Here is a 241,919-nt window from a genome sequence, read left to right as displayed (position 1 = left end):
AAAGGAAAAACTATAATGTTTTGGGTTTTCACCCCTTTGCTATGGCAAACAGAAATTAGTTCAGCTGTACAAAAATTACTTTAACACGTTATGCAATTAGTTGCTTGGCCCCTGTTTACAATAATCTCGTTCATCTGATTTCGGAATAAATACGCTTCAAAGTATTCAATTTCTTTAAAGCAGATATGGGTAGAACAAGAACTAGTGTATTTTTATGTGTTCAGAAGGCATTTGATAAAGTTCTACAGAAAAATATTTCTCAAATTGCAAGTGGTGGATAATCAAGGTAAAGTGCCTTTGAATTGAGAATTGGTTAATGCATATAAAACAGAAAGCAAAGGTGTGTTAAAACTGGGGAGTCGTAGGTGGTGGTATACCACACAGGAGCTATATGAAAACCACTACTCTTATTAATTTATATCAAAAATCTAGATTGTGGTAAAGTAAGTTAAGTTCAGAAGTTATACTAGAGCTGGAAGATTAACGAAAATTAAGACTAAGAAATCACATGGTGAAGCAGGGAATACAATAAGGTGAACTTATTCAGTAATCAAAATACTAGGGACTATTTCCAACTCAACAACACAAAGCAGAGCACTCAGAGGGAGTATATTTTACTGAGAACAGGAGGCATTTCTTCACACAAAGCGTTGACTGCCTATGGGTAGTGGACAGCAAATGCAAACAATGTAAACACACATAATAGGGCATTGTGTGGCACATATGGACCACAGCACAGAGTCTACGGGTATCTGGAATTCTGCAGGAGGGATGTGGCAACTCATCTCAACTATCAGACAACGAATGCCTGGTTAATGGATGTAGAAAGCAAGCAGGTACTTCAGAATATCTCATAAACACCTCAGTGGGTTCAGGGCTGGTAACTGAGAAGGCCAGTCCAGTATCCATATGGATAACTGTCATGTGCGAACCACTGGGTGACCACAGAAGCTCTGTGGAGAGGAGCTGCATCATCCAGGAACAACCCTGCCGGCAGGAGAGAAATGGGTTGAAGATGGTCACCCAAACCCATTAAGAAGCTGTGGGCATTGACTGAGTGAATGAGGAATGAGTCTGCCCAAATACCAAGAAACGAACCCCTGCAATCCCACAGAACCACCAGAACCCTTCACAGCTGGGACCAGGCACTCTCAGCAATAGAGTTCAAGTCAGCACTCATCCACGTACTGAGAAAGCGGTGAAAGACGAATCATCTGATCACATGCCTGCATGACTGCATGCAGTGCGCTCTTTACACCAGTGGACTTGCAAACATGCACTGTCAGGTGCAACAAGCACTGTGTGCATTGCAGCCCGATGATGTCCTGCTCTGTGGAGCCATCACCAGCCCATTTAATTGAAGTTTGATCTCCAGTTGCTCAACTGTTTTGCCCTGAGCTTCAAACGAATGCACGTATATCACAATCCTGGAGTAGGGCCCTCCCGTTCCACTGTTCCACCCAGCTTTCCCACAGAAGTTCATGTTGACATCACCTCCAACACAGTTGGAAACCTCAGCACATTGAGCCATCTGGTCCCTGCAGCTCTTACCAAACACGTCCCAACAAGCACTTGATGCTTCAATCTGCTTGATGTCCCTCCTTTACCCAGATGTTTCCATTTTTTGCCAGGTGCCTGCAGCCAAAGCTGAAGTCCCCTCAGCTGCCCAGTAGACACTACCCTACAGAGTTCTAAGTGCTAGAGACATTCTGTCAGCTAGCACACAGAGAATAGTTTCAGAACATTGCCAGCAACAATCGGCATCAATTATACCACTACTGAATATCAGGCACGCTATTATGCAAATAGTCCTTTCAGTTCTATTTTGTCATCCTCTTGTAGGGTACTACTTCCCTGCTACAATATTAACTAATGTCGTAAAGCAGTGTGAATCCCAATGCTTTTTCAGGTTTAATGTAAACTGCTTTATGGAGTATCTTCAAGATCTAACTGCCCTTCAAATTAGGTCTTTGGACGATCCAAAGTGTTGCGTTATGCAGTAGTATTTGGGTGTATGAAAGACCACCATTTGTGTGGTCCACTGTAGTCTGTTATTGAGGTACATTGTTTTTCAGACAAATACTATATTAATAGATGTATATTGTAGCCCTTTTAAAGTGCTTGTGTGTGTTCAAAATAAGTGCATTTATTAGCATGGCCAGTGTCAGCTATCATTAGCCATGTTTGATTTTTAAAAAAAAGAGGACTTCTAATAAAAAAGACCATGGAACAAATTGATCTGTAATTCAAACCGTGTAATACTGAGACACATTTGATATAGAATGGTTTATGATCTCGTTCTAATGTTAGACTGTTCTCCCTGTGGAATTCCCAAGGCTCTGACTAGTGGAAGGCCAAATTAGGACACTGCTGCCAATGCTCAGCGATTTGAATTAATTGAATCATTGAATTAATTAGCAAAAGATCAACCTTCACTTTCAAAAGGGGATGAAATTACTGAATGTGCCAAGGCACCATTTAAAAATGAAAAGACAGCAGAAAAAATAGATTCAACAAAAAACAACACTAATCATATATATATATAATATTTCTCCCGGATGAAACATCCTTCTAGGTATTTACCAATTGATTTATGCCAGAGTGTAAAAGTCATTGTGCTGACTCTGTCACTGAGGCACACCAGCCCCTGTCAGTTCAGGTAGCAGCCTGTCCTTGCTTGTTGTTGCCAACAGGCCACGTTCTCCTCTCTGTCATGAGTGACCCGCTGAGGAAACGGGAAGATGGACCCTATGAGGTACCTAAGGGGCTAGACGAGAGGCGAAGTCCGAGTCGAGTTCCGAGGTTCATAGGAAAAGGTAGCAGAGTAGGTTTCCAATCCAGAACAGGGCAAGGCTGAAGTCGTGGTCAAAAAGGCAGTTCCGTGATCAAAAGGCGAAGGCTTCCAAATCCGAAGAGGGGCAAGACAGTAGACTTAGGCGAAGGTGAGCTCCGTGGTAGGTAACAAAGAGTGAGAAGTGAACAGAATCTAAGGCAAGGTAGGTGCACAAAAGAACAACCAATACCAGGCCAAGACAGAGGGTTCAGAAGGGTTCAAGTACTGTGCGAGGAAGAAGGTGTGTTGATTGAGGAAGTGTCGGGGTTGGCTGATTTGCAGGGGTGGTGTCGTTTGGCAGAAGTGCTCAGGGCTGGAGTGTAATTAGTGCGGGTGCGTTTCCATGTGAGAATGTGGTGAGCAGAGGGCGTGACACTCTCTTTGGCGTGGGATCATCAACACCCGGGTGTCTTCTGGGAGCTACCAAACACTGCCATCTTGCACCAAGGTGATGCAATCTCCTACCTGCTTCTCACCCTGCCCTGGATCTCACAGCGCCCCCTGGGGTCTGGGAGGGTGTCTACGCCCTCCTCGCCGCCGCGGGAGCAGCTGGACTCTGATGGCTCTTCTGCGTCCCTCAGCCTGTGTCTGGGACAGATCACCCTGGCATTCCTTCTGCTTTCCTGACACTGGTGCTGGTGTGGAATCAGCAAAATGAGAGGCAGTGTCCTTGCTGTTAAGTTTTTTTATTCATCCAGGAAGAACCAAGCCCCTCCCAGACTGTACCTTAGACTACCGAACATGACAAGCACATCCCTTGCATCCCCTAAGCCTGTCCAGGATCTCTCACTCGATACACAGAGTCTCAGGCAGTATGTTAATAATAATTTCTCTCCTGGACACTCCACTCAAAGTGTAGACCACCACCAGTGTGCAGCCCCACCTGAATGATGCAATAGCAGCCGTAGTGCACCAGTACTCTCACCACACATCAGCTATCATTGAAGAGGAGAGCAGAGTGATGAAGCCAGTTCAGAGATGGGGATTATTAGGAGGCCATGATTGATAAACACCAGGGGGAAATCTGGCCAGGACACCAAGGTAACACTCCTATTCTTTTCAAGAAGCACCCTGGGATTTGTAATGAACACAGAGAGTCAGGACCTCGGTTTTAGGTCTCATTCAAAGGACTTTTTACAGTATAGTGTCCCCGTCACTTTACTGGGGCATTAGGACCCACACAGACCACAGGGTGAGCGCCCCCTGCTGGCCCCTCTAACACCTCTTCCAGCAGCAGCCTTAGCTTCCCCAGGAGGTCTTCCATCCAGGTACTGACCAGGCTCACACCTGCTGAGCTTCAGTGGGCTGCCAGTTGTGAGTTGCAGGGTGATGCGGCTGCTGACAATGATAGTATGTTATGTTAGCATGCAGAGCAGCAGCGGAGCTTTATACTGTATTGTGTATTGCATATCATCAATATAATTAGACAAGAACATTGAACAGGGTGGCATGGTAGCACAGTGGTTAGCAGTGCTGGGGCCCTGGGGTGCTCTCTGCGTGGAGCTTGTATGTTCTCCCCTTGTTCGCGTGGGTTTCCTCTGGCAGTTTCCTCCCACAGCTCAAAGACATGCTGGTAGGTTAATTGGCTTCTGGGCAAATTGGCTCTGGCATGAGTGTGCGTTCGTGCCTCTGTGTGTGCTCTGCGATGGACTGGTGACCCGTCCAGGGTGTATCCTGTCTTGCCCAGGATAGGCTCCGTCTCCCCCGAGACCCTGAGTTTAATAAGTGGATAGAAAATAGATCCCCGAATGAAAGAATTTTGAAAAGGTTACTACAGCCTGGGCTTCCACCAATGCCTACTGTATGTGTTTATCAGACCTGTTATATGTCCACTGCAACCCTGCTTTTCACAGGGGCCAGTATCAACCCAATAAAATCAAATGAAAACCTTTTTTTCTTTAACCGTCTTTGATATTTTTCTGTCTTTTAAGTAAATAAGCATTTTTTTCTTACTGTATGTACAGTAGCATGGCTGTGGATGAGATTATTGTATTACTGTTGTTGTTTCGTAATTGAGAACAGTAAAAAAAACAGTGCTTCGGTGACATTAACGATAAACAAAACAAATCTGCTAGGGCTATGACTGTTTATAGAGCTGCTGAAGAAAACACCGGGAGTGATTGCATTCATTCTGGGGTCGGGTTCGGGTTCAACACTTCACCTAACAGCCCACACTAATGTCAGCAGATTCTCGATACAGTTTGTGGCTTCGTCTGTTTTCCTCTTGTCGTCTTTTTGTTTCCGACTCCAAGACGTTTCTTGCGTTTCACAACCTGTACAGCGCTGACGTGGCCAGTCACCTGTGCTCAGTGCGCTCAAATGTTTCCTTTGTTTTACAGTTGCAATTTGCATTTCTTAGAAAAAAATCCGGTTTTGCATTTTATTTTAAAAAATACAGTATTTTTAAAGCCGTTGCCACAGCATATTCCCTTTAATCAGCACCATCACAACAACTGGACGGTTTAATTTGTACAATTTTATTTTCACTAGTTGATAGAAACTTGGCCTTGATTCTCCGTTTCCCGGACCGCTTCTTATCCTCGATTTTATTATTGTATTTAGTGGTTTTATGAAAAAGGTCAGTAATGGCGAGTTAAAGGCGCTATCTGGGAATACGATCTGTTGTAGTTACTCGATTTGGGTATTAACACGCAGGCGACAAGCACAAGACGAGACATTTGCATCCAGTTTGTATTTTAATTTTAAAATTTTAATGTGAACCAATGCCGATACACAGATACTGGTCTGCTTTCCAAGTAGACATTTGTATTCAACGCACTAGAGACGCATCCCCAGAAAGGTGGCAAAGCATTTAAGCAGGGTTTTCAGGCTGGATTGGATTAGACTCGGAAATATGCCAGGCAACAGCTCTCTAGCCCGTGTTGCTGGGGGAAAGTTTCATCACATGACTTTGAATTTTACCTTTTGATTGGTTAGATAAAAAAAAAAGATGCAAGTTTTCATTTTTTACTTAACTAAAGAAAGTAGAGAAACGATTGTGATCAGCTGATCGCTGCAGTATGTAGGTCGGGCTGAGACTGATTTCTGATACCGGGTTATTATATTTAGATACATACAGTAAAGAAACAGAAACACCTTAATTTTGGAGGAATGCTTCTTCTTCTTATTGTTGTTGTTGTTTTTAGATTTATATTTAAGAACCCATAGCACTATTATAAATAATAAATATAAGTAATCCTTATGCTGTACATATACAGCGTTTAACCTGGACACTTCACTAGTTCAAAGAGCTTTACAGGTAATGGGGACCCCTCTTCACTACCACCAACGCGCAGCCCCCAACTGATAGAATAATCATAAAATGATTTCTTTAAATGTACTCAACACTTACAAAAGTTACAAGTTACAAAAGTAACATTATGATCATTCTTTTTGAATTCTTGTAAAGTCTCTTGTAAATTCTTGTAAAGTAATTACAACTCAGGGTAATTAGACTGGACAGAAGCTCACAATTTTGTGGAGACAACCAAATGTTTTGACACCTTTTGAGGTGAGGGTTAGCACTTGTGCTCAACACGGTTTAAAGCAGAGATCAAAGCAAGGAAGATTAATGAGGAAAAGTCACAGAGAAAACAAGGGAAATGAAGAGTTCATGTAATACAAACAGTACTGCAGTTTGGAGCTCTCATTAACAAACAGAAACCTGTCAAGTATCTGGTACTGGAAGGACCCAGATAAAATTTAGGAGAAGGGGCTGTATTTTTCAGATTTGTGGCAAACCATCAGTCTTGTAGACAGTTGCTTTCTTTAACATCAGTCTAGTGAGAGAGCTTTACTCTAGGGAATTTTTCATTTTATTAAAACTGTCTCGCTTTCTGGTTTACTAACACTTGGAATTTCCCAAAAATAAACATTTAAGATCACCCAGACTTGGGAGGAGTGGCTAGTCACTACAGAACTCCAGCTGCGGTCAGTGTTGGCACCCTGTCAACACTGTGTTTTACAGATCAAGTCCTGGGAGCCCACTGGCTTTTCCTCCTGTAAATAATAATAATTCCTTACACTTTTCTGGACACCCCACTCAAAACACTTTACAGGTAATAGGGACTCTCCTCCACCATTGTGAAGCCCCACCTGGATGATGCAACGGCAGCCATAGGGCTCCAGAACACTCCTCACACACCAGCTCTCAGTGTAGAAGAGAGCAGAGTGATGAAGTCAGTTCAGAGATGGGGATTATTAGGTAAAGGCCAGTAGATAATTTGGCCAGGACGCCAGGGTAACTACTCCCTACTCTTTGCAAGAGACACGCTGGGATGTTTAATGACCACAGAGAGCCAGAACCTTGGTTTTATGTCTCCTTCAAAGGACAGCGCCCTTCTTACAGTATAGTGTCCCTATCACTATACTGGGGCATTAGGACCCACACAGACTGCAGGGTGAGCGCCCCCTGCTGGCCCCACTAACACCTCTTCCAGCACCAATATTATTTTTCCTAGGTGTCTCCCATCCAGGTACTGACCAGGCTCACACCTGCTGAGCTTCAGTGGGCTGACAGTGGTGAGCTGCAGGGTTGTATGGCTGCTGGCAAACTCATGCTGACCTGACAATATTCCAGCAGGAGAGTGAATGTCTTCATCTTGCTCATGTACCAATGGCTTTCTTGCGAGATGAGTAGATGTGTAGATGTGTAGATACCCTACTTGTGAGACCTGAGTCCCATTGAACATCTGAGGGATGAACTGGGACAATGTGTGGGACTATGGGCTCAGAAGCCAATGAAAAGGCACATATTTATCAAGGCACTACTACAAAAATGGCTACAATCCCACAAGACAGCATCTGTGAGCTCCTGCAGCTATAGCTACCTACAACTTCTATTGCTTCCATTGGTCACAGATGCTACTAGCCTGTGGATTTCACTGTGTAATCCCTATCAATCTGACCAGTTGATGGCAAATGTTAATGAGCATAATGAATCTTGCTATGTCATGTCTGCTCACTAAAATGTCTGTACCTGCTGCAAAATACATTTGGACATTTTACTCATAATTTCTTTAGTAATGCCTTGCAGTTATCATGGAAACAGAGACATTTTAAAAAAATGTCATGTGTGCCTTTTCGAAGGGACAGACAGGGCACAAGGCATTCTTATTTCTGTTACAACTCATCACTACAAGTTTTAGTTCTATACCAATGTTCCTGTAAATCTGCTATCCGTGATAATACACATGTGTCTAGTTTCCTCTTCTGTTCTGTATGTTGTACACCGCTGCCACTGTCCCAGGGTCAAACTATAGATAATAAATGGGTGTATCCTGCACTCATAGACATGACAACTGCACACCATGAATCCATAATAAAAGATTCCCAATTTCCCAAAGGCTGTTCAGTACCACTTGACATACACAGCCCATAGTTACTGGCCATGCTAGATGCCTGTCAGATATTGGAACAAGTAACAGGTTTATTCCATGCTGAAAAGAGAAGAGAGAAAACACATTTTTCTCTCTCTCGTGTTCTCTCTCTTCTCTCTTCAGCTTGGAATAAAACTATTACTTGTTCCATTGCAGACTACAGTACGCATGCTGACGCAGCCGCCCACCTGGACCACTTCAGCCTGTCAGATATTTACATATTTGCTCAATCAGGGCTAAGAGTGGGTTAATGTAATAACCCCAGTTTTTACTCTGTGCCAGGAATGCTCGAGTCTTGCTGTGTTGGCCCTGGCATTGGAGTGCCTGAAGACACGATGACATTGACTGGCACCACTTAAGCACCTCAGGAGGTCATCAGTGTAGTAGCAGCCCTGCGCTGTGACACACTTGACTTGGCTCAATAGTTCAAAACCCGATGATCTCCACTGTCATACAAGATAACCAATATCACTGTTTGTCCACCAGCAGATACACAGCAAGCCAACCGAGGACCAATTTCACATAAAAGAGGTTTGCTGCAGCTTTGAAAATGCAAGTTGTTTCCATAATTACAAAATACCCCTAAAGATGAACAAACTTATTGTGAATCTAACTTTCAACTCTTAGGTTATATCATGGTATTTTAGTGTTGTTTGATTGCATTATTGTCATACTCTATACTCTGTATTTTTATGGGATCGTGATGTACAAGACAAATTCCCTGTAGGGGCAATAAAGGATAATTCAATTAATTCAATCCTACTGCAATTGAACAAATATCGGCTCGTTATTGTTCTGCAGTCTGGAAAAAATGTCGTAACAAGAATGGCACTGCAGAAGGAGTTATAAACAGACAACACCGTCTGCAGTTCAGATCCATGCACGGTTAAAATAATTACGGTACGCTATCCAGCCGTCCCAAGTGCTGCTGCAGCGTTTTTTTTTATCACAAACCCTTGCAAAAATGAAGCTGGTCAATTCAGGGTAAAGCATGTTTCGTTTTGCTTTACTTTATACGAGGACTTAACGATCCCACCTTAGAAAATGACTGACTTGTGTATAATATTTGGGACGACCAGGGTAGTGGTTAAAGAAAATTAGATGTCTGCTTTAGCTCTATACTTTTGAAGTCCAAGCTGTGTTTGTGAACTGTAGACTTTACAACCAGCAAGGAAACCAGGAAAACCATTTGGCCACTCTGCTATCACACTCTATACCAAGCTACAAACTGGGCGCTCTTTGAGTTGAATTCAAAACAATACATTATTTCCCTATTTCCCTTCTCCCAATTAAGATAGCTTGACTCTACAAAATGCGCAGCTAAAATGAAACTTGAATCGCTTAAAAAACTGTTACAACACTTTAGAAACCTTAAATGTGCTGTACTGTGATAATAAGTGCAGAAAAAAACAATTCAATTTCAAGAGTTGGCAAATATTTTATAAATATTAGACCAAGCTGTATATCACAAGTCCACCACGACGTGTAGCAGTGAAGTGCCAAACAGCGACAGCTCTTTTTCGAGCCGAAGGTACCATCTAGCGCTGCTTCTCGGTCACTGCAGGTATTTGTATAGGAAGTGCGGAGCACTCTGGGGGAAATGTGGAGGATTTGATTGTAGTTCATTCATGGACGCTGCGTTTGATTCTGGGGAAAACTAGAAGTTTTTTCCCGTTATTCGGGAGACTAAACTTCTCGGAGCTCAGATCCCGGGGAGGCAGGACCGTCCGAGCGTAGCGGGTCACCTCTGCATCCTGGACGCCTCCCAGACTTGCTGAAGTATTTTCAACATCAGCCTTTAGGCCCAAGAGCCGCGGAGCACGGGAGTGCAGCAGCCCGCCGCGGAGGGCTGATCTCCTGGGGACTCTCTCGTAGATGCGGGCCTGACCGACCTGTCCTTCCTGCGAGGTCCGTGGCGAGGTCCTGCCGGGGAGCCTTTCTCCCGGTCTCGGAGACACGATGTCGCACGGCGGGGTCCCGCCGAGATGGCGGAATTGCCCGAGAAGGGGGCAACCTGTGGCAGGTGAGTACCTGCGGCACCTTCTGACATTTTCGCTGCTCGGTTTGTCAGCGCATTTCACTGGGTGGCCCCTTTCAGAAAGAAAGGGGACGGTGTAGTATTTTGTGTTGTACTGCGTGTAACGTCCAGCTGTACGTCTCCGGCTGTGCACCGGAGCGGTTGAGTGTTTTTCCGATGAAGTTCGCGTTTTGGAGGGATGGCGAGAAAACGGTGACATTTCGGCGATTTCATCGCGCATCCCAACAGCTGCAGGTCACCGGGTCGGCCAAGCCCCCGAGCAGCTCCCAGCCGGCTCTGTGGTGCCCCTTGTAACCTGTGCACGCTGTTAAACTGTGTTTTATAGACCGAGAGGCTGTGCTGTGCTGTCAGTTGTATTTCCTTAGCTTGTGACGAGATCCCCACACAAAACAAACGTAGTCGCACGGTCCTAAAAAAAACAAAACCTTTTACGATTCGATTCTCCGAAAACATTTTGCTTTCGTGCATTGAGACCCGTCTCTCAGAATGACCTATAGTTCATGTTATTCTTTGTTTTTTTTCCCCCCTCCATTTGTAGGGACTTGTTTGTAAAAAAAAAAAAGCTTCACCAATGTCTCACTCTTTTGGTTAAGAAGGTCATTCTGTCATGTGTCTAGGGGTTCCTCGGTTCCAGTCTGAGTTTGGCGGTATTTATTTTTTTTCAGACCTTATTAGACTCTTCTCTCTTCTATGCTCAAGTGAGAGATTTTAAGTTGACCAGTATGTCAGTTTTCAGTGTGGATATTCCTACGCCTGCTTCAATTTTATGACTTGCCAAGACGGCGGTTTCTTTTTTGCACCTTAGTGATCGATCGCAGATTTGAATTTTGGTCTTGCAGGTGCGTTACAGTTTTTTAGACCATTAACACCTTTAACTTGAATTCAGCGTTGTGATCGACTCCTGTGGGGAGATAGTGTGTGGGCTGGTGGCAGGATTGCAGGCTGATTCAGAGCAGTGGGAGAAAGGTAACTGGGTGACTACAGGTGGTGGGGGCACACAACCACACACGGGTGACCACCCCAGATCTTGCTGTGTCCCTCTGCTGCCAGGCCATGGAGGAGACAGAGCAGAGTCTGGAGGAAGCTGGCAGGAATGATGCAAACAATATGTAAAAAAAGCACAAATAACACAAGGTAAAATATAAGAACTGCATAGCTTTGAAATTCAGGAATATCAATGGTGCTTTATAGGGGTAGGTCGATTATGATGGGTGCTGTTTGCTTTTCGTGCGCTTTAGTGAATTTTATACAGGATATTTCCGATACATTAAATAGTTTTTATTTTATACAAAAAGGCATGTGAACAGATCCCATTGACACTCTTGAGTGCAATTGTTAAAATAAGTCGAAAGATCCAGAAAGCATATATATATAGTAGTTTATATTTTCCCATATAATATTGTTTTTTTTGTGTGTGATTTAACACAGTGGTTATCAAACTTTTTGGACCAAGTACCACCCGTGATCAATCCAAACTTCGAAGTACCACCTACAAGTCATCTTCTCATAAGAACCCCAGAAAATCTCAATGACCAACATGAGCGCGCGTGCGCACACACACTCACATACACATATAATAAATATTCTAATAATAAACTTTATTTGATATAGCACCTTTAAAGGTGGCTTCTCAAAGTGCTTTACAGAATGACAACAGGAACAACAACAATTAAAAATAAACAATAAAAATTTCAGTGAGAGGGTTGAGCCTGTTTAGTTGAGAAAAGCAGATGTGAATTCATTGGTCGAGCCTTGATACAATTCACAACAGATTTTAAGTGTATCCACTTAATATCTGGAGCAACCTCTCTAATTCGTGCAACTACACCGCTGTGTTGGCTTGTCATTGCTCTAGCACCGTCTGTACAAACTCTTGACGCATTTTATCCAGTCGATGCCATTCTCTTCGATAAATTCATTCAGAAGCTGAAATATGTGCTCTCCTGTAGTTCCTGTTGGTAGTTGCTTACAGAACAGAAAGTCCTCATGGGACGTACCCTCAAACTCGTATCTAACGTAAATGAGCAAATTGGCCAATTTTGACACTTTTGACATCATCCGCCATATCAATAATTCTGTGAGTGACTGTGTCTTTCAGAGGGGGCAGCAGGTTGAGCTGTTTAGCAGCTTTTTCTCCAGACATAATACTGTATGTGTCAGCTCTTTTGCCAACTGTAAACAAAGTTCTTCACAAGTAGTGTGGGGCTTACCTGCTTTAGCAATCCACCAGCTTGCATTTTTCCCCATTTCTGTACAGGAGTCCGTCTCAGAAGTTAAAAAGTTTTTATTTCATGCGCATTGGAGTGAAACACAGAGACGCTCTGTGTATTTTTCTCAAATTAACCTAGGACGGCTCTTAAATATTTTTCTGTTATCTATCACGCTTTCCTGTGCTCACAAGATTGCCAGCATTCGTAGTACGCATTTCTATGCTTTCCTGTGCTCACAACATTAGCATTGTTCCAAAATCACGCACATTCTCCTACCTCCCTATTTGCTGGAGATAACTTTTTTTACATACAATTGGTCACTTACGTTCGTAGCACGCATTCCTATACAATGGTGTAGAATTACATAGTAGCTGTTGTGTCCACTCAAGTATTAGCTGTATTGTAGTACGTAGGCTGCGTATTCGACACAAACTAATTTTATTAAAGTAGAAAATATGAAAACCCGTCCCAATTTTTCAGCGCACACAATAAAGTTCCAGGGTCATATGGCGCACCACCGGGTCGGTGTACCACAAGTGGTACGCGTACCATAGTTTGAGAACCGCTGATTTAACAGACATTCGACCAGAACGGACACCCCTTGCTTACTTTCTTTATTTTTGATTGCCAAACAACAGTAGCTGGTGGAATTTGCTTTTGGTACAAGAGAACGCTGATGGAGCAGATATTCAACACATGCAGTGCTGAAAAATAAATACAAATTGAAATGAAAAGACAGACAGAGCACAATCACACGTATACGTGCACATTAACCTTGCAGGTAGCACACAGAATTGTAGATGACCATGGGAGGCTAAATATCTGAATTGCAGATGGCATGACAGGCATGTAGTTAATTTGTAATGGTTCACATTGAGACAGAGCTTCAACTGAAAGCTAAGAGCAGAATTCCAGTTAGAGAGATATCTCATGAAAATGCTGGAAGCCACAGTTAATAGACTTTCTGCTGATGCAGCACAGCAACAGCAGTTCTGCTACATTTATGTGACATTTTGTTATGTGTTTTTTTTTTCTTTTTTATGGCCGTGTTATTGTCTCATGAGGTGTTTAGGAAGGAGCTGTGGGCAGCACTGTGGACCGGAGGTCAGGGTTCTGGGCTCATAACTTGAAGGTTGTGGGTTCAAATCCCAGGTTGGACCCTGCTGTTGTACTCTTGGGCCAGGTACTCCACGTGTTGTAAAGCATCAGCCAAATAAATTCAAGTTAGGACAGACTAATTCAAACAAACATAACTCAATTCTATCTAGTTCAAGCAAAGACACAAGAATTGACTGATCATGAGATTCTGAAAGTGATAGGCAGAAAATCCCCTTGTCCCCAAGAAAAGCAGACAATGCACCAGTAACTATAAAATTAATTTCAGGGGCCTTCATAAGTTTTAGCGAGCAAACAGCACAGCACTGTCCCAACAGGACAGACAGAGAAACTCCATCTAAATTCTTTTGTAGCTCATCTAGTCCCTGGACTGGCCAGCCACTCCATACAGAGTTACACAAATGCATGCTTTCTGCATGCTAACGTATTAATTCCCAAGGGTGTTTACTGGGAAAAAACGGCACTGTTACAGAGTAGTTTAAAAGTTCTGCTGCTGCAGAAAACATGTAATTTAGCAACCTTATCATAAGGCACAACGAGATACATCTGTGCTTGCAAATGCAGTGCCTCAGAGAGAAAACTCACTGTTCAACCAAGGACACAGCCTTCACAATTATTCAGTTTAACTCTTTTGCATTCATTCCTGCATCAGCTTATATAAAGAAACTGCTTACTGAAAGGTGATGCTACATCAATGTCAAAATTTCTTGCATATTATGAATATTATGAAGAGAAAGACAGATTTTGACACCAATACTCTTGCAATAGTTAACACTTGCTTCTTAACCTTGTTTGTGAAAGCACCAAATAGGACAGATAAGTTTATTCACCTATTTTTTTAAATTTTATTTACCAGGCAATTAGAATACAGCTTAATGCACAGATGTGATAGAGCCACATGGTAATTGTGACCTAAATATAGCATTTTTGATGTATACGTTTGAACACTACTGTATGGGTCAAAACGTAGTTTTCTAATATTAGGAAATCAGATTGCTTAGTAACGAGACATCATAGACCGTGAACAGGGTGCAAATTTATATGACAAAGGGGATATTTGTGCTTCAGAAACACAATGTTAATGTCTCAAAAAGAATTCGTCTCTAAAACAATGAGGTCCAAGGACGTTATTGCCCAAATGAGTTAACAGATGTATTAAAAAGTCAATCGCATAAAAGAGTCCAGCTTCAGACATAAAGAAAGAGTAAACCAAGGTTTGGGTGCAGCTGAAAAAGATATTAAAATTGTGAAGAAGCAGGCAAAGAAGAATATTGAATTGTAGAAGCAAAGAATAATGCAAAATATTTTTTCCAGGTGTAAAACAAGAACTGTGAAAGTAGGAATAAATAGTTATTTGATAATAGTATGGGAATAGTTATAGAAGACAACAAAGATATAGTAAACATGCAAAATGAATACTTTACACAGAAACCTTTTACTGTACAGTAGATGTCCCATGAAACAAGCTCTGTTTTGGGTAGTTTTAAGAAAACTAACACTGTGGTTCTGCAGCTGCCAGCGCAGCTAAAAACCAGTAAATCACCAGCACCTGCTGTTTTCCCAGTCATACGCCAGTCACAGACAGTTTCTCTAGTCTATCCACCCACCCGTTCTTCAACCCCTTTATCCACTTCAGGGTCACAGGGGAGCCCAGCTCAGCAAGGCAGGACACACCCCGGACTCGCACACTCCCACCAGGGCCAGTCTTCCCAGAAGCTAGTTAACCTACCAGGATGTTTTGGACTGTGGGAGGACCAACACACAAACACACAAACGGAGAGGCAACAGTGCTAACTGTGGCATGCCCCTGCCACCCCTACCTGTCCTCTAATTGTAAAGAAAAGCATTTACTGCTTACGACGGTTTCAGTTTGAAAAGCCACGTCTTAGATTTGTCCTATTCCTTTTACTGTTGGATGGAGCTACAATGTTCTTTTTGTCTCTAAGAATGGCCAAATCTGCTGGCAGGACAAGAGTTTTCCCGATTGCCGGAGCACTACCAGTCAGAGCCAACCTAGAGCTTATGTTGCAGGGCGCTCCTAAAACTCTAACTCCTAAAACCCTTCCTGAAACTCTCCTAAGAGTTCTAAGCTCTTGGAGCTGGTCATTGGTTTCTGGTAACTGGCTCAGCCGTCTCTGGAAGAAATCAACAGTGCTTTCTTTGTAGCACCGTGCCACGTGCGAAGACGATTCCAAACGAGTGGAGGTTTCCTGCGGTGTTTTGTTGGGAGCTCACAACAGCGCGTTCACTTTCTAACCCCACTCGCGGGAAATCCGCGTGCTGGATCGCCAGGATCCTTGCTCTTCCGGCCCGTTGCAGGAAGGTCGATATGGGGCTGCGCGAGGTCTCCTCGGGCGTTTCGCCAGCGCTCGGCCTGCATGTTGATGGCGTCTGAATTTTCACCAGGTTCCCCGGGCGTCTGTTGTGTCATGGTTTTCTCCCGCTCTCCGTGATCTCGCCTCTTTTTCCATTTTGGTTGGAATTTTTGCCCTCGACCTTTCCGTGTTCGTTTCGCCTTGAAACCGCAGATCCCGCTATTTTAGGGTGAAAATGCAGACTTCAGAACGGTGGAGCTGCCTGGTCTTTTACGTTGGCGAGAAACCTCATCTGTGGTGATGTTTGTGTCAGTCGAACTGACCCCATAATCAGACAGCTGCTAGATGGTGTCAGAAACACCTTGGGTACGGTAAATGTAAAAAAAAAAAGAAAAAAAAGAGGTACTTTTAGACTTGTGTATTTATAACATAACTGCCTTGAGAAGCATGTCCTAAACACACTCTTTGTTTAAAATGAAGGAGCTAACTTGTACCACTGGCAGGATGTCTGTAACCTGCACAGCTGGAGAGCCGTGGGTCTGGCACAAAGCCGTTGAGAGGAGTTTGATTCAAGTGTACGGGACCCTAAGGTGTAAACGCAGAGGCGTAACGAGGCCGCAGACTCACAGCTTTTTTTTTTTAAGGCGAAGATTAGGAAACGTTTATTAAAGCAAAGAGCTGTGGGTATTTGGGGAAAGTTTCCCCGTCAGCTCTTAAGACTCGGGGCGCTTTTAAGAATCGGATGGTTTAAATTTTGTTTAGTGTCATTTATTTTCTGAACTTCCAAATGAGCTAGTTGGGCCTTTCTTCCTGTTTATATTCTTTCGTATGTCTTGAGGCAGACGTTCTTGTTGTTCAGTGCTTTTGTTTAGTTAACTTCTAAAGTTCCCATTCGATGTGACACATACCATACTAAGAATTGTCCGTATTCACACTGTGAACTGCAAAGCTTTTAAGGTATCTGAGATGTTAAATAATGTGACACATGTTCCTTTACTACTGCTTATGAAAAGTAATGTCTGGTTGTGGCACCCAGAAAAGATGCTGAAGAAAAATTCTGTGATCCAGTCCATATTTTATGTTCTTTTTCTGTCCCCCCCCCCAGGTAAATTCCTGCCCATGAAGACAATGTTAGGGCCAAAATACGATGACTTGGTCCAGGAAGAGAACAGGTTCCACCCCAGCATGCTGTCAAACTATTTAAAGAGTCTTAAGGTAAGCTGTAGCAGACCGAGTGCCGGTGTACTGGCTGTAGTTAGGTGCTGGGCTCACGTGCTCTGGCATGATGGGGGTGTGGTTGGTGGTGGCACTGTGGCTGAGGATCTGCGCCTGTGGCTGGAAGGTTGCCGGTTCAAATCCCACGGCTGGCAGAGGAGTCCAACTCCGCTGGGCCCCTGAGCAGGGCCCTTATCCCCAACTGCTCCAGGGGTGCCGTATAAATGGCTGACCCTGCAGTCTGACCCCAAGCTTCTCTCCCTGTCTGTGTGTCTCATGGAGAGCAAGCTGGGGTATGCGCAAAGACAAATTCCTAATGCAAGAAATTGTATATGGCCCATAAAGTGATCTTATCTCATGATTTTGGTTGCTCAGCCCAGAGCATGTGAATCACTGCTTCGCCTCTGTAGCAGCTCTAGAATACTTCTGAAACCTCCTGGCTCCTCCTTTATCATTATATTTCATCTTAGACTAGTATCACGGTGATCCTCTGAGCTCTTAACTGCCCATATCACATGATTTGGGATTTAGCCCACATTATCTGAAATCTGTTCTGCATTGAATTACCACCACTCAGTGGGTATCTTAAGCCTTTGTTTACATTACGTTTGTTTGAATGTAAAGACAACAGGCATCTGATGTTATTGTAAGCTAGCAAATCTAATATGTTCTGTTGACAGTGTTCTTCCACACTGTGGGCTACAGTACATCTAATAATTGAAGTTCTTAACACCAACAAACAATGGCAAAAAAAGACATATATATATATATTACAGCAGAAACAAATAATAGACTAAAGCCTTTTCTTCTTTTTAGGTCAAAATGGGGTTGCTCATTGATTTAACGAATACATCCAGATTTTACGACCGGAATGAAATTGAGAAGGAAGGCATTAAGTATGTGAAGCTTGCTTGCAAAGGGTAAGTGTCTTGTGGCTCTGGATTCTGCTCAGTGATAGGATTGAGCAGCCTGGTGAAAGGCTGGATTGTGAACACATCATATAAGACAGGATCCAAACGAGAAGGATTTCCATTTGGCTTCTCTGCCATTTGGTAGTTAGTATTGCATACATTAGTGTTACATTATACTAATGAGTATTGCATGTGGATAACAAAACCATAAAGTACAGATATCTTCTAGACAATATGGAGAAGCAATAAAAATGTAAATAAAAGATTAGGATTTATAGTTAAAAACACAGAATTTAGATGAATGGATTTATTCAAAATAATGAATGCTTTTTGAGAGCATCAGGAATAGATAACTATTGATGCAAACTTGGGTTGCAAGCAACTAGAGCAAGGTAATTTTCTTCGGGTCAATGAACTAATTTCAGTATTGAAGAACTCATCCAGCTGCCTCTTGGGGAAAGACAGGGTATTGACTTCAGCAGCATGACTGGGCGGCTTGTTCGATACTTCCACGACTCGTTGAGTGAAGTGCCTCCTGTTCTCGATTTTAAGGTGCACTCTGGTTCATGTTTCCCTGTTCGTTGTGAAGACATCTGCTGGGTTGGCTTTGTCAGTTTCAGTACCCAAAATCTAAAATACATAGTCATGAATTGCATTATCATTTTTGCTGTAGGTTTTTATGTTGCTATTATAATTTTTTTTCCAATGAAACTGGATTGAGTTCATCCCGGTTAAGGTGATGTAAGTTCAGGTAGGCAAAATGGTGCTTTTTGTGGCATAACCAGAACACGCAGGATTTCTGTCAAGTAAGATCATTTGACAGCTATGGGGGTATGTGAGTAATTCTCTGTTTGTCTACAAAACCTTGTCCGAACACATCTGTGACAATGCAAGACAGGTTTACCTGTTAGCCAGAGGTGTTAACTTGTGCATCTAGTGCTAAAACTGGTGGGGTTTCTGAATTAAAGGAGTACATCATGACATTTTCTGTTTGTCAGAAAGCTTTGGAAAAGTTGACATTAGTAAAATGCAAGCGGAGACAATTAATTGCTGTTAAAACCTCTTAGCAGAGCATCAGGAAACAGTGTCATCAACTCCAAATGTATTGTGCAGGTGTTGAAAGAGCCTAAGATGTATAATATCTGGCTGTTTCAGGCTTTTGCAGTATGGTAAGAGTAGTTCCATTTGCCTCTTTTGTGAATTTAACAAACATTATGTAACATGGTGTGTTGGATACAACTGCAAAACTGTGCTTTGCCTATTTCAAGTCATTGATCTTATCATCTAAGACTTTTTTGTTTTATTGAGAAATTGGGCTTATAAAGACATTTTATCAGCCTTCAAATTTGTATTTGTTTAGGAATAAAACCCAGCTCTGTTTGTATTTTGAATTATGATTGTGTTTTAGCACTGTTGAAGCCAAGCAAAGGGACACTGCATCTTAAAACCATAATGATCATGGATATTTTGGTATTTAATGTTTTGCATACACCACAGTTCTAAACTAGCATTTTTCACAACACTTTGTCCCTGACACAGCTCAAACCTATAGGTTTCCTGCTTGAATCATGTCATTCAGCAGATTATAGTCTATATCTGGTATAGTGGTGCTAGTACGTTTGTGAAAATTAAGAATTGTCTTAATTACTGCATAAATGTGACCTAAAATGTGAAAGACGGTGGTGGCAGTATCATGGTTTGGGGCTGTTTTTCTGCCACGGGACCAGGGCGGCTTGCCATCATTGACAGAACTATGGATTCTGGACTGTACCAGCAGATTCTACAGGAGAATGTCAGGGTATCTGTCAGTGACCTGAAGCTCAACAGAAGGTGGGTCCTGCAGCAAGACAATGATCCTAAACACACAAGTCAGTCTACCAAAGAATGGTTGAAGCAGAAGAAATTTTGCGTTTTGGAATGGCCGAGTCGAAGTCCAGACCTTAATCCAATAGAAATGTTGTGGCAGGACCTGAAGCGGGGAGTTTGTGCAAGAAAGCCCACCAACATCACTGAGTTGAAGCAGTTCTATAAGGAGGAATGGGCCAAAATTCCTCCAAGCTGGAATTGATCAACAGTTACCCTAAACATTTGGTTGAAGTCATTGCTGCTCAAGGGGGTCACACCAGTTACTGAAAGCACAGGTTCACATACTTTTTCTGACAAAGACATTTAATGTTGGATCATTTTGATCAATAAATGAATGAAAAAGTATATACTTTTGTGTGTTTTGTTTTATTGGGTTCTCTATCTATTTTTATGACTTAGATGAAGATCTGATCACATTTTATGTCATATTTTTGCAGAAATTTAGAAAATTCTGAAGGGTTCACAAGCTTTCTAGGACCACTGTATAATGATTATATAATGATTTTTCACAGCACTCAATTTAAACATCCTTGTGTAAATTACAGCCAATATAGATCGATGTCTAATTTTGTCCCTTGCACTCTATAGTAATGGTATATCTTAAGTTTTAAAGAACTGTCCTTCTTGAAGGATTTTGATCAGGGCTGCGAGAACAGATTTTGAGACCCAAAGGAATGCAGCTGCTGTAAAAGTTCAGACCAACTGGTTTAGGTGGCCGAGTGCAGGTTATGAATAGATTTCAGAAAGCTCTTCAGAGATGGTTCACACTGCATTGAAACCAGTGGAGCTTGTTCTCTTTTTCTCATTCCTTTTCTCCCCCTTTAGGCATGGAGAGTGTCCTACGGCAGAACACACAGAAATGTTCATCAGGCTGTGTGAGCACTTCATGGAAAAGAATCCTACTGAACTAATAGGTATGAAGGCATGTATAGTGTTGGAGGCCAGGAATAAACCCCGGTTCACCATGTACTGTTTGCAGAGAGACTGAACATCTTTCACAAGCTTGAACTCTGACATTCATCGTGTAGTCATGTGTGATTTCTTTCCCAAGAGCCATAGCGTAACCCACATTTCAAAACTCGAAAATGGTTTCATTGCCTGTACTGATGTAGTCATTGAAGCAGTGTAGCACATTCTGGTCATTTCCCTCGCAACCAATGGCATTGTTGCATGACTGTATTGGATAGGGTCTCATTTTCAAAGAACAGTTATCAATATGTAATGTGTATGTTGCATAATATCCCTTTTTTTCTGTTGATGTCATGATTGACTCTAATACTGGTGCCCAAATGTTTCCAGTTCACAACAAACAGCCATTACACAATCTTAAACAATATTCCTTTGTTTCCAGGGACTGTCTTCAATGTCAGATGTAAATAGTTATTTGTAATTAAGCAAAAAATGATGCATTGCCTCGATGTAGTTAAAACCACTTAATGTTATGGATGGCTAGTCTTTCTGCTGCTCTGACTTGCTCATAATCAGTGGTGATCTCTGCTGCACTGGTTGCAGACAGGCTGATTTGACCCCGTACCTTCAGCTTCAGCCATGCATCTCCAGAACAATTGCATTAGCAATTAGGAGATGGAATGCATATGTCACAGACTGCCTAATCTCATTAAGGGTCATTGCCTGTGGAAATTAAAACAGTTAAGGCAGAGGTTAATAGCCTCCAGCAAGTGCAATATGACAGGAGTCTGGGAGTGATGCACTTTTTCCTGAAGGCAAAACACCTCTTCTCATTTGTGTCTCTCCCTTTCAAATGTCAGAATCAGTACCAGGCAATTTCCAGTAAATTAATCTCCCCCTAATAACTTTGAATATTAACACGATAGGAATTCTAAGTGATCATAAAAAAATAATTTGCATGCTTTATTTTTTGAATAGCATCATTTTTATTTCATTTTTGTGGCATTCTGCCAGGAAGAGGGGTCAGGTCTTGTAAAAGAACATGTCAGCTAGTAAATGTTTCGTACACTTGGGGGAGCCAGTGTGTTGCAAACTGTAGTGTATTCTGCCGAGACACAACAAACACTGTTTCACCGATGTCTTTCGGTCTCCTTGTTCATTTGCTCTAGTGCACAGCTGTATTCCTTGACCAGAAACGTGCGTGGCTTCAATTTGATTTGTCTTTAGTTTTCTAAGCGGTCTTCTAGCTCAGGTTTAAAAGGAAAGAATTTTGTTTAAAGTCAGGTTTAACTCATCACCAGATGGGCAGAAGGGCCTCTTCTCATTCTTATTAGAGCTAACACATTTCTGGAGCAAATTTGGAAAGTGCACAAAAGAATTGCACTTTGCGCAGTGATGTCTCTTGGGAGTACGCAGACACTAAGATGAGTGTAAAAATGACATGACAGCACATGCTTAATCGGCTCCTGAATGGATAATTCAGGAGTACTGTGCAGCTGTTACTATCTTATTATTGATGTGCTCGGGTTGAGGCAGCGTGACGCTGCGAGTGTGATCACTAGTTAATTGGTGTCTCTCCCTCCTCGAGAGAGAGCAGCTGTTGACTTAATCAAGAGGCAACTCGAGAGGCGGGCCCGGAAGAGCCCAGGATCCTTCATTGGCTGTCTTGTTCCTGACACTTCTCTCCTGTGGGTTTGAGCAGCGAAGAGACAGCGTGGCGGGGGAACGTGTCATCCGTCAACGGCGCGAAGGCGAAAGTGGAGAAAACTGCCTGTCGTCTTTCCAGGCGGCTCCCTCCCTGCTTTTCACAATAGGCGGGGTCAAGATTTCTAGTGCGGTTATAATTTTTTTTTTGGGGAGCATCTTGAAATGATTAACTGAGACCGAATTTACCTCAAGTACAAAGGACAACAAAAAATATACGAGGCTAAAAGCTGTAGTTCTTTCTCTTGCTGAACCTGCTGGGGAAAAGCGTGTGGTTGTACAAAGCCTCCGGTTTAGTAACTAAGACATGAGCCTAAATCAAGAGCAGTACAATCTGTGGTGTATATGGTAATGTGTTGCTCATGTGATCCTCCATTTCAAATAATGATTTCTGCAGAGGGTATAATGCCTACAAAATTAACATTCTAACCATCTTTTTAGATATACCTTGAGCCTATCCGTGTTAGGTTCCAGAAATCAAGGAATGGATACCAACATTCGGATGTGTTTTAATAGGGACTTAATGAAACCACTGTATTGGTAGGCTGGCACTTTTTGCCTTGTCAGACCATACATTGTCTTTCCCATTTCAGCACTGGCTTTTTTAAATGGGAAACCCTTCTTGTCACTAAAACAAGCAGCTGCAGTGACCACCCAAAGTGTGATCTGGATGGAGTTTGAGGACCCGCTGAGTAGATCACCCTTCTTTTACATGGCGCCTAATCAAATTTGCTTGTTCAGCTTTGCTTATGACTGCAATCCAATCGCATTGTTCAAGAGAACCTTCGCGTTCTCTTCACCATGTCCTTGCCATCATGGTGCCAGACGCCCCATACAGAGCTGGGGGTTGTTGCTTTGGCAGTGTCTTTGAGAAGCTCTTGCAGGAAATATAACTAGTGTGGTGCGTGATTTTCCATCACCTCCTGACAGACAGGCCTCCCAGGAGAGACTCTCTTATCAGAAGGCCTTCCTCTCTGTGTTGCGAGTTGCAGGCCTGCTGTGCCTTGAGGAAAATACATGAATATATGCGATTTTTTAACAGGGCAGACTGATTCTCTCAAGGTAGTCTCTTGGGTGTTTTTTTGTCTGGGGAAGTAAAAAATGCAGATCCCCCTTTTGTTGGAATGAACCTCAAATTAAGGTTCTCAGATTTTGCATTGCTTTAGGGTTAATGAGATAGAAGGCTAATGGTGTCATTTTTTTTTACAGTTCTTGATTCTGGGGTCTGAGACTGAAACCCAATCAGAAGGAAAACTGCAGTTGTAATTCTTCACCCAAATCATACAGTCTGTCCTTCATAAGGAACAAAGGTGTTTCCATGATGGTGTATGTGTCTTCACTTTATTGCATAGCCAAGATATTTCGGCTACAAACGCTGGGTTATGATGTTCAGCTCAGCGTGCATGTCTGCTGTTAAGTTTGACGCAGTGACTGCAGCTAGTTTAGGGAATCTGAAAGTGTCTTGGTGAGACGGAGGTTGTGGCGAAAAAAAGCCAATTCATTCTATGAGCAGGGAAAATGAAATGCTATAATTAAGGTTCTGTTCTAAAGAACCGTGATGTGTTTAAATGATTATGCTGCTAAAGGTACAATGAGGATATTTGTCTTCAGTTTTTCAGTAGATCTGAAGTAAAACTAATAAGAATTCCTTGCATAAGAACCTGTGATTTTGGGTAATAGAAATTTCTAATTTTTTTGATGAACACCTGGAAAAGGCTTCCAGTTTTCAATTTACTCTTCATGAAACCAACATTTTATCACATATATACTCTTATCTCAAACTCCATGTTGTTTGCCAGTCTCTGATACGTATGCAGTGACTTCAGCACACTCATACCTCAGTTTTATTTCTTAATTCGCTCTGTGGGGCTCAGTCTCTACCTAGACTCATTTGGATACCTGTTCAGTTGTTTATATCTTCATGTTTCTTTACAAAACTGTCAAAAGGTAGTGCAAAAATTGAATTTTTTTGCTAGAAATTTTGAACGGAATAGTCTGATCCCTTTAAAAAGATGACGTGCCATCGGAAGGGACTTGATTAAGATTAAGCTCTCAGACACGTCTCTAGCTTATGTGTTGAAAGGATGGAGAATCGTTATCCATCTACTGTATGTGCATGAAGCCTTGTGTCCCGGTGAAGGATGTGGCTACAGGGAGCCTGTTCCAAAAAGACAGACAAGGCGGACTGAGAGCGCATGACTGCCCTTGGCAGAGACAGGCTCCCAGACTGTCGCTGTTCCGTGGATGAAGGGATAAACGTGGAATCGCCAATCAAGCCTAGCCTGCGTGTCTTTGGAGGTGGGAGGAATCAAGAGGGAAGGTGGAAACTCCACACTGAAAGAAGAAAAACACAAAAAAGAAATGAGTACCAGTGTGAGCAGTTCAGGTCCTTAAGAAGGGCTGTTTTAAGTTAATGATTTGTGAATGGCTGATAACCGTCTCCTGTTTCTGGATTGCATGGGATATTACCTAGGGACCATTGATTTGAGCCTATGTTCCCTAGTTGGTTAACGGTCAGATTATGTGCCATTGTGGATTTGAGGTTCACTGCTTTTTGGGTGATACTAACAACAGACTTGCAATCTGGCTTGCAGACCAATTCAAATGTTGTACTGATGTCTGAGCTTCATGCGTATCTGTCCGGCATAAAGAAATGGATGCATTAGGACTTCTTCCGTGAAAGGTATCATTTTATTTGTGACATAACAGAATTTTGTGTTCGTGGTCTCCCAATATCGGCAGTGCTGAACTCGTTCTCTTGATGGCAGTTAGACGTTTTCATATTACTTTTGATCCTGAGTTGCCATTTGAAGCACGTGGGACAAGACGCATGGGTATCTTTAATACTTAACACGAAATTAACATCCTTTCAAACATAAATGCTGAAGCTTTAATCTATTCCTAGATTTCATTTAGATTAAACACATGTGTTTCCTGACTTACAGAAGTATCTTCTAAAGTTACGGCGTCCTGGCCAAATTTCCCATTGGCCCTTACCAATCATGGCCTCCTAATAATCCCCATCTCTGAACTGGCTTCATTACTCTGCTCTCCTCCCCACTGAGAGCTGGTGTGTGGTGAGCGTTCTGGCGCACTATGGCCGTCGCATCATCCAGGTGGGGCTGCACACTGGTGGTGGTGGTGGAGGGGAGTCCCCATTACCTGTAAAGCGCTTTGAGTTGAGTTTCCAGAAAAGCACTATATAAGTGTAAGCAATTATTATTAATTAAAGTTCTTCTAGGCTTCATCATGTTCCTACAGTTTGTGTACCTGCCCTGTGCAGATTACCTGTCCTCTAAAATTTATAATGGACTTCAAGGCTCTCCTGCCTTTTAAGGTGCTGAATGGTATAGCTCCAGATTTTTTCAAGATTTATTGCATCAGTATAGTCATAATCGGAGATAACTGATTCAAGGCTTCTTACTCTGCTGAAAGCCAGTCTCCACAGAATGGGTGATTTATGCTTTTGGGAGCAGAGGCACAACTGTGGAACATACTGCTCAAATCCATTAGAGACACTGCGAATATCAACGTATACCAATCTCATTTAAAGACGTACCCTTTCACTACAATTTAAAATGTATTATTTACTTTTACCCTTGGCTTTGCAAAGTCAATTTGATGTGCTTTTTGTCTCTTACTTCCATCCGTGTTCATTGACTTGTGCTATATACCTGTAGTATGAGTGTCTTGGTAGCACCAAGAGCAGTAAAATGAAATTATGCAGTGAGGTAACACATTTAGTGGCCTAAGAGCCTGAAATCAAGACACATCAAATCAGAATTTGTTTTAATTTGAAATATTATTATTATTTTTATTTAGAGGTCAAAATAATTCTAATTGAATGTGTTTTGTTTTCTAGTTGTTAGGCCACAAAATGTGTTATTTTATAAGGGGTGTGTAGATGTTCTCTAGGCACTGTATGCAGCAAGGTACAGGAATTAAAGAAGGCTGAGCCACTTTTTTGTACACCCCTGAATAGTACCGTGCTCTTTGAATTACATTTTTCGGAACTTTTGATGTTGTGCTCAGCAGTTCATGGTTTGTGTTGAATATCACAGCACATTTATTCTCTTTTATTTCTTCCCCAGGTGTCCACTGCACACACGGCTTCAATCGAACAGGCTTTCTCATCTGTGCCTATCTGATAGAAAAGATGGACTGGAGGTACGGTCAAGTGAATTCAGTCACCCGCCCTCTTAGTGGCTCCTTCATCTCCTGGCTCATTTCAGAGCGTCTTTCACAAACTGGTCCTGGCGATCACGCAGAGGCGAGACGACGAGCTTATGACTCTTGATTCAAACCCTGATCTGAGGATGCCCCTCGATCAGTCACAGAGCCCCGTTAGTGTCCTCCCTGCTGTGGAAGCAGAGAGGCAGTGTCAAGTCTGTGCTGCTGTAGTGTGGCATCTTGGACGCGGGGCAATGTCAGTGTTCATGCTTTTGGTAATTCCTTGCAGAACAGGGGCCTGCAAACTCTTCCCAGCTGAGCGACTTATAAATATTTTAGCATTGACGGGGAGCAAAGTGATGACGGCTAATGCATTTTAAGTGGTGAAAAATCAGTTTGGAAAGGTCATTGGAATCGTTGTGCGTTCTGCTTGGTGAGAGAAGAGTTTTCTGGAGGCCGTGCTGCATGTCAGAGGCTTAGGAACATGTCGTGCTATAGATGTTTTCTTCTGAGCACACTGTTGTAGGCAAGGCTGCGTTATAAGCCTTGGATGAAATGCGCTTCGGGAATATTTCGGCTCCCGATTTTGGAGAAGAAGTAGCTCACCCTTTTCCACCTAAAATCCGTGAACCTCTGGGCCTTGTCAGTTGGTTCAAATGCGAAACGGGTTGAAGTGATTGTTTAGGTTAATAAATGAACGGCATCGCAAGCAATTTATGACGCATTGGTAGCTTAGCTTTTATTTTTGTTTATCTGCCGATCTTGAAACTGTTTCCAGAAGAAAATCGCAATTGTATTTCTTGACTCTTCAGAAAGAGACTGCTTTCTGGTAGAGAACAGAGAAATGTGATTGGAGGGAGAGGCTGGCGAGCTGTGGGAAGCTGCGGAAGGGCTGGTCTTTTCCCCGCTGAGTGTCCCTTTCCTGCCTCTGGTCCTCAGCATCGAAGCGGCTGTGGCTGTTTTCGCTCAAGCCAGGCCTCCAGGCATTTATAAGGCGGACTACCTGAAGGAGCTGTTTCATCGCTATGGCGACGTCGAAGACGCGCCTCCCGCTCCCGCCCTCCCTGACTGGTGCTTCGAGGAAGAGGAGGAGGACGTGGACGACGACGACGACGGCGGCGGCGGCAACCTCATCGGCCCGGACTCTGGCCCCAGCTCCTCGGGGTCCTTACCAGGCAAGAAGAAGAAGGAGCGCCTAAAATTGGTGAGTTTATGAGTGGGGGTGTGGACAGCGACTCCATGATGTGGCAGCTGGGAGCTGTTTAATGACCTCTTACCGTAACATTGTCTTTTTTTTAACGTGGTCTTGTGGTTAAGTGTCGTCTTGTGGGTCCGATAATTATAATCAGGATGATCGTTTTTCGCACGTATGGCGATAAACTCTGTTTACCCACTGGAGAAAGATACATTTACACACAATATTTTATTTATGTATTTCTTTCAAAGGTACAGTTGCACGTATTCAGGGAAAGGGCACTTTTAGGAATAAAACCTGTTTTATAGTAGTCAGACCCTGGTCTTCTCCATTTTAATGAGTGACCAAAAGAGGGCAGTGTTGGGCCTATTTGTGCCTTGAATACCAGTATCTTGGCTGCTTTACCTGAAACAAAATGAACACAAATCCTTTTCTTCTGCCATTTTAATGGCTAGATTTTCTGGCTTGCTTTTGATTATAGCTGCCTCACCCTGCACCAAGCCTTTCTTTGTGTCCTTTACTATAGAAATAAAGTGTTCAAACAGTGTTTATATGGCACGATCTTTTACTCCATGCCTTGAAGTACTTACGTGTCCAGATTACTGTTTGCAGAGTTTGTTATCCTGAGGGGAAAACCCAGAAATTCCTAATCTCACTTGGTGAAATCTGTGTCAAATCTTTGTACTTACCATGAAGTACCTCAGATATCCCTACAGAGTCTTTAAGATCAAGCTCTCCATAATAACCCCTTATTCAAATAGTCATTTCCACCGTGTTTAATTGAACCTTTTTACACTGTCTCTTATCACATTTAATAAAAGTAATTCTCAAAAATTCCTTTTCTTTGGATTTGCCCTGATGATCATTTTACCAATTCAAAAGCCTAAGAATTGACTGTTAAAATGAAGTTGGGTAGAAGATCGTTGTATAGGATGACTTGCTGTTTATCCAGTGGGCTTCAGAGCCTTGTGTTGCAGTGATTATCTTCCCTGATATACATCCACACTGTCTTCTATTGTTTGTTTGGGTTTGTTTAATATTGCATTATAATATTGTTTGTTCTTAATGTTCATACCTGTTGCTTATCTGCGTTTATGTAATTTTATAATGATTTTATCATCCCCAAATCAATCATTTGTTTTTTAATATTCATGTTGAATCTCTTGATATGATACTTCTGCTTTTCATACAAGCTCCCTGAAGTAAAGCACAAATAAATGTTTGCCTGCATCACGCAACATGTACAAGTGTTTGTTTTTCAGGGCGCTGTGTTCTTAGAAGAAGTTCAAGTTAAAGGCGTCACACAAGTTACAACTCAGCCAAAACTTGGGCAAATACAGAGGAAATGTCAGGATTTCTGCGAATGGGAGAAGTAAGTTTAGATTTTTAGTTTAGAAGTTTAGAACTCTTCTGTTTTTGTTGAATGTTTTATGTCTGTTGTTGAATGTTTTCATTTTCTTATTAAATTGCTTGGATGCATATCTGGATGAGCTAAGGAAAAAAATGTTAAACGCCAGTTATGGTGGGTGCTGCTGCGAAGATCTGAGCTGATTGCCAGCAGTGCTCTCTCAATTAAGAGAAGACACTTTTGAATTGATTAAGATTGACAGTTTGTCAGCAGTCAGTGGTTTTAATGGAATAGATTTGCTTTAGCTGTTGTTATTCTTTATATCTACCTATCTAAATATTTCTCATTGCAACCTAATAATGTTGAACTGTGTTGAAATTAAAAAACACAGTCATTGAAATAAGGAGTCATGGTTATCCACAGGATCTAAAGTGCAGCTTCCCACTTATTAATGAAAGTCTGTCTGCCTTTGGACATTATGCTGGCTTTGCAGTTTCTCTCCAGATTAGTACAGGTTTGCTCCGTCTATTCTAGGCTTTTAAACTACAGTAATTGTTTTGGAACTGGCTTGAAACTATCCAAACATAATTGTCAGTGCTAGTGGTGAAAATGCTGTTGACAAGTTTAGATAAGGATGCTTCTGTATGTGCTTGACCCTGAAACATTTAAAAATCCTAACACACGTTACTGATAGCCTAGCTCCTGTGAAAAATCTTCATTTCCTTCGTTCATTTTCCCCTGGTTCACAAATGAACTATACTCTGTGAAGCACGCATTGTATTGAGTGACTGTGGAAGCAGTCGGGGCTGGATGTTCATCTATCTTATGAACAACATCTGCAGGCCTATGGAGATGCCCTTGAGACAGCCAGGTCCTCCTCCTCGTCTTACTGAGAAGGGCCACTGCAGTCCCACACAGTCCTCTCTTCAGATATCCATAAAACACCTGATCCACCTGATAAGTCTGCTTTTCCTCCATGTTCTGAACAGTGCAACACGTTCACGCAATTCTTCAACAAAGAGATTCATAACACAACCAGTTGTGGACGCAAACATGATGACCACTCCCTTGCCGGCTTTCATGGGTTCACAATGTCATTTTACTGCTGGTGATGCTGCCTCTGTAACTAAACCATGCAGGCTGGTCACTGAAATGAGACCTGCTGCTCCTTCTTGAACACGTTTCCTACACCCCAGCTCAAAGCCACCTTCTCATCTCTTTGGCCTTCTGTTAATAACCCCACGAGAAAGTCACTGAACTCTGGTCTTGTCCCTTTAGGTTTAAATTCTTTTGCTATCACACCTATATTAAAAAAAAGAATGGGGCCAGGACCCCCAAGTACTTAACAAGCATCTGATCTGCTTCCAGTTTCTCTGAGAAAATGAAAATTCTGGAGCAGGCAGTGCGAGCTCAATTAAAACCCCATCTTGCATCTAATGAGGTCTTGGAACCTTTTTAGCAGCAGTTTAGACAAGAATATCGCAATAGTCCTTGTTAAGGTTGTTAATGATTTGCTGATGGCTTCTGGTTTGGAATCACTTAATATTCTTACCATTCTGGACTTAGGTACAGCTTCTGATACTGTCAATCGCAGTGCTCTGCACAAATGCTGGGAAATTTTATAGTAACTATAATAATAATAATGATGATAATTCCTGGTTTAACACCTCGACTCTTGGAGAAACGCCCTGGGATTTGTAATGACCACAGAGAGTCAGGACCTCAGTTTTATGTCTTATCCAAAGGACGGCGCCTTTTTACAGTATAGTGTCTATACCCCTATTTTGTGGGGTGGTACTGCTCCTTCCTTTTAATTAGTTTATCTCTGATTTGGCTACTGTGAACCAGATTGATTGTATTATCTACAAGGCTCATACAAAATGGGCTTTTTTTAAAGTTTAATCTTGTCCCACTTTCTTGGGGGTCTGAGACATTTAGATTTTAGTATTTACATGTTGCTCCTTGGTCAAAACATTTCCCATCATGGTCTTGAGTTCCGCTGCTGTGATCACAGCACTCTGATTTATTTGCATACAGCTGTAGTCTCTCTCAGGAAGATAAGCGCAGGACTTTAATGCAGCACTACTTTAGGCTGAGCTGTCGCCAGTCTGAGGTTGTGTTTTTTCAGGCTCATAGACTCCTATCATTAACTTCATAAAGTTCTGGATGATGGTGCTAAAGTCAACCCTTTGATAGAAATTAGAAACCTTGGCGGTACTTCTAATCCTGTGTTGTCATTTGGGGACCGTGTTAGGAAAGTCACATAAGTATCTTTCTCCTACCTGCTTAACATTGCTCAGTTGCTCTGCCTATGTCATGTTTAACTACAGAAACAAGCCTTTATTTCATTACAATTCAACTGTTGTAATGCCTTACTTACTGGGATGTACTCTGAGATATTAAATTGCCTCTGGTAGGTCTGGACTTCTGTAGCTTACAGTAGGTTCTCACTAAAAGTATTCTGCATCAGCACATAACTCCCATCCTCCGTAAATTGCACTGGCTTCCAGTAAAGTTCAAACAGCCTGAGGGTCTCCTGATGCTGATATAATGAGCTGAGTGGTCTAGCTACAGATTATTTTGGGGATGTATTGCATGAATATGGCCCGGCTCTTGATGTGAGTATGTGCTGGTCCTGACCTCCTTGCAGTGCTGGAGAAGAGGTTGATTGGAGTAGGCAATGGGGCAGTCCTGATTGCAGCACTGTGCAAAACCCTTTTCAAAACCCTTGTCACTAAAGCTTTTGATTTGTATTTTTCTTTCTGTCTTGGTTCCGCACAGTGAATATGCTGTGCTCCCCCCCCCCCCCCCCCCCATATTTTTCTGTTGCTTTTCTTGTGTATTATATGCAAGCTATTGTACCGCTCTTTGATGTTCTTCAAATCACTCTTAAATAGAACTATTTTTACAATCCTTTGTCCTTTAAAAGTGTCTCGGGAAAAAAAAACGGTATTTTGCAGTAGCTACAATGGATAGAAAAATAATGCAGCTCTCTGTCTATATATGTATGCGGGTCACAATATTTCATCCCGAGGAGAAAAATAAGGCCTTCAAAGGGTCAGTGGGTTCTAGTGTATGAAATTAAGTTTCAGTCCAAGACTCTGAGTAGTATTGCTGATATTTGGTCAAAAATCGCACCGCTCGTGTTCTGTCTTATATTGGCCAAGAATGTGAGGTTAGCCTTGTGAAGGTTTTTCTTTAGCGACGCTGTGCTGACCGGATCCCGATTTGTGTCGTCTAGGTCAGGTTTTCCAGGGGCCCAGCCTGTGTCCATGGACAGGAAGAACTTGTGCCTGCTGGAGCAGAATGCTTACAAAGTCAGCTGGAAAGCAGATGGCACGCGGTGAGTGTATTGGATTCGAAAAATCTTTCTCTTCTGTTCATGGCTTGAGTCATCGCAGCAGCGCAGGAATCTAGATGTGGGGGATCTTGAAGGCAGGGAGACTTCTGGTGTGCACACATGTATAAGAGATGACTTGGGAGGATCGGGCTGAATTTGAACTCGAGTCGTCTTATTGTTTCCTGCGTCACTTAGTGGTATCCAGATCGTGACTGGATTTGGGTATTGAACCTTACGGCTGATATTCTTTTGCAGGAAAATAAGAACAAAAATATTTAGTCAAAATGCAGGTAAAGGAAGCCCAGATAAACCTGCACTGCTTAATGTTTTCAGGAAGGTGGCTGTTATTACCAGTGTATCGGTTCACATGTTAATTTATCGTATGTGCCTTTCGAATCACATCGTGCTCTGGTGGAGGATGTTAAAGACCTGCAGGTGAGCGTTTCTGGTTGGAACAGTTGACAGCCTCGCTGCTCAGACCTCAGCTGACAGAAGGCATCACAGCCTCTGTCCTGACTGCTCAGTGAGGGGGTGCCTGTAGAGGTGTCAGCCAGGAGACGCCTTTTACTTGGTACCTTTCAGCTCACATTGCTGTTTACATTAGTAATGGTACAGCTGCAACATTTACATGCATTTTGATGAAGACTGCTGAAAACTAAAAATTTGATTTACATTATCCTCAGAAGAGCACAAGGAGGCTTACAAATGCAAGGAGGCCGTTTGGCCCATTTCACTCACTTGGTAGTTCATTAATCTGAGGTTCCCATCCAGCCATTTTTTGAAGTCTCTTGGCTTCAAACACATGGCTGGATAGCTTGTCTAGTTTTCCCCACAGTCCCTACGGTATGCAGGGTCTTCTTATCGAGCTTCTCTGTCAGGCCCTGCGTGACACATGGCCCTGCTCCCAGATATTGCTGTGTTGGGGTATGCTCAACTTTGTGGTCTGTGTTTTGGGGTGCAGCTAAGAAGATGGGAGAGCTTACGAAGAAGAGGCACTTTTAGTAGCTGGTAGTTAATTGATCCAAGGATCTCTTCCAACCATTTCTGGAAAGAAGCCAGGATATTGGCTTCAACAACATGGCTGGGTAGCTTGATCTATACTCACACAATCCTTTGGGTAATGAATGGCTCCTGTTGTCGGTTTTAAATGTACTTCCAGACAATTTCCATCTTGTGCCCTCTGGGTCATGTTTCACGGTTCGTTCTGAAGAAATCTCCTGGGCCGACTTTGTCAGTACCTTTTGAGGATTTTGAATGCTTTTATTATACTTTATTGGATCTCGAATACCTGTTTCGGGTCCCTTCATACTGTAGGCTCCTCTGTTCAGGGCTAAATTTTTTTTTCTTTTAGCCTGTGAGTGTAGGACATTTCCTACAGCCCCAAAATGTGTCAGGTTCCTCTTCTCTAAACGAACACACAATATCTTTTCAAGAATGCAGTGACCGAAATTGTATACAATATTGTAGTACCAGTTCATAATGCAGTTGTTACATAACCTCCCTTGATTTTAATTCTGCAGTATTGGACTGTAGAGTGTCTTGCAAACGTATTCAGCCATTTCCTATGACGCCCCATTTTGTAAAACTTTATAATGATGCCTACATTAATTTTTAAACTAAGTATTTTAGACCATTCAGAATCTGAATGGTCAGACTGAAGACTTCTAAGGGTAATTAAGTCACATAAAATGGCCAGCAAAAACTAAAGATAAAAAAGCTGAAATAAATTGATTACACACAGTGGGCTGTGTACAGGAGATCCCCTGGGAAGGAAGAGTGGGATAAAATTGCAAAGTCCAGGTGTGCAAAGCTGATAGAGGCTTATTCACACAGACTTACTGCTGTAATAAATACAAGAGGTGCTTCCACAAAGTATTAGTTGACAGGGGGGGTGTACACACTAATGCAACCAGGGTGTTGTAGGTTTTTTAATTTCAATTTTATTTGTTTTTCCTCTTGAATTTTGTTGGTTGCAAGGTCACATCAAAGATGGAAAAATGTCTCACATGATTTATCTTGATTTCTGGCTTTACATCACAAAAACCTGCAGTTTCAATAAGGGTGTGTAGACTTTTCCACTGTAAGTATTCAGATCTGTGAACTCAACATTTGGTGGAACCACATTTGGCAGCAAATACAGTCTCAAGTGTTTTTAGGTATGTCTCTTCCAGTGTAGCGCACACTGCTATACATTTCTTTGACTGATTTTCTCCAATTCTCTCGGGTTGCTTGGAGCTCACTTACAGATGAGGCTCAAGACCTTCTACAGATTCTCAATAGGAGTCAGGATGGGACTTTGACTTGAACACTCAAGGACATTCTTATTCTTAAGCCACTGCAGTTTAGCTTTAGCCTTGTGCTTTAGATTATCGTCGCGCTGAAAGATAAATTTCAATCCTGGTTTTAACCTCTTGCACACTGCTAAGGACTTTTCCTCCAGTATTTTCCTTTGCATTTTTCCTTCAATCTTGACAAGCTTTTCGGTGCCTGCTGATTAGAGGAATCCCTGAAGCATGATGCTGTCACCCCCATGCTTAACTGTAGTGGTGATCTTGACAGGGAAATGTGCTGTACAGGGTCTGTGCCACAGGTAATGTTTGTCATTCAAACCAGAAACAATCAGTTCTGGTCCCATCTGACAACACCATTTGCAGCATCACTCGGTGCTTTGTTGCAAGCCTCATGCAGGATATGTGCAGTGAACAGGATATTCTTGACTAACGCACATCATCTCTCTTCTCAGCCGTTGAGCTCTATAGCTCTTTCGAAATTGCTGTTGTCCTCACAGTGGCCCCCCTCACCAGTTTTCTCCTTGCCCAGCTGCTGTTTGGAAGGACAGCCTAATTTAGGTAGTGACTGCTTTGGGAGATACAGCTTTTGTCCAAGTTTGCTAAGTTCAAAGGGATATTCAGCATCATTGAAATGTTTTTATAGTCTTTTCCCCATCTGTGCCTTTCTACAACTTTACCCCTCAGTTGTTTTGAAAGCTTCTTGCTCCTCATGGTTGAATCTTTGCTTGAAATTCACTACCGGACTGAGAAGCCTTACTGAGAGGTGTATTTATTCTGAAATCATGTGGCTATTGTAGCACACAGACAGGTGCCACTCAACTTATTGCATGGCTCATTAGGGTAATTTTGCACAGGGCACAAGGTTTTGATTACTAATGAAATCATGCCATTTTTATTTTTTCTTATTACCTATTCACTTCATCCGTTTTTTTTGTCTCCTGCCTTGAGTGTGTGCGGTAGGTAGTGTATAAATCGTGACTTCGGTGTGTGGTGAGCGGAGGTTTTGTTGCTTCTTGCCTTCAAGGCCGTGGCAGAGCTGCAGGGGTTGACGTCTCGCTAGAGGCCGAGAGAGCTCAGGTCGACTGATCCCACACTTTGCTTGGTGCCGCCAGCTGTGCGCCATCACCTGGGCAATGCCATAGTCAGCAAGCGACATGACCTGGGTTTGAGCATGTGGGGTCGGGATCATAAGCTGCCAGGAATGTCCGGAAATCCTTGAGCTAGAGCTCTGTTTCTGGCATTGTTTTTTTTTTTTAGAAAGTGCTCAGGACCTACAGTGGAAAATACTTTTGGATCTTTCATGGGTCTCTGACCACGGACCTCCAAAGATCCCCTTTCTTTTTAGAACCGTGGATAAAAAAAATCTGTAACATAGTTTTATTTGTGCTCTGTTTGCCTGATTACTTTTAGATGGAGTAAATCCCCACTCGAAAACCCATTAACTACATCAGGTTCATTGAGGCTTGTTTGGTGTGTCCTGAAGTGTTCCAGATAGGCCGTGTTGCTGTAGCTGTCTGAGCCTGGGCTTTGCTGAAGGCTGCAGACCAGACGTGGGATGGCCATGTGACTGGCCGGCGCTGCGCCACAGCCCGTTGCTCTGATGGAGGAGAGCGCTTTCATTTCTGTAGTTCTCAACAGGGTTTAAAAACTCACTTCCAGCAGGGCCTAGTTCTTTTCCTTCCACCTGTTCCATAATTGGTCAAATTATTTACTTTGCTGCAAAATGGCGGTATTTCTAACCGGACTCTGATGTGTTTTATATATAGTTTTAATATCAATGAAGTGAGCGTTTTGGCTAATCAGCTGTATGCTACACTGTCTGAACCAGAGTGTCCCGTATCGTTGATTTAGTTACCTTACAATGTACGCGATTGGCACAGCTAGTGTAGTGTGTGGCGAAACTTGTCTGCATGGCTTTTCTTTATTAATTACAGATCCTTGTCCCTTGTGGCTCTCGTTAGTGTGTTTTTCCAAATGTGTTGAAGGGACAGAATTTCCTGCAGTACGTACCCTGGTTCTGACAAAGGTGTAGCACGCATTGCTCTGCTAATAAGCCAGACTGGAACTGGGACACTGAATTACGCAGTGCTTGCTGGCGGAAAGAGTTCACTTTAGCTAAAAGACGGGATGATTCTTTTACTAGACAACTACTTGGCGAGCGATTAAGAACACAAGACCCTTTGCCACTGAAGCAGGGAGATGCTGAAGCATGGTTTCCCCCTGGTGCTTGTGTGTGCTGCTTCAGCACAGGAAATCCCTAGGAGCTGTAATTGCTAAGCGTTCATTAACAGTGAAAATGCTCCAGATGAAATAGGAGTGGCTAATTTTCCCTTGGAAACAGTCCTCTGCTCGCTGCATGTCTTGTTTGGTATTGGTTTGTTCACAGCTCTCCTGGCCATACTTCATATACCTTGGTGTTGAAGGTTTTGCTCCGAGAGGTGTTTTTATCACCATATTGGCGTGATAGTATTTGGCCATTGATGTTGATAATCTATTTCCATGTGTACATAAATGTATTCATAAATGTATGTAAATCGAACATAATGTAAGACAAAAGAGTCAGTAAAAGGGTGAGATTCTTTTTTCTTTGCAATCCTTTGTGTATTAAAGGTTCCTCGTAGTGTTGCTGAATGATTCAGCTCGTTCAATTAATTCAAAGCCCAGTGCAAATTACCTTTGAAGGAAAATGTTACATAATTTATCTATTAACTTTCTCTTATCTAGTTTATGTTTCTTAACCTGTTTCTACATCAAAGGGGGCTGTGCTATCGTGCATGAGAGCCTGAAGTGTTTCATAAGCAGTGTGGGATTGAGATGAGCTGTAAAAAAAAATCCAGTAAATGCAAGTGCTTATAGATGCAGGACAGACAGACTTCGTATCCTCAGTTGTCCTCAGGTATTCAAATGTAGGTTATAGGTCCTACAGTAAAATCCTGTTTTTGAGTAGGAGTTATATAATAATTTAAAAAAAGGTATGGTCCCCTAGTAGAATAGTATCAGGTCAATAACTTTATATGAGTAACATGTAATGCACCTTAAGAGAATGATAGTCCTAGCTGAAATCTTCGTCTGTCTGATAGAAGATATCTTGCCTCAGGAAAAAGAAGAATAAGGAGACGTGTGGTGTGAAAGGCTTGGTCCTTTTCCATACCCACATGTTGCAGGGAGGAGCCCCTTGAGATGAGGGCTGCTCCACTGGACGTATGCACTTCATGGAAATGTTTTGGCTGAGCTTTATCACTCGCCTGGCAGAGCTTCCAAGAGCTTCGACGAGCTGGCGCTGTTTCCAGGACAGTCCTCTTTCTCGTTTGTTCCTGCTGGTTATCAGCCAAGAGGAGTCAGGGGGTTATCTGCCTTCCGTTTTTTTTTTCTGAACGCCTCCGCTGTATCTTCAAAGTCCCATAGACACCGCTGGAAATCAACTTTGTTTTCCCAGCGTTATCGGAACGCGCTGACTTCCCGGTTCAGGCAGCAGCGCGTCTTGTCTCCTCGATAGATTCGGTGTGGTTCTCCATCCTCAGGGGGTGGTTTGTTTAGTAGCACGCACGCTTGTGCGCTGATCGATTTTGCACTAACAAGTCAAATGCATCTTGGAAATGATCACTTCAGTGGAAAGCAGCTGCTGCTTAATAATAATAATAATAATAATAATAGTAAAAATAATAATAAATTCCTTACATTTCTATAGCGCTTTTCTGGACACTCCGCTCAAAGCGCTTTACAGGTAATGGGGATCCCCTCCACCCCCTCCAGCGTGCAGCCCCAGCTGGAGAATCAAAATGGGAAAGTCGTAGGACCTGAAGATGCATCTGTGGTGGAAGCAACACAAAAAAGTAAAAGTGTTTGTACGGTTCACAAAATTGTAAAGAAAACCGGCACTTCAAAATGATGAAGAGTAATAATATATGGGTTTTTATGTGTGCTTTTGTGTGGGAGGCTGGTTTAGATAATTTTTTTCTAATAAATGTTTCTCTTCTGCCCAAAATGAAATGTCCCAGTGCCTGTTGGAGAAAAAGATCTCATTTTTCTAATACTATAACATTAGTTTGGACAAGGAGGAAAATAAAATTGAATCCCCTGATTTGAGGCTATCGGGTGCAACCAGGAATATTATTTTATTGTTTTATGAAAATCTATATAGAGAGCACAGAGGACTTCCAGAGACGTTTTCTTCCTTTACTGCATTACTGAAAATTGTTCAGTAACTAACAAAAAACTCTTGACTTCCTTGGAGCAAGGTCAGAAATCATCATTTAATGTGTGGCTGTTTTACAATGGAACTATTTCCCTAATACAAATTTAGGTAGTAGAGTGGCCTTAAGAACTGTACAAGATTTAATTACTAATCTTTTTAAACAATGTCTTGGTTGCTAAAAGAGTTTGAAGCAGGACATCAGTATGTCTATGTTTTAAAAAATAGCTGTAAGGTACAGTAATTAGATACAACTACATTTCTCTATAAAAAGAACCATAGATTATTCCAGATACTTCTGTTGTAAACAACTTGCAGAGAGTTTAAGTGAGTCTGACAAACTGATGGTATAATGAGAATAATCCTGAGTTATTCCATCACCTCGATATGCTTTGCAAGAATGAGTCACTGTGATGACTTATTGTGTTTAGTGTAGAACTGCTTGTTTTGCTGTAGATTAGACAAAGCTCACAATAAAATGTATATAACTTGTGATTATGAGAGCATTTTGATTTTTTAAAATGATGTAGTTATAAATTAATGTTTGTTTTTTTATTCTTTGTGTTATGTAACTGATCAATTATGCTTTGTCCCTAGGGTGCCTAAAAACACAAATAATTTTTTAAATGACAGGTTCTGAATGCAAGGAAAAAAGGCTTTGATTGGATGTCGTCTTTGTAGTGGTTAAGCTGCCAGTACTGTAGGGTGGAGATTCTTTTATTTCTGTAGAAAATGAGCCTTTATTATTTCCAGGTGTCTCTTAATGATGCTCTTTGTCTTTGAAATGGAGGCTATGTCAGTATGACAGGATTTTTTGCGACATTTTACAAGCTTGGTTTAGGGGCTTTAAAGTGTTATTGTTTTTAAGACATTTTGAAGTGTTAAAATTGTGGGTGGGAGTTGGAATAAAGGAAATCTCTTTCAGAACGGGAAATATGAGACCACGGATGAAATTTCAAAACCTTTACGTGCAATTTGCCACAATGTGTAATGGCTGTCATTTGCACCATTGTTTAGCTCCATATGTGTGTTCTCAAATATTGCTTAATGCCGAGTCAACAACCAAGCACCGTCGGTAACACAGTTCTTCTGAAATGGGCTTACTTTGTTCCACACAGGTATGTCTTCTTAAATGCAGTTGGGTAAAAAATGGGGTGTCAAATGTGGATTAGCCACACTTCTCATAGTTTCTTACTGCATCAACTTAATTACTGTTATGGATATAAGGCAATACTGAGAGGCCTAAGTTGAGTGATTTCTGGTATCTTTAGTGTACTAGCTGGGAATAAGGAAAACAAGAGGTGAGAAAAATGCTCATGATTTATTCACCTGCGATTTACTAAGCTACTCTGACCTCTTGAGAGATGACTGAGGCGTTTCTTACCGAAGATGAAGTGTGTTTGAGCACAGAGGCAATTGATTATTTATATTAGTTTGGGCACTATATGAAACAGAATTAATGCTAAGAATTGTGATTGGTTTGTCACACATTTGTCACGTTCTTTGCACCAGAGTGGTGTAATATTGAGTAATTCTGGTTTTGAATAATATGATTTGTCTGTTGACGTGACACAGAGCTTTCACTTGGAATGCAGCGTTTATAAGGACACTGGGTGTCATACTCTGATACTTCTAAAGTCAGATATTTTCCTTTTTTTTAATTTTATGTTGGTATGTAGGATTTTTGAAACTCTTGTGGCAACTATTGTGCTGTATTTGATTGTGTTACAGATTTTTCAGGTACCATTGTCAACAGAGCCCCAGAATCTCTCAAGCCGAGCCATTGTTTCAATTTGTTTTCACCATAAGTCTCTGTTAAAAATAAGAATGTTACACAAGAGTGTCTCACAACAAAATGGCACACACGGAACATTCCTGCAGAAACCAGCTCATTTTCAACGGATCACAATCTAGAAGATTTTTCTAACAGAAGCTCTTGAACTTTGAATTGCTACTGTTGTAACCAACAAACAAACACCATATGTCAGTCAACCAAAATTATTGCAAAATAACGTTTTATTAATGAAGACAGTGCTCATAACGTGCAGAAAATCCACAGCAAATAACCAGTAGAACAAGAGAGAGGGTAGAAACGAGAGGAAGTTCCTGTGGTAGTTAGAAGGTGATTGATCCAGGGGTCTCATCCAAACATTTCTTGAACGAAGCCAAGATATTGGCTTCAGCCACATGGCTGGGTAGCTTGGTCTGCACTCCTACAGCCCTTTGGGTAAGGAACTGCCTCCTGTTCCCGCTTTTAAATGCTCTTCCACGTAGCTTTAATCAGACACCATGCTCTTGGGGGGCAGTGTAAAAGCTGGTGTTTGTGCAGAGGCATACCATGTCGTCTGCATGCGAGGGCCTTGAATGCCTGATTCCAAGTTTTGATTAAGTAGCAGGTGCTGAATAATCGCTGGGTAATAAGCCTGAAGAGAATGCACGCATCTGAGGCTCTAACCGTTGTCTTGAATGGTGATTATCTGCAAATAAAGCGAGAAACCCGCTTTAATCTCGAAAACAGATAAGGCAGAGACAGAAGCGAAGACAGATGCTGTTTTGTGCAAAGCAGGCAAATCTGGGCGCGTGCAGTGCTAATCTGCTGGTAATGTAGTGTTTTTAAAGTTGTGTACTCTGATAAAATCACGTGATTACGATTGGTCTGGTTTAATATCTCCATCACTGTCACTGATTTGCATGAGGTAAAGAATATGGAAGTTATGCTAGGGGTCAGAGGAAATAAAAAAAAAAAACTTGATAGTGATAAATTGCAATCCAGATTCTTGAGGGCTGATGAAATCTGACGGGATTGTATTATTCATTATTAGAGGTATTTTGAAGTCCTTTGTGCATAATGTTTTAAAGTCAGTGACATGTTTTCTTATTAAATGGGGAGGAAGGGAAAAATGAATAAAATAACAACCTGTCATTTTGGGTCTTTCTTTCCTTGTCCTCCAGCATGAATGGTTGGAAAACGGCTGCTTTTAAATTTTAAGATCACTTACACTTTGGGTGTAAAAGGAAATTGATATTAACACTTCGGAACTATGAAGTAAGACTTGTGAGCGACAGGAGGCAAAGGTGTTGGTTTGTAGGATTAGCCATCGGCATATTTATAGCAACTGCGTGTTACACATGACTGGTGAGGACTGCTGTGTGTCGTGAGCATGGTTTCACCGTGCATCCTACTGCGTGTGGAAATATTTTTAAAAATGCAAGAATCTCCAAATAAATAATGTTTCACAGAGGATATGGAACTAAAACTATGCAAACTGTGACAAACCAATAATGGCTCATTATTTTCGGAAGACGGGGCCGCTCATCAGATTAGAAGACGTGCTGGGCGGCTGGGAGGCGGCGCATTTTAGATCACAGCGTCTGTCCGTGCAGCCTTGGCTGAGATACTTTATAATTGGTTGTGAGGATCAGTGATGGAGCATTAAAAATCACCTTCCAAAGCAAGCTACTGCAGTGACGCCAACAGTGGAGATACGCGACGTTCTTCAAAATGTTCACGATCATTTGAAAATCACTTTTTTTAATCATTTCCTCAGTTGAAAGGTTGAAACTGCGGGACTCCAGCCCACACTTCCATTACCAAACTTGTAGAATTTTCCTTGTGAAAAACATCTTGCGCAGTAGGATCTAGGAATGCAAAATGGGTGGTTTTTAAAATCCGCTCTGGGAAATAAAACACGATTAGCTTATTTGTAGTGTCGCAAATGTGGTCAAAGTACGGGTTTTGTACGACCATGTAAAATTTGAAGGCATATTAAATATGCACGATACACTTATCTGTAGGCTCAGGCAATAATAATTCTAACTGGCTAAAGTTAAAAATGATCTAACCACTTTGGTCTTTCTGCAAGACTACATAAAACAAATAAAAATCGTCAAAGGAGAAGAATACTCATTGTCCTGGTTTTCCAAAGAAAAAATAAAATCGCCGCACTCCTCCGAACTGCTTACTTGTGTAGTTCATTCAGGATTGCAGCTGAGTTTTGATGTCACTATGGATTCAATCCTTACCAGCTTTATTTTCCACAGAGAGGAGATAGAAGTTGGTAATATTGAAGAAGGAACCAGCTTTTAAATGGATAAATGTACTTCTGCCCGATTGCATGAGTATTTGTAGTTTGCATGCAGATAAAAATATTGATATATTTAGATTTGGTGCAAACGCAGAGATCTGGAACACGGTCAAATCACTTATCTGCAAGGGTGGAAAGTTCTCCTTGCTCAGCCTGGTGCAAACCTAATGTGATGAAGATGTGTTTAATGTGTAGGCTGAGATAAGTGGCACAGCTTGTTTCAGAGCCTGTCAAACAGAGCTCAGGGCCTCCGAGACGGGGCCTCAGGCCACAGTGGGTAACAAGCTTGATCATTGTGCGACTGCGAGACAAGGGGTTGAAAATAGCTGCCTCACAGCTTGATTAAATGAGTTTAACTTGAGGGCACTTAACGATCAAACCGGCTTCAGTGGCTTTGATAGACATCAGTGGAGCAGGATGTCCAGTAGCTCAGCACAATGCCTGTCATCAGTGCGTCTGCTTTAATGATAGTCTGAGGGCTTTGCTCACTGCCAAACGATTAGCATCGGGGACCACAAAAGCTGTTCCGCTCCCCACTTGGCCTTGGATTAAACATGGAATTGGATTAACTGCAAAGATACAAATTGAACAGACAAAAAATTCAGATGGCCAAGTCGGGCCGGTAGATTAGAATGAATGCAGTCGGCTCCAGATTGTTCATGCAAAACAATTTCATCCAAATTGGTGTGCTTGGTACAGTGTGACTCCAGTTTGGTTTTAGCAGAAACAGTGGAAGAATACATGTAGTATCGCCCTACACAAATCCAAGCGATGGTAAATTTGTAACACTAACCGATCTGGGGATCGCGAAAACAAATTTGTCTGAAATAATGGCATTTTCTTCCAAAGAAATGAAGTTCAAAAGTATTCGCGCCCTGTTTCGGCTGAGGAGCCTTCTTCGGGTGTGAGAAAGAGAGGGAAGTCGGCCTCTGATAAAGCACGTGAAATATAATAATAATTAATAATTGCTTACCCTTATATAGCGCTTTTCTGGACACTCCACTCAAAGCGTTTTACAGGTAATGGGGATCCCCTCCACCACCACCAGTGTGCAGCCCCACCTGGATGATGTGACAGCAGCCATAGTGCACCAGTACGCTCACCACACACCAGCTCTCAGTGGGGAGGAGAACAGAGTGATGAAGCCAGTTCAGAGATGGGGATTATTAGGAGGCCATGATTGGTAAAGGCCAATGGGAAATTTGGCCAGGACGCCGGGGTGACACTCCTACTCTTTTCGAGAAACGCCTTGGGATTTTTAATGACCACAGAGAGTCAGGACCTCGGTTTTATGTCTCATCCGAATGACGGCGCCTGTTTACAGTATAGTGTCCCCGTCACTATACTGGGGTATTAGGACCCACATGGACCGCAGGGTGAGCTCCCCCTGCTGGCCCCACTAACACCTCTTCCAGCAGCAGCCTTAGTTTTTCCCAGGAGGTCTCCTGTCCAGGTACTGGCCAGGCTCACACCAGCTGAGCTGCAGTGGGCTGGCAGCTGAGAGTTGCAGGGTGACATGGCTGCTGGCTATATATATGCCGTTAATGTAATGCTGCAAGGCTTTGCGGTCATTTCATAGCTTTTTACAGTTTCTGAAAGTCACCTGGATGGCTGCTGGGTGTAAAAAGCATCTGTACACACAAGCCTTTCATACCCACGTGTACAGTCCCCACCTCGTCATCATGGGGCAAGTCTGAGAATTGGAAGGAGGCGAATGACCCTCTGCATGTTGCATGATGGCTATAAAAACATCACAAATCGTTGAACATCGCATCATGTCCGTCATCAGGACATTCAGGGCTGGAGGGACCCAATGGTAATAACCGTGACTCTTCAGCAAGCTGCAACATCGCCATGCTGGTGTGTCCAAAACTGCCAGTTAAGGTTGATCTCTGATGTGTGCCATAGCTCCACGAGACCTTTTCCAAAAAAGCAGCCAACTCCCGAGTCGCATAAGACCAGGTGATGTAGTTGGATGAGACACAAATGGAGTTTTTGGGAAAAGTGTGCTGTAAAGGTGAACCTCATGTTGGGGGAAAAAAAAGTCACCCGCACAGATGGGTCTCCTCTGCATTCTCTGATCTTGGCAGCACTGCTGAATTGAGGGGCAGAAGGATATTTTATCGAGAATTAAGATAAGAGATAAGATAAGATCACTTTATGGGCCATATACAATTTCTTGCATTAGGAATTTGTCTTTGCGCATACCCCAGCTTGCTCTCCATGAGACGCAGAGGCAGTGAGAGAGAAGCTTGGGGTCAGAGCGCAGGGTCAGCCATTGTACAGCGCCCCTGGAGCAGTTGGGGTTAAGGGCCTTGCTCAGGGGCCCAACGGAGTAGGATTCCTCTGCCGGCTGTGGGATTTGAATCGACAACCTTCCAGACACAGGCGCAGATCCTTAGCCACAGTGCCACTGCTGTGCCCATTCTAGTTCCTTCCACTAAGAAGCTAAAAATGCGTTTACAAATAGACTTTCCAACAGAATGATGACCCAACACATACATCCAAGTCTACTGAAAAAATGCTTAGAGGATCATAAAACCAGTGTTTGGTTTTTTTATTGGGGATTGCAACCTAGAGATTTCTTAATGCTTTAAACTTTAAAAAGAGAAGTTCTCTATGGTGGAATGATCAGAAATCCATTGGGGTCGCTGTGGGATGCACCTACGTAGTTATAAGAGCCAAAGGTGGACGGAGGAAATATTGATCGGTGGAGTATGAGTAATTTTAGATCATACATCGTAAATTGAGGAAAATATGCAGTTAGTGTTGACAGATTTGATTTATGGTATCCAGTATAGTCTTAAATTTTTCATGTAGCAAAATGCTGAATAGACATATATAATATAATAGTAGTTATAAGTAGAAACTTTGAAAACTTTCAGATACATTTTATAAAAGATGAGTAAATGTGGAACTAAATATGTCTGTTATTGTATTTTAAAGTGTAATTTTCAATACACTCTCCAGTGCATCAGATCCGAGCAATGCAGAAAACTAGGAAAGGGGAAACAGAAAATGCATCATAACATTTTCATTAATATTTTAGTATTAGTATTTCTAATCATGTTTTGGAAAGGTAGCAGGTGTCATATATTGTGAAACTGTCTGTCAAAGAAGTATTCAGTAAAGCATTTTTAAACTTTTCGACTTAGTAAGCAGTTTTAATACAGCCTGGGTGGTTTGATTAAAACAAATGTCACCATCCCACACAGCAGCAGCCCACAGCTCAGCCTCTGAGAGGGCCTGTCATCCGTTTCTGCATTTTCGAGCTGAGTTTTGTGAAAGCGAGCAGCTCGTGTGTTTACAAGGGAGACGCTTGTTGCCATGCCTCTTTGTACAGTATGCAGTTCATTAATTACATCATCTGCCATGAGCATGAGTTGTCACTTGGGGTAGTCTCTCAGATGCTTTTCTGAGGGAGCCTATCAAGTGGGGATGTTCATTAACTTTAGTTCTGGTGGGGTTTGTTTGGGTGTAGTGTGATTGCGATCACTTCATTGCCCATGCCTGCAGGTCAGAAATATAATTAAGCGCGGCTGTAAGTGGCATTGCCTTTCAGAGCCTTATTACAGTGTGTAGGCTGCCTTGTGACAGACGATCACTGGGAAGAGACAACCCATCTCTCCTCCTTCGTGTCAGAAGACATCGGATATGGCAGCTGTCAGACATTTCTCATCTAAAAACCCCTTGGGTCAGCTGGAGGCGGCTGGGGGTACAGTGTGTTAGTTATTAGGAGTTCACCCCTTGAAAAAGCAGTGTTCAATTTGTATTGAATGATTTTAGGAGTTTCTTAAAATTTCTTTAAAAATTCATTTTCGCCAAAATAGTCATTTCCGACCGAGATGGTTCAGAGTGGCCCGGGTGTCATATCGTATTTGTAGTGTCGGTGTCACAGCTGGGCAGCATTGCCGCCTCGCCGTGCTGGGGCCCTGGGTTCAATTCCTGAAGTCCGGAGTTTGCAGGGGCTTCCTCCGGGTGCTCCAGTGTCCTCCCGCCGTCCAGAGACGTGCTGTAGGTTAATTGACTTGCGGGAAATTGGGCCTGGTGTGAGTGTGTGTGTCTGTCTATGCCCTGTGATGGGTGTGTCCTGTCATGCCTGTTGCTTGCTGGGATAGGCTCCAGCTCCCCTGCGTCTCTGTTGGAGAAAGCAGTCAGAAAATAGATAGGTATTGCAGCTTTCTGATGCTTCCTACAGTGATTTATGGACTTTAAAGCATCATAGTAGAGGAAACCTACTGTGATTATAAAGTTTTATCTTTTCCATTTCTAAAACTGCTCGAGCATCAGACAGCTGAGCATGTGTTTGGTGACAGAGAGGCCATTAAGCTTACACCAGGAGTTGGGGTCCTGTGTAAACCAAGATGGTGACCTCCTGTCCCACATGTTGGAAAACCAATTCAGGATCTTCTTTTGAACAGCTTCAAAATTGAATCGAAAACCTTACAGATGTCATCAACAAGCTCTTTGTCATGTTTGCTCCTGAATGCTTCTGTGGTGATTTGTGGTGGGCTACAATCAATTTTGAGAAATTCAGCCCATTGCAGAAATGGCTCCTGTTAAAAAAAAAACTCAAGAAAAATCTAGAAATTGCTTTATTCTCAGACAAATTTGTCAAGCACACCTACGAGAGCTAGTTAGTGAGCCTGTACAGTCGTCTTATTTACTTTTAATAATAATCATCATCATCATCATCATCATCATAATTGCTTACACTTATATACAGTAGTGCTTTTCTGGACACTCCACTCAAAGTGCATTACAGGTAATGGGGGCTCCCCTTCACCACCACCAGTATGCAGCCCCACCTGGATGATGCGACGGCAGCCATAGTGTGCCAGAACGCTCACCGCACACCAGCTATCAGTGGGGAGGAGAGCAGAGTGATGAAGCCAATTCATATATGGGGATTATTAGGTGGCCACGATTGGTAAGGGCCAATGGGACATTTGGCCAGGACGCCGGGGTTACACCCCTACTCTTTTCGAGAAACGCCCTGGGATTTTTAATGACCACAGAGAGTCAGGACCTCGGTTTTATGTCTCATCTGAAGGACGGTGCCCGTTTACAGTATAGTGTCCCCATCACTATACTCGGGTATTAGGACCCACATAGGCCGCAGGGTGAGCGCCCCCTGCTGGCCCCACTAACACCTCTTCCAGCAGCAAGCTTAGTTTTTCCCAGGAGGTCTCCTGTCCAGGTACTGACCAGGCTCACACCTGCTGAGCTTCAGTGGGCTGCCAGTTATGAGTTGCAGAGTGACATGGCAGCTGGCTGGTTTTACTTTTTATTCTTGTATTTAATATCTTGACTTACCGTAACAGGCTTGGTAAGGGATTATTATGAGGCTTCTAGGGTAAAGTGTGACTGTACACCCCTTTGTCTTTACGTGCCTCTCAAAATCCCTGACGCTCGCGTAAGTTACTAGTGGACTGGGTGTTAAAATGGGGGGCCTTTGTAAACAAAAATGGCTGTTGACCATAATTTCTTTTTGTTCATTTGCGATACGCCACCGATATGCCATGGTCAGAAAGGCACAGTGAGATCAGTCAGCCAGGCCTCTCTTGGCTCTCTGACATCAGACAGGGAGGCGCCTTGCCCTCTGCTGGCCGGGACCCCTCCGGTGTGGGCGTGTTGTTGAAGGCCGGGAGGCTTGGAGGAGGGCGGGTCAGAGGAGTCTGACTTTTACTTCCTCGCTCTCCACCTTGGATGATCGCACTTGCTCGTATCCGCAAGATGAAATATGAAAAAACAACAACAATTGGTTCTTAGAAAAAGAAGCAGGCGTCCCTTTCAAGACCAAGTAAGCATATCGGTTTAAATGACCTAAAGTGTGACCATGGTTCATGATCGCCAGGAGCTTACTCTCTTCCTCTTTATTCTAGATCAGGGGTTCTCAGTCTGTTTAAAGGTTAACAGTTTTTCAGACAGGTTATTCAATATTATATATTATAAATTAATGGACGGTATCGCAAAATTTTACGAATTCCAAATTAAGCACAAAATCGGGAATTTTGTGAAAGTACTGGATAGGCGCCACGTTGTTGAAAGCCCCTGGTCTTGCCACGGGCGAGTGCGAGAGTTAGTGAGCCTGTACAGTCACGCATTGTGACGCGAAGCGGCCCTTCCTGCTCACTAGTCACCGCGATGACTAATGTAATGCGACGTACGAGTGAATAAGCACAGGTTGTGCAGGACACATTCACCACAGAAATGCTGCAATATGATATGCACGCAGAGTTGTATTTGTCGTACCAAGTCGACTCCCAAGTCGGGAGCAATATTTCTATTGGGTTAAAAGCGATGTATTCACAAGCCTGCGTGTTTGCAATGTAATAAGGCCACTTCATGTCACCGGGGGTTCTGTTGCCTTGTTCTGAATCACAGAACACAGCGCTGTGCGCACCAGGAAATTCTGTCTGTTTTGTGATGTTAATTGGAGGTTTTGTAAGTGACTGTGTACATTTTCCTTTCATCATGGTTTGAATTGCACTTATCAACGCTGATGCTCTTTCCACAGCCCATGTTTCAGTTTCTAATTTTCTATAAATTACTTTATTGTTGTCTTCAAATTCTGTTATTGTTGGTAAAATGTAAAATGTAATGCTTAGGAAATTAGTTAGTTAAAGTAATATTAAATTATGATTAATAATTAGTTTTATTAGTTGGTAGTACACAATAGTTCTGCCAAAGCAAAAATATGAGACAAAATACACAGAACACATGCACTTATCGGTATATTACTGTGAACCTTGCCTTTGCACATGCTTAGAACGTGGTTCAAAAGGATAGGAAAACTTTCAGAGCCTCCCAGAATTACTTTTTCACTTTGATCCAGAGGGAACTTAGTGATTCTGTTTGCTTTTGAAAATTGTATCCGAGTGTCTCGTCTTTCTGAATCTCGATAAGCTGCTTTTGAAGCCAGCAAATCTTAAAATGTCCTCAGCCAAATTTTCCATCTCAATGCGAAACGGGCTGTGCACCCAGCTGTAGGTTATGATGATCTGTATGATGTCACATCCTCTGGAATATAGTGGTCCTTCTAGGAAAATGTCTTTACACATGCTCCACCTAGGATTGCTCGATTACTGGAAGTTTATACTTCATGCCTAAAAATAGATATATTAATCATTTTCTTTTATATTAATTACATTCCACAAAAGTGAGAGTGATGTTATTTTATTCTCTTTAATAAAGATGGTACTTTCAAGGAGGTGGTATTATCGTTCCTAAATGATTATTTGTAAACAAAGTTGCAAAATAGTTTGTCTGAGTTTTTTTTCAGTTATTCATTACTAATTACTGTGAAATACACAATGTTATCCTGTAGTAATGCAATCATAATTTTTTTCCTCCGGCCACTCCTGTGTAGGAGAACATTTCTATGGATTAAAGAGGTTCGTGGTGACACTCATTTTTTGGGTCCAGTCTCAAGGGTTAAGAACCCCTGTTCAAGATAATTAAACTTATGGTACAAGAGGAGGTCACACCCCAGCCTCTACATGCGAGAGCTCTGGCTTGTGTTTCGCTGTTGGCTCTGGATAGGTCCTGTGGGTTGACTTTGTCAAAGCCTTTGAGGACTTCGAATGTGTCCCCTTGTAGTCTTCTGTGTTAAATCTTCAGTTCTTTCAGCCTGTCAACGCAGGACATGCCTGTAAAACTGGGAATGCGTCTGGACACTCTTCTCCCGACTGATTCCTCAGCCATTTGCTTACCATAAAAGTGCAGAATTTTAAATTAACAGAGAAAAATAACCTTTTCTCGCTTTCCCATATTGTTTTGGTGGAAGAAAATCTCAACATAGATTTTTTTTCTCAGCTTCTTCTAATGCTGCGGTTCTCTTTATATTTCTGCCAACACCGTACCTTCCATTTTTCCCCATGAGATGGGGTCAGTTGACCTCTGCTGGACTGGAGCTTGACCCTTTGTTCACGCCTTCGGGGGGCTCTGCTGGTTGCTGTGGGAAACTGCGGTAAATAGAGCCTGTTTATATGATGAGCTTGTGGTCTGTTGCTGCCTTGACGTCTGCCGTTGTGCTGTTGAAGAATCCAGCACTTGGCCTTGCTCCAGGTGCAGGACAGGTCTCCCTCCCAGGAGACAAAGACCACCTCCTCAAGTGTAAGGAAATGATTGGGTTGTTATCACGACCCTAGTCATCTTGACACGTCTTTACCCTCAGCGAGGGGTTGATTTCCTGTGCAAGGAACTGGAGTGCTGCATCAATTAAGAATGAGGGGTTAGGAGAACAGGCGAACAGTGAAAATGGTGTAGTCTCAATGTGCTGTCTTCCATAGGAGTGAAGAGGTAACTATATATTAAAGGGTATGTGCTCTTGATCTGATCATCTTAATCAATTGTCAAATAAAGATAAGAAGGAAGGCAAAAAAAAAACCTTATCACAGGCCACATATTTCTAGGTAAAGATCAGTACTCTGTTATTGCTATGTGTTTATTGCGCATGTAGATTGGTCTAAACAGCAGGTGTAATTGGATTGGTTGCATATGTTCTCGAGGTCATAAGGTCAGGTTCTGTGACACACTAGGTCCTTTTGGGAAGAGAAATTGTGTTTTACCTCTGATCTGACAGGCGGCTGCTTGTATTTGTAAATTGTTTAAGGTTGCCTTCCAGGCAAAATTATGGAAAGCTATCAACTTGTATTAAATCATTTGGAGATCTTGACTGGTAAGCATACGTTATTCAGTGTTATACTAATAGATCTATGTAAGCCCATGTGTCCGTGTACAGTACCTTTGTATTTAAATCCATGTAAAGACAATTTGCTGACTTCTGTAGCTTTTTAGTAACCTCACTACACTATCTTTTTTGTTGGACCCATTTTTTTTCTGTGCTATTAATTTTACTGTTCTTCTTCTGGAAGTAGATTGCTCGAAACAATGGGATAATCACTTATTTTCACTAATCAATAGCTGGTCATTTATTCAGGGACATTTTAAGGACTGGCAGTTTGGAGGCAGGGCCAGTGTTACATATGGTCGTCTTTGAGCTGCTTGAAGTAATTAAGCAGATCTGTTTTTTTCCTCACTCTAAGAAACCCTAAAGATCTATGTTTGCTGACACAAATATTGGGTAGTATTTTTTTTTGCTTAAAATGTATGGCCCTGAGAGGGAAATAAAGGTTCTTCAGCACAACCCCGAGACTGTGCCAAGAGTGTGTAATGTTTCATCAACTTCTGTTCTTTTCTTTACATTGGTAACCGGTTGCCATGTCTGATCTTTAGAAACCAGAAGATAAAGACCAAGGTCATATTCAAAGCCCTTATTTTTAATGGAAAGCGAGAGAGGGGAGGGCTATTCAAGCAATTGCAGTATCCTTACAAGCGGCTGCCTATTTCTGAAGATAACGGGGGCCGCCCCACAGTTGAAGACGATATGAATCGCAAAACATTTCAGAAAGAACATTTTGCTGATTTTTTTTGGCAGTATCTTTTTATGATGCTCTGACTTCCTCTGTGCTGAGAAGCAGTGCTCCATGTTTTTTACTTTGACGCTTGCATCCCTTTGCTTAGACAATCAAGCATGCACTTGTTAAAACAAATGCAAGCAGACAGCACGAATTGGGAGCCAAACACAGTAAAACGTGTTTAGGATAATGCGCATGCTTTTATTGTTTTTAGACCCATTACATATTTTTGATATCAGAGTACATCTTGGTGAAGTCTGACAAGACAGACCTTTTGTTATAAGCTCTGACGGGGTAGCAGGTGTGGCTGTTCCCTCTAGGATGCAGTTGATCTCTAAGAAGAGGGAAAAGAATAAAGCCCTATCACACCGGATAAATCCACACATGCATTACTCCTGCTCCCTGCAGTGTGAATTGTCAGCTGCCGCTGCAGACTCATTGATTTGCGGCCCAGTAAAGCTTATAGATGTTTTATTTTTTGTGAGAGCCACACTTTTAATGAAATTGGTGTTTTGTTTCGGTTTTGTTGCTGTGCTGTACAGGGACAGTTAGTCTCTGCTGCTGACCTACTGTACCAATCATTTCCTTTAGGATTTCTTTTTGGGAGGTCATGATTCAATAATATTTCACACTTGCCTAGCCTATTGAAGTCCTTGACGATCAAAGCTAAGAACCGAGCTCATCCACGGAGCTGAAGAGCAGTATTTTAAAAGGCACCTTTTGCACCCAATGGGATTTTGAAGTTTTTAAAATAAAGTTTTAAAGTGTTGTCATATTACACTATACTAACTTGCCAGTTTTATCTCTTCAGAGTTGATTCAGCATTCATTCACCCCAGCACGTAATATGATTTTGAAGAATAGTGCTTTTTCATGGCGTGGATGTCTGGTAATTTTTGCTTAAGTTTTATTATTTATCAAGTTATTTATTATTAACACTATAATGTCAGTATCATGCATTTTCTTCTGTTGGCATATGTATGTGCATGTACATGCAAGATGGAGAAGGTACTCACTCTGGCAGAGCAGCAATATCCTGCACTTACTGACATGGAGACAAAGCAGAAGAAATGTACTGATAAGGAATACAAACTGGAAATGTGGGAGAATGTGAATTCTGAGTGTTTTTTACAGGTATTTAAATATATTAGCTATTTTCAACAGTGGTGTTTGCTTGTCCAGCTGCCCAAAATCAATGATCATTTAAAAATATTTAGGCTATCTAGTAATGCCAGATGTAGTATTATGTTGCTTTCCTCTTAGCAAACTGTGGCAGTTGCAGTACATCTTCAACCTGTTTGGATATTTCTTCACTGCATATGACTGGGAATCCTTGTTATAAGTGATTTTGTACGAGGTGTTTGTGATCTCTCCTGGATTTTGTGGTGGGTTGACAAATCTTGGTGATATTGAGCACAACCTGTTATCTTTCAAGATGGAGGGCAGGGTGTGGCAGAGGGGTATAATTAGCACTGCAGATGGTAGTGGGCAAGGTAGCTGTGACATTGGCTATACGTCTGTATGTATGCGTTTGAGTCTGTGTACCCTAGGAAGCTCTGATGCGTGAAGTTTTGTATGGACAGCAGAGATGCTGATTAGTAACTCATTAAAAATAGGTAAGTGATCAGTGCAAGAAAACTCCCTAGAAAAGCAAGCCCCTGCATGAGAGATTTTCTGACTGCATGCAAAGTGTTAACACAAAGACAGGATGTCTGTACTACTGTTAATTTTGTATTTCAAAAATGATGATCTGCAATCAGGGATACGTGGCATTCTTGTGTGATTTTTACTAATTTGTTAAATCGGGCTAATGAGTTTAATTAGCATGTCTGTTTGTGATGTGCTGATTAGAATAATTAACCTTTCCCCCCCCCCCCCCCCGTGTGCAGTGGGAGAAACTGTTACAGAACTAGTCATTAAAATGTCAAGGTTCTTTCATTAATGCATATATACATACTGGCCTTTTCAGTCTTAAGTGGCCTGCTTTCTAAACAAGCCAAATTATGCTTCCATTTTGAAATATCATGTCTATATTGCATTTGGCCCCTGGAAGGGAGAAGTTTGGTTAGAGCTCCACATTTCAGTTCTAGATAATGGGGTATCAATTTCTCCTCCTGAAATATCGCAGCTGAACCCAGGCAGGATTTAAACTGGGCACATGAAATCCCTTGCTGTTAAGTTGATGAAGTGCCTGGCCAACAGTAGGCATCCTTCAGACAGTGCTTTCTGATTGTGAGGGGTGTTAATGAATGGTCCTCAAGCAGGGATGCCAGGAGGTCCTTATTTCTCTGCTCCAGTTTGTGGTACACCAGAGCTGCCTTTAATTTCTGTCAAGTACGCGGTAGCTGCTGTGTCAGAAATTGTAAGCTGTTCTTTGTTACCAAATTGTATTATCATTCAGATGGAATGTAAATAGGATTTTGTTTGGCTTTGCATCCATCCTGCCAGTGTGCGTGCTCATTCAGCTTGTCCTAGCCGTGCTGATCCCTTATCTTCTCAGACATGCACATGTTTAATAGTGGGCTGAAGGCTGGCTTGTTAATGCCCTTCAGGGTGCAGAACAGTCCCCCTCGGACATCTGTTTCTTAATGAAACCACGTCACAAATATGTGCTAACTCTGCGGTGGGCATTCTGACCTTTCCCTGCAAGACGATGTGGACTTTGCCTTTAATCAGGGTGATCTGTTTGGTTATTCTAGTGCATCATTGGTGAAATACGCTGGCGGTTGAAATTTGGTGCTCCTGAGACATCTCCAGGTTTAAAAGTATTCCCTAATATTTTAAGCATTTGGTCTGTTTTCAGGCTAGCTGGGGGGATATTTGAATAAGGGGGAGATGTGCAGAAAACACCAAGTATGAATATTAATGTTCTTATGTCTTTTGTTATGGAAACAGTGTTTTGACGCTGTAATATTCGTTAATTGAATACAAGAGTGAAAACGTAAGAAAATAAAGGACAGGTAACACTGCACTATGCTTCATTGCCAAAGCAACAGGGAAATGTAGTAACAGGGAGAGGTTCACTTTACCTCAAAGCGTTTTTACCCTACGGAAATGTTCCTGAAACTTAATTTTCCATTGACTTACCACGCTGCACATGGAGGCACATTCCATCGTGACTGTTTTCCGTATGCTTGATCCGCTTATAACCAGCTTGCAGCTTCATTGTAGAAATATAGTGGTAGTGCTAAATTCATCGTTACATCCAATTTCCACTGTTAGAGCACACTTATAGAAGAACTGACTGTACATATATTGCCTTGGATGACCTGCTGCCAGCAGTTTAATTTTTTTATGAGGAACTTGATCAAAAGCCTAGAGAATCTAAATATACAATACAATATGCTCTGTTTGTATCCATTACAACTGTTCCTAGTTCACAGAACTCTACCAAGGTAGTTAAGCAAGATGTGCCTTTTCTAAATCCATCTTAAAGCCTCTTGCTACCACACTGACAACCCTGTACTTCAGTAGATTTCCTAATCCTGCATATAAAAGAGGTAAGACTTATTGGTCTACAAATACTTACCTTGTTTCTTGTACAATTGGTATCATAAAAGATGGTAAAAATATTGGATCATCTTTTACTAAGAGGCATATGATGCAATATTAGCACCCTTCTGGAAAGAACCTTATTTGATGGCAGTATTTATAGTATCAAGCAAAAGTGGACTGATAGGAGCCACGAAGCACAGTAAAAATCCAGAGGGGTGCCGACAGTGTCCAGTGTCATGTCCAGGCCTGTCTTTATTAGCTTCGGCTCAGACAGGCACAGCTGCTTCCGTACTAGAAAGACAAGGCAATGGGAAGAGAATGAAGACATCTTTTTAACTCTTTTAATCTTTTAAACTACCCTGATGTAATTAAAAGAATATATCATTTTGAGTAAAACAGGTAACATACTCAATTTGTCTGCATGGGATCTGACTAATACCCTCTGTGGCAATCTAATGGCGGGAATACTTGCAAAATATTCATTACTGAAGTATCCCAAAGCCAGTACATGACTGGATTGACTGCATTTAGAGTAGTCATTTTGTCTAGGTCTTAATATAAGACATTTTGCATGATGTCTTACCGGTGAATTTAATTCCTTTCTTATAACCTTTTCAGCAAGTTTCAACAGGGATGTTGACAGGAGGTAAAAAAAAACATGGTTTGAATGTTTTAGGAGCATAAACTGAAGCAAAACCAATTGTAATCTGCCTGAAATATTAGTTTTCAAATGTACTGCTCTCCTTGGTTTATCACCTCTGACCCCCATATAGAAATTGAAAATTGCTTTGTTATACAATTAACCCCTGTTTGTCTTGTTCCATGCAGAAGAGGAGGCTGCCACAAAGTAATTCTAGCAAATCAGCAGGCTTCTTGCTGTGTTGTATGTGAGTCTTGTATTGTGGCGATACAATGCATGTCTGTATGTCTCCTTTGCAGAATATCTAAAGAGCACATTTGGTGAAAGATTTCAGCCTTCATACATTCCAGGGCAGAATAGAAGCATTAGTCATGTGTATATGAATCCAAATCTGGGAGAAGAAGTAATGTATTGAATATATAAAGAATAAATACCATCTGGTAGGTAAAAGTGGAAAGACAGAAAGACAGAGGAGAAGTCCTTAATTGTGTTCTTTAATGGAGGACCATCACCCACTCCCAATAAGTTTCCCCTAATAAGAAAAATAATTCACATGTATGCAAAACAATATTCCCTTAACCCTAATCAGTTACAATCAGAGAAGAAAATAAAACATTCTTGCAAAAAAAATGCAAGACAGACCATTCTCACAGAGAACCGTGTAACCACCTCACCTGGGACACTTTGAACTGACCAATAGGACCAATAGCCAGCTGCTCACACAGAAAACAAATCCCCTTAATCCTTCTTCGTCTGAGGGTGCAAGGCAATCCATTCAGACTGAGCTCCTCATAAAAATCTCCAGTTGTGGGCTGGATTCTGTGGTCCTGTGAATAAAACTTCGATACGCACTGAATGACATGTTTATTACAGCTGAACTCTGTAGATCAGGTTTTATCGTTGTTACTTTAGATAACATTTAATTCTTTTTGCTCTTAAAATAATACGTTTACCAAGCCAAACCTTTTAAATTGACAGTAATAACGATGCTTTGGTAAAAAAAGAGCTCAAATTCTGTAATAGTCTTAACAGTTGTTTATGACAGAAAGCTTTCAAGAGGTTAGGATCTCCTTGAAACATTTTCGCAGTTGTCATATACTTGATGAAGGCATACAGTATAGGTTTTTCAGTGTGCTGTGATGGGGTTTAAGGTTCTAAAATGATTATGATAGACATTTTCACTTTCTTCTTCTCTTCTCTGTTAGACAGCCAGTGTGGGTTGATGAGTGTAGCCTCCTTTAGAAAGGAATCTTAATTCTCTTAAGTCCCTTCCCTTCCAAGTCCCTTCCAAATGTATTCCATTTGCTACCATTGATGAAATAGGAATAGCGAACTCAAAATAACAAAGATTTCACCACAGTGCACGGTCATGCAGTATTTTGAAGTTTTCTTGACAATAAAGTAATAATTACATTCACTTCCCTGTACTTAGTATTTTGTAAATCCTCCTGTGGCAGGATTTATATGGCCTAGATATCTCCTGTCACGTGCTAAGGGGTTTCTGGTCCCTCAAAGGGAAACCTGAACATTCCTCTATGTAGAATTGCCCTTCTGACCTGAAGTGGAGAGCTATCTTTAATTAGAATCCCAAATTCTAATTTTAATTGAATGCTGGTCCGGAGATGGCCAGTTGAGCACATTTAGTGAGCAGTTAAAATGTCAAACAATTCCTCTGACGACTTGGGTGTACTCCTTGGATTACTAACATGCTGGAATGTCATTTTCAACCAAGCTTGAACTTTCTGATAGAAGGAATCAAGCATCTGGTCAGAATGTTCTGGTATGAATTGGAGTTCATGATTTCCCTTTAACTTGGGCTGAGACCGGTAGCCACAGAACAACCTGAAAACATAACACTGAGCATGCATGTTTTCTTAATATGAGCTTCACCTTTTTATTACACCAAATAAAACGCTAATGGACATAATAATAATTGCTTACACTTATATAGTGCTTTTCTGGACACTCCACTCAAAGCGCTTTACGGGTAATGGGGACTCCCCTCCACCACCACCAATGTGCAGCCCCACCTGGATGATGCAATGGTAGCCATAGTGCACCAGTACACTCACCACACACCAGCTCTCAGTGGGGAGGAGAACAGAGTAATGAAGCCAGTTCAGAGATGGGGATTATTAGGAGGCCATGATTGGTAAGGGCCAATGGGAAATTTGGCCAATTTGGCCAGGACACCGTAACTTTAGAAGATATTTCTGTAAGTCAGGAAACACATGTGTCTAATCTAAATGAAATCTAGGAATAGATTAAAGCTTCAGCATTTACGTTTGAAAGGATGTTAATTTCGTGTTAAGTATTAAAGATACCCATGCGTCTTGGTAAGAGCCAATGGGAAATTTGGCCAGGACGCCGGGGTTACACCCCTACTCTTTTCAAGAAACGCCCTGGGATTTTTAATGACCACAGAGAGTCAGGACCTCGGTTTTGCATCTCATCCAAAGGACGGCGCCTGTTTACAGTATAGTATCCCCGTCACCATACTGGGGCATTAGGACCCACACAGACCACAAGGTGAGCGCCCCCTGCTGGCCCCACTAACACCTCTTCCAGCAGCAACCTTAGGTTTTCCCAGGAGGTCTCCCGTCCAGGTACTGACCAGGCTCACACCTGCTGCATCAGTGGGTTGCCAGTTGTGAGTTCCAGAGTGATATGGCTGCTGGCTGACATATAAAGAAAAACAGCTTTTCATTTCATGCGACCATAGGACATTGTTTTAGTTGAAGTCAGATTGTTTGGCAAGTTCTGAGTGCGATTCGGCCCCAGAAGAGACATCTTCCTTCATTCAGATGACTTAGAATGGTAGGTTTGACGTTTTGTGTCCTGAAAGTGCCATTGTGTATTGGAGAGATTTAACTGCCTTTGGACTTACAGTTGACTTCAATACACCACTTGTTTTACAGCCTGTGGTGGCAAAATACACTCGTGTCCACTTCTTAGCAGGATGACCACTCTACCAGTATCCTTAAATGCCTTAATAAAGGACGCTGTTGGGGATGTGGTAGATTCATTTTTGTGGCTTCTTGTTTTGCCACCCCCCAGCTTGTTCAGGTCAGCGAATGCCTTCAGTCTCTGAAGAGCTCTCTGACCTTAATCACAATGAGGTGTGACAGTGTAGAATGTTTTCCATTTACCTCCTTATATATATGATGCAGCCAGAAACCTGCAGAAGCCTCTCTATAGTGCCAGAGGCATCCACTGTACTTAACAAAAGAAAAAAAAATGTTGCTGTAGTTTTTTGTTGAGTTTTATTTAAAGGAATGTTTCGAGGTGTGAATAAATGTCACCCCGTTGCTTTCTGGAATTGATTTAAATATTGATGACACATGGCTTTGCACAGTGGAATTATGATTGCATTGTAACATTAGTAGAACTGTTTTAAGTGAGACGCATTATCCAGCTCGTAACTCATTCTGCTGTATGATGTTTCTTGCTCCTGCTGCTCCATCAAGGGGATGAAGGAATCTGGAGGGCACTGCATTGTGTGTTGTGTTCAATGCTTCATTTCTTCAGATCCTTGGAAGGTAATGGGAACAGACTGTGAGAGGAGAGCTAATCTCTCTTCTGAGAGAGGAGAGTTAATCTCTAAACTAATCTCTTCTCACAGTATAGGGACTGTTTTCGAAGGGTGAATAAACAGTATAATGTTAGAGGTAGTGAACTTGGTAGCTCCATGACAGAACACATTTTACACTGACATTTTCTTTGCAGAAGTGTAATTTTTTATGACAGCAGTGCAGTTATGTCAGAAATACACAATTCCGATGTTCTTTCTTCCCCCCACTGAAGTAAGATATTATTCTTTTGTGAATTTGAGGCCCATTATGCATGCTAATCTGAATTCTCATAGAAAGCTGAGCAAGGAGGAAAAAAGCTAAAAGTTTTCCCTGTCTCTTATCTCGTCCTCACAAATTGAAAAGGTTTCAAATTGCAAAAGAGAATTTTTGATAACTTCCGTGTCGATCCGAAGCAGCATTGCAAACTTCAAAATGCCTTTTTTAGGTGTTTCATCACATGCTGTTGGAGATAGTGACGTCTGAACCTGTGTTATCTAGAAAATATTCCCTTTGCAGCTGTACTAGAAAAGTAGGGAGGTTGATATTGTGGGGTTAATTGGTAAACCACGACTTTTGCTATATTAAACATTGGACTTTGGGGCTTTTTTTCTTTTCTCCTGCAGGTACATGATGCTGATTGATGGGAGAAACGAGGTGTACATGATTGATAGGGACAACTCCGTGTTTCATATAGCGAATCTGGAGTTTCCTTTTCGTAAGGATCCTCGCATTCATCTTTCAAACACGTTGCTGGATGGGGTAAGCGACTGTCTTCTGAGCTTTTTTTGGGGATTTATATTCTTGGCAGACTGTTTCTTTTTTTATCCCTGGGCTAAGTGAAGAGGAAAACTGAAAAAGTATGCCATTTTCATCATTTGTGGAAGGTAACCTTCCCGAGATGACCCCTTTTAAGGCAGGAGAACTTGTAAGATAGTCCAGGCCCGGTTGCTTGGTGGTTTGTTACATTGGTTTTCAATTCCCTTGTATTAGTTTTTTTTGCACTATATTATGACAAGGTGGTTAGAAAGGAACACATCTCTGTAAATGTTCTCTGTATCTTTGCGTTGTGTTTTTCTGTGCAGTTGACATTGCAGGACTCCCATAAACTGGTGGAAGGGTTACGTTCTCTGAGGTGATTGTAAGACCTCATTACAACATGTGTTATAGAATTACACACAGAAAACGCCATGACAGTTAACACAAACAGTACCTTTTAGGTTATTTTAAGATTTTAGTTTTTTTTAATGTAGAACTTGGACAGTCTTAAACATTTTGAAACTCAACAACTTAAAACACTATTTAGCCAAACATGTATTATGTTGTAATCTACAGCCTTGGTTAGAAAATGTTGCTTGAGTTCTTTGTGTGACTTGCTACAAGGCTGCTAAACTGCTTAGGTTATTAGGATGAACTCTCCTCTTAAGTCTTTGACTTCTGGGAAATATAAACCTATCGCAGGCAGTGCAATAGCCAGTGCTCCTGGGTCTTTGTTTCTATTCAGGCAGAGTTGCTGTCTGAGTGGAGTTTGCCTTTCCTTTCCTTCTTAATGTAGGATTTTGCCAAACTTCCCAAAGACAGGGTAATTGATAAGGGAGATAAGGGTCTCTCAATTGTTCTTGTGTCTGTGTACCCTGCAATGGAGCAATAGGCTGGCTTTCTAATGATAATGGGATAAACTAAAAATGACATTTTAGTTGCGAGAAACCCCACAGTTTGTCAGTCATATTGACTTTCAACTTAGCAGGCCGTCTGCACAGAAAATGTTTATAAACATCACACCTTTAATTGTCTCTCCAGCACACTCTCGCACCTTTTATCCCTGGTTAAAGTGTAGTATAAGCTGTTGCAGTCCTGTTTTACGAGTGCCCAATGCTGTGAAAGAGCCAGAGAAGTAAGAGTGCCGTGGAACATTTCTGCTTTTAAACGAGTCTCTTTTAAAGGAGGCTCTTATGTTTTTACCAATAAAAAGAAAAAGCTTTCCCGAACATGTGGAACAAAAAAAATGAAATAAAAATGGGCAATGGAATGCTTCTAAATTGCTCCATTATTTCATATACTTATTGTTCTGCATGAGTATATAGTCTCTCTAGGAGGTTGCCATCAGCACCTTGCATCTTATGCTGACATGCTGTTAAAGTGGTCTACTGAGGTTACTAATAAGATTTAAACTAAGAATCCTGTGCTCACACTTCTGCTGGTGTGTCAGATTGTGTGTCATTTTGCTGGAGAAATAGTTGTTTGCTCAAATAGAGCATGAAACCAACAGTACTGATAGTCATTTAGTATGTAGTTTCAGACCTGTTTCATAGACATGTTTGTGTACAACCCAAGCTAGATGTTCTGCAGGAGTTACTCATCCTGTCTGAAGTACTTTGAAAGGCCAAACTTGTTTCTCTGTACGCACTGTAAAGTAGTAGCAGACCTGGTCCTCAAGTGTTTAAGTAGGTAGCTGCGCCGACGTGTATCGGCTGCAAAGCAATAAATAAAGGTTAGTTCACTTGGGGGGGGGGGATAAAGGTAGTGGGGATATAACACATTTAGAACATATCTAATTATTTCCAGATTTCAGACTTTCACACCTTCCCCCAGATCTCCCTTCGTTTGGACACTTTCTCACCTGCTCTGTGCCCACTCTCTGCAGCTGTGTACTTTCTCCTTTGCTTTATATTCCTGCTACCTTCCTCTCTCTACCTCACACCTGAAGGAGGCTCCACAGCTGAACCTTTTTTCTTTTTTTTTCTACTTTTTTGGTAGGAAAGTCTGCAAAATTGTTCCTGGGTTCCTCAGTGTGATGTATTATGGAGACAAGGTGGAATTAAGGCATGTTTATTGGTCCCTTATACATAGACCTAGGCAGACCTGTCTACCAGATGAGTTCAGACAGTCTTAAGGCATTAGTTGGTGGGTTGAAAAGCACCAAAAGAAGTGATGAGTTCTGTCTGCAAACAGCTGCAGAACTGCTGCCAGCATCTCCTGTAGATATGCTGTAGTTTAGGTGTTATTGCCTCTGCAAATCGACTGGCCATCAGTATTTTGGTGGGACAGTGCGAGTACATTCATATGCATTTCTGTGCAGGATTCAGGAATTCAAGCAGTTCAGAAAATGCTGAAAAATAAAGACGTTTGATAGTAAAAATGTTCTCGAGATGATTCTTTGATGAGGTAAAACAATTGAAACTTTCAGGAAGAGCTCTTCACAGAGGTGTTCGCTCCAGGAGGCAGCTGTGCGTTCTGTGGTGGTGGGCACGAACAGGCCAGACTCAGTCGCCATCCTTCCTCCTGTTTGAATCTGCTTACTGCACTCAACGTGGTAGATTGGCGGCTTGCAGAGCCCATGGGTATAGCCAGAATAGCCCAAAACCAAGATCTTAATCAATTCCTATATTGCAGTGTCACCGGCCAAGTGACCAGGTTTGGCTCAAAAGAGAAGAAACTCCCACAAGCAGTCTTCAAATGCAAACAAAACTGGATTTATTGCCCAAAAAATAGGGATAACAAAAAAAAAACCCCTCACAGGAGTCCTCTCTGCACACCTTCCCTCCAAGGCACCCTCTCCAGACTGAGCTCTCCCAGTCCCTTTTATAGCCCCCCCTCTCCAAGGACCATCCTCTCTTAAAGGGACTCGCACTCGCTCACGTTTTCTTAACAGAGATGGGCAGTTTGCTCAAAATAAAGTATTCAACAATCCAAAAAAAACCTTATAAATTTTAACAGAGTCATGCAACTGTGATATATTCACTTAAACAAAACAACTAACCTTACATCGGTTATTTATAGATGGCTCACCAGTAACCTTTACCTGTAAGATCATTTGTGTGATACTACAAACAGGAAAGGTGACTGGTGGCCATCTTGATCAACACAAAACAATACAATACTCTAACGCTGGGGAAAAACACAGCAGTGATTTTTGGGAAACAACAAAAGGGTAAGTATCATTCACACTTCATTCGTATCACATACACTCTCTCAAACATACCAAAAGGGTAGAGGGAAGTATTGGAGTATTTCACATTCAGAGAGAAAGAAAAAATAACAAGCACTCTGTCACATACAGCTAAAACTATCTTTGATGATATTAAATTAAGTTATGAGTTTTACACACAAGGGCTGTTACAGATATCATCTAGCAATGAAATCAAGCAATTAAAAACACATACAAGAAAATAAATCGTATTAAGGTGTCCCTTATTGTCAGTTTAATGTTTCCAATGCAACATGTCACTTTCCATTTCACCTTCTATGTGTTGAAGAATTCTTTGATCTGCAGGCAATAAAATCCAAGCGTTTGCTGGCCAGGTCATTCTCCCTGGGAATTTTCCAGTGCTGTCCCCTCCCACTGCTCTAGGTCTTCAGTGCTGTTGAATCGGCCTGCACCTACGTGCCAGGCTGTGCTGTGCTGTCCTGGAGCTTCAATCCTTACTGGAGCATTGATTGTGCTTTTTCAAGCCCCGGCTATGAATTGAAACAGCCAGGCCTTTTGTGAAAAAGATGCTTATCGATTAACTGAACTTTAAACATTTTCATTTTCACAAGCTTGGAAAGGTTTGATCCTGTAGCAGAATTATACGAGCTCTGGCTATTTTTTATTTTGCTCTCCCTCTTAGAACTGATGGAAGAGCTTAGCAGAGCCTGCTGCTCGGAATGATTTTTTTTATTTGCTTATGTACCTTTTTGTTCCTTCTGTTAAACACCAGTTGAGGTTTTTATGAGTGAAATTCCCACCACAGAGCAGTTTAAGATGCCATCCCAACAAAAATCATGTACCACATCAAATGACAGTAGCTCTGCACTGTCCAGAAAGGGCTGTTTTACAGAGCGGCAGCATTCTCACAAGACAAAATACACTGGATATTGCCAGGGGCAACCTTTTGCCTTTCAGCAATAAGCAGAAGATGTTTGTGTTAGTGCTATTTTTTCCTTTTCTCTCTTATAAAATGACTACAGAGCTCGGTAATATGGACCTTTCGTTTGAAGCATGGATCAAATGCGCCTGCTTTTTTTACTTTTGTAAATTATACATGGAAGGTTATTTTTGTTCTGTTTTCCATACATCTATGTGCTTGGTTCGGACTGGTTGTAGGCCTGGTTGCCTACTGAGATGTTTCAAGGTGACAGAACTATTATAAACTGAAAATGATTTCTAATGTTGAAATTCTCTTCCTTTTTTCTTTGTATTTTCTCCGTAGGAGATGATCATTGACAAGGTTAATGGACAGCCAGTTCCAAGATACCTGATATATGACATTGTCAAATTTAATGTGAGTATGACGATCTTCAGCTTTTCCTCATTGTTTTTTGGGTGTCTTTTATTTTTCAATATTAGTTCATGGCAAAAGAAAGAGAAAATTAAGGGGACATGGTAATAGCATCAATGATGAAAAGAAAAACTTGAAATGTCAATGCTTTTTTAAAAAAAACCCAGACATAACATTAACTTATGCTGAATAGGTAATATTCCGTTGAATTCATAACAGCCTGTAGCAGATTGTGAAGTCAGTCACGTAGCCTCAGAACAGTGCTGTTCATGCATAGTGACAGTTTAAAGTAGCATTTAAAAATGAGGGAAAAGATTTTTAAAGCCAGACGTTAGAGAAAATAGCTCATAAGAGCTCTCTTGGCAAATGGCAGGGACTGACGCTGGTAAACAGGACAATCCCACCGAGCTGTAGAGTGACAGGAATTTAAGACACAGTGGCACAATTTAGAGGGTGATCTTCTACTGCAGTTGGTGGTGGCTTCTATTTTGAGGTCAGATGACTCCAAGGTACCTGGGGAATGCTACATGGAGTGTAGCTTGTTGTTTGTTGATCATTGGTTAATCTGTTACGCTTTTCTGTTTTTCCGCATGTAAGGGTAGCTATTGGCCACAAGTAATAAAACGTAAGAACTTGAAGCTACTGCACTAGAAAGAAAAGGTGAATTTATACAGATCCTCCTAAAGGAATTAGAAATATAAAACGGAAAATAACCGATGGCATAACTATTCACCCCCTTTGAGTCAGTATTTGGTAGAGGCATGTTTGGCAGAAATTATAGCCTTCTTGGATAAGCTTCTACAAGATGTGCACATTTGGACATTGCAGTTTTTGCTCATTCTTCAGTCCCTTAAGTTGGATGGGATGGGTTGTCAGTGGTAATTTTGTCCTGATTGGGTAGAGGTCCTGGCTTTGACTGGGGCTCTCCAGGACATTGACTTTTTCCTCTATAAACCACTCCCGTGTGGCTTTGGCTGTATGTTTTGGATCATTGTCCTACAGGAATATGAATCTCCCAAGTCCCTGTGTGTTTTGCCGACTGCAGCAGATTTTCCTCCGGGAATTCTCTGTACTTTGCTGCATCCTTTTTTTCTTCTATCTTCACCAGTCTTCCAGGTACAGCGATACTTCCCCACAGCATGATACTGCCACCACCATGCTTCACGGTAGAGGTGGTGTTCTCGGGATGGTGTTCACTGTTTCATTTGTTCAAAACACAACTGTTAAGGCCAAAAAGGTCAATTTTGGTCTTGTCAGACCATATACTCTTCTTTAACTTGGTCTCGGAGTCTCCCAAATTCCTTCGGGGACAGTATAGTTGAGATTTTATATCACTTTTTGTCACTCTCCCATGAAGTCCATGGTCCAAGTTTTGTGTTGATCAGTAGCGAATAATCCCAAATAAATGCATTATAATTCTATATTGTAACACAGTAAAATATGAAAAAATCCAAGGGGGTGAATACTTTTGCTAGTCACTGTAAGATTTAATGAAACATGGTTAGGTAAGGATGAGGGGACTAATATAAATAAGTGAGTACACACTTCTTCAGAAAGACAGCATGAACAGAAGAGGTTAAGGTGTGTGGCTCTGTGTAAGAATTGCAACACAAGAGTATAGGCTCTTTAAAACCTATATGGATACAAATAGAACTTCAAAGGGCTTATCAATAGGTGCCATGCTGTGTGCTACAGAGCACCTACCACAAATGTGGGTACAAGCAATTTATTGTTTGGCGAGGTCAGGAAGGTATGTAGCATAGGAGGCGGTATATTATCAGCAGCTTTCGACTTGCCATTCATATATTGGGATATTGTGATGGTGACTACAGGAACTGAAGTGGAGATGGAAATTGAGAAGTTGCTTCTTAACACAGTTAAGCTAGGCATGGTGCTCTTATTGCCGTAATCTTTTGAAACAGCTAGGATATAATTATGATAATGGACACGAGAGAACCACTGAATAATTGTGACAGTAATATGAAATCTTTTGATGGGTGCTTTAAATCTCCAAAAATGTGAGTCCAAAATGAGGGTTTATAATTTTAGAAAAACAGATGGAAGGAATGAGGCAGAGGTTACGCGATGTGAACTGGGAACAGATGGATACTGAGTCAAATCGAGAAGGACGGGTACACTTGAAAACCGTGATGTGGAATTCATTTGTAAAACAGTGAAGTCCGGGGAAATGTGGCCTAAATGGTTTAATGGAGACATCAAGAAAAAAGAATCAGATGGAAGTGAGCACTACACAGACTGCATAAAAGGGTTCATGATTCAGATATCGATTAAGAGTATAAAGAGCTACAGGTGTACAGGTGCAGCTAAGAAAATATATTAAAATTGCCAAGAGGGAGATGGAAGAGAATATTGCAAAGCACTTTTACTCGCATTACAGTGGTAAAAGAGCAGTAGACGTGGGAGCACTCTTCCAGTCAATACTGTTATGTAGAGCTGCTTGAGATGGAATTATGCAGCAGCCTGTGTATCGTAAGGGGAACCCAAGTGCAGTGGGCAAACACAGGCAGGTACCCGGTAGCGTGAGCCAGCAGCACGGTGTCTGTAGCAGGCAAGCGTCGTGAAAGCAGCACGCAGACCAGCACAGTGCAGGCAGGCCAGCGAAACAGGCAAACGCAATTCAGGGTTGACAGCAGGGGCCGTGCCAAGTTCGTAATCATGTTCACACAGCGCACAAGCACGAGGGAGAATCCGAGGGACTGTGGTCAGGGTGATGCAGGAGTTCAGTTCTGGGACGATGCTGCGTCGAATCGCAAGGGGAATCCAAAGGCATAGTCGTAAATAAACAAGCTGGGTCCAGGCGGAGTTACCACAGAGGAAGTATGAAGCATGTGGGTGATAAGTCAAGGTCACAGGTCCAAACGAAGCACAAGCTAGGGAATACAGGATATTCGGGACTGGAGGGGCTCAGAGTCCAAAGTCTATTCCAGAGCCCAGAGCACAGTTATAGCAAACAGCCCTTAAGTAGCCTGATTAACCTGAGACGGGCAAGATAGTAATAGCGCACAGGTGAATCAAGCTTCCTGTCTGATTGCATTTCCATGGCAACTGGCTCTGGGCCTGATGGTATTTTCCCAATTGTATTCAAGGAAATGAGAAATGTTAGTTATAGACCCCTGTCCAACATATTTCTGCTCTCATCTGTAATGGGCACAGAACCCACAGTTTGGAAAATCACAAGCATGACGCTAATCCTGAAAAAGTGAGACCCTGAACCGGGAAACTACAGTTCAATCAGTTTTGCTGGTTTATGGAAATGGAAGTTGGAGCTAAAATAAAAGAATGCTTAGAAAACAAGGCTATTTTAAGAGACAGCCAACGTGGGTTTAGAAAGAAAGAGAAGGTCATGTCTAATTTGCATGAATCCTTAAAACATGCAACAAGGACATTAGAGAAAACTAAAACATATGACATGATTTAGTTCCAGAAAATGTTTGAGAAGGTCTCTCATAAAAGGATGTCAAATCAAAAGCCATGGTCCAAGATAACGTACTGTACATACAAGGCTTACAAAAGTATTCAGACCCTAAGTTGTCCCATTGTGTCCTATGATTCATACACACTTTTTAAATTTAAGATTTTATTCAAAATATGAATGCTCTGTCTGAAGACTTGTAAGTATGTTAAAACAAGTCACAGGAAATATAATTTACTGTAAAAATTAGAAATAGAAAAACCTGAAATGTGTATTCACTTAAGCAGCACTCTTTTTGAGTATGTTTCTGCTAATTTTACACACTGGCTTGGTGCAGGTTTTGCTCCAGCTCTCTCAGGTTGCTTGCGGATAGCTATTGGACAGGAGTTTTCAAGTTTTCAAGTCCACAGATTCTCAATAGAATTCAAGTCAGAACTTTGAGTGGGCCACTTGAGCACATTTGATTACATATCTTCAAGCCTCTCCAGTGTAGCTTCTCCAGTGCAGCCTTTCTTAAAAAATCACAGACTGAAACCGGTTTTCCTCATGTATTTGCCTGTGCTGTGCTCCATTCATTTTTCCTTCAGTCCTAACAAGCTCTCCGGCCCTTGTTTAAGTGATGCATCCCCATGGTATGATACAGCCACCGCCACGCACGGCTGGGAGATGTGCTGTGCTGGGCTTGTGCCAAACGTCACGCTTTAAACGCACATAAAGGCTAATCCAATTTGGTCTTATCGGACTACAACACCTTCTGCCATGTTTTTGCAGATCCACTCAGGTGCTTTGTTGCAAACTCCATGCAGCATCGAGATGGCACATTTCTAGTGCTTTCATTCTTCTGACCCTGACAGGCTAATTTTGTGTTTTGCATATTGTTGACTGATTTTCTCCCTTATCTGCCATTGAACTCTGTAGCTGTCGTTGGCCCCACAGTGGCCTCCCTCACCAGTTTGCTCCTTGCCCAGCTGCTCAGTGTGGAGGAATAGTCTGATTTTGACAGTGCCCGGGTGGTATGATGCACATTCCATTTCTTGATGGTTGCGTGGACTGTGCACACAGAAATATTCAGAGACTTTCCTATTTTTCTGTCCTTCTCCTGATCTGCACTTTTTTCTTCCTTATGTCCTTTGAACAGTCCTTGGTCTTCATGGTTGAGTCTTTGCTTGAAATTCACTCCCTGCCTGAGGGACGTGTGTTCATTCTGAAATGACGTGAACCACTTTTATCACACACAGCCAGAATCCTCTCTACTAATTGTGTGGCTCATTAAGGTAATTTTGTGCCTAGATAATTCATCTTCTAGTTTGAGAACTCCTCTGAATTGCTGGTAATCCTAAAATAGTGGGAGTGGCATACAGGAACCATGGCAAGGGTGTTACCAAAACGTTGCGCTAAAATTGCGGATTGAGCTGACAATATATATGCAAATAAAATTTCACATCGATGACTCTAACCACTGCGCCCCCGTGCCTCGTAAGCATCGCTGCCTCACAGCGCTGGGGCCCTGGGATCAAATACTGGGGTGCTGTCTGTGTGGAGTTTGTATGTTCTCCCTGTGTTTGCGCGGGTTTCCTTCGGGGCTGCGGGTTGCTCCCACAGTCCAGTGACATACTGGCATGTTTGACGGCTTCTGGGAAAATTAGTCCCAGTGTGAGGGTATGGGTTTGTATCCGTTTGTGCACTGTGATGGACTGGCTGAGCTACTAAACTAGCCTTTGAGCTGCTTTGTTGTTTCTAACAATGTTTCCACAAGCAGTATTATATAGCTGATGTCCTGCTATGTATTGTATTTAAAACTAGCTTTTATAATGATTTACACGTGTTCTTCTGAAATGGTTATGCATAATAAAAAAAGGACCTAGTTTATGCAGTTTTACTTTATTAAACTTTATTGCTTATTGTCTTAAGTTGTAGACATCTACATCAAAGGAACCTTTTTGTACTGTTGCTTAGAGAAGCACTCCTATAGTTTATTTTTAGTTTATTTCAGTTTATTAGTGTTACTTCCATCCTTCATCTGCTTCCTCTCAGTGCAGCTTGTGTCCATTAGATTGAAAACGATGCAGTTATAATGTTTCAGTTGTTTTTTACATTGATTTTCTAGGAGCATATGAATGTCCTGAAAATTCCCTTTTGTGCCTGCGATTTCTATATTTCTATATTTCTAGAACGACTGTAATCAGAGAGATTTTGGTTTTTGAAGAGCCTAGAAAAGAGCCAGGGAATCACATAAATGAGAAATAGTATTTCAAATTTTCTTGTGATATTAGAATGTGATAAGACAATATGGTTCCTAGAGAAATAGAAAGCAGCTTAGATTTCCCATTTTTAATACTGCTAGTAGCTGTTCTGCGCCTGTCTGGAATCACTCAGTCATTTGTAAAGGACATTAAAAGGCAGACGTTGCAAGTTGGGTTCAGACAGGTCAGAGTAATTGGGCAGTTATCATTTTAATACAGAGAGCCAGACTCTTGTAACGGAGAACTAAACGTCTATTGTTTGACAGCGTGCAAACGTGCAGAAAATGCCACCGAAAGGCAGATCAGTTAAGAAAACCCTGTTTGCCCTTCTTAACCGAAACCCGCTGGAGCTGTGAAATCCAGGCCATCACTTGTGGCTCGACTGGTGTGGATTCAGAGAGAGTGATGAGGTGCTCTCACTACCATCCCTTTCTGCTTCACATTTATCTTCATGAGCGCTGTGAAAGGACCCGTGGCCTTTTCTTTTCCTGTTAGGCAGTGTCATCCATATACTGCAGCAAACGTTGTTCTGAAACGCACCAGGTAGCAGACAGGGCAGGATTCAGAAAATATGATGGTGGCTCAAACACAGAGGAGGCTGCCTGGAGTCCAGAGATCCGTTTTCTGCATCTGACGGCCTGATGGGGAATTATGAAAATGCTTGTGGTTGCCATAGAGCCCTGACAGTAACACATAAGGAAGCGATTGATGAGAGCTGAGGAGGCACTGTTTGGAACAGCTCCCAGTCTTCACAACCTCAAACCAGCAGGACGGGAAGCCTGAAAGCCACGATCGCCAGCCTGGTGTGCCTGGTGTGCGTGGTACAGTGCCATTTGGCATTTGCACGGGTTTGATTTATTCTTTAATTTCAGACCATCCAGGAGCCAGGGGGTTTTTAATGACTGTGACTAAGTGAAACTAATGCTGATGCTAATCGACCAGTATCTTGCTTATTGCTTTAAATGCTTGCACATACACGTGCATGCGGCTGATGATGGTGAATATCCTCACGCAGATCTAAGCCAGATTTTAACCATTAAACCATTGCTGTGCTGATTTGAACTGAATCCACTTGTGGAGAGTTACACTAACAAAGCTAATCCTCTTTCTGGCACTCTGCATTACTCACACACACACTGCAGTGCCATGTCTGAATCATTGTGTTAATTCCCTGGAATACTGTGAGGTATCACACAGCACTGTTGCTTAATGTAAAGGTATAAATAGGCGTACTTGGCAGCTTTGTGATGTTAGGCATTCATTGTTAGCTCTCTTTTCCCATTACATATCCATCATTCTTCTGCTGTTTCATTTCAGTATTCTGTGTTTCTGAAAGGCACTGCTGCAACATAAAGAGAATCTCATATTAGCCTTTTCAGTCATAATGTTCATACATATTATATTGCATGAATATGATTTTCTGTTAAGGGCTGCTTAAAAAGGGCATTTTTGCCAAATATGTCTTTATTTACATTATTAGACACAGATTGTCATAGAACTAAGATCTGCGTGGGCATGTTGGAGATAACATTTCCTTGAGCCACCTAATCTTTTTTTTATTCGGGCGTACTTTTGAATTTTTCCTGATCGCCGTTTAGCTTTGCTGTTTTTATGCAGACTCAATAACACCGCAGTGCATTAGGTAGCCAAGCACAGACACATTTGAATAGCTCCATGTTGAAACTGTGCTTTCCAGAAAATGTATCTGAAGGCTTCATTAGTCACTGTGTTCTCGTGTATCATTCATGACCGGTACAAATCTGTTCTATCTGTCAAAGATTATTCATATTTTCGCCTCCCGTACGACTCAGTTGGTTTGTTATTTTTCAGGGTTTTTTTTGGTTGTGACATGGAGGAACCTTTTACTTGTTTCTGGCGTAGTCAGTGGCGTGAAAGTTTGGCAGCTGCCATCTGCTTTTCACCTGATCAGAAAAGAAAATCGCTTTTCATATTGTGGTCATTATGTTCTTGACTTGCAGTTATTAGTAACACGGTTGATTAGTGATACACCAGAAAAAAAACCCAGCGCTTGTGTGAAACAAGCAGAGCTTAAGGGAGTGTTAGTTTCTGAGCCATCAGTGAAGGCTTCTCAAGGATTTGAAACCATCACGATGGCACCCATTCATTTTCCCGACCTCTACAGCACAACTGCGCCAGTACATTTCTATTGAAATTTGGCACGGGAAAGTGCTTTGGGATATTTGGCATACCTCAATGCCTCTGTGAGGATGTGGCAGCCCTTTCATTTTTTCAGTGACACGCCCTTTGCTATTCTTAAAATAACATCTGCCTTCTTACAAGACTCCGATATGGTATAATTGCGTGTGCTTCACAGTCGTATAGCGATTGTTGTTCTGAAAGAGAAGCACGCACGCTGAGGGGCTCCAAATGCAGGGCCGGGGGATATGAAAGGCTGTTTAGGTCCTGCACTGACGATAATCACTGCTCAAAAGTAGACAGGAAAAAATCAATGCCACTTTGCAGAAAGTGTTTATCTTCTTGAGTGACGACAATTAAGTTAGTGTGTCTTAAAAAAGTGCTGCTTATATATGTATTTAGTTAGAGTTATTGTTCAAGTAGGTAGCTGCGTCAGCGGGCGTAGGCTGCAAAGGAACAAGTAAAGGTTTATTCTATGCTTAATAAGGGAAGAAAAGAAACAATGTTTCGGCTGTGGAGCGACACCTGAAGAATGCTACACAGCCGAAACATTGTGTTTCCTTTCTTCTCTTTTTAAGCATGGAATAAACCTTTACTTGTTCCATTAGAGTTATTGTCCATTCATTTCTTTCTATCAATGATCATCAGGCTTGAGGTTTCCATGTATATACGCTATACATGGCTTCATCCAAGTGTTTTTGGCCATACCCGTCTGTCGCCAAAACTCGCTGCCGCATTTTGCAGAAAGAGTTATTGGTCTTGATTGCGCGTGGCGCAGTGGCAAGCATTGCTGCCTCACAAAGCTGAGGCCCGGGTTTAATTGCTGGGAAGTCTGTGTGAAGTTTGCATGTTCTCCCCCGGGTTTGTGTGTGTTTACTCCCGGAGCTTCAGTTTCCTCCCACAGTCCAGAGGCATGCTGGGAGGTTAATTGGTTTCGGGGAAAGCTGCTCCTGGTGTGAGTCTGTGTGTGTCCTGTGATGGACTGGCCCCCCATCCAGGGTGTACCCCACCTTGCCAGAAGGGGCTCCAGCTCCAGCTCCCCCACGACCCTGTGCAGGATAAAGCAGTTAGAAAATGGATGGACGTAGATTGCGAATGGAAATTTTTACTCTGATATGAGCAGAATTGGTTTTGGAGAAGGGCGGTGAAGTAGCGGTCCCTCTGAGCCCCGCCTCGCCTCGCGGCCAGCCCAGCGCGCCCAGTCGAGGCGGGAGGCCGCCGCGGGGCCGCGGCTCTGTCGTGAACATGGAGACGTCGGCCCGTGACCCCTGGTTCTTCAGGCCTTGTCAGGCCCTGGCTGACTCCAGCGCCCTCGGGCCTCAACTTGGATTCCAGACGGTGGCCTTTCCTGCTCCAGCCGTACGGAACCCGTTTTCAGCTCCTTTCGGTCCACCTCTGTCGCCATGTTTCAGATGTCTCTTTGCAGAGATCACGTGCGTCTCAAACAAGGTTCTCCAAAAATGTATCCCTTTCTCGTTTGAGAGGTGCCTCGTTGTTCTAACATGATAATTTCCTTACTGTGGTAACTTTCAATAAGCACACATTAATGAACTTCAACACTCTCTCCTGTGGTTTAACAGTCCGCTGCCGTCAAGTTCTCAACCGGCAGCGCAGTCTTGCTTACAGTCCCTTCACTAGCAAGAACAGGCAGACAAGTGGCAGATCAGCTGTAACACTTCGATCTTCGAACGCTCTCGGCTCTCTTCTCAGACCATGAAACTATTAGGCTGAGGTATTATTATTTAGATATCCTTTATCCAAAGCTCTGTAAGAGATCACACTTACCTATTTTTTTTACTTCCATTTTATACGACTAAGTTTGCTGAAGTGTAGTGCAGTACAGCACCTTGTTCAAGAGTGCAAGTGTCTTCACCTGGGATTTGAACCCACGGCCCTCTGGTTTTGAGTCCAAAGCCCTGACCACTATTTTGCACTGCAGTTAGTTGAATGTGCTATTTGACACTGGACCCATAACTTCGTCTGTCCAAGTCGCTCTGTCAATGGGTTGTTTTTCACGTTGTTGAGTGCCACTGGCCTTTCTCATACTTCCTAAACTCCTGAGTTTTATTGCATCACTGCCTGCTTACACCATAATTCCTGTAAATTGCTATTGATTTTCGATACAAAATTCACTTCAGGTCTTGGCAGTCCACTGTTTAATTGACTGTATTCTTAGTTTTGTTTCTGCTATAAAGCACTCTTGTTTCTTAGTAGACAGTGTAGACAGTGTCTTCACTTCTTTTGCTTGAGGTGCATATTCTTCACGAGGGTGCCGAGCTAAGTGGCAACTTGCAAATTCGCCAGTAATTTCAAAATATTCTACTGGCTATTTACAGACAGCAGTTATGGCCAGCACATCGCGAATGCAGAGGACGCGAGGTTTACCATATATATTTATGGGCATATCAGAGCTAATCATGTTTAAGACCAAATTTGCTGTGAAATTCTCTTAAATAGTGCTGCCTATTTGCTTCCAAGAACGCAGCTGTTAGAAATCGAGTCGAGTGAGAATCCCACATTATGCAGTTTGTTTCCAAAGAACATGACATACCCTGCAAGGAAGTATAACATCCAGGGATCATATTCATAGCAGTTTTTACTTGGTTAATTCAGCTGAAGGCTTGCCTCATCACTGACTTAATTCACTTAATCGGGTATTCAGTGCTAAATCGCGTGGAGCATTTAGAAGCCCTGCTTACGACAGCAATTGTACCGTTGCTCCTCGTGTAGGATCAGAATCACGGAATCGTAAAACTTTGACTTTGTCACGTTTCAAAGAAAACTATAAAAAAGAAAAATTTCTCAGGGCAAATGATAAACATATCTGTTTTAGTATTCTGTTTAAGGCGATTTTATCAAGTTTAACTGATTTAAATAAGAAAACAACCCAGTATTGACATTTAGGGGTATCAGACCTCTCAGTGACTAGATTGCCCCTTTCTTAGTTTTCTTCTAATCTGAAGCATAAGAATTTAACATTTCCCCCTTTCTGTGCATCTCCGCTTCAGTATCCAGTGGCTATATTGCCTAAATGACCTTATCAACATTTATTTGCAAAAAAAGAAGCAATCAGACTGAGCAAAATCAGAAGCTGGATGTAAGGTTTTTATCTTTTTTTTTCCACAGAAGCAAATAATCACAACATCCATCCACCCACTTTCTAACCTCTTCTTCCAGTTCAGGGTCGTGGGGAGCCGGAGCCCGCCATTGGCCAGCAGAGGGCGCAAGGCAGGGTCCACCCTGGGTGGGATGCCAGTCCATCGCAGGGCACACAGCCACACACATGCTCACACCAGGGCCAGTTTTCCCAGAAGCCATGTCTTTGGACTGTGGGAGGAAACCAGAGCACCTAGAAGAAACCCACTCAAACCTGGGGAGAACATGCAAACTCCCCACAGACAATAATAATTGCTTACACTTATATAGAGCTTTTCTGGACACTCCACTCAAAGCGCTTTACAGGTAATGGGGATCCCCTCCACCCCAACCAATGTGCAACATCCACCTAGATGATGTGACGGCAGCCATAGTGCGTATAGTACGCTCACCACACATCAGCTATTAGTGGGGAGGAGAGCAGAGTGGTGAAGCCAGTCCAGAGATGGGGATTATTAGGAGGCCATGATTGGTAAGGGCCAATGGGACATTTGGCCAGGACGCCGGGGTTTACACCCCTACTCTTTTTCTGAGACGCGCCCTGGGATTTTTAATGACCACAGAGAGTCAGGACCTCGGTTTTACGTCTCATTCGAAGGACAGCACCTGATACAGTATAGTGTCCCAGTAACTATACTGGGGCATTAGGACCCACATGGACCGCAGGGTGAGCACCCCCTGCTGGCGCCACTAACACCTCTTCCGGCAGCAACCTTAGCTCTCTTCCCAGGAGGTCTTCCGTCCAGGTACTGACCAGGCTCACACCTGCTGAGCTTCAGTGGGCTGCCAGCTGTGAGTTGCAGAGAGATATGGCTGCTGGCGTTAAAATCTCAGGAATTGAACATGGGGTCCCAAAATTACCGCAATAGTACTTTTCATACAAAATCGAGTTTTAAATAAAAAGAACTGAGTAGTTCAGAATGATATACCCAAAACAACTCAAGGAATACAAGTTACTTGACAGTGCAAAAAATTGCCCAAGTAACTGAAATGGTTCTGGTCTAATTTACTGGAAGGTATTATACCAGAAGCTTTTCTTCTAATAGACGAACGTCAAACGTTTATTGTAAATCAGAAGTGTCATGTTTTTTTTGTCAGAGTGGGCCCACAGGTGGCTTTGTGGGGGAAAAAAAAGTTTTTTAAAAGAGATTAAATGACAGTCATAGGCACTTAGGTCATGTCCGATGAGACAGGAAATAAAGTGGAAAAAGACTTCCTATTAAAATTAACATTTTAGCACATTTGTAAAGTCAAAGCCTTGGCACAGTTGTTTAAAGACATGCTATTGAACGAGGCATAAAATACCTCATTAGAATTCTTAACGCTAACATGAGAACTAAGAACCCCACTAAGATTAAGATGTTATATGAATACCAGATTATCAAAGTGCCACATTTAAATTATAAATAAAGCCCGCTCAGTGAAGAATTCCCAAAATTTATTATTAGTGTGAGCAGGTGCCCACACCGATAATGTTTAATGTTTAATAATGTTTAACACTAGAAAATGAAATGTAAGGAAGAGTCTTTTTAGAATGTTTTTCAATGGAAAATAAACATTCTTCACAGCATCAGTCGTTGAAAACCTGAATTTTAGATGCCACTGTTACACCGTGGAAACTTTCAGCCCAGTTTTTGTTAATTTAAAGGGTGTAAATCTCTTTGCCCTGGAGCACACTTAACATTTCCTATCTCACACAGTCCAATAATCTAACCCTGGAATTTGCTCTGTGCTTTTGGCTAGATAATATGTAGTGCTGTTACAACGTGGCTCCACAAATCTTTTGCCTTTTTAAATTGCGCATTCATTTTGATTTATCGAGCAATCTCGTGTTATTGCACGCACAGATCGGTCGTGATGCTTTTCCACTCACTTGAGCCACGGAGCAGAAAGTATGTCTTTTCTTAAAGACACGCTTAACAAGTGGCCAGCTACAAGTCCCTGGATCACTCCCTGGCTTTGCAGCCACTTTCTTAACGACCAGCTCATTTACTTTATGGTACCTCTGCCTTAAAGGCTATGTAGTGGTGTGCCACAGATATCACATATGCACTGCCCTGTACAGTATATTGCTGCAACCTTTTTAGTGCTGAAATGTTAAATAAAGCTGTACTGCCATGCTGTTCAAGCCCATACCCTGGCTTACTTTAAGAAACAGCTGGATGAAATCCTCAGATTAGTTAGATACTAACTACCCAACAAACCAGGTGGGCCTAGAGGCCTCATCTTACTGGTATGCCTTCTTAGGTGTTTGTAATTTTCATTTTCACTATTTTTAACATCCAGATAAATGTTAACACTTACAAGTTTCGATCTGATTCTCGAATCTCCATGTTGGTACCAAGGTTCCTCTCCTGATTACTGCCAGGCAAAAAAAAAGTTTTTCCTTTTAGAACTTCATGGATCCTCAGTTCTGTGTTACTTGTGATGTATTGTCCTATCAATGTGTCAGTCTATCAGTCTGGTCTTTCTGTCTGGCTGCCTGCATAACCAGAATAGTATCTTTTTACTGGGGGAGATAATATAAAAGATCGATAGGATTGAAAAAAGATTACACCAGCAAAGATGTCAGTGGAATTTCCATTAACAGTCCGAGACATTAGGCTCTCCATTAGGAGAACACATACAAATGGCTTTCTGGGCTGAATTCCATATTATTTGTGGTCTGTCATTTTTATAATTGCTGGAGTCCTGCTAATGGAAATCTGGGGGCAGGTTAAAATGATTAAGGCACAAAGCCTTACATTTTTTACCCTCTTGGGCAGTATAGATGGCGGTCTTAATTTTGTTGTGTGTGAGAGTTGTAAGGGTCAGGGTGTGTTCACAATTGCAAAAAAAAAGATTGTAGTGCTTAGACACTGTATGGTCTACATTTCAATGATTACTATTATAACTTCCTGTATATAAAATCCTGTTGTGTTTCTTAACTGTCACGATCAGTCTAATAGCCAAGACCAAACGTTTTTTTTCATCACAATTTTGAATTTTTCTGAACTCTGCTGATTGGGCTGTGTAACCTGATAAGTGCCAGAGAGATTGTGGTTCCACTGTGACCCGAAAAATGAAAATCCCAGCTGCATTATGTTCATGTAGCACCATCAGATCTTGCTTTTGGGTGTGGATAGAGGTGTAGAAAATTGAACTGGTGTTTCAATAAGATTTCAGTAAGAATGAGATCTGGGTTATTTAGTACCAGTGGAGGTGATGGAAGTCTCATGCTTTTCAAGCCTGTCAAACAATCCCTGCCTTCAACTGAGAAGGTAGATTTAACCAGGGTTCCTTATATTTTGTATGTTTGTAAACTATATATTTCATATGTGAGGGGAAGCTCTGTGAAAATTCCCAAGACATTTCACTTTTGTTTTTGGGGGTGTGACGTCAACCAGTCCCCCTACAACGGCGACAACAGCCATCTGGCTCCCCGAAAAAAGAAGGCGCTTCATCTGGGGAGAGAAAGCACCTCAGGCGATACTTTTACCAGCACCAACCCGACAGGCAGAGCCGAGACCGGCTTAGTTCTCCTGTGCCGTCCTGGGGAAAGGAGTGGTGAGGGTTGTCATATTCCCAAAGACATGAGGCGCTATACCTCGGGAACAAAAGCAGCACAAACTCTGCTTTCAATGGCACAAACCTGCACAAACTGGTACAAACCGGCACAAACCAATGTGGCTTCCATTGTGCTGTTTGTAGGGGTGCCAATGTCACAGAGCCATAAGGGAAATGTAAACTTGCAAGAAAATAGGAGACTTTCTATTGGTAGTTCCCAAAGCAGTGGTGAGATTCAGGGAAATGAGTCTGAAGTGACAGAGAGGAAAACCTGAAAGTTCTCTTTACAAATACATTGTGAACATCAAGGATTGTTTTGAACTGTAAATGGGGTTTTTACTTGGAAATCTTACGGAATTTTTTACAAGGGGATTATTTTGCAGAAAAATGTAAATTAAGACTTTATCTTCCTCTTGAAGGAGTAAAACTTGCATTATAATTTGCATCAATTATACAAAGGGGATAAAGAACAGTACCTCAGGAATGAGATCATTTGTATTCACTTGATGCAGAACTCTTATATCAAAGAAAAAGTTACAGACTAGCAATGCAAATTTCCCCCCATCCTGATGTGGATTTACAACTCTGCAAAGAAAATAAAAGATCAGCTATTCCCAGAGCTCTTATACAAGCTGTCTGACTTAAAATTTAGATATTAGTCTGCGCTCCAAGGCTTAATGAAAAGTGTAGTGGTTTTGATTTCTGGTAAGGCAGAGCGTCCTCTCTTTGAAGCTCATTTTTAAATCAAATTCAAAATGTCCTACCCTGAAGTTACATGCCTCCTCTAACAGAAAGTGTGGACAGCAAATGACCGTTCCCTAGCTACCCAGTTATTCTGTCTTGCCTTGATTAACCAGTGACCAAGAATAAGGAGTTCTTCCTGCAGACTGAATTCCTTCTGCACCTGGCTTTGAATGGATCTAAATGCTACCGAGCTGTCCAGTATGGTCGTGTCCTCAGATATGGTGGATGACGTGATTGACGAAGCAGAGGAAAAGGATGTCGGTTTCGCTGCCAAGCTTTTATTTTAAAGTGTCCTTTTCTCAATATCTTTTAAAGCTACAATGATCTGCGAACACCTCCACTTCTCTTTTGTCCCCCCCCATCTCTGTTACTCATCCGTTTGAAAACAAGATTGTTGTGTGAATGTTCATATACCATGGATCTCCTTCAGGGAAAATAAACACTAGAAAAGTGTTCCCTACATCAGCCCTGTCTCGTGTTATCCTCCTCCTTGTCTGTTCCTTTTTTTATTTAATTCAGTTAAAATAGTAGTTTGAAGTGTATATTGTGCCTGATTTATTTATAGCGAGTGATGCTCTGTCAGAAAGAAATGTGATGCAGCAGTGGCGCACACCAGTGTTGGGATGAGCTTGAAGTCACATGGACTGTAGTTATCGGCGAAAGCCTAGCTTGATTTTGACTTGCAAACTTGAAGAAGATCATTGACATAAAAAAGTCCAAACGCTTTTCTAGTTGTGAGATTTTGTACGTGCTGAGGAGGGAAAAACGACTTTGACTATCGGTTAACAATGTTTTTGTTTCTGCTTGAACTGTGTTCCGACGGCAGGGCTGGGTTTTGCTGAAATGATGCTTCTGTTCAAGAGCTCTTCAGTTCCCTGAAGGCAGCCGTGTGTCACTGTCTCTTGTGGGACACTTTGGCAGAGTGTTTAACTTGCCGACTGCTCTGGCAGTGGAGTCTGTGCCTCTGCAAAGCTTAATTCTGGCTTTTCGTTTGAAGGTCTTGCATTTGTTTCAAACCCTTCCAGTCAGAATATGTTTAGACCTGTGGAAGCTTGAAATAATCTGTTCCTAAAAAAAAAATCTCTACATAACATTTGGTTAAAGGATGCTGTACCGAAATCTGCAACCGTACCAAAGAGAAACACAAGGAAAACAACACTTCAGTTTTAAGACTGAAGTCTAATGCCATCACTACAAAGAAATGCTGTTGTATGTGATAAGTATTGAGTGCTATGGTCATTTTACTGTATTGTTTTCCTTGGAATGAAGTTTTACTCTGTAAGTAATGTAATTAATTAATTATGAAGGTTACTAAAAATGGCAAATTAAGTAGTAGTGTAATATGTGCAAAATGTGTTCAACAAGCCTTGGTATTTCACTCAAAAGAGATGATGGGAGCATGCGATATGTCTTGATTGAGTAATTAAGATTGGTTGTTGTTGGTGCAATTGGAGGCGTCTTGTCTGATGTTCATGGAATGAGATGTCTGAACAATCAGATCTTTCCCAAGGAACCAAGATGTTTGTTTGATGTTGCCCACATCTGGAAGATTCGTGACCCCCCAAATAAGATTGACACACATGTTTTCTGTGACTCTGGAATGGTGTTTTGATCTCGCATACCACAGATCAGCAAAATGACAGCCCGCCATCTAGGCAGAAATTGTTTGTGTCCTCTGAAAACCGTTCAGAAGAAATGTCTGTATGGCTGAATGTTGAAATAGTAGACCCAGAGGCAGTTAAGTTGACGGCATAAAGACAGGTGGAATGATTTTAAAGTACTAGTGTATTATTTGTTTTCATTCCAGCACTGTCTCTTACTGGGACAAATTCACAAACTGGCCATTTAATGTACAGTTTTCAAATATCTGATATTTTGTTACGTGGAATTATTGTAATTATTTTCCAGCCTGCTAACACGTATCAAAGGGCAGCATGGTGGTGCAGTGGTTAGCATTCCTGCCTCACAGCAGTGAGGCCCTGGGTTCACGTCCAGACCTGGAGTGCTGTCTGTGGGGAGTTTGGATGTTCTCCTTGTGTTCGTGTGGGTTCCTCTGGATTCTCCAGGTTGCTCTCTCAGTCCAAAGACATACTGGTAGGTTTATTCTAGGAATAAAGTCCTGGTGTGAGTGTGTGTGTATGTGTCTGTATCTCTGCGTGCCCTGCGATGGCCTCGGGCACCCTGCTTTGTGCCTATTGCTTGCTGGGTTAGGCTCCAGCTCTGCTGTGACCCTGAGTTGCAAGAGGTGGTTTGGCGATGGATGGATGGATAACACATATCACGTAAACCCGTAAAAAAAAAAAAAAAATATTTTCATCTCACACAAGCAGTAATCCGGTTTTGCTGCCATTTCCAAGTTATTTTGCAATTTGTATTGTTCTACTGTAGCCTGCAGCATTGGAACAGAAGCACAGGCACTTGTTGTTTTTTTTTGATGAAGCAGAGAAAAACTATTTTGTCTGGATTGTTTTTCTATTGAACAGTCTTTGTTTTTCTCAGAAACCTTTCCTCTTGATTACCTGTTGTTTCCAATATAGGTGTCTTTCTGTGACTCTAGGTTTCCCCAGTCCTTTATTTTGGCAGGAAGTTTCATTTTTCTTCTTCTACTCAGAAGCTGCTCTTCTGCACTTTCTCTTCTGTCTCCCTTTCCTGGCGCTCGAGAAGTGTAGAACCCAATGCTATTAACCAGCCATATGTAAAATGGACAGGAGGCAGCTGCACAAGTAGCAACAGATGCCGCAGGTGATCTGTCTGTTCAACAAATGGCAGCAATTCTGCAGCGTTTACTTAAACAGGTGTTTATCTTCTGTCCTCTTTGTTCCAGTTTATTTCCATCTTTCCAGCTGCATGTTAGGCTGTTTTCTGACTGTCGGAGGTCTGTGAAGGGCTCTGGAGTCTGAAAGGAATTGCAGTATCCCGTTTCTTGTTTTTGACTTCGTTTCTTAGCCACTCATTAGACTCAGGTCTAATGTCTTCTGTTGTTCTCCATCTGATGCAACATGTTCTGACCCTTTTTGTTTATATTTTTAAATCTCACATTTCTAAGATGCTCCCTGGCTTCCTCAAGTTTGTAGACTTCTTGTCCAGAGCCATATCCTTGAATGTTTTTCTTTTGCAGCCAACAGCATTATATAATCAGCTGAAGCCCTGATGCATAATTTCATGCTTTCTTAAAAGAGCAGTTTTCCGATCAGCCTTAGTAAATTTCTTGTTGCTTTTTTCAATTTCAATTTTTAATGAGATATTTTTATATTAATTCAAAATGTTAAGAGGAGGAACAAATTCCATTTATAAAAGTTTTTTTTTAATGGAATACATTCATAAAAATAATGTAGTGATATTTTATTATTAGTCTCTATTGTGGATTTATATAGATATCTAAATGCTTTTGAAAAAGACCTAGGCAATGTGAGGAAGCAATTACAATGGCAAACAAAATGCGAGTACATACTGCTAAAAGCGCAGAATTTAAAACAAGGGTTGTTACATTAAAATGCTTTAAAGTGTAACGCGAATGAGCACAAATTCCCCAACTAACGTGCGATCAGCTTAACAGTTATAAAATGAACTATCCTATTTTATTGTTTTTATGGAGTTGCAATAAAACAGCAATGCTCTTATCGGCCTTATCTCATCAGAATATCAGTATAGTTACCAGTATGGCTTCCACCCATCCATTGTCTCACCACTTGATCCAGTTCAAGGTTGCTGGGGAGAAGGAGCCAATCTCGGCAAGCAACAGGCGCAAGGCAGGGCACACACACACACACCAGGGCCAGTTTTACCAGAAGTCTATTCACCTACCCACACATACGTGCGGACATACAAACCCCACACAAATAGCACCCCTGGTATGGATTTAAGCCCAGGGCCTCAGCACTGCAAGGCGGAAGTGCTGACCACTGCAGTATTCTTATTAATTATAATTGTCTGTATTATTACCAGTATATCAGCATAATTACCAGTGTTATTTATAATTATCAGTATGAACAAGTGATCTGTGAGATGTATGGCGTCCTGATTGCAATCCTGCAGAAAGATGGACACATGCTGTGCATGTTAATCTGCGTTTTTGTTTTGCGGTTTTAGTAAAAGTGTGTGCTGTGTTCTTCATAGGAATTCAGGTCAGGAGTCTTCCTTCTGTGAGGCGGGGACCCATTCTGTTTGCAAGGTTTAATAAAAGGCATTTAATAAAAAGATGACGATAAATGTTTTGATAAGACAAAGAAGGCTGTTGACAGGGTATTATTGGACTTTCAAAGGTTTACTGATGCAGTATGAGATGACATGGAGTAACTGCAGCATTGTCAGCAAGTAAATGGATTTTTACCTCTTGAAGGGTTTGGCGTTTTTGAATAAGGCGTTTTGTCTTTCCACTTTGCTTTGAAGTCAATTTGTTTTCTTTTTTTTTGCTCCTCACCTTTTATTTTCCGTTTTGTTTTACTTCTTGATGAGGACCTGTATGTAAAAAGAGGACTGCTTCCTGTACGGTGCTGGGAACACTTTGCGAACGAGGAGAAAATACAAATGTCAGAAACTAAACGTGTTGCAGAATGTTTGCTTATTATATATCCAGTATGTACCAGAATTCAACCTTTTTATTTTTACAATGCCAGGGTACTTCATTGATATTTCTAAAGGGAGAAAAGTAGGTGTTCAAATACAATTGTTTTGGTTTTTGAAAGGGCTTTATAGTAAATGTAGCGCAAAATTATTTCCAGCTATGTGAGGCTGAGCTATAATTTTCATCTAAGAAAAATCACAGAGTGAATTTTTTTTTAAACAATCAGGTTTCTGAATTGCCGTATTTCCTACGTTGTGGATATTAAGGGGAAATTGAAAGCCATTTTGAAGAATGTGACCAAGAGATGACCATGGTGGCCTGGTCAGGCATGGCCGGTAGATGTCAGGCAGCGGATGACCATGGTGGCCTGGTCAGGCATGGCCGGTAGATGTCAATCAGCGGATGACCGTGGTGGCCTGGTCAGGCATGGCCGGTAGATGTCAATCAGCGGATGACCGTGGTGGCCTGGTCAGGCATGGCCGGTAGATGTCAATCAGCGGATGACCGTGGTGGCCTGGTCAGGCATGGCCGGTAGATGTCAATCAGCGGATGACCGTGGTGGCCTGGTCAGGCATGGCCGGTAGATGTCAGGCAGCGGATGACCGTGGTGGCCTGGTCAGGCGTGTCTGCCTCTGGGTCTGGCTCACTCATCTTTGCGTCTACTTATGCAGAAAGAATTGCTGCTACAGTTTACCTGCTGGGTGGTGCTACACCGTGCAGCATAACAATAAGCCTGTGCCAGTGCCAATGTAACCGAGGAGTTCTTCAGGGGAAAAAAAGTGGAAAATCTTCGACTGGCCAAGGCAATCTCCAGACTTCAATCCAATTGCGTATGCATTTTATATGCTGAAGTCAGAACATCTTCAGAATAGGCAAGAACCCAAAGTGCCTGCAGCAGCGTGTCTCAAATGATTGCACAGGCTTTGATGAGCGCAGTGGGTCACAGACTTCATGCTGTTATTACCTCAAAGGGATAGGCAACCAGATACTGACTTGGGACACATTCGCTTTACATTGCAGAGTGGATCAGTCCTTGACTTGAAACTCTGGGTTTTGTTCTAATATGAATGCAAATGTATGCATGGATACAAAACATAAAGTATGCATTGTGCTTATTGTTCATATTAATCTCATAATCACAAATGCATATTGCTTGACTGTAATGCAAAAATAACAGTTTGTATTTTTTGAGGGCACTGTTTTTGTGCAGCATACTCAATTACAGACACATTGAAGCCATCTGTATGGGGTCGTATTGAAGCACACCCCCCAATTTGTTCAGGCAGCAAAGCCTCAGTGTCGGGGAGGGATTGCTCGATTGTTCCTAGTAGCTCAGCTTGTTGTATTTTAAGCCCTTTTGTGTTCTGTGCAAGGATGGCATAGTGTTAAAATAATGTCTGAATACAAATGTCTTTATTTTTATTAATAACATTTTTGCAAATCAAACAGCCTTTGCCAGGATTGCTTGCATGGTTTACGTGTGTAAGACAGAACAAAATGCAAAAATACTGATTCTGTGCAGCTCTCTTATAAAGTTCTCTTCTAATGTTTCAACAGACCGTGCTCATCATACATGTATAACTCTCGTCAGAAAGCAGTTTTCAGTTCCAAGATGTAATTGTCTTCATGTATATAAATTTCCTTATACAGGAGTGTCCATAATGTGCATATCCATGGTTCAGATAATATTTACTGCAGTGATTTCCAGGCATCCTGAATTTACAAGCAAACAAAACATCTGTAGCAAATAAGGAACAATTATTCCATAGTTGTCAGACATTTCAGATATCACTGATCTTAAGTGCAATCACATAAACAAACTAGAGGGAGCCCTCTGGTCTGTCAGTCTCATTCCGTTGTGTGTCTCTGCAGTCCCTCAGCCAGTTCTCGGTGTAATGGGAATACACACTCTCCAGTAGAATCCCCCTGAAACAATCTCTGAAAAGTACAGTTTACTGAACAGTTGATCAAATGTTAGCTGCATGCCTTTGGGTGCTCATGGAGTATCTGCCGTGAGCCTAGCTAGCATTAAAACTGCACACAGACAGGCATGGCAAGCTACAAGACAGTAGTGCTGTTAGCCAATGCAACTGCCATCAATCAGTGTAAATCCTCAGTGTCCTACATATCTGCATCATTTCTCAATGCCCATAATGATCGATCGTAAAATGCCAAAGTCAGTGCTAAATAAAGCTATTAATGAACTCTGTTATTATTTGAAAATCCCACCCTAAGTGCTTTCGTAATGAGCTCTGTTGGCGAAGGATAGTGTCTGCCACAGCTAGAGACGTGCTCCTCTTTTGATTGCATCGATATTAAAAAATTGAAACTTTTTTTTCCATGGTGCTTGATTTCAGAATATAGGGTATATTAATTTGAGCCGCTTGACTTAATTTCTGAAGCCTGTCTAATTTAACAGCTCTGAAGTGACTTTTCCTTCATTTTGGCGGTTAGATGTTCAGTACTGAAAGCCTAAAGAATTTAAGGGTGAAGCCTAGCGCTAACTGGATGTGCCAACAGGCTGTAACAGGAGATAGTGATAAATGTTCGGAGAGTGTCGTCTCCTTACCTGATCTCCCAAGGGCACTGGGAAAAAAAGACATCTCTAAGACGAATGTAGCCAATGAATTCTGCAAACCTCTAATCTGCTCTTAAAACAAGACAGACAGAGAAGGAGTTGGCAGGGCTAAGGAGACAGTAGATCCTGAGCAATAGAGAAGGTGACGCTTGAACTGTTAAGTGCCTTTATGGACACTCAGCAGCGGTGTCAGCAGCAGGTCAGGAAGGTTGTGTTGGTGTGTCTCTAAAGATGCAGTTTCAATACGTTCTAGACATTTTCTCCCAATGAATTGCTTTTCAGTGTGCTGTTCTCAAACCCACGGAGACCACATGCGCTTTGTACTCTGAGATGAAAAAAATCAACAGGTTTTTGATTTTTTTTTGTCATGCTTAATATGGCTTTCTGAATGTACAAATAAAGCCAGTACTCCTTTAAGGAAGAAGAAAAGCTTGTGAAAGTAATGATGCCGACTCTTGACTTGCATATCTTTTCTAGTGTTACCCAGGGGCTGCTACCCCACCCACACTACTGGTGTTCAGAGCCGTAGCGCATGCTAATAGGCGGCACGAAACCTCACATGTTCATGACTGTTTCTAAGTTTTGCAGTATGTGAAGATAATGAAGTTCTGAATGATGGCATTCTGGTTTCATGGCACTTAAAGAGGTATTGGCAGCAAAGTGAACCTGAACTCTTGTTATTAAGGAAATATAAAACCAGCTGAATCGGTGCATAGAGCAGCAATGGATTGCTTGTTACTTTTGTACCCCGGTTTTCCTCGCCCATGCACAGAACAGCTACATTTTCCACTGCCTGGTTGTAAAAGTTTTGTTTTATGTACTTAGTAAAATATGGAGCGGGGATTAAAGCAGCTGCTAGTAAAAACTGAAACCTACGTTATGATGCATTTCTCAGATTTTATTTTATGGGATTTTTTGGCTTGCTTTGATAAGAGGAAAACACAAATAGCAGTTGTGTTGTAATTGGTTATTCTAGCAGTGTGCGGCATTTGTATGTGAATGCTTCTCAATAAATAAAGTTATCACACTATGCTCTGAATATTTAGAAGCCTATCTGGGCTGTGTCTGATAGCAGTGTCTGTTCCATTACTAGGAAGTTCAGTATTCATCAAGTCGATCCTTGAAGTTTTTCCTGTGAAGCATATTCCGAAGCTTCTTTTGCGTGTGTGGATTAATAACACAGAGGAATGCTCTTTTTTTCCCCCAGTGTTCTTGACCAGTCGTTTCACACAGCCTGTTGCAAGACATATGATAAAAACTAAAAGCGTAAAAGGCCAAAACAGCCCTAATCCAATATTTTTCCACCTTGGCTGTTGCATAAATTAAATGTATGTTCTGATAATTGTAAAAGAATAGAGCCTGCTCGACAACAGACACAGTTGCAGACACTGCTGCCAGTTTTAATTTGCATGTCAAAGAAGAGACATGAAGAAAAAAGAAGGTGTGCTGAAAAGGTGGATTAGTTGGTTTAAACCCGTTGTACACACATTTTTTATGATCCAATTGCTTTATTCTGACCAAGGAAAGCATACTGTTACTCTGAAGAAACTCCCGAGGAAGACATTGTCTGTGTGAAATGAGTTTCTAAACAAGGCTTTCAGTAGTGGTTTTTTCAGTCACTCAGGATGGAAAAGGGACAGAATATTAGCCAGAAAGTTGTTACGTCCCAGTGTGTGTTCTCTGTGTGTTTTTTCTGTTATGTCCACACTGCTGACCCTTGATTGTTCTCCCTTCCCCATTGGCCAACCATCACACCACTGTTTCAATATGATGTCATCATCAATCAGCCTCAGCCAATCAGAACTCATTTTATTCACTATATAACATGGAGGCTTTCAGGAAGCGGAGGCCTTTCGTTTGACTTTGGTCCCGTTTGGTTTTGGTTATCGCTTCGCTTCGCTTCGCTTCTGGTTATTGCTTCGGCTTTGTTGTTTTGTTGGTTTTTTTGTTAGTTTCTTTGTATTTTTGTTGGTTTGTGTGTTCATCCTTGTTTTGCCATTACCTTGCCCCAGTGTTACACGTTCAACTTTTGTGTTCTTTTGTACCCTGCTCCTGTTGATTACTCTTGTTTTCCCTTATTTGTATTCCTGGTTCACTTGTGTTTTTGTGTGAACTTTTGTATATAAGGTTAGTTTAGGTTGTTGGGTACACTTACACACTTAGTTGATTTTGTATTAGTACACTAGTTTAGTACGGGTGAGTGCCATTTGTCTTGTATGGTTTTGGGTAGTCAGTGCAGGTTAGCTAGGGTGTTGAAGACGCCGAAGACCGTGTGTTTCGGGTTTTCTTTTGTAGTCAGATTAGCTTTCCCTCACTGTCCTAGCCAGCTCCATCTTGTTTGTTATTTTCCTTCCTTTGGCACCACTCTAGTTCCTTACCCTTGTTATCACGCTTCCTAGTCCCTCACCAAAACCCCCCTGCTTCCAAAAGAATTATCCTAAATGTTACACCCCTTTACCCCTAGACACTTGGGGTCGTAACAAAGTACATAGAAAATGTCAGATGAAGGTGTTATTTATCTTAGACGTTAAATACGTTATTTTTCTGGCTTCTGGATTACATTGAGAAGTTCATTAATGGCAAGGTTGATATTGTTAATATACTGAACTATTTCCTTGTGCAGCAGAAAGAATCAAGATCTTCCGAGAACTAGTATGCAAGACAGATCTAGTCATCCGGTATGTCAGGTTATTACTTAGTTATTTAGTAAAATTATGTGTACATTTGGAAAGGGTCTATTTTTTCTGTGCTTTTTTTTTAATCTTGTGCTTGTAGAAAAATTACCACAAAATCATATTGAATCAATTTCTCTGGTTAAGATTAAAACGCTATGGTTTAGTGATCTGATTAATTAAACAAATTGACAGACCGGATATTTTCCTAAGTGATGCAGGAATTGGAATGCTCCTTATGTCTGAAGCAGGCGTCAGGCAGACCGAGCTAATTGTTCCTTCACTGTTGTGAGAAACGCATTTTGTCACTGTTGAGTTCTTGTTTCTTGCCTGTCTTGTGAAAGTCAGATTTGCTTAAATTCAATTTCCACAGACGTTCCAGGAACTAGTAAATAGCAAAGTCATTATACCTCTCCTTTGCTCCTTGACCGGAGTAACAGAAGCAGTGCTGCTATCTTCTAATGCCGCTATGACTCACATGGCCATGCATTTTTAAATGGGGTTGACGCACAGTTTCGCTCCTCTTCATGCGTCATATATAAACCAGGCAGATCGCACAGAAGCGTGTTCTTTTCCAGTCAAAGCAGATGCCTTGCTGCGGCCACTGTTTGAAATTGTCACCAGTGCTTGGGGAAAAAAAAATCGGATTACATTTAGTTTTGTAAGATATTGTACCAAGGTAATAGAAATCTTAGAATATGTTAGGCAGCATTCAAATGGAAGCCAGTGTGTAAAGAAATAGTAGATTGACAGTGTTTCATTCTATACTTTCAGAGCTATCAATGAAATGAGAGATATAGTAAATTTATGGAGATGTGGCACTGATTGTTGGCATAGTGTATTTTATTTTTATCCACCTTTAAACCATAGCTGTAGATTGTGTCATGTGTGATTTTGCAGTTCCATATGTAGAAGGTCCTAGCCCTGGTTGTTTGATGCCGTGTGGTTTCAGAAGAAAAATGTTGTGGGATTGATTCAATTGGACAGCATAAATGTGGTGTTACAGCCTCAGCTTGGAGGTCAGCGTCGCCTCTGTGGGCTGAAGATGAGGTTTGTTTCTCACTTTCGAGAGTGTCAATCCCCTCAGAGGGACAGGAAAAGAATCACGCTCTGTTTTGAACCAAACAAGGGCGTAGATTTAAGGAAAATGTTACTATAGGTACATTTTACAAAGCAGGCTCCCATTTTGGTAAAAAGCAGGGGAAATGCTTCAGTGCTTTCAGGGCATCTAACAGGCTTTATGCTGCATTTCAAAGCGAAAATAATGCTGCAGAGACATCCACACGTATTGAGACGAGGGCATGATAGTTGTATTTGTTCACTGTTGCCATGGCAATTGTTTGCCATCAATTTAAAACATGTCTGAAAGAGCAGTATTAATAGAGGCTTAATTATAGGATTAAAGCCATCCATCTGCATTAGTTAACTAATTGCCAGGTTATTTCGTAGGTTATTTATTCTGAATGAGGGGCACTCAACTTATTTAGTAAAGCTAAGCACAAACACAAGCAAAGATGGTTTAGGTAATTGAATTACATTCTGTCTCTGTAAGTACATCATGTGTGAAATTCAACATGTAATTAAGCGTGTGGATTGCCATTTCTTGCAATAAAAATACAAACGTTTGAGCGCCCAGTAAGTGGTACATGGGTGTGTCCCCCTCCTTTCCTGTGATTTTAAACGAGCTGGGTTTTCATGTCTTTTAATCTGAGCTCTTTGTGATACCCTGAGTGTTTTCCATCCGAAATGAAAGCAGCGTTTTGGAGAAATGTTTCAGGGAAGCAAATTATTTCACCAGTGGGCAATGAAGCCTTGCGCTCTGCTGCTTCACCACCCCCTGCCCTCTCTGTGCTGTGGCAAGCAGACTGAGACGCCTTTCCAGAAGGTTGACTCGCTCTAAGTGGAGTAGAGTGGCCATTAACATTGTCAAAAGAAAGAAGACCGAGACCGTGAGAGATATGAAATCAGAAAAAAGATAGGCAATAAATGCTGGATCTGAATCCAATATCAGAAAGCCTGGTAAACTGCAACAATATGGAGCTCATTCCAAGCTCTTAAAGCACACTGTGCATAGAGGCACAGAAATAGTATATGAATGAAAATATTGGTATATAATATAAATGCTTTTTTATATTGCCAGCTTTAGAGTAAAAGGGCAGCTGTTGCTTGAAGGAATCATACCAGCAAGCTACAGTGTGAGAGTGCTTTCGAGCCCTGTGTTCGTGTAGGGGGTGATGGTGCAGCAGTGCTGCATGTGGTGCGATCGCTGGCTCCCGAGAAGGAGCCACACAAGGCAGGAGTGCAGATATTCAGAGCTGTGGCTCCCATGGGCTTGCAGCTGGCTCGGAAAGGAAGGGAAAGGTTTCCGAGCTCCACGCTCCCCCGAGAGCACCGCGCTGCTCTGGAAGAAGCGTCGCTCCTGCAGCAGGGCTCGTCACGCGCTCTCTGCTGGTCCGCCGCCTCTCACACAGACCCGTCGCTCTTAGGAAATGTGTTTTGCCCTTGGATATTTGGGGTTTTCTTCCTCTACAATGTTTAGTATCGGCTCCAGTTCACTGGTCTTTTTTACAGTCTTGCACAGAGTGAAACGTGAAGCTAAGGGGCAGTCTCTTGATAGGAGTAGCTCTTTTCTCAGAAGTCTAGGTAACGATTCATTTTTGCACACAAGCTACTAATTTAGATTAATATATACAGTGCCCTCCAGATTTATTCATATCCCCGATGGAATCTGTACAAATCGCATCACATCAACACATTTTATCACTGCTTAAAAAAGTATTCCAAAATGTTAAGCTATAATCTGAATGGCATTCACCGAGGAAAATCATATTTGTCATGAAGTCCAGAAAACACAAGGGTCACATTTATTCACACCTCTGTCGTTGGCAGTTTTGACATTTTCCTCTGGCATGAATTATACAAGATTCCTCCTGTAGGCACGTCTGAGGGGGACTTTGTGACCACTCTTCGAGGCACAAATCCTCCAAGTCCTCAGACCCTTCAGTCTCCATTTGTGAACGGTCTTCTCGGGTTTGAATAACAAGTTTTTGATTGGATGGAGATCTGCAGATGGAGATGGTGATTTGAGAACATTTATTTGTGTGCAGTTAACCGTGCCTTTAGTGATTTTGAAGTACGTTTTGGATTGTTGTCGTGCTGGAATGTCCATTTTCTGCAAAGCTTGACTCTCCTGGCAGAGGAGCCGGATATTAAGCCTCAATGACCTGGTACGTGACGGTGTCAGTGCTTTACGTGTGCGGAGTTTGAATGGTTGTATCAGGTCTCTTTGTAGTCTTCTCTCTTCCAGACTAGGAAGGGTCAGTTCTTTCAGCCTGCCAGTGTAGGATGTTCCGTTAGGTCAGGGAAGAGACAAAGAACACGCAGCTGTTGCCTTTGGGTTCACAGTTGTCTCCCAAACCACTTGTGTCACAGTCCGGCATGGGAAGATGCACTGGCTTCCTCTTCCTCGTGGGGCAGACAGTATAGCGTTAGCCTCAGGTGTCTTAATCATAGACAATACGGTGGAAAATAGAAGTTTGAACTTATTGTGGATATTTTTGAAGCCACTTCCCAACTTATGAAGGTTAATGAGCATTTACCTGCAGCCTTTAGAGAGTTCCCTGACCTTAAGCCTGATGGTGCATGATACTGTCGAGTGTCTTCAGTGTGTTACCTCCTTTTAGAACCCAGGGAAACAAGACAAACTCTTATTTGGTTCCGGCTGGTTGCATTGCACTTCCAGAGAGCTATTGTTAATGTCACTGCAGATCTGTTTCTGCTGGATTTTATTTAAAGGAACACTTAGAGCTGTGAATGAAGGTAAATTCAGTTATTTCTGAAAACACATCTTTTCTCCAGCAGTGCTTTTCCGATTACATTATATCATTTTTACGTTTTGTAGAAAGGGCTCTTCCAGTCCGTAAATCTTTCTGTTAGATAATGATTTTTCATGCAGGGTATGAAGAAATCTGGAGGATTTTTATCCTTTGCTCAGGACTTGTCTTAGTGGGAGTCATCACTATGTGAAGTATTCTTCCAATACTACGTGTCCCACCCAAGGTAATGTTGGCCCCACAAACACGAGGGTAGACTTTTCAGCAGGTGAGGATAAAACCTGCCTGCCTCAAGTTAAGTGACTGCGCGCTTGGAAGGGTTTTACAGCGTTTGTGACTCATCCGTGGGTCCCTAGCGGATTCTATATTTATAGCGATGAATTTTGCTCAGGAGGACTGTCTCAGAAGACTTCTTTGTATTTATTGAGTCAGTGCTCAGTCGAGAAATTAAAATACAGTGCCTGCGCATGTCTGCATTTGAAAAATTAAGCAATCATTGCAAAGCTAGAATTGTTTCATTCTTTCTTGAAGTTTGGGTTGGCTTGGAATTAAGCAAAGGGATGGAGAAAGCTATACAGAGAAGTCTGCTTAAAACTAATCAACATGGCACTGCGGCCCAAACAGAAACCACAGCAGAGGGTGTTGTAAAACACAGTGACTGATGCCTTTAAAGGCATTTATGAATCAGATTGTTTTAATCTTAATACTCTGTCAGTTTAAAACAGGAGGCAGAACTTAAACTAGTAAAGATGAGATGCAGATCAATAAAGTCAGTGCTGTCATATCTGGCAGTTCAGGCTACGCAGTGGATACAGGAGTACCTTTAAATGAGTAAGCTTTGCCATCACTTTGTTTCTCACTCATTTTATACACATTTTCACCAAAAGTAAAAATGTATTGCTGTAGTAAAAGACTGTACATAACAGGTCAGTGGTTGATCAAATCCAACTTTCTTATTATTGTATAAATGTGACATATTAAGAAACTTAGTTAATATTTGTGTGACTAATACTCCTCTCCACTAATAGACCTAGAAAGGTTATTGTGCAATATTGACTATCTTAAGAATTAAGGGGTAATGATGTGTAAATGGGCTTTACAGAACAAGCAGGAAAAATAATCAGATTTTTGGTCTCTTTTTTAGGTTGAAACTATTATTGCAAGGAGAAACCAAGTAATATTCCATTTTTTTTCTCGTTTTCAGGGGCAGCCAGTGGGTCAATGTGATTTTAACATCCGGCTGCTTTGTATAGAAAAGGAAATAATATCCCCGAGGCTGGAGAAAATGAAGAATGGACAAATTGACAAAACGAAGGAACCTTTCAGTGTCAGGAACAAGCCATTCTTTGATATCCATGCATCAAGAAAGGTAAATGGCTCATATCCTTCCTCAGCACTGTTTCAGCATATGTGCTCAGGCATCACAGCATACGTTTTGAATAACTTGCTTTTCTGTACAGATTATATTGAATGAAAGGTGAACAATGAGAAGTGCCCCGACAGTTAAGGCAGTGTAGAACAGTTTAGGTCATACTTCATAGTAGGCTTTAAAATTTATTAAAATCTTTTTTTAAACGGTACTTCTCTTTTGCTGGAGTTGCAGTGTTCTTAGTTCCCTGAGATTATTGCAGCCGTGATCGGTATACATAAGATATATTCTGGTTTGTGTTCCCTTTTTTACTATACATGACAAACATGATGAAATTCTATAACTCAATCTAGAATTTATTTCATTTTACCCAACTGACATTGACATTGTAAGCATTGTCATTTTTCATTACGTCAAAAAATCCCGTCTGTTAGCCAGTTGGTCATTTGTTTCTAGTTCTCGACATTCATTTTAAGGTTGTCTTCTCCAAAAAATAATAGAATTTGAACAGTAAAATGCAAAGGAGCAAAATATATAATATACCGATCTTTCTATTTTTTTTTCCACGTACTGTATTTTAAAGTACCGGCATGAGAACAAATTGGAGAAATTTCCAGCCACCGATTTCCTCTCCTTAGTTTTATTTCATTATGAAATTGGTTCGTTTCCTTTTTTTTGCAAGAGCTTGTGAATAATTCAAGCGGTCCTAAATGAGAGAAAAAAACTGTAATTTTGTTTTGCAAAAGAAGATAATCTATCCCGCTTCCTAGATCTTATTTGTACTGCCGAGCCTCAGTTCTTCTACAATTTGCAGCCCTTTGATTTAGATTAATTGTCTGCCATCCTTTCAGTTCATCACAGAGAAGGATGAAAAGACACTTTTCAATTGCTGCCTGTATCCAGGCAGTCTGTTCTTTCTGTAAGCTGTCAGCGAGGTCTTCCAGTTGAAGGTTAGGTCTGATCATGTCCAGACAATTGGCGAAATTGCTGTTAGTTAGGCTTTAGAAAGCTGTCTATTCCAACTGCTAAATTAATTTTTCAGTAATGAGTACAGTTCTGCTTATACTGATGTCTTGGACAGATTGCCCGCCACTGCTTATCAGATTCAGTCATTGTGCATTCATGCATTATCTTTTCAACATGACAATACATACTCTTGATTTCTTATAATGGACTTTTGGCCTCTCTATGCAGGAACAAACTGTATCTAAAACTATATTAACTGTTAGTGGCCAAGCGTGTCTACATATCCCGTGTTATTTTCAGAATAGTACATTCTGGTGCATAGCTTTGGATCATTTATAGATATGCAATTGGGTGTCTCAGGCGCGGGAGTCATCAAAGTCTCTATTGAAAGGCATCAGTAAAAAAGCCTCTTTTGTCAGTGCGTATCAGATTAAGTAGGAATTCCAGAACGATGATGACTCAGACAATACAAACGGCATCAGATGAGATGCTCCCCAGTTTGCCTTACACTTTCTTCTTTTCTCACAGTGTCAGTTTTCGAATTTTGGAACACGTGTTGAGTTGGTTACGACTTGCAGTGAACACTCTGCCCTAATCATTTTATGGATTTTTTTTTACCTGTCTTCAATCTAAACCCGGCGTGCCCTGAGTAACAATTGCATCTTTTTGTATTCATTAACAAAGACATCCTTTCATGCTAAAATGGATGATGTAGTTCCGAAAAATGTCATGACTTATAGACTGCTTTACTGTTCTGTACAGTAGGCTTTTGTTCTGTGTACAGTGAGTACTGAAGTACAGACCACGAAGCTGAAAGCAGAAACAAAAGACACTGTGTAGTCTTTTTATTGATAGGGATAATTTTCTTTGACAGGAAGTTCCTGTGAAGATGGTGTTTTCAACACGGGCTCTTGAAACTTATAGAGAGCTCTGAATGTTTTAAGTTTTTTCATTCCATAAGGCAAGAATATTCATTTCACGCTGTTTGATGTGTGCAGTTTGAAAAAGTACATCTTTTCCAAACCTGCAGAAGTTTAAAGCATTCTTTCTCATTCTTATTGTGGTTCAGCAGGGAGCATGCTAAGATGAAAACAATCCAGTTACCCTGTAGCTTAGCAGTCGTGACACTGTTGTAGCCTGACTGGCAAACTGGTAAAGAATAAAATAGGTGCTTATGGTAATTGCAATCACTAATGCATCAGACCCTCATTTATTTCAGTATATTTCTTTGTCTCATTTGATAAAACCATTAAGTTTGGAGCAGAACTTGAAATTATTTAGAGTTATGGCAAACAGGGCTACATCTTTCTTAACTGCCTGAGCTTTGCACTGCAGCTTTGGCTAGTTTAATGTTTCTGGTTATTTGGCAACTGCTTTTGCAGTACATCTCTTAATACTGCAACACCAATCACCACTCATTGAAGTTGCCATTATGTTGTCTGACAGTTTTTTGCTCTTCTGTGGATGGTCTTTGTAGTCATGGTTGGAAGGGATGACTTCAGGTCAGAAGTAAAAGTGAGAGAATGAAAAGGAGAGGGAAGAATGTGCTCAATTCAGAAAGTTACACGCTGAGTCTGCTTCTCTGTCTTTATTATTTGCTGTTCTTGGGGATACATCTTGCGTCCATACTCAAGAGGTCAGACTAGTATGAAGTGATGATATTACATCATAATATGTGGTAATACGAGGAACATCACTAGCTTTCCACCCCTCAGGATTTTGAATTTTGATTAAATATATTCACTTAAAAAAATTACATTTGTAATTTAACACAATAGGATATAATAGGATGACAGGGTGGCCTAGTAGTTACCATTTCTGTCTCACAACACTTGGAACCTGGGTTCGAGATCTGGAGTGCTGTCTGCATGGGGTTCAAATGTTCTCTCTGTGTTTGCATGGGTTTCCTCCGGGTGCTCAGGTTATTGGAAAAGAAAAGGATTGCTGTTGTTTGGTACATATTTTGATTATTTGTTACCACAGAAATTCTGTGCAGGGGCTGTGCAGTGTTATGAGCTTTGAAAATGGATAAGATAAGATCACTTTATTAGCCCTGTACAATTTCTTGGAATTCATCTTTTCGGTATACCTCAGCTCACTCGCTCTCCATGAGACACACAGACAGAGAGAGAAGCTTGGGGTCAGAGCGCAGGGTCAGCCATTGTACAGCACCCCTGGAGCAGTTGGGGTTAAGGGCCTTGCTCAGGGGCCCAGCGGAGTAGGATTCCTCTCCCCGCTGGGGGGATTTTAACCAGCAACCTTCCAGCCACAGGCACAGATCCGTGGAACCATGGAGAAACAGATGTACCAAGGCATTAATATTCACCCACCCCATAACCCACTGGCATCATGATCAGAACTTTCCTCCTTGATTCACACAATATATTTAAAGGGGCAAGAATATTTTTGTGTAAATAAAATTTGTAAACTAATAAATTATTATAATCACAGCATTGAACAAGCGTGTGAAAGCTTCAAAGATAAAGATGTGTATTGCTCTCTTCTAATTTATTCCGTGCATTTTATATGTTATATTTATATTATGTGTCGCTCAAGTAACTGTAGACGAATTCCCATGCAGTGCTTCTTGCCGGGTTTGGATAGAATATTGTCTGGTGTCCGACTCCAGTTTAAGAACACATTGGTTAAACTGGATAATAAAAAAACTCATAAAAGTTATTAGTTCCTGTGTCGTTCCTTTAGCCAAGAATTATTATAATCATTTTTCTTTTGAACATCAAAAGTGGCTATATACAGGTCATTGGAAAAGCTTATCTAGGGTGGACACTACACCATAGTGACAATTAAGGTCATTGGAAAATGCTGCAAAGAAACAGGAAATATTTCTACTTGGATTGCCATTGACCAGTAACATGACATCCTGCTGTAATCAGTGAAACACAGCTGTGTGCAACAGTCTTCCCTCTCATATTCCCATCTCTGTATCCCAGCAACAGTCTGAAGAGCCTGGGTCAAGATGACTATTTCCAGTGGCTGAGTGCTAGTAGAGTGCTTTTCATTTGGGGAAAAAAAAAGACTAAATCAAAAACCATATAACATATAAACATTGAAAACCAGCTTTTTTTTAAAAAAAAAAGACTCATTTCTAAGATGTTGACACGTACAAACCTAAGTAAACATACATTTTCTGTTGACAATAGCTTAATTTTTATAACACTGGAGACTGTTGACGTTGAACATACTTCTTAAATTGTTATAATTTTTCTGCACAACATTGCTTCCCCTTTAATGCATTTGTGGTAAAACGTGCATTAATACACAAGAGAAAAAAGCATCACAAGTGTATATACAAAGTGCTCACCCATTGTGCAAGCTTGAGGCCCTCTGGTTTTTTAGGATAGCATTTGTGTATTTATGTCGTCATTAAGTGTCATTGAATAAAACGGGTTCGTGCTGTCTCAGTATTATCTGGGACTTCAGTTTCCTTGGTCTACACCCAGATCTCTTCCTGATTTTTGTGGCTCCCTTTTCCCTTTTCATCACTATAGATGTTGTGGGAATTGTTGTGATGAGCTTTGGTTAGTGAGCAGTTGTGTTTGAATTCACTCTTAAATTGTCTTTGTTCTTCAGTCACTGCTCATATGAATCATGTTTTTGCAGTGTAACAGTTATTCCTCCTCATAGCTTCATAGGTTCATAGATCATTGCTGCATCTTCACATAAACAGGGGGGTAATTCTTATTTAAGATAATGTGAAAGCTACTAAAAAGAATAGCATTTGAAACCTTTGCTTTCAGTCACACGTCTTAAGAAACAAGATTCTTAACATGAACAGAAGGTAGAGATATGCTGTACTGTCATTACACATAATTCATTACCTCGTTGAAGCAGCTTTAATAATAGTAATAATGATTTATGGTTGTTAATGTTCCGAAAGTCTTGCCTTGAATGTAATGAGGTGTGAGTGGGGGACCTTCTTCAGTATGTGAGCTGCAAAGGCACAAACAGAGTCGAAAATAAGAATGGAAGAAAAAAATGCGGTATTTCGACTGTGGAGTCTTCTTGAGGTGTGAGGGAGCAAGGACCCCCTTTCCCATATTCCAGTGCCCCTTACTCCGTCACACCTGTAGAAGGCCCAGCAGCCGACGGGTTGTTTTGTTAATTCGACATTTAACCCCCACGTGTTGTTACATAATTTATTAAGGTGATAAAAGCCTGTTTGAGCTTTTCTTTCTTTAAAGAATGAATGTTGAATTTCCAACCAAAAATGCATGCATCCTTCATTTTTGGTGACGTTCTAAAAAAACGCACATTTGCACGAAGCTGCTGTGTCATAAAGAGCGCTAGAGCCCAGTAATGTGTCAGTGTCACCAGGCTTATTAAAGAGACGTGTTAACGAAGAATTCTCTGCAGTGCAGGGGAAAAATCACGTCTTAATCCCTTTATGGCAGATAGGGATAAGGCAACAAATGATGAAAACATAAAACTGCAGCCTGTGTTCTTCAGTCTGAATCATACTTGAAGCTCTTTGCTAGAACCAGATTAATAAAAAGTACTGTATTCTGCTTGCTGTTAACTGTGAAGCTGCTATTCTTTTCCTTTCTCTTAAGAGTTTTTTTTTTCATTTAATTCCTTTTTTTAAGCAACTGTTCCTTGGGTGTTAATACCAGGAAAGAGAAGTATTGAAAAGCGATACAGGCAGATGTGCACATTACATGCTGTAGGTCGTCAAGTCAAACTTATCTAATCAAATGGGTTTGAGAATGAAAGATTTGTTGTGCAAATCCTTTGTCGTCTGCAAGATAAAATTAGGATTCTCCTGGGGTGCATTTTCGCCATTAGGTTGCTGACACATTATACTTTCAGCAATTTTGCATGTAAAGGGAGATGAGTGGTGGCACATTATTAGTGAGTGGTACTGTCATGCTTCTTTTTTAAAGGGTTCTTGGGATCCGTCTAAATAATATTTATCCTCTCAAAAGAAATTGAATCTGCATATGTTTTGTACTTGCGGTGGCATGATCAGCATTGCTGCCTCGTTCTGGTGGGGCCCTGGGTTCAATTACTGGGGTGTTATCAGAGTGGAGTTTATTTATTGGATAAAACATTAGAGAATGGATGGATATATCCAAAAATCTATTTGGTCCTTGATGTGAAGATTAGTATATTACTAGGACACACCATGTTGGTGTCTGTGTCTTCGGTATGCACATGTTCTAGTTCTTAACGAAGTGGCACATCTCAGGATTGGAATAAAACAGTGAAAGTGACCTGTGTGCATTGGAGTCCTGCTCATGTCAAGGAAATTAACTTGATCTTTGCCAGATTTTGCTTCTTTTATCATGGACCATGATCTCATTTGAGGAAGAATCAAAAACAACATAATTGTTCACTTTGGTAATAATTACTGTCCCCAACCAGTGTTCTTGTTTGTATGAGAGTATTTCTCCCAGAAAACAGCCACATTTTTCCTGGGTGTTAGTGAAAATTATTTGAAATATTAAAAAATGGCAACACCTTGTATTAAGATGGCATTTAGTCCCATATGAGGGGGAGAAAAAATGGCATAACTGCTGTGTGTTTCCAATAAGGTAAACCACGTAAGAACATAAGACATGCGAGAACATTTGTGCCATCTGTTACATGAGATAGCTAGCAGCTGATTGGACCGAAGAGTCTGTTGCACATGCTTTAATGGTGAAAAATAATTGCAATATATTGAATATTAAAAAGAAGACGCACAGTGTTACTTCTGAAATCAAAACTGAGAATTTGTACCTCTTTGAAGCTTCACTTATTCTGAATGAACTTTATTCAAGCCTAGTTTTGCTGTTCATAGTCCCCAAAACCCCACATTCCTGAAGAAGAATCTTGTGATCTCCCACATCAATGTACAAAAACTCTTTTTGCAGCATCTGGGAGTCAGGAAAGGTAAAAAAACAAACTTAAATTCTCTTTGGGGGGTGTGTTTTTCATATGTTATTTTTATTTCAAGCAACTTAAAGATGCAAAACACTTTTTGATCAAATGAAAGGGAGATTTCAATGTCAGTTCTTAAATAGGTTTGAAACGGCCTGTCACAATGTTTATTTTTCTTTTTTGTTATTTGTAGATCTCTTATCAGCATTTTTCTTTGTCTGCCATCAGTATTTACCTCCAACGCCTATTGTAGTAAGATTATGGGTCTGCCTGCCACTGTTTAAGATAAAGCAATTGTGTAGGATGAATTATAGAACTAGAGGGGAGACAAAATTATCCTTTTTATAAGAATGTGGTCTTGTTAATTGGAGGGTTGGGCAGGATTCCCCTTCTTTGTATTTGAGGTGTGGGTTTTGTGTTGACAGACAAGTCTTTAGACTTTCATGCTGTCAGTTTAAATAAAAAAGGACAGAAAGAAAAGCACTTTTAATAAACCAGATCTCATTAGTGCCATGCTGTCAATCAGAGTGCTTGCTGTTCTGAAGCAGCGCTCTCCATCTTAACTGCTGATGCTGTCCTGTTGGGAGTAGAGGTGAGAAGGCGGAACGTGATTTCTGTGCTTGTGGACAAACTTTGCAGTATGATATCTCCTATTGTCAGCAATCTTTCTATTCCTGACAAAGGTAGCATGCAAAAGCTCGGTAATATTCAGACATGGGACTTGGCCACTCTCTGTAATGATGTATAAACCTCGAAAGCCCTAGAAATAAATCTATAATGTTTTAAATTATATATCTAAAAATATAAATGGGATATATGAGTGTTTATTAACTTTAGAAGACACTTTTATTAATCAAGTTTTATTGTATAATAATACATGACTAAATGAATCAATAGTGTTTATGGAGGTCCAGATTGGCAATACCTGTGTCTGCATCTATATATTTAGGATATGAAAAACACTGTGTACAAGAACCTGGCACTGGTGTAGCACTTGCTGGTATAATCGATTTTATTATTTTATTTTTAGTAAAGTGGCTTTTTAAAAGACAGAAAAGCAAACAATATGGGATATAATTATTCCAACCAATTTCTTTGAATTATCATACCAAATAACAAAGATATCAGAACGATGTCGATGCAGCAGTAGTGCTGAAGTAATTCTAGAAAATTTTGAAAGTTAGCATTTGTTTTTAGCACACAATATAATCCCATAATCTGGCACTTAACATTATTGGAATTGTGAGGGGGGGGGGGGGGGGGTGAATAACAATGTGAGTTAAGATTAAAAAAAATGACTTCAGAATTTTATCTGTTCAAACAGGCAGAAAGTAGGCGTTGATGGACTGGACTGCAAGCGTGTGTACTGTATCTTGGGGTACACATCTGTTTCTTTTTTTTATTCCTGTCAGTTTCCAGTTGTTCTCACAGGTTAATAAGCATCTTTAAAAAGAAACTACGGGCTTCAGCTGTGCTTTCTGTCTGCTCTTGCCAAATGCTTGCATTTAAAAAGAAGTACACAGAGCTTATTGCCCAAGTTTTAATTCTGACATGCTCCCGTTTTTTGCATCACGTAGAACAGATTGGACAGTAACAACAGTTAATTGTGTCTCTCCGGTTCATATAAATCGGTGTTGGAAAGCAAATGCGTAACATATGCTAGTCTTCGCAGAAGTCGGCCCATGTGGGCTTGTCTCACCTGTCATTGTGACTCCAGCGGCTAATCGGATTTGTTTGGGAATGAATATTGAAATTTATGCATAATGGATGGATCCTAGCACATCCTATATTCATAATTCCTGTAACAAGCAGCCCATCTCCAAGGTCATGCTAAGAGTAAAGTGTATTTGCATATTTAAAAGCTCTGTAATGTGTTGAGCTGCAAACCCAATGCTTTGGTTACTGCGGCTCTTAATGATAATTGATGTAGTTTCACACAGTAAATGTCACTGCAAAATGCTTGAAAGGATGCTTCTGTGGAGTAATTAAACCATGACAATAGGAAAACTGTCTAGTCAAAGTTACCCGACAGCACTGCTCTAGAGTTAATACTTTTTATAGCCACTGTATTTAGCTTTTGAAAAGAATGTATTTTAACCTCACAAAAATAAAATCTAGATTTCTAAATTTAAGGCAGTGGGTAAACAGAGTCCCAGACGTACTTAGTTACAATCCTCTGAGATCCTTAAAATAAATAATGTTTAATAAAGGAGTTTGTGTAAATTAAACTTTGACACTATCATACGGTAGTGTCACAGAATTTTATGAAATGATCACATTTTTTTAAGTCTGGTAAAAACGATTAATGCCAGGTTTCTCATAATATAGAGATGCATTTATCCATTCAGAGGGCTAAAGGCTGGACCAGACAGCTTCATTTCTTTCAGGCATTATCTTGTCTAGATGTTGAGACACTTTCCGTTGTGATGTCTTTAAGCATTGTGTCCCTCTGTGTAGGGGAGTTTTCCCTCACAGAAAGTCCAATTTATTTTTCCTCCAAGAGAAAACAGACTTGTTGTTTAAAATGGAGTAACGTACAGTTTTGGGTAGAAGAGATATGATTTGGCTTGGTGTGGCCTGTATGAAACAGAGGCTATGCAATGAGACTTGAAGAGCCCTGTATGATGGGAAGTGTATACTGTACATTTCTGTACATTACTGTACATGTATACTGTAGCGGTGTAACATCGGCGTCCTAGCCAAAAATTCACATTGGCCTTTACCAGTCATGGCCTTCTAATCATCCCCATCTCTGAACTGGCTTCATCACTCTGCTCTCCTCCCCACTGAGAGCTGGTGTGTGGGGAGTGTACTGGCGCACTATGGCTGCCGTCATATCATCCAGGTGGGGCTACAGATTGGTGGTGGCGGAGGAGAGTCCCAATTACCTGTAAAGCGCTTTGAGTGGAGTATATAAGTGTCAGCAATTATTATTAATAATAATAATTATTATTATTATAATAATTATTATTATTTCCATTGCTTTCTGTAAGGGTTTTGTTGACTGTGTTTTGAATATAGGACCATTATGTTTAGAATTACAGAGATGCTGAATAAAAGCATGCTTAACATTTTTGAAAGTTTTCTTCACTATTTTGTATTAGGGAGGTGTTGGCCATGGAGACTAATTCAGGCTACATTTTTTTTCCTTGATGGGCAGGCCCAAATGTTTGTGTTCACGAGTGTCCAAAGTGGTACCAACACTTTTTCTGTTAAGCAGAAAGCTCTATGTTAAAGCAGATAATCAGACTTTGTAGAAATATAAGCATCTTTGCAGATACAGAAGGTGAGAATTTCCCTATCTGCTTAACACAACATGGACAACATGTAAAATAAATGGACAACACTAAAATAAAAACAGCGGAATGTAACATCTTCCTATGACACACTTTTATGCAAAACAAAGGACTTATCTGCATTTAACATTTCTCTAGGGTTCCATGTGCAAACTTTTAAGTTAATTTATAAAACTGTAACAGTGCTAGAATATGTACAAAACTCCAGGTGTGTAATATTTTTAATGCAGCTTAAGAGACAAATCTGAATTTGGGTCAAAAAACGCTTGACAGAAAGCAGTATTCTGTAAAATCACATTGGGTGTTCCACAGAGTTCTGTTCTTGGTCCTGTTTTTTTAAATGTCTATATGTTACCTATCAGTCAAACTATTCCTAGGAATGGCTTAGTTTTCATTTCTAATTTCGGGGGTGCTGATGCTCACACAAAACCTGATAAGAATGAAGTTACTATCTGCCTTGTCTCCCTTCTGCCATGTTTAAAAAAGTCAACGCAAACATTGATTTAATGTCAGCTCCGACAAGACCAAAGTGATGCTGATTGGCTCTTCATGTGTTAACCGTGGCAGGGCTGTCGCTGCCCTTGGTGGCTGGACAGGGTTACTCGGGTTAGGAGTCGTGGTGTCGGATTTCACCCGGACATCAGATTTGCGGCTCATGTTTGCAGTGCTATGGAATTGCCTTTTTTCACGTGCATGACATTGTGCCTATCCAGCACTTCTCTCCCAGCCTGAAAATCTAATGCCTGCTATTGTCTTTTCTAGGCATGATCACTTCCTGTTGCATTCAGACATATTCTTAACAAGTTGCAGCATGTCTAGAGTTCACTAGAGCTGTCTGGATTTTAATGAAAGCTAAACTGCATGAGTAAATATTCTAGCTGCTACTATGTGTTCTGGGACCCTTGCACTGGCTCCCTGTGAATTTTAGAGTAGCATTCAAAATACCACCACTCGCAGTTTGCCTCCTGACTGCATCAGTGAGCTTCCACGTGCTGTAAACTCTTTGGGCTCTCAGCTTTCAGTTCCCCTGCCGAGGCTCCTAACGCTGGGAGACCTCGCTTTCTGTACTGTCGCCCAAAGACTGCGGAGCGATCTACCTGCCCTCATCACGTCTTGCAAGTCAGCCAGAACTTTCAAATCCTGTCTCAGGTCTCCCTTTCATGCTTTAGCTTTTAAGTTTTCAAATCGGGGTTTTAACGTGATGTCGAAACGCATCATCCAGGTGGGGGTTGCACGCTGGTGGTGGTGGAGGGGAGTCCCCATTACCTATAAAGCACTTTGAGTGGAGTGTCCAGAAAAGCACTATATAAGTATAAGCAATTATTATTATGATTATGATTATTATTTAATGTTATTTTTTTATTTTCTTTCTTTGAGATGATGATGTACCCCAAAAGGCACGATATAACCGAAATGTACAATAAACAGTCAAGGTTACCATCTCACCTTACCTCTGTGCTTGTCACACTGATGCTAGAAGAACATCTCAGCCACCTTCTGGTCCTCTAGGAGACCCTCTGCCCCAGTTCTCTTTGTAAAAACAAGAAGGCAGGTCTGTGAAGAGTTGAGAGGACGTGCTACAGCACCAGGAAGTGAAACTGAACCCAGGAAATGGAGAGCACACCCAACCTGGCCAGACAATCGTGTTTCATGAAAAAGCAACAGCATATTCTCTAACCAATAAAAGACTCAAGTATGCGTTAGGGTGTCATGTGCGAATATTATTCTTAATAGCAATCACATTGTCCCTGGTGTCAGTGTGCAGTCATTGCCTGGCCAGTGCATGCAGTCCTTTTGGACTCGTTTTTGTTTAGGGAGAGAGTGTCTTTATAGCCCCCAGGCAGCAGTTTGTTGTACAGCAACAGACAATATAAAGAAAACACTCAAACAGCTCACGTGAACAAAAACAAGAGAATCATGTGTTGAGCTGGGGTTATTGCCACAGGTATAAAGGAGAGCTTAAACCTGTTTGTTTTTAAACATTTGTAAACCTGTCTGTTGTAAAATTCTAACAATTTAGGATGTCTGTATTTTTGGGAAATTGATTAAATCACATGGTTTATCTTTCAGTCTGACAGGCTGTCTGACGGTATTATTAGTAGGAAACTGTAGGAGTCCTCTGTTGCAGAAAATGGATTTTTCAGGGGGTGTCTTTTTTTTTGCTAATCCTTTTTCTGCTTTCTCAGAGATTTTCAAGTTTTCAGCATGTGATTTCTGGCAAGTGATTTATTTATGTTTTTAGAAAAATATCTGAAGTTACTTAGATCTTCCTTTTAGTTTGCGCTGTGCATTCACTGTGAAATATTGAGGCTGCGTGTTCTTTTGCTTCCTTGGGATGGCATCGTATTTGTTGTGCATTTACAGAGGCAACAGTGAAACAAAAGGCACATAATTGCAAGAAGAGCTTAAAAAACTTGTCCTTATTTGACTTGTGCAAAAGATATCCCTTTTGGTTTTTGTTTTAAATGCCAGATACAGAGTTTCTGTTGCTGATAGTCTACAGGGGACTCTGCGAGAGTTCCAGAAAGTAAGTGGAATTAGTCATGAATGCTTTCAGCAGCAGTAGGCCTGAGAAATGACTGGAATATCAATATAATCATTCTCATTTCATTACCTGGTAAGCCTGAAGCTTTGCAAGTTATGGTAATGAGATTTAGCTTCTGTTGTCAGAAGATGGCAACTACCTGTACTCTGAAATTTCTTTCCATATGTACTGTGTGAAATGGTTTAAAAAAAACGGGAGTTTGTGTATTTATCACAGAATGAACTTGTATCAGTGAGGTGAAATGTATGCTGTGCTGCCCTAAATGTTTCTTCTGTTCGAGAAGAGAGGTTGGGTAAAGGTGCTGGGACACATATCATTTGTAGATGACTTGACGCTCATGAATGGGCTCCAGGATAAAGAATGATGATAAAAACAAAGTCGGGAGGTTTATTTCACAGTCTTCCAGACTTCAGAGCTTCATCCTGGGAACTGAAAGAAGGCCCGGGTCTGAAGAGTGCACACCACGCGTGTTTCTGTATAGGCATGTGTACAGGGAGGTTAGCAGCTCACTGATAGTCAGGAACCAGCGCGTTCAAGCTTAAACACGTCTTAAAGGTGAGCAAACACAATTTAGAATCATATTCTGAAATCCGATGGGAGCCTGTTCAAGGACACTAAAACCGGTGATATTTTCTCAGGCATTTTAATTTTGGCTTTAAACCTGAACGCCTTAGTAAAGGGCGCACTTCATCTGTTTTCAGTGTACCAGGAAGCACTGCGTTGCAATAATCCAGCCTGGAAATGACAGAAGCATGCTTCGCCTTTTCTGTATTAGACTGGGGGGGATGTGTACCGATACGTGGAATGTTATGAAGACAGAGGGAAAAACACTTCTGGAAATGTGAGGCTTTTCAGAAATGACACTAAAATTGGTTCAAAACCCTGAGACCAACCTGAGTGCTTAGATTGATTCCAGACAAGATCAGCAGTCAGACTAAGGGCTGATCGACACAGTGTTTCTGAAGCATGTTTCCACTTGTGCGATGTTCATCTGTCTCTCCTGTTGCTCACCTATTGAAGTCAGTGCTGGCAGCATGAAGCTCTCCATCCTCTTGTGTTTTTTAAGCATCTATTTTTACCAGCCTACTCTCGTCAAGGGAAGTGAAAATACATGTAGCAGCTATAAAATGCGGTGTAGATATTTTTCAGCTTATCATACCAGTGTTGTTTACACCAGGGGTGCTGGGCCCAGTGGCTGAAGTGGACGACCAGCAGATGAGGTCATTTCAGAGACGAGCGCCATGAGTGTCCTATGAAGTAGGGGAGTACAAAGAGCTCTGTGACCCCAGCAGGCCTTCGTGCAGTCACGTCATAAAGTTGTCTGGAACGCCATTTCATCTGCCTGCTGGGCACAGTGTGTGGGGATCTTGTTTGATAAACTACATTTCCATGAATGGTGGAATAGTCATTAGACATAATTATTGTTTTTGTGGTGGTCGTGGTGGTCTGGCTCTGCCTGCAGAACGTGCTCGTCTGAGGCAGTGTAGGTTCGGTTTAAGATTGACGCGTCTGTGGAATAGATCAGGAGAGCCCATTGCCGTAACTCCGGTCTTGTCAGAGTTCAGATGCAAAACATTTTGTGGCTACCCATTTTTAACACCTAAGCACTGCGATAGGGAAGATAATATTTGATTTAACACATTTAATGTCCTGCAAAACCTGCAGTTACAAATCTCAAGTGGTAGTACTGTCGGCTTCGGACCCTCTTAACTCAAGAAAGATGCCGGCTTTTCTGGGATTATTAAGCTTTATAAGCAAAAGTAATTGCTCCCTTTTCCTTATCCTTTTGTGTGAGCTCTCACTACACGTATGCTGCATTTGAAAAAAAACCAACATAAGGTCCTGCCTACTGTAGGTATATATAGGCACACTGTTTGTAAATCTCCTCTCTTTTTTAAGTCGGTTTGTCAGATCTCCTGGTGTGGTGGAGCCTTTGATGCATGTGTCAGCACTCCCACAGTGGTCTGTGATGGTCGTTTTTATCCTGCTCCCAGGGGTCAGGAAACGTTGCCAGAAGCCTGCATGAACAGTAGACGCAATGTGTGCAACATGTTCCTTGGCTGAAGAGGCATCCTCATGTTATCTGACATAAAAAAACGAGTGTGATGCAAGTCGCTTTTCCATCATTTACTGCTGTTTTTGTTTTAGCCTTTGAGCAGGGAGAACTTCTCACTGTCATTTTAGAGCCGCAATAAATTTGGAAGGAGGTGCCTTCATATTTTCTTATGAAAATGTGTCTTTTAATACACTTTCAATGTCCGTGGTATCGGGACAGAAGCTCAGGAAGGCAGCCAAGCCTCAGCGCTGTGAATCATTTCTTGTATGCTGAAGTTGGGGGAAAAAAATGGACAAAGAATAATTTTCCATTTTTTCAAATGGTGGCTAAAAAATTTGAAAAATTAAGATATTCTGAAAGTTCACCTGGGGTTTTCCGAGTATATAATATCTGTCAGCAGTTTTTGCTTGATCTCTTTGCACAAGGCTTTGAGGGTGTCTTGAAAGGGCAGATGGATGGTTACAGTTCTGAGATTTTGAAAAAATGTCTGGGTGCAACTTTGGAGAAGAGCCCTTTTCTTGATTGTAGCCTTTTTATATTCCTGTATTTCAGCCGAATGTCAATAGCTTTTAAACATATTTCTTGCATTCAGAATATTTTACTTTTTTAAATTTGTTTGTACTGTAAGTATAGTGAAGGTGAATTGAATTGTGTTGTGTAAACTGCAATGTCCATATACCTTATTGTGAAATAAAATAAGACCCGTATACCTTTTTCTTTAAGGAGACAGACAGATAAAATTGAACGTTTCGGTTTTAAAGTATACAGTATGTGAGATTTTCACCTTTAGAGAGTGTGCATGCTGATTTAGCTCCATTGGTGGTATACTGTCTGACTGAAAATATTTTCCTTTTTTTCTCTTCTCTCATTTTATTTTCTCTTCTTTCTCATGGTGTTGCTACCATGTTGTTGCCATTTTCTTAATTTCTTAAATTAAAGTGGATTTATTTTCTTATTTCTTAGTAGTTTTCTGTGAAGTGTAAAGTGTTCAAACCTATTGAGAAGTGTTCAAAACTGAAAATGAAACCTCAGTAAATGCAAGACCTTTTGGGAAAGAGAACCTAGCACACGTCGCTATTTCAGGACAGTAAAATTGCCAAAATGTGTAAATCCAAATGTGAACACAATATTGTAAAAAAAAAACTAATATATATTTATCTGTAATATACATAACGAGGAGCTGTATTTTATTACCTCTGAAATTGTGTCAAAAGGAAACTATTTTGACGCGTTGAAGTAAATTAAAAGTTGCAGTTACTTGAAAGGTTCTGTTATCTTCTGCCTGCAGTGTTTTTGTGAAGGTGGTGAAAATCGTCAGAAGGAAAATTCTGGTTGGCTTCGGACTCGCGAGCGGGTCACGCTTTTACAGCAGAGATTGCTTTCCCCTCAGTCAGGATGCATCATGTGAAGCCCTGACAGCCGTCTGCAGAGATTAAAGCCAGACCTAGATTTGAACAAGACCAAAATGTTCATTGTAGAGCTGGCGCACAATTAATCACCCCAGTGAAAGCAAGTCGGCAGAACCTGTCTTGAGTGTACTTCACAGTGATCTGCTAAATTTCTCTCCTGTCCTTGAGCCATGTAACAATATGCAGTCTTATCTATGGGTATGACTAGAGCAAGTGACTTGAAGTCAAACTGAGCTGTATGCTTGATGTTTCCATATCTAAAAAATATTACTTGCGTCTTGATGTGCGATAATTCATGTTTCCTTTAGACTTCTCTCATACAGTGTGCATATAGACATACACAGTATACACTATTTTTGTCTCTTTAATGGTGTCAAGAAATGACAGCTCTGGAGGTGGTTAACTCATGCTTTTGTGACCTGTTTTTTTTTTAACTAGAAAGTTGACTGCATCCCACTTGTAGGTTTTAAGCTGCTGGAGGTGAAAGAGAGCTGAAGAGAAAGCTTTAAAACTCAAAGCGTAATTGCACCCTCACAAAGGGTATTTAATTTAACTTCTTGGCACCCCTCTCTCCACAGACAGTGCTGAGAGTAGCTGCTTTCCTGCTTGTGGCTAGATAGAAGCAGATTGTCCTCACCTTGCTCGCTGTATAAGGCTGACCAGCACCTGTGGGTGGTGATCACAAACCTCTCAGAGATTCAAGGATTACAGTTCTTTTACCTTTTCTTCTCTTTTTGAAGCAGAGATGTTTGCCTCTGGGTTGTTCTGTTTCAAGCTAGTAGGATGTCCTTCAGCATGTACTAGTTGAAAAGGACACTTGAAAGAAAAAATGTTTTCTCTTCACTGTTTTATAAATAACTGCTTAATATCTGTTTTACCTGTTACTCCTGTTATTTAGTGCTTATTTGTAAGCTTTGTTTTTTCAAATTGCATACACATTTACTCTCATTCTTAATAGCCTTTCTCCTTATCCTCCTCCTCTTGAAAGTACAAATACAAAACACAACCAAAAAAGAAATAAAAGGATGACATAACAGATCCATTTTTATATAATTTATATACCCATACAAACAGTAATTTCATGGCATTCTAGCAGTATCCCACTGAAAGCATCTCTTGGTGTGTCTGCCCCTTTGTTTTCTTTTTCAGTGCTCTCAAACCTGTTGTGTGGTGTGTAACTGGATAAACAAAATTACAAAGTCTAGTTGCCTCAGTCCTTTGAGCCTGCTGTGTATAGATGACCAGAATGAGATCAAAGCTATACTTAAGCTTCAGTAGTTGAGGTCACTGAAAAATGTCAAATTACAAATTTCATTTTGTGTTAGAGGTGACACTCACCTTTCAGCAACAAAGAAGTTGCATTTGTAGGCGTAATACTTTCATCACACTGAAAGAGAAGGAAATGACTTTTTGCATTCCTTACCACTAAAACACAAAACATGCTGTCAAGGAATGATTTTTTAAAGAACTTCAGGAACTCTAACACATTGGAAGTTTGTCATGAGCAGCACTGGTGTTTTGTTAAGAGGAGCAATGTTGCTCCTGTGCGATTTGCCAGCACATAAATGTTTAAGTGCAGAGACCTCCACCATAGTGTTGCAAAAACTGTGCAGCAGTCCGCCTGCATTAAGCTTCGCTATGTGTGTTCATTGTTTTGACTCTGTGTTTGTGTTTAATTATCCATGTTGCTGGGTGCTGTGTTTGTCGCTGTTCTCCGATCGTGTCCTTCTGCGACGGAACACCTGCTCCTCTGCAAGACAGCAGTGACCATCTTCTCTCAACTGTGTTTCACGTCTGCTCGGCGACCCCCCCTCACCCCCAGTTCCTCGACAACCCCTCACCCCCTTCTCACCCCCGCTCCTCAGCAACCCCTCCTCACCTCCGCTCCTCGATGACCCCTCCTCACCTCCGCTCCTTGCCGACCCCTCACCCCCGCTCCTCGACAACCCCTCACCCCTTCTCACCCCCGCTCCTCAGCAACCCCCCCTCACCCACGCTCCTCAGCATCCCCTCCTCACCCCCCGCTCCTCACCCCCCCTCCTCACCCCCCGCTCCTCGCCGACCCCTCTCCTCACCCCCGCTCCTCGACCCCTCCTCACCCCCGCTCCTCGACGACCCCTCACCCCCGCTCCTCGACGACCCCTCACCCCCGCTCCTCGCCGACCCCTCCTCACCCCCAGTTCCTCGACAACCCCTCCTCACCCCCAGTTCCTCGACAACCCCCCCTCACCCCCAGTTCCTCGATAACCCCTCCTCACCCACGCTCCTCAGCATCCCCTCCTCACCCCCCGCTCCTCAGCAACCCCTCACCCCCGCTCCTCGACGACCCCTCCTCACCCCCGCTCCTCGACGACCCCTCCTCACCCCCGCTCCTCGACAACCCCTCACCCCCGCTCCTCGACAACCCCTCACCCCCGCTCCTCGACGACCCCTCCTCACCCCCGCTCCTCGACGACCCCTCCTCACCCCCGCTCCTCGACAACCCCTCACCCCCGCTCCTCGACGACCCCTCACCCCCAGCTCCTCGACGACCCCTCCTCACCCCCCGCTCCTCAGCAACCCCTCACCCCCGCTCCTCGACGACCCCTCCTCACCCCCGCTCCTCGACGACCCCTCCTCACCCCCGCTCCTCGACAACCCCTCACCCCCGCTCCTCGACGACCCCTCACCCCCAGCTCCTCGACGACCCCTCCTCACCCCCGCTCCTCAGCAACCCCTCCTCACCCCCTTCTCCTCTTAAATCTTGATTGGTAGAGACTTGTCCAAGTAGACTGACAGCTGTAATTGCTGCCAAAGCTGCTCCTCCCAAGTGCTAGCTGAAGGTGGTCAAAACACTCAGCATTTTCTTTTTTAATTTTCTTTGTAGTTTTTGCTTACATAACTTTTTTCACCCTTGAATGTGAACCTTCAAGTTATGATTAAAAATCAAACAAAATGAGACTGATGATTAGAAGGATCTTTTGCAAGACTCTGTATTTTCAAGACTTTTTTACTGTTTTGCTTCACAAATATGACCAATTTTTCCATCTCCTTTATTTGATTTCCAGTGGTTAGTGGTAATTTCTTTTTTTATTATACAAGGAGATAATCACTTTTTTCACACATTGATGATCTTTAGTTAGTAGTTGTCAATGAAGTGACTGCAGTTTTTAATTTAAAACATTAAACTGTTTTCTCTATTAGGGGTATTTCAATTTATGCATTTAATTACCGTCACTTTGGTTGTACATCATTCAGTACAATAAAAGATAATTTAATAAGAATGATGTTAAATTATCATTTTAAACCATTTAACTTTTGAAACTATTTTTATGTTTACGAAAAAGATCTGCTTTGGATTGGTTTTAAAGGAATAAAGGATCCTTTGATTATATACTGTACATGATAAAATACTTTATAGTTCAATAAAACTGAACTTGCTTTACTGTTTGGGATACCGTACATCTGCATACATTACTGACATTAGTGTGTTCCTGTAAAACAAACATATGGCTTTCTACTGCTGTTTCTCCTGTTTCAAAAGGAAATCATAGATTTCTTTCTTTTGTGCTTTAAGATCAATATAAGCACGTAGTATCATCTTCTTGCAAAATTGTAACAACTCCTAAATGGACTTTTTAATGTAGCACCTGACAAAGTTTCTCAGGGCTCTTAGAAGCAATCTTTATAGATTGATCGTAACACTACTACCACTCAAAGATCTTAAATATCATGCTTGAGGTAACACTGTAAACCCAGCCTGTAAAATTCTAATCTCCCTTTCATAACTACCTGGCTGATTGCTTCTTTACTCAGGCTGAATATGAACAGAACAAAATAGCTGTCTAGCACTAGGTTTTGCTCTGAAATTGCATTCTTTTATGTATCTTTGTACATTGCACAGAAAAACAACTGTCAGTAAATCATAACCTTTTAGAACTTTCTTTCTATGCTATTATGATTACCTGAATCTTTACCATTAAAAAACTTTAGATGTTTTACATATGTTCATATGTTTAAAATTCTGCAATTATTGTATTTTTTTTCAAACATACAGCAGGACATATACAAATAACTGTTTCCTTAAAAAAATTCCAGAAGTAAATTTATTCAGATGTGAAGACATCAGAATATTTGTAGTCACAAAGGAGTTCACTTTAGGTACATCACATGACAAACCATTAAGATGTAGGAAGCAATTTGCTTTTCATACTGTCCTGTTCTCTCTTTATACTGACTGAGTGGAGGTTACTTTTATGCATACTGTACTGTACATGCATTTAGTTCTATAGAATTAATGTTGGCCTATAAATTTGCAAATGAAAATATCATAATGTATACAAATTGTTGGATATATTTTGCAGAATTGAAATAATATAATAAGATCCTTTTTTTATCATAACGGGATACAATATTTATAGGGTGTAAATTTTGATCTTTGTACTATCAATAGTTTAACTATTTGAGCGGCAGCAAGATTGTGGGTCTTTCCACTGGAAAATATCTGTCAAAGATGTTTTTGAAAGCTTATTGATGGGTTGAGACCAAAATGTGTCACTTCTCATGGCTAATAGAAAGAAAAACGGCTTACTTATTGCTCAGCATGCATCACATTTAAAAAAAATCTGCCTCGTATGCTGTTAAAAAGCATTTTTATCAATCTACTGTATGTGCTTTAGAGCCAGTGTTTTATTTATATTATCCTCATGTTGAATTCTGTAAAATTTTTGTATTTTGTATTTCTTTTTGTATTTTGACTTTCATATTTCTCCTGAAAATTTGACTTCACTGCTTTGTTAGATGCAGGGAAATGAGATGCAACATTTAACTCATTAGCCAGTCGCTGTGGGATTTCCCAGGATGCAGAGGGCAATTAACTCGATACCCCCCAGTTTAGGCCTCATTTGGCTAGGGTACACTCAGCTTTTCCAGCCAAGACACGTCGGGCACCAGAGTTTGTGCCCAGTCCTCTGATCAGCACGCCCTGTCCTGTCAGACTCTGTGAGCTGGCATCATGTTGAATGGCAGTGTTAGAGGAATTGTCTGTATTGTCCTCCGTGAACAGTTGGTGCAAGAGTTGTAAACATAAAGGGTCTAAGAACTGCTGGTTCCAAACTGGCAGAGTATGAGACAGAATCGCCTTATTATTTTCTCTTTTGTTTTAAATTAATGTTCTAAAAACAGGAGATGAACTTTTAAAAGAACAGTATCATAGGGTTCTTTTAAACCATGTAGTTTTAAGTAGGGAGTCAGCATGCGTAGGCTGCAAAGGAATAAGTAGAGGTTTGTTCCATGCTGAAAACAAGAGAAGAAGGCTCCACAGCCAGAACGTTGCGTTTTTCTTCTCTTTTCAGCATGGACTAAACCTTTTACTTCCTTTTTTTTAAACCATGTATTGAACCATATAATGCTATCAGTGTCATAAATTGTTTGATAAAGGTTTTGTTGTTCATAACATTTTTTATAACAATGCTCACCAATCTAAACCAAATTACTCAGATGGGAAAGACGGTCCTAAATCTGATTAGTGAAGTCGACTGGCATCGTCTCCTTTGAGATTCTAATGGACAGGGAACCAGAAGAGTGCAATGAGCATAGATACAGAGAAAATGTATGAACAGCAGGACTACAACCATCTGAAGGGCAGCAGACAGTAATGCACAGAGTTCAGAGTTCACAGAATGTGGCCATTGTGACGGCTACGAGGGGACATTTTCAACAGAAGATTTTGTGGGAAAATTATAGCAGAATTTATCCTCTTTTTTCAAATGATTATTGCCTTTTCATAATCAGTTCTTCCTTAGTTGTATGTTAAATAATTGATTACCTTTACTGTTTGTTCTTGCATTTTTGTTTGCAACTAATTTAAATATTAGTGTGAGTTGGTGCATATTTGACTAAGCTCGCCACGTACCCTGATGAATTTAGCAGCCTATTGAACTCAGTTCAGTGTTCATTCATGATCAATGTATTGATTCTTTTCTATTGGCCTTCTTGCAAAATGTCAGATATTAAAAGCATCAAGAATCAGGGTTTTTGCATTTTTATTTTTTTAAGCAGCCTGATGCATGTGAATTTGATCAAGTAAAGGTTTTCTCAGCATCTTATGCTCGGGCAGTGTGAAGACTATTCCCCTTGTCTGTAAATGACAGATTCTCCCGAGAAGACTACATCGTATTGTAAAATCCGCCATTATTCAACAATTTTCAAGCTACTAATGTGGATTTTTAATATGGGACTCAATTACTTTTTGCCTAATCTGTGGCATAGAATCCTCTCTTGTCATTAAGACCAGTATACCTGGTTGTGCTACCCTGAAGGACCAGCCTTGACATTCATAAAAATGCAATTTGGCCTAGTTTATTGTCTGTAAAGCTGATATGAAAAATGAATCTGCTTTTTTAGCTTTAAACTTTTTAGCTTTATTAGATTTATTAATTTCCATGATGCTGAGTTTTGTGTGACTTGGCTTTTTGAGAGAAAGAAGTTATTTGCCATATTGCTTTTGTAATAGAATCTGCACTTCCTGAGGTTCCTCTGTGATTTTATGAAGTGATGTAATTATTGAGATATCATAGAAATATCATAGTACTCATAGAAATAAATAGTACACACCATAAGGGGTCTTAACACTAAAGGGTTTATTTACTCTTTTTTATGGAAAAAGATTAACCTTTGAAACCACAAAAGTGAAAACCCATCTGAAAATCCCGAAGTCTGTAAACAGGTGTGGTTTTCAGATGAAAAGCTATGTAATCTCCAGGCTGTCACAGTAACAGAGTAGCAGTAGAACTAAAGAGCACAATTGCCGAATGACTGTAGCGATTTCCCAGCTTGCTTTCTCGTGTGCGTCATTTCATTCGCGTAAAGAAAAAGAAGCACATTTGACAAGCAGAGGGGTACCGCATCAGAACTCTTCAGACCTGAAGTCAGAGCACAGAGTATTACCCATAGTGTCATTACATGAGAAGAAGGAATGGGGAGCACTGAAAAGAGGCACCCAAGGAGCACTGGTACTGTAGTTGTTCTCAACAGTAGTGAACCTGGGTAGACCTACCACTTGTCTTGGTGAATCTAAATCTTGGGATTTGTTAAATGAAGAAATTTAAAGATTATTTGGGACCAAACTCCGAGAAACCTTCAGCCCTCAAGGGGTGTCTCATCCTGGCCTGGCGGTCTTGTGTCTGCAGGTTTCCTGGGTCTTTCCAAAACACTGGATTGGACACCTCTGCCCTAGTAACCAGCAGGTTACTTGCTTTAATTCATCAGTAGGTTACAGATATTCCGAATCATTGGAGACAGGTGACCTATAAGGTGAACACAATTAAGGCTCTTCAGGACCAGTGGTAGAAACTCCTGATCTACAGGATGCTCATGGAAGGAGGAAACTGCTGCACATCATTAAAATCTAATAATGTGCTTCAGTGTCAATGAAAAATGCTGTCATCACAATCACCTGTGTGTATGACTCTACATATGGCTGGAAATATAGTGTGTGTGAATGTAACAGAGCAGTGGCCAGTCAGATTGAAGTTAGGAGCAGTTTACAGGTCAGTGATCCTCTTGATTGATAAACAGGAAAGTTTGTATAATTGAAGTTCACACAGAAAATGTGAGCCAAGTGGTCAGTCAGTAAGGATGAAGGGACCAGACCCACATGGGAAAAGACAGTCTCTCGCTGAAAATTGAATTCTGTCTTCGTAGTGTCTTACTTCCAGTGAGGGGTTCTGTAGGTTCAGCACCTTTTCAGTATTTTAAAGTAATCTTTTGTGGCATTTGGTTTGCACTGATGTTTAAAGTTTTAAAGGTGTGACATTTAAACAATATGACAGCTCTCTGACATATTGGCTTTATTGTGACATTTCTAAATTTTCCCCCTGGAATTGTTATAATTATAGCCCAAGATTGCTTACAGTCTTTTATGTGTTCTAGTTCTCTGATTATGCATAATGAGTGGCTCTCATAGTCTTTAGTAAAAAATCATGCTTGAACACAGAGCTCTAATTTGATTATTTTAAGTGTTCTGTGGCGATTTTGAACAAACTAAAATTCAGCATATCTTTATGTTTGCAAAGCTTGCGTAGATACAACCTTAAATTTAGTATGTTCTTTAGCTGTAGGAGTGATTGTGACTTTTGCAAGCTACATGGTTTTGGGTCTCATAATATAATGGAGGGATAATATGTGAGCAAAACTTGAAACTTGCAAATGGTATAAAAATGTGTTGTATTGCAAATAGCTTAACACCAGTACAAGTAATGCAAGAGGTCTTAAAATACAATGGTACAGTTGTAACCATTTAAGGTTAAGTAATTTAGAGATCATCCGGGACAAAATTCTTGGAAAATTTATCAATAACATGCAGCCATTCCCAATATTTAGAAGCAGGTGTCCTAAGATCGTATTAAAAGATCTTTGATCCATCTGACCCATATGCTGTAGTGACCTAGAAGACTAATTGGACTGGGCTTCTCCAGAACCAGGGATGGAGACCTCTGCACTAGACGATGTGGAGAAGTTAAAACAAAAAGTGAACAAAATGCTTGGATGCATTTTGGATGCAATGAAAAATATTCCTGGAGTGAAAAGGATTGTCATACTACCACAGGCTACGGGAACTCAGTCATTTTAGGTTTTTGAGCCTGGAACTTAGTTAGCTTAGCAGTTCCAAATCCTGGAAGGTATTGATCAAGCCCACACAGGGGAATCTTTCAAAATCAACAGGAACACAGGGACCCGGAAAATAAGTTTTGGGCTCTTCAGGACGGACAACAGGAGATACACCTTTACACAGTTAAAGCTGTACATGTCTGAAACCAACATCAAGGACATGGTTCGGGCTGACATAGTGGGATGCTTTAAGAAAGGAATCGGTAGAGATCATAAAACTTTCAGCCACTAGCAGTCAGCCGAGCTCATGGGCCTGTTTGTCATGTTTCTTGCGTTCTTGAAGTACGTTCTTGCACCGCCTCCGAGTCGGCAGCCTGCGGGCTTCGGGTCGGCGGTCTGGGCGAGCAGTCCAGCAGCTCGCCGCTGGCAGGATGTGCTCGGTTTGTGCTTCCTGTGAAGGGTCGTGTCAGTGAAGTCGCCCTGATGAGAATGCCCCAACCCCAAAATCAAGCTTTTCACAGGCGCAGGATCTGTCCCCTCAGCTGTCAGCTGCAAGGAAGCGCCTTGAGTATCCAGCCTCCGTTTCAGGAGAGTAAATACTGGGCAACGATTCCCCCTTCTCTCGACTGGGGGCCAGAAGGCTCTTTAGATCTTTGTCTAGTTATCCGGCAGCAGCTAATCTTTTATAGGAAGTCGTTGAGCATTTTTCATCACGTTTTGTGATGTCTGAGGTAATTTGACTTCTGAGCAAGGGAGAAGCCCAAAAAGTGGTTTTAATTCGTGAAAGTGTGTTTTCCACACACGAGCAACTGCTAATGCCTTCAGAATATTTTTTTCTGATTTATGCTTTCTTAGTACAGTCAAGAGACTCTTGATTTGTTTTAGATGTCCTGGGGTGCCGTAAAGTCTGTATTTGTGTACCATTTGCATAACGATATTCTGGGACCCACTGTACCTTAGTAAAAACTCTCTCCATTTGCATAGTTGTGCTTTCTAGAATTTTGCTGGGCTGCGTGGGAAAAAAACGAAATTACACATTAATTACACCAAAGCACAGCTCTGAATGTATGGAGCTGCTGGCACATAGTGTCTGCTGTAGGGCGAAGCACTTCAGTGGGTACTCCTGCTGTATATACGGAGTGATTGGGGGTAAAGAGCACTGTGCAGTGTCATCGTTGTTATTAATTATATCAGGTGATTGTATATCAAATGTATGCTCCAAAACTTGTATCTGCCATCGATATCTGGCAGATGACATTTAATGTACATGTACATGTTAATGTAGGTGCTTCTTTCGCTTAATGAAATTGTAATTTTACTAGTGAAATGGTAAAACTTTAGAATGTGATTCATTTTACAGAGAACAGAATGATCCAAAGAATGCTGCGCAGAGCAGATTTGTCTATGGGCACACGACTCCTGGATTCTCCTCACCGTTTGCCACCTATCACTAACAATCACCACATCACATTTCACTTGAACATTCACAAATGTAACGTAACAGGATGTTTATAAACCATGTTACACATTTACAGTGTGCACATTTTAAATAGTTTGTAATGTGTGTAATCATTTTTTTGGGGGAGTTCAGTCGCCTGGTTTGGAGAGGACTTGGAACTCACCCCAAAAAATGTAATGCGCTCTTATCGGAAAGTAGATCTTAAATGCCACGTCTTTGATTTATGATGATGATGATTGCGATCATTTTTCAGGAACATGTTTGCCACAGAGCTCGAGAAGTGCCTTCTGTCGGCAGTGCTGAACAGACTGAATTTTTTTAAGCTTCCCAGCCAAGTTGTGGAAGCCGTGGAAGAAGAACTTTCAGAACGTTTAAGAGGAGGTCATTTATGTAGCTATTTAGCTCTTTTGGTAATTAACAGCTTGATTGGGGTAATTTTTGATCATTCTTACTTGTTGTGCAGCTAAGGTTCCTCAAAAAAGTATTCCCCTAATGTCCCATTTTGTTGCATCAGAAGTGATGTACAGGTATGCACTTTTTTTAAAGTGCACATTTTTAATGAAAAAACTGAATAAAGACAATCTAGTCTGTGCCATTCCAAGGTCCTTACTTGAATCTGCTAAAAAATATGTGGCGCGTCTTAAACAAATTGCTGTCTGTCCCCAATTCTCAGGCAGCTTAGCGCAAACAAAGGTGCTCTCATCAATAGAACAAGTATGCAATCAGCATATTTTAGTTTTTGATTTTCCCATCCGGTTCTTTTGAGACTGAACTCGTTTTAATTCATGAAAACATTCAGTTTCAACCTGCAGTTTTGGATGAAAAGATCACTTGAAGATATATAAGGATGCAATGCTGAGAGTGAATTTCTAGCTCAATAGAATGGGGCCTCCTTGGAAGGGGGTGAAAACATTTCGCAAGGCGCTGCACATACTCTACCATTGTTTCTTTGAAGGGGTGGCTGATGCGATCCTCAGACCAGTTAGCTACTAGCAACCCAGTGGGCTAGATGGGTTGAATGGTGTCATCTCTTTTGTAGATTTACTTACCTACTGCCACACTGCAAATCTAGAAAATTGGTCCTCTCTGTACGGCCTGCTTTGCCAGAAGAGAAACTCTCCACTAGCACCAGAAGCAGAGGTATTTGCACTGACATTCGGGTGCAACTCACTTATTACAACCTCTTGTTGGAAGTGGGCCTTGGACTGTGTGCAGCACAGGGCAAAAACATTCTTGCTCTGTACAGTAGGCAGCATCCTGCAATTTAGCCTTCCAGCCTTGACTGTGATTTAGTTACTCCTTCTGAAATTCGGCACAGTTTTCAGCTCAGACAGGGATGCAGCTGGTGTTTGAAGTGGGTGCTGAATCAGTAAGAAGCAAGTGGTGATAATAAGCAAGCGAGACCTTTCTTTAATTACCCAAGCTTGAAAGGCGAGCACGGCTGTTCCAAAATGCATGTCTGTTCCCACTTACTGAACACCTGTGGCTGGTTCATTTTTCTAACAGGTTCATTTTTACTGTCCCTTTCAATTAAACAACACCTCTTTAAATCAAACGTGTACTTAGGGGTGCATGTTCTTTCCGTGTTCTTTTTGTGCACATTACTGACCAGTTCATCTGTGGCATGGACAAAGACAGTACATGGACAGGTTATTAGAGGGATCAAATCATTTTCATTTTTAAATGGTTTTGTTCTCGCCGATTATAAGATTTAGTCCTGAATTTAAATGCCCGAACTGCACTTAGCTGCATCTCGCTGTTTGAAAACTGCACAAAATTCTGTCAGGAACAAATGCTGCCTAGTCTGTTCCTAACTTTATATACCCGGGGTTATACCTCAGGCTGCGATGCTGAGAGGGAGTTTCTGCTCCTGTAGCTTGTGCTGACAGTTGAGCTCTTTTTCTTCTCTGACAAATTCAAGGGCAGTCTGCAAAGCAGGGCATCACGGCAACACAGAGTACCAGCACCTGACCGCCTACATTTTTGAGCCCTCATCTCTGGATAAAGAAATATCCCTTGGGCGCATTTTCAGCTGGTACAGAGTTTGATTTTGTTAGTTTGATAAAGGAGCAGCCCAAATGACATTGTTTCATTCTAGAGAAATAAGATCCAAGTAGGATCTTCATGCAACCGGTAAGCAGCTGACAGGAGAATGCCAGAAGGGCTTCTCAGCTCTGAGCAGAATGCCTCATTGACAGCAGCTGATCGTGTGCCTATGGAGTGTTTTCTGATGCAACTGGTGGGCTTGTTAGAACCCCTCGTTGTGTTGCTGGAGTGAATTTCTTCACACAAGTGTCCGATTGGCATCTGCGATGACTAAAATATTGTGCAGCGGGCTTATTGCATTTGCAATTCTTACATTTTATTTTGTGATGCACGTACCTCTTTGAAAAGCCAGGAAATTAAAAAAAAAACAACCGTTGCAGCCGCCCGCGGAAAAATCAGTTTACTTTCAGAGCTGTGAGGCAACCTGCAGAATATGAAAGCCTGCATTCCAGCGTATTCTGTGGAAGCTGGCGGTTGAAATATCATTTCTGTTCTGCGGATTCTGATTTAAGGTGCTGACCTTGACACGAATGAGTTCCTGGCTTTGCTTTCTCTCGGAGGCGTTTCATAATAAACAAAGAGTAAAAGCAATTAGTGAAGCCTGTTGTTTGTTTGTTCTGGTTTGTGCCTCTTCCCTGTACCCATATACATCTTTCACCACATACTAACCTTTAAGAGCAGAGCACATCAGGAGACATGCAGGCAGCAACTGAATAGTCTGATAAGTGGAATTCTGGGGCCTGTGTTTACGTTGTGAAATATCACCCTTGAAAAACAATGATAGCTCTTTGTAAAGAGTAGAGGAGTTTATTGCCATGTGTACATGTATGTTAGAATTCTTATTCACACTGATCTCTCAGGACATACAGTACATAGTACAGCAGAAAACACCACACAGCGTAAATGATGTAGTTAAGTGTGATACCACTGATGCACAGAAATGAAAACAGATGGAAAATTTTCTTTCCGTGTGCTAAATACTATAGAATGACCGGTAAATAGATGTTATCCATCTTTCAGATGTCTTCTTTCAGCTCAGGACCTGAATAACCAAGTTATTGGTTATTGGCACCAAGAATATTTTTAATGTGACGCTGTCACACATTTAGAGACAAGCAAACAGCATTTGATCTATATATATATTCTTGTTTTGTAAAAGAAAAAAGAAAAGCCCCATAATGTGCATTACAGTACATCAAAGTAATTAAACACTACTGCTGAAGTAAAAGGACTGTGGTCAGTAAATACTGTAGGTTATTGTGAAGATCCATCATACTCATGCAGGTGTTTGTAGCTCTTTGATCCATTAAGTAATAACTTGAAAGATTCTGTTCATTTGGCACGCACACGACATGGTGATTTTCATCACACCGTCTCTTTTATCTCTGTTGTGGATAGATCCTTTATAAATGTTCCACATCTTCCTTATATCCAGGGTTCAGCTGGGATTGTGGTCTTTTAGTTGTGTGTTATTTTCTTTTTAAAGTGGATTAGCCACTTGTTTTCTACCCATTCCAATGTGATGCTGACAGTTCTTTAGCAGCGTATCTGCTATGCTAGAAAGAGAATGAGCAGTACATCCATCGGACAAGCCCACTTGTCAGAGCCCCTTGGACTTGGACACTGCAGGCCCTTAGAGAACAGGTAGCACCGATAGGAGGGCATCTCTCCCCAGTGTCACTGCATTGTCACAGGTGCTGAGAGGTTCCAGGATTCGCTGTTGTGCAGCATGCATGTGGATGTCCATCTCATCTCCAGGGGAATGCCAGTCCCAGTCGTCTTGCAATTTTGTTTTTGCTCAGCCTCTCAGCCTCAAAACAGTGATGTCTGGACTATAGGGCTCAACCTATGTAGAAGCACTTACATTTTCATGCATCATTGCATAGTAGTTTATCGCAGAACCTCATGCGTCTGACTTTGTGGAAATCGCTGTCCTAGAAATGTTTTAGTACTGTACCTTGCATCCCACTTATTAGAATCACATTTATCCTTGACTATTGTATTTCTTTTAAGCAGCTGAGTCTTAAAAGCAGACTTACAAAGTATGAGTGAAATTGCTATATTTTTTCACTTTGTTTCCTTTACCATTGCTAACTTACTTTGATTTCAAACATGTTTGACATGGATGAAGATCATGCCCAACTTAAAAGAACATCCGCCTCTTCGGCTTTCATCTGCTGAAAGCGTTTCCTACACCTACCATGTGGGCGTGGATGTAAACAGCACAGTTTTTTTCAAAATAGGAATTACTCTGTACTTTACATGCTTGGTGCTTAATGCAGCTAGATATTCGATCAGATTCAAACGTTATTAGCTAATTATGCATCATTGCACTCAATTCAGTATCATATTACATAGAGCGGTTATGTCAAGAGAAGTGACACAGCAGATAGTTTCTTAGAAGAAGGGTATATAAACGAGGTCAATGTAGAAATAATTTTGCCCCAGTGCTTTTGGTCACTGTAAGTGGCCGATTCTCGTAGAAATATTTATTCTAAGTGAACAGTATGCATGGGAACATAATCATTTTCAGCTAAGCCTGTTCTGCTTTCTTTTTTTAGCTCCTGGAAGGAAGTTTTACCTCTCAAGTTAGTCATGAAGTAGACGGTCTTATTTTCCAGCCTGTAGGGGTAAGTATCATATATTCTGACATTAATCTTGTAAATGACAGCTCTCCATCTCTCCAAAAACATGATTGTCTGTCACAGACGTTTGTACGAACAATTCACATTTGTGCACTAATTCACATTGAGGTTTTTCACATGTATTGTAGTCTCCATACTGGATTGACAAGTATTGATTGGTTCCATTGGTTTCACTTTGTATCTCAATCTTTTATCATCCTTAATTTATCCTTCCCTGTATAGACACAAATATCTGTGCTAAGTGTCCTCCTGGTTTCACGTCATTCAGTACGAAAGAACTGCAAATAAATGCCGAGCTCCAGGATCAGTGGATGTGACCAGCTTCTCATAATGAAAACCCTTTCTACAGTGTGTTCCTGAATAAGAACTTTTTGTTATTAGTTGGAGGAAAAGGACATTTAAATCCCGTTTTAAGGAAATAATTAGAGTTTGGAATTTACATTAGTAGAATCTAAAGTATTAAAGAAATTTCAGTAACCATTCTAAATTTTTCTGAAAGAACTTCCCATCATCACTCCATCATTAATGATTTCTAATATAGATCATTAATTATTCCAAGATGCCTCAGCTTAACTTAAATGTCCTCATTAATTTAGTGGGAATTACAATCTTAAAAACACTGAGCAGTGAATTTAATTTGAAAACCTTTGATATGCCAATTAAAGGGGACCTGCAGTACAAATTTCTCAGACCGGTTATTAAATCTCAGTAACAAAATACATTTATTGACGGTGTAGAAAAAAATCACAGATTTTCAATTAAGCACAAAATCGTGAAATTTTTGAAAGTATTGTAAGTGGCCATGTTGTCGCAAACTCTCAGTCGAATTCCCATGAATTGTGATGCGAAGCGGCTCTTCCTGCTCACTAGTCCCTGTGATAACTATTGTACTGTGAAGTACAAGCAAATAAGTACAGGTTGTGCAGACATTTCACCGCAGAAATGTTCCAACGTGGTCTGCATGCAGAGTTAACAAGTAAGTAGTATTTGTCAGCAAAAACGTCTCAAAGTCGAGAGCAGTATTTCTATGGGATTTAAAGAGATGTATTCACAAGCCTGACTGTTTACAATGCAATAGGGCCCCGTAACCTCATCAGAGATTTTGTTGCCTCGTTCTGAGTCGCAGAACATGGTGCTGCGCATACCTGGAAATGTTGTCTATTTTCTGATGTACATTGCAGGTTTTACAAGTTACTGTGTACATTTTACTTTCATCGTGGTTTGAAATGCACCCATCAACTTACTGTTGATTCTTTCTAACCACGAAATATAAAAATAGCATTGCAGTTCCCTTTAAAAACGTTGTCACGCTGACTCTACTACACTGAAGGAGTCATGAATATAGGCACCTTCTTCCTTGACAATGGTATTATGCATGTTTATTAAATGGGATTAATGTTGTATTCAGAATCTATGACCATTTCACAGTGATATATTTTATGTTTAAATAGTTATGAAAAAATCAAGATATAGGGTTTGATAATTATTTCCGTAACTCTGAGAAGTCCCTGGAGATGTAGAAATACATATTCACGATTAATCAATACGTTAAGACACACACAAACAGTATATAAAGACAGTAAATGTGTATTTAAACTCTGAATGAATATTTCTGTAATTCCAAATAAAGGAAAGGAGAATAGTGACAGCCAGAGCTGAGAGACAAATGTGTTTTAATTTCATACTGCTACAGTGTTCCCTTGCCTTGGAGCTACCTGAATAATAATTTATAACACGCTGAACATTGCTGTGATGGAGGTGTTGTTTAGATAAATTCTCTGATTATAGTGCTTTCTTTGAAATGATCTTTCTTTCTGCAAAAGGTGATCGTCACGCTTTCTATTCCAATTTTTGCTGCACCTTTGTTTTCTAGTTATTGATTTTAAACCTGCTTTTCAAACAGCAGGAGTAGCTTTAAAGCCTGATGGAGGGAGTGAAGGAATACAAACGGCTCTCTTCTGAAAGCACGAGATTCTGGAAGTGAAATAGATAAATTAAGGAGAATTTTCCTGTCAGCCGTTGAACGAAAAAGCGAATATTATGATGTCGAATTACGACTTCATCACAATGCTAGGGAAACCGCACGTGTGAAATAGTCCAGAGCTGTGTCACATGGAGTTTGCAATCCCAGTATTGCTGCTGATCAAATGATGCTCTAAAGTGAAAAGCTCAAGAGATCTTCGTGTTCTTCATGCATAGCAGGCACTGGGACTCAGCCCATGTAGTTTTTCTGCTTTTTGCTTTTAAATGAAATCTCCAGCTGGCTTTGGCTTTGATCCCACCCCCTTTGGAGCTGCCGAATCCGAAACGAGCACGATTGATCCGTTGTTGGCATGGCTGGTCGCAGGACACCCCCCCTCGTGCCTGACCCGCCCAGGGGAGGTGGCAGAGTGGTCTTGCCTGGACCACGCACCTGGTCTTCCTGCTGCGTCACTGTGAGAGTGGCGGCCCTCATCGATATAGACCAGAGGCACCTAAACACCTCGCGGGTCATAGCGTTTGCTTTGCTCAGTGACCGATCCAGTCTATTGCAGATACGTTTTCCATCACTGCTGGGGGAATCCTAGTCACAGCTGGCTAAAGACACAGCCGAGATCCAAACACTGTCTGGACTGTAAGGCTCCGCTCCTGTGCTCTGTGCGCACGCCTCGGCTGGTTCTGTCTTTGCATAGATCATTTCTCTTAATCAAAAGGCGCCTCTGTATGATTTTATGCAGTGATTGGGAAGAATCTGATGTCATCGATAGAGGATTAATCTCCCCCCATTGAAAGAGGGGAGAATGCCAAATAATACATTGGTCAGGGTCAGTGTTAATTCAGTGATGAGCTTTTCGTGCTGAACACTTTTCTGAACACAAGGTGTGTGTCAGCTAGTAGATTTCATTATTTTGTATTAACATAAAATAGAAGATAACTAATGAATTCAAGGTACCCATCTTGTATGTCTGTGTTTGAGACATGTAGATACTGTGAAGTATCAAAAAGTGGATAAGCACCTCTAAAATGCAATTATGAAAGAAGTCATATAATTTTAACTCAATATAATCAGCTCATTTTCTGCAAAGACAGTAAAAGACACTAGTTTTTAATTCTTTTTAAATCAGAATAGGTCCCAAGCAAAGCCACAGGAGCTGTAATCGCAGTAAAGGAATTGTAGTTTTTTTTAACAATGACTTAAAGTTATAATTGGAAAATGTTAAAAGCGTTATAATTTATCTGTTTACAGCAGTCCTAAGATACAAAAGAATTTGTCAATTAATGCAAATGTGAGCGGACACATCCGTAATGCAATTACACTTTATAAACCAAGAGCACCTCTTTCACCAGCCTAATTGGTCATTTAGTATTAGAATTAATCATTTAGTATTGCTGTCATTTAAATTATTAAAATCAGTGTGCTTGTTACTATCCTCATCTCCATAAATTACACAGTCATGTGTTTCACTGTTTGCATATTTAGTGAGCTTCTTTTGAAACACTGAATTTTGATTTTCAGAAGACATGACTGTATAGACTACAATAAGTGGTTAAGAAGAAGTTCTTTTTCTTGTTCACACAGTATGTAGAAATATCGTCCTTGCTTTCTGTGTGTCTGGAGAGGAATCTTGTGTTTCTCAGAGAAGCAGCCTGAACATGTGAGCACACAGCCTGTGCCTAATTAACGAAGATGAAGAGCCGGGCACACTGATGATAGACTTTTCTGCATCTGACTTCATTGATTATGTGATGAACAAAGCCAAAGGACACATATCTGAGCCCAAACTGCAGTTTCTTCAATATTTCAGTGGTTTTAAAATTTAAAAAAGTTAGCAAAACGTCTTTAGGGGTGTTTTTCTCTGGCCTTCAGGTTTTAACACGAGTCTAGTCAGCATAGGTTTGGGTGATGAATAATTCCTAGGAAATTTTAAAAAAATGCTCTCAGGCTATGAAAGAAAACGCTCTGTATATAAAGTCAAACAGGGTGCATTTGTCTGTGTTTTTTCACTTGGGAAGACTTTTTCCGAATTTGAGCTGAGCTCAGAGTGCAGACTTTCTTTTTTTTCTTCAGGGCATTTTTGGACATGATTGCACCTAAGAAAATTGCATCTTGTGCGGACAAAAAGTGTTCATGGAACAGCATCGCGAACTCTTTCTGTTCTGCTTCTGGTATGTTGTTAAAAAAGTCCATTCCCCCCCAAAAATTGGCATAATTAGGTTGGACCACAATAACCGCATTTTCGCTGTAGTGATCAATATCCGTGTATGCAATCTTGTAACCTAATTTTAGTATAAGCAGTATATAAGAGTATCTTGTAGTAGTTCAGGTGGGGAGCTGCGTCAGCATGCATAGGCTGCAAAGGAACAAGTAATAGGTTTATTCCATGCTGAAAAAAAGAAGAAAGAAAACACAACGTTTCGGCCGTGGAGCCTTCTTCAGGTGTGTCACACATCTGAAGAAGGCTCCACGGCCGAAACGTTGTGTTTTCTTTCTTCTTTTTTTCAGCATGGAATAAACCTATTACTTGTTCCTTCTAAGAGTATCTTGCTTGAAATGGCTATTGAGAAGTGAAGACTCTTTCCTACAGTATGCTACAGTCACCCACAAAGCATTTGTTGTGTTCATTAATTAAGCCACTTAAAGACGGGGCTGTTATTGTTTGACTCAACCAGTGAGACATTTGCATCCTTCCCATACAGTTGTGAGGCTTACATACAGCAGTGCCTGTACTTTCCTAGAAAGTCCCAACAGTTTGAAATGAAATGCCGTCCCGTCCAACTATTCTCCAGCTGAAATAAATGGGTTTTAATTAATTAATTTTTTTGCATGACACAAGTAGGTCAGAGCGGGGGACCTCGTCAGCACACAAGCTGCAAAGGAGCGAGCAGGATGACCGTGTTCGTTCCGAGAAGTAAAGTAAGAGAGCAGCAGGCAGAGCTGCGGCAGTGGCGCAGGAAGAGCAGGCGGGAGCGAGAGAAGAAAGCGAATTCTTGGAAACCCGCAGGTTTCGGTGTCGCAAGTAACATCTGTAAACGTTCTATAAATGAAATACATTGATAAAGTATTAAAAGAGTGGCACAAACGTAATGATAACCAACCTCTGTGGTGGATTAATCGGACGTTAGTAACAAAACCCAGCGACGCCTCACCTGCGTGAGGCTAGAGAACAGAGCGGTGATTCCGTCGTGGGCACAGCGCAAGGCCTTTCGGGTCACGCATGCAGACGACTTCGAGCAGGAGCTGAAGGACGCGGCTTCTGTCAAAAGCCAAGAGCAGAACGCCGGTAGAGATGTCAGGTGACAGTACTGGACTGGACAGCCAGCCAGGACTTCCCGGAAGTGGAGCTCGGTTAACGGCGGTCCTGGCACGGTTTATTATTATGGGAAATTTTCATTTTTGCTCTGTATCGTTGTTACGTTGGTCGTCACATCATCTTGTGTTTACGAAGGAGTTACCCAGAACCCAAACCCAAACCCAAGCTGTGGCCTAAACTCCACTCGTTAGATTAAGGTTAGGGCTGCGAAGAATTATTGAGAACTGTTTAGGTCATTAGTAATGGAGTATTGATAACTAGTTTACAGATCGTTTCAAGGGACTTCAACTAACATGGAGCTGAATTTTCAACTTTTCTTCTGCTTTCACCCCTTCTCCTCTCTTCCTGCAATTCCTGGGCTTATTCTTTCCCTCTGCCACAAGCAAGGAAGGCTCTGCAGATGAAGGGTTATTTTGCTCTTTTATTCTACCTTTTAGTAGGAAAATAAGGACATTACTCCAGCTAAAGGATATTATGATGAAACAGTGTGCACTAAATTGACAATAGTATGTAATTGGATTAGATCTTACCGTTGATTCATTATAAAATGTAGTTCTGAAGAAAATGTTTTGCCGAAGTGCGTCAGGCACTCTCACCTGGAGTGTGAAATGGGAAAAATCCCATAACCGCTCCTAATGGATGCTCATTGCGCACGTTGGGACTGAATTATTGCCGTCGTCTCATCAATGATTTTGTAAGTGTGAGGAAATCTCGTCATTTGCTTTGAGGCACCTCCCACTCTCAGTGTTCACACGCACATCCGCGCATTTTGGAACTGGCCCATTAGCTCATGCTGTCATGATACAGCTGCGACGTTCACACTTTCTGATTCCCAGAATTTGAACTTTTCCATTGAAGATTTAGGACTCTTCAGGACTCTTAGGACTCTTTGTTAATTTTGTATCTTTGCTGTGTTCTGTAACTACAGCCTCAATAATATGACATACGGCCGCTGTGCAGTCGTGGCCACAGTTGTTTTCGGTTAAAGGTAAGCCTCTCAAATGTGAAAAAATTCTTTTTTCAGATTTAACAGGTTTATTTAGAATAATCCTTCTAAATATCAATATCAGGAGTAGTTAAGGAAATTTTACAACTCATGACCTAATGAAGCAAATCAAGCTTACCTGCATTATATCAGTGTTCATTGGCATAAAAGAGGTCTAAATGCCAAAGATGCTCCACTGTTATGGAGTGGTAATTCGGGACTCATAACTGGGTGGTTGTGGATTAAAATCCCTTATAAAGCACTGCTGTTGTACCCTTGAGCAAGACGTCTCACCCAGATCGCCCCGGTGAAATGCTCAGCCATATAAATGGGTTTAAATATCAGTCACTTTGAATAAAATCATCAGCCAAATTAATAATTTGTTCATAGGTGTGAGATTCGTTGGTGTTAAAAAAACAAACATTGACATTCTTTACAATTTGATGTTGGCATTTTTTCTGTGCTAACATCTCCCTGCAAATAAGACTTAGATTGGATTAGAACAGTTTCTTCAAATGGCTTTGCTTCATTAATTTTGATTTGTTTTGCTTATAAAATTAACTATTTGCAGATGTACTTAATCACTGTAGCTGAAATCCTTGCCAACTGTTCTGCTAGGCAAATAATTGATTGTCTGATATAATTGTTCACATTAGTCACACATGGAAAAATGTAGAAAACGATGTGATAAATTGCATGTGAATTTTTAGACATTTGGGGCTGGTTATCTTTGCAGAATAGATATAGTCATGGATCAGTATTTTAGTGTGTCAAGCTGTTCCAAGTGTGGAGAAATAGATTGCTGGAGTTGGAATTTCATATTCCAAAATGATATTGACTGTAAAACCACTTCCAAGAAATCTCAAGTTGGTGGTTTTAATTTAAAAAGTTTGCTGAAAATTAATCATTGTTATGTAATTGTAAAGGAATATCTATTTGTACCACTATATACAATAATGTTCAGCAAATAGTGTGCATTTAGATGTTAAAAATAAATGTACACACTGCTGTATGGAAAAGAAAATTGGAAATGGTACCAGTTCAGAAAATGAGTGTTTTTCATTTCCTGTAGGATGCATACAGTGAAAGAGCCATGTAGGAATGTGGACAGTATTTCATAAGTTAGCAGTGATTCCCAATTTTTCTGAAACTCCAGTCAACTTTGGTGTCATTTAAATTATTGGCTTAAGGAGCCATTTAATTATTATTATATGTCTTGTGGATGTTTAGTAATAGTGATGACAAGCAGGAGGAATATATTTTCCCTGGAGTGGTGGAATGCAATGCCTAATATTCTCATTGTTTAAAAAACTGAGATATGTTGGCAGACAGTAATATTGGATTTAATTTTTCTAACGATCATAATTCAGCCTCTAGTCTCTAACCTACAGTATAGCGGGTGCTCGAGAGAGTGATTACAATTGCTACCTGAGATTCCCCATTCATTCCACTTTTGAAGCAATTATTTAGCTCTGCTCCTTCTCCTGGCACATGATAGCAGTTTATAGTATTACTGCTGTGCCTTTTCACTGGATCTTTGATGGCCCAGTTGTCAAGTCCTCGGTTAAACAATTCAGGCAGCAGAGGAACGGCAGCACCTCTTCCAGCAGTGCCCAGGGTCACTATACTTGGGCATCGGTGTGGGAACTCTGGTCTGGTGAGAAGAGTGCCACCTGCTGGTCAGTCAGCACCAGGTGTTCTTTAAAGGTCTCCCGTCTCTGCCGAGAGCCTTGCTTCGCTCGTGAGATCTGGAGAGGACAGTAGCAGCGCTGCTACCGAGTGTTGTGCTGAGGAGTGAAGCCCGAAAGAACCGAGAGTTCAGAAGAGTCCAAATGACGTGTAGGTGCACAGGGAGATAAATGTTCACTGATGTAGCCAGGAGCCAAATCATTTAAGCCTTTAAAGATGAGCAGCGGCATTTATAATTTTATTCTTAAGTCCACAGAGAGCTACAGCAAGGATGCTACTGTATAGCACAAGAGAAATTTTCAGGCACTTTAGGAGCTGAGCAGCTGACTTCTCGACATTTTGCAACTTAAGGACACCTTTGTAAACACCTGCAAGCACTACATTACAGTCATCAGGCCTGACAGACCTGAGTGTGCGAAAGTGAAACAGAGGTTATCAGCGAGATCCTCTCCATTTTCTTTCAAATTGGACACAAACTGCTGGCTCTTGGCTAATAATCTAACCAAACAACCGCAGAAACCACAGGGATTTCACTTAAAACTGACTCACTGTACTCACTTCATCAGTTCAAAGTAAGCTATGTCGGTATAACTTTGTGTTTGAAATAGAGTCTGCTGTAAAAAAATGATTAAAAGGGAACATCTCAGGAGAGAATAGAATGTGTTACTGAATAATACCATTTTGTTGGCACATCTGATTTAAAGATCATAAAGCGCTGGAATTATGGAACTTTGTTCTCTGAGAAATCAACAGGAAGGCTTCATTACAACGGCACCTCTTCAGAGATTCAGATGCTGAGGTTTGTTTGAACTTGAAATTTGAATGTAGGACTTATAGCAGGCTGAGAACAAAAAGAATAAAATAGAACAGAAACCGGGGGCTCGGGGAGGTACGTACAGGGGGAGAAAGAGCAGTCGAAACAGATTGCCAGTGTACAATGTCAAGGGGTGTAAAAATGAAGCCATTCTGCTGTTAATGAGGCGAGACAATAGATCTTTCCAATCCAGGAAATATTATCCCGCTGTCCTGGTTATTGGCCTTGACTGGGCCTTCCATCAAAATGTCTGGCAAGTCATCACATGGGCTCATCCTTGATATACAGCTGAGTACATCTTAGAGCCCTTAGGGATATTTTTCAGGAACACGGACAACGTGAAGATGATGTGTAACTTCTCTAATCTGTGTGGATCTAGACTGTGCAAGTGGTTTAGTTTAAAGTATCCTGGACGCCAACTTAAACTTATTGTGTATGAACAGCAAAATACGTGTTTGGTAAAACCTTATCAGGAAAATGTCCATTGTGTTGTAGATCTCCACTGAGATTTTGCAAATGGCAAAAAAAAAAGTAAGTAAGCTCATTATGCTGATGAATGTGTTTCGTCAACAGGGCCTCTGCTGTGAGGGTTCTAGGCAGTACTTCTATGCTGTAAGCTTTACATCTGCAACATATGCTTTGCACCAGGTTCCAGATGTTATTTTGTCCCCATTCCCTCATAGAGCCTGGACAAGCATTTGCCTGTTCACTGGTCTCTGAGCCAGAGGAGCCCACATGTTAACCTAGCTTATACCACAGATGTTGGCTAGGGCTCATGTTTGGCTAACGGGACATTTTTAGCAGAACTCATGTTTCCTCTCCCGAGAAAGCCAGTGCTGTGCGAGTGGTGTGAGGGCGTGCGTTGTCCTACCGGAATATTGTCAGGTCAGGCTGCAGGCGAAGTCCCGGAACGTAACCGCCATAGCACTGGGCAGTCGGGTTCACATCTGTCAATACATTTAGAATATTGCCCTGCCCATCTGCGCTGTACTTGCTGGTGCCCATCGGGGTGCGTTTACAAAGGTTTGATTCATAGTTAAAGCCGATGAAAACATCTTGAGGAGTTGTTCTAATCTACTGATTTGACAAAGGTGGGGGGTTTTTTGATAAGATGGGCCGTACTAGGGCCTTCTGCATTCCTCTGTCTTTATCACCAGGCCTGTTTTCGAGCAGGTTCAGCCACCCATGCCTAATGAACTCTCTGACTAATGTGCTGCTTTAGTGGTTATGCAACAGGCAGTCACTCTAGTGCCTCATAGTCATGAATGAACAATTAATCAGAACGGCACCCAGAACATTTTATCAATACCAGAAATCGTATGCTTGATTCGTCAAAAGACATAAATGCATAACGATGTTTCATTTAACTTAATTTCCTAAGAAGTGAAAACAAAAGCATAGCTGGAATTGTTTCAGATAAAATTCCCCTTTTATTGTGCATCTTCTCAGCACCTTCACAGCAATGGCTGTGTGGCCTGTTATCAGCTTTCCTGCATGCAGACGGTGATTTATAGCATTTGTAACACTCAGTTCTAGACAAAAATTAAAGCAAAATCCCATGAAATGAATGTTGAGCTTAATTGGTTTTCAGAAACATTGATTGATTTAGAACAGGAAAGCAGCTTGTCTGGTTTTCTGTTATGGCCTCTTAACTTTCATGTTGCAGAAAACATGGTTAAAATTTAAAACGATAACATTCAATTAATGCTCCATCATCGAAGCGCAACCAAAATGCAGGTACTGCTGGTCGACGTGCTCCACATATAAAACTTTACACTTGAAAGGTGTCCATCTTCAGTTTAATCAAAGGAAGCTGAAATAAATAGCAGAAGCTCTGGAAAACCTTAAATTGTTCTCTGGCCAGCCTCAGACAGGTTATCTTACCAAGGCAATCAGAGACTTGTACCAACCCCTTGTCCTGACTTCTTTAGACTGATTGCAAAGGTCCCCAGTGTCAGGAACAGAGATTAGGCAGACTGCTACTTATGTGAATTTCATTCCGAATAAAAGGGGAAAATTCAATCAGTAATGCTTTAATGTGTCAGAAACAAATAAGAGGTCTGAGAGGATACCAGTCTTTTCTGTGAAAAAGGAAAGGCCATTTTTTGCCTTTACCCAAACAGCCCCCATTTTTAATGTCTGCTTTATTGAGCTGGATGAAAAAAAGATTTCCAGTACTTTTGAGTGCTTCCATCAGAATGTACCGAGTGAATTTGTGATCGGTTCCTGCAAATTGTATTGTTGTTTTGATTGTTGATACAGTATAATGGTGATCTCAATGAAATTGAGATATAATTGCAATAACATTTCCAAATTTTTCCTTGATTGTTTATTTCAGTTCAATTTTTTTTTTGGTTTGTCTCCACATTTTGAACAGATTATTGCCCTGGGAAATATTTTTACAGGGGAAAAATACAAGGATTAATCACAGAACATAATGTACTTGCTACAGATGGGTGCATATCAAATCAGTGTGTGTTCCAGATGGTGTGCTTTGTATAGTGTGCAGAATGCAATACATCCCAACATGTACTATATTTATTTTTTTTTAAAAGATTAAAATGCACTTAAGTCAAAATTGCTTTGGAGTTGCATGATGCCATTAGGAAGGCGCTGTGTTTTTGGCACCGCTATGGTACAGACCTGGTAGATAAATATGTGAAAGGTTCCAGAACAGAGGCTGCCGTTTGGCCCATATAGTCAAATATGCAGTAATATGAGGGCTTTTAATCTCACATTGTTATTGTATAAATTGGTGCACAAATCCTGAAGAAAGAGTGGCAGGAACTTCAAAAAAGAAGACAAACTTAAATTAGCCGTGGCCACTGGCCACAGATCTTGTTCCTGGAATTGGAAATTGCAGCTGAAGGGAGTTTAACAAGATTCTACATTTCTGTGTATCACGTCCAAACTAATGATTTATAACATCCGTGCAAAAAAAAAATGGCGCTATGTTTAGTATAAATCTTAGTAATTCATAAATAGATGCGTCATTTTCATATTTTTTTAATAACTCCTTATAGTTAAATCAGCAGTCTATTGGTTAAACGGACAGAACGGCGCTAGTGTTACAGTAGGCACTGGAACACTGTGTATGACTCTTTCACAGGGTGAGCTCTTCCCTTTTTCATGGGAAATGTTGCAACAAGAACCGAAACTCGGCACCTGAGAGGATTATTTGGAAAAGAAAACGTGCATATGTTGTTAAGTAGCATAAAACATGTTCATTTCCATTCCCTTGGCAGTGTCTTCATGCAGGCACCAGCCCTGTCGCTTGCAAAGTGAATAAAAAATGCTTTTTTTTTCCTTGAGAAAAAGTCTTGAACATTTTTAATGTCAGATAGCAAAGAACACAGTAAGATTGCGCATTCCCAGTACAGACTGAGCCCTGCAGTGGAGTTCCAGTCTGTGCAACAAGCAGAGGTCAGCAGGCACTGAAGCTCTGCTGGGTCGGTGGGTTTAATGGCTCAGGTTTCTCAATAATAATAATAATAATAATAATGAAGGTAAAACAATGAAAACAGCAGAGAGATTAAATTGGCACTAAGAAACAGAAGAGTTTGTAATGTAACAGAGGATGCAAAGGAGCAGACAGATAAATAAAAGCCTTTCTAAAGAATAAGGTTTTGAGATTTAAAATGGCTCAGGGACGGTGACTCTCGGATGTCCTTGGGGATAGAATTCCCGGGCTTTGGGGGCGCAGCAGGAGAAGGTCCTGTCACTTGTCCAGAGAGTCCAGAATCAGACGAGTGAAGGTTTCCAGATGGGAAGCAGGAATATAATAAGCCAGGGTGGTACTGAAGCCATGTAGAGCCTTACAGGTTATGCTTATAGCTTATAGCTTATGAGGAGCCTTGTAGCTTTTGAGGATTTTAAATTCAGCACAAAACCTGATAGGAAGCCAGTGCAAGGACTCCAGGACAGGAGTGATGTGATCACTCGCACAAGATCTGGTCAGGACTCTGGCTGCTGAATTCTGGACGTACTGAGGTTGTTCAGAGTGCGTTTAGATGCTCCAGCGAGAAGGGCATCGCAGGAATCAGTTCGAGAGAAGACGAATGTTGCCCATCGTAGGAACTGTCCGGTGCCTGTGAGCTTGCACATTTTTTGATAGAGAGGCATCGTTCCCCAGGTGAGTGCAGATCTTCCTGTAGGAGCTGTGGAAAATTTTAAAAAACAGACCAGCCAACAGTCTTTGTCTTTCTCGTGTGGTACAGAGGGTCACAGTGCTGATTAACAGGCGGAGGTTCCACAGTTGGTTGGGGGTAAAGAAAAGGAAAGAAACTGGCAATTGCAAATTTAAAGAAAATTAAAACCTCTGTTAATAATTAATCATCTCTTAAGCAATAAAACCTCCATCTGTGTGGCAGGAGAGAAGGTGAAGAGGTGTGGAAAAATCTTAATAATGGAAAACTGAAAATCAAATTTGTGTGTGTTAGTGTTGATCTGAAGACATGTAGTCCTGCTGTGGTATTATATATTGTAAACCTGCATAAAGGCTGCTTCTAAGCAAATTAGTAAGTAAAAGAACATAAATGTGTTTGGGCGGAGTGATTAGATGGGAATTGTTAATTACTTGTCATGAATAGCCCTTGTTCCCCTCCGAGTTCTTTGGAAACTTGTCAACAGCGGCTGGTGTTGAACAAACTCATTCATCTAGGCATAAGAATATGGTATGTTGCTTGCTTTTAGACTGAATTCTGAAACATCTATACTGAAAAACTGTCAGTCTTGCACTCTTTTAGTATCTTTTTAAATATGTACTGATCTGGGTGTAGGGCAAAGTTTGCAACAATTGGCTTAGAAACTTTCAGTTTTAAATGAGGTGTTCTTGTAGTGTAGGTAGTGGACAAAAAAAAAAAATCATACGTCTAGGTAAATAAGAGCCACCAGATAAATCAGTTGCCCGGCTGATAGTCGTAGACTGTGACTGTGGGGCACGAGCAGCTAGTTGAATCAAAAATAGTCCACTGGTAACTCACCAGAGGAGCCATAGTGGGGCTTTTTTAGTGCACACTTGACAGTGGAGAGCAGGCACTGGACTGCAGTGTAAAATTGATGTGGTTAGATGAATCACCCTTCACTGTATCCGTGGTGCAGCTCACGGGTGGAATTTTGCTTCCGTCTCAGCCCATGAAAAGAGTAACCACGCCACGAAAAAGCTTTTGGGGATCATTTCCTTAATGCTCAACCTCCGATGTTTACGAACGACTCGCAGAACATTTCAAGAACCATGCATTTGGAACACCGATTCCATCATCAAAGGTTCCAAAAAATCCATCATCATGTATGACTGCACTGTATGTACCTTAGCTCACTTTTGCCATTATGAGATGCTTCATCAAGGGTATTTTTATGTAGTCCTACCAGTGAATGCCAGTGTGAACCCTGAGTCGTGTGAATGTTTGCGTCACTGTTGCACAGATAAAAACTGTAAGTGTTCCAAGGCTGGAGAACATTCGGAAGTGGAGGTGGTTGTGATTCAGTCAAACACAGGAATTTTTAAGTGTGAAAAAACAAACTTGGCTTACTTTTAATGTGCCAGAGAGGTTGAAGAAGAAGTCTGTTTGTGTGAATTGCCGGGATGCTGCACTAACGGCAATTTCTTGATTCAATGGCTGTGACTAGGCATGATTTTTTTTCATTGGTGGAGAAAATTCATATAGGACATGGAAAAAGGTTTTGACTGTTTGTGATATTATTATTTTTGTTAAAGTCTCAGAAATTGGAAGATTAATGTTGCTTAAAGCAATTGCATTGATTTCTGTTCTACTCATATCTCGAGTGTCTGGTATGATCACCAACAAACTGGCTTGTCCTAGACCGACGTATTAAGTACTGTCAGTATCCTTCTGCTTCCATAAAAGTAGGGTTTGCTCTTGGAATGCATATTGTATGTGAAAAAAACTTAGAACTGGACTTCAGCATAGTGCATGCTTCAGATCTGAGAAGGCACTGCTCTACATCAAGAAGTCATAAGCGCTCTGCTCTATACTGAAGAGTGACTTGCATTTGAGAAGTTTGATTTATGCCAGGTGTAAGGATCCAAGTGTTTGTATACTAAAACAGTAATGAGCCCATTTTTATTTCATTAGGTATAATAGTGTTTCTTGTCATGTTTTCAATTTGTGATCCCCTTAGACTTTTTTCCTTTTTTATGACGTCTGCTCATCTGTTCCCTTTAATGTATTCTCACATTCTGAACTTGGTAAAAAACACTCAAAACTGAACTGCATTTTCCCAAGAAATTGCATATAGCAATTTCAATAACTTGCCTTACAGCTGCTTAGAATGGTTCCAGGGGATTTGGCTACAGTTTCATTCACAATTCACCAGACTCCCAAAGCGGACAGTTCACCTCTGTAATTATGTGCATCTCAAAGAATTTGCATCCCAGCTGCATGAAGGGGAAGAGAGAGAATTAATGCTTTTATAGCAAAATGATCAAGAGGAAGGTGAGAGAATGTGACGGTGGATGTCACGTGCAGATGACTGTAGATCAGTAACCTCTAACCTCTAACTAGTCAGTTCTTCGTGCAAATCCCCAATGTCTCTGAGGACCATGTCAATCAATCAATCAAAGTTTATTTATCAAATGCACAACAATACAATACTACAGCGTGCAGCAGTAGTTGCTGGCAGTGAAATGTCTTTTCTATGAGGTCACCGGGCGGTAAAAATCACAAAATTAAGGTTACAAAAAATAAGGTTACATAATAACAGATAATACTACAATAGAAATGGAATAAAATAAACACAGACAAAACTCAATATAAATAGGGCTGCTTTGTGTCCATGGTGTTTGCAATATATCATGTCCAAGTAGTGCAGTATGCACAGTACAGTGACAACAGTATGTCCATGTAGCCATTATGGGTGATTTGCTAAAGGAGCTGCAGTTTGGCTGTTTAGCAGTCTTATTGCCTAGAGGTAGAAGCTGTTCCGTAATCTGTTGGACTTTGACCGAATGCTTTCATGTTGATGTAAAACAGAAAAAACAATCTGTTATGGAATTTTGTGACTTGAAATATTGCAATGCAAAAATATCCACACTTATCCAGTGTTTAATCTGAGCAGGTGCTGTTTGATTTGGAATTTTCCAGATCAACAGTAACAATGTTTACAGTGTTTTTATTTCAAGATTTAACTTGAATGAACCGCGTTCAGGCAATGCATGGGAGAAATCAGCGTTTAGCACCTTTTCAACATCTGATGATTTATCTCACTAAGAAACACCTTTTAGCAAAAAATGAAATTTCTCTTACTAAAATGTATTAAATGGAATTAGAGCAGAAGTAAGAGAGACAATTTAAAAGTGCAGACGGGCTTTTACAGATCTAATTTTGGTTGGGAGATCTTGCCACAGTCCTGGAGCCACACTACAAAAAGCAGGGTCTCCCAAGGTTTGGAGCCTGGTTTGGGGAACTGTTGGATGGCCAGAGTTCAAAGAACGCCATTGACGTGTAGGTGTTTAGGGAAATCAGAACAGCGCAGTTGGTAAATCTATTTAGGAGCCAAACTGCTCAAGCGTTTTAGAGGCAAGCAGCAGTATTTTGAATTTTGTCCTGAAATCCAGAGGGATGTATTTTAGTTAGCCGAGTTCTGAGCATGACTGGATGTGCCAGCCATCACTGCAATTCAGTAAACAAGCCTGAAACAGAACATCCGCATGGTTTCCCTGCATCAGATTGGGAGAGTCATGAAACGATACAGGCAGTGTTACAAAGACATCTTTACAGCATCATGATAGGCTTCAAACACAAAGTTCCCATCAAAACTGGTTCCCAAGATTCCGGAACCTTATTCCAACAGGTTCTAGAATCCCTTTCCCCTTCGGCTATTAACTTCCTGAAAAATGCTGACCTAGGGACAAGTAGATGAGAAGATAAACACAGATGGAGGAGTACTAGTCTACGTTTACCTCCATGAGACTTTATGGAGTGGAGCGGGCTTTTATGCTAAGGGAAATGACTCGTTTTCCTGGAGCTAAACAGCCTAAAATGCCACCATTATAGATGTGGAATTGTAAGGTGCAGAGAAGTGCTCAGTAACAGCTGGCTGAGTCGCACTAAAAGAAGAGTAAAAATCGGCTGGAAAAACAAATCTGTATTTATAGACTTAATGCTGGGATTCTTGATATTACGCTTAGGTTTGTTAGTAGTTGCCGCAAACCTCCAGATCGAAGCAAATGGCAAGGCAAGATACAAAACTACCAGCTGAAGGGCGCGTGGGTCACTAGCAGCCTGGCAAGACCAGAGGCTGCACTTTTACTCGGTATGTGCTCTTTATCATGAGGGCGCACATTCATGTAAACTAAACAAAGACATTTTAGTACAGAATCCCGGTTAAAAAAAGAAAGCTAGTGAGATTCAATGTGAATATTAAAAAAAGAAGCTAAAATTAAAATCTTTGGAAAATTGAGAAATATTTTATGTGGGGGGGGGGGGCAAAATTAAGGTTCTGTTTAGGTGGTCTTCATTGCAGACATCTTTATTGCTACAGAAATCTGCTGTCTAACAATACAGTATATACAAGTGTTTTCTAAGTGTGATTGCATACTAATCAATACCAATTTCCCACATGAGATTCCCGGGTTTACCATAAAGTGTAGCAGCCAACAGCCATACAGCTGAGATGAAATAATCATTGCTTTCTACATGACCATATCACCAGAAACATTTTAATGGCCATAGCCACAAGTACTGTATAGCTATTGTTCTCTGTTAACCTTTCACCTCCTTGACTGTATAATGTACAGGGGCAGTAGACAGACCACACAACCCAGTCACTTCAGGGCAACCTGCCTTACAGTCTATGACAACAGGAACTCGACGGCAATACAAGATGTGTGCAAAAACCTCTGTCAGGAAGTGAAAGTTTTAAATCTAATTCTATTTGATACACTGTGGTGTAATACACATAATACTAAGTTTAGCTGTCTCTTCAGGTTAGAATTTCACAATGTCTAAATCACCTAATATATTAAGAATTTGGATAGGACTTAATAGCTAAATATTGATGCCAAAACAATACCACATGCTTATTCATTATTATAATTAAGACAGACTTGGTAAACGTGCCCACACAAAATGTTGTTTATTTTCTAAGTACAATAACACGTTTGCTTACAGTACATTACTCGCTGATAAATTTGGGAGTCACTTATTACCAACTTATCTTGCTGGTATGAAAAGGTGTCCAGGGGCACCAGGCTGCACAACAGCTGAAGTTACTGGCAGCACCCACCAGCTTATTGTGCATTCATTTACCTGCCTTTAAACGGCAGGAGCAGCAGCAAACGAAATGACAAGATCATCAAATCAGCACGGGACAGGATGACTGACAGCCCTTGAAATAAATTAAAGTATTCTAGTGCTGTCGAAGAGGGGACCTAACCACAGATCAGGATGGAAACGGAACAGATAATAAAAATGAAATTTACATTTACGAGTTGCATTTCATGCACTAAATCATTCCAACTTTTAATAAGGCTTACCTATTCAAGGCGGATACTTTCCTGGCGGTTTATAATTCTATAAAACCTGTCCTTCAATTTAGCCTCCAAATGAAAAGAGAAAAGTTTTTTCTCGTGATAGAGCTCGGCATGTATGCTTCTTTAAATGGCCTTGTCCTGTTTGTACCCTTTTCCATGTTTCATTTCAATACCCATCACAACAGACATCTCTTCCACTATTCAAAGGCATTTTTTTATTCCAAATAAAGGATATTTGGATTTCACGCTTTGTGCATTGTAACAATAAGGGGTGCACGATTCTATCATGGGGTAATCTTTCATGGTGATTATCTGACTGAACCTTAGGTTTGCCATTATATAAAGAATTGCTTTCAGTTCTTTCTCAAACAACAAAGAAGGTAATAGAAGGATTCTGTGTAAGGATGCAGACAGATTAGACAATAAATATGAAAACAACACATTAAGATTGTGCTGTGCATCATGTGAGCTATTGATAGAGAATCTGTCAGATATCAAGATTTATGTCTACTCATAATGCCATTTAGGGTAGCATTATGAGATGCTGGTAATATTCATAAAGTCTAGTAAAGGTTATAAACTGTAACTTTGTAAAGCCGTGAAAAAATAATAAGTAATAATCAACCGGATAGTCGCAGCTTCACAACAGGGATCAAAGAAAGACAGCCTTCAAACTTAAAAAAGCCAGCAATATATAACACTAACCCTCAATAATCTAGTCTAATTTCACTGCTGCACTGCTTAATTCAATCTCTAGTTCAAGAGGTGTTTATTAAGTGGGATTTTTGGACATGGGGAGTAAAGTGTGCACCTGACAGATGAAGTTTTCAAAAAATATTGGCTGTCCAAGAGGTTTCTCTCCTGCTCCTTGCAGTGGGCATCTAAGACATGGCTGCGATTCAGCAGCTCGCACTTGGTTTTCCAAGGGCTGTGCTCACAGAGCATGGGTATGTAACTTACCGCGTCAGCCAGGTGCGATGTTAGTAGCTGCAGCGACCTTTAAATGTTATGCTGTAAACCAGTTGAGTACAGGTTATGCTGGGTTTCTGGTCTGCTCCAGCTTGTTTCTTTGAGATGTTTAATGGTACAGCAAATACAGTTAGAACAGAAAAGAACGATTATTTTGTTTGGGTTTTTGGGGAAAATATTTAGTCAATCAAATTCTAGATTTTTTTTCATTCTTCTTTTACCTCAGAAGAGAACTGAAAGATTACACCCTTATTTTTATAGCAGCTTTGAAGGTTAGTGGAGAACTAACAAAATAGTGTTGAATAAATTTCTTCAAAGTTCTTTTTCCCTGAAGCTTGTTCAGATTCTAAAGAGATGGAAGTCGAATACTTTATTTTCCTCAGTGGTAATGGTTAATACCCAAATACATTTTTCACATAGCAGCGGAATATAAATTAAGGTGAATTGATAACGCAGCATACTGTGTTTACAGATGTGTGACTTGTTGTAAATAAATTTTCCTGTCTGCTGTGATGCATCTCCCCCTTGATTCATGGTTTCTTGTTTTTATACATTGATTTTTTTTCATCTGAATGCTTTAATTTAAGTGATTTTGCCTATGAGGAGTTTTATAGGCTACATATCAGATGGAAACGATGCAGGACTGAAATGTACACTTGTTATTAAAGTTTAAAGTGGAGTTCAGATCTATTTTTGGTCCTTTGTTTAGAGGTTTGCTGACAGAAGATGGAGGAGACATGACAGGAGTTTGGAAATGTTAGAGAAAGCATCCTTTAATGCAATGATTGTTTTATGTAACATCTACGTTCTGTTTAAGAGAGAGGTAATTTTTTTGTGGTTTCTGATCCTAAGGGTGCATGTTTTGTAACCTGGATCTAACTTTGATTAAGTGCAGTACCTTTGCTGGCTGTATATGCTGTAGTTTTATATGTGCGTCCATGTCAAATGAATTACTTCAAGGGGGCAGCTGCGTCAGCATGCATAGGCTGCCAGGGAACAAGTAAAGGTTTATTCCAAGTTGAAAGAGAAGAAAAGAAACAACGTTTCGGCTGTGGAGCCTTCTTCTTTGACACACCCGAAAAAGGCCCCTCAGCCAAAATGTTGTGTTTCTTTTCTTCTGTTTTCAGCGTGGAATAAACCTACAGTACAGTATTACTTGTTCCCTCATGTAAATGAATGTGTACTTTTTACAGAAAGAGAGAATGAGGGACCTCAGTTATTAAAAGGCACACATTAGATGTGTTCTGGAAATAAGCACAATTTAATGCACTATCTTCATTTTACAAAGAGCGCACACTTCGCTTTATGTAAACTCCTGAGCAAAATGTCAAAATCCTTTTCACAAAAAGAGGTGTCTGAACATCTGTCAGAACAAAGCATTTGGTCCAAAGAACAGATGAAGTACTGTATTTTGTTGAGGAAAAAAGGTTGTTAGGAAATTGTTCTGTGACAGTTTACTCCACTGTTGATTGATGAAAAATGTTACTGTACCCAAAATATTTTGAAGTTCATATAAAACCATTTGGCACCCACAGCCTTTCACGTAATGGATATTGTTCTTTCAAAATCTAATTTAACTACCTGCAATTCCTGCAATTTCCCTCATGGGATCAATAAAGTATCTATCTATCTACTGTATGTTTGGTCTTGGGCAGCAGAGAAGACGACGAGGTGCTGAAACCTGCTTATTCGTAAGGTTGCATGTTGGTTGTAAGGGAGACTCATGCAGGCCAGAAAGGCTCCTGTATATGTGGGCCTTTCTAAAACACTAAAACACCTTTGTCAGGCTTGCATTAAAGCAGTAGCTGAAGTGTCACATCACCAGCCTAGAGACTCAACATTTGAACCTTACTCTGTTTCTTTAAATGTGCTTGTAAATGAAGCTCTGAAGCTGATTTATTTTATAAAGATGCTACTTTATAATAATAATAATAAACTTTATTTTATGTAGTGCCTTTAAAGGTGGCTTCTCAAAGCGCTTTACAGAATGACAACAAAAAATTAAAAGAATACACAAGAAAAAAAACACAATTACAATACACAGAGGAGACTGTGGATGGTGGTACTAAGTAACATAAGAGCAGTGTGGTAAAGAATGGAACCAGTTGAGTAAAGGCTTTTCTAAAGAAGAAGGTTTTGAGTCTGGATTTGAAGGAGTTTAGAGAAGGTGATATCTGATATCCTTGGGGAGAGATTTCCCGAGCTTCCAGTGTCCTAAGGGAGAGAGTTCTAGAGCCCTGTCACCCATACAATGTAGACGGGCTTGGGGGACAGTTAGGAGACCAGAATTAGAGGAGCGAAGGTTGCGAGATGGAGAGTAGGGCGATAATAGTTCAGACAGGTACTGAGGTGCCAAGCCATGCAGGGCCTTATACTGTAGGTGAGCATGAGGATTTTAAAGTCCACACGGAATTTGACCGGAAGCCAGTGCAAGGACTCCAGTATAGGAGTAATGTGATCACTTGCACTAGACCTGGTCAGGATTTTGGCTGCTGAATTTTGGACATACTGCAGTTTTTTCAGAGCAGATTTAGATACCCCAGCGAGTAGAGCATTACATCAGTCAATTCAGCTTTACCAAGCCTAAGTGTCAAGTAGTGTGTTCAGTCTTTGTTCTCCTGCATGTGGAGTGTGCCTATATAAGCAGCAATTAAAACAGAAGTATATTCAGAAGTCTGATTTAAAAAAAAGTGCAACACTGAGACGAAAACTGTCAAAACAATAGGCTCTCACGGTTCTCCAACAGGTGTTACCGCAATCATATGAATATTTATGTACCTAAATATTATTGTACCTCTGTGGGGTGAAGTCACCGAGTGTGCATTAAAGCTGCCATTGTAAGCAATTTTATAAAACTGAATGGTTTGTTCTTGATATTTTAAAGAGAAGGATCTTATAGCTGTTGGCTATATTGTAGAATACCCATGTATTCTAGTCTCAATGAAGAAGAAATTATCTTATGTCTCAAGTTATATAAAATATATACTAGTTTAGCTCTAATTATCATTATCTAGATTAAATGGGATCCTGAAGGATAATCAGCGTGTATTTAGATAAGGTAGATTTTGCTTGTTTGGAGTTGAATGAAAAAGCAGCAACAACAAAGAACACACAAAGAACAAAGGTATATTTTTGTGTGGTATATTTGGATAGCTTTTCAAAGTTGCTCATCCTGTTCATTGTCAAATTGCAAGCAGGAGGCACTCAGAGTAATGCATGTATTAAGACTGAGAACAGCTGAGAAAAATGGATAGAAAACAGATCACAGATAATAGGTGAATGCTTTTACCTGCGATTCAGGTAGTGATTTCAAGCAAATATGAACCACGATGTTACTCCACAAAAGGGGCTTATGTGGAACTGAAACCTCTCGAATCCTGCGTTCAGTGTGAAATTAAAAGCCTAATACCTCAAACATGTGACAAAGGGTTGTGTGGTCAAACAAATCACTACTGGAACTATTTGGTCTGAATGCCAGGTGTTACATTTGGCGCAGACCCAACACAGCATGTCTGTCCGTCTATACCAACACTGCTGTCAAGCATTGTAGAGTCAGTATCTTGCCTGGGGATGCTGCCAGGGACTGGAAAGCTTGTTAGGACAGAATGTAAAATGGACAGGACCAAACACAGGCAAAGACTAGAGAAAAAGACTGAGAACTGGAGTGAAAGTTTACCTTTCAGCAGGACAACGATCCAAAGCACAAGGCCACTATGTGGTATGCTGGAGTGAAAGTGAATGCTCTTGAGTGGCCCCGTCAAAGTCCGGACCTGAATCGTATTTAGAATCTGTGGAAAGACTTGAAAGCTACTGTCCATAAGCGATCGTCAAATAACATGAGAGAGCCTGAACAGTACTGCTAGGAAGAATGGGCAAACATTGTTTTTTAAGCCAGTATGGAAAGTTGGTGGGGACTCACCCGAAAAAGGCTTTAATTGCTGCCTAAGGTGCTTCCCCCCAAATATTGTGTTTTGAATGTTTTTCTTTCTGAAATATACTGTCATTTATCTGAACCTTAGAATTTTTCAGTTTTGAGCATTCAGGCTGTGAGTTATAAGTTTTGTAATTACTAATTTAAATATAGATTTAATATACACATCTGTTTAAATGTGTATATATCATTTTGTAAATTCACAAAAAAAGGACACCATAGGCAATATTCCCTCTAATTTTAATGGCCTATCTGCGCAACAATTTCAAGTTGTGCAATTTTTTTTCAGGTGACAAAAACTTGTGCGCACTAAATTGAGTGTATGTAAAATTGTAAACCTGAAGTTATTTTTTGTTAATATAGTCAGTCTCATAGAAGCATAGAGATCCAAAAGACCGGGACAGCGATTCGACGAGCCCAGTCATAGAGACTGAGTGCCGAGCGAGCATGAGCAGGGAGGTACGAGACGCCGAGAGCAAAGATATCGATTATCGAGCGATAATAATGCACGCAGCCAGTCTCGTGTGGTCAGTTTTGCATTTTTCAGTTGACGACCGTGTTTGTTTTATTATTATCAAATTTTTGGGGAATTTAATTTCCTGTGTACGCCAATTTCATAACTTTTGTGCGCACGGCTTAGAGGGAACATTGACCATAGGAATGATCTGAACACTTCTGCAATGCACGGTAGTTAAAAGCCAAGATTTTCAATCAAGTGATGTTATTTTTAAAGTTGACCAGTCGACTGGGAAGATCTCATTTGGTGTAGTATGTACCACTTTAGTCACCATGATACAAAAAATATATTTCTGCTCTGGAAGAGCAACCATTGAATTCATAGGCTTTAAAAGAATGTCCTAAACTGACAGGCTAAAAGAACCAAACCTTTTTAGTCACTAACAGATAATTTGAGGACTTATTTTTAAGTATTTAAAATACTTAAAGGATTAACGGTGTCAACATAACTGACTTCTTTCAGATCAGCATTGAAATACCAAGCAGAGGACAAGTAAAAAATGTGTGAAAGTGATCTTACAACTGAGAAAAAGAGGCACTTTTTTTACACAGAGATTTCTGGCAGTATGGAACTAGCTAAAAACATGTAAAAAGATGAGATCAAAAGTCAAGATGAGATTATAGTCTTTACTGTATTAAAACAGGGGTTCTGTGGATTTCATGCATGTCCAAAGTAGGAGAATAAATGTGAAGTAATTTTGCCTGTGTAGAAACTAGCAAACAGTCTATAGTAACACCTTCACAATACAATTAAAAGTGCCAGTTTAAAGGCCTTTTTATGGCTGGTCAAAACCAGTTGAATGAGTTGAGATAGAATTTTACGGTAGTTTTTAATTCTGCTTTTTCACTGGGATATTGTTCCTTCTGTCTAAACCACAAGGCCAATTAAAGAAATTGGTCTACTTTGTTCCAAATCATTTTCTTTCCCTTGTTCTATTTCAATCATTTAAAAAAAATAATTTCTACCAACCAAAAATGTATGCATTTTAAAGACAAAAACAGTAGATTAAAGCATTTAAGTAGGTTTTTTGAATTTCTAGACAATATGAACTCTTTTCTAGGAGCAATTTCTGTAATAAAACTATTCAGTTGCAATCCTGTACGTTTCTGTATTAGTATATGACGGTATGTATATAGTATATTTAAGTTATGCTTCTTACACTTTTCTGTTTTTAAATGTTAAATTGTATGACAATAAAAATCATGAGATATTCAGTTTCTTTCTGTGATTTTAAACCATGAATATTACCAAGCCACAGGTCTAGACATGTTTGGAATGATCTGTATACTGTAGGTTAAGTAGAGAATAGAGACATTCAGCTTTTTCCTCTGTACTGTTTTCTCTGAGCCTATTGACTGCATGTAACGGTCGTCTGTATGTGGTATGGTCATTGTGTGTGTATATATGTATGAAATATATATCACAAGTGCTGTGCCTGTTGGGCAGCCTGATCTAGAATCTCTAGAGAGTTTTAAAGATAGAGTCTGAAGATGACTAACACGAGTAAAAGCAGCCACAACCAAATTAGAAAGAAGCATGCCTTTGGAAATACACTGTAACAGCTGGATGACAATAGTTAATAGTTAACAATCTGGTACCAGGCCTACCAGGTGCGATGGATAAAAAGTGCTGGATCTTGGTACGGTGCTTTGCATGTATGGTATTTTGTCAGTTATGTTTTGAATAATTTTCTGGCTCAGAGGCTGTGTGATCTGCAGTTAGTGTGACATTTTAATAGAATATGAAAAAATGAAATTTTCTGTCAATACCAGTTCATTCTTAGAGAAACACTGGTCGGGTGTTCACAATTAGAAGTAAAAAAAATACTAGGGACTAGCCCGTCTGATATCTAACCAGTGAACTCACTATGGTTATAGCACTGGTCACAAATAATTCAATCTTACTTTTGTTCAAAATAGTTGTTTTCTTATTCACAGGTAGTTTGAAGTCAGTGGTGATACAGACTCAAATATGAGCGTGCAGACGTGACACGAGATAGCTGTTGCACTTAATATAAATTGATGCTTTTCTTTAAGGTCTAAGACTAAAAATGCATTCAAACGAAACATTGCTGACAGTAAACGTTGTTGAAATAGTTGAGAATTGTTTAATAGGAGTCAGCCTCATTTCAAGGACTATTCTGTTGGCATGCACTTGGCTGAAGCATGATGAGAATGTGTCTTTGGGAAGAGGTGTATTGTAATGTACAGAGAAGTATTTTACCCTTAACAGTATGACAGGTCACTGCGAGGTTCTTTGTCCTTGGTTCACTCATCGAGTCTCATTATATGCTTAAGTAGAAAACAAACATTTTGCAGTGCAGTGCGCTAAACAGAGTAGCTTAACGACAATGCAAAAAATACGAATAGTGCAATAATATCCTAAAAGTACACAAATCCAAAATAAAGTGCAAGGTTCTGGAGTTCCAGACGATGAAGTGAAGGATTGAAATAAAATGTACCTGAACAATAAGCACGTTGTAGACCACAGAGTTCAGCAAAATGTGGTTAGGGTGTGATCTCAGACCTCAGAATCCCATGGAGAGAGAACTCTGTATGTGCAGTAGTTCATCCTGCCTGTAGCCTTGCCTCTCAGTGAAAACTAAAAGCATCTTAGGGCCAGACTCTCTGATGGAGCTGCTATGTGAAATCGATGAAATGTAAGATGTATTTGCAGCCAGAACGCGAATAATGAAATATCCATATAGCAGTGTTTAACTCTCACCGTGATAGAGGAGGCCTTCTGCTATACCGCCATTGGCCATTAATATACCAGAAAGATGTTTGCCCTTTGAGACGAATCACCTGGCAAAAAACGAACATTGGAATGCATATTGCGCTTAAGAAAAACCTTTTCAGAGCATTTGTCTTTCTGGGATTTCAAACAAAAAAGGCATACAGTGAATTCTGCTCAGTCTTCATAGCAGAAGATGAAAAGGTCCCTTACTGAGGAGTTGGGACTGTGAGAAGTATCAGGATTCAAGACCCCAGTCTTACTGCCACCAACATGAAAACCAGAAACATTTGACATTACATTCAAAACAAAGTTTTGTTTCGGAGTACAGTGAATAATACAGATGAGCCACTGTCACGCTGAATCGGATAAGTGGCTATCGAAAGTGATATTCGTATCGCAATTATTGTAAAATGTTGTCATCAGTGGCACCGGCTAAAAAATAAAAAGGGGATAATCTGACCACCCTGATGTTTTAATAGCATCATAGTAAAGATGGATATTGATTGACAAAGGAAAGAAGCTTTTGTTGCTTTGGTACAAGAGCACAATAACATCAGTTTACAGCACTGAGAGCTGTAAGATCAGTACTCCCACAGCACATAAAACTTATATATAGCTGCACGGTCCAGTATAACGTGTCTTTGCTTTTATTTTAGCGGACATATTCTGTTTGAAAAAAAATAATGTGGCCTTAGAAAGGCCTTGCACGTAGACTGAAGATCTTTTCTTCGGTGTCATCTCATTGCTCAGGTAACATGAAACAAGCCTTTGCTGTGTGTGTAAAAAAACAAACTGAAAATGCTCCATACTTACCTGCATGGTCGAACTCCATTACTTAACGCCACAGAATGACAAACACAAATCACTGCAGGTTAAAAACGTGGGCAGGTTCCTATGCAGGCTTTTTGTGTAGATTCAGCAGTTTGTTGAGAAGGGACCTTCAGGAATTTATTTACACTTGCCGGGTGCTTTAAATGGTCTGTTAGATATTTGCCTTGTTATCTGTTGTTCAATAACAATTTGTTACACAAGCCAGTTGCAGAAAGTATCAAATAGTTCGAGTAGGTAGGTGTGTCAGCGTTCGTAGGCTGCAAGGGAACACGTAAAGGTTTAGTCCATGCTGAAAAGAGAAGAAAAACACAACGTTTTGGCTGTGGAGCCTTCTTCGGCTGTGGGAAAGTATCGAATGCTGCAGCCAGTAAGATTACAATGCAATGTATACATCCAACCATTTGCAGCGGAGCCGCAGCCTATCCCAGCAAGCAATGGGTGCAAATTAGGGTTCACCCCGGACGAGATGCCAGTCCATCACTGGGTAGACACAGACATGCCCACACTCGCAGCTAGGGCCAGTTTTCCCAGAAGCCAGTTAACCTGCCAGTATGTTTTTGGACTGGGAGAAGAAACCGGAGCACCAGGAGGAAACCCATGCAAACAGGGAGAACATGCAAACTCCACACATACAGCACCCCAGGAAGTGAACTCAGGGCCTCACTGCGCCACCCTGCTGTTCACACCTGCATTTTAGCATCACCTGATATGGAATGTGTCAGTAATGTACAGGAAGTGCAATAGAGCCCAAATTGATTGATTTTGATTCTCCATTGTGCATGCCTTGACTTGTTTCTGGTCACTGGTCATGATACTGTGAGACTGTGTCCTCAAACGTGACCATGTTCACAGTGTCTGTTCGTGAAAATGAACACTTCCTTTTCCTGTATTTTATTTTTAATCCTTTGTGCTTGCAGTTGATTCCTACATTAAAAAAAAGAGATACCGGGTCATGTTCTGTCTGCCTTTCCATTTGCCAGATGGGAATTTAATTATATTTTTCCAGAGTGCCTTGTGCAGTCTCTTTTGAGAGACATTCAGCTCCACATAACCACCATGAAGACCCGTAGAGCTTGAGCACAGATATTACTTCACATACTTCAAAATACATTTCGGAATGAGATCTGAAAGCAACATGACTTCAGAAAACAGTTGTCTAGTTAGAGATTACCAGTGCTTAAAAAGCAAATATGGTAGCTGTGGAACTGACATTACTATGAAATCTCCTGTTTGAAACCTTTTTTTTATTTCAAGTAGAAAAGGCTGTCTTTCAGCTGTGCTTAAGTTCATATCCAGGAAGTGCGGATGTTGAAAATCATGTGAAAGAATAGAAAACAAGTGCTGTAAAATCAAAGGTTAATTTCTAATCGTAAAGTGCTTCCCCGGGAATCAGCAGACATTACAATCACCTTTTCGTCACTTGTGCCCAGTAGTGAAGAGCAGGTGTCTCTACTCTCTAGACAGGTGCTGAGGTATTTTTCCTCACTTTGCAGCACAGTTGGTCCAAGCCCTGGACAGCCATCCCAGCTCAGGACTGTGGTTTTAAAGGTGCATTAAAGGAGAACGTGCTGTAAAGCTGGCGGTATTAAAGGAATGTGCAATCTCACATCCTGGCATCCCTGAGGAAAGAAAAGGTCAACCCAAGTGGGCAAGTTTTTAACTTGTGAACACGTAGGAGCTTACCTGCACTGTAACACCTGAGTGTGTCTTATTGTACCTCTGTCACACTGTCGCCGAAGACCAAGAGAGGTGTCAGGGGGCAATCTGCAGTTGCTCATTTCACCTTATCTGGAACGTCCCGTGCAGCTGAAATAAAAAACAAAAGAGCCTCGCTTCTCCTGAAACTGAGACAGCTAAATGCATTTGTGAATGCTGAGCCTGCCTGCCTTTGTGTCTCCTAGAAATACAAGCCGGGCAGATGTGATGACATCCTGAAGTGGAAACCTCCCAGCCACAACTCCGTCGATTTCCGTCTGAAAGTCACTAAAGTAGGGGGAGAGGGGTAAGTCACATCAGAAGCAATTAATTATTTAAACACTGCTTTGCTCCTTGCACAGTAGTGTTACAGAATGTTACTTTTCTAACCTGTGCAGTAGTGGATGAAAATCTGACCTCTGCAACTACCAGATTTTGCAAATGTCATTTAAGTTTAACGTTAGAGAGCAAACGTTCTGCGTGATACTGCATTTAACGCACATTTATCTGGCTTTGTATATGTTTGATCATCTGTGTTGATCTGATTATTACTGGACACACTTTCTTACTGTAGGTTCGTTTATTTTTTGAATGTATGTCATGAAATGCTGCTTTTCACTGCCCAATGTCTTTTACGTATAACTTCGAACATTTTTGTTTTAACAAGCAGTTTTCGTAGTTGCAAGGACACGGATACATCGCTAGTTTTATCTTTTGCTAGTTTGTTTCATGAAACATGAACACGGATATAAAAAGCCGAACATGGTTTTCCCTCAACATAAATCAAAAGCTTTATAATAACGTGCTCAGGTGATTTGGAATTAGGTATCAAAATGGAGTAAAAAGACAAGAGCTGGTGGACAGGAATCGTTTCAGTCCTCTTACTGCTGTGTTCTGTAAATCCTGACATCCTGAATTAAGGCTGTGTTTTCTCACACCGTCGGCAACACTGACTTGCGGGCATTTCCCCATCATTCATGCTTATATGACTTAGCATCTTATTAGGGACTAACTCTCCTGTTTAGCCTGTTATTGTGACATCCCTCCCTCCAGCAGCTGTTCATTAGATAGCACAGATCCACCGTCCTAATGACAGCCACGACCACATCTCAAACACCAAGGCTCTCTAATGAGACACAACACCTTTTTGCTCTTCAGCTTTCCTTGTTCGCTTTTCTAGAGGCCTTGTCCTTTTTCCAGCTAATTAAGAGGTAACGGTTTTCTTCCAGACGTTAAACATGCAAAAACAGAAAAGAAACGCATGCGTTGTTTGGAATATACAGTAGATACAGTCCTGTAAATAAAATCTTCTTATATTTTAACGTTTAAAATAACCTACCAATTAAATTATCAAAGCAAAGTGTAATTTTGATGCTGAGCTGTTTTTTTTCCTGTATTTTACTTGCCTGTTTGCTTCAAATTAATAATTGAAGCAATTAATGTCAATTTTGTCGTTAAAGAATTTTAAAGGCATTTGGCTTGAAGTCCGAAAAGTCTTCAAATGTGTCTAATGGCCAGACTACTACTGCTGGATTTGTAAAGTTAGATTTAGCAAATAGTTTAACCTTTATACTATCCATGTATTAGAGCCAGGGCTGTATTTATCACATTTATGAAAGATGACAAAGTTATAACATTATATCAGAATGTCTTCTGAAAGCTGGCTTTTCCTCATACAAAAATCTTCTACCATTTAAACTTTTTGCAGCTCAGGCATACAGTAGTTTGCCTGTGTGTTGGCAGGTTGCTGGTCAAACAGTATGATCTGCCATTTTTTATTGTATGCTGGAGTCAAACAGTTAACTAAAGCAACAGCATCAAAAGAAACGTTAAGTACTGTACTGTTACTCAGTGGTCATCTGCTACGAATACATAATTGTGTGTCTTTTATTCTGAAATTCCTGCTGCAATGCAGGAGAGCCATATTTCCACACGTCATAATCAGCTGCCTTTTCTTGGCGAGCTGTCTGACGCCAAAACCGCTGGCCTTGCGCCTGCAGGTATGGGATCAAGAAATTCACCAGCTGCTCCCATTTTTAAGTGTTTTTGCTTCTGCATTTGGTGTCTCTCGAGCGTGTATTTGTGGGGCTGGAAGGGGGTGCCCAAAGCCAGAGGGAACATGCTGCTTGCTTATTGGTGCTGAACGCTGTTGTGATTGACAAGTCAGAACTGCGAGCTGGCCGCACGCCGTCCAGGTTCGGATGAGCCGAGGTAGTCGGCTCTTGCGTATGGGCGGTCTGGGACTTTCCTGGGCTCCGGTGAGACTGTTGTGTTGTGAGAGTCTCGTCTCTCTTCCACTGACTCACACCATGTAAAATGGCGACCATCTGTGTAAAATGCTCCAGTTCAAAGAAAGACTGCCTTTATTCCCCCTGTTGTTTGTAGACGGGTCTTTTTCCATCGCCACTTCTTGCAGATGGTTTTTTCCCCCATTAATTCTGGAAAATTCTGTACTATCTGCAGTCATGAAACGATTTTTTGTTTCATGACAGCAGAAGACAGAAGAGAAATTGCAAGCACTGAGACAGAACTGAGCAACGTCAGGAAGCATATAAATGAGGAGGTCATTCGACCCAGCGGGCTTGTTCGGTTTGCAGTAGTTAAGTGATCTGAGGATCTCATTCTAACTTTTTTTTTATCCGAAAGAAGTCACAGTATAGACTTCAACATCATGGGTGGATTGCTTGTTCCAGACTCCCACGACTCTTTGTGTAAAGAATTGCCTCCTGTTCTCTGTATCGGAAATAAATTAATAATTCATGGTTCTTATCTGCCATACAATAATAATGCATGCACTACTTCCCTGCTCCCCGCTGACCTGCTGTTTTTTAATAGCTTATGGCATGAGTGAAAACGGCATGAGGAACAAAAGTGCTGCCTTAATGTTGAGCCGCAGCGCTTCTCTGGGACTCTGGGAACTCTTCGTGCCCCAGACAGGCAACAGGATTGATAGGTTTGGGCAAATATTAATATTACAGAACCGCGATATCTTTGTTTTGTGGTGCAATGAAAAGCAAGCTTCCGAGTTTAAAAATGAAACGAAAAGCAGTTTTTTTTTAAGTTCAGCAAATTTCTGACAGCCTTCTTAAAGCTTTTGTTGGGGGCCGCTTATTGAAGGTTATCAAGAGTTTTGCACTGTAGTGTTTTTAAGCCCACACTCATCAGCCTTCCACCTCCACTTTCCCCTGACTAAGAACCCACAGTGGAGTCTTGACAGGGTTTTTGTTTCTCCAGAATTGTTTTTGTTTTGTTTTCTTTTGTTGTTTAATGTTTTTTCTTTACATTCTGACATCTGCTTGTATTATATGTACCGTTTCTGTGGATAATTCATACAAATTATCCTTTTAGTTTCTTCAACAAAGAGGCCTTTTTGTATCTGTTATGTTTGTGTATTTGTTCCCTATCAGACCAAACTCTTCAGAAAAGGTTGCTCAACAGTTCCTGCGCCAGCTGTGAGTCTGTTGGGAGTGCGGAGAGCTGGCTGGTTGGTCCAGCTTGTCTTGAGCAACGCCGTCTGTGGGGCCAGTTAACATTCGTGATACAGGGCCGAGCTCACGCATGCACCCCAATCTCCGGATTTGTCTTTTGCGTTTGAGTTTGGCAAAATGTTTTCTTCTGGTTTTTTAGAAGTGCTCACTAGCTGTCGGGAGGGTTCGCTGTTTCCTGTGACTGGCACTGCCACTGTCCTGTGTGAAATTTACCGGCCGCAATCTCGTTGCACGAGAGGCTGAACAGGTTGAGGGGCTGCATTAAGGCCTTTTATTTTGCTGCTGTTCATCGTTGCCTAGGCGTTTGTCTTCTCTAGTCTGGCCTCCTACATGGTGGAGCCCGAGACACGTTACCAAGGTCATCGTACACCATAAAGCATCGATCGGGCTCAGCTCTGACCCTGACAGCGCCTGGCAGGGCAGATAAAGAGATGCCATCTTTCCCGTTGCAGTACAGCTCTTTACTTCATTCCCAGTCGCTGCACCCGGACAGGGGAGTGTGGCTCATTAACCATGCGTCAGGAAGGTCTGCATAAGTAGGACCACTTAGATGTCCCGTCTCTCTCATCTTTCTCACCTTAATGAAGGTGAGGGAGCACCACTGACGCCCCCCTGGAGTGGAAAAACCAAAACGACTATCTCCAGCCCAGAGCAGAGGAGCATTCAAAATAAAAAAAAAATCAATAGTTAAGATGCTGATGTTTTTTCCAATTCATATTTCCTGTAGAAACCTGCAAAGATGTGACTAACGTTCGTTGACTGATGTTGAAAAAGTAATTTTTTGCGAAAAAGGACATAACAAGGCTGCATTATATGTAACGATTTCTAAATTTATTTTCATGTCTGAATATTGCTGATTGGAATTATATTTACCATAAATTTACAATTGATTTCCCCTGGATGATTTAAGACTAGGCTTAGAAAGTTATTCTGTTGCTATACCTTATCATTTAGGGATTTGTTCTTCAGCAAAACACAAAACAAGCTGCCTGGGATACAAAATGCATATATACTGTCTTTAATATATAACCGTTCAAATCGAAGTTTGCAAGGAAATTGTTCATGCATGCCCAGTAAGCTTATCTGTTCTTGTGCAAATTCAAAGGAGAATATTGGCTAAGTGTATGCAATGTAATGCTTTAATCCAGCTTACTTCCCTTGCCAATAAACTGGGCAGTGCAAATATTATATTTCCATGTGTTCCTCTTTGCATTGCAATGAGCAGAGCTGTGTACACTGTGTATCTTTTAAGATGCACAGTAATTTAAAGTGTCTGGTCCTAAAGAACTGGTTTGCATGAGTTGTGTACATAAAACAAACTCATTTTATATGTGTTTTTGATTGCGGTTTTACATAAACAGAACTTCATTTTTCAGGCGTTCAGTGTCCGAAACCAATGTGCTGCTAGCATGCAGAGCCGCTGAGCAGAGACTACGAGTTTCTTCCTTTACCAAATGAGCCATGAGAAAGCCTTTTCTATGGGTTTTCAGTAACAATAACATGAAGATACACAAATACTAGGTGTGTGAAGAAGCCATGTGGACCACAGTGTTAAATCCGGCAAATAAACAATGAAATAATGAGTCTCAGGTTGGAAGGAACAAAAAATGAAGAAGGAAGAAAAACACTGACTGAAGGTGGGAGATTACATAAGAGCCTAAGAAAGGCTGCAGATGAGAAGAGGCTATCTGGCCCATCTTGCTTTTTTAAGAGTATTGTAGTTAAGAGAAACTGAAAATTCATTCAGCTGTTTTTTTTAAAAAGCCCATAGTTTGGGCCTCAGATACCTGTAAGAAGTGTTCCTATTTTTGTCCCAGATGGACTGCTCGTTAGTTCCAGTTGTTACCCCATGTCTTTTGTTTCACTCTTGAGTGTGAATTAAGTCCCCTGGGTTAACACTTCCTATGCCCCCTTATCGTTATACTTGGATGGAATTGCCTTTTTGTGTCCTTTATTCTGAACTGAAGAGATATACGTATTTTATCTGTCCATGTGCGACAGTATGCCGAGACCTGGAATCAGTCTTGTTCCTCTCCTCTGCACTCTTTCTGATATCCCTGTAGCAGTATGGTGAGCCAAGCTGCACATCCTTATTCCCAGTGACACCCGCTGCATCCAGTGCATCCAGTGCATGGTGACCCGTGAGCAAACGTCCCTTGATTTAGATTCCAGTTTTTGTCGTATGTTCCTGTAGACAGCAAAAAGCTGTTTGCTTTATTTGTTGCTTCCACACATAGTCTTGATTAGAACCTAGAAGGATCTTCAATAATATCAATTCCACCTTTCATCTAGAGCTTCCTGTATCCCAGAATCACCTTTAGTAGTACTCTGTGTTCTTTTAACCTGTAGTGTAGTGTGTATCATTCTGCACTTATGGACATAAATTTAAGTCACTGCTCAATTCTTGATTTTGTCTTTTAGTGACTCCCTTGCCATTTTTTTCTGTTTGTCACTCCCACTATTTGTGTATCACCTGCAGTGGTAGCCAGTTTGCTGTCTACATTGTTGCTACATAGTGCCTGGCTGGTTTCCACCCTACACCTGGAAATTTCCAAAATTTGTTGCTGTATGTGCTTGCAGATGAAAATGGGACTGAATAGCTAGAGCCTACACAATCTACTCCAAACTGAGAAAGTTGAAAGATGTATATGGAAAATGAGAAGATTCTCAATTACATAACTATCCAACCCCTGTTCTCTTTCAACCCTCAATCAGTTCATATGCATAAGTTTAAAAAAATGTTAATTTCAAAACCGTAATAATATATAGTTATATAGAATAACGTTCTATATAGTATGTGTTGCTCATCAAAATGTAATATTGTTGGCCACAGATGGCAATGTACAGGACGAAGAGCAGTGGGCCTTAAATCGATCCCTCCTGTTTGCTCCTGCTAACGTCTACCCAGTTAGACTTTGTCCCTTAAGAACACTGCTTCCTCTTCATTCAATTAACAAACGATGTGCAAACATTGAATCTTTGAAACTTTGAATCCCTATGACTTTAACCTGTTACATTAACCTCATAAGAAGGATGTTGTCACAAGCTTTCTAGTGATCTATCATATCTTATGCTAGGCAAAGTGACATCCAGTAATTCTGTGTTACTACTATATTGTTATGCATTTTCCATATATAGCTACAGTATGTTTCTCTTACTTATTAGTGTGTATAGTGTAATTAATTAGTGTGCATCAGGTTATCTTACTATTCCTAACATGAGCTCTAAGCACTTTTATCATAGATCCGTATTTTCAGTCAGCTACAATGCTAGTTTAAGGTAGATCTCACCCCTGATGGGCAGCCTCAGATTACTGGTCATGGATACGCCTCTGGTCATGTTGTAAGGTGACCACTGGCCACTGTATGACAGTTTCAGCAGCTCTTCAACGAAAAAATTAGTGCAGAGGTAAAGTACAAAACTAATATAACCTAGTTAAAGTTAAAGTATTAACCTTTCCAGAGCTTTCTACAGCTCACTCACTAGTGCAAGAAACAACAGCCAAGCAGTATTTTTAATCAGTTCTGAAATGCCTCATGCACAAACTGTACCATGCTTTTTTCCAGTTTCTCAGTGACATTGGTTGATGAAGAAACGGTGTACAAACCTTACTTGCAGCAGCAGTTAGTCTTTGCACAGCTACTTACTTAGATCAGTGAGACATCTGAGTTTACTTTAAAAATCAGACCTCAACAAATAAAGGCTCATCATTTCAGGAACTGCTTATGGGCCACAACAAAGTGCTGCATGTTGGTGAATCTAACTCACAGCTTTCCGATTACATTTTGATTTATTTGTTTTTCTGCTCAAGGAACAAAATTAGTTTTTTTTTAGACTGTCTCTTGATTTTCTCCACTTTGCAAGAAGGTTTTGGGTTGAAAGTAAATGAAATGTTCATTGGAAATGTCACTTTTGCAGATTCATCTAATGAGAGGATCATGAAACCTTTTACTCTGTACACTTATCTCCTCTGTCACTGTGTGCCTCTCTACGTACAGTGACTGTAGGAAGTCATTAATTGTGTACAGTACCTAGACGGTGTAGAAATTAACACTTACATAGCTAGGAAAGCAGGCAGTATACCAAATATAACTTTTCACATTTATTCCCACACTGTTATCTTGTGAAGTATGTTTATTCCTGATTCTATAATATCCCATGAAGAGGAGAATGACAGATACTGAGCCATATTTCTGGTGCTGATTTTTACAAGTGAAACTGGCTTGAAATTTATTGTTACATTGCAGAAGAATTCTTATGGTGGAAATGTGCACAGTTGTGTGAAACTGCCTGATTTAAAATTTCCACTTTAAGAATTCTTCTCGACTTGTTTTGGTTGTGTCTTTAAGAATGACATCTCAGATCTGCTTCAGTTTTTATTTTTTTGCAGGTTTGCTCTCAAACCTTATCTCCAGAATGACTTGCCTGATCACTAGCTGCTACTCACTGTGGGCCTTTTGCCCTCCACTGGTCCAGTAGGTTTTAAGAGATTTTTATAAAATCCCAGTGACTTATGCCAATTATCATGGCGTATTTGCTTATGTGTTGCAGCAAATTGTCTGATTTCATCCATAACCTAGACTAATCGTGTGTTATGGGTTCAGGAATTTGATTCTTTCTCTACCCAAAAGAGAGAAAAGTCTTTGATTGATGATTTTACTTCCCTTCTAGGTGTAAGAATGTTTATTATTATCATAATAATCAAATATTCTGTCCTTTAAAAAATACATGATAGCGTTGAAGCATGTGAAAAATACTTTCCTGCTTTTTGCAACTGTTGCAATGCTCAGCTATTGCTACACTGCAACATAAAATCTTTGTAGTATCAAGACCATGTATGGTAAATGCGTATTTCAAAATGCTGAGTTTCGAAAAATACATATTGGAATCATGTCAGTGTATCTGTTATTTCAAAATTTGTCCAACTTTTTGTTTTTTAACGTCTTGGCATGAGGGATGTCTCTTTTTTCTGCAGGTTTAATTTCACATCGGACTAGTAATCTTTCTGCCGGGCCTCGTTGTGTTAAACCTCTGTTCTGTGTTGTGTCCTCAGTTTGACGCTTTCAGTAGCGTTGAGTCACTCCTGTCATAGTCCTCCTGAGAGAGCACTGTGCAGGAGTTCAGACCTCTCAGTGGAGCAGGCAGGCTTTACAGCTTGCTGGAATCCTATTAACAACTGTTAAAGGGCTGTAAATCACATTCAGTCTTTGTAATACAGCCTGTAGTGGTAAAATATTTATGTATTTCATTCTCTCGTGGAACCCATAGCTAATTTTCACATATTAAGATTATGTAAAAATGATTCGTACGTTTCAATGTGTGCTTATGAAGATGAAGTGCCATCTGTATTTGTTTTTAAATTGAAGTATATTTTTTAAAATCCGTCTCTTGCTAGACAGAGTGCCGAGGTTGTTGTAATCCATTAAAAAGCTGCGGCGGTATTTTTCACATGATCTTTCAGCCAGTTCAGTGGCGCCGACAGCAGTAAAGGCCTGTTCCCTTATTTTTAGACCATTGTGGTCTTCGGACCCCAGTTGTTCCTGCCCTTAAATTCCGTCTTGGTCCCATGAATGCCGCTGAAATACTTGAGGATGCTGTGGCTCGAGCTGATTAATGTCTGCTCTAGGGTTTCGCTGAAGCCACCTCATTCGAATGTGTGGCCTTAGGAGGACCCGAGTTCAGGTCTGAAGTAGGTGTGGAAAGAGAATTGGTGTCCTTCACCACCCCCAGCCCTATTACTGTAACGCGTGATCGATGTTCCTGGGCCCCAGCTTGCCGTCTCCGAGTCCTCCTGACCTTTCCCTTGGCTCAGGCGCGGTGCTGGCTCAGCAGGCTGCCGCACACGGGGCAGTCTGAGCGCAGACGCTGCAGGCGATGTGGGCCGGGAGCCTCACTCCCTGCCTGCCGGTGCTCAGCGATCGATCCCGCGCCTGCGTTGCCCTTCTCTAAATGCAGTGGTTTCAAATCAGTAAACCTTTGGAAAAAAAGGAGATCTGTATGGTGCTCTGCGATTAGCTGGAGGCCAAGGTCTTGTTCCAGAAAAGCAGAGGGTTTGTGGCGATGTGCAGTACCTGAATGAACACAATCGAGTTACAGATTTGAGACAGAGCTCATAATTTCAAAAGCCTTCCCACACACTCTGTTCTCTTCACCTCTCAGCCTTTTCCCTAAGATAGACGTATTCTAAAGTGTTGTCATAAAATTAACATGATTATAGCTAGAAAAAAGGCTCCTCTGATCACACACTAGTTGTCATATACTGTATGCAGGTTATGTTGGACACACAACATACATGGTATGAGAAGATAATGACCGTTCTGACACTCTCAAGTGGCTTCAATTATTAGCAAAATATCTTGCATTTGTGGACACAACTGTGTGCCAACTAATGCCACAGCTGGAAAAAATCAATTCACAGTATAAAAAGCTTTTGTTGTATCATGCAAGATGTATTTGTGGTAATCAGTCCGTGCCACGTGGTCTATAAATAGATGTGACCATTTATTTTAGATGTATTTTTTAAAAATAATCAGAAATGGATAATTGCATGGCTTTTTGAAATGTCCCACAGTCTTTTATGTTGTTAGACTGAGGAAAACTGAGCATGTAAAATTGTTTTGAGGTTATTTTTGTGTGTGCAAGTGAGCTGAAATCCCATTTTGCTTTCCTGTCGGACCCCATGATTATTAAGTAGGAAGTGCTACGTACTGCAGCAGTCCTATAATGACTGCTCTTCCGAGTGTTCTGGGGAGATAAAAAGGGTTGTTATATGACTAAGCATGGCATGAATGAACACTTTTCTCTTCACTGGATCCAGAACAACCCACAACTATTAAAATGTCAAGAGATGTGTGTTTGTGGACAATCCAGTCTCTCACTTGTAGTGTGGAACCATAACCCCTTATTTTCTTCAGTGTAATACACATTAAATTATAGCACCCAGAAAACGCCTTTGATTGCCTTTGAAAATTATTAACTTCCAGCAAATTAATCTATGTAAAAAAAAAAGTTTCCTTAAAATAATCTTTTGCTTTTTTTAAGAAATACGGATGTTTGTTTCATTATTTGAAAGTAAAATTAGTACAAAGCCTTCATGTATACCCTAGAACAGTCATGCTGCATAGCTGCAGTGTGACAGAACTGTTAATTTATGACTCACCGATCGCTGTAATTTGGTGACATTTTAGATTCACAATATCAGATTCCCTTTATTTCCTTTTTCCTTCTGAACATCAGACGAAGTTGATGTTTTATGGGTGTTAAAACAAAAGCACTGCATAAGCATGAAACCGTACCGCTGCGTTGAAGGTTTTAAATTCGGACTGGCACCAATGTTCTCCCCCACGAGAAATGATCTGCTCAAGTGTCCCTGTGCCGTTGCCATAGACATAAATGAGGAAGCCAGACCGGTATCGATCTGGAAATTCTAATAAGATCCTCTCTTCACCTTTGGGCTGCGTGGCTCAGTGGTGCTGAGGGACTGAACCCGAGAGGATGGGGCTCACAACAGCAGGCCTGTACCTGGCCTCTCTGGGTTTCTTGCTCATTAAAAGCAGCTCCGGCACCCTAAGGGAAATCATTTCCAGCCAATGGAGTCCCAGTACAATCATGCAGCACCATGTGTATCTCCAGGCAAGACTGACAGCTTGGCACGGCCGACACTCATTAAACCAGAGACTCGTCACACACATGCCACGATGCACAGTTCAGGCCAGATGAGGTGCTGAAGCTTTTTCCAGTCTGAAACTCGGTGAAGGTCACACCTGCTGTTATACCCACACAAATGTGCTGTTCGATAGGACTCTATTGTACAGCTGTAATCACATTAAAAATGTCATATTTGCTTCTTGTTGCTTATCGTAAAATGACTTCTGTGAAGATTAACTGTAATTTTCCACCAAAACACTGCAGTTTTTAGTTTTAAACTAAATAAACGTACCACAAGAGTGTTCGTACAGTAGAAGTTTTTATAGTCGTTAGTTTTGGCTACTACTAAGAGCAAAAAGTCATCATTAGCAGGACTCCAGTCGAAACTCTAACGTGTGAATTCATATTTTAGATTTAAGCGGTTTGATTGAAAGAAGACTTCAGTTGAGATTTTGAAATGTGTTAGAATGTCCAAAGGAAGTCCAGTGATGTCAATTCAAATGTGTCTTTATTTAACAACAGGTTGCTCCCCCAGACGGTTGGACTGCTGTACGTTGGCAGCTATGACAGACCCTTTTCGCAAATGAAGGTGAGACCGCGGGCGCCAGCCGAGCGCGAGTCCTCTCTTTCTTCATCTCCGAGCTCCGTGGGTTCACGAGGCAGTTTGACGAGGTTCAAACCAGGAGCCTCCTCGGACGCCAGTCGGTCTGAGCTCACAAACGCGCGCACGCTCACACCTTCCAACTGGCAGGCCGTTTTAATCGGGGAAACTGCGGGTGGAATAAGAATATGCTTTTTTACAGAACATAGCATCATTTCATGTTCATCGATATTCACTCTTTGAATTTCACTGACAGAATTTTGTCAGACTTTTATTGAGAATTGTTCATTTCATCCCCTTGCACTTTCCAGCTTTAAACTGATTCATATTGTTTCTTGAGGAAGCTCTACTCTGACAGCCGGAATCCTTCTCCTGCCTATATATTCCTGTCCCTTTCTCGTAAACCAGCAGAATGATATGTTATCATTCAAGGTCACTGCCATTAGAATATCAATACATTTTTGTCAAATATTTCCTCGGTAAAGTTTTTGTTGTTGAAGGCTACAGTTTTCATCGTATTCTCTTGAAATAAAATCGAGCAGCTCTTTGGGAAAATATTTCAAGGCCTAAACCTTTTATTATACATTATGTGCCATTCATGTGAGTGCCCCCCCTAAAAGAGAAACAAAGACATGCTGCATCCATTTAATAAGAAAGGTTACAAACGACAGGAGGCAGTTTGGCCCATCTGGTTCGTTTGGCTTTTAGTAGCTAATTGATCTGAGGATCTCATCCAGCTATTTTAAGAAAAAAACAATATCAGCTCCAGCAAAATAAGACCCTCGTTTGCCTTCCCAGTTAGAATGGAATTAGGTGGTTTTCATATAGACTGTCTTTACTTTTTAAATGCCTTCTGGGGGAACTGACAATGGTTTTCTTTCCCTGTGACTTATGCATCCTGGCAATCAGTTGCCTGACCTTGACGATTCCCCTCCCTGTCCGTCTGTTGGGAATGTCACCTGTCTTTGAGTCCTCCAGTACCACTGAGGCTTTGTCAGACAGTGCATTCCCATCTTCAGTGCCGCCTGCAGCAATGTCATGCTAAAAAAGAGCGTTGTGGACATAAGCACACGTTGTTAGTTAGCCAGGTCTTTCACCCATTAGTTAGTCTAGAATTATTCAAGATTGCTCTTGCAGGCTGTTTTGTCAGTGAAGTTGCATATAAAGTCAACGATTTGCACTGCTCTTTATTCCACATGCATCATACTGGTAATGTCTTCCACAGGAAAACCGCTGTGAGTTCTTATTGTGTCTTCTTTAATACACTATTATGCATTATGCTGACCTTCCTTTTTCCTTATTAGTAATATGTTTCAGTGTTTCTGATGTATCTTACGCTGCGTATAGTAATTTCATATGGTTTCTTGTACCTGCCTAATGAGGGCAGATATGGAGAGTACCTTTTCTTTTAAATTCATTAAATTATACTTAGCAGGTTTCACATTCTACAAATGGAGGTCATGTGGAGTTCTCCTTGGTTTTTCAAAAACTCTTATTAGGAAAACACATATCGACAGCAGAGCCATTGTAAAATAGCACGGCTTTTTCACCCAGAAAGCGCGCTTCCCTTACTCATCGTGACTCGCAATTAACTGGAAGATAGCAGACGGCCGAGTTCACGCACGGATCCCAAGGCACTGAAAGGGAAATGAGCTGGGTCAAAAAGCTGACTGCTTCACCCTCATCATACCCACTGGCACTTGTGTGAATTACTGTTAATTTAGCAGCGATTGAGGTGCTTGCTTGGAGGGCTGAGGCAGTGTACCATGGTGTGTCTGTTTTACTGTATATGAGAACAGTTCATTTCATATGTATTTATGCCAGTGAGTGTCACCTGAGGAGAAGCAGAAAATGTTTAGTTTTCCAGGGGGACAAAAAGTGAGTATGTTTTCGCATTTTGAGCTCCTTTATTACAGTCGTTTAGTATTAAACCGTATTATCCTGTATGCTTTATATCTCAGGAGGAACACACTTGGGGCCATATTCATATTCTGAAATAATTACCATCATGCCAAATTTCTATTGTTTTTCCCTGATTAAACAACATGCACAAAGTTTGGAAGTGCCACATAAATCTTTCAGGAGGCTAATTTTAGAAAATTGAGTAAGTGTTCCTTTTTATTACATGACACTAAGTTTATATTCCTTTTTCAGAGGCATGTGACAGAGATGCTTTCTGAAATTAGCCCTTAATTGCGAAAATCAGACAAACATCTTGTACGTTAGGGGTTAATCGAGCACATTTTCAACATGTAGAATGTTGATGGTTAGTTTTCACTAAATATTCCTTAGTCTGTGACCATGCAATAGGGACAAAGACAGGAATCTGCTGGTACCAGAGCATAACCAGATAAACCAGTCTGATGATAGATGTGTGTCCCATGGAGTTTAACTGGGACCCCAGTCATTTGTAGAGTATTCCCAGAATGACAGCAACTATGTGCAAGTAGGGAGCTGTGTCGACATGCCTAGGCTACAAAGGAACAAGTAAAGGTTTATTCCCTGTGAAAAGAGAAGAAAAGACACACCAGAAGAAGGCTCCACAGCCAAAAACGTTGCGTTTCTTTTCTTCTCTTTTCAGCATGGAATAAATCATTACTTGTTCCTTTGTAGCAATGTACCGCTTGCTTCATTTAAACTAGATTACAGACTGATTTCTCAAGAATTCTTTTGATATAACCATATTTTTCATGACTAAGTGGTAAAAAATGTCAAGATTCTACGTTTTGTGATGAGGGAAATGCATAAATATTGTAGTGATCATGGTTTTGAGACTTGAGATATCTGACAGATCACCTGGCAGTCAGCTGTTTTTCAGAGCTGTATTCAGTGTCTTGGGACCTGATGCATTAGACCTCAGCTGTGTCTGTTCTTTGTATCATTCTCCCAGTGTGCTGTACTTCTGCTGCTTTTGAGTGAATCTCTGAAATTCGTTCTCAGAGAAAATGTAACACATTTCTGTCAGTTCTTTTTCACGTACTGTTTACGTGTTTTAATGGTGGGATTTGCTACAGTGTAACAGGTTATATGTTGAGTGCTTTACAAATATGTGTAGAGTGATACCCACGTGCCCTGCCCAAGTTTTAAAAAGAAAGTAAATTATTTAATGACCTTTTCTGTGCTACAATTTGGTGAAGTATTGGCCTGATTTTTAAGCCTGTGTTCTTGTTGTTTTTTTAATCATCCCAACCATTTCGTCCTTGTGCTCTGAGTGCGTGAATGATTGCAAAATAGTGTATTCGCCCTGGCAGATTAGGAGATTATCTGTCCTGTTTTTGATTTTAAAAAATACCCGTGAGGGCAACTGAGAGGCTGAAACTCCATAGGCGTTTAGTAAGCGCATGTTGAGTCTGATGGTCCAGATGCCTGTGTTTTGCCATTAGCCAGCTGTGATCATCATTCCCCACAGTGGGCTCAGGCCTCTGTGAGCTGGCAGTGACATCAGCAAGCGATGTGTCACTGAGTTTCCCATGAGTCAAATGGCAAGTGGCTAAAACAGCAGGTGTTGTAGGAGTGTGCGCTCCAGTCCTCGTTCTGCCCCAGGCCGTATCTGAAGGTGAAAACAATAGTTTTCAACCGAGTGCTAACAGTTGTTAATCACAAGTTGTGAGGGGTATAAAACAGAATAAACACTGGTTCCAAATTTGAAAATAGTTAAGGCTTGTATGTAACAATTGTGGCCAAGACCACCAACTCAATGACAGTAAAAAAAAAAGAACACTGTCTTGGTTGAAGTCTTAAAAATCCACTTTCAGGTGGGTTTTTGTGCCATCTGTTTCCCAGCTTTTAATTGCTTTTCTCTATACATGTTAAATGTGTGTAAGTGTCACTCTCTCTTGGTGTTGTGTCTGTGTTATGTGCTGCAGTCATTTGTCAATCCAGTAGTCCAGAAGTGTGTAAGAACTATCAGTGAAGATCAGGCCATTTGCTTCTGCACTTTCCTCTCATTCAGCTTTCAAGATCAGCTTGATAGTCAAGATCACAGCAACCTAGGGACATCACACACAGCTTGACCCAACACTTATGAAGGACAGGCAGTAAAGAAATGAAGGGTGACATGGGGTAAACAGATGAGCTCTACGGCATGTTGGATTTGTATCTGTGTCGTAATATTTTGTTTTACATCTAGTAGAATTGTTTTCTTTTTTGTTTCAATTTTTAGGTATTTTGAGATGCTTTGACATGAAAGGCATCCTAAAATACACTATATTGTTACTAAATACAAGCACATCATTTAAGAGTTTGCAGTAGTAAAACAGGGTTCATAATATTTCATAATATTACTGTGTTTGGTACAGTATGTTGTAACATTTTACTCACAGGAGGATTATAGATATTCAGTTGTTCCAGTTCAGCAGATAGTATTTTGATAAAACCATCTTCCCTGAAAAATGCCTTTGAAAAAGCAGTTGGTTTCTCAGCCTTCACTATAAACATACAACACGTCTTACATCTTTATGACAAACGTTCTATAATGTGTTATATATATAAATCTGTGATGCAAATTATTTTATAAACTCATTTCTGTTTTTAAAAATGCATTTAATGCACAGTGATACTGAACTGAAGTTTGCTATGTGCGGGATGGCTGTCAGATCTTGACTGCTAATTTAGCCATGTGGACAGTCTTTTGGTCAGTTAGGTTAGGTACAGTGGTTTCTGTCTTTGCAGAACAGTAGGCTGCAGTACTGAAAGGCCTCCTTCAATTAAAAAGGGAGCTGTCTTAATCCTAATACACACAAGAACGATTCTTACTTTGGTTATTGAGTTATTTGATCTCTTTCTTTCAAATCTGTACACATAAAAGATCCCTTTAATAGCAGAGGCATTAAGTTCCTTTACATCAGTCTAGAAACAAATTGGGGACTCTGTAACAGTTAACTCTAATGGGATCAGATAAAAACATGCTGTTTGCCCTGCTTCATCTGAAATTGTAGCAATGTGTTTCATGAACTAAGATGGTGTAAATGCATCATCCCGTATCAAATTCCACTGTCTGACAAGAAGAGGCTTTGTTGTTAGCTTGAGAGGAAACTGTGAATGACATTGTTTGAGTGTTGCTTTTAAAGTATTTTTAGTTTCACAGTTACCCATTTACAATAGCAAGAAACACTGTTGTGATGTTATGAAGCTCATTTCAACCACAAAATACTGTTTTTGGCTAGTGAATACGTCTCACAAACATTTCTATAATGTGATATACATTAAACATGAGCAGTTCACTTAATCTGCTGCAAACATACAAGGTAATGAAAGGCTTTTTTAAACCACATTGGGGTACAGTATAGTTTTTGTTTCATTAAACAGCCTGATAGAAATGTGGAGATGAAGCACTTCTGGTGTGTATTCTAGTCAGGTATACCGCTGGCAAGTTATTTTATGAAGAATGCCACAGGATTTCTCCATTATGCATCTGAGAAACTTATTAAAATGCACTGAAGCGGTGGAAAACATTTCTGGACTTTGCACCGAATATTATTAAGTCAAAGATGAAATAAAAGTGACTTCACTGGCAGTAATGTTTTCAGTTTTTCCGCTGAAGACTGATGGAATTGAACTCAGTTATTTATTTCATTTTCTTCCTAGTGACAGCAGTTTTTTTTTAACTTTTTAATGTGAAAATGGTCAGGAAGTGCTCGGGGAGAACTGCCTTTGTCCACCTAAAGAAATTGTGCTGAAGAGAGTGACTTAAGTCTGGTACTCTTATTAGTTACAAAAGTCATAGAGAACTCGATCTATCCAGCTGTATAGAAACAATCAGGTGAAATATTTCTCTATTCTGTATGTAGCTATTGTAGACTGAGGTAACCTTATGTAACGACAACTGAATTCTAAAGTTTCAGACTCTACTGTGTTATCATAATACTAACCTATTGGACAGATTAAAACTACCCTGATTGAAATTTAAAGTCAAGTCCAGACCTTAAAACCTTAAAGAGAAAAGATTTACCCGTCTGTCTTTTTTTGGCAGAGGTGACGTATGATCTGCACGGTTTACATACGCTCTAAGGCAGGGCTGTCAAGTACACCACGCATGGGCCAGGTCCAGACCGCCAGGCCCGTGCGTCTGGCCTGTGAGGTAGTCGCTCGCAGACAGAGCCATAGACCAGAGTTCAGTTCTCACCTTGTATCCCCACACAGGAAGCAGGCCCTCTGAGTGGTGTTACTGTAGCAGCTTCGCAGAAACATGCAGTCTCTGTGGATCTCTGCCTCTGTCCAGTCACTGTGCTCCTAGATGACGATATCACAGCTCTCACAGATTGACAGGAACATCTAGTGAAGTACACGACTGCTAATTGCATTTTAAATGCAGCTATCTACAGTAATTGTAAAAAATACAAAGCAGCACAAATGCTACGTCAATAGTTGTACCTCGTAATTTTGAATAATTTATGGTTTGAATGGCCCACATGAAGTACACTCTGATCACATCTGCCTCGGGAATAGCTCATTAGTGTGTCACCCTGCTGTAAGCATGCAGAAGTGCCGAGTCCCTCTCACCTTGCAAGTCTACAGCGCGGGCAGCAGAGGTGGGGGCAAGGCAGAGGACTGAAGCTCCCCCTGGTACCCAGGGCCTACGAGCAGTGCTGTGCAGCCTGACAGGAGGCCTGAATTGCACAGCAAAAGCACACATTTTATAAAGGACCCATTTCCAGCTTTGAAGCCACCCAGCCCAGTGGGCCTCAGCCAGTTGTGCACGGTCTCTTGTAGTATTCCAGGCCCAATTGGGGAAGTTCCAAGTCCGAATTCGGATCCCCCAGCCACGCTGCAGAGCCCAGCCCCAAGACCGTTTTCCTAACAGTTTCATCCCATGACAATTTCATCCTTTCGGTCAGTTAAACAAGTGTGAAACACCCCCGTGTCAACTTCAGAATTGATCACATCGAGAAAATGTATTGGGCATCCTGCTGTCAAAATAAGACCTAGTCCACAATGTGGGAACAATTGCATATCTCCTGCTGCTTATCATTGATTATTCTTTAAAATGAGGAGTTTTAAAGCCTACTCATTGCAGCATATGCTTCAGTGAAATTTCTCCTGCGAAGACTGAGAAATTCTATATTTACTCTCTCTCTCAGCAGTGCAGTTTTGGCTTTTAAGGAGTGTGCATACCTCAGGCTCGTCAGCACAGATGCCCGTCTCTCCAGGAGCGGGGAGGCTTTCGGTTTCTTGCAAAGGCACAAGTGCCAAACGCAGTGCTGTCCTGGCAGCTCCGTCGCGCCACCCAGGCCAGCCAAGCAGGGCCTTCCTGGAGTGGCCACAGCCCCTCTCCAAGCTGCCTTGCTGGGCGGTTCCTGTTTTTACTTCTAAACCATCTGCCGAGAGCCATAAAATGGGGCTTCTGTTCGGTGCGAAAATGACGCACCTGCTTACTTGATTCATTCACACGCCTGAACTGATGCAAAAACCTGCACCGATCTCTCGATGTTTCACCAAATCAGCAGGTCTCAGCTGAGGACACCAGCATAACACACGGGTATGGCGAGGGGTTCTCAGACAAAACGGCAGATAAAAACCCGTCCACCGGCTCGATGGAGCTTCATCTTCCTGTACTTTTTATAACCTGCTTCTTTAACCTTTCTCTAAACTAAATCTGACATCAGACATCATTATTATTTTGTTTTAATTATTTCACAGAAAACGTATAACAATGTTGGTAATGCTTTGTTTTAATTAGCATTATTACCATGTTTTTCATGACATTTTGAAGTATTTTAGAGGTGTCTGACTCTGGCTCAGGCTACAGCATGTGTAACATCATTAACTGATGGCATTTGGGTCTGCTTTGGGCACAAAGATCTAAAGTTCCTGTAATGCAAATGCTAAAAAAGAATGCTGCACGTCTATAATGAGTGTGCTGGCCGTGCCAAAGTGATGAAAGTCCGGGTACTTTTGGGCAGAAGGCAGACATGTCGCCCTTTTATGATCTATTAGGTGTTATCGCCATGACATCAGTGTGCAGAGTGCCATAATGCTGATTAATTGACTGAGTCATTCGGCCAGTATTTCATTTATTTTCAGTGGCACACCTAGAAAATGTTATTGAGCTGAACCTCATGACAACGCTAGGGCGAATATTTCTGATAATGGATTCCTGCCGTTGCACTATGTACAGATATGAAGACGCGTTAGTGTCCAGCTTGATTGCAGATTTCCTGATGTAACACAGACATGATCGCATCCTGTAGGTCAGTGGTTCCCACTCCTGGTTCTGGTGAGCCACATGCCTGCTGGCCAAAACCAGGACTGGAACCACTGCTGTAGGGGATACCAGTTAGAGGTATGGAATAGCAGTCAGCAGCCATATCATCCTGCAACCCACAACTGTCAGCCCACTGATACTCAGCAGTTTGAGCCTGGTCAGTACCTGAGTGGGAAAAAACTAAGGTTGCTGCTAGAAGAGGTGTTAGTGGGGCCAGCAGGGGGCGCTCACCCTGCGGTCTGTGTGGGTCCTAATGCCCCAGTATAGTGACTGTAAACAGGCGCTGTCCTTCGGATGAGACGTAAAACCGAGGTCCTGACCCTCTGTGGTCATTAAAAATCCCAGGGCGTTTCTTGAAAAGAGTAGGGGTGTTACCCCGGTGTCCTGACCAAATTTGCCCCTGGCCCTTACCAGTCATGGCCTCCTAATAATCCCCATCTATGAACTGGCTTCATCACTGTTCTCCTCCGACGGAGAGCTGGTGTTTGGTGAGTGTACTGCCATCACATCATCCAGGTGGGGCTGCACACTGGTGGTGGTGGAGGGGAGTCCCCAAAACTGAAAAAAGGTTGATTGCATAAGTATTCACACCCATGAAGTCAATATTTGGTGGAGGCATCTTTGACAGCCATTATATCTGCAAGTATTTTTGGATAGGTCTCTGCCAACTTTGCACAATGATTTGGTATAATTTTTGCTTATTCTTCTCATGATCAAGCCCTCTGAAGTCTTTGCATAAATTCTCAATGGGATTCACTGGGACCCTCAAGAACATTTATTTTCTCATTCTTAAGCCTCTCCATTGTAGCTTGGGCCTTATGCGTTGAATAATTTTCCTTTTTTTCCCCCATTAGACTGGAACAGGTTTTCCTGTAGTATTTCCCTGTGCTTTGCTCCTGCATGTTTCTCTGGAGCTCTTTCTGAGTGGCTGTGCGGTCTCGCAGTGGCCTCCCTCACCGGTTTCCTCCTTGCCCGGCTGTTTGTTTGGACAGGACGGCCTGATTTTGGTGGTGTCTGGGCGGTATAATACATCTTCCATTTCTAGAGGATTGAGTAGACTGTGCCAACAGGAATCTTCAGAGACTTTGATATTTCTTTTGCTTTTTTCTTCAGATCTGAGCTTTTCAGTGACTTTATCCCTGACTTGGTTTAAAAGCTCCTTGATCTTCATGGCTGATTCTTTGCTTGAAATTCACCACTTGACGAAGGAAGCACACCGAGATAGTTGTTTTTATTCTGGAATGATGGAAACCACTATTACTGGAAACAGGCAGGGGGCCTCTCAATTAATTGTTCTCTCATTAAGGTAGTTTTGTGCCCCCAATGACTGCAAGCTTTAAATAGGAAAAATGTGAAAACTATGCAAGGGTCTGAAAACGTTTGCAAGACTATATGCCATTTTAGCACAAGAAGAGATGTGGGCAGTTATGGCCTTCAGAAACGTCCCTCCAGGTGTTTATTCTTGTACACAACATTTTTCTTTAGTTTGTTCTCCAGCTGGGGAGGCTTGGGCAGTGTTGTCATCCTTTCGAATTTCCACTGCCTCAAGCTCCTCTGTGTCTCATTTCATCTCTCTCATCTGTAGTGTGCAAATCAAGGGTGGAGAGTTGTGAAGGCTGTTTCAGTAATACCCTTCTTCTTCCTCAGATCTCCTGTTTGGATCATGGTTTTTGTGAGCAATATGGCAGCTGTGTGTACTTGCAATGTGACTGTCTCTGCAGTGCTGCTGTTCTGAGATCTTTTGCAGTGGGTAGGGAAAAGTAGAGACTATGAGGCGCTCAAATGGCAGGTGCTGTGTATTAATCAATTTACATATTTCCTGACCAGGTGACAAAAGATCTGAAGCAGTACGACAACAAAATCATCGAATGCAACTTTGTGAACAACACTTGGGTCTTCATGCGGCAGAGAACAGATAAGAGCTTCCCGAATTCCTACGACACAGCAATGGGTAAGAGATCACAGGCTTGGAAACAGGAGTCCTTGTTTGATGGCATACACACACTGACACTGAATCTTCAGCTGCGTATATCTGCAGAAGGCAATGACATTCGGATCTCAGGCGTCTTTTAAGTGTAACAGTGACCACTGGCATAACAACAAATGGGCAGCACAGCAGTGAACACACTACATGAAAATGTTAAGATAGCACTGAGAAGTCAGTCAGTGAGAAATAAAAGGTTTCTTATCTGTGAAGTACACAGCTCCCATATCACTTTACACCTGTTTCTCCTGCAGACTAACTCCACACCTATTTATTTCTGCTTAGTGGGCATCCTTGGCCTTCTTACAAATGCATTGAGTTAGTGAACAAGTACAGAAATATACAGCAAACAAAACACCCAGTAGGTTGGGTATCTTGTGGAGAGGTAATTCAAAGAGCCAAGCAGCTAAGATCATCAGCAGGGTAGATCGTGTGCAGTGAAGTGCAGTACAATCGCCACGTCGAATACCGGAGGCTATACAGCAGGAGCGGGAAACGAGGAGTGGCCGCGGAGGGTTAAGGAACCGGGTTAAGTGCAGCTAAGAGAGGACGTGATCCCAGACGAGCTGTTTTGAAGGCGCGCCCCAGAAGGCGACGACTCGCCGTGTGTCTCTGAGCTCTGCAGGACAGGAGAAGAGACAGAAGGGGTTTTAAAAGAGTCACAAGACAATTAGTGGATATAGCCAGTTCTAGCTTGTTATTTTTTTTTAGAAATTGTGCTTTTTACACTACTGTCTCCTTTTAAGCACTTTTCTGGGTTGAAGTAAATTTCCCTTTCCAGAAATGCCATTTTGTACTAAAGAAAAGCTAAGTGACCTCAAAGTGTAAGTCCAGTACACAACCTCACTTCACAAAATGATTCTTCATTAGGTTTATGTTCAAGCGCAAACATTATCAAGTGCTTTCCAAACCTGACTTGACATTTTTCCTATGCTGTTTGACTTTGAACAAATGATGAGAAAGGTCTGCAGTGTATTACATTTGTACACAAGTCGGAAGGAGATCTTTGAGTGTTACATTTAAATGATTGTAAGTTTTAATAACGCAGAGATTGTAACTGTTCTTTTTTCTTCATCTGAAATTGGAATTGGCTAATAAAAGCAGGAGGGGCAGTACGGTGGGGTCAGTTCCTGCAGTGCTGCCTGTGTGGAGTCTGTGTCCTCCCTGTGTTCCTGTGATGTTCCTGCGAGTGCTCTGGTTTCCTCCCACAGTCCGAAGACTGTGTCTGTGCCTGTGCCTGTTTGTGCCCGGTGGTGAATTGGCCATCCTGTCCAGGCTGTCCCTGCCTTGTGCCAGTTGCTTGCTGGGATCAACTTATCCTGTACTGGATAAAGCGTCTAGAAAAGGATGGATAGTGAATTGGTGGTTTCTAGAGTTCATGTTCTAAATTTTGCTTGACCAGGATATATACAAAGGAACAAGTAAAGGTTTATTCCATGCTGAAAAGAGAAAAAAGGGGGAAACAACATTTCGGCCGTGGAGCCTTCTTCGGGTATGACACGCCCACAGGCGAAGAAGGCTCCACAGCCAAAACTTTGTGTTTCCTTTCTTCTCTTATCAGCATGAAATAAACCTTTACTTGTTCCTTTGCAGCCTACGCATGGTGACGCAGCTGCCTACTTGAACTGCTTCAAGATAGATACAGTTTTGTTGTTAGGACTTTCAATGCTGATGAATGCTGGTTAGGACTGCTGCCATACAGATCTTTGTCTCCAGGTTAGATTACACCCAAAAGATTGCTCCGTGTGGAGCCTGCATGTTCTCTCTAGTTATGGAGCTCCAGTTTACTCCCACCTGCCAAACAAAGACCCGCGGGAAAAGCTGAGTAGGATGTTGTCTCTCATAGCACGCAGTGTGTCTGAGATAAGCTTTTGGATTTCCAGGATCTTTTCTCAAGGAAGGGTGAGAAATAACCCCTTCGTCCCACGATTTAAACCTTCATTACTAGATACTGTACCTCTTTGATGTATTCCTGTGCATAATATGTAATGATGGATTAATTACTCTGGTTTTAAAACTGGTGTGGCACCCTGCTTTAACTACAAAAGAACTAATGGAAGAATAACTGACATTGAAGACTTTGATGAAATTGTTTTTGCTAGGGACTTTAAATAGAAGCTAATCATATCTGTTGTATTTTTTTTATATCTTCCAGCTGTTTGCCAAAGTATTCAGAACCCAGTCACCAAGGAAATCCTGCTGGAATTCATTGACAGGTGTGCTCTGGGAGCCCAAGGACAGACCCGCAAGCACCCCCCCGACCCGGACTCCGAGCTCATGCCCCCTCCTCCTCCAAAGAGGCCCCACCGGGCGATACCGTAGCTCACAGCCCAGCGGCTGCAGGGCTTCTGATGGACAGTGCTGCAGTAAGGGCCAGTTCACTTGCACTGAGCACCCCAGTAGTGTTTCAGCCCATCGTACACCCCACCCCTGGAAGAACAGACCTCATGCCATTCAACTGGTCCAATTGGCTTTTAGGGCTGTAAAACTAATAACATAATTCCACTAAATATACGAAAGCAATTCATTTTCATTTCATCTGTGTGTTTCTGTCCTAATGATAAAAACACTATGGCAAGCCTTATCTTGTTGTGTTTTAGCTTCCTCAGTTCCACGTCTTTGTTGTGTTTTTTTCTCCATGCGAGAGTGGTCACAGCTGAGTAATCAGTATATGCAGGCATACTTTCCAAACTTTTGTAAAAGAAAAAAAATCCACTGTAATATTTTTATATTATTTTCTTCCAGTTGCCATAGTTGCTTATTAAAAAGGGAATTGGTTCTGTTAGCAAATTGTAAGAGGAACTGGAGATTTTTGAAAATACAGCTAAAATGAAACTTGAAAGAGTAACTTTCCTGAAGCAATTAGCCTTTTTCATGACATGACTTTCTTAAAAAACAAAACTGCAGGCAGATGGAATTGTGCACAGTAATGTTTGGGGTTATTAAATGTTTTTGTGTCTTTCCCATTGTGAGTGCTTACGAGAGATATTGCGGTCTTTGCAGTGGACCCCTCTAGCCAGCAGCCCTTGAATTTTAAAGTAGCATGCTGAGTAGGAACAAAGAAATCCGTATCTTTGTTCCATTGTTTCACCTTTCCATTTATTTTTTCCAGTTTTGTTTCAGTAACTTGTAAGAAACAACCATATGCAGTCTCAATTCGTATTCATGTAAGCAGGTGGCCTGGTTTAGGTTCCACTTATTTTAAAAGGTGTTTTACTGCTTTATTTGTTTGGTGTGAAACATTAAAGTAAAGTGTCTCAAGCTGATTTCTATGTTAATGTCTTTAGCCTACATCCAGACTAAACCTTTCTACAAGAAATTTGGAGCAGCAGCACATAGCTGGGTTCTATATTTTGATATCAGAGCCTGAGTAAAATTGTATTGGACTCGTGACCACTTGAGATTATAATTTAATTCCTTACATTCACATATCACTTTTCTGGACACTCCACTCAAAGCGCTTTACAGGTAATGGGGACTCCCCTCCACCACCACCAGTGTGCAGCCCCACCTGGATGATGCGATGGCAGCCATAGTGCACCAGAACGCTCCCCACACACCAGCTCTCAGTGGGGAGGAGAGCAGAGTGATGAAGACAGTTCAGAAATGGGGATTATTAGGAGGCCATGGAAAATTTAGACAAGACGCCGGGGTAACACCCCTACTCTTTTAGAGAAACGCTCTGGGATTTTTAATGACCACAGAGAGTCAGGACCTTGGTTTTATGTCTCATCTGAACGACTTTTTACAGTATAGTGTCCCCATCACTATACTGGGGCATTAGGACCCACACAGACCACAGGGTGAGCACCCCCTACTGGACCCACTAACACCTCTTCCAGCAGCAGCCTCAGTTTTTCCCAGGAGGTCTCCTGTCCAGGTACTGACCAGGCTCACACCTGCTGAGCTCCAGTGGGCTGGCAGGGTGAGATGCAGGGTGACATGGCTGCTGGTCACTAGTTGGCTGATCTACCAGATACGTGAATCAACTGACACTATAAAAAATAATTTAATAGCATACATATATTTCAGGCATGTACAGTGTGTTTTAAAATAAGCAGTGCTGGAATAACCTACTAAAGTATTTTACCTGATATAAGCAAGTTTGTTTCTTCATAACATTCAGGTACTAACTTAATTCACTTTACTTGTAGAGTTAATACTGTACATAGGTCGATCTTCCTTTACAAATTATTCTTCAGCTGCGAATAAACATTCTCCTCTTTTTTTCTTTTGCTGAGTAACTCTTTTTGACATTAAAGTGACACTATTCCAGACAGACACAATTAGCAGGTAGACAGTTTGAATTCAAAGGCATTGGGTTGTTGTGCAATCATCAGCACTTCAGTCTTTTCAACAGATAAATACAATTTATTTGTTGCAGGACAAGAAGGAGGCAGAGTACAAAGCTTGTCACACTATTGTTATTTGACGTGACTTCAGCGATTTTACAAGCAGGTGCTGTAGATGTCTCAGTGCAGTGACAGTACAGTCCTGGCATAAACCACACTTAAAGGACAAACACCGTAAAGTAATATAGTGTAGAGCTATATTCTGTAGAAGTCAACATTCTGCTGCTATATTACTGTTACATTTTAAATCTTGCTGCTAATTATCTGCAATATGATTGTAGCATCTGTGTAGGTCCACTAGTCCGCTTACCCTGGTTAAGCCAGGTTTGCTGGGGTAAGCCAGCACCTATCTCAGTAGCATAAGGAACCAGGCAGAGAGAATGCAGCTGCTCTGAATAGGGTAGGGCTACAGAGAGAGGCACAGTGTGTTATGGCCAATCACATCTAGCCAGCGCGTCTCTGTGGCTAGGTGTGATGGCCAGGTGTCACCAGATGGCACCAGGTAAGACACTAAACACGTGGAGAACATGCCTTCTCTTCAGAGGCCTGAATGCAAGCCCAGGCACGTGTAGTCGTCAGGCTACCGCGCTACACACCAGGCACCCTTGTCACACACTTGTGTACGGTTATGTAGAACATATTATATTGAGCTGTGACTGATAGACCCACCTGCAAAAAATGAAATTAATGCTTGCCCAACCAACAACAGAAAACACACCAAAATATTATTCAGGTTTCGTATACTTCATTCTCTCTAAATGCAGATTTAAAGACAACTGTTCTGCCCTCTTTCTGGCTAATATACAGTATATCCGTTGATGGCTGATGTGTTCTTAGTATATTAACCCTCTCCCAAGAGCTCTGTTCAAATTGACCTAATTTAAGGCACGTTTGATTGGAAGAAGTGTACACACCCTGTGGATTTTAAAGCACTGATTGTGGAAGAAAAACTACTAATTCATAAAAAGACCCAGAAGGGTGTGCACATCACAATTAGTTTTGGGAATCATCAAAGTTACAAAGATTGTAGTGTGGAAGTACTGCCGAGGTACAATATTGATAAACAGTTTAGGGATTTTGTACATTTACAATACATTTCTGGGTGAGAGGCTGTCAGACAGACAATATTGGTATCAATAAGAGACATGACCTTGAGCTACATATCCTGTTTATGTGGTCAGGATATGTGGAAACTTAAGCCCTCCCATGAAAGTCCCAGTGTGCTACAGTATACTGCTGTCTTGAAAGATGTCATGGACAGTATCATGTCTCTCTCGTAAAATCAAGCTGAAAGGGCCAGATTGTGTGCTTGGCTTCTCTATAATTGTGATTCCTTCCATTTGTACGGGACTCCTTATCCCAGAGGACGGTAGGAGGGCACCCACGCGAGTCGCGTGCAGCCGCCTGTCTGCCCTAGCTGTCCCTCTGCACAGCGGGTCACGAGGAGAGGTGGGAACTTCACCAAGCTGAAATAAGGGGAAACTCACATGGTCCGGATTGTGGAAGGCTCTTCTTTTTCCTCCGTTTTGTCTCCCGGAGATCTGGGGGGCTCACGTTGTTACAGTCCATTAGAACCCGCAATTAGTAGTCTAGCATTTAAGTCATAAAGCCCATTGTGCACTAATGCGATACCTATTGTAACATTCATATTCACCGGCTATCTCCCTACGCTACAGCTGGCTAGCGTTTGGGGGGGGGGGGTGTCAAACTAATCCAAACTCCCAACGCACCGAAAAGATGAAGGGCTACAGGGGCTGTTTGGTGTCATCCTGGACGGGATTATATCGACAGAGTTGTCTTTTCTCCTTTGATGATACTCAGGTAATCACCACCCTGACTGAGGACGTTTGCCTTCTGGATACCATGTTTGAGCTTCTTTCCTGGTTTGTGGAAAGGTTTTCTCAGAGGAGGGAAGCCTGTATGTGGGGGAAAAAAGAATAATTTCTAACTGCGTTTACTGAATTAGGATGTAAAACAGTAAATCGTATACGTAAGCAATGTTATACTAAGTTAACCTTATATTAGGAAAACCTAATAAGAAGTGCAATATTGATGTTGTGTTGTGAATAACACTGATACCTGTATCCATGATAAAATCCGGCTGAACTGCTAGTGTACAAAAGTACGAGTTCTAGTCAGGCGCAAAATAATTTGTTCACAGTGCAAGGTAATCACTAATTACAACAGCAGAAGCACGTTTAGGTCATTAGTGTGTTTTGTTCTAGAAATTGCTTACATCTGCCAGTTTGCATGCAAACGATAGTGGCAATATCTGTTACTGTAATGTTGCTGTCAGCCTAGCCTACCACACTTCATTGGTGGAAGAAATTTGTCTCCTCCTCTGTTTAGATCGCTTTGGGTAATGAATAATTCTACGTCAATGCATTTAATGCATTTAATTGCAATAAGAAGTTGAAAAATCAATTTAATCTGTTTTTTTTTATTTGTTGAGTATTAAGTGAACTTTACCTTGGACCAGATAAAAATTGTCTGTCTATTATTGTCTATGAATATCGGAGTCCTGGGTCACTGATGCTTGAATGCTTTTTAAAATCCCGAGCTGCTGTGTCCTTGACTGAAAGCCGGCAGCTTGTTGAGAGGCTGTGTTACACATGTTATTGTGGTATAAAAACTGCAGCTTTCCCTGGTGCAGAGTGCAAATCCAGAATCAATACAGTGCATCTGGTCTTCGGCCTGCAGCATTTGTCAGGATCTATTACTTTTAAATATCTGAAAGTTCAGACCCCCTAGCAGTTTCTCCTTCTAAATATGAAATGTCTGTTTGCTCCACTTGTTCCTTGCTCTTAGATTGTTAGTAACCAGGCATTGTGAAGACAGTGTTTTACAGTAGTTTAGATTATCATTCAATTTTATTTCATAGTCTGTCTTTTAAGATTGCATGTTTAGAATTGGCACATTTTCACCAACAGGTTAAGCATTTACTTTAAAAAAGAGTTAAAATCACAGGAATGTCTTACATCATTTTGACCTGTTTGATTCCCTGAGCTTTTTGTTATGTTTAAAAAACACTCTTTGCCCTACGTACTTGATTAATTGAGTCTCTGGAGACAAATTTAGTCTGAAAGTCATTATGCTTATCAGACAGAGTGAAACCTACAGCTTTCTACCACTGAATAACAATGAATTGGAATCATGTTTCATAAGAGAACAACAAATGAGTTTCTTACATTTTCTACCACATATACTGCCTAATCTGTAATGGGAATTCACCAACAAATGAGTGAGCAGAATCTTAAATCTTTGTTCTATTTTAGTGAATGAATCTTGAAGTCTAGAGTGGTTGTACTGTATAGGTGCCAGCAGCCATATCCCCCTGCAACTCACTGCTGTCAGCCCACTGAAGCTCAGCAGGTGTGAGCCTGGTCAGTACCTGGATGGGAGACTCCTGGGAAAAACTAATTTGCTGCTGGAAGAGGTGTTAGTGGAGCCAATAGGGGGCGCTCACCCTGTGGTCTATGTAGGTCCTAATGCCTCAGTATAGCGATGGGGACACTATACCGTAAAAAAGGTGTTGTCCTTCGGATGAGATATAAAGCTAAGATTCTTAATGACTCTTTGTAGTCATTGAAAATCCCAGGGTGTTTCTCAAAAAGAGTAGGGGTGTTACCCCGATGCCGTGACCAAATTTCCCCCTGGCCTTTACAAATCATGGCCTCCTAATAATCTCCATCTCTGAACTGGCTTCATCACTCTGTTCTCCTCCCCACTGAGAGCTGGTGTGTAGAGAGTGTACTGGTGCACTATGGCTGCTGTCACATCATCCTGGTGGGGCTGCACATTGCCTGTAAATCGCTAAAAGCGATATATAAGTGTAAGGAATTATTATTAGCTGTGTTCATATATGGTGCATTTAAAAATGAATCATTTCCATCTAAAATCTGCAGTATAATTGAAATGTCAAAATGAATAGGCAGTCAAACTTGCTGTATTGTGCAGCCACTTAAATGTTTAGAAATAGAACCTGGTTCTCAGCGGAATCTTTATAATCTCATGAACAATAGAACTTGTTAGTAATCGTTTGCTTCAGTCTACCGAATGCTGTGTCTTGCAAAAGCTTGATGCAGTTTTTGCCCATTCTTCTTGGTAAATTTGCTCAAGTGTTCTCCATTTGTTTGGGGATCACCTATGGACCGTGGTTTTGAAATCTTTTCACAGATTCTCAATTGAACTCAAGTGAAGACTTTTAATTAGGCCATCCTAGAACATTTACTTTATTATTTTTTAGCCACTCCAATCCCTCAAGCAGCTCTTATTCTACAACTGCACAAGCGCTGGCCTTGTGCTTTGGCTCATTGTCCTGCTAAAAGGTGAATTTTTCTCCCAGTGTTAGGTCTGAAGCAGGTTTTCCTCTGAGATTTGCCAGTGCTTTGCTCCATCTGTGTTCCCATCAGTCTTGGCAAGCTTTCTAGTCCCTGCTGATGAGAAGCAGAACTATAACATAATGCTGCCACCACCATGCTTGACAGTAGGGATGGTGTAGACTGTGTGATGCATTATGGGTTTGCAGATGTAACACATTGCATTTAAGAATGAAAAATTCATTTTTTTTTATCTGACCACAAAACACTTTGTATCACTTAGGTGCTTAGGTGAAGGATTTGAGATTTTTTTAAGTGCCATACATACTCCACTTTGTGGAGCGACTGGAATATTGTTGACCCAATATGGGGCATCTTCTCCCATCTCAGCCACTCAGCTCTGTAATCCATGCTTGGCCTCAGTGCAGCAACCTCACCTGTTTACTCCTTGAACACCTGCTCAGTTTGGAGGAACAGACTGATCTAGGCAACTCTCTCATAGAGCTATCAAGGGTTTTTTAAATGTTTTATACCTTCCTCCTGATCTCTGCCTTTACACTTTATTCCTAAATTGTCTTATAAGTTTGTTTGTTCTTCATGGCTGAAGACCTTCATTTGTTGATTAATTGTGAAACCATGTGAACCACTGTTAATTGCACACAGAGGCCTCCAACTAATAGTTCGTTAAGGTAATTTTGTGTACCTATCAATTACTACTTCAGAGTCTCTTGACTGCAAGCTTTAAATCAGCAGAAGGTGAAAACTGTCCCAAGGTTTGAATAGTTTTGCAAGGTACAACTAAAAAGAGATTGCTGAACATATTTCTGTCTAAACATATAATGGAAAATTGCATAACTATCAAAACAATTCTTGTTTATTCAGATAGATTGCCTGTTTGCTGTTATTGATATTGGAAACCAGTAAAAAGTATCTGGGTGTAGGTATTTTTTTAAATAATGTGTAGGCATTTTAAACATTTAACTTGCAGAAAACATTTAAAAACAGTTTTAATATAGTATTTTTTCTGGAATATTTTTTGCTGTAGACCGGGCTGGATTAAAAAAAAATGAACTTGGCAAAACAAACTTTGTGTGGAAATAGACTGCTGCTTATCCTTTGATATAACTGGGACTTGGCAGTTACAAAATCCATAGCTCTGCAGTTTGTGACACCTCCCTGGGTGATCAAGTAGCTTGGGTTCCGGGCAAATAACTCCACTGAGACAGCAAGTGTCACTTCATTGAACAAATCAAATCCAAACTTGATAGTTGGGGCAGTTTTTATATTTAACAAAAGCATAAGGTTAATCATGATGTCCTCCTTTCTAAACTTTTTATACTTAATTTCTGTACTAGTTCAATAAGGTGGTTTGAATCTGGTAGAAAGCAGTGCACTAGGGTTGCTAATATGAATTCTCTCTTTACATACACTGGGGTTCCTCAAGGATCTATTTTAGGGTCTGTATATTAATGATCTCCCATGTGTATGTGGAGAAATTGATATATAGATGTATGCTGATGACACAGTCCTTCATATACATTCAAAATCCAAACAATAGGTAGCTCATATACTAATCTCAGCTACGGTATGAATAAAAGATCAGGCTTTCAAATTCGTGCCTTACGCTAAATGTAAGCAAGACCATGTATCTACTTCTCTATTAAAAAGAAGGTGACACGTGATCCTGATGTTGTTGTAAATAGTATATTAATGTTTTAAATGCATTGGGATTGTTTTTGATTCAAATCATTCAGAAAATGTGAAAGGTTGTAAATATAATCAGATACAATCTCATGAACTTCAGATTTATCCGAAAACATCTAACTACAGATTCTACTAAGTTTTACAATACGTGCATTCAATGATCTCATCACATTCTTTGTACCGTACAACGAGTTGGTCACAAGCAAAGAAAAAGTCACAAGAAAATCTGCGCTCAGACCCCTTTATACACTGTAAGAAAACACTAAAAGTACCGCATGAGAAATCGATGCACTATCACCATTGCAACATAATTGAGAAGTATTTTCTATTATTTGTTTATTGCAGATGCCTGACTGTGTTTAGAATCATTAATTAGCTTAGTCTCCCTCCTTTGAAATGTTTTCTAACACTCTGCTAGTTAATCTGAGCATCTCCTCCAGCCGTTTCCCGTTGTTTCTTTGACAACACGGGTCGGGTAGTTTTTTCCTCAGCTCTTTGTGTACGGTGCTGTCTCTCATTTCCCATTTTAAAGGCCCTTCCAGGTAGTTTCCACCACTGTCCTCTGGCTTGTGTTTCTCTTGATGCTGAAAGAGTCGACTGGGTTGACTGTATCGAAGCCTTTGACGATATTGAATAATGGAATCCGGTCCACTGGTCATCACCTTGGTTCAAGGCTAAAAAACTGTGGTTTTCGATTGAAAGATTTTATTCTGTCAGTGTACAACATTCTTTTTAACCCGAGTAAAGTACCTGGCTATCCTTCTCTGGTCAGATTCCAGAACAACAAAATCATTTTATCTTGTATCGTGGTAACCAAATCTTCTAAATGACGTCTTACTAGTGCGTTTTACAGTTTAATTATACCATTTCTAGATTTACAATTACTTTTTTTATCTACTGTACGGTATATCCCTTATCATTTTGTTTGTAAATACCTAAATCTTTTTCATACATAGATTCTTCAAGGTATTCTTCCCATTTTATATTTGTACAGTATTTATGTTTTTTGCTACTTGGTTGACGTATTTTGCAATGGTCTACATTAAATATCATATGCTAGGTTTTTGCCCTGACTACTCTTATTAACCATACAAGAATCTTAATTATTGAAACAAATTTGGAATAGTCCCAAATACAGATCCCTGCAGTACTCTCATAATTAGATCACCCAATATCAGTATTCACCTCCTGTCTGTAATCTGTTGTCTATCCATTAACCAGTTGGTATTCCAAATGTACAGTATAATTTCCTTAAAGGCCTATGTCCTGCAATTTCAGATCTAATCCTTTATGAGGAACTTTATCAATAGCTTTCTGAAAATGGAAATATTCTTGTTCATATGCTCTGTTACATTATCCATTATAACTGTATCCATTACAACTGTTGCTTGTTTAAAATACTTTATAATGTTACTGAAGCAGCTTGACCAAGCCCTTAGAATCCTATTGCCATATACTGTAGGTGATTTGCTGTTCTAGTTTTGGCAAAATGTTTCTAAATGCTTCAATACCCTTGCATGCAATCGAAGTAGGAGCTGTCGATGATCACTTAGTTCAGTTTGTTATCCTTTTTATGGAAAGACACCACCTTAGCAATTGTCTAGTCAGTAGTCACTGGTATATACTGTAGAATTACAGGGGTTACCCCTGCCTTGAATGACTGTTGGAAGGGTTGTGTTAATGGCCTATGAATAGTACCTCTTGTTTGCTTAATTAAAATGAGTAGAATACCTGTCTGGCCCTGGAGATGCATCTAATACCTGTAACACTTCTACTTCTTTTATACTAATAGTATTTGACGTAGAACTTTTATCTTTTTCTCAGCCTGAAGCTCATTGTTGATTTGTTCCTTGGAGAACACCATACTTAAATATTAATTTAACATATCAGACATTTCCCTTTCAATATCTAAAGGTTTCCTAATTTTCTCTGAGAGACATTACTACAGCCTTTACTCTCTCCTTGTAGTTGTAATCCTGGAAAACATTATTTTATCTTCCATTTACTCTGAGCCTTTCTGATGCTGATTTTACCTCTGCTTACAGCTGCCTTTTACCTCCTTATATATATTATTTTATCAGATCACTGGGGCCATGATCCTTAATGTTGGATTTGATTACTCTTCAGATGAATCCATTTGATGCTTCATACACAGATTAACAATTTTCCATTATCATCCATTCTTTCCTACTCCCATAAACTGTATATCATATTTTAAATGCTGTTTCATTCCTTTATAGTCTGCTTTCCTAAAATTGTAAACTTTTGTCTAGGAATCTACTGTAGCTGTACTGATTAAAAATAAAAGAATGTTATGATTAGAGTTTCCTTATGGTTATTTCTTTTCTGTTTTTCTCACTGTTGTGATGGTTTGAAAAGACTAGATCAAATACAAGTATTCTCTCCAGTGTTCAGTGCTCTAGGTGTGCTGCAAAACTGCAAACAATCATAAACTTTTCAGTTTCAACTATAGGCATCCCTGATGGGTTTTCTAAATTTATTTGAGGACAGTTAAAATCTCCCATGACAACTACTTCTACCTCTAAATGTATGTTTCTGATTGCAGTGTTTTGAGTCCAATTTTTAATTTCTGAATTTTATGGACTTGCAACAACCCCTGGCAATACCCTTTTTAACTGATTTTTATAAACCCATAAATATTCTGAATTTTTTCTTTCATCTAGATTTAGTCTGGTTGCTTTTTGATGTATAATATTTCACCTCCTCTTCTTCCATCTTTCCTGTGTCTTTGGAATGCCAGATCCCTGTGTTAGCCATTTTTCAGTTACTCCAGTGACATCGTAATGACCTGCCACTGCAATAACTTCTAATTCAGTAGTTCGCTTGGATGAATGTAATAGTGGGACGAATGTTAGAGGACATTTGCCGCAACTCGCCTATCTGAGAGAACGGCAGCCTGACCAGAAGACCAAGGCTGACGGAACCCCTTTCACTTTCTCAAGGAATGAGCCAGGGAGCTGCTGCAAGAGTGAAGATGGAGCAGTGGGAGGCGTGTGAGAGAGACGCTCAAAAGGCACTCCAGTCTATAGACTGTATATACAGTATATTTATGAGAGTGGAGGTGGGCAAGATTAGGATTTGACCTTCCTCCTGACCTTCTGTTATAAACTCCTTTTCTTATACTTTGTTCCCGAAACTCCTGACATTTAGGTATAAGCAATTAATTTCTTGTCGCTTTGGTGTTTATTTTTTGCTTGGGGTCCTTTTCTCTGGCTCTGCTCCCTGTGTATTTCCCTTGCACATTTTCTTTAAATTGTCTCCTCTGTCATTCTAGTTTAAATGTTTTTGAATTCCTGTGTAGAACCGTGCCCCAAGCCAACTGGTATCTGTCTCATTTAGTGTAACCTTACCAGTAATCTCTGACTCACATCACTGTTATTTAATTAAGATGTTATGCTGCTGAAACATATTCCAGCAATAGAACTTCAGTGGGGGTTTTGGCATTTTCATAATATTAAAGTATTTTTCTGTCAAACATACAGATACAGTGCACATTTTCATAAAGGTAAGTTTCCAAAAGATTTTTCCGCAAGTCGAACAGGAGTTATTTATAGATTTGTGATACACAAAAAACAGTATTTGGGAAACAGTATTGTAGAATTGTAAAAAGGCTTCAATCCTGTGGAGGCCATTCAAGCCATCCAACCAGTGTAGTGGTTAGTACCTAATTGAGACAAGTACAGAATCCAGCTGTTTCTTGAAAAAACCCAATAAAATGGCTTCATGTGCAACAACATGGCCAAGGAGCTTGTTCCGTACTCCTGCAACTCTTTGTGTAAAGAAGTACCTCCTGCTATATTCCTGTACAATACTCTTTGATGTCTGAAAAAATACATTTGTATATTGTATTTATCTGCAATGGGGACAAACATGTTTAATCTTCCTTGGCGAATAATTTGAAAGCAGCATGGGGAAACTAGTATTTATCATACATTCTGAGGATGTTTTAGGTAATCAAGGCTAACAGGAGCTCCTTGACTGTAGAGAGAATTATGGTTACAAATCTCACTAAAATGCATCTCTTATTAACCTTCTGTTACCATAGAAAACACAAAATCTTTAATGCCTTATCTCTTGCAATGTCATGTTTTAATTGCAATGACATGAAGAAGTAAGGGTTGTAAAAATGGTGCAGCACGAAACAACAGGAAGGGTTTTTTTTTTGCTTTCATTTTGGTACGCAACAGAAGAAAACTGCAAAACCGATCAAGCCAGTTCTGTGCCAAATGTTGGTGATGTGTGTTATGTCTTAATTTGTTTTAAAAATACAAAAGGTGTTTAATTGAGCAGGTTGCTTTGTGTTATTCTGATATACACCTTTGGCTCGGCCAACCTGCACCTTGAAATAAATGGAGTGAATACCACTTTGATTTGAACAGTACACACACCAATAAATACATCAGACACCTGTGTTGCAATATGGCCTGCTTACAGGGGCTGTTAAAACAAAGTGTTCTGTTGTCTGCCTCTAATGGGAAGTGAATGATTAGAGAAACCATTGATTGTTTTCCTTAACACATGTATCGAGCTCTCCGACTAATTAACCTCTACGAAGCGACAGGTGGTGGGCTTAGAGAGAAATCTGCCGTGCACCTGCAGAAGTGGTGAACCGAATGAAGGCTTTGTGAGGAGTCTGGGAAAACCGATCTCCAAGCTGGCTCTGCGATTGTGTCTGCTCACCTTGCGGACACTGCGCATAGCTCTGCATCCTTCCTGGGATGAAGACTCACCTCGCCTCAGAACATTCAGCTACCGGCAACAAAAGAATCCGAACAAGTAGAAAATACTTGAATACACAGAGAGTTTTTGTTTTTTAACTCTCATACAAGATAAATGCGTGTGGGTGGAACAGGATGTCCTCTGTCAACGCAGTGCAGTGATACAGACAGCGCGGTAAAGAAATACTGATTTTACAAGCTAAATGAATTCTGAAATGGAACAGATTCATAAGTCGCAATAATCCTCTTTAATAACTTCAGGGACGTTAGCTCTCCCGTACAAACTAAAAATTTAATTAGTGTTTGTTTTATAAGTTCATTAGAAGTAGAAGGAGGCATAAAGTGGGGATTTGGGGGGGGGGGGGCTATGTTGCTGGTTGTAAATGTTGCCATAATTTCACTGAAAAGCTAAGAGGCGAAGAGATGTGCTGACATGAGTCAGGGCAGTGAAGACATTGAGGCATACCCTCCACATTGACTAGAGTTAAAAATGGCTGTATCATCCTCATCAGTGATTGTCTATCCCAGGAAACAACATATCAAAGGATTCCTCCGTTTTCCTATGGAAATGAGACACAGCATAAATGTTAGCGTTATGATGAAGGTTTTGTCACGACCACCAACCTGCCCAGACCAGCCCCCAAGAGAACTAATCAGTACCAGCAGCAGAGCGATAATTTCAAGCGGCGCCGCACGTGTTAACTCAACACCAGATGCCCTACCGTGTGTCAGGCTGCAGTATTTAAGCCTTTCCAACCCGCTTCTTGCTGCTCGGTATTGAGTTTACTCCCTGCGAGCTCCACCTGGCGATTCTAAACTCTGTGTCACTCTGGATTTTCGACTACCCCTTTGCCTTTTGACTTCGGACCTTGCCTCTCGACTCGGATTGTTTGCCACCTGTGTTAGTCCTGGATTTTGACCTCCCTTTCTCCCTTCGACCACGATCTCGCCTCTCTACTCGGATTGTTTGCCACCGGTGTTTGTCCTGGATTTCAACCTTCCTTTCTTCCTCTGACCACGAACTCACCTCTTGATTCAGATTGTTTGTTGCCATGTCTACCACCTACTCCTGCGGCTGCACAGGATCCATATCTCCTCATTAGGGTTTCCTTACAGGTTTTTATGTCTAATCAACATCGGCACTCGGAAAGAGAGAAATTCCTGCGTCACAATTTTTGAGGAAACTTGCAGCCATTAAAGTCCAGCACTTATTTATTTTAAGCTTTGCTTATCCAATGCAGTGAATTAGGATAAGGTGTTCCTGAATGTGGTGAATGCCAACCTCCAGGCCACAACATGTAACCCAGCGGCAGCGTTGAGGAGAGCGTGTTTCAGTGGTCTGCGTTTGTTATTGGATTGGACCCTCCGGGCACCCGTGATGTTCTGTTGGTCCCCTTGTGGGGAAGCCCGCACAGTCCCATAGCCAGTCCATTCCTCGGAGGTTCCATGTGCAGACACTCCAGTTCCTTTCCCTCTCCTACTGTCCAATCTTCAAGCTTCAGAAAAATACCAGGAGGGAGGAAATGAGTGCAACAATATGAGGCTCTCAAGAAAGAAAAAGTCTGCATTCCCAAAGTTTCAGATTCCTGCCCTGGAGCACCCTAATACACACAACCTGGGTTTGCCCTTCAATGGGCAGAGTCACTTCTCTGGATGATTCATATTCTATGGTTTCCCCCCAGACCTTCTGATGTGCATTACTTGCTTTAGAACTTTTACAGGTAAAGGTTTTTTCCATGATGAAAGGAAAAGAAGAGCACATTCTGGCTGTGGAGGCTTCTAAAGGCATCACCTAAAGAAGGCTCCACAGCAGAAATGTTGTGGCTCTTTTCCTTTCACCATGGAATAAACCTTTACCTACCTGTTCCTTTGCAGCCTACGCATGCTGACACAGCTACCTCCTCAAACTTCTTAGCCCTCTTACACCTAGATTCCAACAAATCTACACTCATTAACTTCCCTTTAAGACTTAGGAGCTTCAAATTGAATTTAAAAAAAAAAATCTTGATCCTTCTACCCGTAATAGAACTACTCCAAAAGGAAAAGAAAATCCTTGCAAGTCTTTCTTTAACCATCTCAATGTTATCAACACTGATACTGCTGGCTGGTCTGCTGATGGAACAGTACAGGAGTATTAATTACTCCTGCACTGTTAAAACTTACTGTAGTTCTACTACACTCCCCCCCCCCCCAACTGGAGGAGTCTTGACACAGACTCTCAGCCTGAGCACACCTGGCTACTAATATATCCTAAGATTCAAAACTGTGGAATGTGGAATCACAAATTTGGACCAATCACGTGAGATTGTTCTCCTTCAGTGGTATTCCAATCACACAGGACACTAGTTAGGCAATTAAGCCAGGAGTATCTAATTCTCACTGCCAGAGGAGGCCCTGACCAACACCTTGGCATGCACAATCACATTACCCCCACTTCTTGGTTTACTCAAAACACCACACACGAGCAACACTAGTGAGAGTTGGACATGCAGGATTGACAGACCACCAGAGTACACACTATCCCACTTCTGCCACCATTTGTGATGAATGCCACAACCTCAATTACAACATGTAACCCAGAGACAGCACATCACCAGTTTAGGAGAGCACATTTCAGTGGTCAGTCACTGTTAATGTCTTTCTGTCCCCCTCCGGGTTCCTGTGATATTCTGATGGTCCCCTTGCAGAGAAGCCTGCATAGTCCCATTACCAATCCATTCCTCAAAGGTTCCATCTGTACAATTAGGTCTGTTCAGCCTGTCCCCACCTGCCTACTAATAAACCCTGAGTTAATCCTGTAGAATGTAGAATCACTAACCGGACCAATCACAGGAGATTTTCTTCCTCCAGTGGCATTCCAGTCACACAGGACACGAGTTAGGCAATTAAGCCAGGTGTGTCCAATTTTCACTACCAGTGGCGGCCCTTGCCAAAATCTTGGCATGCAGAATCACATTACCCCCCATCATCACTCAAACATCATCCTTGAGCAACACTAGTTGCTAAACAAGTGAAAATTGGACATGCAGGCTTGGTTAGTGTGTCTCATTATTCTTGTGAGAGTTGTGAGAGTATAGAAAGTACCCCTGAGTAGCAGGTGGTACTCAGTGATGATAAATTTTATTTTTATGCAATTTTCAAAAATTGCACAAAAGTGAAGTGTACAAAAAAGCATCATAACAGAAGTAAAAAAACGAAATATCAAATAAAGCCCAGGGTAAAAAATCATACTGTGAAAGTTATAGTAAGATTAAGTTTTAAAAATGTCCACAGTCAAACTTTATTGTAGCTCTGAGCAGTGAATTCTACAGTTATAGAGTTACACAAAAGAAAGTCCAACTACCTCTTGTGTGGACCCTGGACTAAGGTAGAATAAAAATACTAAATAGCATGTATCATACAAATTGTTTGACAGAATTACTATGTAAAGCCTTAAGATAACCTGGGGCACTGTCTTGCTTAAACGTAGTTGAACTTTAAAATCTTATTGTTATTTTCAATCAATTTACAATTGCAATTCACAAACAATGCAATTTACACACAGAACAGGCAGAATAGGTTTAGTCAGCACATAGCTCCAGAATTCTAACCATACTGAAGCCTATTTAATAAAATGAATATTTACTGACCCCAAGCTAGAAACCATTAGTACTATGTCTTTAATTAAGCCAAGGGTGTTTAAAAGAGCTTTTTAGATACCTGATGAGATAGCAATTGAGCTGCAACCTGTCCCAGGAATCTGTCCCAGAAACTCTGGACGAAGGGTCAGTTTGGAAATAACATGGTAGTTATCAAGTCCTTTTCTTAGCACAAATATAATGGCAGCAGACTCTAGACCTACAGGTATGAGATCAGATTTAAAGCAATCATTGATAAAGTTAGTAAGAAATGAACCAGATAGCATCCAAAGATTAAGATAAGAGAAATTCAAACAAGCCTGAGCAGGCTGTAGTTGCCATCATTGCAGAAGATGAAGTAAGCAGCTGATTACTAATAACGTGCTTCACTGAAACAGAATTAAAACACCCTCTTGTTTTAGTCATGAAAACATTCTGGCCATCGGTTGTAGGCACCATGGTGGAAACATTAAATGCCAAAACTGATACCTACTTTTGCTCCACTACTGTGTCTCATGTAGCATACAAAAGAGGCAAAACCTAAAGGTGGGTCATCCTACTAACAATCACTCACTACTGTCAGTAATGAGAAGTCTACTGTGCATGAATTGCAGGATTCCTACAAAGATTGCTCTAACAAATGTCATGAAGCTATTTATCATGTCTGTGTTTATATAACTTAGGGGTTGCTTTTCTTTTACTCTGACAGAGTGCTGCCAGGAACCAAGAATCTCCTGTAATTAATTAGCTATCTAGTGTCAGTTGTAACTGGGTTGATATAAAATGTGAACTTTAACTAAGTTTAACTAAGAAAGATAATGATAATAATAATAATAATAATGATGATACCTGGTGATGCATGGCTACCATTATGTACCAGCAGCTCCAGTACACAACAGATCAGGCAGACAAGTGAGAAATTGTTGCACCGGCTGAATGAAGCAGAAGCTTCAGGAAGGAGGGATTGTAGAAGCCAAGACTGGACCTTTAACCAGGAAAACTGTGTTTAACATTTTTTCCTGCATGAGAAAATGGCACGAGATCTTGACTGGACAAGCAGTCTGGTCCTTGGCATGTCTGGCCTGAAGTCTGGCAATTCTTAAAGCTCAGGTCTCCCCTGTCATCATAGCGGGCCATTGCTGTGGAGATTCTGTTCTGGAGGAGCTTAGTGACACCTACAATTCTACAAGCCTCATTTCCAGCAGTGACCTGCTGGTTTTCTTAGGTGACCAGGACCAAGCCGTGCTTCTAAAGACATGCACTGACTGTATTTCCAGCTGTAGATACCCTGTTTTAAACAAGAGCAGAGTTTCAAATGATTACAACTGAGCTGCAATGGCAGGGATTAGCTATATTTCCACACAAGCAATTCAGGGCCCTTACTACAATGAATACCTGTAAAGGAGCGTTTCTTTATGGTGAATGGTTTATTTGACCAAAAAGAGTAACAAGAATTACAAAACTCTGGTTTTGTTTTGGGTTTAAGTCACATGTTCTTCTGTTTAAAAAAAAGGGGCAGTTTTAACACAATAAGCTCAAGCGCTTCTTGAAGGCAAAGTATAGTGATGTATAGCATAGTATGGTCATTTATGTGCAAATAAAACAATCAAGTGTTAAAAGAAAAGGGGAAATGAAGAACAAGTGACAACAGCAAGTTGTAACCTGGCAGCTGCTGGCACACTAAACAAAATAATCACAACTTTGGGCAAGAACTAGATGTTGTATAATCTGAATGTGTGTTTCATGTTCCAAGGTCCCTACTCACTGTGCATTATTGGAAAAGCACTGTTTGTTTAGCAGAATCTATTCTGTTTTCAATCACTTTCACAAGGTTAAAAAAATGAACATGAACAGTATAACTGACAGTGGCAATAAAGTAAAATAGTCTATTAATATGTCAGACTTCTGTGCCCAGGACGCTTTCCTCTCAACCTGACTGGAATGCTGTAAGATTTGGGCTGCGCCTGATGTCTTTCTAATATTGTCTTAGATGTTTATTGATATTGTAACGCAACGGGGGCTCGGGCGGGCGCCCTTGCCGCATCAGGTCGGCCCCACACCGTCCGGGGCTCGAACCCGGGACTTCCGCGTCTCTCTGCAGCGACCTAGCCCCGTGAGCTAAAGAGAGATCTCTCCACAGCCCAGTAGCTGTAGTCCTGCTATCACAGGGAAGGGCGGTGACGTCACCTGCTCTGGTACGCCGGCTCTTACACAGTACCTGTCGGTCGTAAGCGTTACAATATTTTGGGGAAGGTGGCATCAGACAAGTCACAGAAAGGTGAAAGGTCTCTTGCGGAAAGCTGTATAAGCTGAACTACGTGCAAAATGACTTAAAATAGTGATTTTGAGCCGTTGTTTCGTATTTTCCTGTTTAGGGTGTGCGACCTACGGTGTGCTAGAATCCAATGACGTGCAAGGGTCATATTATTGAAATAAAAATTTCATTCAGTTCCTCCCATCTTGCGAAAATTACGTGGGGCGTGCCCAGTGGCGCCGGTTAATGCATGCCGAGCTAGATGGAAGAGACACCGATTTAAATAAAACTAGCAGCAATAACGACAAAGGTAAGACGCCGCGGGCGTCGTGCTGACTGGGAAGCACGCAAGCGAAGCTCCAGTCCTCCGGCGCTGGGGAGAATCATGAAGCCCGTCTCCCGCCTGTGGAGTCGGTGCTCACAGCTCCCCAGAGACACAGCTCATTATCACTCCGGTTTGCAGGGGGTTGTACGGCAAAGATGGTCCCATCTGTGCTGCATTTCAGCTGTGGGTAATATTTAATGTGCATCTGGCTTCCTATGCTTTCTGATTTATTGGAATATTTGCACTCTCAATAAGAAAAAAAAAAGCAAAACAGGACTGTACTGTAAGCCTATCGTATTCCTGCTGGAAATCCCCGTCTCCTACTGATATTATTATACTGACAGGTGAAGTATTACAGGGTCAATTTTCTGTCTCTTCCTCCTGGCCTTTTGGAGCAGTCCCAGTAGGATACGAGCCGCATGCATTCTCATAGCAACCTTTATCCATCCAGTGCTATTTTATGGGATTGTAATCTTCCGCTCACAAAATGGCCATCAACACAGGGTTAACATTTCTTAAAAGGTGAATCTAGGATTTCTAAGAAAAGGTGCTTGTACTAAAAAAATAAAAGGAATTAAAAAATGTTTGTAATGGTAAATTGAAACCAGAGGTAAATTAGACAACAGATTGCAAGGAATTGATGTGAAAATAATTTAAACATTATTTGTAAAGGTATTTTTACTATGAGCTTTGAGCACAGTTACTCTTTAAAAGCTCAGTTGTGCAGTTTAGCAAAACAACAAAATAGGAATTAATGAGTGACGCAAGGTTGTCTATAAGAATCTAAACAAATAGTAGAAAATTAGATTTAGAACTATACTTGTGAGAAAACATAATTTAGAACTGAGTCATTGTGATTGACGGAGTTTATAATTATGTTTATGTAAATCAAAATGATTTAATTACTGTTTTGCGATTCATCTTTTTTAAAAGCAAATAGATTGAACAAGAAAGCAAAACATGATTTGCTATATTCTAAAGTGTTGTTAACTAACGTTTTCTACATGAATGTAACACATAGTAATATTGCTGCAAGGATAATATTAAAGCTATTCTCCAGGTTCTCCAGTTACAGTGTATTCCGGTTATCCAGTAATAGATCTGTGAGGTCAATAAGTATAAAAAATAATATAACATTCTTGTAACCGTAGTGAAATTAAGATGCCTTGGCTCTTAAATGCTCGTGCTTCAGAATTGGCATGAGCTTTTGCAGAGTGCAGTCTGAGCCACCTGTCATTTGTTTTGTCAATAGCAGTTTTCTTCTGGTTCTCAAGACAAAAGCAAAGCTCATGATAAATTGTCTGTTGATGAATTTATAACAGTAATTTGAAAGCCTCACACCAGCAGATATTGACATTTCACGAACACGGTTGAGAATATAAATCATCATCATGTGATATGTTGGTTAGGAAGGTAAATAAGAAAACGTTTTTGACTGACTCATTTTTTTTTGTTTTCCTGTCATGTACCTTTTCTAAATTTTTGATAATGTAAGAAAAATGGAAGAAAGCAATGTAAGAATGATATAATGAGGCAAGGAAACTGCAACCAGTTGCACATTTTCTTGTAAATTGCTTGTTCTTCTTTTCCTAAAGGTAGAAGATGTCGATGTTGCACACATTCCCATCACATAATAACTTGTCAAAGCCAATTGCATTCTGCCTCTTTGTGAGCTTCATTCAGTTTATTTGTACCTTTGTGAGAATTAACGGTAGCCTTTCCACTGTGTTTTCCATTGGCTCTGCATTCTTCATTTGCTTCTTGTTAAGAATTCAGACATTATCTACATGTTATCTCATTATATCTTTTTGTCTCATTACCTCAACATGTACCTTCATATTCTCTTAATGTGTCCCTTAATAATCTCTTTCTTATCTTCACATTTGAAGAAGACTCTACAGTTGAAACATTATTTTATCTCAACATTTCATTGGTGAATTGACCTTTACTTGCTCCTGTGCAGATTTCTCGTCGACACAGTCCTCCACTCTAAACTTGGTTTGTATTTACTCTCTTTGGTACCTTATCATTAAATGGCAAGTCTCAAAAGGTTTATAATTGACCAGAAAGTGGATTTCATTTTCCTATCTGAAGCATGGCACCTACCGAATGACTATTTGCTGTTGAATGAGGTTATTCCCACTTAACAAGACTATATTGACAATTATTGCAACTCTGCCTAGAGCAGTGGTTTAGCATTCATCATTTAAATGCCGTCTAATTACCACTCCTTCTAATTATTTAACACAAAATTACCTCACCTTCCGCTGGTAGTTCTTATCCTCATCCTCAACCAACATTATATTCTGTTTCTACCTGGGTTTCAAAGAAAGTAGCTTTACTTGGTCCACCCCATACAATTAGTTTGCTTCTTGGTGGTTTCCTTATGCATTTGAATTCTCCTACATGCTTAGGTGCTGCAGGTTTCTTAGCTACTTTGTACTGTTTCAGCATGTCAACTTCCTAAGACACAGGAAAAGATAAGTATGGCCATACATTTCATTTGATCTATTTGTACCATCTGGGCATTTCCAACCTGCAAGACCAGGAACTTGCTGATCAAAGGTCCTACTGAACTTGGGTAGTTACACCACACCCACCTTTTATTCATAGTATCAGGCCATCTGTAGGTGAATCGGTTTGGTGAATTCCGCTAGACTGATAGAAAAGCTCATAGAAATTCCACTCAGGTGAGGTCAATCCATTTCACTTGGGCATTCTGCTACTCCTTACAATAAAACACGAATTCTTCAGCTCTTATGAAAACTCGTCCCAATTCTTTTGCCCATTCATCACTCATTCAGGCAGAAGGAGGAGATCTTGAGTGTTTGTGGAGGAGAACAGGACTGACTTCATCTACAGGCTTATGAACAATATCAGCAGATGCGTTGATGCACATAAGTTGGACAGATCCTCCTTCTATTCCGTCATATAGAAAGCTGTTACAGCAATCCTACAGTCCTTTATTTTTAGTTTTCCTCGCTCTGCAGAACAACGTAGCACGTTCTTTCAATCCTTTCACTATAAAACACATATTTTAGAAAGGTGTTTACTGTACAGCAATTGCATCTTGTCTGCTGTGCATTTGCCTTTAAGGCCCTGAGTTCCACTGCCATGCTGATAACACTTTTGATTCTTAAACTGTTGCAAGACTGAAGTTATGCTCATAAGTATGCAGCATCAGCTTTGCATATTTTGTGACCTGTGTTGTTACGGGTGCTGGAATCATAATTGTTCTTAAGACCCTTAGTGTGACTATCCGATACTAAAATATGAATACATGTTTTTATTTTATTGTGGAACATTGTGTGGCTGCTTCTTCTATAAAAACACATCTGGTTTCACATGATACTCTTCTGCGTTTGATCTCCCCAGATACAGATGATAGCATCCGAAACTGTGGCTTCTTCTACGCACTTGAAGGAAACTCCGACTGACTCCGCAAGAAATTAACTCCAGGCTGATGAAGAGAAAACAGAGGAAAAGAGAAGAATCCTTCCCATCCCAAGCTGATGCTTTTCCAGCTTCCATGTGCTCTGCAGGTATGGGCTCCACTTTCACAAGCCTCAACACCGTATGCGTTGAAAGTCCCCCAGCCTTCCCTTCATTCCCTGCTGGTATCCATGATGGTGAACTTTTGGCACCTGACACCCCTTCAAATCTGCTCCTCCTGTTCGTCCACAAATTACTGTGAAGTAATCTTTGCTCTTGCAAGCTTGGAAAAGCTCCTTGTTGATCTCCACGTCTCCACACTTCATAGAAAACAACCAGTCTCCTTGATCTCTACTCTTAGCTTTTAGCTCTTTCTGATAAAGTCATGCCTCCTCAGAGCTCTGTACAACTGCAGCAGTGCAAGCTCTGTTGCCTCCTCTCTTTCCTTCGCACAGTCTGCAGTTCCTCCCTGATCCACTCTCTTTCTTCTGCCTTTTCATTTATCCGCTGTTTCATCAACAGGTGTCCTACCCTTCAAAACCGCAGCCAGCAGCAATATCTCTGCTGTTGAATCTCTCCCTTCTCCAGTCCTCTCTTTCTTTAATCCCCACAAGATTCTTCCCAATGCTGATACTCATACTACTCCCTCTGTGGGTCAAGAGCACAGCATCAGTCTGTGTCAGATCTGGGCTTCTCGTTCAGTTCTCACTACCCCAGTGTCTGTGCACTGGCTACAGCTCAGGCAATGTGTCCCCCCACCCCTCAGCCCGGTGTCCAGTTGGTGCAGTGTCGGCCCTCAACAGCCCCCCACCCCAAAAGTGTTCCATCTGTGGCACTGGCACTGAAAATTTGTGCCAAAACATCAACAATTTATAATTATATATGGTTTTTGGTCGATTCTCTTTGGGCGGCACCTCAGTTATTTTTGTTATGCATTGTTTTCCAACTCTTCTCAGTCAGCTAATAACATGGCCCCGATTCAAAGCAAGACATCTGGGATCGTAAATTGCATTCTGTGCACTATTTATAAGTTGATTCATAACAGTGTTTCAGGTTTATTTTTTTACAGACAACGGTAGTTTGCAGCACTGTCATTCATTTACGTTAAATTGATATTAATGTAAATGTGACAAGTGCAGACCTGCCCCCACAGGGGTTTAATCACGGCTTTTCACAGACACCTCCGGTTTCTGATCCATGCAGCCTCTCCCCTGAAGAGGGAGAAATTCATGCTCTCTGAGTTCAGGGGGGCTGGTGTCTCTTTGAGCAACAGGCTCAGTGCTGAACAAGTCCTGGTACATAAACCAGTGTTTCAGAAAAGGAAACATGCGAATTCACATTGAGTGCTGCACCTCACAAGCGTATGAGTTAACTGACACAAAATTCAAAATGTTGTTGTTTTTAGACATAAGCTATTAGAAATTAAATGAAATGAAGAAGTACACAATACATCTTGGAATTATCCATGACATGAATTTTTTCACAAATTATCTGTTAGATTTAAATGGGGAAAAGACAGTCATGTACTGTATTCTGTCTGAAACCAAACATTGCCTAACCACAACTAAGGAGCGATGTGAGTTATCTTTTGATGTGTAGTTTTAATTAACATCTCAAAACAAAATGCAGCAGAGGAATTTTTGTTGGAATTCATTCTCATTGAAATATTCTTAGTTCTTAGCAAAAATATGGACATTCTGTCATTAATAGCAACTTGTGCTGTGGGTGACTATTCTGTTCATTCAGATAGAATTATCTCCCAAAGCAGTGATCTCCAGCTGAGATGTCTCAACAATTTAGCCCTTCAAGTTTGAGGTTTTAGGCATCTTTAGCCAGTGGCTAAGTTAGTAATTGCTTCAATTAACTTATTGTTGATTTGGCTTAAATTGGAAGTAGATGTAGCTGACCAGAATCATAGTAAAAGGAAATATTTATACACTTTCTTTCAGCTCTCTTGTCTAGCTTAAACCAGTGTTTGACACAATGTTTGTCACAAACATTAACATGTGAAGGCTACAGACAATCCCAGTGTGTGAGGTTCTCCACGAACATAAAGGAGCTGGTTTCTGGACCTGTAAGCTTCCAAGGCTCCAATCAATGTCAAAGAAGACTGTACAACATCTTCCACCAAATGTATGAGCTCTCTGAGGGGGATAAAAAGAACCTACTGTAGGTAGAAGTGCATTTTAAACTAATGACAGGAGGCACTTCTTTACAAGAAGGGTTGTGGAAGTCTGGACCATGCTACCCAGCCATTTCTTTCAATAAAACCTGGATGAGATTCTTGGATCAATTAGCTACTGTAAACTGAACAAGCCAGGTGAGCTTAAAAGCCTCCTCTAATTTGTAAATTTTCAAATGTTCCTGTATCCCTAAGCCATGCAAAATTAATTTCTGAAGCTTGAGAGGCGGTGCGTCTCTCTCACTCAACAAGTATTCGGAAAGATGAAAGATTCTTTCTCCTAGCTTTAAAGAGAGGCCTGATTTAGGCAGTGCTAGGGCATAATAACAACAGAGCAGAAAAAATCCATCACTGCTAATATGAAGTCTTTTATAAGAGTTTATTTAAAAAGACACCAAGGGGACTAAGTAATTTATTGACAGGTCAATTTGTCTGATTACTAGAATAATGGAAAGCAGTGATCTTAATCATAAGAATTTATGCATATTGTCAATCCAAAAGTTAATAATTATAAATAATTGTTTTTGTAATCATAGAGGGACTACTACGACAAGTGCAATTTCTTTCCATAGATAGCATACTGTACATATCATGTAAATAACAAAGAACAAAAAAAAGAAAACTCTTCTTCTACTTACAATTTCAGGGGTGGTATATGCTGTAGAATAACTTTACTACTTTAATACTTTAGAATAACTTATTCCACCCTCACATCACCTCTACGATTTGTACATTTCATGTGTTTCTAATCTTCCTCCACTTCGACCCATTTTTCAAATAGTGATGCCAGTTATTTCATGTCATGAAGCTGTTGTGCTATGAAATTTTGAACTCAGTCCCAGTTATGTGTAATTGGCTTCTGCAGCTCATTAATACTAACCAATCTCAGGCATCCTTATCTTTCTCAGTCCTTAGATAAAGCTTACAAATTGTTTGTCTAATTTTCTATGGGACACCTGTATCAAACGTTGATCCCGCCGGAGGTGTGAAGCCCTGAATGTAAGAATCTTGTCAGTTCAATACAGTAAACGGTGCCACTGTGTACAAGTTCATAGCCAGTTCATAGCCAGGGTTAGAGCATAGAATTTCAAACTTAATCCTTTACATAATAACAGGACCACCACGGATCACCAGTGATCTAACACATTGAATAAAACCCCATTTTGTGTACAGTTCTGTTTTTTAATACTATCTCAATCAAATCTCAATCTAAAGTCTAATGTTTAACCCATTCATATGAACAAAGAGCCACTCCATTTAAAAACAGTGCTAATTGTTGATATGACCACAAATTAAAAGAACATAGGCATGAACTTTAGTTAAAAATCTTTGTAAATGGGAAGGTTTTACAGAGGTAGCAATCAAGAAAACAGCATCAGGACATGATACATGATACAAATTGCTTCAGTCATCTGTTATACTATCTTATGACATTTGAGTTTGCACAAGAAAAGCTATTGCCTTTGTTGCTTCAGGCAAGAAGTCAGAATTTCATCAGACCTTGAATTTGTATACAATAACTGCAATTCTGGTGAAATTGTTTTGCATACGTGCCAGGCTCATTTCTATCCTATCCTACTGCTGTGATCAGTAAAGCCATTACCTTATCACTCATGTTTGTTAGAAGCAGTTCAAGTAGGGAGCTGCATCAGCAGGCGTAGGCTGCAAAGCAACAAGTAAAGGTTTGTTCCATGCTGGAAAGAGAAGAAGAGAAGAAGGCTCCACAGCCGAAACGTTGTGTTTCTTTTCTTCTCTTTTCTGCATGTTGGTTAGAAGGTCTGCAAATGACTTCCCAGCTGAGTTGACTACAGCCTCATTTCCACTTTTAATAATACCCTTCACACACTTCTCTTGCACCACTGTCTGTCACGATCATCATCCCTCCTCTAGAGGGTGCTCCTACTCTTTTTCGTTGTGTTCCCAGCTTTATTTGTCCCAGCTGTGTCCTTTCTTCTTTTAAGCCCGCCGTCTCCATAGTTCCAGGCTCAGCTTTGGAAGACGGACGCCCGGAAGCCCGCCTACCACTGGGCACAGGAGTGGCCCGAGGGCACAGGCGTCCTGCCCTACTGAGTCCGGGGCTCAGGGCGCCTTGTCCCGTCAAGGTTTTAACTATCCGTATTCCTACTTCCCTGTTCCCCGAGTACGTCTCGGATGGATCGCCCAGCGCCTGCACGTTGGACTGCGCCCTGATTTTCCCTATTGGACTTCCTGTGGACTCGTTCGCCTGCGCTCCCCCCATGCACCAGTTCACTGCCGTCATCAACCCCAGTGTTTCTTCCCGACCAGATCCTGCTGTGTCTTCCCTGATGTCCTCCTCAAGCCACTTCCGGATTACACCGTCTCGCACAGGGTCTTTAACTACACAATCCACAGGAGTCAGAGCTGGCTTCCCGCGACACTGTCCTTCAGTTTTTTTATAGCATTCAAATTGAAAACAAAACTAAAAAATGAGGACAGCACAGTGGTACAGTTGTTACCATTGTTGCCAGACAGCACTGGGGCTCTAGGTCCAATTCCTGACCAGGGTGCTACCTGTGTGGATTAGTATGTTCTCCCCATGTCCGTGTGAGTTTTGTCTGGGTGCTACAGTCTCCTCTCACAGTCCAGGGACCTACTGGTAAGTTAATTGGCTCCTGGCCCTGTGTCTGTGTGCCAGTCCAGTCCAGAGTGTATCCTGCCTTGTGCCTGTCGCTTGCTGGAATATGGGATAGGATTCCATGATTTTCTGGAAAAGAGCAGTTAGAAAATGGATGGATGGTTGGAAGTTGAAAATTTCCCCAAAGAGTGTTAATTATGGGTAACCAGAAAAAAAGACGACCAGTGAATGAAGCGAATCATTAAATTATTTTTTAAGGGAATAAATCGAGTTATTAGGAATGAGACATTCCAAACCAGTATTGAGATGCTGTGCACAAAATAAAATATCTCTGGAAATCTGTAGAATCAATAGGTAGAAGATCAGAAGAATAACACAGAAAGATATCAAATACATTGTATTTGTGTCAGCCACAAAAATTCTTTTTGATCCAGGAAGACAAGTTGAAATGTTGAAATAGAATACATACTGTATGAAGACTCCGGTAAGAAAGTTTTGAGACAACATGTCCAGTATCTGGTTAAACAAGGACAGCATAGAAATAGAAATACAAATACATTTTCTTTTCTTAAATTGACTAAGAAGTTTTAATTAGGGTTATCATTATATATATTTCACTGGTGCTGGATGTTTAGATGAACACCTGTCATGATACTGGACTAATAGTGGATCATCCTTATGTCATTTAAGGTTCTAATGTCTCATTTCCACATGTATAACTTACTGCAGCAAATCCTTGAGACAGTTTATTTTGTGATTCCTGTTGGAACAACACTGATGACTCAGTAATGATCAAAACACAGCTTTGGGTTATTGGAGGTTTCAGCAGTCAATCATGTCTATCACAAAAGCATGTTCTAAAAAATGTCCACTGTCAGGCCATCAAGTTATGGTTACACTATTAGGTCACATTGCAAACAACACAGCTCAACCATTACACACAAGACTGCTGCGGTTCTTACTGATAACATGGCAGGCCTACAGGCGTCATGCCAATCCACAGCGATGCACAGCATATCCCAGGAGGCCTGTCTCACTGTGGACACACTCAACCCTGCACTCAGTCAATTGTGCAAAGCCCCATGGGAATTTATGGTCAATGCCAGTTTGTGATGGATTTTAAAACAGCAGTCTCTGGACTGTGGATTTTAATCCTTTCTGAGAAAAGGTTTTTGAACCACTTAAGTCCCCTATCTATTTCTAGTGTATTTTCAGATTTTTTTTCACATAGAATTTAACGTATGTGTACCAGGCATGCTTTGCTATCTCCCACGGTCCACAACTCATGATTTACCATCTTGCAATTGCACTTGGATGCCGAATGGGATTCACATGGAACTTGAGTGTGGTGCACAAAACTAGCAGAACAGATGAAGGGAAAAAATCACTTGTGCATGAACAATATCGTGTAGGAGTCACAGCATATTTGTCATTGGACTGAATCATGAACTACTGTACTCGACTGCATTTTTCAGTCAAATGTGTTAAACAAGACGGTATGAGATGCTGTAAACAAGCTTAACAAGAAAAATGAGTGTTACAGTATTCTACCATCCTTAGACATTATCTTCCTTCAGCATGTCATCAATTATCTTTTAGAAGTTCACTGATCCCTTAATTAAACTTTCAGTTTGCATAATTAGATTATTGGGATCTCTGTTCCAGATGTGTTTTTCATATTCCTTTCGGAGATTTCATTTCAATACACCTATAAAGATTTAACCTATAAACCTAGGAAGTTTTACGATTATTCTGAAATCTCCAACTCTTCGGGAGATGTAAAAATAAGTTAAAGACCCGATGAAGAATATGTTCTCTTTTATTACGGGTTTATATGCTTTCAGTTGGGGCAAAAGTCACAAGGACAGTAAGGGCTGAGCTTGAAACCCATGTTGTGTGATGTTGTTTCTAAATGTCTTCTCTTTCAAATTAAAAATGAAGATCAATTTATTGTCTACCACCGTCAGAGATTTTTAAAGTAGCAATCTCTTTCAAACACAGCCAGATTCATTTCTATGTGATATTTTAAGGTTGTTAGATTCCTTTTTCATTACCACCCTTTTTTTCCCTGTAAGTTAAAAGTTGCAACCTAAGGGATTTAGCTTGGACGGCACAATTTAGAAGACAAAAGGCAAAGTTACAGATTGATACTAACTCCCTTTTTTTCCCAGATTTCGCGTGACATGGTGAGAAACACTGGAGAAACAGATGGCTTGGTCATGTTTAAGGAGGAGGTCATTAGTCATGAAAATGTGGGCTGTTCTCATGCTCTGTGTTCCAGGTCTGCATCATGAAGTTAAAGATTTGTATCTCATATTTCAGACAGGTGGACGCTCCTGCTTTCGCAAGCATGTGATGGACAGTGCAGCGGCAACACAGAATGAAAGGTCTCTGGGGAATTGAAAGTCCCTTCCTGAGTCTAAAATCTACGTGCTGCTAATAACACAAATCTTTACACAGGCACTCACTTTCTCAAGTACAGTAGATAAAGAAGATGTTTTAAATGTATGTTCCTGCAACACATATTCAACAAGTATGCAAAGAAAAACATATACAGGAGATAATGATAATGATAGCTGTTGAATTAGGATTGCTTTCGTATCATATTTTTAAAAAGACACACACACAGTCACCAGGGCCAGTTTTCTCCAATGCCAATTAACCTACCAGTTTGTCTTTGGACTGTGGGAGGAAACACACACCAACATACGGAGAACATACACACTCCACACAGACAGCACCCCAGGAATTGAACCCAGGTCCCTAGTGCTGTGAGGCAGCAATGCTAACCACTGCAACACCATGTCCCTCTGTTCTAAACTCATCACCCCAAATAATTGCCAAAACACCTTTAAACTCTAAAAACATTATTGTGTACAAAATGGGGGATGCATTTTTCTTCTACCCCATTATCACACTAATTCATGAACTCCTCTTGGTTTATTAAACTGAAATTCAAAACTCCTACACCTGACACACTGGCAGAATAATTGTCATGAAAAAGAAAAGTACAGAGAGTTTATTTAAATATTTATATGAGTAATATACTTTTGTTTGGGAATTTGATGATTACTAGCCCAGAGGGATCTCTGCAGCAGTTATTTAGTTTGTACTATCATTTAAATCTGAAGTGGGGAAAAAAATGCTGAACAAAAGCTTTTTTATTGTTCATCATATATCAAAGAGATTAAGGCCTGTCATTTTTATATATGGATCACTGACAATGACTATTTTTCTCTCAATAGAAAACTAAACAATAGAAGATTGCAGCAAAAAAAAAAGAAACACCACTTAATGTGAATGCAGGAGTTTCCAGATTCCCCTTCTGAATTTATCTTCCAAAGAATTATTCTAAATTATATCTAAATGTATAAAATATATTTTATGGTGTATATATACCATAAAAGTGTTCAGAATTGTCAGAAAAGAGCTGCGAATTGACATGTGCAATGGTTCGGCAGGTCGCAATGACAGAGAATTCAGAACCTCAATTTTCTGGCTGTTCTATACCCTACAGCTTCTGTATAAAAGAGTTCAAATAAAATACGCGACTTTAAAAGGTTTCATTTCAGAATTGTGGAGCAAAATGTGGCTTCTTAGAATTTAGAGTGTTTGAAATGGCAAACAGGAGATCAAATGAAAACTATAGCAGTGCAATGTCCTGAACTTTTTTAAATATATGTTCCAGGCAGAAGATTCTACCTGTATTATGCAGAAACATACTGTATAATTTATTGTATATCTTTGTTCCGCCATTGTCAGTGCTCACAAATATACCTATACTCTCAGCAACAGATATGTCCTTTATTTATTATGCCATTTTTCATGCAAGAAATTGCTAAGCAAAAAAAAAATGTGTTCATTCATTATGCCAACAAAGTCTTTCGTATCACTATCTCACCACAACGAAACAATCCTGTCTTTATGTACAGTGTATTTGGACATCTGAATCATCATACCAAGCAGCAGTTACTACATTTCTGCATTATTGGGAACACTAACTAGTCCACTCCAACATATAATTAAGTCATATATTCTAATATTTATGTAAAATATATCAAATCTAATATCATCTAAGATTTTTGTGTTAAATAAGAAGTGGTCATCATGGGAGATATTAATTTGATTCACACAGAATGGCAAAAAATCATCAGAGATGTCAGCAGACAAAAGTGAACAGGTAGGGCTTTTCTAATGATTTCTTCCTAACCCAGGTTTTCTGCACCTTTACTATGTGGAATGCTTGAGAATCTGTGGCCTACACTACTTTTAAATATATTTTATTTGAACATTCTGCAAGGAATAATATAACTGCTCCAGGTGAATAGGTTTTTTGATGCATGGTAATATGCGTTTTACAGGGATTAAGTTTATGCAATTTACCTGTCTTGTTACTACACAATAATTTTAAGCGTCTATCATTGAGAACTGTTTTGTAATATTCGAATGAAAATTACATAACAACTATAATACAATGGAGCTACATCTCGTATATTAATAAAGAAAAGGGTCTACGGAGATCATGAAAGACTCTTTATAAAGGGAAACGACAAGAACACGGGTTCTGAATCAGTGCAGTAGGCGGCAATTTTCCGTTGTTTCTCTTTGTTTCCATAAACTATGCGTTGACTGGGTACACCGTGGAAACCGGGGGGGGGGTCAGGATAGCTCCTGTGGCCATTGACTAATAAAGGCAGTTTGTGTTGTTGGTATCTGCAATTTAAAAGTAGATGAATAATAGGGAAAAATTATATGATGTCAGATGCATGCTGGATGCATTTGCTCTATAGACAATGACCGAGATTTAAAGACGAAAAAGTATTAGTAACTTTACTGTGGTTTATTTCTCACTCCACACTGTCATATTCCTTTGGTCTGCAGCTACCAATAACGCATTTTTAGACAGAAACAATACTTTATAAGAGTGCACAAAGGACGTTGTAGAAGTAGTGGAGCACGAAAGATAAGACTCCACAGCAGCAACACTGCCTGGGAACCCCTACTGAGCTCAAATAGACAGCTGAGCACACTGGCCAATTTAGAGAACTTACAGAAGAGCTTGCTGAAGTTATACACAGCAGTGCTCTCAAAGGACATGCTGGTATCAACTGTGTCTGATTTATGCACAAGTATGGTCAAAAGATCCAAATCTCACATGTGTGAACGATGTTATTGACAGTGACAGAGATGGAGTGAACACACAAGGTCCGACTATGTATTACATGAAATACAGGAGTGGCCAGGGATGATACTGCAGAGGCATTATGGATTCTGTTTTAGCTTTTAATCCAAGTCTTGGGAACTTGGAGTATTTTACCATGTATTCAAAGTGATTTGTTTTGAGCCCTAGAAAACCTAAATGATTGTTTCTGCAGGATGAACTGACCACGCTATTGAGTCCATAGCTGACAACAGTATAACACAGAAGTGTAATGGTAGTTTAAACAGGTACAGCAAAAGACTTGGCCAGTGAGAACGAAGGAACGCATTCTAGCAGACCAAAAGTAATTTTTATATAATAAAATGTGGTATTTCAGTCTTTTAACTTGTTATTAGATATGTTTTAATGCATTTCTAGGGGCAGAAAGGAGAGAGGATTCCACTGTAGTCCCCTTGTATGTTTGTGCTGCAATTTCTCTCTCACTCTGCTCCATTATGACAGCAACTTCACATCAAACACATCAGGCCCAGGCTTCAGCTCTAGAAAACAGCTGTCATGCCATTGAGAAAAAGAATCTGTAGGTGGACTGATACCACATCAAAATCACATGTACTCGACACACAACGTGTACTGTAAAACATATTCCACAACCTCAATCATCAGACACATTTCAGATGCAGCACATCAGAATGCAACCACTGTACAGCAACAGACTGGATATTCTTCTCTGCATCCAAGAGTCCATTACTGAGACGGAGTCCATTACTGAGAGTAAAAGTCCATTGGGCCTTGAAACACACACGGACAGGGTTAGTGAAGTGGACATGATGAGTACAGAGTAATGGTGCAGGGACAGCAACACAGCCATCATTACTGGATCTGAGCAGTATAACAGAGAGCTCTTGCTCTTTTTGAGAAGATGAAAGAAAACAAAAACACTTACAAGTAAGCAGAAGGTATGCAGGAAAAAAATGTTTGTGTTTTTATGCCTTTCAGTATAAAACGAAATATTGATATACAGTATTGATAATTCTCTCTTTATTTAATACTTGTACACAATGCAGTATTTTAATATGTCAGGAATATATAACACTTCTTTCCCCACAAGTACACAATTTGAGCAAGTCAGGATTATTGTTCAATACAACTGTAAAGGCTTAACTATTAACTACATCAAATTCAAACTCCAAACAGCTGTACTTGTTTGTTTAGGGGAAGATGTGTCCTAATACAGAATATTTTGGCATACATATATGTATTTTTAATTCAAATCAAACTAGATGGCTATATATAAATGAAAAAATAAAGAATAAATGCTGTCTCATTTTGCAAAATAATCCCTCATGTCATGGCAAATAATTCAATTGTTCCAATTCAGCTCCTGTTTGGCTCAGCAACAATGCTGGATTTTTAGCAGCTGAGCATTGACACTCGTTTAACTAGTCTCACCCATTTGGCAGTAATTCACAGAGACAAGGTAGACAAGTCTACTGATTGGTCCAACACAGCTCAGATTTGATGTGTGTTTTTTTACAATGGAGAACAATTCTGGATTAAGCAGCCATCTCTCATCCATTATGTGGAAGTGCATTTTACATGGAGGACAGGAGGCATGTCTCTCCTGAGGCTTGTGGTAGTATGGAAAAGCAATGCTTGTTGAACCCAATACCCTGACTTATTTCATGAAGTGAATGAATGAGATCTTTGGATCAATTAGTTACTAACTACTTATTTGGGGCTGTTCTTATATTTTCTGACCATAGATATAGTACTGTCTACAATTGAAAAATGAGGTCCTTCAGGTTGAAATTTTTACTGAACTCTTCACCAGCTGTTCATAAATTGCCCTATCAGAACAATTTGTTTGTTAATTTCTTGGATATTTTTCCCCCCCCCTAGAAATTCTTGTACAAAAAGTTGGAGCAGGGAGCTGCGTCAGCAAGTGTAGGCTGCACAGGAACAGGTAAAGGTTTATTCCATGTTGAAAGGAAAAGAAAAGAGACACAATGTTTTGGCTGTACTTTTCAGGTCAGGACCCAGTCGAGCAACCTGATGGTTACTAGTAGAAATTAACTCATGAGTTGTTTAGGTAGGTTTATATCAATAAATGCCAGTCCAGACCATAAAAACCAGTTGTCTGCTGGAACAAAGTGGAATTTCCACTATATAATTTAACAGGGTTGACAGCGAGTGTGTGCACAATACTGTGTGTATATATAGCATATTTATAGGTTGTACACATTACTTGGACATTGAGCACTTCTGAAAATTTGAAACTGTGTTGTAGCTGTCAGAATCAGAGTAGTTTTTCTTCCTTTTCTGTTACATGTCTTACAGGGACAGACAAATGTTTAAATTTCACCTGTTGTAGGATCATGGGCTTTCTTTTAGCTCAGCTGTCCCTTATTGCTATCATGTAACTTGATTACTGAAAATGGCCAAGAATCCAGCTGGCCAAGCAATTTTACTAATAATTAACAATACCAGAACCATTCTTGGTGAGGTTATTAAGCTAGTCTTCACAGGGGACAGGACATGGGAAATATATGCCCCAAGTCAGTATAGAAGATAATACAGAACTCCAGTATACAGGAATATAGAAAAGAATAATGGAGGAAGAAGAAGACAGGTGAACCTCTGGCCCCGGAAGAGTGCTCCTGTCTTTTAGCCGAACATATTCAGATAATCTGAGCACTAAAGAGACCACCTTTAGTATTTAAGTAAGAGTAAGAGACTTACTTCCTTAAAGCCAAAAATTATTATTTCCTATTTGAGGGATTGTCACGATTCTAATCCCTCCCCCTTAAGGACGCTCCGGCTCTTTCACATTTGACCTGATCTCCTGCACCTGCCTCCTGTTCCAGTCTCCCCTTTAAAAGCCAGACGCTCCCACTATTCCGGGCTCAGTATTGGAAGATGGATGCCTTTTCCCAGGCGTCCTGACCATCTGCGTCCGGGGCTGGGAGCGCCTGGCCCCCTTACCCTTTTTTATTCCCCTGACCCTTCCCCAGATCCCACTCCGGCCTTTAACTTCGTTTGTCTTTGTCATGGATGGACCACCCAGCTCTGGACATTTGCCTCCCTACGCATTTCCCTACGAACACCCTTTGGACTGTTTGCCTGGACCACGCCCCCCCCAAGCACCTTCATCACGCCCTCCCTGTTCGTCTCCCAGCCCAGTTCCTCGGCTCCGCCCCGTGTCTGTTCACTCCCTTCCGGATTGTGCTGTCTGCACAGGGTCCTGAAAGACGCTTCGTGACAGGGATGCACTAAGCTAGAATAAATCTCTCACTTATTTGTTGATACTATTTAGAACAAGGAAGAATAAGGAAAAAGATTCATTTAGCACCTGTTTTAGGAAGTAATTTAGTCTTGAGTAGTGCCATTTTATTTTCTAGAAACAAAATCCTCTATTTTCTATATTATATTTTTCCCTCAGTTACAATTTGAGTTCTGTTTTTCCCTGTTACTGTATGAATGCATAACTCTGAAGCACACAGTTTTGTTAATATCTGTACAAAACGGCCATTTATAATGTGTGTGTTGGTGTTTGTAAATTATTGTAAATCTTTGTCTTTCTTTCCACCTTTGTTGCCTGGTTTATTAATTTGTTACCTTACTGTGCCGGAGAACAAAGGAAATGTGCCGGTACAGTAAGCGTTCCAATCATTTTTTCATGACAGTAAAGGGCGTGTAATTGCTTATTTGTATAATTTGCTTGTAAAGCAAACTGGTGTCAGGATTTAAGATTTGTATGTATAATGTTAACCTCTCTGTTCAGTTATTTACATTCCCCATTTTATTACCATATGTTATAACCTCAAATGCATCATTTTTTAAAACACAATTGCTTGATCAAAATTCGAATGGCTTCTTGAGCATTCCCCTGACAAACATTAACTTTTCAACCATATTTCTCCCATCCTTTTCAATTTATTTATGAATGTATGCTATGATGTTTATGACACAAGTCACCTTTGGCAATAACAATGCATTTGACACAGTTTGCAGAAGGTCATGGAGACAAGTGACATAAGATATGGATTATGCTTGTTTGGCATTTGTTCTTAGAAAAGTGATGTGATCTCATTTCAGACACATTCATGCCAACAAACCAAAAATGATATCACAGGCACATGTCTTCAAATTTCATAGGAAAGGCACTGTCTCCACTAATTAAAATGTCATCAGTCCATTAAACTTGTCATAGCTCTAATTCTGTAATCATGAGAAATCTGATGCATACATCACGAAAACCCATACATCATGAAAACCAGCAGGACTGACATTTGTTACCTTTCTCCCACTTTTATGTTGTAAAGTGACAAGTTTAGAGAGTGACACATAAATAAAAATCAAATGCTTCTGAGTGTTAGAACTAGTGCATTTTTCTTGTCTTGAATGTGAGCCTTACCTATTATTTTGTATCCTGATGCATTGTTATTTGCCCGATAGCAGCTCAGTTTTGTTCAGTGATGTTTGGGATTTCTCTGGGTTTGAGAATGTCTCAGTATTTTTGTGGCACTGGAAGAAAACTCTACAGAACATCAGAAGAGAACCATGATGCATCTTGGGCATGTGTTCAGTCCTTTCCCAGTTCCCTAATTGGGAATGGAGCTCAGAAACTAATATTTGGTTACAGAGACTACCCCCAATAGGACTGCACTACAGCATTCTGACAAAGTTATCACCAGCCCAACACTGCTCTGACTGTCTGACTGGGTAACTGAAGCAGAATGCTGGACATTGGTGACTAGTCTGAAAAATGGCAAAAAAATGTGAATTTAATGTGATAATTAATAATTGAAAACTTACATAGCTAATTGTTTAAGGGGACTTCATTCTATTTTTTTGTTTTTTTTTGTTAATTTCACAGCTACAACTGAAATACTAATGTCATTTGGACACGCATGTTTATTCTATGATCATCAATAGATATATGGGTGCTGATATACTGTATACAGTACATGTATACTATACAAATAAATGTGGTGTATGTTACAGCTTATGAGAATAAAACCTTGTAGGCTTTTAGGGCTTAAGTATGTGTGAGGCCTTGTGTGGCTGGGTATGTACAATATATATTTTTTTATCTTACTGGGGGGGGGAGTTGAGGTGGTTAATGGTTGGTTTTGTGTAATTTTTGTTTCACTGGCAGGATTCATGGAGAAGTAATAAAATATATTGAAGAGCTCTGTTTGTTAGAACACATTGCAGAGGGGCAAAGGAACGCTATGTATTTTGGGAGGTGATAATGTACCGTACATGCAGGAAAACAGAAAACAAACAAAACATTCAAGGCTAGTATTACTTGTTAAGTTCTTTGTAAGATACATGGTGGTGCAGTGGTCAGCATTGCTGCCTCACAGCTCTGAGGCCCTGCTTCAGTCCTGGGCCGCTGTCTGTGTGGAGTTTCTGTATGGTCCCCTGTGTGCGCATGGGTTTCCTCCCTCATTCCCAGGACATACTGGTAGGTTAATTGGCCCTGGTGTGAGTGTGTGCATCTTTGCATCTGGGATTAAATTTTAATTGCTTACACTTAGATAGCATTTTTTCTGGACACTCCACTCAACAAGCTTTACAGGTAATCCCCTCCACCACCACCAATGTGCAGCCCCACCTGGATGATGCGACGGCAGCCATAGTGCGCCAGAACGCTCCCCACACACCAGCTCTCAGTGGGAAGGGGAGCAGAGTGATGAAGCCAGTTCAGATATGGGGATTATTAGGAGGCCCTGACTGGTAAAGGCCAGGGGGAAATTTGGCCAGGACGCTGGGGTTACACCCCTACTCTTTTCGAGAAACACCCTGGGATTTTTAAGGACCACAGAGAGTCATGACCTCGGTTTTACATCTCATCCGAAGTACGGCGCCTTTTTTACAGTATAGTGTCCCCATCACTTTACTGAGGCATTATGACCCACACAGACCACAGCGCCCCCTGCTGGTCCTACCTCTTCCAACAGCATACCTTAGTTTTTCCCAGGAGGTCTCCCATCCAGATACTGACCAGGCTCACACCTGCTGAGCTTCAGCTGTGAGTGGCAGGGTGACATGACTGCTGGTGCTGTGTGTGCCCTGCAATGGACTGGCATCCTGACAGTGATGTGATAAGAGGGAATAATTAAACTAATCCAGTTTTTTTAATTATTTTTGTTATTTTAGGTAAATTGATGTAGTTGTTTTTACAACTAAATGCTCAAATTGTCCTGAATAAAATGGACAGGTATATTGGAACATTTCTAAACTGTGGAGGAGGAGGATGGCTTCATATTTTCTTTATTCAGGAGACATTCATTCTTCACTAACATGGACAATGATTGTCCACATACCTTTTTCAGAGGAGTTGGTGTAGTACACAGTGCTTCAGAAATCCTGAATGTGTATCTACGGGATTTAGAAATAATACAGCCAGAATAATGACAGACAGAATAATGATAAACTCACTAAGCACATTGGTGTGTCCTTCTGTGTAAAGCTTATTTAAACCACAAAAATAATGATTTTGTCTTAATGATTATTTATAAATAACTTCCGATAGACAAATAACTTCAAAGTTTCATGTTCAAAATCAAGACCATTATTTCCTAATTCCTAATTAATCTAACCAACTCTTTTTCTATCCTGTTCCCAAACAATTAGTGTAACACAACAATTAAAAATCAGCCTTTAACAAATCTAAAAGAAGCTTAGAGGTTTAACTAAAATGAAAGATATAATGGGAGAAATAATTTTGTTAGAAGGAAACTTGTTAAGCAATTAGCATAATATGGTCATCTTTTACATTCCTAGTGAGCAGCAAAATTTCAAAGCACAAATGCTGTACAAAGTTGACAAGAACAGGGAATTAATCGGATTATTTCTTGATCTTAAAAGGAAGTTGTTAACTTAAATTGTTGTTTTTTCAGATGGATTACTAGATAGAGCATTTTATATTAGCTTTGAGAATTATTTAATAAGGCATAGTTAATAAGGTGATTGGCACTGTTTAACAAAACCTTAACCTGCATAGATTGCAATACTTTCATTAATAAGTAATGATAAAATCAAATTTATAGATGCTGTATATTTGCTCCAGCAGTGCCCTATTGCAGAAGAAAAAACTTACGTTGAATGAAATTTTTGCAGCATGGATACGATTCCGCTGTTGAAAGTGAATCACACCCATGAGACCATTAGTACCCTGTCATTCACCTTCTGCTCACAACAGTGTTACAACAAGCATCTCTGTCCATTAGTCTGATTATCCACCAGGGAGCGACAGCTCCGGTCTCCTGGTGTCCATTCCCTTACCGACCCTGGGAGCGTGACGCACTTGAGCTAAATACTTGAGAAACACCCCATTGATCAGACTCACTATATTCTGTCACCTTTAAAGAATTCGATACCTGTTAGATAGCTATGAATCCTGCACAAAGCAGCTTCCGACATTTCCTCCAGTTACAGTAGGACATGATGTAGGAATATAAATCTCACAAGACATAGTGCTTCACTCAAATAACAATTAAAGGCAAAGTAGTCAGAGTCTACAGGAGGACACCGTTTCAGTGTAAACACATTTCTGTTCTTCACTGGAATGTTCTTTGTCTTTATTATTATTATTATTGTTGTTGTTGTTGTTGTTGTTTGATGGTGATGATGCTATTTATTTATGATCATTGTAATTCAAGTGCCTAAGTAATTCTCTGGCACAAACTCAATTAGAATTTTAAGGCCACATTTCTCTTTGTAGCCTATTGGTTATTTAATACTTCTGCCATATGTTCCACACCACATTATATACCCGCCAAGAATACTGCACAGGAGTAGTTTTATTATTAGTATTCCTAACAGAATACTCTGCCATTCCAGTCTCCTGCACTTTCCTCTTACAATCAGCAGTTTTTACAAGGCCAGAAAACATAAAACCGTATTACAGCCTTTCTCTGAACATTACGCTTGCCTTTAAATCTGTAACCAGTGTCTCAACACTGCGTTTTCATTTTAGAAACAACGTTACATGATGACCCCTGTCTTAGGCTCTCTACGACTGACTCCTCTTGTCTTTCATTCTAGTAGAAGACCTTTTCAGACCTATTTGCTCTCTCAGAACCGCAAGCATCCATAGACTCAAGCACATAAGAGAACCTTCACTTCCAGACGGCAAATGAGTTGATCCATCTACACTTGCGTTGACATTTTGTTTTCAGGTGAAGCGCAGTGTCCTGTTCAAATGCAGCTCAAGTTTTCGGCCATCCATTTTCCCTCCGCTTCTCCAAGTTCAGGGCCCCGGGGAAGCCGGAGACTATCCCGGCGAGCAACAGGCGCAAGGCAGGGTACACCCGGGACAGGACACCAGTCCATCGCAGGCCAGACACACACACACACACACACACACACACTCACACTCACACTCACACTCACACTCACACTCACACCAGGGCCAGTTTGCCCAGAAGGGAATTAACCTGCCAGTATGTTTCGGGACTGTGGGAGGAAACCCACACAAACACAGGGAGAACATATGAACTCCACACAGACAGCACCTGAGCCCAGGGCCCCTGGGCCGCAAGACAGTAATGCTAACCACTGCACCACCATGCTGCCCTCAGTTCAGGGATTCATGAGTGCTAATTGCTGGATTATACACCATGCATATAAACTACTCATACAATCTGTCCTACACCAGTAATGTTTTTTTTTCTGTATTCTAATATCAGCTTTAGAGACATGCGCCATTATCATCCAACGCTGCAAGTCTGTCTTGTCAGATGCTGCTAGAACCTGAAAGTCTTCAGTCGTTTTCATTGAACACTAGAATCATAAATGGCTTTTTTTTTTTCCCCGAGTTCACACTTTTACCTTCCACTGCATTAACCTTCGTGCAGCTGTTTTATGTCCTTCTCGGGGCAGATGGTCTATTTGATTTTGGAACGCAATGCGGATGACAGATTTCTCCAAGCCATTCATTTGTCATCTTTTGAAGGGACGCATTTCCGTAAATTCGCTGCTAGAGGTTCGCATTGTGATCTCAAGCAGCGAACTGCGATACGGGACACAATCCTCCCCCCGGACATCGGCATTGGTGTCTTGTTTTACAGCAGATATAAAAGAGAAACCACCACTATCTTCTGTTCTGATAAATGAGGGAGGCAGGAATTTTGTTGATACTTTACAATTGAACCTTCCTGGAGCTATTTTTCTGTCTCAATACATCACTGTCGTGTTTCATTTACAAATCAAGGACGCACTGATCCAGTACAACCCTACACAACCCCCACGGCACTAGTCCAGTTGTGTACCATACTGTAAAGAACCCCGGACACAGCCATTGCCACACAGTAGTTTATACTCGAACCAGAGATGTGCGGTGGGCAGGGTTCGAACCGCTTTCAGAATGAGCCCATTTACTCTCCAAATCATGCATCCTTCTAAAGGCTTCTGTTTTATTTCTCAAAGTGCAGCAGCACCCATAAATCATTTTCTTTAAAGTCTGGAAATTGACGGTGCTCAGAATTGTTGCTTGCATCCCATCCGATTTTATTTCCAAAACTATTTTAAGCCTGCTCTTTGTTCACTTGAGGGCGATCGATCTCGTTCTGAGCCACATCTGAAACCGAGACAATGGAGGCTAGGTTGTATCTCATCGATTACCTTCCAGTGGAATTGGAATCACTCCAGGCCTGAGATACGGAAGCACTGAGGGCCGCTGCTCAGAGCTGGAGAGGAGATAGTGTCAGATTTCATGTCAGACAAAGCTGCTTTAAAATACTCTGCACAGGAGTGAGCCCCAGTGTGTTCCTGATAATATTTGCTCTTCACTATACAGTATGTGATACCCACGATGCGGTTCCTACAAAATCGTGTACTAGTTTCGACATTTCATAAATTAAACAAGGTTCTCATTTGGTATTATATATGATCTTTTGCAAAAACTCACATGTATTTCCTAATTAGAGGACATAGGTTAGGCAAGTAGAGCAGAAATTCGATTATGTAATATTTTCAACTGCCTTAGGTGATGAGTACCATAGCAACCAAATGATTTTAACACATTTTAAGATTTGTGCCACAGTGTGATACTCGAGCAGGCTTTCCTCATATTAAGTCCTCTGATGAACTCTAGTTTTCATCCTGATGAAAGTTAGAATAGGAACAACTCATGTATGATGAAAGACTGTACCAGCACAAAATGACAATCTTTCTAAAGAACTCAAGTCCTGCGCCTACCCTAGGACAGCGCCAAACAGGCTTGGGTGTTTTGGGTTGGAAGTTCAGATGTCCCCAGATGTGTCCCAAGGGCAGTACAGGGTCATCCCTGCTCCCAGGGGTTTCAAATTGTTGGCACAGCCAGCATTTCAAACACATCCCTCTGCACTGTAAAACATGTCCACAGTCTTTATTGTTGTGGCACTGCATTTCACGGAAACAAAGCATTAAAAAAAACGTAGGGAGCTGCGTCAGCATGCATAAGCCACAAAGGAACAAGTAAAGGTTTATTCTATGCTGAAAAAAGAAAAGAAACTGTTTTTGGAGCATGTGCTGAAATCTTATTGAACTGGTAAACAGTTTCGTTAATAATAACAGCTATCATTTTATAAGAACTGATAGCTACTTATTAACATGTGTCATAAACAGGGGGTCAATCTGAAAGCTGTGGCCCAGTAGCCTTGACATTCTCTGGAAATAATTCAGGACACAGAGATAGCTGTTTCAGTCTTGAGGTTGTGGGGTTCTGTCCAGGTCTCTTGTACAAGCATGGTCTCTGGTTCACTGGTCTCTGAGCCCTAGTGGTCACACAACGGACCAGCTCATCCCACAAATATTCATGTGGGCTCTGGTCTGGTGAGTTGGGAGGGGATCCATGGTATACTGTATCTGTCAACTCTAATGTCAAGTTTTATTGTTGCACAAAAACATGAGGAGGCGAATCATTATCAGGTCCACATGAGGATGCTGGAAGTGCAGCAGGTGTTGTCCGAGGACTCAGGTTCATTGTCCATGTTCCAGGGTTCAAGCAGTGCTGTGTAGTCAGGCTGCCATCAATCACTACAAGTGGGGTTCTGATATGATTTCTGCCCAGACCATTACAGACCTCCCATTGATGGGTCGGTTGAACACAACAATTAGCTATAGTATTTGTTCCTTTCTGGGTTTTTATGTCTCGATTGCCACCAAGCTTGACAGTCAAATTCGATCACCCCCTCACCTGTGCCTAATGAACCCTCTCACAATTGACTTAACTGTCAAAATCACTCGAGTGCTTCATGGTCATTAATGATTATTCGATTAATCAAAATGACCACATAAATATTTAATAAATATCCAAAATCAATATACTTTATATTTCTACAAGTGGACCTGCATAAACAGTGATGTTTCTTTTGATGGTTGCTTTATAATTCTGCACTGTATTTAGATATGGTCTATAAATATGAAGACAAGTCTGAGCAGTGTTTTAAAACATTTCTATTATATATAAGAAGCAGAAGCACAACAATTCTCTTCAGAAACATGCCAATGTCCTGTTATGACTCTGTTAATGCAAATTATACTCCTGCATATATGATCAGTTTTGTTTTCAGAAATTTCTCATATGTTCTAAGCTACTACACATTTAGTGTTACTAAAATCCACCACATTTTTACTAAATAAAAAAGGTAGTACATGCAGTCTGAATTGTTAAGCAAGAATGTTAAATTTGCCAAATTTATGAAAACATGTACAGTACCTTTTCTTGTGTACTATGCTCTGACATTATTTAAAAGTATAACAAATAAAGTAAATTTCTATCATTCATCATAATGAAATGGTCACTAGTCAGTACACTAATTACGTATATTTTAACACAGCATAGCTATAACCATCATTAATAAGATTATTTGCATTTAGCTATAGACTTGCAAGGGTCCTTGCACAAACTGCACAAATTTACACAAAGCACAAAACTTCGACAACTTCTTCCATCCATTTACTAACCACTACATCCAATATAGGGTTGTGGGAGAGCTGGAGCTTATCCCAGAAAGCAATGGGCACAAGGCAGGGTACATCCCTACAAGACACCAATCCATCACACAGCACACACAGTTTTCCCAGAAGCCAATTAACCTACCAGCCCTTCTTCTTTCGAAGGGCCTTTACTTAACCGGTTCTGTTTCTACCCCTCTGGTGCTACCATATTCACTACTCCCTCCTCCTGTCTCCTATCATTGTGTACTTTCATTGTGCGTATCTTGTGTATTTGTGTTGTTGTTGTTGTTGTTTTGTAAAGCGCTTTGAGAAGCCACCTTTAAAGATTTAAATATTAAAGTTTATTATTATGATGACGTTGTCACGCCCAGTACACCTAGAGGGCGCTCTAATCTGAAGTTTCCCTCCTACCTGAAGAAATGTGACATTATTACAGTAGCCATAATATGCAAAATATATTTTAGCCTTGTTTCTAAAATAAGCAATTGGAAATTATCCTCATTTGCATCCCATTAAAATAATGATGTCATACATGAACGTCAGAACTACAACTGGACATGATGACTATCGCTGACAAACGGTAAAAGCAGACGAGTGTGCTGCCTCATTTAAAAGAAATGGTTAATCAGTTACGATGGAGTCAGGCTCAGGAAGCTTATATGAACAGAGACTGGTCACAATAATCCTCCAAAAGGATTAAGAGAGGTCCTTGCATATTGACCAAAAGATTAAAAAATGAAATGCCCATGAGTATGGCCTGATCCAATGTATATGAGGAGATTAATAGGTTTAAAGGTGAACTGACCTGAATGATTGACAATGTGTGGGAGTACAGCACTGAAACCAGTGAGCAAACTGATCTCAATTGTAAATTCCTAGGAGAGAAAGTGCAAAGAATTTAGAGATTAGCACGTTCTTTTGAGACCGGAATCCTTTTACTCTTACAATGACAAAAATGTTTGTGCACCCCGGGTCTCACCGATGCTAGCTGATGAACAGAAATATGATCTATTTCGCACCTGCAATTCGGTGAATAGGTGCGGTGGTGTGAAACGTAAGGAGAAGGTGTTTCTGCACTTAGTCATCGCTGATGACAAACCATACCACACAGCTGGTCTACTCGTTTGAATCGGATATTTGCTTCCAAGTCACCAACAAGCAATTCCCTCTGTGCTAGAAAAAAAACACGGCGTCCACCTTCTGCAACTGGTGGAACATTCTCTTCGCAGTGCTCTCTGACGAAACATCGGCGAAAATCGCATGGAAAACACACATTGTGAACTCTCCGATATACATCCCGCGCATTGCTCTCCACCATTGGTCATGGCGGCAATCCGTATAGCCAATAGGAGCACGACATGCGTGTATCGCTACCACACCCGGGGTCTTCCCGACTCTGGGCACTGGGGATGCCTAACTCCTCTGCTCTTCTACAGCACCCCACTGTCATCTTATTCATTAGAGTATTTCACAGGGGCGGACGTATTAATGAAGACATTATTCATACAGTATTTCACATATTTAACTTTTAAACCGCGGTATTTTTATGTCCCCCCCCCCGCAGAAAAGCGCATCAAACGTAAGATGAAGTGGGCTATTCAAAAGTCAAAAGGAACCAAGATTAAAGAGACTGAACACATTTAAACACGATTTCTTGTCAGCCTACATGGGTTGACAAGTTATAAGGTTTTATTAGCACTGAAAACCAGCGCCGTGAACAATTACAGTGGGTTACATCAAGGGCATGACACACAGTACTGCATTAGACATACAAAACCACAAAGCGATAAATGTATATGTATTGCTGATCTCGAAGCAAATACGTAAAGAAAGTGATATAGCCTCTATATAATCAATATGTGTACAGGTTTATATTTTACAAATTTTCAACTTTTTCGTTTCTAAAGGAGAAAAAAAGCCTGCGGTGAATGAATTCTAAGGCATGCCACCAGTTAAAATCATTCACGACTCCTACATAAAAACTCACTTATCGCACTTGTGTCACTTATCGCTGCGAATGCCTATTCTGCTGCTACAAGTCATGTTAATCATTTGATATTCGTCAGTCCTTCCGTGTGACTACAGAAACAAGCTGTAAATGTATCATTCGGTTCAAACATATATCATTCTTAACGCATACAAATGCACAAAACGATGAGAAGCACAGTAACTCGGGGGATAGGAGAGGATGGTTTAGAAGTTTTAATGTACTTGGTAACATTACAAAAATAGAATTCGACACTGGCACTCGACTACAGTATGTTCATGAAGGGTTCCAGCACATAAATCTCTGGTAGACAAAAACTGTACTGTACCCACTCACATCCATCAAACTGTGCTATCAAATGAATTAAATAACCAAGGAAGTTTTGACAAAATATTCCAGACCATCAGAATTTCCACAAAGGATTAGGCCAATAAATCATTTTTGCGTGTCCCAAAACATATAACTTAAATAACTGTGTACTGAAATGTTCATGTACAGTTACTGTATGTGTTTCGAGGTGCCCTTATCTTCTTATCTTTAAAATAATGGTTTTCTTTTTCATACTGTAACTCATTAAAATAGAAGCAAATTGTTGCTGTGATAAAGTGTTAGTTTTTCCACTCTTCTGCTTAAATGTGTCTTATTATGCTTAGAGACAACGCGATCAATAACAGCGTCCTTCCCTAACGTCTATTGCTTATTTCACTTCACCACACCGGGGCTTCTCCAAACTTCAACATAGTTGAGAGTTGGTAAAAAATCAATTACATGCTAGCAATTACATGCAATTAATACTAGCTCAACCTCAGCCTGCTTATTTCAAAGCGTCTGTAAAGCTTTCCAAAAGCAAATATTGAGTTGCTGACTCCATGCGAATGATATTCTGAGCTGTGAGGGAGGTCAGGGATGTCTGTGTAATTGAGAGCAGACGTTACGCCTCTCTTGTTTCTGGCCTCCGCACGTTTGAAAAAAAAATTAGTCTTGCCCGTCTCTTCACCTCAGTTATTTTGCTAGACTTTTGCACGATGCTTTCTACGGCAGTGCGTTGAAACACCTGCCCGTATTAGTATATTCCAGCTGTGCACCGCTACTGAGGAACAGCAGCCTAGCTTAGAGGTTTAAGAGTTGGCTAATGTCCCCTCTAAGTGAAGTATGCAGATTTTTTTTAACCAAAAACACAGATAGAACATTTTATCTTCAATACATTATTATTTTATTAGCATTTAGAATGTGTCCAGTTCTGCCGTAAAAGCACGCGATATCGTTCCAAGCACTTAAACTTCACTTATATTACTGTATTCCGTCAGCTTAGACACAATAAAATATTTCATGCTGAAAAGTCAAAATTAATTAATTTAAAGATCTGTTTTTCTTTTTTTTCAGTGTTATTGTACGCTCTGTTACAATGAATTAAAAAAAAGGTTTCCTTTGATTAATAGAGAGCATGAACGCATAATCATATTGGGACAATGTTACAGAGCACAGCTGCTACACAGAGCTCCTTCTGTTCCGGCAGCACTGGTGTGTCAGAGTTATTGTCATGTTCGTACAGTTGTCTTCTTGTCCAGTCTGGCTGCCGTCTGTGTGTGTGAGTAAAAACTTTCCGAGTGTGTGTTCCCGAGCAGTGTCTCTAGTTTGCAGCACGTGATGTAGCCTACTATACAGCGCTGCCTCATAAATATGCAGAAACAAGACATCAGACATTGACTGCAGTAGCAACGCTGCCCGTTTCAGCGAGGCGCACATGCGAGACCAGCTCTGCCACTTTGCAAAACCAAGGCAAAGGCAAATACTTATACTAAGAAACAGATCCACTGCAACAATACAATTCAAAATTGCAGGAAATTAAAGAACCCTCATTCTGGACTGTACATGGTGTCTGGATTAATGCCAGATTATCATCGGTTTGCGAGGATTCCATACAACTGGACGAACAATGTGAAGGTAATGTAATTGATCGCAATTAATGTCATGTTGTTCAAAGCATTTCTCTGTTGTGTGCAGTAAAACTTCACCAGTCATTCCAAGAAGCGCAAAGATGACCAGGTTACTTGTGATTATCCGACAACTGATGCTCCGCTTATTTATAAAATGATCTGTTGCTTTTTCGGTGCCGATAGTTGTAATCGGAGACGGTGCTATTACCTTAGTCTCCGCTCTATAAATAAACAGTGGGCTCATGTCCATGCGTTTGGGGAATGCAATGGAAATTAAAAACGCCGTGTTGGGAAGGGAAATGCAGTTATTGGGAACAGCAGTATTGGAAACACATATCTGGTGTTCAATCTTAGGGTGTCTGTGGGGAAAAAAAAAGAAAACAGCAGCATGGTTTCCAACGCAATTGCAATTAATTACGTTAATTAAAAAAATGCAGGCTAGATAATCAATAAAATGTCATACTCATCAGTCTTGGGAAATGAATGGCACTACACTCGGAATCTCAAGGTTTACCAAAGGCGTCAAATTCGGCAAACTGCAGCAATCCCGTCAATTCTCGTTTCCCAGCGTTAGACCACTATGTTTTTTCCACAGATCTGGGCATTTTGAAAATCATTTATCCTTCAGAGCATTGCATGATGTCATCTTTTCAAAGTTTAATACTTCTGTCATTTCAGTGTTCCTGATTCATGATTGAACTGCAGGTATTTCTTATTCCTCTGTCTACTGTATTATTGTCCTATCACGACTTTATTGACAAACTCCACATGGTCCTGATTCTATTGTCACGAAATCGTTTACGTGTACGATCCCCGCAACTAGGCTGTGGGGGTGCAGATAAACGTTATTACTTACTTGAAATAATTCGTTAATTCTCCTAATTGGACTATCGAACAAATCCGATTCACATCAGTACAAAATCTCCTTAATCCTGAGCGGAAGATGCATTGTTCTAGTAAAAGTGATGGTTACTATTGTACACCATTAACGGTTCAACCCATTGAATCATCAGCATAACAGGTAGCAACGCTTAAGGAGCAACGCTTTTTAAAATCAGTGTACGAGCTGTTATCGCAAACAGCGGTCGGAGTAATGCATTTGAACACAAACATGTGGGTACTACTGACTCCATGAATAAGGAATAATGACCAAAGATACACCCGTTAGCCTTATCTTAATACCCGCAGTAGCCGCGGATCGCTGCTTCTACCTTACACGGAAAAGCTTAGTAAGAAAAGGAGGTTTGTAGGCTGTACTGTAGATTGCTTAGCATCCAAATATCAGACAGTCACGCACATAAAAAGTCTCCTGTGAGTTCGAAAACTACATTGGCCAAAAATGGCATTAACCAGTCTTATAACCAATATGCAGATCACCGTGTAAGTGTTTTATTTTTAAAGTTGTCTCCAGGCCCGGTGAGCCCGCCATCTATAACCTTGACCTTTGGGTCTTTTCATACAGGCGTATTGGCATCACTACGTACCGTAGGGTACAGATTTCACATGCAGACCGCGTTGGTTATTGCCGTAAGTGTTCTCGAGAACGTTTAAACTACCACGATTTTTAAATAGCGTCGTTATCTCAAGATAACATCTTACATGTATATATTAGGCAAATAAATCTTGTCGCCCCGTGAGAATATGAATACAAGAGGCGACCTCGATAACCAGTTTCAATGTGCTTTCTTGTTATTATTTTAAAGAAGAAAATGAACATCATCTTCTTGCATCGACGTTGAAATCTTACCAGACTGTAGTAGGTAGTAGCCTGGGCTGCCAGCGTTTGATAAGTTAATCAAAGAGCCGGAGTATGAAACGTGACAAAAGGGATAGTCGCAACGACACCTTGATGACTGAGAAGCGTGCAGCCTGCGGCTTCATTAAAGAAAATGCAAAAATGAAACAACACTAGGCGTCTAACCAATAGCCCCAACTAAAACTGTGCCTATTAAAGTCACACAATTGTCCCTCTAGTTTTCTAATTAGAGTGCATTCAAACGCGAACAGATTTTATTCCGTACCTCTTTAATGTGATTCGTTCCATGGATCATCGGGTTTCAAACGAACAAAAGCACTTGAAAAAATATTCGTTTAGGAATTTCACAGAAGGTTAAGCAGGGCTTAATTGGAATTCCGATAACAATCCATTTGTCATTGAAATGTCTTTAATGATTATTTCGCCACGGACTTCACTCAGAACTTGTGACGGTACGTCGGAGTAACTGTAGCGCCTAAGCACTTGAAAAAATGATTTTGTAACTTCAGAACCTCAGATCTGTATTCACAAATCTTTACGGTTTAGAAATGTGTATGGTCCAACTTTTTTACAGTGTAGGAATCTGCCGCTGGTGCGAATCACCTCTTTTTTAGACAGCCAAGAAACGTCAAACATCTTATTGGAGAAAATGACCTATTTAACGAGTAAAACATACCCTTTCATGAATCAATTGATCCTTCCATATGATGGTTATTAATATTCTTTTTACTTATTTAAACCAATTTTAAACAAAACGCCAAACAAAAAACGTCCTGAGAATGTGAATTTAATCATGTAGAGCCTATAAAATCTGGGATAATGTCGACTTGTGGAATAGAGGAGCGATGATAAATAATACAGCTGCTTGCGAATGATAATTTTGGAAGGCAACAACCTAAGTCAGATCATTTTCAAATAAAAAAGTAAATAATCATGTTTTAATATTTCTGAGAATTGTTCCTATTTCCTCTCCTGTTGTTCTGTACCATATCGCCACTGCCAAGGCTTCATGAGCTTTTCTGATGTTGAATTGTTTTTTAGGAAATCGTGTCCCCCTGTGGCTAATGTGCGTATTGAATCGTAAACCAGCTGTCTCTAGCTTGTGGTTTTGCGCAGCCCAGTGGACATAATCATCGGCTCAAAAGCCATTTGCTGAATTATCGCGGGCATTAATACACAATTAGGAGTTAATGCACTTCGGGTTATATGATGGCTAGCAAATATTCTAATGCCACAGCTGTTTCTTTCTTTTTTTTTAGCTTCTGCAGTTCACATTTACATCTAGAAGATGCTACATTTGTTTCTCCTCTGCGAGCCCACATGCTTTATCTGAGCTTCAACCTTTCAATTAGTTGTATGCCTTAACAATGATGTTATAAAGTGAGAGAAGTGTAGCCCATCCAAGTCTTCATCCAGTATTGGATAGGACTGCCAGGCTGCCAAAGAGTCAAGTAGAAGGAAGGATGGAGCTGCCCTGGTACATAATGAGATGGGCAAAAGTGAAGTGGTATTGTCTGAGCCTTGTTGCCTAGGGAGAAATACAGTTTTAATATGATGAACGTGCAGCACTGTCAATATCTGACCCACTCTTTTTCCACGCAATACAAGTTAAAAATGTCCCTCACAAAATAAAATTATTCAGAATTATTTTACTGAATATATTGTATTCAAAACAGCACGATCATAATATTTGTTTTTTTAAAAATCACTTTTTTTCCAGGGCATCCAGCTTTGCCTACTGTCCTTCCGTTAAATGGTTGTGCCGTTTTGTTTCTGACATTAAAGTTTGTTAGGCAGGATAAGCTGTCTTACTCTGTGTTTACTCATTCTGCCGAGATCCGATCCCAAGGAGGGGTCTTAAAATAGTCAAGCGCAAATTGGATGGTACTGACCACACGGGGACACGGGGTTGAAAAGAAATAGCAGTTAAGTCTATAAAGCATGTGATGGTTTACTGCTCACAGGAGCAAAAGGCTTTGTGACTTTGCCCTTTGTGTCTGAAGGACATCTGCCCCAGTGTCAGCTGGTTAATACTGATTGAAGTCTGTACACCCAAGCAAGTCATCTGCCTGCACAAATATAGAAAATGAATGGTCTCCATCCCCCCAGCTGTGACATTTAATGGAATATTAATGGGCAACGCAAAAGAAAAGTACAAAAGAATTTTCAAACCACAATTTGAAGTCCGAACTACACCTTTTCTTAGCCCTCCCGATTCTAATCATTATTTGTTGTATGTTGATCAACAGGGTAACTTCTCAAGATCTTACTTTAGGAAATATTTCATGTGAAACCAAGTCGTGGCAAATCCAGAAAATATCTTTAGGAAGGCAGGGGGGATATAGCTTAATTTACCAAGTGCTTGCGTCCGGTTTTAGGATTTAGTGCCTGTGAACTCAGGTTTCAAGCACTTTTTTTAAGGTGCAAATGTGAAGATAGTGAAGAGTTTTGTCTGGGCATGCCCGAAAAGAAAGACGTTTGCCGGTAACCATTCCTCTCCTAAAATAAATGAGAAAAAAACAAACTTTGCACACAGCCAAATAATATTAATAACAGAATAAATATATCAATTGCCATGTCTGTTCTGTCCTTTTCTCAGGTGTCCTAGACAGTCTCTCGGGTTCTCGGCGTACCTCAGACACAACCAGCCATGAAGTCTGTTCTGGATGGCGTAGCGGACACCACCTTCCGGACCATCACCACTGGGCTGCAGTACCTTGGTTCCAACGACGTCCACTACGACGACCCCAGCGCCAACCTCGACTTCGCCAAGAACGGATATGCTTTGCAGAAACTGCCCTTCTCCGCCTTCAGGACCAACTCCTTCCAGGGCAAGGTGCCGGCCGATGAAGAGCTCTTTCTGAAGGGCATCCCGTTCTACCCAACAAACATCACCGACCTGTACTCCAACAGAAGTACCCCCACCTACATGGACGAAGAAGGCAACATCCAGTGTGGGGAGAACTTCATGGATATGGAGTGCTTTATGATCTTGACGCCCAGTCAGCAGCTGGCCGTGGCGGTGATGGCGCTCACCTTGGGCACGTTCACCGTCCTGGAGAACCTGGTCGTGCTCTGCGTGATCTTGCACTCGCGCACGCTCCGCAGCCGCCCCTCCTATCACTTCATTGGCAGCCTGGCCGTGGCGGACTTGCTCGGCAGCGTGATCTTCGTGTACAGCTTCGTCGACTTCCACGTGTTCCACCGCAAGGACAGCCCCAACGTGTTCCTGTTCAAGCTGGGAGGCGTCACCGCCTCGTTCACGGCGTCCGTAGGGAGCCTCTTCCTCACCGCCATCGACAGGTACATCTCCATTCACAGGCCGCTGGCCTACAAGCGGATTGTCACCAAGACCAAGGCTGTCATCGCCTTCTGCATGATGTGGGCAATTTCAATCATCATTGCTGTCCTCCCTTTGCTGGGTTGGAACTGCAAGAAACTGAATTCGGTCTGCTCCGACATTTTCCCCCTGATTGATGAAAACTACTTGATGTTCTGGATAGGGGTCACCAGTATCTTGCTCCTCTTCATCATATATGCGTATGTCTACATCTTGTGGAGGGCGCACCATCACGCTGTGAGGATGCTCAGCCGTGGGACTCAGAAAAGCATGATTGTGTATTCTTCAGACGGCACCAAAGTGCAGCTCACTCGGCCGGACCAGGCCCGCATGGACATACGACTGGCCAAGACCCTGGTCCTTATCCTAGTGGTCCTCATTATCTGCTGGGGCCCCCTGCTGGCCATCATGGTGTACGACCTCTTCTGGAAGATGAATAACTTCATCAAGACCATCTTCGCTTTCTGCAGCATGCTCTGCCTGCTCAACTCCACGGTGAACCCCATCATTTACGCCTTGAGGAGCAAAGATCTGCGGCACGCCTTCCGTAGCACCTTCCAGCTGTGCAAGAGCTCCGCCCAGCCCTTGGACAACAGCTTGGAGTCTGACTGCCAGAACAGGAACACACACAACGGTGCCAACAAAGTGGCAGAGAGCTGTGTGAAGAGCACTGTGAAAATTGCCAAAGCGACCATGTCTGTCTCCACCGAAACCTCTGCCGAAGCAGTCTGAGTTGCCTTCTCAGGACGTCTCTGAATTCACCTGTGCTTACACCCCCCTCCCCCAACAGCTGTTTACATGTTGCACGGAAAAAAATTTGACCTGCATTAAATTACGTTTTGCAAAGGGGATGCAACATGAACCCGTCTAGTGAAAAGCATTGTTTTCGTCTGTAATTTTTGCTTTAAACTTTTCCCAAGTGCCAAATGGGAATCAAGAACGTATTGTCCGTGAAATGGGAATGTGAAAAACAGGCATGTGGGATAGGTCCCGGTTTTTGTGTTGGGTGAAATAGTGCTGAGCATTTCTTAAAATGAATTTGCACCATTCTTCTCAGAGAGTCTCAATGTACAGTTGCAGTACCATAGTTTGCTTTGTGTAAGACGACCGTGTTCGCGAAAGGCAAAGTTTATATCTTTAATCATGGGACAAGGGGCTATAGAAATCTTTACTAGGATTACAGAAACAAAAACAATGTAGATATGTATAATTTAAGCATTTGTATATATTTAGTTGCAGTCACGCCACTTATGTATAAAACACTTTTGCATTGTTTTCAACCTGTACAAAAATTCAGATATGGTTTAAATTTAACTGGGTCTAGGTTTGTATATAATTGTATCGTCTCAATAGGGATTAAATTAATGTGAAGGACATTAACAAAAGTAAGCGAATGTGTTACAGTGCAGCTTTTACAATACACCACAATTTGTGATAGATTTAACGGTGTATTCTTTGAGGAAAGCACAATATTTTGACAATGTTTAATAGGAACTCCTTAACAAGAATTAGCAGTTAGGGAAGTTAGGGAATTTTACTAAATCAGACTGACTATGACATGGTTCAGACGTAGATTGTTTATGAGTTTTCTCAGCAAATATCAGAACAAGACTATTTTTTGCCTGCATGTCTGGTCATAAAGTCTTCTGAGTCAAACAAGAAAAATTCTGAGTGGAATACTTGGAACAGGCGAGCTGAATTCACTCAGTGAGGTATCTTTGAGTTCTACTGAACGGCTTTTCTAATTTGGGGTTTTGAGAAGCTAAAGTCAAAGCAGGATGTGTGGTTTCATTTTTTCTTGGTGGTACACTTGGTCTAAATTTTAATTATCAGCTAGCCACTTGCTAATTATTTCATTTTAACAAATATTCCCGAACGTAAGAGGCTTTTAACTCTAAGTTACAACAACCTGCAGTATTAACCAGACCAGACGTGTTCTTAAAGGACATGTTTTTGTGATGCAAGCAACATAATATCTTTAAAAGAACAAGTAATAGGTTTATTCCCTGCTGAAAAGAGAAGAAAGAAAACACAACGTTTCGGCCGTGAAGCCTTCTTCGGGTGTGACACCTGACTCCACACCTGAAGAGGGCTTTGTGTTTTCTTTCTTCTCTTTTCAGCAGCCACCCACCTGAACTACTATAATATCTTTAATTTAATTAATTCTAAAATAATTTACAAAATCGTGGTTAATTGACACATTCTGTAAGTAGTGATGTAGTACTCTGTTTTGGATTACATCTTGCCTATCAGTGGGTCAGATCTTTACAGTTAAGGTGTTTTACTGGTTGGAGTGACGTACTCAAGTTCATTCCAGCTGCTTTGCCAGTGCTGTCTGATAATAGGAAGGCTGTAGACAGGGAGATAGCCATTATCCGACTTCACCAAGGAAGTGCAGCATCACTGATAACTGGTGTGTAACACCACTATAATCTCCCAAGACAAGCTAACCTCTGATCGAGCCAAATAGAGGGAAGAACTGGACAGAATGTCTTTAACTGAAAATGGGGCATCCTTCTCGGAATAAGCCGTCTTTTTGCACTTGGGTGGAGAGATACACAGGGACCTTTGTGTGCTGGACAGGGCAATGTCCAATGGAAATGAACATTTCTGTGTTTATTTTTCTTGCTGAATAAATTAATCCTAAAGCTTAATTGTATTACAGTTCGCTAAACAAACCTTTTGAATTCTCTAATTCTTAAACAGTGGGCGATTTCAGGGCTCCTGAGTCAATGTATACACAACTGGAAGTCACCAGCTTTTGGAGGATAAGAATAACTAACTGTTCAAATGATCCATTCGCTTAAACTTTTACTTAATACGCTAATTTGCAAAGAACACCAGCAGACCCTTGGGTACTTTAGGACCAGGAGTAAAAATCCCTTCTTGTAAAAGAAACATATAAAGAAAACCTCCAGTTTCCAGTAAACTCAGAAGTACGGAGCACAAGGTGTGACTATACTTCGGACACAGGACACGCATACAGGGACCATTTAGAGACACTTAGCAAGTCTGTACGGAGATGAGAAGAAACAGGAGAAAGTCTAATAGGAACTTAGGCAGAACATGCAAACCCACCAAAAAAAGGTGCCCCTACACTGAAATGAAGCCATGAACCAGGAGCTATAAGGAAGAAGCAGCATCTGCTATACTACTTCTGAGAAAAGGAATGGCTCAACAGAACAAAGGTTTTTAGATGTGAAAACATTATTGCATTTTTAATTTTTTGGGGTTTTCGATTCATTGAACAAAAACAACAATAAGTATGTGGGTCGCACCACATAGGGTGTAGTCAGGAATATCAATATATTGTAACGCTTACGGCCGACAGGTACTGTGTAAGAGCCGGCGTACCAGAGCAGGTGATGTCACCGCCCTTCCCTGTGATAGCAGGACCACAGCTACTGGGCTGTGGAGAGATCTCTCTTTAGCTCATGGGGCTAGGTCGCTGCAGAGAGACGCCGAAGTCCCGGGTTCGAGCCCCGGACGGTGTGGGGCCGACCTGATGCGGTAAGGGCGCCCGCCTGAGCCCCCGTTGCGTTACAATATGCAGGAGGCTTTGAAAGGAGTGAGGGAGTCTTTGTCAATTAAAGCGTTACTGTGGTTTTTTATACTTCATTAAAATAGCTTCAGACCAGGCAACAGGATTTTTAGCAAAATGTTTACCCCTAACGTCGAAGATTTCTTGTTTACTGGTCGCCACCGTAGAACTGAGGACTCCAAGCAGCTACATGGTAAAATTTGTATCTGTCATTTCTACAACTTCTTACTGTGAGCGCACTTGTAGAACAAGAGTATTGTAGAAACGCATTTTCACAATCTTGTACAGTATTATATGGAATATAGTTTACAAAATGACAACAGAAAAAGAGCATTGTTCCAATGCCGTGAATGGTGACTACTGTTCTAATCAAGAAAACACTTTATACAACTGATTTGCTTTGGCAAACCATGCACACCTTTGTTTTACGTGCTGTCACCTGTGTACAAGTCCTGCTGAGAATTGAATTCTTATGTGGTGTGCTGGTCACACCATTGTACTTTAAAATGTTTGTGTAGTAATGTGCAAAGTAGCTTTCAGTGCCCTGTGTTTGTGACTGTATTTTTTCCGTTACAATTCATCAGATTTTCTGGGGTATTTATTTATGTACAAACAATATCATAAAAAAACATTGTACCTTACTTCATTGTTTAAATATTGTTTAAATATTTTATTTCAAAGGAAGAAAATCTTCTTGAGTGCTGTGGTTCGGAGAATTTAGATATGTAGACAAGGACCAAACAACCGAAGACAGAGCTTCTAAGCCTTGTGTATACAAACAGAAGCAAGCTTTGCATTATTCGCAGAGAAAACCTGCTTGAATATCAGCTGGGATCTGTACGGATCCAGAAATGCTTTTTAAATAATGTCATGAACAAAGGTTTATTCACCCTGGTAGAATATTAGGTTTGAAATAGCTAGTCTAGCAGTTTCCTGTTCTGTAACCATTTAACTTGGTGTGAATCTATTCAGAACTGTGTTCCAATCAACATTTTCCTGCTCCTGTTATTGTCGTGAGTCTTAAAACTGAACTCCTGATGTGAAGTGGCTTCTGTGATAAGGCTGCGTGTCAAGCAATCTGTCAGAAAACAAAATGTGCCGTCATCCACTGGACATGCGTGCCGTATACAATGTAGTCTGTTACCAAACCTTTGAATAAAGTCACAACTGTTCAATACTGAAGATGTTCTGTACTCAGTTCTCTCAAGAAATTCTTATTTTAAAAGAAAGATGTAAACTGCAAATCATCTCACACAATCTGTTCACTTTGGTATTTGTGGTAAAATGCAAGAATCCAGAAAATATGCTTGTCTGCATTGCTTGTTGAATCCATCAGGTGTGTTTTAATTCTTGTTTGGGAACACTTCTTCTCTCACAAACCCGATTTCTTATTCCACAGGGCTTGTTTACATCTTAAATCCCACTGTTTTCATTATTCTACTGGTGATGAGAGAACACGGTCTGCAAATAAACTCAAATGATAATCTTTGAATACAGTGGATATAAAAAGTCTACACACCCTTATTGAAATTGCAGGTTTTTATGATGTAAAGCCAGATATCAAGATAAATCATGTCAGACATTTTTCCATCTTTAATGTGACCTTGCAACCAACTAAATTCAAGAGAAAAACAAATAGATAATTATTAGGAAAAATAATTGAAATTACAAAACCTACAACACCCTGGTTGCATAAGTGTGCACACCCTTTTATAATGGGGGCTGTAGCTGTGTTCAGAGTTAATCAATCACTTTCAAAATCATGTCCAAAGTTAAGTAGCATACATCTGCCATCAATGAAAGTGATTCTGATTAACCCCAAATAAAAATCATCTGTTCCTTTAGGATTTCCTTGAAACTTTCGTGGTTGCATCCTACTGGATAGTCATGGTCCACAAGGAGCTGACAAAATATCTACGGGATCTTATTGTTGAAAGGTACTGATCAGGAGAGGGGTATAAAAGAATACCAAAGGCATTGGATGTACCATGGAGCACTGTGAAGACTATCATCAATAAGTGGAGAAAATGTGGCACCACAGGGACATTGCCAAGATCAGGACGACCCTCCAAAGTTGATGACAGGACAAGGAGAAAACTTATCAGGGAGGCTACCAAGAGGCCTACAGCAACATTAAAGAAGCCTCAGGAATTTCTGGCAGGTACTGGTCACTCCCTGCATGTGACAACGATCTCCCATATTCAGCACATGTCTGGGCTATGGGGTAGGGAAGACGGAAGCCATTTCTCACAAAAAAGAACATCCAAGCCCGTCTAAATTTAGCACAAAAAAAAAATTCAATCACCCCCAAACCATGTGGGAAAATGTCTTGTGGTCTGATGAGACAAAGGTTGAACTTTTTGGCCTTAATTCTAAAAGATATGTTTGGCGCAAGGACAACACAGCTCATCTTCCAAAGAACACCATGCCTACTGTGAAGCATGGTGGTGGCAGCGTCATGCTCTGGGGCTGCTTCTCTTCAGCTGGGACAGGGGCTCTAGTCAAGATAGATGAGATAATGACTAGCTCCAAACATCAAGATATTTTGGCACAAAACCGGCTGGCCTCTGTCAGAAAGCTGAAGATGAAGAGGAATTGCACATTCCAACATGATAACGACCCAAACTACACATCCAAGTCAACCAAGGAATGACTTCAGAAAAGGAAGATCAAAGTCTGGGAATGGCCCAGTCAGAGCCCAGACCTCAATCCCATAGTAAAACTGTGGAATGACCTAGAGAGGGCTGTGCACAGGAGATCCCCCGGCAATTTGAAGGAGCTTGAACTTTTTTGCAGAGAAGAGTGGGATAAAACCTTAAAGTCCAGGTGTGCAAAGTTGATAGAGGCTTATTCACACAGACTTACTGCTGTAATAAATACAAGAGGTGCTTCCACAAAGTATTAGTTAACGGGGGGGGGGTGTACACACTAATGCAACCAGGGTGTTGTAGGTTTTTTCATTTCAATTATTTTTCCTAATAGTTATCTATTTGTTTTTCTCTTGAAATTTGTTGGTTGCAAGGTCACATCAAAGATGGAAAAATGTCTGACATGATTTATCTTGATTTCTGGCTTTACATTACAAATACCTGCATTTTCAATAAGGGTGTGTAGACTTTTTATATCCACTGTACTGTATATGTTCTCTTGGTACACACATAGATTGAAACTGAGCTTTGACTTGTGCTGTAACTGCAATATTCTTCCAATATTTGCATGGTAGACTTTCCTGAGCTGTCCATAGATAACAAAAAAAACATATATAAAGGCTTTCCTATACTATTAGGTATATTTATGAGAACACCCAATACAACATAAATACGCCCCCAAAAAACAAAGAACATGACACTAAATAAATACAGTAAAGCGCTGTTTTCTACAGTGGCCGAGAAGTGGTGCACATCATCACAGACACGCCCAAGAAGTGTTGGGTGCACACCCCACCAAACACCACATCCTTGGCCATCATAGGGAGAGAGCGTCTGGGAGCTTGCTATAAGTGTTTAGGGTATTCATTTGGAAATCCTGAGCATGTTCCATTCCATAAAGTAATTCCAAGATTCGGAAGAATTAGGTATAGAGCAATTAACATGGTTAATTCCAGGCAAAACATGAATTCTGACAAACACATGCCGGAAAAGAATATCTGTTTTCTTTTTAGCTAGACCAAAGAATGCAGGTGTTATGATGGAGTGTGAACTCCCTCATCTCATATCTGACAAGCCATATTACAAAACAAAATTAAAAGGGTCATATTGAAAATATGAGTGATAAAATCAGGACAAAGACAGCAGAAGAACATCACGGTTTTCTCAAAGGAAAGGGGCTATAAATGCAATCTTCCTAGATTCATGTCAAAAAGATCCACTGCGGTGCAGAAAGACCTGCACACAGCATCTCCTTCACTGATTATGCTACAGCTTCTCACAAAGACATGAGAACTGTTTAAATCCTAGAAGCGGCAGACGCTGACGGAAGAGATCTTTGTCTAATTAGAACTCTATACTGGAAACAACAGAGGTGGAAGAATTTCTAAAAGCAGGCAAGAAAATAAACGGGCATATGTCAGGCCTTCTCTCCTGGCTTATTTTCCCCTGTACAGTGAATTGAGTGAAATATTAATTCAATGGGCATCACCATGGCACCACAGAGCACTCCAGAGCTTGATCCCCGGGTTCAATTCCTGGGGTGCCATCTGTGTGGAGTTTTTATACTGTACGTTTTGTGGGTTTCCTCCGGGTGCTCCAGCTTCCTCCCACAGTCAAATATAAATGTATTTTACCTTTATTTACATAAAGGCAATGATCAGGAGATGGTATAAAAACACTTCAAAGCCCCCTAATATCTATTTGAGCATAGTGAAGTCAATCATTAAGACATTGCCTAGTTCAGTCCCTCCAAACTGAGTAGCCAAGCAAGGAGTAAACTGGTTAGGGATGCCACAGTGAGGCAAATCGTGACACTGAAAAATTAATATTATCTCGCTCACTCCACAAAAGGGGCTTGTATGGAGCTGAAACAGAACCAATCAAATTCCCCATGGAACTTGAATTTGAACTTTATTGCCATATGTAACCGGTACATGTACTGGTACAATGGAATTCTTACTTACAGACAGTCTCTCGATTGTTAAAAAAAAAGTAAAAACACAAAGTGCAGACAGTGCATCAAGACTATATACAAACAAACAGCAGACAATGTAAAGGTAAACATGTAGACAGTTTGAATGTAAACAATGCAGACATGTAAACAGTGACTGGAGATGTGCAATAGATAAGAAATCATAAAGAGGTAGATGGTGATGGTGTAGGTGTGGTCCGAGGGGGATGGCTAAATGTGTTCGCCAATCGCACTGCTTGTGGATAGAAGCTATTGAAGAATCTGGTGGTGAGTGTATGTATGCTCTTGTATCTCTTGCTTGAGGGCAGTGGGGTGAAGAGCTCGTGCCCAAGTTGGTGACTGTCCTCTGTGATGGACAGAATTCTACCACGGCAGCGGTCCGCATAAAGCAATAAAACAAATAAGTGATACCGTAAGCACGTGCCAAAAGGTTTTGTGGTCAGGCAAGACCCAGTGTTACAGACTCAATATAGTGCATCACTCAGTCAACACGATCACTACTGTCACGCAGGGTGGTGGCAGCATTATGTGATAGTTCTGCTT

The 241,919-nt window shown here is 40.8% G+C and overlaps 2 protein-coding genes across 2 annotated transcripts; both read left to right on the top strand.

The window, feature by feature from the left end:
• Positions 1 to 9,770: 9,770 nt before the first annotated feature.
• rngtt (RNA guanylyltransferase and 5'-phosphatase) lies at positions 9,771 to 180,823 on the top strand. The gene is made up of 16 exons (XM_088904819.1): positions 9,771 to 10,234; positions 16,996 to 17,105; positions 17,922 to 18,025; positions 20,708 to 20,796; positions 26,587 to 26,662; positions 27,605 to 27,869; positions 29,123 to 29,232; positions 32,450 to 32,551; positions 60,868 to 61,003; positions 65,434 to 65,505; positions 95,633 to 95,797; positions 126,605 to 126,673; positions 155,846 to 155,946; positions 167,297 to 167,363; positions 177,406 to 177,529; positions 179,718 to 180,823. Exons 1-16 carry the CDS (start codon positions 10,171 to 10,173, stop codon positions 179,882 to 179,884), a joined length of 1,821 nt encoding a protein of 606 aa, XP_088760945.1. The 5' UTR covers positions 9,771 to 10,170; the 3' UTR covers positions 179,885 to 180,823.
• Positions 180,824 to 227,917: 47,094 nt separating this feature from the next.
• cnr1 (cannabinoid receptor 1) lies at positions 227,918 to 237,934 on the top strand. Its single transcript, XM_088937585.1, has 2 exons — positions 227,918 to 228,126; positions 232,475 to 237,934. Exon 2 carries the CDS (start codon positions 232,526 to 232,528, stop codon positions 233,945 to 233,947), a length of 1,422 nt encoding a protein of 473 aa, XP_088793711.1. The 5' UTR covers positions 227,918 to 228,126; positions 232,475 to 232,525; the 3' UTR covers positions 233,948 to 237,934.
• Positions 237,935 to 241,919: the final 3,985 nt, after the last annotated feature.

The sequence above is a fragment of the Atractosteus spatula genome, chromosome 2, assembly GCF_055471065.1.
Source record: "Atractosteus spatula isolate fAtrSpa1 chromosome 2, fAtrSpa1.hap1, whole genome shotgun sequence".
Taxonomy (NCBI): domain Eukaryota; kingdom Metazoa; phylum Chordata; class Actinopteri; order Semionotiformes; family Lepisosteidae; genus Atractosteus; species Atractosteus spatula.
This window is presented reverse-complemented; position numbering and strand designations above follow the sequence as displayed.

Coding starts and splice junctions, on each gene's coding strand:
- rngtt (XM_088904819.1), top strand. CDS start 10,171: ATGTCGCACGGCGGGGTCCCGCCGAGATGGCGGAATTGCCCGAGAAGG. Junction 20,797..26,586: donor GAATCCTACTGAACTAATAG/GTATGAAGGCAT, acceptor TTTCTTCCCCAG/GTGTCCACTGCACACACGGC. Junction 155,947..167,296: donor ACTAAAGTAGGGGGAGAGGG/GTAAGTCACATC, acceptor ATTTAACAACAG/GTTGCTCCCCCAGACGGTTG.
- cnr1 (XM_088937585.1), top strand. CDS start 232,526: ATGAAGTCTGTTCTGGATGGCGTAGCGGACACCACCTTCCGGACCATC.